The sequence below is a fragment of the Lethenteron reissneri genome, chromosome 26 (genome assembly GCF_015708825.2).
Source record: "Lethenteron reissneri isolate LAM-NWPU_2019-01 chromosome 26, ASM1570882v1, whole genome shotgun sequence".
NCBI lineage: Eukaryota > Metazoa > Chordata > Hyperoartia > Petromyzontiformes > Petromyzontidae > Lethenteron > Lethenteron reissneri.
Genome location: NC_083804.1, coordinates 24,125,287 through 24,372,643, shown reverse-complemented (window position 1 = coordinate 24,372,643; position 247,357 = coordinate 24,125,287). Strand labels below are relative to the sequence as shown.

The 247,357-nt window shown below is 49.0% G+C and overlaps 2 protein-coding genes and 1 long non-coding RNA gene across 5 annotated transcripts; all 3 read right to left on the bottom strand.

The window, feature by feature from the left end:
- Positions 1–6,299: 6,299 nt before the first annotated feature.
- Positions 6,300–142,085, bottom strand: LOC133347916 (protein tweety homolog 1-A-like). 2 transcript variants are annotated; one of them, XM_061560657.1, is made up of 14 exons: positions 141,418–142,085; positions 113,680–113,852; positions 92,509–92,620; positions 82,437–82,654; positions 74,526–74,621; positions 68,135–68,207; positions 53,265–53,340; positions 51,018–51,073; positions 48,829–48,921; positions 43,147–43,239; positions 35,205–35,347; positions 33,512–33,679; positions 27,970–28,048; positions 26,766–26,982 (listed from the first exon to the last, which is right to left on the bottom strand). In XM_061560657.1, the coding sequence occupies exons 1-14, from the start codon at positions 141,541–141,543 to the stop codon at positions 26,893–26,895; spliced, it is 1,596 nt and encodes a 531-aa protein (XP_061416641.1). In that variant the 5' UTR covers positions 141,544–142,085; the 3' UTR covers positions 26,766–26,892. The 2 variants fall into 2 exon arrangements, with proteins under 2 accessions (XP_061416640.1, XP_061416641.1); XM_061560656.1 differs by lacking the exons at positions 26,766–26,982; positions 27,970–28,048 and adding an exon at positions 6,300–18,707.
- A 13,414-nt stretch (positions 142,086–155,499) lies between these two features.
- Positions 155,500–167,674, bottom strand: LOC133347915 (cdc42 effector protein 1-like). The gene is made up of 2 exons (XM_061560655.1): positions 167,424–167,674; positions 155,500–158,348 (listed from the first exon to the last, which is right to left on the bottom strand). Exon 2 carries the CDS (start codon positions 158,313–158,315, stop codon positions 157,266–157,268), a length of 1,050 nt encoding a protein of 349 aa, XP_061416639.1. The 5' UTR covers positions 158,316–158,348; positions 167,424–167,674; the 3' UTR covers positions 155,500–157,265.
- Positions 167,675–174,940: 7,266 nt separating this feature from the next.
- LOC133347420 (uncharacterized) lies at positions 174,941–195,534 on the bottom strand. Of its 2 annotated transcripts, none has more exons than XR_009755714.1 (3): positions 195,261–195,534; positions 192,174–192,468; positions 174,941–176,404 (listed from the first exon to the last, which is right to left on the bottom strand). It is a non-coding gene; the product is annotated as an uncharacterized LOC133347420 (long non-coding RNA). The 2 variants fall into 2 exon arrangements; XR_009755715.1 differs by lacking the exon at positions 174,941–176,404 and adding an exon at positions 188,265–189,850.
- Between the last annotated feature and the right edge of the window lie 51,823 nt (positions 195,535–247,357).

Sequence of the window (247,357 nt, the reverse complement as noted above, 5' to 3'; positions counted from 1 at the left end):
CCGTGACGGGAGCGTGCGTCGTGCGTCGTGCCCCCCGTGACGGGAGCGTGCGTCGTGCGTCGTGCCCCCCGTGACGGGAGCGTGCGTCGCTTCACGGCATCGCGTGACACGCGACACTCTGCAGGGCAGGACCGACTTACTCTCCCAGCCTCGGATATTACGCTCGACGCCTGGGGTGGGGGGGGTCTGACAGCGCCGGATTATCCCAGTAGCAAAGTAGCTACAAATGCTACGGGCCCCGCACTTTCAAGGGCCCCGCGTTAAATGCTTTCAAGCTATAATTTCCGGTTCACGTGATTCTGCACTTGCTCTGTTACTATAGTACTATACTGCCTTCAACTTTTATGAACGACTGCGTGTTTAAGGTTAGCCATTTGTATTATCTGGCTGTATAGCAAATAAAAAAATACAATTACTTTACTATGCAAGTTAAAATTTCGTGTTTTAATGTTTACGTTTTTTTTTATTTAGGGCCCCTTTATAACATCACTAGCAGAAGTACCCGGCGTTGCCCGGGTGAAAAATATATTGATTAATAACCTTACATATATACACAGATTTCATTGTTATGTAATGTTGGAAAGTTTTCAGAAGATTTTAAATGTATTTTCCCCCCGGGCAACCCTGGGTATATCGAGTTTATACCACAAAGTCGTCGCTTGACACGGGTGGGGTGTCGAGGCCTAGTACCGTGCAGAGCCTCCGGCCTCGCCTAAATTGCCCACCCGGCTGAGGCTGGGTACTGGGGCCGTTAACCCCCCCCCCCCCCGCGCTACAATAATACTGTCTAATCGCTATAATTGTATTATCTACCGACCCTATAATAGTAATTGCACACATTGGGGTGGGGTAGAGTGAAGAGGACGTGAAACTTTGATGAATTTACCTCAGAGTCGCGTGTTAATGCGTGCGCATATTTTTAACGGGAATTAAAAATGGCGTCCACCCTGCAGCGAATGCGTCGCTACCCGTTGCCAGGAGCAACCACCGTGGAAAACCAAACGGACCAATCGCGTCTCGCAAATCCCTCACATTTCGTCCAATGAAACTGCGTATGGTCCGGCGACACACAGACAAACAGACACACACACAGACAGACAGACAGATTTGCGATTTTATATAGATAGATATGCTACAGGCCCCGCACTAGCTTAATCCGGCACTGGGTTCGAGGATTCTCAAGTGTTGCCCCAATGATCGGGAATGTCTTGCCGGCGGTGATCCGCACGCTACGAGCATCCGTGTGTTTTGAGTACAAGACTCACTACTTTCTCATGGCTTTTACTAAAACATTTTTTTTATTTCAGTGTACAGTGTTTTGATACTCCCTTGAGTGGAGGTGATATTACATTTAAAATAAATGCGGTTAGGGTTTACGCTCTCACTGGAGACCCCACGTGATTGGCCGAACACAACTCAACACCTTCGTGAAGAACACTGCAGCCTGAACAGAACACGTCTTGATTCAGTGACGTTTCGGCCAATGGCCCTTCCTCATAGCATGCATTTTTTTTGTATTTTGTGCTATGAGGAAGAACAATTATCCGAAACGTTACCAATTACATATATATTTTTTTAAGGCCACAGTGCTATTCACGAATGTGTTGAGTTTTGTGTTGTTGTTAATTGTGCATGTGCACCACGGCCAACACAGCAGCAGCAGCATCCCACGATTGGCCGGGGTCGTCGATGTCCGCCACCTCCCACAGGCTCCGCCGCAAGAGACAACAAGGTCAGCGATATCGGACATCCCTCCGCGGTGTTCATTTACAAAGGCAACCGCCCCACGGCCAGAGAGGAGTCGATGCTCACCGGAGCGTGCACGCTCGCAGCGACGCACGATCGGTCGCCTACTTCAACTAAATCTGCCGCCGCAAACGGGAAAAAAAACTGGAAAATCGTAACGAACATTCCCATTCCCCACCCGCGCAGCCAGACACCACGGTGCATTATGGGAAACGACATAGAGCGCCGGTGAATCATCGTGAAAGCAAATGAAGTGTAATAGGTTGGGCATGAGTCTACAGCTGTCACGTTTAATCGTTGGGCGTTTGTACAAAATGCGAGGAGTTTACGAGGCTCTCCGATGTGTGTTCGAGTTTTGCCACGTGTTGTTCGCAATCGGAACCGAGTTATTCAGTTCCTGACAAGGCTCTCAGTACGTGTGACGAAACGTCGGACATCGTGCCGAACAACACGCGGAACAACCAGAAAACTCATTGTAGAGCCGTGAAGCAGCACGAGCACGACAACACACGGAACACAAGGCACCATCAACTTCGTTTTCCGATGCTCATTGCTGCTGAAACTCGTTAATTATGGCTTGTGCTGGCCAGCAGATCGACTGATTGGTTGTTAACTGATATTATATTCATGTCAAAAGGTTTCAATATGGCGTTTTAACATCTTGACACCTGTTTTGTTGCCAGAAAAAAGGAGAAAACCTATTCTCATATTTTGCTACTGGCAAAGGAGGTCCCATGATCTATTCATGTCATATTCCATTCTGTCACTCGCAAATGTAGACAAATATGTACATAACGTTTAGATGTATTTTGCCGAAATAACATCTCAAGGTGCAGACGTGCAATTGCTCGTGCCACTGCTAACGCTAGAGGCAACTCGAGAGGGCCCCTAACCAGGGTTACTTGGCCTACTCTTCTACTCTGGCCCGACATGATGAGATCGAATCGGCAGACGTCTGGATGATTCCAGTGTGCTGACCACGAACACCACCATGGCAGATGTCGTCTCTCGTTGGCAGGCGCCGTGCGGGCACCGGCCGCGTCGCCTTCTCCTGGCTGAAGAAGGCAAGCGGCAATGCTGAGGATCTGGGTTCGAATAATGATCGGCTGCCCGAGACCAAGACAGCGTCTCACATTGCGGAGTTCATTGATGGTCACCGATGACTGCAAGAGATTATGTTTGTTTTACTTAAGTCCGAGTATCCGATTTGCCGACCTAAAGCAATATCATTTCAAGGGGAGTGATCTTATATAATTCACAATGAGGCATTAACATTATGAAAGGTTGAACAATGTGTATAATATCTAATACCATTACCATGGGGTTATTTTAATAATCATGAAAATGTAAACATGTTATGCACTATCATCAGTGATGCACTTCGTCGTATTTGTTTTGAATTCACAGTCAAGAGAGAACACCTGCAATGCACTGTATAAACGTACTCATTTCAACTTGAACAGAATGCAAAAAAATCGAGTTTGAGTGGTTACCAAATGTTTTACAGTGAAATAGATTTTAAAAAATATAAAATTGTATTAAAATTGCCACCTATCAGGAATCTGCAAGTCACATTTTTTACCATAACATTTGTACACCATGTAGTTTGTCACTATAAGAGCGGTCCCACGTTAAATTCACATTTGTGTGCGTTTGCATTTGCCAAGGTGGCTGATCCAGACTCTTACAAATGACCAGTGTTTCTGCCTGAAGACTTACCATTCATCACGCGACGATACGCCCATGGCCAAGTTATGCAGGGTATTGAGAGAAGACCGGCTCATACTCAGAGGTCTGGCCAAATGTGCACAATGAACTATGCAGCAGTGCACATTTCTCAAAGGGCGGAATGAGCTAAGTGAAGGCTTTCCTTCCCACTTGCTTGATTTTAACCCAGCAAAAGTAAAATGTTAAATTAATTAAACAAGCTGCCAATACGCCTCCTTCAATCGTTTGTCTCTCCACATTAAGCACAAAGGTATATTGTTTACCTCCCAGCAGCTGCACGGTCTTCTGGGAGGGCATCTTGGTTCAACACAAGCGTACCACCCTAGGTCTGTTTCAACATCCAGTGTCTCATCAGCAGAGCGAGGCAATCGTTCCACAAGGGCATAACGATATCGACTGTGGTGTTTCGATGTCGATGTTCAGATGTGGACAGGGGACAGAAGTGGGCGCAACAAAGCCGAAACGATGTCTAAAGGAGCAAGTGGCTTCAGATCATTACTCGTCATGCACGACAACACGAGTGCGACAGCACGCGGTTTAGATATCCCACTCGCACTTGTAATCCATATGGAATGTGTGAATCATTACATGGACGCATGTAATTCTAATTGTATTTATTCTGCAATATTCTGCTTCTGCCATGTGCAGTACCGATGTGACAGGGCGTTATTTTTTAAGTTATCATGACGCTGCTTCAGTGAACTTTAACATTTCCCAAGCAGGGCCATTCGACTGAAACATTAAGACCTTCCTTTGCTCTCGGTGAATCTGTTTATCGAATCCCTCGTGCACGTGACAATGGAGTCATGCGGCGGTGGCGTCACGGTGAGGCCACGAGACCTGCATCCCAGGGGTCTCCAGTGTTTCCTCCAGGCGCAGCAGTTTACGTGACGGGCAAGCTCACAAAACCTCCCCAACTCTGTCCACGCGGGCGGTATGAGTGGGCACACCGCAGTTCGGTGGGTCGTGTGTGGTGGGGTAACGTGCGGGGTATTCCCTCCTTCTCCACGATGTCTGCCCAGCGTGGAAGAGTGGGCCACAATAGAGCTCACTGTCGAAGAGGGCATATCGCCAGCAGTCGTGTGAGCAGGATATTGCAGGGCTGCCCCTTTACAAATGGAATTGGAGTCCATCTTAAACACGTTATGCATTGACATGTTTCCACTTTCAACAATTTGGTCGTGGATACGGGACGTGCACATTGGAGAAGCCTTTATCCTGCAGTGGGTAAATCATGGCTGTTGATGTTGATACAGTATATTTATCAATATAGCACATCTGTATTGTCATGGGATATCATCCAGCGTAACAAGTATATGTTGTAGTTTTAGGTCAAACAAGTATGACATATAGAACTCGAGCACAAACCAGGCCAAAGTTGCACTCTCGTGGGTTTTAAGTAATTTATTGTTTCACGATAAGAACCCCCACGGATGCAAACGGATGTTTTTGTTAAAATTCTGGCGATGTATTCGCTGTGGTCCGTCAGAGTATGGTTTCCACCATTCCCACTGTGGACGAAACCTGGCCAAGTTTCTCAAGTCAGCCTCGGTCTACAATGATCAATGCTGTACAGCGTACTGCGATGAAGCTGAACACAGCAATACCGGTGGTACCAGATCTCAGTACAAAATAATTCCTGCCGCTCGAACGCGAGACGCCGAGTCCCGGGACTGTCCGGGTCATACCCGGGTCAAAGCCCCGACGGTTGGCAACCGGAGACAGATCAGTGCATCCTCCCCGTGTGAGAGTTGCACTCAGCGATCGCAGTGAAACTTCACACGGCCGCGCGCCGCGTGATGCAGTTTCCTCCTCGCCCTCGAGTCGTCCATCACAGCAGCGCGCAACCCTGCCGACCACGTATTGTTATTATCAGCCGCGCTGCGGACACCGACCAAAACGAAATTGCGTTTTCTCTCCGACTGCCCCCACCACCCCTGGCCATGTCCGTCTTTCGTGCCAAGCTCTGCCACCAGCCGGGGGGGTCGGGGGGATGGCCGCGATTCTCCGATTGTTCCGAGCAAGACGGCGCCGGAGGCTCCGACCGCCGGGAAGTTCTTCTCGTCGGCCACGCGTTGCTCTGCCGCTGCCGCCGCTGCCGCCGCTGCTGCCGCCACTGCTCCCGCTGTTGGGGTGGTTTTTAAACAGAGTTGTTGAGCACGGGGCCCGAAAGGCCAACATGTCAAGCGGCCAGCAACAACAGCACTGTCAAATTTGTAATAGATATCGACCGTGTAAACACATGTGTTGAATTAAGCAAAGTTATTTTCACAGCTTGGGAAAGGGACGATGGGAAGGAATTGTCAAGGTAGAGCAGTTGAGAGACGAGACAGCGTCTGGGAGACCTCAACGTGGCTGGAGGAATAAATGACTTTAGTTCATGGGAACAGTCACCATGGTAGGAGTGAAATAAGAAAATTATGCGCCTGAAAAATCACTCCCAGAAATCCACGTGGTTGATGGGATTTTTAGTTTTTACGTAGAGAGGAGGAGGCCTATGGGAAGAGGAGGGGTATCGTCTCCTTGTTAATTTCATTGCAGAAATGTCACCAGAATGTCCACTTCGGCTTACTGGCTATTGTGGTCATCAACACATTGCTGTATAAAATGTGAATGTCATGGCGATAAATCTGCATTTCTGACGTTGCAGCGGGATTACCGGGTTTCGCATAAATATAATTGAAGAGTGTCTGCTTTCCAGACAATAAAACATATATACATCTGAAACAGGTGGCTCACATCATCATCATTTTCTGTACAAGCGGTGTATTTTGTTCTTGTTTTGAATGATTGCGTTACCAATAACACACGAGGCTGCCGGGTAGTTACAATATATCATTCTTTATTTTTTTACTAACGGACATTTATATCACAAATTTGAGTTTGGGATGAGAATTGTTATTATTAAAAAAGAGAGATAAAGAATATGAACGCGTGAGACATTAAACACAACATTATTTCCCACACAACATCAAGCTTCGTAAAAAAAACAGCTCCAAGCCGTTTAAACAAACACATCTCCTCGTGTTCATATCATAACCATTGTCGTTATTTGTATTACTATTATACCACGGAGAAGCGATGGGGGGATGAAAGCATCACAACATTGTAAAGCAACCCAAGACGGCGGCGCAATCGTCGACAAGCGGCACGGCACGTGCAGGCCGTGGCAATCTAGCAGACAGCGAGCGAGCGGCAGGAGGGAGGTGGTGACGGCACGTGGATGGCGCTTTAAGCCTACAGACGACCACGACGACGACTACGCGGAGCTGCGCAGGTGGATACACGCCCATGGGCGTGTACCCATGGGTACACGCCCATGGGTACACCCCCATAGGTACACGTCCATGGGTACACGTCCATGGGTACACCCCCATAGGTACACGCCCATAGGTACACGTCCATGGGCGGGAGGCAACGAGTACTGCCATTGCACGCCAAGCACGGTCGGCACCAAGTGAGGATATTTACAAAGACAAAAATCCCCCGTGTAGCCTTAACAGACTGTAGGGGCAAGTGTTGTTAGCGAGCACCTATGAAGGCCGGAACGGTACACGAGGGGGTGGGTGGCCAGCACCACGCCCGACCGCCTTTGTCTCCCCAGTGGCGATGTTTACACACCACACCAGGTACTCATTTGAGGCAGAGTCGACCTAGGGGAGGCCCAGGACCGGTTCAGATAATCGTCACCGTTGTTGGCCGTGAGCGGGAATCGAACCCGGATTGCCGGGTTCATAGCGCAGCGCTTATCGCTACACTACCGCTCCCCACACTCTCACGTGCGCGCTCGCTCTCTCAAGCGCGCTCCGAGTCCCGCCGTGGGTTCGTGGCCCGGTCTGCTGGAAAGCTTTCGCCACGCGATGCGTCAATCGTCCGGTCATGGTGCAAGCTCGACAGCAGAAAAGGCTCGACTCTTATCCAAACTCGGAAAAATCACGCTGGGATCTAATGGGTACGTCACGACTAATTGGGAGCGCAAAATGCCAGCTTCAAGCATGCTCAACATTGGTGGCCTCTAATGCACCGATATGCACGGGTTGTGTTCCAGTGTTGTGCTGGTGTGAAATTCAATGGGCAGCCTTAATGTACAGACTACTTCAAACGCCCATAAAATAAATACATCGGATTACCCAGACGTCTGTAGTCCCAATCACGGAGCTCAGCCGTGGAGCGAGCGGCTCGAAATCGTAAAGTTGCGAGTTCAAGCGTTGGTTGGTGGCTGACTGAGCTCGTGATCCCTACAGGGACGTCAAGTGAGTTCCACTTCATGGCGAAGTTAACAGTGGTTGTCCTACGGGTAGACTTGGCACCGCCGTAGGAATGTGGAATTTCCACCACTGGCTCAGGTCTGTGAAGAGGAGATGAGCATCGCCTCAATGCTCATGTGAGCAGCAAATCCCCATTGCAATTCACCCAAGTTCTTAATGGCAGTGTTAAACTCTGCATTTACCGTTTATGATGCTACAGTTACAAGTTTTCCCCAAAGACAACCGCGCTTATGAATATACTGAAAGGCGGACATTCTATGGCTCTGAACAATGCAAATCGCTGCATAATAATCACATTACAAAAAGCAAGCCAATACCTAATTTAATGTAAAGGGTCGTGTTGAAATATAAAATTAAATACTAAGCCTACCAACATAAAAAAACATTAAAATATTGTTAGGAAATACGCAAACTAAGACTGGCAAAATGTCGGTAAATATGAAAAGTTAATGTTTTAATTATCCATCTTTAATAAAGTGGCAGAATAAAACAATGTTGCAACCGTCTATCAATATCACTGGCGTAATTCAACATATAAAACCTAGTTATGTAAAACAAACTTTGAAAATGACGTTTAAATCATGAATCAATGATAACAGCGATGAATTTATCCTCGTCCATTCAGTCACGTGTAACGTGGAGTTCTGTTGCTTCGATAGCTGCTACATGCGGTGCACCGGCCATGCTGGTGAAGCAAATCATACGCAAGTGTCGTGTAAATCACTTTCACTGCACCCTCCCGCGGTTAAACACAGCCAGCACGACTCGACAGCCTCAAAGGAGCCCGTGGGAACCGGCACGAACTTGCGACGCTCGAGCAAATGCTCAGGCGCTCCTCAACTAGGCCGCAGCGTGCGATGCGTGAAATGTGCTGACAGGTTGCTCCCGAGGAATACAACTTGAAAATAGCGTCGAGATTGCGTGACGTAAAAAAAGTTACTCTGCGCCTCGTAGCGACATCGCGTTGCCTGGGCGGGCCAAGGAGAGTTCCTTGGCCCGTGTCCAGTCTGGGTCTCAATTTAGGGTCACAGCAGGTCAAGGCGTGCGAGTGTGGATGGCCATCGGCATTTTGGACACCGGCCACTTTTGAATTAGGTAACGATGTGATCATTCGCATGGTGTTATGCGTCACAGTATATGTAGTTTTGCATCGAACAAAGACCCATATCTGACAGAGAGGGTCCTTGTCGATGAACATCGGGCAGTTCGCCAGCATTCGTTGAAGCAAAGCCTAAACTAATTGTCGAAAACCACTGCAAAGTTTGCTTGAACCAATGCTGCAAAAAAATGCACTCCCGGTAGGCCATTTTAGCTGATGGGATGTGTAAAAAAAAGTTTGTGTTTTACGCGGAGGGACATAGATGGGAAGGAGCCATATTGTCTGCTAATTTATTTCGCTAATTTTGAATTACTCTGTAGATCATCATTCACATCCCCCAAACTTGTGCTTGGTAAACATTGTAAAATGCACTGCATTGCAACCGGACTGAGCTCAATTATCATTTACATCTGCCCTGTGCTCGGTCCCACATGGGCAACTTGCTGTCCCGCACGATGAACAAATGCGCGTGGAATTCAAAAGGCCATTGACAGCAAACACTTCGGCAGCCAATGGCGTGGCAGTGGAGGAGGACACGCCGGGGGTCACGCGGCCCGTGGCACTACAGGAAGCGACTTAGCGGAGCGAGCGCACGGCCACATCGGCCGAACATCTCAGACGATCGCACGGCACACGCCGTGATTGCGCCATGAACATGCTGCATGCCGTTAACCTCACGTTCACAATACACCGCCTGTAAACAACGCATTGTTCATTACCGTCGCAAGCAATTGCAATGCAAAATTTGTTTTTTTACATTTATATAAAAGTTAAATCAACCACTTAGTTTTTTTTAGTAATCTGACGCTCTTTAGACCTGTCCCTGAATCTGTTATTACTGAGAGGATGCTCGCGTTGTGGAGTGGCGAGCGCCGCCTGTATTCCAGGGCAGGGATTGCCTTCAAACGTGCCTCGACCACACACATACACACAGTACTCAGTTATTATTTGGTTAAGATCAACAGATTTTATCTTTAACATTTACTTTGCAAACCTAATACTGTCCGAGCATGTCATCTTAAACCGTACAGTCGCAACCCCCCAGCATGTGCATTATACACTGCTGCATCCTAAATGCAGAATATAGGCAAATGTCAGTGCACCATATGACCGTTAAAAGAAAAGGCCGCAACACAAGTGGAGGGAGAATAAACCACGAGAAACGTAAAGCCAGGACTCTCCATTATACACACAAATGCGACCTGATGTACTTATGGAAACAATCAGTCCATAAGGGCCACACACTGCCTTGGCGGAGGGTCGTTTAGATGTGTCTGAGTGTGCTATTTGTACTTGTCCACCACTGCCAATGCAGGGTCATCAAAACGCAAACCATCCTGTCTACGCGAATTCACTTAGCTCCATTGACATACACACACCACCAGCACCACCGCCAGCACCACCACACTAACCACCACCGCCAGCATCACCACACTCATCAGTACCACCATACTCAACAGCAACACCAACAACCGCCATTCGCCACTAAGTGGCGGTGACGTTACCACGACGCTTGTGCCAGGCTATGTGCACGTTGAGGCCACGTGAGGTGTCGAATGCCCGCTGGCAGGAGGTCACGGGACAGACCCAGGTACCACAGGTCGACTGACTGAGATGACTGGCCGATGCACCACCTGTGCCCCCTACTGCGCCAACTTGCTGTGTTTAGCCGCGCGGCGCTCGGCTCGTTGTTGTGAGCGTCGCTCCTCCGCCCTCCGTGTTGTTGGAGGGCGACTGCCTCCAACTACGCAGTAGCAGCAGCGTCCTTCACGAGCCTCCTCCACAGAGGCCGATCTTGACACCGCTGGTACCAGTCATCGGCAATTCCACTCAGCTCCACATTCTCCTGTACCACATCACTCCATCTCTTCTCTAGCCCGTGCCACGCCCGTTTAGCCCCCTCTATCCAGCCAAACAAAAGCTGTTTGGGCATGCGGTGACTGGGCATGCGGGCTACATGACGCAGCCAACGCAACCTTGCCTGCCGGAGCTCACCAATGTCCAGATCTTTCAAGGATTGGTGAGCTCCTCACACATTCAAGCCTGGTTAAACCCAGGATATATCGTAGGCAGGCCAGCCTAAATATTTCTAACTGGCGAAGAGGTTTCATTAGGGGGGTCCACGTTTCGCAAGTGTAGAGAAGGGAAGGCATGGCCGTGGCCGAGAAGATCCCGAAGCTTTGTGTGGAGCTACAGACCAGGTAGCTTCCACACAGCATTATGCAGCCGATGAAAAGATAATGTCGCTCGACTGATTCGGAGTGAGACCTATGCTGTCAAACTGGAGCTGGTCATGAGCACACTGCCCAGGTATGGAACACTCTCCACTCTCTCCACAGTTGCACCATCGTCAATTGGGAGTTGTGGTAGTGCAGTGTCTGATGTTACAAAATACCCAGGCAGGTGCTTAGTTTTGGTGAGGCTGATGGTAAGGCCTCACCTCTTCGTGGAATGCTCCAGGTTCAGCAGTAGTGCATCCAACTCCTCCTCTGATTGAGCAGCAATCACCAGATCATCGGCATATATCATGGTATACATAACATATATAACACCACCACCATCACCACCACGAGCACCACCAAACTCACCACCACCAGCACATTCACTACCACCACACTCACCAACACCACCACCACGCTCACCACCACCACACTCACCACGACCACACTCACCGCCACCATTTCGTTGAAGATCTCTTCAACGAAACGGGACCACGATGACGGCGGCAAAAGTCGCACTTGCCCTTTCAAATGACGTTTTAATCTGGAGTACAAATATTCGAATTTTCTATTTTAAAATATACGTACTCTAGTTCTGGCGCTCTGCACACATTATCACTTGTGATGGTGAGAGGAGAGCAAATTACACAATGTCACAGGCTCTGCAAAGCTAAGCATAACATTACAGATATCCTTATTTGTCAGTATGAATTGCTAACCTAATGATTTAACACTTTCTAAGATTACCCCCAATACCATACTGCAGTTAAACAATCATGTCTCTGCATGTACCATCTAGCCTTCTCAGTTAATCATCTACATATCGTCCTCGTTTTGTACAAGGATTTCTCCACGAGGGTACATTTCTCTTAGATTCCATTGCACAATCATGGGAATGCGGTAATGTATGACAACATCACCTATGCAGAGACGACTTTGACTAAACTGCAGCCCTAACACAGAGCACGGACGCGACGTCGTAAAATGTGCAATGGTAAATCAACAAAATCTTCACAGGCATCTCAATGGCCTCGTCACTTTCACACGAGAAATGAGAATGACACCGAAGTAACAGGAAGAGCAGTAATTGCCTGGTGACCCTAACTAATGAGAGGTTATTCATCTGCAACAAAAAAAAACAAACCTCAGCACCATCATAAAGGGAAGAACAAATGGGACATTTTCATTCACATCCCTCGCGGCCTTGTAATCTGAGTGGTTAAGACTTTGGGTTGGCGACTCAAAGTAGCTACAAAACTAGCATCATAGACAAAAACGGAACCGTGGAAAATACAAAATATTACAGTACAGTATTCCATTTCCATGAGACCTCGTGTCTCATCCCGACACCTGATGGCACCACCAATTAGGGAAACAGCACAGCGCTAATGTGCAGTGTAATAATGGGTCTGCATTCACCTGGGGTGCACGCGCACCCCCTGGGATGCCCTTTCTGGGGGTGCGAGGCATGGCCATATTTTTTGAGAAGGTAAATAATCGAAAAACACATTAAGCACGGGCATGTCAGCACAACCACTTTGTTTCATCAAACCCCCGATGTTTTTTAACGATCGAGGACCAAAGGGGTGCAAGGCTGCAGCGTAGGTTAAGAAGGGCTGAAATGTTGACGGCGTCAAATTACATCATTCCCGGCTTCATTGTCGCCCAATGTCTTCCCTGCGCCGTGACTCGACAGCAGCGCCGTGCCACTCAACACGACCACCGAGCAGGGGGCAGCGGGGGGGGCCCGACTGAGGGGGGAGGTGGCAGATGCTTCCCACAGTGCCCCCCCCCTCGCCTGATAATTAGCAACGGCCTGAGTATGCAGGTGTACGTCACAAGCCGTTCTCGTCGTTTTTCACGAATGTAATATTCGTGAAGAAATAAGTATTTGTCCTTAACGTACGCTCCATGTTGGATACTTTTAATTGGACATCGTGCGAACTTAATTTAGACGCCAGATATCCTTTACAGGAGTTGCCCCCCCCCCCACGTGACGATGTGATCTGGGCACGGCCCTGCCACGTGACGTCACGGCCCTGCCGCGTGACGTCACGCCCTACCGCGTGACGTCACGGCCCTGCCGCGTGACGTCACGGCCCTGCCGCGTGACGTCACGGCAGGACGATAATCGCGGTATCGGTGTCCCTTTGCTCGTGTAGTTGTATTTAGCACTTTTCGTAGTCTTAGTTTGTGCTTTGCTATACGAATACAGACGACTTACTGTATGCGGTTCACTCAAAAATCAGCGCGCTCTCGGTCTTCTAATCATCACGGTGTATAATACTTGTGATGCACATGCTGGCAGTACAAAGTTAATCTAATTCATGTTGAGAACTACGACGTCATGTAACCACCATGCAGTTCATTACTCCAGAATGTCTTTAAAAAACATTAATTTGCTGGACAATAGCAAGTTATTTAAACCATTCATAATTATGACTGTATTTCGAAATGTATTTTTTTACTACATAAATGTAATGTCAGGAGATTAATAATTTAATAAAAATGTAAGAAACAATAATCCCTAAGCTACAATATTTTAAAAACGAACGGCACGATAATGGTGGAGCCTGTATTTTACAATATATATTGTGGAATCCAAGAGCACGCACAACCTCACGTGATGTTTATACAGCGTTCACTTTCACAACACATTTCTTATCAATGGACGTGAATGCTTGCATGGGAAATCTACATTATGCCAAAGCATGGTTTTCTGTGGGAGCACGAGTTGGCTCACAGAAGTGTAACGCAAACGACGCTGTGAAAGTTGACTCACACCTACCCTGCTCCCAGTAGCGTGCAACGTTGGGCCGACGTTGGCACGAGGTTGAAACCCTTGGCCCAACGTCGACCCACGTTCAATGTTTATTGGGCCCATGCATTTGTACAAATGAGATACGAACGCAAAACAACGTGAATGCACAAGTCGTGAGTATGCAGCCCAGAGCACGGTTCACATGCGGTGACCAGACACAAGCGCGACACTCACGTTCTCCAGACACAAGCGTTACACTGACTCACATTTCACCTGGAACTGGATACAACAGAAGCAGCATGCCATAATAGTTATCGAGCAGTTAAGGGTACAATGAACCACACAGGAAGAAGTTACGTGGAAGAAAGCCAACATCAATACCACGTACGGATGATTGCTAGGACATGTGCAGGATACACTGCGGCTTTAAAACTTAGAAGCCACCCATTTAAGACCGCACGTTTGGAGGGGGGTGGCGGGGGGCATTAACAATTTGTGACGATGCCCAAGCGCTCGCACACGAGTCCAACAGCGAGAGGAGAACGCCTGTGGCTCGGTGCATTCGGAGATCTGGCACGAGTTCACGGAGTCAGCGAATGCACTCGGTGTGTCGAGCCAATGAAAGACAAAGAGGGATGGGCCAGGTGCAGTAGCACAAGATCTCGCGCTTTGCTCACATTGATGCTCCCCCCGCCCCATTGCGATTTAGGAAATCGTCAGGATGATTTTGGGGGGGGGCATGATTCAACGTCAGAATGAGACGATGACGATTGTTGTTCTGCGTGATGAGTGAAGCGGCCTCACAGTGGTCGCAGGGGCTGATCGTGTGGATCGCGTGCAACGCGCACCACGCGTGCACGTTGCACACGATCGAATCTTATGCGCGCGCGATTCCATCGATGTCCGACGATGCACTGTGAATTTTAAAATCAATTTAAATCGACGACTCTGCGCATCGTTACAACAGTACAAACCACGACAGCAGCGACAAAGGCCCGGTCATTGCTGTGTCTTGCATGCGCTAACCCATGAGGGCACAGGCAGAGAAGTACCTTGTGGGCTTTGGATCAATGTCTCCGTAACCACCCTCGTTCTATATCAGAACTCAGGAAGGAAGAGGCTGTTTACGAGCAGTGACCAGTGGTGTAGTAACGGCATTATCAGCTCAGGGGGTGCGGCAATTGGTCAGGTGGGCCCCAGTATTTGATTTATTTCGGACGGTCGCACTTAGAGGCTCTAATTAATTATACATCTCGGCACCTCTTACCTAATCACAGCATCGTTACGCTCACGGTCTCGAATACATAACGCTGTAGGGGCGCTCCCATATTCGCAAAATAAGTTGTTCTTTCAGTGTGGTTGTCAAGGGGGCCCAACTCGTAGCGTTGGCCACCCACGCTCGTTAACGCAACTGGCAGTGACCCTGGCAGTGACCCTGGCGTCACTGCGCAGCCAGGCTGCTCGGCCTGCACAAGGACACAGCGGTGCGGCCCGCAACACGATCATTTTTAGTTTCTCACATCTGATTAATGAACAACAACAACAAAAACAGCCCTGCAGCGGTTGCATTTGAGACAATGAAAATGAATCGTGTTAATAGCTTGCAGTCACCACGCAAAGATTGCCAAAGCCACTCATTGTCATTATGAAAGTTAGTTTGAAACACTGAGAGAGAGGTTCTCACATCTCCACGCACTTTTGGACAGCAGCTATGCTTCGCCTTTCTTTTCTCACGGACATTAACTGAACCTTATGGCGGGACCCCAGGGTCCAATAAGCCCCCGGCTCTCGCATAAACTGCGTTGTGACGTCATTTTATGTCTGTTGAAGGCGAACGACACGGCAATCTATTCCTCCCGGCGATTTATGTGCGCGGTGGGACGGAGTCGCCAATACATTAATTAATTAATGACAAGTTTGACTTCCGTTTATTCGTGACCCCGTGGTCCCGCCATACGGTTCAACCGACAATTAACAATACGAACGCATAATGCGTTGTTCTATCCTGATGAACCGTGGCTTGCATTCTAGCAGAGCGGCAGCAACGCTCGCTGCAGGGATGTAATTACGGAGGGCTGACAATGACAGAATAACACCACACATCTCAAAGTGCGCATCATTATACATCATCCACATCCCACTGCTCTCTACAATTTTACGAAGCTTTCACTTTGTCTTGCGGAAACGCATCGACAACTTTCACTGGGGATGTTAGGTGAGGGATGTTAGGTAAAATGCAAATAGCCTTTGCAGAACATATTGTTTTGTTGTCACGAAGATGACTGGCAGGTTTTTGTGTATTATAGTGTGTAACAAAAACATCATGAACAATACATTCGGGAAAATATTATTTACACTGCTGAGTCGTGGACAAAATGGAAAGCTATCAACTGGCATCATGTTGTGCCCAGCAAATCGAATGCTCCTAGTCGGGTATCACTCTCAGTACGTAGAGAAAGTGATGTTCACTCTTCGCATTCTATACTCGCCGTCACCATCAGGTAGTCGTGTTGCTGGGATCAAGGCTCCTTCCCTGTCGTTTCATAGATGCAACAAATCATATTTACTCGCTACTATTATTATTAATGATGACTTCACACAGGGTAGCTAACTCGAGCTACATCGTGCTCGTTAACAAACAAAAACTGCCGCGAGGGTAAATTACGTAATAAATCTGATGCGTAGATTAGAGTTTTTTTAACAAAACGTTACAGTTACTTTGTTAAAAGGGGTAGTAGGTACTTTGAAGTAACAATCTGCAGCGAATAGTTGGTCCCTGGTATTGATCACACTGTGTAACGTGACCTCAACATGAACATCAAACCGCTGCAAGCGTGCGATGTTCACGCGTCTTTAAAAATCAATGTCTAGCGATTAAAAATACAGTATACGGGTAAAAATCTAAACAAAAACACTTTCATTTTGTTCATGCAGAGGGCGAGATATGGGAAGTAGGGCGCAATGCATGCGTACTTGTTTCGTTAACTGAACGTGTGCGAGATGAATTCAGGAAGCCTAGCTGCACGGTGGATGCCCACTGCATCGAGTGGGGGGGGGGGGGGGGGGTCTTGTGGCAACGCGCTTCGCTTATTTACATCAAAACTGATCCACAAATCTTCAAGCCCACAACGTGCAAGAGAAGTGGACCGACACAGCATTAATGCGCTGCTCAATCTAATTCGGCGGGCCCGATTTGCGGAGCGGCTTGTGTGTGTAAATAAATTACTTTCTCATTCATAATAGAGTTTTTTGGGTTAGATCGTGTAAATATTTACGCGATCTAACCCAAAAAACCTCTATTTACGTGATCTAACCCAAAAAAACCCTCTTATTATGGATGATATTGGTCGCGAAAGCCTACGTGTTAAACTAACTTTCTCATGCGCACCGCCGCCACTGCCTCCGAACGGGCTGCGACGCGTCGCAAGGCCGCGCGTCCCAGCGTCTGCCCTCGCTTCAGACAGCGCGCAGACAGAGAGACTGATGAGAAGGGAATTCCCTGGATCTCCATCGTGCGGGTCTCGTCGCAAGGATTACTCACGAGTTCGGGTCACGTGCTTCTTTGGCTGGCCATCAGGCAAAGAGGGCGGTCACCGCATCGCGCGCTTTCGGGTGCGCTTCTGCGGCCGTCTGGAACGCTCTTCCTTTCGACATTGGGAAGCGACTGGCGCTATGCACATTTACATCATCGAGATTGAAAACTAATTTCTTTAGAACTGCTTTTTGTGTTTAGTTTGTTGTCCTTCCCGCACACCTCTGCTTTACACGGTTGGCTACTTAAGTTGCGAAAGAAGTTCAAAATACATAGATACGAGGGCACCAAAACTAACTCCACCATCGCTGCTGACAACAGCTACCTGGCCTGTGCCAGGTGTTTAACGCCTCGTGCGCACTCTGTCCAATGCGTGGGCGACCAGTGGCTCCCTCACAAAATCAGCGCCCAGGTGGACGAGACGTTTCATGCAGCAGACTTCAGTTGGATAAGTTAAACTCGTGGCACAAGAACGGTAGCTTCTGTCATCCTGCTACTTGCTGAAGATTACTTGACCATCGTGCGTCAAGGCGAGACATCTTCACAAGGGGAGAGCTACAACTGCAGTGATAATATGTTACTGTGTGTATCTCGAACAATAAACACGGCATATATATGGCGTCGCTTAAATGTGCCAGCAACTCAAAATGCCTTACATCACATCTCAATCATTCGAAGGGCACCCCCAGTGGCAACTGTCTCAGTGTCAGCACAATGTCACAAGATGACTCAGCATCAGCCTTATTCTCGCATTAGTCTGCCAGTAGGGGTAACGATTGCTATATTTAATCTCAATTGCCTAAATGAATCACCTCGGGCTCTAAGTAAACAACACTACTGACTATAAAGAATGGTGCCGAGCCATACGCTCTGTCCCACAAGCATTGAGTTGATTTCCCACGCCACATCCTAACCCTGACCATAAAAACACACGGCATGTGTGACGTCCATACATCTACACGCTACAGCTGCAGCCCTTACGAAGCCACGTTGAATTATCTATGCGGTATTCCACTTTCGGAGAACAAAATATAACATCAATTGACTGATGGTTTAAAAAAAAGCGAGACCTAGTTTAGATAGATGACCTGTAGAGACATATGCAACAATGGCCCATACAGCGATAACAACAGCAGCAAAACAGAAATGTACACGGGTGAGAGATGTCACACGGGCTCACAGGCCGCGAGCCGCGTGCGGTTGGCAGCGCGGGCGTCGTTGCCGGTAACGTCCCTCCTCCGCTCCGCGTGCCCCGCGCCACGTCTCAGCCTCCCCTCTCCGCGGCGTCGCCCGCTCGTCCCGGGTCGGGCGCGCTGGTCGTGCACAGCAAGGAGACCCTCATACCCGGCGAATACTGCAGTGGGGCGAGAGACGCACGTCGTCGAGTCAGGCTACTGGAAGAAGCACAGCGGTAGGGGCAGCTGGAGACGTGCTAGTTGGCTTTTCGCGACAGATATTATCAGTAGCAAAGGGGGTTTTTGGGGGGTTAGATCGCGTAAATATCGCAGCCAATTAGTTAGATTTGTCACGTAAACAAAACGTGCAAATTAGTTACTACTTCGAGCGCGTGCTGCGGTTTCCAGCACGTTCTCCATTAACGCCGATGATCGGGATTGAAATCGGTAATCGTTGCTTTTTGAAAGACGAGCAGAATTTTTAATATTAGACTGCTGCAGATTTATATTCACGTTAGATTAATCGATTTAGCTTTGTGTGTTCGGTTTGCTGTCCTTCCCACGTACCTCTCATTAGCACAGCTGGCTACGTACGGTGCGAAAGAAGCTCAATATACATCAAACGTTCGATCAGGGACTGGTATAAATAGAAGAGCAAGGCAGGCTTCCTTCAATTAATCTTTGTTTTTTAAAGAATGAGTAGCAACATTTAGGTATGAATCACTGGGAGATTTTACATGTGTTTACTTTATTCTTATAGTCATAAAACGATTAAAAAAACGATTAAAGTAGATTTGTAATCCTTCACCATCCAAGCACCCTCAGGGATGGCAATGTGCCGCGAGTGGAGCACACACAGAATGGAAACGCGAATGTTGACAAGCGACAACAAATGGGCCAACACCTCCACGAATGTTTCCAGACGCCAACTTCAGATGAAACGTAAAAGGAAAATAAACAAACACCAAAAGTACATCTACTACAGAACATGGGAAGAGTATATATTTATAGACCTTTTGCAATGTTGGACTTTCAAAGAACAATCTTCCTCCGTCACTGCAAACACGAGCCTCCTATCGGAGGGCTCCCGTGCGAAGCGGAGATTCGTTCAACTTGGCGAACCTGCCTACGACGCAAGCCCTCACGCGCTTGAGTCTCGGCAAATCATTATACTTGATGAAAAGTGCAAACAGCGTTCGTAAAAGCCAAAGGTCAAATTGATTGAAAAAAAGAGGGCAGATTATCAACGTTGCCGAGTGCACAAAGCTTGTGCAGAACGCGTGACAATGATAGATGGGTCGATGCAACGCAGTCTCCTCGTGCTTTATTGACAGTCAAAATTGCAGGAAATCTCTGTATGGCTATGCTTTGCAGTTTCTCTTTGTGTACATGTTTCAATGACTCCTGTGTTATGAAACTACAAGCTACACTGTGATAACTTTAATGTAAATGTATGTGTATGTCATTACGTTTCATTTGAGGCAGTTTAACCGCCGTGACTGGAAGAGCGAATCCTCTAAGAGCACGAATTCAAGATGTTGGGGAATGAGATTTCCAAGCGTGATATCTGCTCGATTATCACCCGTTAATAATCTTAAAATGTTGATGGAACAATAGAACAAGACATCATTTCATCAGAAAGTAATTTGAACGTGCGTTTTCTTTGCTTTTTTAACAATGAACTATCGCTAAACGGACACAGTCGTTCTAGATTTGAAGTTATTTCGGTAAAGTCACGTAGGTATAAAATAAAACAAATCACGACGTTTTGGGCGCAACACAACCACAGCAAGAAGTGGGCAAAGGGCTGCCGTGACAAGAGGCTATATAGGTAAGAGAGGGGGAGGAGCCAGGGAGGAGATATATAGAGGGGGGTGTGGGGTAGTGGAGCGCTGCGAGAGCTTCTCGATCTCTCCTCCCTGGCTCCTCCCCCCTCTCTCACCTGTATGGCCTCTTGTCACAGCAGCCCTTTTGCCCACTTCAGCAATTGTTTCTTGCTGTGGTTGTCCACCTGATGGCGGACGCTTGTGTTGCGCCCGAAACGTCGTGATTTGTTTTATTTTATACCTACGTGACTTTACCGAAAGAGCCAAAGAGTATGGTCAAACTCATATTTGCTTTGTGACTTAAGGCGACTGGACTCTCTACTCTCATAGCTCCGACCATGGACCAGGCAGCTTTAGATGACGACTAAATCGTTGTTCATCGCCAACGATTCTCATTCCACTTGCTGGATGAACATCTCGCCCTGCTGCCATCACGGTGCACGGTCGCTGGCACGTGCCAATCAGCCGGTCTGATGACACTGTGTAACAGATACAAATAATTTGTTCCTGGGTATTAAGTGTTATTTCCTAATTGCTTATGCTTCAAAAGTATATAAAATGGCTATTATTCCCCACAAACCTTGCTTTTATGACCAGGACAGTGATATTTAGAAATTGACCTATTTTCAATGAGAAAACGTGGCGTGCATTTGTCTTTCGTTCACGTAAAGTCCTGGTCACAAAAGCAAAAGTTGTGGGGAATAATAGCCATTTTATATACTTGTTAGGCATTCGCAATTTGAAAAATAACAACTACTACCCAGGAACAAAAAATTGTGTTACATAGTGTTATGCCTCTGGCGTGGGGCAGGTTGATGCGCAGGCCCCGTTGTGTATCGATGCGGAGGCTGAGTGCTGCGGGAGTGGGTGCCATGAATGTCCGACACGCTGTCAGCAGTGCCCGGCCTTCGCCGATGTGCCTCGCGTTGTGGCTACTCCTCCGCCGGAGTCCTGGGTAACCACCCACGCCCTGCCGTGCGACACCGGGCCGTGCATGCCCGTTGACTTGCAGCGCTGCTGAGCTGCACCGCTCCAACTGCTGGCAGATTTTTATAGACGCGTGGTGTACACGTTGCTGCGAGCGTTGCTCAGAATCTGTGAGATGTTGTGCACGAGGCTCCCACGTGTTCACGCATCACGCACTTCACTGCACACGAGCAGAACCGTCGTGAGTGAGCGCAGCACTGAAAGATGTCCCGAAAGAGCCCTGCTGGGAGCCCGTGACGATCAAGTGGACATCTGTAAAAAAAGAGCTTGATAGCTCATCAGATTCCTCCGTTATAAATACATATTCTGATTCTCATCTTGCTGCATAAGAGTTTTATTTATTTATTATTAATTTAGGAACTTAATTATGTTGTAATTGTCCTGGAATACAAAATACGTTTCCACAAAGCGAAATAATTTTCGTACCAAGTAACATCAACATATTGATGATGTGATGTTCGGCACGGTAACTGAATCGCCGTAAGAAGAACAAAACAAAGATATGCTTGCTTGGCAGAGAGGTATTAATCTTAATTATCTTCATGACAAATATCCGAATGCTAGCCTTTTGCCCGTCCAAGGACGGGTGTATTTCAGTAAATCTGAAACTTGCAAGCGGAAAGCAGACCGAGATATTCATTGCATCCACTCGTGTGCAATTAGTAAGGGCGCGGTGACACAGACTTATTTCATTTAAAGGTTATAATCCCTTGTTCATCACGACGTCCTTTTTACTTTGATGTCTCAACAGCGCTACGGAGATCGCGTGACGTGAGGGTTCTGCCTTTGTAGTGAGGGTTGTGAGTTGACGCCGAGGAGGGGGGAGGAGGCGCCCCCCCATGTGGAGTGACATCACCCGCTAATTATTATTAATGAGGGGGGTGTCCATTTGGAAGACGTCACCTCTTCATGATTATTAATGAGGGAGGCTGTTCGATGTGGAGTGACGTCACCTGCTCATGGTTGTTGAGGGTGGGGGTGCTACATGTGGAGTGACGTCACGCGCAAGACAGGCATTCTTGGCTCATATACAGTAGTAGTAAATATACCTCAAGGGATCACTGTACAGCACAGACACTACGGGATGGGGGGAGAAGGGGATGATGGCCCCCACCCCCCACCCACTCCCCACCTACTCCCCACCTCGCCACCTCCCACCCACTCCCCACCCACTCCCCTGCCTGTGGCCACAAAGAATTTCGTGGCAAGAGGGAAAAGAGATGAATATGTCAGGTCCATGTCGTGGAAATTATCGTGGAAATTAGCGGTGGAATGATTTACCTCGTCCGGCTACCGACAGGCGATTCAGGACACACGACGTCTTGTGGATCAGATCTTATTTATTCACGATGTACTTACAAAAAACATCAGCAGACTACCTGCTGGATCTCCGCTCTGTTTCGAAGAATAAATGTGACCTAAGGTCTTCGCTCATTTACCAGCTTCACATTCCTTATTGCCGTACAAATACTGGAAGGCCCTTTGCTGTCGATGCCCCCAGGGTCTGGAATGCTATCGCCAATAAACTGCAACTTGGATCACTATCTATGAGATCTGCACTCAAAACTGCTCTTGAGGAGCTGTACACCCCTAGCTGCCACTGCTATGTAGAGTGGCCTGAAATCAAATGCACCTCTCTAGATGTCCGCTGCAAAGTATGATCTTGAGTTTCGATTAATGTGTACTGATCTTGAAAGGTGCATTGAATATTTTTTATACTTCTGCTGATACTCCTGCTGTTATGGAGTGACTCATGCAACCAGTTATGGCTGCAAAGTTTGGTCGTACATGTTATGTATATCGTTTATTGTTAAATTTGAATCACAATTCCTATGATCACTGTTACATTGTTTTATAGTTTTATTTTGGTGATATTCGAAAACGTATGGTTAAGCCATGTTTGTTTGTTGAAGTACGGAGTTAGCCTGATAACTTTATCTAAATTGTCTCATGATTGTTATTGTTCGACTTGCATCCCATTGGGATTTTTGCACACAGCGTTGATGTATGGTGCTTTGTTACACGTTTTTATTTAACTCACTCTGTCTGTTGTCGTATCCTAAAAAAAGCTTGTAACTCAATTTTTACCCACTTCCCAATGTGCTATCGAATGCAACCTTGGTATACTTATGTCATACTGATGACAAGACTGTATTCTATCATAAAAAAGATAAAAATAAAGATTTTTAAACATTCTTTTACACGCTTTTGATAAACTCACTCTGTCTGTTGTATCCTCAAATCTTGTAACTCAATTTTAACCCACTTTCCAATGTCGTATCGACTGCAAACTTGGTATACGTACGTAATACTGGTGACAATACTATATTCTATCATTAAAAATAAAAACATATTTCTAAACAATCTGACGTTGGCTGTAAATCACCACGGCCCCTTGCGTTATGGCAAGCTGCGGGGCCACTTCCCGGAGTCGTGGAGTTCTGCCACTACTCGTACGGTACATTTCATTAAAGCGTGTTTAAAAAAAAGTATTTTTAAATATTACTTATTTCTGGAAGATCTTGCTGGTTTTTCCTGGATGTTTCTGTTGCGCGTTGTCACTTTAAGATGTTCTTTGTTCATGTTTTTATTTGTTGCGTTTGCACCCGAGTCAAGAGCCTCATGGCTCACAGGACTACACCTAATCAATGAAACAAAAAAAAACTTAATTTACGAGACTCGATTCTTGCTCTAACATGAATGAGAGCGGCCTCTAGTGGATGCAGGGGGTTACACGAACCCATGACGTAGAACGCGTACGAATCGTCTCACTACTTTCCAAAACATTTGGTTGCGTGCATCATTCAGCTTAAACGTCCACATGAATCAATTCATCGCTGATTCCTGAATCCTGACCCATGAGCAAGCAACAATTATGGATGTAACTTTAAAATGTTGAAAATGTGAACATCTGCGTAACTTAATGAATCAACTACTGTAGCTCACGTTTGGCTGAGCCACGCTGTATGCTACCAGTGTAGACAACAAAGGTTAGTCTGCTGCCAATTAGCTGCTGTGAGGTTATAATGCACACACCCATGTATAAACTGCTCATCAGAAAACAAACTTTGAAGTGTAGCTCTCTTCAGGGCCCCACTCTGGTCTCTCTGGCGTCTCTGTGTCTGGTGGAGCACGGCTATTGTTGTAAACGTCACCCTTAAAATATTTGTCCTTTCATGGCCACGCTCTTATCGACGCAAATGTAACAGCAGTGTCACCAAATAATTAGTTTCGTGTAGTCAAGAGGACATTTTTAACGGGTACTACCATCTGACAAAACACTGCCCAGACGTGCATGCTGCTGCTCGTATACAGCCACTTACTTTAAAGGTTTAAACTAAAACAAATAATTATATAAATTGTCCTTGCACTTGGAAATGTGCAACGTGTAAATCTTGTCTCTGTTTGTATAGTACTCACTGAGCATTTCACACCGTGAGATAATGATCTTAGATTTTGTCTGTATTACAGTAAACACATTGGAAAGTTTAAAACCAACAAAAGTCGAATGGTGTCCAGCAAGGCCCTATTATTAACGGGCATATAAATGTACGTTTTACACGTGACAGTAAATTGTCACTTATTATAAAATAACCACAGACAATTAGATATAATCAAAATTATATTTTTCCAGAGTATTCAGGCTCATAGACTGATATATATTTTTTAAAATATCTGCATATGGATGTTGAACTTGATTATGCTTATCAATTAAAGTGGTAACTGTTCCCGTGAACTTCTATAATTGATTCTTCCCCCCTTGTTGAGGACTCGGCCTATCAGTCTGACTGTTTCATCTCTCATCCACACAGTGTTCAACCACACTCCAGCTCCCAACAATACATTCACTTACCCACGCACCCACCCACAAATTCACTCACGAAACCACTCACTCACTCACCCACTCACTCACCCACCCACTCTCACCCACCCACTCACTCACCCACTCACTTACTCACCAACCCACTCACCCACTCGCCCACCCACCCACTTCGCCCACCCACCCACTCGCCACCCACCCACCCACTCGCCCACCCACTCACTCACACACCCACTCACTCACTCACCCATCCACTCACTCACTCACCCAACCATCCACTCACTCACTCACCCACCCACCCCCACGCACCTACCCACCCACTCACTCACCCACCCACCCACCCACTCACTCACCCACTAACCTACTCTCTCACCCACTCACTCATTCACCCACCCACTCACCCACTCACTCACTCACCCACTCACTCACTCAGTCACCCACTCACTCACTCACCCACCCACTCGCCGACTCGCTCACCCACTCACTCACCTACTCACTCACTCACCCACTCACTCACCCACTCACTCACTCACCCACCCACTCACTCACCCACCCACCCCCACGCACCTACCAGCCCACGCACTCACCCACTCACTCACTCACCCACTCACCCACCCGCCCACTCACTCACCCACCCACCACACTGCAGGTCACGACACTTCTCTTTGTGCTTGTTCCCTCTCACTGCTCCACTTCGGAATTCCCTCCTCCCATTATTTTCTCTGTTCCCAAAGCTCTTATAATGAATGACATTGCTCAATTAAATAAACGTGTTATGTTACAACTTTGATAGTGCTGGTTGTTGCCGGGCGTTGGACGTTTTGCATCTGCGGGCCTGTGCTGAGCAACTGTTTAGTTTTTTTTCTAAATCATTGTTACCCATTTCGAGTGAGGGATTTATGAGAATTGTTTCCACAGTTTGGCATCACTGGCAAACATCCAGCCTGAGCACAACGTGTGTGATGATATCTCTGCATGGGTCACATTTACCCACAACACTCGCTTTTAGTAGACGGGGAGAAAGAATAAAAAAAGGCGAGAGGACAGCAAATACCAAAAAGCGAATGAGCAAATGGAAAAGCAAGAAGGATCGTGAACGTGAAAAACAGCGGAAATGTTACCGCACACAAGTCCACGTGCAGGAGGTTTGAAGAAAGGAAATGCATTTGGAAATGAACTGTTGTCAAGGATACGATCATATTCAGGGGAGAGGACATGCATTTAAACTCTGATGGGCTTCCCCGATTGATCATGTGGCGTTGGCGGCGATCGGGTTGGGAATAATCATGGCAACCCCTGTGACGCGGCGTTTTGAGACATCTTTAAATGTCCGTCATCGAGGCTTTGCTGAACCGGCGTTCATTAGGAACACATGGCTTATTCTTGGGTTCTTTCGGTAAAGTCACTGAGATAGGTTCAAAGAAAATAACTAAAAACTACGTCGTAGTTTCTTTTTATTTTCTTTGAACCTTTCTACGTGACTTTACCGAAAGACCCAAAGAATATGAATGCCGGCAGTCACGAAAGCTTTAAGTCAATATTGACCACGTTGCTTGTTGGGGCACGCGGTAGTTGACGCCAGAGTAAGCCGACACGGAACAGGGGAGCACGGTGACAACTGCTGAACAACACCCAGGGGGGGTGGGGGTGGAATGCACTGCAGGAGGGGTGGCCGCGACTGGTACCTGGGCTCTGGGCACGGCGATGAAGAGGAGGAGACAGGAGTTTGAGCTAAAAGCGCTCCTCCATTACTTTAACGGGTTCCCAGCCGTTTGATTGCCAGCTGCGGCCTCGCCCCGAGGTGGCGCGGTCCGGAGACCGCTGCCCGCGTTGTGCGCGCCGGGGAGGAACAAACCAAAGGCCCGTGGACAAAGCAAATAAAAAGCACGGGTGGGACAACAACAAAATAATCAAATAACTCACAACGCCTCGCATGTCACACTTTGATGCGATGTGCCTGGCGGTAAGGTGGCGGCGGTGAGGGCGAAGAAAGATGCCAAGGCCTGCGAGTGCCCCCGAGGTGAGAGCGGCGGTCTGGTTAAGGGTTCGCTTCTCACAGGGGAGACGTAGTAGTGGCTAAAGCCACCTTGTGGACTATGAGGTTTGCGTTGGGTAACGTCCGACGCCCGTGGACGACACCGTGATTGGGAAACGTTGACCGCATTAAACGCCGTTCTTGATTCAAATACGAATGGCGATTGTGACAATGGGTTTTTAAAAAATATAAAAACGGACTGAATGTGCTGAAAAAAATACGCAAGCATGAAGCTGTGGATGTTCCTGGACAACCAAATTGCCGCCAGCAGCCCAGGCAGTGCACTCAGTCCAACACATACCAGCACTGAACTCCTAACAGAGGGATTCTATTCGGCTGTTGGATGATATGGGTAGGAACATCTAAAACTGATACTAAACTACGGTTAAGTGAGTAGACTTTTGTGTGCAGGCTTTCACATCAAATATTCGAATTCATCATTTGTTTTGGGTTAGATCGTGAATGGTTCTGGCGGGTGGTGGAGGGTAATAGTTAAACAGCGACATCATACTTTCACGATCCAATCCAAAACAACGAATGACCCACTCAAACACGGATGTATTTACACTTATAATTCGACAAACACAATCCTGGTGAAACACTGTCCCGACCTCCATAGCTCAGGAGGCAGCAAGCGGCAGGCAATGCTCTCTGGTGGGCTGACTGCTCGGCTCTGTCCGGTCACTGGAGCGTAATTATTTTTTCTATAAATTGAAACTGACCGGGGCAGTCAGATGGAGAAACTCACGGGTGTCCCCCGGAACGTCACTTACGGAGGGCGGAGGAGAATTGCGTCCGATCAACGGCACGTTCTCGTGCCTGGGATTGTTACCCGAGGCCGTGTTCTGATTCCTGCGCGGAAACAGAGCGCACGGCACGTGAACGTGGCAGCTCGGAGCGTGGGACCGTGGAGCTCTCTCCTCTCTCCACGGTGGAGGATCATCCAGCGACTCTGCCGGCTCACGGCTCCGCACGGTGGTCGCAGGCTCACAGTCACAGGCACAGGCTCGCAGTCACAGGCTCACAGGCACAGGCTCACAGGCACAGGCTCGCAGGCACAGGCTCGCAGTCGCAGGCTCACCGGGGGAGAGAGCTCTGCGAGCTGCGACCGTGGCCCAGGACTGTTGTCAGACAGCGCTGTCCTCTGAGTCCATGTGCGACTGTGAGCCTGTGTGTGTGACTGTGTGACTGTGACTGTGAGCCTGTCACTGCGAGCCTGTGACTGTGTGTGCGACTGTGAGCCTGTCACTGTGAGCCTGTGACTGCGAGCCTGTGTGTGTGACTGCGAGCCTGTGACTGTGAGCCTGTGACTGTGAGCCTGTGACTGCGAGCCTGTGTGTGTGGCTGTGAGCCTGTGACTGTGAGCCTGTGTGTGTGACTGCGAGCCTGTGACTGTGTGCCTGTGACTGCGAGCCTGTGTGTGTGACTGTGAGCCTGTGTGTGTGACTGTGTGTGTGACTGTGTGTGTGACTGTGTGTGTGACTGTGAGCCTGTGACTGTGAGCCTGTGACTGCGAGCCTGTGTGTATGACTGTGAGCCTGTGACTGCGAGCCTGTGTGTGTGACTGCGAGCCTGTGTGTGTGACTGTGTGTGTGACTGTGTGTGTGACTGTGAGCCTGTGACTGTGAGCCTGTGACTGCGAGCCTGTGTGTGTGACTGTGAGCCTGTGTCTGTGTGCCTGTGTGTGTCACTGCGAGCCTGTGTGTGTGACTGTGAGAATGTTAGGGGCTGATAGGAGACAGTGAGGGGACCACTCAGACATCAATGTGGGGTACACACGATCCTTATTGGTGTCTCCAGTTAGTTTATGTTCGGCCTCAGCGATCGCCATGGCGAGCGGTCCGTGGCTGGCGAGACACGGAGTTCCACCACGGGAGGCCTCTTGGTCACGATCCGACGTAGGATCGGCCAACAGTCTCAATCGGGGTCGCAATGCCTCAGGTCCATCGGGTCCCTTGGTTCATGACCACGAGGAGGGTCCAAGCTCCCTCGGCCGGCCACTCTTATGCATCTCTAGCGCGTCTCCGGATTGGACCGTGCGTTGTTCGGAGATAGCGGCCAACGGCCACTACATGGTCGAGAGCAGCTTGGTTCAATTTCTGAGGGAGCTCCCAGCACGTGGAGAAAAACGTCGGACATCGTGCCGAACAACACGAAGTGGTATGAACCCGAGAACGCATCTGAGAGCTTGCGCAGCACAACCGTGAAACCCTACGGAGTGGCACGCTGAACGTTGCTGTGCACGGCATATTAAATATGTCACAAAAGCAACGTAAAACGTCGAGCAAATTATTTTGAGATGTTCTATGCTCGGCCTCTACCACCGCAAAAGCAGCGTCGTAATCACAAATGAATATTAAATGAAGATAAATTGCACTTGGCATTTGACTGCTTTGCGTCGCTCAAACGGGCGGCTGTGAAGTGCTTTACGATGCTTGATTGTGAACCGTTCCGTCCCACGCAGCACGCAAATGCGTTGTGGGTTCATGCTGCTCCTGGCTCGCAGTCCAACTGGAACACAGCTCGACATCCGCCTCGTTCACATGTCTGTGACCTCCACGTAAAGTCATTGTCTTACACAAGCCACACAAGAGATGATTGCCTTGAACCCGGTCTCAAAGTTTGCGTGTGTTGAGACTGACGTTGCTAACATTATTCACTCCCCCCAGAAGACCGTGTGGCTGAACGTGTAAAAAAAAACAGTTTCACACGGAGGCTTTCGCGACCAATATCCATAATAGAGGTTTTGGGGTTAGATGTAAATGTTGTGGGTTTACTCTCCAATACACCGGTGTGCTGTACTAGTAACGAATTGGCATGTTCTGTTTACGTCATAAACCTTACAAATTGTCTGTTGTGTGGTGGTGGGTTCAACAACACATTTATATTTACGTGATCTAACCCAAAACATCTCTTATGAAAAAAATACACTTTCATTTTGTATATGGATGAACAGATATGTGGAGGTGCTTTTGTCTGCTTATTTATTTTTGTTACTTTTATGTTTCCGCAACGAGGCGACTGATGGTGTTGTGTTATTTACTTGAGCTTTGAAGCCATCTGGTGGAATGGGAGCAGCAGCTGCGCAGAAAGGGCATTTACCTTCAAGCTAGACTCCTGCAGGGCCAAGCAGGTGCTCAGGGATAAAAGTACAGCCCAATATCCAGGCCCTCGCTTGCACTTGCAGTCACGGATTGAAATCTGGAATTACTTCCCACACTGGCGTCTAAGGGAACGAGCCACACAGCCTGGGGAACTATCAACAAATCACGATAAATATCTCTTGGGTAATTAATTATAGCATCGTAAAATACTTCTTTGAGAACTAAATAAGTGTGCAGTAGACGGTAATGACCTATTTGTGATTTATTTTACCTTCATAACAGCTATTTACACAACGTATTTCTGCCACGTGTATTCATAACTGTAAGATGTTCACACACTTCATTGTGTATGCATATAGAGCCATGTGCTAAACACATACCGTCATGTACATTTCATGAGATTTCTGCCTCTAATCACAGTTAATTTCCTCTTGCAATTGCAATTATGAAACATGCATGGAAATCGTGATGTGAACTTGGGGAAAACGAAGCTCTGTCCTCAGCCCTACATTATTATTCTAGCACAGACTTTTTTTAGCATAACAATTGGCACAATGCCCGAGCTGCGAGACAAAACCATCTTAAGCCACCATTGTTCAGGCGCTTTACAATTCGCAGAAAAAGGGGAAGCCTTGAGCCGCAGACGGCCACGCAGAGAAAGCCACAGACTGAGAATAGAAAGGGCCGTGCTTCGTTCAAGAGCGGGGAAACTTAGAAAGGAAACAGAGTGTAGGGGGGGAGGGGGCAGAGGTCACGTTTGAGCGTCTGCGGGGGTCACCCTCATCTGCATGCAAATGCACGTGGCTGCGTGTTCCCACGCATCCCACGCACAGAGAGGCCCGGACGGTTCCCACGTGACTTGCCGCTGGGGGGGGGGGGGCAGGAGGGAGAGGCCTCCCTCACACGGACAACGGAACGGGTTAATTCGTCTCTCTTCGAACCCTGGCGTACTGGAGGAGAGATGCGTTGCGGACGGTCAAAGTAGAACATCTGGGACATATTGAGCTGGTTTTATGTTAATTGCTCTGGAGCTGCATGGGCAGCCTTGTTGAATGCGTCACATGGAACGATTAGGGAATACAAGACCGGTGCTGTGACCGTGTGTCCGTTAAGCCAGACTGAGACCACTTGCCTTGTGCTGCTGTCTTTCCTATTTTCACGTGATGCCGATTTTGCGACGTGCGTTTTTTGCCGGTGGTGATATTGCGTGCGGACGTCGTATGCAATGGGTTGTTAATTTGATTTTGCGAAATGTAAATCTGTCACTTAGTATTTTAACAAAAGGGAACCGTCCTTGTCATTTGCCACTGCTATTTGGGAACAGGTGAAGGGTCACGGTGGCATGAATGCTGCCGTGACCCCACAGCAATGGAATGAATGGCTTTGACCCTTTTCTAACCAGATGGTCCACGCCACGATGACATTCCTCAGCAATTTCGGTGGGAATGTTTTAAACGCCATTTAATTAAGAAAAAATGCCGATGCTACAAACTCTAGAACGCACCCCTATGACCGATGTTGGCTCATGGAGACTGCGAGTAATCGGTTTCCTTTATCACGAGTTTTTTCCGCTTCTATTATGCTCGTGTTATTCTCATGCATTGACATTCCAGGTCACATTGTCACACTTCATAAATGTGCATCCACTAGTGCCATCAGTCCATTAGCAACAAATCACCACCTTAATTGTTCTTTCCAAGGCCAATGCATATGCCATACAATGTATACCCAATTATACTGAATCAGTATTTTAGAGACGATGAGAGCATTCAGTTGGCTTCTGTGAAGCTGTCACAGGAGTCACACGTAATGGCGGACTAAGTGGTGATGCACAATAACAGCACAGACATCCAAGTGCCTCAACATATAATTTCACACGCAGAAATGGAGATTGTTAATTAATTATTTTTTCACCACCGCAAATCAAACATAACATGCACGGACACTTGAATTGCTTTTAACGGACGCAAATGTATAAACAAGTAAAAAATTTACATATTGTCCACAGACAAGTGAATGATTTAGACAATTAAAGTGCACAAACAGCTTGTGCTTTTAATGTGCGTTTGTTTACCAAGTCAAAATAAATCTTGAGAAAAAATGTTTACTTCGAAGGTAAATGATATGGCATGCAGATAGAATTCTTGTTAATGTTTAAGTTAGATGTATTCGTTTGAGTTCAACGTCAATTTGATGATATAAAAAATGGAACTCATTGAATGTTTGCTGTGACTTGCTCCAGCATAGAAAAAGCTGTATTGCAAATTTAATGCAATTTATAATTACATTTCGTACTTACAGGGAACTCTTAAAAGATTAAATGTAAAAAAAATATTGTCCACAGACACAATGACTCTTTCTTTCTCTACGGGAACATAAATCACATTTAGGAGTCATTCCAAAAGAGCAATTTCGGCATTGAATTTTGATAACAATGGCCCGCTAAATTAACCTTACACAAATGTTATCCTCTTTGCCGCCCCAGCCATCAAACAAGTTATCGCTCTCCGAGCATTAGGGCGATAAATTGTTTCGTTATCAGTGGCACGCTATCAAATGTTTGGATGTGGAGCAGACGAGACGAGACAGAGCCATCCCAGCTTTGGGGAGGGAAGCAGATGCCGCAATTTCTGTCACCGGGGCTCCAGCTGGAGCCGTTCAGCTCGATTACAACAACAACAAGAATAATTAAACTCCCAGGGGTAAACGCCTTTCCAGTCGAGAAATAGCAACGCGCAAAAAAGGTGTGTGCTGCTCACAGCCGCAAGGCGCTTGTCGCATCACGCCACGGCTAATGCTCCTCAGCCTTGTCCAGACCATCAACCACAAAAGGGCTGAACAGGTGGCCGCATTATCGTTAAGACCACCAAACTCAAAGAGTTGAACACGTGGCTGTTTGCAGTCACACGTCTCCGTGCGTGTTGTGGGTTGTATTCGTTCCCAGCCTGTGAGGCATTCTCCTGAACACTGCCAAGCCCTTCTACATTCCCGCACGAATAAGTGGGCAGCTTCTGAGATTTGGGCACACTCCGAAAAAAAAATTGGGGGGAGGGGGGAAGGTGGGTGGGGGTACATTTGGCTTAAAACACACACAACTCAGGTGATGATGAGTGGGGGCGAGTCGAGGAGGGGGAGAGTCACCCTCCGTGAGGACACGGCACCGGCTGGGCACGTAGCGGGGCAGGGCAGGCCAATGGCTTTGCGCACTCACACGTATTCGGAGACGGGCGCATTGGTGATGGACTGGGAGGTGGGCTGAATGCTCGTCTGGCTGCCGAAGCTGCTGTAACTGTAGAAGCTCGGCAGTGGCGGGCGGCGTGTGTTTCCGGGCGGCTGCCGGCACGGCTCATCCTCATCCATGTCCTCATACTGCCTCTCCCTGCGGGGACCATACGACCAGAACCACCACCACCACCGTCTTTCCTTCTCAAAGGTGGCAGCAGCAGCAGCAGCGAGCAGTAGCCACTGTGCCGCCCCAGTCAGTGCATGATGTCCCGTGCGACATCCGGTCGGAGTTTACAGCCCTGGCCTGACCCACGTGTTTATCGTCAATTCTGAATGAAAGCGAATGTCCAAGCGGCACTGCTGTGACCATTCCGCTCCGAAACACAGGACCCAAGTTACACGTTGCCCAAGCGGCCGAAAAATCACGAGTCAGTGACCCAAGTGTGAGCGTACCTTGTGGTAATTTGAGTTCGCTCGCGGCTTAGTGTCCTGGTAGACACAATGGTTAAGGGTCACGAGCCCCTCTAGTTCACACTCCTGCTGCTGCTGCTGCTCTAATGCATGGTTCACGCTGTCCGTGTCAGGCTTACTCCACTGCTAACTCCACAAACTGCAGCGGAATTCCCCCGTGCGTGGACTCAAACGAGCGCTTCCCAAGCAGTATGCGGACAACCTACGTGGCCTTGTCAATGGTATTACTTGTTACTCCGCTTGTTTACAAAGGAAAGCCTCTCCGAGTCCCATGGCTCTTATTCAGGAGAGTCCTGCCAACTTGTAGCAGTCGGGGCCGATGCTGCTGCTGTGTGATCCCAATTGAGTAATTTGCAGGTTTGTTTTTTCTGCATTGGGACGTTTGGCCCGTACAGGTTACATTGTTTTGTTTGCTATGAAAGGAAACTCAGGAATGTCAACTGATCCTGTTTTAAATGCAGCTGTAAAATTATCCGAATAAACACGATACAATTTACAAATTCCCGTAATTTTTTTTATCCATTAACGCCTGTCTGTCGGTAGCAGTAAGAAACTGCGTCATCAGCCCAGGAAAGATTCCTTTTCCTTGAAGACCAAAACAAATTACGACAGAAAGGTCCGTTAACGATTTCACATAAACCAGCACTTCAGTCTTTTCAGAATTCCACGTAATTTGTAAACGTCAAGCCACGCGCCTCGCTTTGTTGGCCCAGAGCAGCCGGCAGTGGCGAGAGAACCGCACGGGCAAAGTGCTGTCCACATGCGAGAGCGCCACGCGCGCCGTCACCGCCGTGCGCCGCCACCGCCGAGCCCGCGCCGGGCAAGCACGGTGGCGCGACGGATGCCCCGCAAGCCGGCGCTTTCACTGCGGGGGTTGGTGGACCGCGCGGGCTTCGTGGATTTGACGCCCCTCGTCGTACGGGCTCACGGCGAGAGCGGCGCTCGCCTCCTCCTCCTCCTCGCAGCCTTGCGGAGCGGCTCGCAAGCGGAGCTCAAATACCGGTTGGGGCCGACTCGGCCCATCATCCGTCTGGGGTCAATAAAATAGGTACCACTTTTTTTGGAGGGTAAATGTCAACAGTGGTTGTCCTGTGGACACACTTGCCCCTGCCCCCTCATAGGAATGTGGAACTCCTACCAGTGTCTAACAGGGCTGCGAGTGAGAAACGAGCACTGTCGTGGTGCAGCATTACGATAGCGGGGCTCACCTCTTGCGGAAGTTGCGCCAGGTTTTCGGGGCGATGCAGATGACGCTGTTGAACATGAGGGCCGAGACGATGGAGAAGAGCGCCAGAAAAAGCATCCCTTTGAGGCCCTCCGAGCACACCCCGTTGAGAGCTTCCACGTAGTCCTGCAGCGGGGGCAGCGCGTGTCAAAGCACGTGTCACACCACGTGACAACGCACCACACCAGTCACCGCACCACGTCACACCACGCATCGCCCCACGCGACACCACGTCACACCGCACCACAGTTGCTCAACATCTGCCCATCTCCTGCTGCTCAAATGAGTGTTGACGCCACGCTACTGATTTCCCGTTAACAGCCCTGCAGAGTGCGTGGTGGAAATTCCACATTTCTGTTAGGTGAAAAAAAAATTTTGGCTCGTGTTTTTTTTATTACAATTCTACTATGAAACGGTGATAATAATAATAACAACGTGTAATCAAGAAATACACTTTGAACAAAGGTTTTGACGAGTTCAATAAAATAATAAATAAAAATAAAAGGTAAAAATTAATACAATTAAATTAAATTTGTATCTTTTATTTTATTTGTATTTATTATTTTCTTGACCTACGTGACTTTACCGAAAGAACCAAGAATACAGAGTATAATTGTATCTTGTGTAAATTTAATGGCAGTGATTCTTGCACGAAACTATGTCATAAAACACCTCACTTCATGTCACTGCAGCACTGTATATAACTGACCTTCAATTTGTTCAAATTCACTTTATTCTCTTCTGCTTTCCATCGATGGGGTTGAAATAAATTGGAATTCCATACAATATCTGGGAAATCACCAAGAAATGTCTATTTTACCATAATGTAGAATCATAAATTAGACTAATCTTTTGTCGCAAGTGCTGAAGAAATAAATAAAGACACCAAATCCACTTTGTTGCTGCGTGGAATTATTAATTAGATTAACTTTCAATAAAGAAACGTCAAACCAGTATGGATCGTTGTTTAGACGAGCTACAACAGTGAGGGAGGTTGAAGTGCACACACAGAAGGCGAGGCCTTTATTCATGGCCTTGGGGCAGTGTCGTGGGAGTCCTCACGGGGAGGAGACGTTGCGCTTTGGCTTCCCCGCTGCCGCCCTACCGACCGCCACATACTCCACATGCGTTGCGGCGTGTACGCATGTTGAACTCCTATCACACCGTACGTAGCCAACCGTGCTAATCGGAGGTGCGCGTGTAATTTTTTATCTCTTTATTAATAGACTGAGACCCAATATCGTGTGGAGTCCAGTTAAACAAAAACCACCCCCAGCTGGGAACACATCGATCGTGAATTTGTGACGTAACACATTTATAAAGATCATGTTGACGCCGCGTAATTTTATCAACTTGATTTTTATGAACGAAACGCTCTGCTTATGTTGTGAGCGTGATTTATGAACCGTAATTAATTCTCGACACAACAGAGGTGCGGGGTATCTCCTGGCTCTCTCTCAGCTTCCCTCTCACATGAAGCGAAAACACTCCAAGACAAAATGGACCACATTCTCGAGACTCGGCTGTCTGGGAAAAACAATCTTTATAATCTTGATTTGAAGCTTTCGTGACTGCAGGAATCCATACTCCTTGGTTCTTTCGGTAAAGTCACGTAGGTAAAAAATAGAATAAATCACGACGTTTCGATCGCAACACAAGCGGTCGTCCTCAGGCGGAAAAAATATAATCCATAATAACGAGCATCCTCCCGAATTTGAGAAGTGCCAATGACGAACTTGAACATAACAGAGCCAGGTCACGGGCCACTTTTGCGTGAGTGGTTAGTTGGCTGATGCATCACAGCCTGACTGTTGAGTTTACAACCAGGCGTCCGAGTGAGCAGGCAATGTCTGTTGGGAGCGCCACCGCCACTTCCTAGATTTTGTCACGATAACGTCTTGACGGAATCTCGAGCGAAACGCCGCGTATTTCATCGCTACCTCTGGCCGAGACGTGAGCTGAACAAAACGATAATAATTCATTTGTGCGTCGTTCTACGCTCGTAAACGTGGTGATCCAATTGTTTGTGTCGGGTGGTGGAGGGTTCCTAGAGTCACAGTGTTGGCTAGATCACTGTAAATCAATTATGAATAAATTATAAATCATCATATCAGCTGGGAGATAATTTAAACGGGTACTGTTTTCGTAAAAGCGATAAAATAATGCCTTTAACCGAAAGCAACTCACCCTTTTTAATGTGAGCCAAAAACACAAATACTGAACTGCATTGGGTTAGAGGATTTTATTTTATTCGTGTTTGCAAAAGCAATGATCTTGTACACTATAAGACCTCAAATGTGCTTTGTTATTCTCCAGTGCCTATCACACCGGATCACGATTTTAAACTACTTTGCATCAATGTAAACATATTCTGGAGTGCCGTATTTCAAATGTATTATTCATCATATAAAAAAATATATAACATTTATAATATCTAGCATAATATAGCATTCCCGTAACATTGTGCAATTGCTTTGGCACTGCTAAACCAAACATTGCGAGAATACTTTTCAAAGAAATTTTAAAGCCATGAAAGCAGGGGCTTGTGTACGGTCTTTTTTTCGGTTTTTACATTTGGGTTAAACAGCTGTTGGTATGCCACTCGTTAATTAAATACTTTATAATTAAATCTATACTCTAACCGCAGTTTATTTCACGTTGCACTCGTTATCCACTCAAGCTGCAACACTGCTGAGAAATGTAATCATATCATCGTGGAATTTCCTTTCCTATCCTTGGGGAATATTGTATTGCACCGCAGTTAATCCGCGTACAAACCAAATACGCGCAGGAAAATGTCAACTCTAATTAACGCACTTTTAATGTTGCCGTGAAAATAGCTTCGAAAAATAAAACCGGTCGTGGTACACTGTACTGCCAGGACATTTTTCCCATTTCCAAATTTCTGTAGATAAATAGTTGTGGAGCAGAGGAGTTTTACTCCAGATATTAGGAATAACATATCTGTTGCTTTGTGCAAGGCCCCCGCCCATCATTGCGGATGAAAGGAAACTTGTCTTTCTATTGTCGTTCATTTCACACATTAACTGGAAGGATCAACAACGGCACTGACTGAGTAATTGTGAAAGGGCTACATAGCGATTTGCTCGGCAATGACTCCTGCACACAAGATCAGCAGGCCACCCCCCTGGCCAGAGGCAAAACACAGCATCAGCATTGGGAAATGTGAGCAAAGAAAATGATTTGTGGCGATTTTCAAGCGGGGACCGGGAGCCTACGTTACAATAAAACTAATCTCTTGTTGCCCGCAATTGCAAACTGCATGATGATAAATGGCTCTGCCATTTAGAGGCATGAAATCATCAAGCAGCACGTTGATAAAATGGGCTGAGGGAAAAACTGTCTAAAATATCAATTATATTCATGGTTTGTAGTCATTGCTAGATGTTTTCCATCAATGCAGTTCTTCCTGTACATGTTGGTTAATAACATTCTTTCAAAAAACATGTCTACAAAAATCGATAGCTATTATTATTTAATAGGCTAAGAACACGACATATTTATTTTATGTTATGAGCTAAAACCATTTGAACTGTTTTTGTTTTACCAGGTAAGGCCCACTCAGGTATGTCGCTCTTTTTCAGAAGCGACCTCGCCACAAATTATATCTCAGTTACGTGGCTTATCATGTGGAAATTTATAGCTGCTAAATGCTCTAAATGCATGTTTCTAAATGTGGAGGGATAAACTGGAGGACCTGGAACAAAAGCCATACGACCACGGGGAGAACATATACAGGCTTCAGGGTCGGGTTCGAACCCATGCCCTGCTGTATACCAGGCGAGATAGTTAACATCTCAACATCGTCGTGCCTCAGCACACGTGTAAGGATATTAACAAGCAGCACGATTGGGGTATGGGAAGACGATACGATCGCACTGCTATCTAACTCTGTGTTGATATACACTGTGATATGCACCACGATATGCACCACGACATGCACTGCAGAGCAGATCTAGGCTCGCTGTTCAACAGCGCTTGGAATGTTTGGTAAAACAGCACCCGCCAAGCAGCTGTGTATAATCTTAAACAGGTTTTAAAAACATGCCAAAGAAATCACAAAACCAGCTGGTGCCATTCAATCTCTCATGACGTTTCAAAATCCTAAACACATGCCGGTGAGAAATGTAAAACCTTTCAACAAAATACTGTACAAATAAATTATTATTATTATTCTGCTTGGTTACCCAGGAAAGTCTCACTGGGTCTCCGTACTCTTTTCAGGAGGATCCTGCCAAGTTGTCGCAATTGGGGGCGATATTGCATCTGCTGTGTGCGGTCCCAAACAAGTACATTGCAGATAAATGTCCGCATTGGTAATTATTTTGGCCAATACCGGTTCGTTGTATGGATTTTTTTCCAGCTATAAGGAGGAGACAGGAACTCAGAGAAGACCCAAGCAGAACACGGGGAGAACATACAAACTCCGCACAGAGCGGCGGCTGAGTCAGGAATCGAACCCAGGCCCTTCTCCGTGCGGTGAGGCCCGAGTGTTACCACGGCACCACCCTGCAACCCAAATAGAGGCTCCAATGTTGTAAAGCCCAAGTCCGTGGAAATGAAATCAAACGAATGCAATGCACAATGCACACGTGTTCCTTCAGCCAGACTCGACAAGTCGCTCTCGTGTGAGACAGCGTCCACCGGGGCACCATTCACCGTGTCGGGTGAATCGCGCAGCGCCCAACTCGCTTTGCTTGAAGTGTGTTTCAAGTTTCACACTGGAACGGGGGGGGGGGGGGGGTGTTTTTGTTGTAACACAGTTGCCAAGCGCAGGCCAAAAGGCCTTTGTTTGGCTGTGGCAGGTCGTGGAGGGTTCTGAATGCCACATTTTAGCCACGATCGCTATGTGACCAAAAGCAACATTTAATTATGAATCAGCGCTATTAAAGTTGCAATAGATAAGAGTGAACGTGTTTCTTGAATTGAGCAAGGGAGATAAGTGTTGTGACTTGCAGTGTGGTGAGTGTGTGGGTGAAGAGTGAGTTAATGAGTGGGTTAGTGGGTGAGTGAGGAGGCAGTTGAGCTGCAGTGCGGTGATTGAACACAATGTGGATGAGACTAAAGAGTCAATATCTGGAGGAGGAATCAACGAGTCAAGTTCATAGGAACAGTACCCGTGGATAGTAGCGATAGAAGAGTGATAAGGAGGTGGCTGCCCCCGTCGAGTGAGGGAGCAAATGCCTAGAGAGACACAGTGAGCACTGCGTCATCAATCACCCAGACTGCTTTGCAGTGGATTCTGTCAAGTGCAGTAACGTCATAGCTGGGTTTCTCCACCCCAGATATGAACACAGGATTCCAACTTCTGCCAAATTTTTACTTCAAATAACCGTAATATTTGGCATTGTTTTTAATTCTAAGATGATGTATCACATGTTTAGGTGTATGACTTCCAGTCCTAGCAGGTGATATTCACACATCCATTTGTTTGTATTTGTGCCTTCAAGATGAGTTTTCAAGAATGTGGCCCACTTGACATCATCGCCATGTTCCACCATTTAACAAACTAAGCTCAACCCAGCTGAGCTTCTAGGATTCCAATGGATCACCGGTGCATCCAGGGTGATTCGGTCGAGCAGCCTGTGTGCTGAATTAGCGATTCTACAACCGTATGCAATTCTTACAAGAATAATACAGAATAATCGAATGCATGGATTCGGCCAGATCCGATTCCCATTAAAGTCTCGGTCACCTAACCATGAACACCAGTCACACGCCTACCTGCGCGGGGAACATGAGGTGTTATTTGTTATAAAACTAAACGGTATACAGTGACAAGAAGACAAACAGACTTGGCCATGTTATTCACCATTTGGAACCGCAAGTTTGAAACGCACAGCCCAATATATATCCATAAACAAGATGAAACATTAAAATATAACTTCATAAGTGACTAAATTAGGATTAAAATGTATACCTACGTTTCTGCATTTGTAAAATCTAATTTTCAACTGTTTCTGCATCACGGCTCGAAGCTGCGGCGAGATTTACACGGCCTATTGCTGCACAGCAAACGGATAATTAGCCCATGAGTAACGTGTCCCCGGCAGGCCGCTTTTATGGGGCCCGCCATCAAACTCGCGCACAGCGAGCGCACCGCAATAGGCTGATCACGTGCCATGTGCGTGGAGCAGTGGCTCCTCCAGTCTCATACAGCTCATGCTAATTATCCGGGAGAGAGCAGGGTCAAGACAAAAGTGATTTCCTGCTCAAATTGGCATGGAGGGGGTGCTCATCTCCTGTTTACAGCCCTGAGCCAGTGGTGGAAATTCCACATTCCCATTGCAGGGGTAAGTCTATCCATGGAACAGCCACTGTTGGCGTGCCCCACACAAAGCGGTACTCATGTGTGCACCCTGACGGGATGGTGGCCGAGTCAACGCCCAACCAGCGTTTGTCGATTTGGAGCCGCTGAGCCACCTGGCTGCATTTGCCACTCCTGAGCAACAATCTTGATGACCACAACTGCCGCGAGGTGTGATCTCCAGCCAGCTCACTGCTCCAGTCAACTAGGCTAATGAAAACAGGATCATGGACTCAAGGTTAGAGACAAGATCTGACGTGAATACTCGAGAGCCCACCCAAAAACAACATGAAATGTGTAACTTGCTTTGTGCATTGCATCGCCGTTTGAGTCAATCCAACGTTTGGCTGAAATCAATAACTCAGGCACATACTGTCCATGCATTGTTCGTGCAAAACCTGCACCGTACGCAGAGTATCCCAGACGTGGTGATATTTAATCCTTGTCATGTTCCAATGAGCATTGTGCCCAAGAGACAATCGCGGAGAGGAATGTCAGCATTTCTTCACAAGGACTTCCAAAGGACTTATTCGGAAGTGATGGTATGTGACCTGATGAAGTCTGTCGTCAAGGATCACATGCCTATGATAACCTGACTCTAACCCTTCCATCAATACCACCTTGAATAAGCCACTGTGTGATTACACGCATTATTAAACTATCAACGTTAACATTTAGAATGAGTTAACACGTCAGTCTTTTTCACTACGCCAGCAGTGTTGTCATGAAGCGGGACTGGAATTGTTTCCAGTGGAATTCTATTGAGTTGGAAGTGGGCGTCCCACCCTTCACCTCACCACCACACACGACCTGCCGAGCCACTCGCTGTGCTGCCCCCAAAGTTGGTTGGCTCGCTGGGTGGACAGAGGCTGCGGGAATCAGGAAGCTGGCGCCGTTGTTTAAACGGCCGTGCCAGGAGATGGATCAAACCGACGACCGCTGGATTACAAGTCCAGAGTGCTGGCCATTACATCGCTGTGGCAGCAGTACAAGGGTTACGTTCGTCACGAGACGTGTGTACATATATTGAACTTCCTTCGCACCGTACGTATCCAACCGTGCTAATCGGAGGTGCGGGGGAAGGACAAGGAGTCGGGAACCGGATGTTGACTGTGCAGCTATCAATGCGGTTATCACGAATGCAAAACTATCTTAACCAACAGAGTTAACGCCACGTTCACCACATTGCGCGGCAATTACTTTTAAATTATATACTTCAGTAATGTCGAGTAGAATAATTATCAGAATAAAGCAATGCGGTGTAACAGGTTAAAGCTACTTTATAGAGGTGCAGCACAGTCATCATGCCGCTAAAGTGCGACGAACGCTTTAGAAAGCGTAAAATATATAAACCCCAGCATGGCCATAGTCAGGAATGTACCCAAAATAGCGACTATTTATCAGACAATTTTCCTTTATTGAATTTAAAAGAGCCACAAATGGCGGAGGCCCTAGAGCCCTCTGCTGCAACGCTCGAAGTGAAAGGGCTTTGCAATTTGCGACCAAAGTGGACGATTTGCGTGGTTACCACCGCATCGTCATGAACGGCACCGCGGCACCACAGCCAGCGGCAGGTGAGGGCCTTGTGGCCGATTACCTTGTGCAGGCTGCGGCAATTCACGAGCGCGGTCAGCTGGTGGATGGAGGTCTCCGTCGCATTTAGCGACCCCTGGATGTTCCACAGCTCCTTCTGAAGACGAAGGGGGGGGGGGGGGGGGGACGAAGAGAAAACAAATCACGTGGGAGTGAGATGCATTGCGAGCACCAGTAACGAATGCTCCACTCGGCCGATCCTGATCGGTGGAGACCCGCACCTGCGGCGATCTTGACTTGCACATTACGGCCCAGACATTAGTCTCAATACATCGACCGGCCATTGCATAGTTTGGGACCGTCAACAAATGTCGGTCCTTTGTCATGCAGCTTTTCCTACGGTGTGTGTGTGGCTGCCTGTGAGCTAAGCCACGTGCTAGACAGGAGTCTCAGTGGAGCTTCTTAAACGATTGAGCTCTGAAATCTCCCTCACTAGTGCCTCAATCTCCCTGGTGAGTGTAACTGCCTCCTGGTGAGTGTGACTGCCTCCTGGTGAGTGTTGATGTGTCCTGGTGAGTGTTGATGTCTCCTGGTGAGTGATGATGTCTCCTGGTGAGTGATGATGTCTCCTGGTGAGTGTTGATGTGTCCTGGTGAGTGTTGATGTGTCCTGGTGAGTGTTGATGTCTCCTGGTGAGTGTGACTGCCTCCTGGTGAGTGTTGATGTGTCCTGGTGAGTGTTGATGTGTCCTGGTGAGTGTTGATGTCTCCTGGTGAGTGATGATGTCTCCTGGTGAGTGATGATGTCTCCTGGTGAGTGTTGATGTGTCCTGGTGAGTGTGACTGCCTCCTGGTGAGTGTTGATGTCTCCTGGTGAGTGATGATGTCTCCTGGTGAGTGATGATGTCTCCTGGTGAGTGTAACCGCCTCCTGGTGAGTGTGACTGCCTCCTGGTGAGTGTTGATGTGTCCTGGTGAGTGTTGATGTCTTCTGGTGAGTGTTGATGTGTCCTGGCCACTGTGTATGACCAAGAGAGGAGTAGGGTTGGAGGGACGGTGAGGTGGTTACTGCACTGCACTATGAACTCAGTGGCGAGTGATGTCTGAACTGGGTCTGGGCCTAATGCCACGCTGGTTCGTGCAGGTCACCAACCCACACTGACCAGCATGGTGAAGTATGGTCACACAACCCCCATTACCGACATGGCGTAGGGAAGGCTTTATCTAGCAGTTGATTGATAAATTGACAAAAGGCTGTAAATTATACGTTTAAGTTATGATATTTACATCGTCACACAATGTGTTCACATCACGATGGTATTTTAGAATTGGTAAATGTGAATTTGGGTAGGCTGGTGGTCTACACAGACACACACATGCCGCTCGCAATATGCACGTTCATATGGCCTTCACGAGGAACGCAATGTCACGTACGCGCACATGCATCATACGTACGTGGAGCGCAGCATTGCACATTTACATGTTAACCACCCCGTAGACTCCTCATCCGTGCAGTCAAAGTAAATCGTACATAAATCTCTCTCGCAGGCAAGACGCTCACGTGAGGAGCACACTAAACGGTTACCCAAAATGACGGGACCGAATTACGGCGAGGCAAACACGCCTCCACACACAAGTCACGAACAAAACGGGGATCCGTGTCATCGACGACGCAACAATAGCAGAAATAAAGCACATACAAAGTGAACTGTTGCTCAGGCCAGCAGCCCCTCGGATGCAGCCATGGTATCGCAGCGATGGCGATCCACGGCGCAGGGAGGAAGAGGAGGAAGAATCATTGCAAGCGGTGGGTGGTGTCGTGGCCCTGCGATGGTCGCTGTTTGAGCGGCGAGCGATGCCGACAACCGACAGGCTGGTGTGCCGTGGTTAAACAGAAGACGTCGTCCCCGTTTAAATGTTTATTTGTCGGTTTATTGTCGGCCCGACTTGTAACCGCCCCGCTGGGGGCAGTGGCACCTTTCCAGGTCAAGAGCCCACGGTTTTGCTGATTTAATGGGTCACTTGACAGCGACAGACATTTACGTTGTGACTGATAAAATAAATAAATGAATGTCAAAGTAATTGATGATAAAAGTGAAATATCGCAAACCGTGGAAATGTGGCCATTTAAATACCACGATGATGTTAGACAGTTAGAACATTACGATGAAATGAAAGCACCAATGGGTTAAATATAAATAAACTGCTGTAACATTCACTTCTTTTTGATGTTGTATTAATTAGTATAAATTTAAATTCAAATCGTTTAATTCCAGGACACTCTGCATGAACTTGACATATTAGCGTGTTTAGGCTTTGATGTAAACTCAAAGTGCGTTGCTTCAGTATATCTCTATTCTGGTTAGACAAATAAATCAAGCGACTGCATGGACAGTGGTGCACAGGCACAGCTGCACAAACACTCGCCACAATTCGTGATCGACACTGACATATATAGTGGGCTGACATTTCAAAAGGTAAACCGAATAAACGTGCCTTTTTATCATAATCGTTCTTTTTTTTATCAAAATATTTCACTTTTTAGGAACTATCCACGTCTTATCCGAGAAGGGAGGGCCATGTCGACTTCAAAGGGGAGTCTGCCTAGAACATTTGACCCGCTTTATAAACACCACCCGTCCGCAGGAGAGACACGTGTGCTTTCCTACGCATCTTTTTTTACAGATTTCACCCGGAAAACCCCTTGAGATGGAACCTCTCGTTTGGAGAGGTGCCAAGGGTGTGGATCGGCGCACGTACAGCGAACGCATCCGAAGCACAAGGCAGCGTGCGTGACAAATGTGGAGAGAGTATTTCGAATTCTCTATTTCTGGTTAGCGTACGACGCCGTGGAGGCCAATATCGTACAAGCACGAAGGCTTCCGTGGCTGAGTGTGAGTGGATGTCCCCGTGTGGGTCCAGCCGCTCCGTGCGTGCGAGCGTGGGTGCGTGCGTGGTGCTTCAGTGGCGCAGCCAGATGAGCTTCGCGTGCCGTTCCAGATGTATGGATTCATTTTCTAAAATCACACATTGCATCATAAGATCCAAGTGGCGTGAGTGATACCGAGGCAAGAATGCGCCTTACAGTCGCCAAGCCCAGGGCGCAAAGGCCCAAAACGTCATGCAGCCAGCAGCAAACGGCACTATCAAAGTTGTAATAGAGAAGAGATGACGTGTTTTGTTAATTAAGGTTATTATTGTACGAACTTTGAGACGGTCGCAGGAAATTCCAAAGAATAGAGCAGTGCGAGGAAAGAAGCAGAAAGATAAGGGTTGTGACCTGCGGTGTGGTGGTTGAACCCAGTGTGGTGTGCTCTATGGTTTACAGATCACAGCCAAAGTTGTCCTTAGGAATCTAGGGTAAAAGCCTTTGTATCTGCAACGACCAACTTCAAACGATGCAATGGGGCAAAGGTTCCAACCCATATTTATTATAATGTTCAGATATGAAAGGCTTTTGTTTAAAAATGGTTACTCGCAAACATATCTTAAATCTGTGAATGTTAAAGTTTCATTTTTAACCGGCCATCTGTGTTTTTATGTAAATGATCTCTGGTGGTGCTGACCCTGATGAGGCATTGGCTTGTAAGCAGAAGAGTCGTGTTTGCTTTTTAATGAAGCACCATATTAATTAATTAATTTGCATACCAACGCATTAATGAATGTAAATCCTTGGCATGGTAAAACTTTTAGATTAGGTATCCAGTTAAAAGTTGATGTACCTAGATAGACTGTTGCCACTTTGAGCATATATCAAATCTTGACAGGTGCGTGTGTCTAATCTAGATTTCACTTTGTATGTGCTTCGTTGCTGATGTGACACATTCTCGACTCAATGGGATATCACATCTCTCCAAAGACACTGTAGGCCGGTCTGTATACAGTAAAACCTGCGTTAGTGTGCTTCAACCCTTGTTTACGTTCAGTTGTGTTTATTAAATCCTTTCATTGCATCTGCCACTCCACTATAGTTTTGCAAAAAAAAGTGTCCGCATATAAACAGCTACTAGTTTCAACGATATTTGCCAGCAGGATAATGCTTACATTTACCTTTCTAGATAAATATCGTGCTTAATGTTAAACATATCAACGGTTTTATTTAATCAGCTAACACCGAAACGTAACGAGCACGAGAGATCCAATATGAATGTAAAACTATCATGAAAATACGACGCGAACGGTGAAACAAAGCTGGTTCTTCGAATCGATGACTGACTACAAAGTTTACAGTCCACAGAGATCCACGTAAAATAACTTGCGGACAGCCGGTGCAAATTAACTTGGCCCTTGGCCTGGTCTGTACACAGGTTTCACTGTAGACACCGCTGATGGCCTCGAGTGATCAGCAGCCATCAGAAAACCCAGAATGTGTTTGTTGTTGAACGCTTACTTACAGTTTTCTCAAAATAGCTATAGTAAAGTTGTCCCGTAGTCCGGACCGATTGTAAAGGGTAAGACTGGTGGCAAGTGAATAATGAAAATATCATAAAGAATGAGCGAGAACACAAGTGGATTAACAAGCAAAAGCGATGATTGTAGAAATAAAAATGTTAAATCATAAGTAGTGACAGCATTTCCCACACCCACCCATCCTCTCCTTCCTCCCAATTACCTTTTGTTTCTAAGTTGTCCCTTTACAACGCTTGAATAATTGCTTATTAACCGTTGTCAGGGTACCCTTTAGTATAACAACCTATTTAAAAGATAAAAAAAAAGTGTGCTTTAAAATTCACGTTTGGTTATCCAATGCTGCTGCGTTTTTATCAACGGAGCTGTCGCTTGTGGCAGCGTAACGAGGCCGTAGCGCCGAGCGGCACGCGGAGCCGCAGGGGCCCGGGGACGAATACTACCCTGCCATGGCCGCTGTGCCTTGTGTCGTCAAGCGCGAGAAGCGATGTCCTCGAGTGAGGGCGCGTTACACATTTTATACATTTGAACCTCACACTGGCCCGTCATTTGCCTAAGGAAAACTGAGATGGAAAGTGAAATAACAAAATGCAATTCAAATATAATATCCCAATGTCGCACTCGCCGTGCTGTTCCCACAGTTGCTGTAAATTGCACCAGTATTGTGAGTGAAAAGATTTGTAAACTGCCTCGTGGTCATTAATAATTTTAGTAAATTTGTTCATCATTAAGGACACACTTCAGATGAAAAGAGGTTGAATTTGAACAGAGTGATGGCAGACAGGTTAAACACTCTGCCAAGGCTCCTGAATTCGAGGTAACAGTCCACGGGGGCACTCAATTTACCCAACCTAATTAATTGTTGAAGTTAATTGTGTAAATGTAACCCTGTAAATGTCTGCATTAATTCGAGCAGAGATCGTTGAGTTGCTCTTTCGGGGCCACAAGAAGCCTCCCAGGTGACAGGAGAACGCAAGCGAGCACTCGCACACACACGTGTCCGCAGCTTCCTTCCGTCTCTACGGCCTACGCGACGTGTCTTTGTGTTGATGCCGTGTTGTGCAGATTTGGGGTAGGGTGCGCTGGGTACGGTGTGGATGGTAACAGTGGTGTTCTGTACACAGCGTGGTGAATGTTGTGCTGTGTGAACCGAGTTTTGTGTATCGTGAGTGGGTGTCTGTGTAGGATGTGTATGTGTGTTTTAATATTTGCATGGGGCTCGTCAAGTGCTGTAAAAAAAAAAACTTGCTCAAAAGCTTTGCCGTTAAACAAAACAAAATGTAAAACCGGCTCCGTGAAAGAATTGCTCTGTGCGAGGTGTGCAGAGTGTGGGAGCGCTACCTGCATGGCAGGGAACTCCTGCACAGCGAAGATGATGAGCTCCAGCACCAAGGACTGCAAGTCCGACAGCATGCGGAGGCTGCCCGTCATCTTCTGCAGGAGACACGCCCCCGACAGTGCTCCGACAAACGGGCGGACAAACGGGCGACAACGTCGGCACGATCGACATGTCCCGGCAGCCCAGGTGCGGCGAGCGCGCGGCCAATCGGCCTCGGCTGTAACGGCCACTCGGGCACAGAATCCCAAACGCCAGTCCCCGCCTCCCACCACCACGCTACGTCTTCTGCACAGGCCCGATGATGGCTCAGAAACGTCCCACGTGGCGCACACACAATGAGATCTCAATCTTCATTTCAATTGGATCTGTCTTTCAATTTGAATCCGCTTGCTCTACAGAGACCCGATTCAAGTGAAGACCGAGATCGCAGTGTGTGTGTAAATTACACACGTGATGATGCAGATAGCGCTACCTGCTTCACGCGCCGTCAAGTGCGACGTGTTTAACAATCATCAGACACGTGGGGAGTGAAACGGCGGTGGGTCCTGAGGAATGTACTTTGGAAACTCCCACACTGGAGTACACGGTCCATACACAGATTCCAGTGTACATTTTTGAATATGCTACCACCACCACCTTCCATGAGTAGCAAATCATCGCTAACAGTGGCTTCATCTCCAAGGCACGAGTAAGATAATGTGGCAGGAATGCATGCACACACACACGCACACACACGCACAACAAACATCCCACAACACATCCACAGTCGCACTGTTGTGCCAACAAGCACCTATCAAGGCCGTCACGATCTACGAGGGGGTGGTGTGGTCAGCACCATGCATTGCCACCTTTGTTTCCCCATTTCTGGCATCTGCACACCATACCAGGTACTCATTTAAGGCTGAGTGGGCCTAAGAGTGGCCCAAGACATGTTCTGATATGGCTTGCCACTGATGCAGGCCGTGGCCCGGAATCGAACTTAAGTAATTAAGTTCTCAGCTCAATGCGTGAACCGCTGCGCCACTGTTCCACACGCACTCACACACACAGACAAGTTAAACAAATCCATGCACACGTGTTCCCACAATTACCTCCCTTCAGGTGGTGTTTTGAAAGGCTCAACCTTCAAGAAAATATCCTGCGGTGAAGATTTCAACCTGGTGACTCACTCTACCACGTGCACTGGATCAAACCCATTAAATCCTCCAAAGCACAATTCAGAGCAACCGCTCTCGCATAACCGACTGAACACCAAGGGAGCTATTGTATTCTGACACATGTGCGAGCGTGTTCACGTGTACAGATAGCCAAAGCGATCTCCTGCTCAAATGGGCATCGTGGCGGTGCTCATCTTCTGTTTACAGCCCTGAGCCAGTGGTGGACATTCCACATTCACATGGCTGGGGCGAGACTTTGCATAGGACACCACAGCTGGACTTTGAAGCGGCACGCATTTCATTGACCGCAGTGGGGTGATGGGCTGAGTCAACCCCCAGCCAGGATTTGAACTCGCAAGCTTCTGCCTGCGTGACGCTCGCTGCACCGCTGAGCCACCTGGCCGGTGCTTACAACGTCGCGTAAGTCATAAGCGTGAAATGGGTTTGATGAACGACGTGGGAGCCGAACCGCTCATGAGGGAGGCGAAGATTCGAAGGGGGGCTGGGAGGAGAGGACGGGGACGGGGGGGGTTGTTGAGCCCGCGAGAGGAGTTGCAGGGTCGTCATCGTGCCCAGTCAGCGCCGGATTATCCCAGTAGCACAAGTCGCCACGTTTGCTGAGGACCCCGCACTTTCAAGGGCCCCGCGCTAAATGTTTTCAAGCTATCAATTCCGGTTCAGTGATGCTGCACTTGCTCTATTGCTATAGTACTATACTGCCCTCAACTTTTATGAACTACTGGGTGTTTAAGGTTAGGGATTTGTTGACTTTCTGGCTGTATAGCAAATAAAAAAATACAATTACTTTACTATGCAAGTAAAAAAAAATTCGTGTTTAAATATTTACGTATTTTTATTTATTTAGGGCCCCTTCATAACATATGCTACAGGCCCCGCACTAGCTTAATCCGGCACTGTGCCCGGTGTGCGAGGGCTTTCATAGAGCGCGTCGGTAAACACAGCTGGGATCGCACGCACAGAGGACCAGCACGTGGCCACACAGTGCCACGCTCGCGCCAGGGCGCAATGCTCACCCGCAGGAAAGGGTTTTTCGTCTGGAGGCTGCAGTGGAGGTAGTACTGCAACACGTCTGCAACAACACAAGGGGGTGGGGGGGACGGTCGTTACGGATCACACGGAAGGGATGCGCGGCGCTCGCAACGTCGCTCCCCGGGGCTCAGGCAACCCCCACGCCTACGCACGGCGGCGCTAATCGCCCTGCCGTGCGAAAGAAGAAGAAGAAGACTGCACGTGGAATTTAATCATGAAACACGTTTACTCTCACGTGCCCAATACTCAGGGCCAAACGTGCCAGGGCAGGACCCTTCTGAAAACAAGTTCTGAGGCCTTCCTTAAAGAGAGTGTTGAGACTGAGGGAAGCTTTCCTGCTGGGTAAGCAGAGGGCATCATCTTCGTTGCTGCTGCGGCTGTTGTTGTTGCTGTTGTTGTTGCGATGACCGCATGCAAAGGCAAAAGCGATCGCCGTTGGTGGGGGCAGAGCTCTGCACTGCGCCCCGCATCACCGCACCGACGATTGAGCAGCCCACAAGGGCAGAGCGCGAGGCAAGGAGCAAGGCGAACACAATATCCCACTTGCAATTCCCCGCCCGAGGCTGCAAACGTGCCTGACTTGCAGCTAAATGAGCCATCGGTCTGTAGATCTGGACGAAGAAGCAAATTCATTGAGCAGTCGATGTTTCCCAAAAAATGTTTTTAAAGCATTTTCAGTTGCACTCAACATTCTGTTTAGGAATTAGAAATATAGAGTCAACAGATTATTGTGTTTTTCCCGGAAGCTGCGGTCAGGGTAATCCCCCAGGCGTTCGCTAATTCCACGGATTTTCTGCCGCGCAGCTCGGTCGGGGGGGGGGGGGATCATCATCGTGGCGATGTGGTGACGACGAGAGGCGCACGGGGCATCCGCGTTGCTTCTGCCCCGAACCTTTGGCAAGATGCAACGCAGAGCAGTATGTATGTATGTACGTGTGTTGAACTTCTATCGCACTGTACGTAGCCAACTGCGCTAATCGGAGGTGCGGGAGAGGGACAACAAGCTAAACACATAAAGCAGTTCTAAAGAAATGAGCTTTCAATCTAGATTATTTAAAAGTTGCATAGCACCAGTGGCTTCTTAATATCGGAAGGGCATTCCAGACCGCCGCAGGAGTGCATCTGAAATCTCGCGCGATGCGGTGACCGTCTTGGTTCAATGGCTAGCACAAAGCCACTGCTTCGAGGATGACCGGAGTTCATGTGATGATGGTATTATGCTCTTCTATTTAACGATCCAGTCTGCACAGTGCAGCCATGTGGCCCAGCGGGTGAGCGAGTGAGCGGCTCGCGATGGGAAAGTAGCGGAGTTTAAATCCTGGTGGGGGCTTGACTCGGCCCTTAGTCACTCGGGAGTCCGTGACGGAACGAGCACCGCTTTGTGGAAAAGTCAAGAGTGGTTTTGTTATGGGGAGACTCGTCCCCACCATGGGAATGTGGAATGTATACCAATGGTGAGGCCCCATTCGACTAAGCAGCTGTGGCACGAAGACGGCCACAGCCCAGAGCCGTCGGCAGCTACCGGGCATCGCAGGGTGGAGGGGAAGTGCAAACCAACCAGAGCAACAATAACAACAACAACTTGTTTACACGCAACCCACGCCACAACTCACTGCAGACAGGATAAACAAATAAACAGTGCTGAGATACACATCGACAACAGCGTCAAGAACTCCCATCAAGTACGTAATGTACTCTTCATAGCCCTCAGGCTCAGGGAAGTGGGCAGGATGTAAGCACCGCCTCAGCGCTCATTTCAGGAGGAACTCACTTTATTGGCTGTGAATAATCAGTCAACAAAGTCAAGGATTTTAATAGTCTTTGGCTAAATGGGTCTGAATGCGCCCAAATCTGGTCGGGTGTCGTAAGCTAAGCAGGCCTGCGCCTGGTGAGGTTTGCCAGGTGTTGTCGGTGTCGTGGGGCTGCGAGGTGTGGGCTGGAGGTGGCAATGCTGAGGGTCACCCCCTCGTATGCAGTGTCGTGTTTTTTTTTACAGATACTCTGCTTTCCTCCCACACGATACTCTGCTTTCCTCCCACACGAGGCCAAATATTCACAGACGGGATTGGCCAAACATCCCAATGAGGCAGCACTCTCCTGAACACGAGTCTTGAGACTCAGCAAAGGTATTCCTGGATAAATAATGATCATGTTTTTTTAATGCCCACGTTAAAGATGGCACGAGTACAATGCATGATTATTCACATACACCAGGCCACCGCCGGACTCACCTTTGCTCATGATGGAATATTCCTGTGTGAGGTTCGTGATATAGTTCTCCGGGGCCATGCAGAAGTCACTCACGCCCTGCAACCAACACAACACAAGATCACATTCCATCACGTGAGCAATGAACATCGCGAACGTCCGTTTCATTCAATCATCTGCCAGGATGATTGAATGAAACAGGCAAGCCGCGGCCAAGCCACGCCATTGCCCTCCCCCCAGTTGCCAAGACATGCTCCCTGGACAGAAGCTCTCTGATGTCTGGATATGGAAACTACCTCCCTGAACACATTGTCGACGAGATCGCCGATTCTGGTCTTCAGGCCTTCAAATGCCGAGCACATGGACATCGCCTAACTTCACTGCACGCCTTGCAGGACCGAGTCTTCGAGATGCAGTGAACGAATGATTATGCCATTCGATGTACTAATGTCTGATGTGGATATTGTTCACATTTGCACCCAATAAAAAAAGAAACACCCGATATAAGGAACTCAGTGACTGGCACGCAGTGGTCTACTCTAACATTAACGTGATAAGCGACTTGCATCACATACACTCATCTTAACACATGTGAAAGGGGCACCCCCAGTGGCAGGTGACCCTGTGTGGCACGAGGTTACCCGGCACCTGGCCTGCAAGTGGGTGTAAGTCTGCCAAAAGGGGGAGATGATTGCTATGCATAATCACAATTCAGTAATTTGTGGGTACATTTTTCGAACATGGAATATTTTTAATGACGTCAGGGGATCTTTAATGTCCGATGGGAACCAGACGGCATGAAAAAGCTGAGCTAATACACCCGCAGTATTAACCAGGGCATCCTGCAGGATTACAACTGGGATCCTTTGCGTCGCCGCTCCAAAAGACTTCACAGGAACGTAAGGTACTCTTCATAGCGGATGGTGGTTTTTAGTAACCATTTAGTAAATCTTCAATAACTCGTTTGTAACTCTCAGCGGACGATGCTCATGGACCGCAAGAGATCCTCACACCGACGCTAGGAGGAGCTCACACACGGACACAGACTCTCACCATCGCTTGTGCAATCACCCAACTAGTCGCTCGCTGGGTCGTTCACACACGCACTCGCTCGCTCGCACGATCAATCTCTCACACGATCAATCTCTCATAGACGCTCACCCATTCACTCACACACGATTTAGGGACATATGGAGACTAGGGGACATTCCACAGTGCGGATGTGGGGTGAAAAACATCACAATGGGAACCTCGTGAACAACTATATGTCCACGATCACTCATTCCCCAGAAACATCTCTGAGATTCACTCCGTATCTCCTTAAGCTCTCGAGTGGATATCAAAACTTCACTGTCAGATGTTGATTTTCCTCCATATGATATCACTATCATTATAATTATCATCACAAACTCGGCTAGAATGCCTAAGCAAGGCATGTGCGTGTGAGTTCTCAAACATCGCACATTCCTCTACTCCTTTGTCTAGCAATCCTTGTGGGCTTCAAGGCCTTTCAGAGGCCGCTTACCATCGGCCCTCTTTGAGCAGCCATAATGCCAAGAAAAACGAACATCCAGGCAAAGATAACGCCGACCTTGCTCTCGTTCCTTTGAACATGCGCAGCAAAGTTCATTGATGCAGTGACCTAAACCCAATCTTCCGCATTTTTCAGGCAAATTAATTCCTGGACAAGTGTAAAGTTTTCCCTCTTTTCTTCCTCCCCTGCAAATAATTTGCCAAGGGTGGCTCAGAGATAAAGCGAGAAGCTCCGCATCTGAAGGTTGCGAGTCCAAGTCCTGGTTTGGGGGGATAACGCAGTCCATCGTTGCTCCAGGGTCGATAAAATAAGCACCACATTGCAGCAAAGTCAGTTGCGGAATGTGGAATTTCAACCACTGGTTCAGGGCGGTAAACAGGAGAGGACCATCACTCAAATGCTCATTTGAGCATTGGACTTGCTAAAATGCATCTACTTTGTAATCATGCTCTCACAAATAAGAACCTTGCAGAACAAATAATACCACTAAGCAACAAAGAGTGTTCATATATATTATGCCTGGCAAGCAATTCAAAACAACGGCGCTTTGTTCGACATATTTAACGTTGGAGTTGTGGCGAGCAACAGAAATTCCATCGGAAACTCCTCGCCAAAACAAAGAAAGAGGTCGATACGAGACGCACGTGTTCCAGGAGAGAGCGGCTTTGCCGGTGTAATGCGGTTGTAAACGGCCCTTCTGAGGTGCCGTCAGGGGGGGAGGAGTTAGGTCACGTGGGGGGGAGAGGGGTTGAGTATAGAAGGAGGGGAACCGGAAGAGCAGAGAGAGTGACTGGGAGCCAGGAACAGAGGAAGGCCACGTAGGGCGAAGCGGGGTGTGGCGAGATCGCCACGAACACGGGGGAAGCGAGGATCGGCACCGTTGGCCAGCGGTGACCGACCCGAAGCAGCAAGGAGGCTGCAGTCAGCAGCGGGGCTGCACAGAGAGAGTGGGCAGCGGGTCTGCATACAGTGACAGCCAGAGGGTCTGCACATAGGGGTAGCAGCAAGTCTGCAGGGAGGAGGTTACAGTAGATGAAGCAGAGAGTCAGAGGGGTGAGGAAGCTATAATAGCAGTGAATAGCCGGGGGCTACAAATACAGGAGTTATAACAGAGTGCCGTGTGGGTAAAGACGTGAACCTGAATAAAGACACGAAGACAGAAAGAAGTGTTCGAGTCCTTTTATTACACTGGAGTCAGAAGTGAAACGGCATGGCGAAACAACTGAGGAAGAAGAATATCCCATCTCCGGCGTCGGCTTCATCATCGGACGACGACGATCTTCCTCCTGAGGTCGGCTTCACTTCGGCGGAAGGAGAGATCCGTGAGGGCCCGGGTGTGGAGGAGGTTGCCGCTGCGCCCGACCCATCTGCGTTGAAGGACGAAGATTTAAGATGGACCCGGATGGCGGAGCAACTGGCGACCCTAAAAACCGTCATCACGGAGTTGTGTGACCTTGTCACGCCAAGGGCGGCGTCGGAAGGTGATGGTGGTGATCGGCAGGAGCCCGGGTCGTCTTCGATGGCGCCGCCATCGACCACGCGGCGTGAAGACGCCATCTTGGGCGTGGCGCACCACGGAAGGCGGGAAGCCGCCATCTTGGGGCCGCCACGAAGATCGTCCGCCATCTTGGAGACACCGCGTTGCGACGCCTTGCTGAACTTGCCGCCGGAAGAGTCGGTGACGGACGGAAGCAGGCCAAGGAGCCGCAGTCGTCACCTTACAACTGTTAAGGAGTTCTCCATCGGGGGCGATTGGAGTGCGTTCGCTTGTCGATTTTTGGCGGCGGTACGAACGGCAAGGTGGACGGACGCCGAGGCGCTGGAGGTGCTTCCGACTCTCCTTGACGATGAGTCTGTTCGTTTTTTTCGCTCTATAAAAGCTGCGAAGAAGAAAACATTGCGTGGAGTCATCTTCTTGTTTCTTTCGGTAAAGTCACGTAGAAGGGAAGTAATAAAATAATAAAAATAAAACATAATAAAACAATTCTCACGACGTTTCGGCTACAACGCAAGCAGCCGTCTTCAGGTGAAGAATGAGACACTACCAAACTAGGAGCTTATATATAAGCTGCATTGGGGGTTGAAGAGCGCCTTAACAAAAAGAATGTGCATGTGAAGAGGGATTTAGCATATTCATGGAAAATGCGTAGGCGTTGGGCGGGGGGGTGTCAAAGTCATATTATGCCCATGCATTATGCAGGATCAGCAGCAACCAAGGGGGGTGCAGGGATTAGCAGTAACAAAGGAAAGGAATGTTAATGATATGTAGCTGCAGTTACTCAACAACCACGTAGAAAACTAAAGTATAAACTACATAAAAAACTAAAGTATAAACTGCATCGCACCATCAGTATACTTACTATACTCTATAATAAGCTGAGTTACTAACAGCAAGTAATACATTACAATTTTACCTCGTAAAAATTCTATAATATGCTTCCATCTAAACCTTATTCTCTTACATCACACGAGCATATACCGTACTATATACTGCCATAGATAAACCCAACATTAAATTATATACTGTAATTTAATGTTGGGTTTATCTATGGCAGTATATAGTACGGTATATGCTCGTGTGATGTAAGAGAATAAGGTTTAGATGGAAGCATATTATAGAATTTTTACGAGGTAAAATTGTAATGTATTACTTGCTGTTAGTAACTCAGCTTATTATAGAGTATAGTAAGTATACTGATGGTGCGATGCAGTTTATACTTTAGTTTTTTATGTAGTTTATACTTTAGTTTTCTACGTGGTTGTTGAGTAACTGCAGCTACATATCATTAACATTCCTTTCCTTTGTTACTGCTAATCCCTGCACCCCCCTTGGTTGCTGCTGATCCTGCATAATGCATGGGCATAATATGACTTTGACACCCCCCCGCCCAACGCCTACGCATTTTCCATGAATATGCTAAATCCCTCTTCACATGCACATTCTTTTTGTTAAGGCGCTCTTCAACCCCCAATGCAGCTTATATATAAGCTCCTAGTTTGGTAGTGTCTCATTCTTCACCTGAAGACGGCTGCTTGCGTTGTAGCCGAAACGTCGTGAGAATTGTTTTATTATGTTTTATTTTTATTATTTTATTACTTCCCTTCTACGTGACTTTACCGAAAGAAACAAGAAGATGAATCCCTGCAGTCACGAAAGCTTTAAATCGAAATTGCGTGGAGTGTTCGACGAAATGGCGGACGCGTACGAGCCACCGGATGACGCCCATCGCCGCTTCGTGCAGCGGCAACGCGCACCGGAGAAGTCGCCTGTAGCGTACAGGGGCGCCGTGCTGGAACTCGCGATGGCCGCTTACCCGGAGACGGAGCCTGACCTGCTGGAACCTCTCATCTTGGGGAAGATGTTAGAGTTATCCCGGGATCTGGGCATTCCTATGCCGGCGTGCGGTCACGAGAAACTCACGTCCCGGACCGCGGCCAAGTGTTTGGACGCCCAGTTCAATCTCCGCCGCTGGAAACAAGTCACGACGTGGACGGGCGGTCCTGTCGTCGATGGGGGGGCCGTAGGGTGGGACCCTACAAAGGCCGTGTACGTGCCGGATGCGACCGGCCCAAAGGAGCTGTCGGCCGCCTCCACTCCGTGGCCGGCTCGAAGCGAGCCGGGGCCGCGGGCTCCGCCGCCGGCGCGGCCACGTCGGAACGGGGTGCCTGCTGCGCGCCGACCCGACGTCGACTGTTTCCGCTGCGGCCGTCGGGGCCACTATGCCAGGGACTGCTGGGCCCGGGTTCCGGGGCCGCCCCAGCAGGAGGCCTCGATCGCGGACGTCCCAAAGAAAGACCCTCCGGCACAGGCAAGTCGGTGCGCACCAGACACCCGGCAAGGCCTGACACCTCACTCATCGCCGTTGTTGTGCGACGCGGATGTTCTAAAATATGGGAGGCCAGTATCTGCGCCTTGTCGCTCGATAACGCAGTGGCGTAAGTTGGCTCGGCGGGTTGTCGCGGCCGCTACAGGTTCGTCCACTGTACCGGGGTCGATCCAAGGGGTGGACGTGCGTATTTTGGTGGATTCCGGGGCGTCCGCGACCATTATTTCGGATGTCATATTCCATCTTTTGAACATCCCACCGGGGGCCGTGAGGCCGGCTTACGCTTCCTGCATCGCTGCGAACGGGGGTAGTATGGGCATCGTGGGACAGGTGGACGCTAATATTTCTATCGGGGGGGTCTCGGCCTCGGGCGTTGTGTTAATTTCGAGGTCCCTGGCGGTTCCTTGCTTGTTGGGCACGGATTTTTTGGCTAAGATGCCCATTTTAATTAGAATCAATGAAAATTGCATTGAACTGCCAGGGGGCCGCAAATTGGCGTTTTTACAGTCCACCTGGGGGCGACCGGCTCCGGTTGCCCAGGTGCAGGCGTTATCGGAAGTTTCAGTTGATATTCCACCTGGCTCGCAGATGCTCATTCCCCTACGATACCGGAAGCCGGTTCCGGGTCGGCAGAGTGCTTGTGGAATTTTGCTGTCGCCGTCCGCCGCTGTTACGGGCGGATTGGCACTGGTGGGGGCGCAAACCATTGTCCGTCCGGATCAGCGCCCGTTTTTGCAGGTGTTAAATGCGACTTCTGAAAGCGTGTGTGTGCCGGCTGGTACCGTTGTGGCACACGCCACTACGGCGTTTACGGCTCAGAGTGACATTCCGGACGGGGGGCTGGTGGGTGGTGTTTCACACGACGGAGGGGTGGACGATCGTTGGATCGCCGAATTATGTGCGGAAAATTCGGCCCTTTCCGCTGAGCAGCGTTGTGCGATTCATAAATTATTAGCGAGCTATTCCGATGTGTTTAGCTCGGACGATTTGGACTTGGGACGCACCTCGCTGCTCTCTCATCACATCGAAACGGGGGACGCGGCCCCTATCCGCTTGAACTCGCGTCGGATGAGTCCGGCTGAGCGTGAGCACGTTCGAGGGGCAGTGGAAGACATGTTGAAAGCGGATATTATATCTCCGTCTAATAGCCCGTGGGGTGCGCCTGTCGTGTTGGTTAAAAAGAAAGATGGTAAATTACGATTTTGTGTGGATTTTCGGAAGTTAAATAAAGTGTCGGTGGCAGATGCGTATCCCCTGCCGCGTATGGACGATTCTCTCGACGCCTTGTCAGGGGCTAAGTTTTTTTCAACGCTAGATCTCTCTTCGGGCTTCTGGCAGCTTCCCCTTGACGAGCCCTCGCGGGAAAAGACAGCGTTCCGTACGCCGCAGGGGTTGTTCCAATTTAACTGTCTGCCGATGGGGTTGAATGCAGCCCCTGCCACCTTTCAGAGATTGATGGAGTTGGTATTGACGGGGTTGCAGTGGGAGACATGTCTCATTTATTTAGATGATATTATTGTCTTCAGCCGCACATTTGATGAGCATTTATTGCGGTTGGAGGCCGTTTTTGCCAGAATGCGTTCTGCTAATTTGAAATTCAAGCCTAAGAAATGTCATCTACTGCAACGTTCCGTTCGATACTTGGGACATATTGTTAGTGCGGACGGGGTGGCCACGGATCCAGAGAAAACTGCGTGTGTCCGGGATTGGGCAACCCCCGCCACGGTGGGTGATGTGCGTCGGTTTTTGGGGTTCGCCTCATATTACCGGAGGTTTGTTCCGAATTTCGCTACTATCGCCAGGCCTTTGCATCTCCTTACTGGGAAGGGGCACAAATTTGTGTGGGGACCGCCGGAGGAGGCGGCGTTTCGGAGCCTGCGCGACCTACTGGCTACTGCGCCGACGTTGGATTATCCGGATTTTGAACATCCCTTCATTCTGGATACTGATGCGAGTGACACCGGGATTGGGGCGGTGTTGTCCCAGTCAAAAGGTGGTGTTGAGCGTGTGGTGGCGTACGGGAGTCGGGTTTTGTCTCCCGCGGAAACTCGTTACTGCGTCACTCGCAGGGAACTTTTGGCTATTGTGTATTTTCTCCGCCAATTTCGACCGTATCTGTACGGTCGGTCGTTTATTGTCCGAACGGACCATGCGGCCTTGCAGTACGCTCTTAAGATGGACCAGCCATCCGGACAATTGGCGAGATGGCTGGACACGTTGCAAGAATTCTCCTTCCAAATTCACCATCGGAAGGGTGTGCGTCACGCTAACGCGGACGCACTGTCCAGGTTGCCGCAACAATCCCCTTGTGCGTGTGCGTCGGGGACGCATAGGTGTGGACCGGCTCAGCCCCCCCCTCAGCCTGTCGCGCGGGCAGTGGATGTTCTCGAACCTCCGCTTACACCGGGACCGGTTGAAGGGGGACCGGCTGACGGGATTTTGCGTCTTCCAAGGTCTGTGTGGATTCGGGAGCAAATGTTGGACGATTCTTTGGTGTCGTTACGGAAACGAACGGAGAAGGCGGGTAAGGAAGTCGGTGCGGGTGGTAATTCGGAAACTGCTTTCCGAGATGGGTTACTGATGTGGAGGGAAGGGATACAGGAACACTGGCGTCTCGTTGTGCCCGCGTCATTGCGCTATGAGTTGATTAGATCTTTGCACTGTGACACACTTTTACACCTGGGGGTGCAGAAAACCCTATTGACGCTGCAACGAGACTATTATTGGCACGGCATGACGACGGATGTCGTCGGTCACGTTCGCGCGTGTCCCGATTGTGCCCGCCGTAAGCCGCCTAAACATCCATATGTTCCGCCGATACAATCGATTAAAGTATCTCGGGTTAATGAGTTGGTGGCGTTAGATATTTTGGGACCCTTTCCGCCATCAGCTAAAGGAAATAAGTATTTACTGGTGGGGGTGGAGTACCTCTCTCGCTGGCCGATGGCCTGGCCCTTGCCTGACCAGTCAGCGGCGTCTATCACGGACGCCTTTCTATTTGGGTATGTAATGGACAAAGGGGCTCCGAAGAGGCTCCTTACGGATCAGGGACGTAACTTTTCGTCTAAATTGTTGGGGGAGGTGTGTGCGGCTCTTGGAACTAAAAAGATACGGACGTCCCCCTACCACCCGCAAACGGATGGTATGGTGGAACGGTTGAATCGGACTCTGTCCGCCATGCTGTGCCATACAGTCGGGGAAAACCAATCTGATTGGGATTTGCATATCCCTGGGGTGCTTTCGGCGTATCGCATGACGCCGCACGCGGCTACTGGATACTCGCCGTTTTTCCTTATGTACGGCCGTGAGAACGTGCCGCCGATTCATGACCAGTTGGGAACCGGTGCGAGGGGGCCTGTTAAGCCTCTTCCTGAGTATATTAAGGACAACGTTCGGCGTGTCGCTGAGGCGAGGGAAAATGCCCGCATGGCTACTGCCAAGGCTCAGGCCAGGAATGAGCGGTGTGCCCGACGTTCAAAGGGGGAGTGTCCCTGGAAAAAGGGGGACCTGGCCTGGCTTCATTGCCCACAGGTGCGGCCAGGTACATCTCCTAAATTACATCGACCTTGGCAGGGTCCGGTCCGCCTCATTGAGGTTCCCAACCCACAGTCGGCGCGTGTTCAGGTTGGTGCACGGCGTTGGTTCGTGCACACGTCCCGGTTGAAGCCATACATTGCCCCACGGCCGGATGCGTCATCTCCCCAAGTTGCCTTGCCGGGGTCTGTTGCTGCCGACTCGCCCTTGCCTGTGTCTGCTGACCTTGCGAGAGCGCCTGTCGTACCCTTCACAGACAAGCCGGCCGTGACAGCGCAGGGAGGAGGACCTTCCGCTTGTGGGACGCCGACCGGAGCCGCAGAACCCACGGGACCTGCAGCTCTTCCTATCCCTCCGCGGACGCGAGTACGGGATGTTTCTGGACGCGAGCGGGACAGTGGCGGGCCTCCAATGGCGACGGAAGAACTTGCGCCCGTCGCCCCTAAAACCCTTCCACGTTCCCGCTCGGCGGGTGGGCCGCCGACCGTCCGGGATGGCCCGGCTACCCGTACTCGCTCGAAATCCCTCACGTTTCGTTAGATTGTGTTGTGTTGTGTTATTGTTATAATGTTCTTCAATGCTTCGTGTCTTTTTGCGTGTTGGCCCTTTACACCCGCATTGCTTTTCAGGTTGCAATTCAGCCGAGGTCGGCTGGATTTTCTTTAGGGGGGAGGGTGATGTAATGCGGTTGTAAACGGCCCTTCTGAGGTGCCGTCAGGGGGGGAGGAGTTAGGTCACGTGGGGGGGAGAGGGGTTGAGTATAGAAGGAGGGGAACCGGAAGAGCAGAGAGAGTGACTGGGAGCCAGGAACAGAGGAAGGCCACGTAGGGCGAAGCGGGGTGTGGCGAGATCGCCACGAACACGGGGGAAGCGAGGATCGGCACCGTTGGCCAGCGGTGACCGACCCGAAGCAGCAAGGAGGCTGCAGTCAGCAGCGGGGCTGCACAGAGAGAGTGGGCAGCGGGTCTGCATACAGTGACAGCCAGAGGGTCTGCACATAGGGGTAGCAGCAAGTCTGCAGGGAGGAGGTTACAGTAGATGAAGCAGAGAGTCAGAGGGGTGAGGAAGCTATAATAGCAGTGAATAGCCGGGGGCTACAAATACAGGAGTTATAACAGAGTGCCGTGTGGGTAAAGACGTGAACCTGAATAAAGACACGAAGACAGAAAGAAGTGTTCGAGTCCTTTTATTACACCGGGAAGCATGTCGGAGCATTCTCCACTTCTCAAGGTTAACGTAACGCCAAAAAAACACAACCTTCATCATCATCATCAGCCATGCTCTGTCCACTGATGGATGAAGGCCTCTCCAAGTTGTCACCGTCTCTCACAACCCTGCGATGCAACAATTCGTGTGGCACCTGCGCCTGAGCGGACTTTATCGCTCCGCCTCACAGTGGACGTCCTCTCAGCGTGTTCCCTCCCCTAACTGACACTCAGTCACTCGTCTCAACCCCCGGACAATTTGCCTGCCCCCACCAACGTTGGGTCAAGGCCTCCCCACCCCACTGCTGGGTCAAGGACTCCCCATGCCGGGAGGGTCGTGGAAGTTATTTTACTGAACTTCTTTAAGGCAAAACAATTTCCAATTTTAAGATGAAATACAGCCACAGAAACATAATGCAATTTACATTTAAATAAGGCACGAGGAAATTCGCTTACATTTTAAACAGAATGCTATCTGAACAAACGAGCATTCAAGTTGCCGGAGTGGCAATTTGTGGCTTGCGTAATAAGCCAGGAATGAGGTACGATGTGAAACACTAAGTCCTTCGCCCAGAAGAGAAAAAAGCCCCAAGCATGTCCCAGCTGAATTTGAAATCCTTTTATCATCAGAGTTGAACGGTGCCAGTGCTGACAGCACAGGGCGCAGCACCACGCAGCACAGAGGCATCAGACTTTCCAAGGCATTCTTGCTCACTCTTTCAAACTGGCCTAGTTGGAGGAACTGGCAGTGCCTTCACTTTCACCCTACCCAATTCATTGAATCAAGTGAATTCGTTTGATGTCCCCTTTTGGTGATGTGTGGACCGAAGTAAATCCTGATTTTAAAACTCAGGGAACCCTTTCAGCTGCCTCGTCTGGAATTCAAACCTGGTTCTCGTGAATTCAAATGTGCACTGTTGTTTCGTAGCGACATGGAGGAAAGCCACCGAGTGAGGAAAAAAACTACCCGCGTGTGTTGAAAGTAAATAGAATAATTGTCCCTTGGAAGCCACTGGGCACGATTTGTATTGTAATTAATTCACAGTGGAACCATACAGTGCTTTATAACCATACCATGCATGCCAAGGTTGGCACGAGGCCCAAAAACAAACAAAAAAAGACTTCTATTGCTTGAGAGTGAATTAAGTCTGCTGTGAAAAACATTGGCACATGAAAGCGCGCTTATGACGCATTGTGGGGCCTTCCCCAACAGACGTCTTCCACAACCACATTAGTAGAGTTCTACCGTGGGGTGGAGTGGTGGCGCAGTGGTTAGCGAGTTTCGCCATGAAACCAGCCACTTGAGTTAGATTTCAGGCTATGGCTACCATCAGTGGTGAGTGATATCAGAGCCGGTCATTCACCAACCCGCATTGACCAGCATGGTAAAGAATGGTCAAACAACCCTAATAATCCTGATGACTGATATGGCATCTAGCAATGGATTAACAAAAGGATGTGATAGGATGCCTTTACTACACAAGACTGTTACACACAAAATGGATTCTTAGACATGTAAGGCAATTTACGACTAAGAATCCACAACCCTTTGTCAATACACTTCTGGATGAAGGCTTCCCCATGCTGGGTCGGTCACCGGGATTGGTTGACCATGCTTCAGCTCGTCAGTCAGTGAGGGTTGGTGAAATTGGGGGCTTTGATATCGCTCGCCACCGATGTTAGCCGTGGCTGGGAATCAAACTCAGGTCACGGGGCCATAGCTCAGTACAACCAAAAAATACAACATATAAAAAATATATTACAAATATAAAAAGTATTTGAGATTTCAATCCTATTGAACATTTAAGCATCAAAACCTTGGAGTGATACATTTCAATACAAATCCGCAGTCAGCTTAAGCTAAACTTCATGACCACGCTTCATGGGTCAGATTCGCACCTTCACCAAGTACCCTTGAGTGATGTTCTCAACCGGTCTTGGTGATGGAAACAGAGACACTTTCCACAGTATCAGACAAAACGGAACATTCGGCGACAAGTGAATCGAGCCCAATGCCCTTGAAGCCGGAGGCCGTGTAAATGCCCCACCGCATCATCAGAACAGAACGAGCTCCGAACGGTCCACGGATTTGTGGAATAATAGAGCAATGTCTGTTTCCTAACAGCAGCCTTGGCCTTACATTGACTTGTTGCAACGTATCTCAGTCACCTTAATAAAGAACCAGGAGGAGAGTGAGGCTGGGACAGGCTGACAATATTATGTCCGCTAGAGTCCGCTTTGAAAGACTGAAATACCACGAACATGATCCCGTGGCTTAAAATGTGCATTGAATACAAATGGGCTTATAGTTGGTATGTTTAGAGAGCAAGGAGAAAGCATATATAAAATATGCTGTGCATAATTCATATGGGGGAAGTGCTACGGGAGTTCTTTACCAACCACATTCTTAGTTTAGACATTTCTGTGGCTCAAACATGTGCATTTGAAGCTGCAGAATATATAATTCAGGATTCTCACTTTCATTTTATTTCTACGATTACAGGAAGTGGTCGAGGGTCAGGATAGGCCAGACTGCCGACACAACGCCGCTATCCACGCCACGAGCACCACGCGAACCCATCGGAGCACAGCGGCACCCGCAACGATCCACAACACTGCACCGATGGCTTTCGAGTGAGGAGTGTGGAATTGGGGGTTTCATAGCAGGGCCAAGCAAGCCAGTGGGTATTCCCGAGTGAGAAATATAAAAAGAATAAGACTGTGAATATTACTGTGGAATGTGGATATTTATTGTTCTTCCATGACGACTCCCCAGTGCCATTTTGCTAGTGGCTGGCAAAATATGGGCAAGGTCTAAGTGGCTTACTTTAACGTGGGTGGAAAAATCATAAATAGTACATGTGCAGTGGCAGTGACAATAGAATATAGGCCTTTACATGAGGCCTTCTGGAGTGTGACAAACTCGCTTAAAGTCTGCAGAGCACATAAAAAAAAAAATCCATCACTTACAAAAACCCGTTATTTACTGTACTGTGCACACAAACTAAAATAATTAGCATTTGTAGTGAACATATCATTAGGTGTCTGCTGAGCGTGTGTCAATTGAAACCCTGGACACGCTTGCAAATGAGATGTTCTATCTCAAGGGATTTTACAGGTGAAATTTTTTCATTTCATTTCAAACCACGTGGCTTGGATAATTCATTCTCGAAGACATCGTCATTCCAGCTGAGATTACTGGCGGCGCCGCGACTCGCTGCAAACAAACGGAGAAACACGACGAGAGAAGGGTGACGCAGCAGCGCACCACCATCACCACCCTCACTGAGGAGGGTGACGGAGCAGCGCACCACCGTCACCACCCTCACTGAGGGTGACGCAACAGTGCACCACCATCACCACCCTCACTGAGGGTGACGCAGCAGCGCACCACCATCACCACCCTCACTGAGGAGGGTGACGCAGCAGTGCACCACCATCACCACCCTCACTGAGGAGGGTGACGCAGCAGCGCACCACCATCACCACCCTCACTGAGGAGGGTGACGCAGCAGCGCACCACCATCACCACCCTCACTGAGGAGGGTGACGCAGCAGCGCACCACCGTCACCACCCTCATTGAGGAGGGTGACGGAGCAGCGCACCACCATCACCACCCTCACTGAGGAGGGTGACGCAGCAGCGCACCACCATCACCACCCTCACTGAGGAGGGTGACGCAGCAGCGCACCACCATCACCACCCTCACTGAGGAGGGTGACGCAGCAGCGCACCACCATCACCACCCTCACTGAGGAGGGTGACGGAGCAGCGCACCACCATCACCACCCTCACTGAGGAGGGTGACGCAGCAGCGCACCACCATCACCACCCTCACTGAGGAGGGTGACGCAGCAGCGCACCACCATCACCACCCTCACTGAGGAGGGTGACGCAGCAGCGCACCACCATCACCACCCTCACTGAGGAGGGTGACGCAGCAGCGCACCACCATCACCACCCTCACTGAGGAGGGTGACGCAGCAGCGCACCACCATCACCACCCTCACTGAGGAGGGTGACGGAGCAGCGCACCACCATCACCACCCTCACTGAGGAGGGTGACGCAGCAGCGCACCACCATCACCACCCTCACTGAGGAGGGTGACGCAGCAGCGCACCACCATCACCACCCTCACTGAGGAGGGTGACAGAGCAGCGCACCACCATCACCACCCTCACTGAGGAGGGTGACGCAGCAGCGCACCACCGTCACCACCCTCATTGAGGAGGGTGACGGAGCAGCGCACCACCATCACCACCCTCACTGAGGAGGGTGACAGAGCAGCGCACCACCATCACCACCCTCACTGAGGAGGGTGACGGAGCAGCGCACCACCATCACCACCCTCACTGAGGAGGGTGACGCAGCAGCGCACCACCGTCACCACCCTCACTGAGGAGGGTGACGCAGCAGCGCACCACCATCACCACCCTCACTGAGGAGGGTGACAGAGCAGCGCACCACCATCACCACCCTCACTGAGGAGGGTGACGCAGCAGCGCACCACCATCACCATCCTCACTGAGGAGGGTGACAGAGCAGCGCACCACCATCACCACCCTCATTGTTCAGCTGCTAAGCAGAGTGGCGTGAAGAGAGCGAGCCGTCGCTGCGATTAGCGCCGCTGCCCAACGGCCCAGCCACAAGCGCCCCCGCCCCCATCCTCCTCCACAATCACCGTCGCCAAGGCGAGCGCCGTGAGCCCAGCCGGTCCATTCTCACATCCCTCCCCCTCCATCCCCACACCATCACTACCGCCCGCGACCCCCGGTTACCACGGCAACTTACCACAGACACTGCGACCTCCACTCCAAGAGTTCCCCAGCTCACGATCAACATCAGGATGCCCAGCAACAGCATCCTGGAGCACGCACACACGTACGGGGGGGGGGGGGGTAGTTTAGCACAAGCGTGGCGGGCATCGTAACGGAGCACGCGGCAACGCGTCCACCCACATCGGCCGTTGCACTCGGGATAAAACGCGTCGAATAATGCGTGCAGGAGTCCGTGATTTGTAATGCGCGCGAATGAAATGCGAACGCTGCATTCGAGGCGACAGAACTATTCTGTAGCCTAAAATGAAAGAGCAAACAGAATAAAGGGAGCCTAAGGATTACAACGTTTGGCTACGTACGGTGCGAAAGAAGTCCAACATACATTCAGAAAAGTGAGATGAAAACAACGGGTTTTTCATATCTTGAATCGCAACCCTGAATCGTGGAAATGTACTGAATTACTGGAGGGGGCGATATTCGTTTTTTGGCTTGTGATGCTTGTGACAGAATGTAACACCACAACATCTAGGAGCGAGTTTTTTTTCTACAGCAAAATCGGTTCAACGTAAGCAAACTCTGGACCGGTTTTGACATTTGGTATCTCATCAGCAGACTCGGGCATGCTTAAAGCAGTGCTGAACTGTCAGACGGTTATCGGGAATGACCCTAGTTCGACACACCGCTATGGAATACACAACGCAAGTGGATATAGCACTACGCAGTAAGCAGGAGACGGCTATGCACAATGTGCTCTGTACAGTCATAGGGAAGATATCCAGCGAGACCTCATGAGCGTATCAGTGACTCAGTGGGCTCGGGGATCAGTGCCTGTGCCCCCCCCACCGGTCTTACATCTGACAAACGGACCATGAATAAATGATGACCAGGGTGCGAATTAGCATCTCCCATTGAAACACAGAGCAACACGATTATGTCAACATAAACAGCCTAATTCCCTCCGTATAATCAAGCGTAAAAAAATGTAGAAATTGACTGATAAAGACTCATTTCTGCCACACCTATATTCATTCGTACGCGTGCCGTTGACTTATTCCCATTGTCCATCGCGTGCAGGAACACATTGAATGCACTGCGCAGTAATTACATGAAGCCGTGCACAATGCCATCAGCGCAATACACAAACCAACACAAACCACACACACAACAAAATGCGATGTGCGTCCAAAATGTGAAGCTGTAAAATCCGCGAGCTTACGACTAAATCAGTGGCCCCCAACATTTTTGGCACCAGGGACCGGTTTCGTGGAAGACAATTTTTTCACGGACCGGGGGGGGGTCATCATTGGGTCTTTCCCCCTTTTCAAAGAAGCTCTCCAGCGACGTTTGTTTTGTTACTCATTGTGGCTACTAGGGGTTAGCAGCTTGTGGGCTTACCAACACTGTGACAAGTGCGCAGTGCGGGAAAGAGGCGCGGACGGAAGTGGTGAATAATAAAACAATGGGGGCGGGCCACGTGCAGACTCACCGCCCTCACCTCCTGCTGTGCGGCCCGGTTCCTAACAGGCCACGGACCGGTACCGGCCCGTGGCCCGGTGGTTGGGGACCCCTGGACTGAATCACCTGGAAGTTGCACCCGGTCTCGTCAGATCTCGAAAGCTAAGCAGGCCTGAGTCTGGCACGTGCTTGGATGGACGACCACCGGGTGTTACCGGCTGCTGCAGGGCTACGTTATAAGCAGGAGGCGGTACAGGAACGTTCCCTGTTGCTCTGCACAATCCATGCTCCCCGCTATCAACCACCCACACGGACCAGCGTGGTGAGGTATGGTTCAACTACCCCCATGACGGCACGGCAGGGGGGAGGCCCTCATCCAGCAGTGGATTTACCATGTGCATGAAAACAAGAGCTATACATGTGGTCAATTGTCAGACGGTCAGTTTAGACACCTGACCACCGCACAAATCCATTTAAATGGATTACAGAGAAATCAAGCGATGCACGACAGAGCGAGTGAGAGATCCATTCATGAGCTTCAGCGCTCGCCGGGGCGTTGCGCTCGAGTCGGAGACCTCCCGCAGAGGGACACTGAATGGCAAGACGCCCGACAGCGCTGAGAGGAGCACTATTCAAGGGCGATAGAGTTCGGGCATGGCGACTCGACCCTGGGCCGATTTCTCATTACATACGACGCAAACAGTCCTAGACGATTGACAATCAGTCATCTGATTGTGGCAGACGCTCCTGACAACGAGTTGAATTCGAATGCCGGCCCGTGCGTACGTCGGCGAAGACACGCGAGTGCGTTGGCAGCTCCATTTCTAGAGAAGGCTTCCAAATGAGAAACACGACTTCTGTAGGCTCCTGGTCTCAGCGGGCTCTTACACACGACCGCTGTCAATCCGCAGCTGGATGAGGGCCTCCTCTGCATGCCGTGCCGGGGTGGTTTGCGCGAGTGCTCCGGCAGGACGGACGCCTCCCCCGCAATGCAGAGGTGAAAATTGAATCTGGCTTGAGCGTGCAGCATAGGCAGCAATTTAAATGCAAAGCATGAGTTGTGATGATATTAGACGTAGGAGCTGCTCGTTTTGCGTTCGTATGTTGGTACACGTAGGTGCAAATTGCGCCGTGGTATCCTTTTCCCTGGAGAAATTGTGTGTTTTTTCTACGATCGAATATTTTCCCTGGTAGACACGAACTGCGAAGGCAAGCGTACATCCAGCATAGTGTCAGAAAATAACAGCCAAGGAGGAGGCGGCCACTTGGCTCAGAGATTGAGCGCTGTGCCAGCAATGCTGAATTCCTGGGTTCGAATCCAGGATTCAGCCACCTGTGCTTGAACCAGGTGGAGTTGATGGCCACGACATTCCACGACAATATTCAAGAGGAGAACTGATTCTTAACTCAAATCGTGAAACAGAATCAGGACAAATCATCGAATCGTGAGGGAGACAACCCGTTCCACCTCTAAATGCAACAAACTCAAACCTACACACTAGCGACAGTGCGCACGCACAGCCATTTGTCTATCCACTGCTGGATGAAGGCCCTCTATGCGCCGCGCGGGTCCTGGGCATTTACTTCACCGTACTTCACCACGCTGTTCGGTGTGGGTTGGTTAAGGCGGGGAGCACAGATGCAGCAGCATAGAAGTACAGTACAACAACATACTTTTCGGCACTGCCCTCTGCCGCCCGCACGCCACGTTTCCAGGAGACGAACGCACGCGCGCACAGAACCAGCGCCGTAATTTTCCGTGGGATCGACGGAAAAACTTCAGAAACGGCCAGTTACGGAATATGCAGTGGCGTCCACCTAGATATGAGCTCCACTCACTCGGAAACTGTTTACTGGGATGCGGCGCGGTGCAGGACAAATGCAGTATGGGACGAGCAACTCGATAAGCACTGGGAATGAACACTCGGGCTGCCGGATCCATGGCGCTGTGCCCTATCCACTGTGCCACTACTCCACCCAGATATTGTAATTATCATTATACTCAAACTTGATTTGAAGCTTTCGTGACTGCAGGAAAAACTCTTTGGTTCTTTCGGTAAAGCCACGTAGAAAGAAAATAAATTAAATAATAGAATACGTCTCTGTGTGTCTATGTTGTGTGTCTCTCTCTCTGTGTCTCTGTGGTGTCTATCTCTGCTTGTGTGTCTGTCTGTGTGTCTCCGTGTCTGTGTTTTTTCTCTCTCTCAAATTTAGTTCTACCTGATGACGATTGCTTGTGTTGCAATCGAAACGTCGTTTTCTATTGTTGAATTTATTTTCTTTCTACGTGACTTTTCTGGATCATTATACTCATTTCGTGAAAATAATTGAAGGATGATCTTATATTAAACTACGTGTGTAGAATCTTGTTCGCTTTGTGTCCTTTGCAATGTCCCCCGTGACTCTATCCCCTCACATTGTCAAGCCCATCAGATAGTTGGGAATAGGGTCGGTAATCAATTTTAATTTGCAGCCAAATTTAATTAATTGTCCTAATTAGTGCTGCCGTGGAAAGTGTTAAAAAGCTTTGCCGTTTAAAAAAAAACACAGCAAGCAAGGTCAGAAATTACCTCTGTCTTATGGTCGCCTGTAGCTTGCATACAAAAACACTGCCCTGTCCACGGGAACCCACGGCAAGGGACGAGTTTGGTGGCAGTTGAGCACTCACGCAGGTTTCACGCTGGATCAGATTACCCAAAATACCTGTGCAGGCCTTCTAGAAATCTGCTCCAGGGGAATGGTGATGGGGATACCTGGTGCTTTTCCCAACACGTAATTGCAGAGCCTGAGACGGAACAAGACGTGGAATGGACGCCATCCTAGAGGATGTCTTCTTAGGAGATGGAGCGATGACATTAGTTCACGTGCAGACGGAATGTTGCATCACAGGATCGTGTGAGATGTGATGCCGGTTTGAGGAGGCCTTCATACAACAGGGCATTGACCATGGCTGATGATGATGACGATAAGATGCTTGGAATCTGGAGATGCTTGGAATCTGGAGATGCTTGGATTCGGTGGCGAGCGGGCATACATCAGCATCATTGGGCAACTACCTCATTAATCTTCTTCGAACAGCCACACGTTTTCCCAGAACATGCCTCTATTTATCCTGCACACGCAGCCCGCTGAGCAGCCAACGCTGCTCCCTAAGGAAGAAAAGGTGCAGCGTTTTTTTTTAAGCGCAACTCTCAACGTCTCATCCGAGGGGGGAGTGCCATGTATACTTCAAAGGGGAGTCTGCGAGAAGCTCTGCACGGAACATCTGACCCGCTTTATAAACACCGCCCGTCCGCAACAGACACACGTGTGCTTTACAACGTAACTTTTTTTTAGCTCAAATATTTCAACTGGAAAACTCAATGAGATGGAACATCTCGTTTGCAAGGGTGTCCAGGGTGTCAATCGACACCTATGCGAAGAGAACACTCTCCGCCTGATGAAGACCACTTGTGGTGCGATCGAAACGTCGTGGGTATTTTGCTTTTCATATTTTCAATTTATAAAAAATAAAAGAAAAAATATTTTGCTATTTTTTTATTGTGGTTTTTTTTCTTTTATTATTTTCAATTTAATATTTTTATTTTATTATCATTTTTTTTTTACGTGGCTTTACCAAAAGAACCAAGAACACGTAATGACGCGTGTATACAAACAACGCGAAACCTTTGGCACTGGTTGTCTATGCCATGTGAGTGGGTGAGTGGTGAGGGCCAGGCGAGTGGTGGATGTTACTGCTTGTGTCATTGTGGTAACCCAGGCCACTCGTGCAGAATGAGACTCTCTATCCTGGCCTCCTGAGTTCTCACCCTGGCCAAACAAGCCCTACTAGAGCAGTGAATGTGTGACGAGGGTCAGGTGAATCTCACATTAGCTCGTCTAGAGGACGGGCTGTCCGTTAGTGACCAATCACAGAAGATAGTGGGGTTTTACGTTGGTTTATTTATTTAACAGTTGCTGAGCACAGGCCCAGAGACACAAAACGTCAAGCGGCCAGCGACAAACAGCACTACCAGGAATCGATGAGAGTGTCGCACGTCTCTTGCCTTGAGCAAAGGAGCGTGGGGGAACAAACCGACGGGAGGAGGGGAGTTGTGACCTGCAGTGTGGTGAGTGGGTGAGTGACTGGGTGAGTGGGTGAGTAGTGAGTGGGTGAGTGGGTTAGTGTGAGAGTGGGTTAGTGTGAGTGGGTTAGTGTGAGTGGGTTAGTGTGTGAGTGAGTTAGTGTGAGTGGGTTAGTGTGTGAGTGCGTTAGTGAGTGTGTTGGTGAGTGTGTTCGTGAGTGCGTTAGTGTGTTAGCGAGTGTGTGAGTGGGTTAGTGAGTGTGTGAGTGGGTTAGTGTGTGAGTGGGTTAGTGTGTGAGTGAGTTAGTGTGAGTGGGTTGGTGAGTGTGTGAGTGGGTTAGTGAGTGTGTGAGTGTGTTAGTGAGTGTGTTAGTGTGTTTGCGAGTGTGTGAGTGGGTTAGTGAGTGTGTGAGTGTGTTAGTGTGTGAATGGGTTAGTGTGTGAGTGGGTTAGTGTGTGAGTGGATTAGTGTGTGAGTGAGTTAGTGTGAGTGGGTTAGTGTGTGAGTGGGTTAGTGAGTGTGTTGGTGAGTCTGTGAATGTGTTGGTGAGTGTGTGAGTGTGTTAGTGAGTGTTAGTGTGTTAGCGAGTGTGTGAGTGTGTTAGTGAGTGTGTGAGTGTGTTAGTGAGTGTGTTAGTCTGTTAGCGAGTGTGTGAGTGTGTTAGTGAGTGTGTGAGTGTGTTAGCGAGTGTGTGAGTGGGTTGTTGTGGCCAGCAGTGTGGTAGTTGAACGCAATGTTGTGGATGGATGAAACCCCAGAGTCAGTGTCTGGCAGAGTCAGAGTCCTCAACGTGGGTGGAGGAATCATCAAGTGAATTTCACGGGAATGGTCACCATGGTAGCAGGCAGAGAAGAGTGATCGGTGTCCCGCAAAAGAGAACTCACAGGATGAGTAGGCACCGTGACTGCTTCGAGAGGCCCAGCAGCACCAACAGGCAGATGATAATGTCCAGGATGAGCAGCAGTAGGTAGGCCAGCCACCTGTGCGTGGGAAAAGAATGCCGTGTCAACATTTAAAAGCACACACACAACAACAATAATCGTTGCATTTATACGGCGCTGAAATGCCTCGGCAACAAAGCGCCCTGCACCGCATCCCGTCTGCCACTGAGCACCCCCGGTGGCAGCCGTCTCTGTGCGGCACGAGGTGACTCGGCACCTGGCCTCCTGAGAGGGGGTGGCGAGCATCGGCTCGTTACACCTGCGACAGCGGCTTGCTCAACAACGCAACTCGCAGGCCACAATGGCAACACAAACGTTGGAGCCCATTTCTCAACAGACCACGATGGTGCAGCCATTGCTGCTGCTCGACTCACAATGCACAGAGACGGTCTTCGTGTGCTCTGCGCATCGTTGTAAAGGTTTTCGTCAGCCACTCTGTGCATGCATTCCAAATAAAATACAAGTAGACTTTTTTTGTTTCATTGCCTCTGTAACACAGTTGTTTTTGTTCTAAATTATATGACCTTGATTGTTTTTTTGCCGATTTATATTTGGGCCATTGTTGTAATTCTTTTTGACGTCGTTGCTTTTTGTCGTGTTGGTCAGCCAGGTCAGCGGCTCTTACAACTCAGACTCATCCTGGCCTCTTGAATTCTCACCTGGTTGAACAAAAATCAACTCTAAAATAATTTAGTTGAAAGTGCAAGAGGGGGGGGGGGTGGCAGGGGGGGGGTAGAGTGATGGTTACTGTGAACAAAAATCCCATCGGTTGAAAAGCACCACAGGGTGTTGTCATAAAGGGTCTCCCTCTGGCTGAGATAAAAAAAAATGCGATGAAATGATTGAGGATAAGGGAGTGCTTGGTACACATGGGTGCCCAGAGATCAAGCAGCAGCAGCAATACGATTATCTGCAAAATGCAATCATCTGACTCGACACTGTGGATTAAATGTGGCAGCTGGGACTGCAGAGTAAGTGTGCTGGGTTATGCGTATGCAATGTGGCATCTGCTGCATGCCTCCGGAAGGTTATTCACAGGACTTCGGGAGAGATTGCAAGCCAGCACCAGTGTGTTCTAGAGTCTCAAGCATAACGACGACAACAAGCTACTCAAACAATACAGGAACTTATCAAAAGTATTACGCTTGATTACATGATAATTCTTCTTGGTTCTTTCGGTAAAGTCACGTAGAAGGGAAGTAATAAAATAATAAAAATAAAACATAATAAAATAATTCTCACGACGTTTCGGCTACAACGCAAGCAGCCGTCTTCAGGTGAAGAATGAGACACTGCCAAGCTAGGAGCTTATATATAAGCTGGGTTGGAGGTGGAAGAAGAGCGCCTTAACAAAAATAATGTGCATATCAAGAGGAATTTAGCATATTCATTGGAAATGCGTAGGAGGTGGGCGGGGGGGTTTCAAAGTCATATTATGCAGGATCAGCAGCACCAAAGGGATGGTGCAGGGAGTAGCATTCCGAAAGGAATGTTAATAGTATGTAGCTGCAGTTACTAAACAACCACGTAGAAAACTAAAGTATAAACTACATAAAAAACTAAAGTATAAACTGCATAGCATCATCAGTATACTTACTATACTCTACAATAAGCTGAGTTACTAACAGTAAGTAATACATTACAATTCTACGTCGTAAAAATTATATAATATGCTTCCATCTAAAATTTATTCTCTTACATCACACGAGTATACACCGTACTATATACTGCCATAGACAAACCCAACATTCAATTACATACTGTATTGCTATAATTATTCTACCCACCCTAATGTGTATCACACTGCTATATGTTTACTATACAATTACGATACTATATATTACTTTGTACATTGTATTAAGCATATAAATGTTATACTATTTGTTATTATACACTGTACCATTGACCGTCGTGTCAATGGGTGAGTCGTGGGGGGGAAACTTGCAGCGGAGCAAAGAATCCATTCCCTGCGGAGAATACAATGCCAGTGAGTGGAACGCGGTCTGAAAGTCACCGTAAACGTGAACACAATCAGTTAAGATCCGAAATGGTTTATTACGTCCTTCCAATGATTGCTAAGCCAGAATCCATCTTCTCGGTTGAAATTGTCTCTGTTTGTATATGTGGATAGCCTCATGAACGAATCTCTCATGGTAGCCAGATGGCTTGCAGAGAACCTCTGTCTTGGAGAAGTCAATGTCATGTGAGCCCACTGAGTTGTAACAGTGATCTGCCACGGCTGAGGTGTTTGTCCTACCGTGTTTCAGGTCTGCTTTATGTTCACGGATGCGGTCCGAGACATGTCGTTTGGTTTCCCCAATGTAACTGCTACCACAGAGGCAACTTAGTTTGTAGACGCCAGGGTACTGTATGTCTGGAACCACATCTTTTACAGACGTGACCAGATCACGGATTTTATGTACTGCGTTGAATCGGACCTGGATCTTGTGTTTAATCAGGATTTTGGAGATCTTTTTTGTGACCCCAGCAATGTAGGGTAAGGTGATGGTCTTGAAAGGCTCCTCAACAGGATCCTTCTTGATGGTTGGAGTGATGGCTTTGCGGATTGTGTAGTCGGAGTAACCATTAGCCTTAAGAGCTTGGCGTACGTGTTTGAGTTCACTGGCAATGTGTTCCTGGTCTGAGATGCATTGGGCTCTATGGTATAGAGTCTTGATGAGGGAATTCTTCTGGGATGGATGGTGGTGGGAATCCGGTTTTAGGTAAGCATTCGTATGGGTGGCTTTCCTGTAGACAGAGTGGCTCATTGAACCATCAGGTCTCCTTTTAATTAGGACATCCAAAAAGGGTAGCTTGCCATCTTTTTCGACTTCCATGGTGAATCTGATGGCTGGGTGTATGGAATTGATGTGGTCGAGAAATTGGTCTAGAGCAGGCCGGCCATGTGGCCAGATGACAAAAGTGTCGTCTACGTACCTCTTCCATAAGGTCGGGCGTAGAGTGGCAGTCTGGATGGCGCCAGTCTCAAATTTCTCCATGAAGATGTTGGCTACAACCGGAGATAGGGGGGAGCCCATTGGGGTGCCCTCAGTTTGCTTGTAGAAAAGTTCCATTCCAGGTGAAGTATGTATTGGTTAAGCAGTGTCTCACCAGGGGGGGTACCCCAGCATTCAGTCTTTGATGAACCAAGTCTTCAATGATTGCGATGGTGTCAGGTACAGGAATTTTGGTGAATAAGGAAACCACATCAAAACTGACAAGCAGGTCGTCTGGGGACAGGGCAATCCCCTTGATTGTCGATACCAGGTCAGTAGAGTTTAGTACCGCAGAGGTGGTTTTTCCAGTGAAAGGCCGTAGGATTTCAGACAAAAAACGAGCCAATTTATAGGTGGGGGAGTTGATAGTAGAGACAATGGGACGAAGAGGTGTATCTTCTTTATGTATCTTTGGCAAGCCGTATAATCTTGGTGGGCTGGCTGCAGAAGGTTTCAACGAGAACTGTTTGGTCTGATCAATTAATGCGGTTGAATCAGAAATGATTTGCTTGGTTTTTGAGACGAGGCTGTTGGTGGGGTCTCTTTTTATTTTTGTATAGCTGCCATCGTTGAGTAGTTCTTGGATTTTGTTGTTGTATTCTGTTTTGTCCATGATGACAGTGGCATTGCCTTTATCGGCTGAGAGGATGACAATGTCATCCCTCTTTTTTAATTGAGCTAATTCAAAACGCTCATCTTTGCTGATGTTGCTAGCTGGCATCTTAGCGTTTTTGAGGGTTGCAGCGATTTCAGATCTTGCTACGTCTGCAGCGATGTGACTCAGGCCCTTGAGAGCTACATCTACTCTAGCAATTATATCATTAACTGGCATGTGTCTAGGTGTGACTGCAAAGTTTAGTCCTTTAGCTAAAACGGATTTCAGACCTTCAGAAATAGACCTGTTACTGCGATTGTTTAAAACCCCTTTTATGAGTTGGTAGTGAAGCGGTTAGCACACTGCACTACGAACCTGGCGACCCGGGTTCGATTCCCGCTCACGGCCAACACCAGTGACGGTTATTTTAACCGGTCCTGGGCCTCCCCTAGGTCGACTCAGCCTAAAATGAGTACCTCGTGCGGTGTGTAAACATCGCTACAAGAGAGACAAAGGCGGCCGGGCGTGGTGTTGGCCACCCACCCCCTCGTGTGCCGTGCCGGCCTTCATAGGTGCTCGCTAACAGCACTTGCTCCAACAGTCTGTTAAGGCTACACTGGGGGATATTTTTATTTGTTATCTTTGCGTGCGTGCGTGTGTGCGTGCATGCGTGCGTGTGTGTGTGTGCGTGCGCGTGTGTGTACGTACGTGCGCGTGTGTGCGTGTGTGTGTGTGCGCGTGCGTGCGTGTGTGTGCGTACGTGCGTGTGTGCGCGTGTGTGTGTACGTGCGTGAGTACGCGTGAGTGTGCGTGCGTGTGTGCGCGTGCGTGTGTGTGCGCGCGTGCGTGAGCGCGCGCGTGCACGTGTACTCGTGTGTGTGTGCGTACTAAAACATCATGGGATCTCCTCTGCCAGTACCAAAATACGATAATCGGGTTTTCCCCTTTTTCTGGCAACAAAACAGGTGTGTTTTGTTGCCAGAAAAAAAGGGGGGGGGGGGAAACCTATTATTGTACTAAGACGTTTTAACGCCCCACCACTGCAGATTTATACGACACAAATACCTTTAATCAACACGTCATGAATATTAATGTTGCATTACTCTGGCTCTAGAGACGTGAAAATGAAGGTCATTGTACTATTATTGTGATTGCTAGCATTGTTACTCTCACTGTCTGTGCAGTCTTTGTCCTGTATCTGTCTCTCTGTCTCTCTTTGTCTTTGTATCTGTCTGTCTCTTGGTCTGTGTCTGTCTCTCTATTTGTCTCTGTGCATGTCTGCTCATGTGAATGTGTCGCCTGCTCTCTCTCTCTCTTGCTGTACTCTGTTACAACAACATTACGCTGTGTTCTCTCTGCTTTCTTCACGTCACTTTTGACATATTCAGACACAGAATCTCAGGACGCATCACTAGGAAAAACACAACGCAAATTTGGATTCCTACAACATCTATATCCGACGGCACCAGAGATGCAGCGCGTATTTGTTTTAGAGGCAGAGGAAATGTTGCTTTGAAACGTGTGGAGCCGCGAAGCTCGGGGCCCTCCGTGATGAATGCCGGCGATACAAATTTACGACGACATCGCTACACGCGCATTTAGCACACGGACTGGTACAGCAAAATCAGCAAATTTGATTAATAAGTTCGTGTGGAGAGGACATTTTTGAGGTTATACGCTTGGCAAAAAAGGGTGTTTTTGTATTCATATATTGCCCTGACATTTATCATCGTTATCCACAACCTGCCACCTTTGACTGCAGCATAATTCCTCTCAAATTGTGGCCATGATTTGTAGCATATGCTGTGAATTTTAAACGTGTCACCTACCTGTTTACATGTATAACCTGTCCAGCCACTGCAGTCACATTTCAAACATACCTTCTAAAATATTTTCGAACTGGAACAGTTTATCACCGAATCGTTTGCTGTGTAATCCATTTATTTCCACATTAGAGAAACGGCAGCACCGGTTGGTGGTTAGCACGCTGCATTACGAACCCACACAACTTGGGTTTGACTCCCGGTCACAGCTAACATCAGTGGCGTGTGACAAGTGAACCGATCCTGGACTCCCCCGTCACGACCTGCAATGGCGAGCGGAAGGAGAGGCCTCCGTCAGTGGACAGACAAAAGCCGAGACATCACGATTCGTCACCAAACAATTGCTGGCAACAGTGATTCCCATAAACTCATCACTGTGTTCGGAAGAAAAACAGAGTTTTATAAGGAGGCAAAGATACATGAATGAGTAGAGTAACTAAAGCAAAGTTCACTTTGACCAAAGCTGCATCTTTGTTTTACACTGCAGCAGCAGTAGTTGTCCTTCCCCAGCACCTCCAATTAAAGCGGTTGGCTACGTACTATGCGAAAGAAGTTCAACACACATACATACTTACGAGGCTGCTCCTACAAACCGCTCACCGGACCAGGGCAGGAAACCATACTCTTTGGTTCTTTCGGTAAAGTCATGTAGGTAAAAAAATTACACAGGGCAGGAAACTTCAACGGAACTCAGGTCCTTTCTTTTGGAATTCAAAGTTGCTTGCCGTGACAAAAAGTATGCATTTGCTGCTTGCGAAAAAACACACCTAGACTATCTACAAAACAGCATCGTTACACCGTTTACATCGGTGAAGTTGCTTTGTGAGCTGGGTGGTTCACGTTGCGCTACACCCACGGCAATGTAAACCAAGGCCCTGGCTGACAGAGAGCGGTTCTAGGGAGCTCCCTCCATTGGATGCTGGCAGTGGCGTGAGCAAGAAATTGCAGGGCTGCACCTTTATCGTTTGCCATTTTACCGACTGGCCAATGACCTCTCTAGAACATCAACAGCGGCATTTGTGGGCTACCACGGACCTCTGCCGGTGGTCGATTCATCTCGGTATCTCCGTGGCCCCACTGCACACGCGCACGCCGTCCTCAACGGCGGATATCGCGCGCGAGTCCTCCTCGGAGAGTGAACACGGATGGAGCGCGCACCGCGTGACGTTTTATCGAAAAGTCATGAAGGGAATTTTTAAAATCCACAATTTAACGTTGCAACGTTTTCCTTCATTCAGGACCAAATGCTTAAAATAAATAAATATAAAACCATCCGCAGTGTGCAAACCATCATTTGGCTGGCGAGATGCTCGTTATGGCCGTGATGTTTATGCTAATGAGCATGGGCGGCTGCCACTGCTCACGCCGGCGCGGGAGACGTAACTCCACGCTCACAACACGGCGTCAACATTGATGATGTTTTTTTGTTGTTGCGAAATATCGACGCACAGAGCATGATGAATATGATTCAATCTGTTCCAGAGAACCAACAACTTCATGAAACGCTGACTCTTCGACAACAACAAGGCTTTTATTCGGCGAGACACACGCGTACATAGAACCTATGACGTGAACTCTGTGGTGGTCATCATCATCTGAATCATCTGCATTAACCCACTGTTAGATGCATCTCTCCCTGTGCAAACATGACGTCATCGTATTGCATACTACTCGCTGTTAAGAGTTGAATGCGATTTATTTGATGATGATGCGACAGTAACACATTGCTGATGGGGACAAATCCTGACCAATCCAGGGATGAACGTACTCACACCGTGAGCTATTTTGTTAAACCGACAGTTTGTTTGTTTATGGATCACGTGTTGGACCTGAGCGGCAGTAGAAGAGGAGCCGTGCCAGAGCTTCCCAGAGCACCGAACGTGCGGACCGCCACTTCCCACAACCACTCCGACTCCTGCGAACGTGGGCTTCGAGACGAATGGGTTGCACAGCAGAACTTATACATTCCCATTTCCATCATCGGACTTGATGTGAACTGTTCCACCCGGATCCTAAGTGACTCACAGTCAACATTCCTGAAGGAAGCCCTGCAGGCCCAACATATGAACTAGAATGTTATCGTAAACAAACGAACCGGGCGGTTAAACAAACAAGCTCACGGAGTCACAAACTCTTAGGCGTTACCACCGATCGCACCAATTATAAATGTCGTGAACGTTTCCCCGTTCATCTCGACTCGTGTCACAACCCTGAGCTCTGCCCAGAGCACGCGTCCGCTTACATTGCCTCCACCTCGGTGGCTTTCTTAACAAGCGGCCCAGAGTTTAAACCAAGCTCACAAACGCGCCTTCGCTCATCCAGCAGCTGCCCAATGTGGGGGTGGGGAGCGTAACAAAAAATAAACAAATGGAAAAAACTAAACCCGGAGAGAGAGAGCGATAGAAAGAGCGAGCGAGCGAGCGAGCGAGCAAGCGCTGACCTGTAGAATTCGACGAAGGAGATGCTGTGCGCCGTGCGCTCGAGCGACACGCCGCGGCCCCAGAAGGGCACCCCGGCCAGCTGCTGCAGGAGGCCGTCCAGCTCGGTGCGCGCCCGCCGCACCAGGCGCAGGAACTCGGGCCGCTTGGCGAACGCTTCCTCCAGCCGCAGCAGCTCCGAGCCCACGGCCTCGCGCAGGTTCGACTCCGTCACCAGCACCTGCGGCGAGTCACGGTCGCGTCGCCGAGAGTTACGGTCGCACCGTGGTCAGAGCGGTGGCCTCTAATCGGAGGAAATCACTACATCCCCAGCTCGACTGCTTAGTTAATATGCCAGTAGAGTCGTGTAAACACAAAGCGAGTCTTTCGAGGCCAGACCGCCCCTGTGAATCTTCACCGTGGAACTGACTCACAATCTCCACCCTGTCACATCCGTGTTTGTTGCGTGTCTTCTCTGCACATCCAAGTGAGCTCAGTTTCACCACACCAAGGACGCTAACCAATTCGGTTGAATGACATTAAACCTTTTATTTATTTTTTGATTTAAAGCTTTCGTGACTGCAGGGATTTATATTCTTGGTTCTTTCGGTAAAGTCACGTAGAAGGGAAATAATAAAATAATATAAATATAAAACAATAAAAAAATTGCAACTTTACCGAAAGAACCAAGAATATGACATTAAACCGTTAAAGGTGCAGCCCTGCAACGTCCCGCTCACACCACTGCTGGCAGAAGGGTCTCAAACGGAGGAAGCTCCAGAGAGCCCCTCCAGAGAATATTTTGGTCGACTCTTCTAAACTGGCCAGACATCTCCCAAGAGGTGGCACTACCCACGCGTTACCACACCGCACACCATCTGCCAATCACCAGAGGCGAGAGACCGCCCACGGCGATCTCCAGCAAGCATTCACCGGTGGGTTCAACCTCCCGAGGGGTTCACGCTCGGGGCTCTCGCGGCGCACAGAAGGCCCCCAACGCACGGTGGGGGGGGGGGGGGGAGACCGCACGTTGCCGTCGCTAAATCTGATCCTCAGCCCAGGGCCGAGCGGCCACTGGCGCGAAGCTGCCGCTCGTTCCTCCCAGGGAGCGACGCGGTCACCGCGGCGTCGTTTCTCACACGTCATGGCGCGACGTTGCGGAAACTTAACAGAGAGCTGCGTGCAAGAGCTGCGTGGATCGCCACATCGCAATGTCCCACGAGGTAGGGGGGGGGGCAGGCTTGGGGATGCCGTCATCCAGCAGTGGATTGATCAATGCTGATGATGATAAATGAAATAAAGTGGACACATTTCATTTCATATCAATGCCATTCTCATACCACGAAGGCCATCACGAAGCCGTTGTGTTTCACAAACCGTGTAGTCTGCTTATAGGGGACAGTGCCGCTGTGTGGTTTTACTCGGTTGAGTAATTTTCGAATTTGAACCATGAGGCCGGCAAACAGGGTCCACTCGTGTTTCAACTAACGTCGTGGGATCTTTAACATCCACTACTGAAGCGGATTGCGCACAAGCAGTACATATGATGAACAATGCGCGAGCACAGTTTTATTACCCAGGGGCAGCCGTGGTCTTGAATCACGGAGTTCTGCTCCAAGCGGCAAACTGCGCCACGACTCGGACACTATCCAGGGCCCACGTTCGTCTCCCAGCAACAACAACAACCGCAGGCGCCACTCCACGCCGCTATCCTGCGGAGCTTCCCGCAGATCATCGCTGCTCGAGGTCACTCCTTTTAATCGGGACAAATACGCTGGTAATGTGAAGAACCCATCCATAAAATTATTGTGGGTTCGGGTGCGAAGATGTTAAGAATAGCGGGTAACCAGACCCACTGGCTTGGAGAAGCCGTGTGTCATGGAGAAGGTTAATCCATCGCCTCACATGGCAGCATTAAGAATTCGTATGGCCATTGGCTTTGTGACCGTGAAACCCTTCCATGGCAAGGCCCAGCTTTGGATTCACTTTCTCTATTGATTTCACTCAAAATAAAACATCATTGCCGATACACTGAGCACAGCTTGAATGAAATTCGTTAGCCCTGAATTCCCTAAACCCCAGTGCACTATAGTTTAGGATAATGCAGTGTCTCCCCATCGATCACGTTCTCTGCATTGCTGGCCCTGCAGTGAAAGTAAGTCTTGAAAACGATCAATTATCAAGGTTGTCGAGGATTCATTATCATTGATCGAAAGACCTTCCCCATTTGTGCGGAAAGTCTGCTATACGTGTCACGATCTAATCTGGTGGTGGTGGCGAAGTGGTTAGAGCCCTGCACTGTGAACTTGGTGACCTGGTCTCAATTCCTGGCCACGGCTAACATGGGTTAGCACCCCATCCCCTCCACCTACGACACTGACCTGTGTGATGAAGTTTCTGGTCAAATAGCCACCATGACCAACACGGCACAGGGAGGCATTCATCTAGCAGCGGGTTGACACAGTGCTGTAAACGATGATAATGATGCTTGCTGGTGATTCGCTCAGATGCACGGCAGCCCTGTGCAGTGGTCCACTGCGCTGAAACACTTTCTTTTTGGTTTGCATTTCCGCTGAACTTTCTCGAGTGTCAGTCTGCCATACCCTGCATACAAATTGCTCTCAACTGAATGAATAAAGGCCTTCACAGTTATTCGGCTCTATTGTTGCCCTGTTGCTACTGCAACAGCGAAGTAACTCCTCTCTGCATCCAAAGCGGCTCTGCGCCTTCTGCGAATATTAGTCGCACAAATTAATCGCTCCGTTCATTGCGGAGACTATAAGAAAGTAAATGAGCAGACAATACTATGCCTCCTTCACACATGTGTCCCTACACATACAAAATAAAGCTTTTAATTTTACACATCCCATCAGCCAAACGCATGGCCTTATGAAAGTGCATAATTTGAGCAGTATTGGTTCAACACAAGGAAAACTCTGAACCGGTTTTCAACGTTCAGTGTATGACCAGCAGTCAGGCTCGCATGAAGCAATGTTGGTGAACTGGTAAGATGTTTATAGAACAAATTGGCCCACGGAGCTATACATCTCTTTTTCAGAAGCGACTTGGCAACAAATGATAGGTGACGGTTTGGGCAATGGTCCTCCTACATAGCACACAGATAGGGGTCACGCATGTATTCGTCTTTTATATTTTCCTTGCAGAGCCACAGTGTTAGTGACGAATGGTGTTGAGCCGTTTTGTTAATTGTGCTTGTGCACCACTGCCAATGCAGCAGCAGCAGCGTCACCAAATCACTGATGGGAAGGTTCATTTTAATCTATATAGATATATAAATTTGGCATGTGGGTAGTTTCCAGACTGTACACCATGCAAAAAGTATACAAATTTACTTTTTTTTGGGAGTGTGCCTGCTGATGTCACCCCCCCAACCCTCCACGAGTAAAGTGCCATACAAATGTGTTGCAGGTTTAAGGCGTTCTTTGCTCAGCATTGGTTTATTATTTCAGTCGTTTACTGCCGTATGCACCCTGAAAGTTGCGTGTGTCTGCAGCAAGCGCGTGTATGTGTACCTATGGACGCGCGCGCATGTGTGTGTGTGTGGGGGGAGCGGTAGTGTCGTGGTTAGCGCGCTGCGCTACGAGCCCGGCGACCTGAGTTCAATTCCCGCTTACGGCCACCACCGGTGACGATTATTTGAACTGGTCCTGGGCCTCCCCTAGGTCGACTCAGCCTCAAACAAGTAACTGGTGTGGTGTGTGAATATCGCCACTGGGGAGACAAAGGCGTCCGGGCGTGGTGAATCCTAGTCCCGGGCAAAGCCGGGTAGTAAAGCTAGTAATATATGAGGCTGGAAACACATTTTACCATGTAATGTTTCAACTCATGCAATAAGCGGTGGAATTAGTCACCCGTCCCCTCGCGGGGAATTTGATGGCCTTGTCACAATTTAGGTTTACGATCCGACGCAAGGATGCATTGCGGTGTTTGTGCGGCGAATCGTAGTGGCTGCGATAATTATTCAGAATCTATGACGTCCAACAGGTAGGGATCAACAAGCAAGGGGGTGATAGCAAAGAGTCAATGGATCTACACGAGCACGGAAGAGATTTGGTCGTACGTGCTGTGCGCACCACCAACACCTGCCATTCACCACTGGCGGTGATGTCACCACGGCGTTTGTGCCAGGCAATGTGCACTTTAAGGTTACGTGAAGTGCCAAACGCCCGCTGGCAGGAGGTCACGGGACAGACCCAGGTGGCATGGGTCGACTGACTGAAATTACTGGCAGATGCACCACCTGTGCCCCCTACTATGCCAACTTGCTGTGTTTTAGCCGCCTGGCACTCCGCTCGTTGTTGTGATCGTCGCTCCTCTGTCTTCCATTGTCATTGGAGGGCGTCTGCCTCTAACTGCCCAGGGGCGTCCTTCACGAGCCTCCTCCACAGAGGCCGATCTTAACACTGCTGGTACCAGTTATTGGCAATATCACCGTGAAAATGAGCCACAAACTTTACAACAAAATAAATCTTACATGATTATCCTATTTCCCTGCACCCTATTGTTAACGTCTCAATGTGTTTGACAAATTATTTCATGGCATTCACAGTGCTGCTGTTCACATATTCATTAAAATTAGAGTTTACAACCACACGTACGCATTTGTACGACAACCCAAAATGCCCCTCGATGCTATTTACAAACAAGGATCTTGTTGCGTCTGTGAGCTGTGAGTTGAAAGGACTATAAAGTATCCGGCTCAGACACTCACGGGTGCAGCTAAATTTACGAGGGAAGAAGCAAGAATTGTTCACTCATTTTAACCGCATAAATTATAAGCGCGGGAGACTGGGGTTTTTTTTTTTGTCCAACGCAAAAAATGTGCTCCATTTTGGGGGCTTCATTCGTAATTAGGCACACACTGTGCCAGCAACCAAGCACCACCGGCATGCATCAGACTCAATGGCCCTCTGACAACCGAAACACAATCCAAACCTCACACAATGGGCTCCATATGATAATTACTGCACTTAATGACCGGCCTTTTCATCTGACTGCCTTAATCATGCAACTTTACATGAACGAGCATTTAATGAGGAGCCACGTGATAAGCTCTGTCAAAGTGACGACGAAGAAACATGTCCGTCTGGCAGTGACGACCGGAGCCCTCTCAGGGCGGCTGCCTCTTCCTCCGGCTGTGATGCGTTGCGCTAATATCTCTCTCGACGTCGAATCAATCACCGTCTCCCGGGCCGTATGAAAAAGCGTCTCTTCAGCGCGCGCACGTGAAACGCGGCAATGCTATCGGAGCGCCCGCGCCAGGCTTACCAGCCAGTCCCCCACGACTCCACGTCTCCTGCCGCCGTTCTCATCCGGCCGAGTGGCTCAGCGGCAGAGCTAGGGACTCTCAACCGGGAGGTTGTGAGTTCAATTCCTGGGCGGTCAATGCAGCCCATCATCCCTCTGGGGTTGGTAAAATAGGTGCCAGTTTGTGGGCAAGTCAACTGAGGTTGTCCTATGGAGAGGCTCACGACTGCCATAGGAATGTGGAATTTCCACCACTGGCTCAGGGTTGTGAACAGGGGATGAGCAGAAAATCTCTTTGACTGTTGTTTATTTTTTATTGCTAAAAATAAATAAAACGTGAAATTTGAATTTCTTATATTAGAAAAATAAAGTAATCATATTATTCATTCACTGAAATGGAACGAATGACTGCTTAATAGGCGACGGAGCTGCCAGCGTGACCGCCATCGTGCCTCCGACGCTGTCTCACAGAGAGACGGAGAGACAGCGTCCAACATCACAACGGGGACAACACAACAACGCAGTCGGAGAGACAGCAAGCAGAGACGAAGCCAAGTGCGGGCGGCCAGCGTGAGCGCGTCTGGCCAACCGATGAGCCGAGCGAAACGTTGACGCTAATGGCTTTGACCTCGTAGGGTTACAGGGCGCCTCTGTAATATTCAATATCAAGAGGAATTTCAAAGCTATTCAAGACCTGTAGTTAACGATGTAAATACGGATGGTTCTAAATATTGCATGCGAGCGCACGCATTGCCCGTGCGTGCACACCCCCATGTATTATTTAACGCCCGGAGAATTGAATCTTCGCGTGAACCGTGATGGACGTTTACTAAACTGGCCGGGCGCCCGTGGAATATCCCATTTTGCGGGGTGATTGTACTCGCACCGTCACACAACGGAGCGAGGTGAGACGAGGTGAGACGAGGGGAGAGGGGGGCAGGAGACGGGGAGAGAGATGGGTGCTGCGGGAGCAGAGACACAGAGAGAGGTGTGTGCAGGACATCACAACGCCGACAGGATTGGCCGTGCCCTCCTGCCCCACGCCTCTCGGTCTCGCCTCATTAGCAGAGTTCCAGTCTGCAGCCCAGGCCAAGCCAGCCGAGCGTGTGTGTGTGTACGGGGTATAGATACCCTGTCACAATGTCAACATGCTGCAGAGAATTACACATTCTTATAGCACTCGCTTGTTTGCCCGTCCAAGGACGGGTGTGTATTGAAGTTAATCTGAAACATTCAATCGAAAATAATGACCCGCTCATGATTATTAATGAGGGGGGTGCTCCATGTGGAGTGACGTCACCCGAAATAGTTATTGGGGAGGGGTGCGGTATGTGGAGTGACGTCACCCGTTAATAATTATTAATGAGGGGGGTGCCTCACGTCATCCACTCATGATTATTAATGAGGGGGGGTGGGCCTCATGTGGAGTGACGTCACGTGCAGGACACACATTCTTGGCTTATTATATTAGTAATTATTTAATTCAGCTCGACCTAAATCCACCCACTCATGAATATTAATGAGGGGGGGCTCATGTGGAGTGACGTTACTTGGGGGGGAGGGCCTCATGTGGAGTGAGGTGACGAACGGGACACACATTCATGGCTTACTATAGTAGTAATGTCGCTACCTCAAGAGTAATTTGACACTAATATATTTGTGCAACAAAGTAAATTAGACACACATTATGCACTGACATGTGTGTATAATGTACTTTGTTAAATGTTAAAAGAAAAATACCCATTGTTTATTGCATTGATAATATGGTCCGCGACGAAAGATTTGAAATCACAATATAAGTGGACACCGTTGTAAACGGCTTCATGAGCGGCAGAGAATGTGTACATTGGCCGTAGACTGGAGTAGGAACCGCATCGACGGAACTTCAGCTGGCCCTCGCTGTCTCAGCTGCAATGGAGGAATTAGCCCTGACCCTTCCACACGCCACGCGCTGTTCACTAGGCGCTGGCTTCTTCTCTTGATCGTGGCGATCATCGGCTACTCTACCGATGGGGTAATCGCGTGCTGCTCCACGCAACGCAGCCGGTTTGTGAACTCCTCGATTCAAGAATCTCATCGGTGTGCGCGGTTCAAAGCGGGACGCTTCGATCTCAGGTGCGAGTCACAACCAACACACCGGCTCAACATTCACTGCACGATGGACATCTATATATATAAAATCGCGAATCTGTCTGTCTGTCTGTGTGTGTGTCTGTGTGTCGCCGGACCATACGCAGTTTCATTGGACGGCGGTTTCCCCTGGCAACGGGTAGCCGCGGGGTGGACGCCATTTTTAATTCCCGTAAAAAATAGGCGCACGCATTAACACGCGACTCTGAGATAAATTCATCAAAGTTTCACGTCCTCTTCACTCCCCCCCCACCACAATGTGTGCAATTACTATTATAGGGTCGGTAGATTATAAAATTATAGCGATTACACAGTATTATTGTAGCGCGGGGGGGGGGGGGGGGAACGGCACCTGTACCCAGCCTCAGCCGGGTGGGCAATTTAGGCGAGGCCGGAGGCTCTGCACGGTACTAGGCCTCGACACCCACCACGCGACTCTGAGGTAAATTCATCAAAGTTTCACGTCCTCTTCACTCCCCCCCCCCACCACAATGTGTGCAATTACTATTATAGGCTCGGTAGATAATAAAATTATAGCGATTACACAGTATTATTGTAGCGCGGGGGGGGGGGGGGGGGGAACGGCACCCGTACCCAGCCTCAGCCTGGTGGGCAATTTAGGCGAGGCCGGAGGCTCTGCACGGTACTAGGCCTCGACACCCACCACGCGACTCTGAGGTAAATTCATCAAAGTTTCACGTCCTCTTCACTCCCCCCCCCCACCACAATGTGTGCAATTACTATTATAGGGTCGGTACATAATAAAATTATAGCGATTAGACACTATTATTGTAGCGCGGGGGGGGGGGGGAACGGCACCCGTACCCAGCCTCAGCCGGGTGGGCAATTTAGGCGAGGCCGGAGGCTCTGCACGTTACTAGGCCTCGACACCCAGCACGCGACTCTGAGGTTAATTCATCAAAGTCCCCTAGGTCGACTCAGCCTCAAAACGAGTAACTGGTGTGGCGTATGAACATCGCCACTGGGGAGACAAAGGCGGCCGGGCGTGGTGGATCCAAGTCCCGGGCGAAGCCGGGTAGTACAGCTAGTCTTCAAACAAAACTGTCAGACGGACGTGGAGCGCTGTGCATGTGGCAAGGCCGCGGTCGTCGCATGTGGCCCACTGTAAATTGCGTCCGTGTGTCCGTCACTTTTTAATTAGAAATTTGAATGAATCAGCCCATGGGCCTTGAAAGCACGTTTCATTTCACCGACCCTACGGTTAATCTACAGATTTTGCTGGAAATCGGAGCTCCGTGAATATTCCTTCTGAGAGCCCATTGAGACACTAATAATAGTCTTTTACAAGAGGGACTCGGGTCACAAATAAAACAGGGATCAAAACAAACAAATTACCGAGGCACAAATGAAGCTGCACGTGCGTTGAGAATTTGAGATAGGGCTCCAAAGCGGCCATGTCCATATTACCAAGCGCCGACTATGGACGTCTTCTCGCAGCACGACCATGGGGAATCATCTTCATGGGGAAATCGCCTCGCTTGAATGGTGAGGAGAACAGGGTGCGCTCCGATCATCAATCCCCGTGCCGCGCGACAATCTCCCTCAGCGTTGCCCTCCACATGGCCCGTGTGCCAGTGGCACTACGGCTGCCGTGGCGGCCGTAGTGCTGGTGACCTCGCAGTGACCTCGCAATGCGCGTGGACGGAAGCGACGCTCCACCCACACCGGCACGGACGGCCCCAACTGACGACGATGCCCTTCCCGAGATCCCAGCCCCCCACTCTAGCCTGGTGTTTTACTTGACAAACCGCGATATTGGTCTCAGTCTGTAGTATCTATCATAACTCTCCATGTATTACCTTACACAGTGGTCAAATCAAAGTTAATTCTGAATCCTCAGAATATTTCTTTAGACTGGAGGAATCCGAAGAGCTGCAAAGCTCTTTTTGACAAATTTCCTCCTCAAATAAACTTTGCGGCATTGGTCCTAATCTCCTGTTTGCAGCCCTGAACCAGTGGCTGAAATTCCCCATTTCTATTGCTGGGGTGAGTCTATCCATAGGACATCCACTGTTGTTAATTCCCACAAAAGTTGTTCTCAATTGACCCAGAAGGAACGCTGGACTGACTCCACTCCCAACCGGGACTTGAACTCGCAACCTTCCGATTGCGAGCCTGCCCGCTCTACCGCTGAGGCCATCCAGCCGCTGAAAGCATTTGTGGTGGTCAGGAAGTAGCCCTTGAACAGCAGCCCTGATTGCAAACAATTCTAATTCACAAATCAATCTGAAGTGACAACAGCACACAACACTGCTCCTTCCCAGAGAGCATTAACAAATCACAATTACAATCAGCCAGCGACTTAAGGCGGTGAGTCCTGTCTGTGTGTGCGTGCGTGGGGAGCGGTGGTGTAGCGGTTAGTGCAGCTGCGCTACGAACCCGGACACCTCAGTTCGATTCCCGCTCACGGCCAACACCAGTGACGATTATCTGAACCCGTCTTGGGCCTCCCCTAGGTCGACTCGGCCTCAATTGAGTACCTGGTGCGGTGTGTATACATCACCACTGCGGAGGCAAAGGCGGCCGGCCGGGCGTGGTGTTGGCCACCCACCTCCTCGTGTGCCGTGCCGGCCTTCATAGGTGCTCGCTAACAGCACTTGCCCCTACAGTCTGGTACAGGCTATACGGGGGATCTTGTCTTGTGTGCGAGTGCGCGTGGCCCGTGGCCATGTTTACCAGTGCGTCCACCGTGTGCACGGTGCTGTTGGCGTTGTGCAGGCTGGCGGTGAGCCTCTGCACGCCGTCGTTGTTCTCGCTGTTCCCGTAGAAGCCCACGCCGATGGCGCCGCTGCGGGGGGACAGAGGAGACGCAGCCCTCGCATCGTTATTTCGGACATCGCTGGAGATGGGACACCTTGTTTGCAAGCGTGCCCATGGTGTCAGTGTACACATGCATCGCAAACACGTGGTGACGCGCACGAACGCTTATAACTGCGGCCTTAAAATAAAAATATACTGCATATCGGCGATGTTTTGGGCAACAGCCCTTCTTCATATGCTAATGCTGAGAGTGTTGAGTTGTTTTTTTGTTAATTGTGCTGGTGCACCACTGCCAACGCTGCAGGAGCAGCATCACCAAATAATGTTTTGATATCCACAGACTCACACATACATACACAAACACATAATTACATCCATAATACACGTTTTTTCTGGGTTAGATCGTGTAAATATATAAATGTGTCATTAAACCCGCCACCACCCGACACAGCCAACTAGTAAGGGTTGTCACGTCAATAGAAAATACCAACATGTTGTGGCTTTGCTCTCCAACACACCGGTGTGCTGTACTAGTAACGGAATGACATTCTGTTGACGTGACAACCCTTACTAAATGGCTGTGTCGGGCGGTGGTGGGTTCGACTGTACCTTTGTATATTTACGAGATCTAACCCAAAACACCTCGATTATGGAAATCGGTGACGAAAGCCGACTACGTGTTAAACTCACGTAGTGACATGGCTCAGTAGCTTCAATAAGCTTCTCGTGGTAGCTGCATTTGCAAAGCGTGGGGGGGGGGGGCTTGTTGTTTTAGCTGCAACGGGAATCTGTTGCAACGTAGGTAAACTGAATCTAGGTGATTTAGACATTATTGCGAAGCAAGCTGCTGAACCCTCTGGGTACGGCGTTATTAAATACTAGCTTCTTTGCCCGTCCTAGGACAGAAGTATAATTATCTATTTAAAGCTTTCGTGACTGCAGGGATTCATATTCTTGGTTCTTTCGGTAAAGTCACGTAGAAGGGAAATAATAAAATAATAAAAATATAACAATAAAATTCTCACGACGTTTCGATTGCAACACAAGCAATCATCATCAGGTGTGAAACCCACAGCAAGAAAATTTGAAACGTTAAGAAAAAACCGCCACTTTTTTTCTAAATGTTCTTGCTGTGGTTTTCACACCTGATGATGATTGCTTGTGTTGCAATCGAAACGTCGTGAGAATTTAATTGTTTTATTTTTATTATTTTATTATTTCCCTTCTACGTGACTTTACCGAAAGAACCAAGAATACAGAGTATAATTGTATCTTGTGTAAATTTAATGGCAGTGATTCTTGCACGAAACTATGTCATAAAACACCTCACTTCATGTCACTGTAGCACTGTATATAACTGACCTTCAATTTGTTCAAATTCACTTTATTCTCTTCTGCTTTCCGTCGATGGGGTTGAAATAAATTGGAATTCCATACAATATCTGGGAAATCACCAAGAAATGTCTATTTTACCATAATGTAGAATCATAAATTAGACTAATCTTTTGTCGCAAGTGCTGAAAAAATAAATAAAGACACCAAATCCACTTTGTTGCTGCGTGGAATTATTAATTAGATTAACTTTCAATAAAGAAACGTCAAACTTAAAGCGAATTTGTGGAAAAAATAATTTCTTTCCGCTCCATCTTCTGCGCGAGCGTAAAAATCCACCCGCTCATGAATATTAATGAGGGGGGTGCGACATGTGGAGTGACGTCACGCACATTACACACAAACAGACATCCTTGCCTCGTTATAGTAGTAATCTGCCACATGTTGCACCTAAGCATCATTACGTTCATATCATGGGACCTTTTTGCCAGTATCAAAGTATGAAAAATAAGAATAGGTTTTACCCTTTCTGGCAATAAAACAGGAGGTGTTATCAAGTCATCATTAACAAGCACACGTAAATTTCGATTTAAATTTCGATTTAAAGCTTTCGTGACTGCAGGGATTCAAGTCACGTAGAAGGGAAATAATAAAAAAATAAAAATACATAATGAATATGTGTTTTATATTTTCTTTCATTATTTCCCTTCTACGTGACTTTACCGAAAGAACCAAGAAGATGAGCCACACGTCCTGGTGGTGAACATGCAAACCAACTCTCAACATCTGCATTGTCTTTGAAACTGATTGACCTACACTAGAGGCAGAACGAATGCTGGTGTAGGCCAATCGGTTTCAAAGACAATGCATATATCATAATCAGTTTGTTTGCATGTTCACCACAAGTGTGGTTAATGCAGACTTGATTCCTTGCGACATGTATCTACTTTGTGTTTGAACATCTTAGCACCTGTTTTATTGCCAGAAAGGACAAAAGCTCTTCCTATTTTTCATATAAATATATTTTTGGAACTTTGAGTCTCGCTCCGCTCCCCATTAATTGCTCTGGTGATGCGTTCTACTTGTGCAGCGCGTGATTTTGAATCAATATTCCGCTGCAGGGCCGAGAGGAGCTGCGCGCGACGAAAGCTCCGCAATCGATTCGCCTCCACAATGGCCAATTGAGCACGACCATAACCACAATCACCTGAGCACCGTCGACTATAATCATAGCGACAATAATTTAAACTCATAAAGCGCGGCCGCAATCCCACGACGTTCGTTCTCCCTTCGAGAGCGAGCGAGCGAGCGCGAGGCATGAGGGGGGGGGAACCAGGTTGAATCACCGCCGCAGATTGAACAGCCGTCATTTTTAAGGGAATTGTGACGTGAAATCACACCGAGCTGCAGGCCAGTTATTTTGCTGAAATGACAGTCGCTGTAACCTCTATTTTTTTGCGCGAGTGGGAAACAAGTGGAGGCCGAATCGCTCGGTGATTGAATGATTTTCTTAAAATGCCGAGACGTTCAAATTCGAAGGAAGCAGCTCTCCGTTTTTCTTGAGTGCAACCTGAGGCCAGGTGGAGAAGTTCCAAACCACATCAGCACAACGCCGAACGCATCCGCAGTAGAATATCGTGAAACAAAACCCCTTGTGGTGACGAGAGGCTTGAGGGCTGTGCAGGCCTGGGCGGCTCTAGTACTCGACAGGGCCATGCACGGCAGCACGTAGTCAGCAAGAGGCCAGACGAGAGGAGCCCGCTTCACAAAACTGCACTGACCAGCGTGGTAAAGTAGAGTCAACCCCCAACAATGATCGACAGACCTTGACCATGGCGGCCGGGCGTGGTGCTGGCCACCCCCACGTGAGTCGTGCCGGCCTTCGTAGGTGCTCGCTGACAGCACAAGCCCCAACAGTCTCTTAAGGCTATATGGGGGGGTCTTTGTCTCTGAGTCTAGGATGTCTGTGTGGATCTGTGCGAGTGCGTGGGTCTCTTATGTTGCTGGGTAGGTGCAGGAACTGGGTACGAACATACTGGCTCTGTCTAGCGAATCAAACCTTGTTGAATTGGAGATGCAAGTGACAGACATGGATGGGGACACAGTTGGCCTGGTTACAGGTGAAAGTCAGTGGCCGTTTCAGGAGAAGAGGATCTTGCGTATCAACGGCAGAGAGGGTGGATGAGCTACAAGGTCACGAGATCAACATTTGCGAGCTGACAGACAAGTCTCCATGCGGGGAGGTGGTGGTGAGGGGTCACAGGTGGTGGTGAGGGGTCACAGGTAGTGGTGAGGGGTCATTGGCGTTCATCACACGAGGACCTCTTTATTGGGTCACAGATGCAAGAAACACATTACTCAACCCAGAGTCTAACTGTGTTCATTTTAAATTCAGGACCACGTGCATTTCCTTTGCAGGGGATAGAAACCAGTGCCAAAGGTTGCATTAAATAAGCTCGGAGAATGTGCACGCAGTTATCGTTTGAAGCCCATATTTACGGAAATATTATTTACAAATGTGCACGGTGAAAAACACGTGGCAGCGAGCTTCCCGTGCAGTGTGGTCCGGCGGCCGGCGCGGTGAGAACATGCGCCGACTGGGCTCCCAGTCCGCGGTGAGGCCATGCGCGAGGGCCGACTGGGCTCCCAGTCCGCAGTGAGGCCATGCGCGAGGGCCGACTGGGCTCCCAGTCCGCAGTGAGGCCATGCGCGAGGGCCGACTGGGCTCCCAGTCCGCGGTGAGGCCATGCGCGAGGGCCGACTGGGCTCCCAGTCCGCGGTGAGGTCATGCGCGAGGGCCGACTGGGCTCCCAGTCCGCGGTGAGGTCATGCGCGAGGGCCGACTGGGCTCCCAGTCCACGGTGAGGCCATGCGCGAGGGCCGACTGGGCTCCCAGTCCGCGGTGAGGCCATGCGCGAGGGCCGACTGGGCTCCCAGTCCGCGGTGAGGTCATGCGCGAGGGCCGACTGGGCTCCCAGTCCGCGGTGAGGCCATGCGCGAGGGCCGACTGGGCTCCCAGTCCGCGGTGAGGCCATGCGCGAGGGCCGACTGGGCTCCCAGTCCGCGGTGAGGTCATGCGCGAGGGCCGACTGGGCTCCCAGTCCGCGGTGAGGTCATGCGCGAGGGCCGACTGGGCTCCCAGTCCGCGGTGAGGCCATGCGCGAGGGCCGACTGGGCTCCCAGTCCGCGGTGAGGCCATGCGCGAGGGCCGACTGGGCTCCCAGTCCGCGGTGAGGCCATGCGCGAGGGCCGACTGGGCTCCCAGTCCGCGGTGAGGCCATGCGCGAGGGCCGACTGGGCTCCCAGTCCACGGTGAGGCCATGCGCGAGGGCCGACTGGGCTCCCAGTCCGCGGTGAGGCCATGCGCGAGGGCCGACTGGGCTCCCAGTCCGCGGTGAGGTCATGCGCGAGGGCCGACTGGGCTCCCAGTCCACGGTGAGGCCATGCGCGAGGGCCGACTGGGCTCCCAGTCCGCGGTGAGGCCATGCGCGAGGGCCGACTGGGCTCCCAGTCCGCGGTGAGGTCATGCGCGAGGGCCGACTGGGCTCCCAGTCCGCGGTGAGGCCATGCGCGAGGGCCCGACTGGGCTCCCAGTCCGCGGTGAGGTCATGCGCGAGGGCCGACTGGGCTCCCAGTCCACGGTGAGGCCATGCGCGAGGGCCGACTGGGCTCCCAGTCCACGGTGAGGTCATGCGCGAGGGCCGACTGGGCTCCCAGTCCACGGTGAGGTCATGCGCGAGGGCCGACTGGGCTCCCAGTCCGCGGTGAGGCCATGCGCGAGGGCCGACTGGGCTCCCAGTCCGCGGTGAGGTCATGCGCGAGGGCCGACTGGGCTCCCAGTCCACGGTGAGGCCATGCGCGAGGGCCGACTGGGCTCCCAGTCCGCGGTGAGGCCATGCGCCGACTAGGCTCCCAGTCCGCGGTGAGGCCATGCGCGAGGGCCGACTGGGCTCCCAGTCCAGTGCACGGGGCCGCGCTCTGGCCTCGGCGCTGCCACCGGCCATCGTGTTCAGCCCACTGGGGGCCAGCGATTTGCAGCGCGCCACTCTGGTACTCACGATAAAAGCCGAACGGACAACCGCCTCTCGCGTGGAGTGGCAATAGGCGGAGTAAATACAAAAGCGATTAAAACTTCGTTTTTTTCTCCCAACTCACTCAGTGTTTTTTTTTTTAAGCAAGTGGGGAGCAGTGGCAATAGATGGTAGCACGTTGCTCTATGAACCTGACCACGTGAGTTCGATCAGCGGCTATAGCTAAGATGATTGGCGAGTGATATCTGAATCTGTCCTGGACCCCCACCCCCTGACCAGAATGGCGAAGTATGGTCAAACACAATAATTATCACTGGTTGGGGAGGCCTTCATCCAGCAGTGGATTGACAAATACCTGTGCATGCCGCTCTATACACTACTTTGTGCTGAACATTACGAAGTTGCGTTGACAATTATCACATGCTGTGAACAATTACCTGGTGTACAGCCCTAGTTCCGAGTGGCTTACATCAACTATTTGCCAAGTGACGGATCTGGCACAACTTCTCTGTGAAGCCAGGATGTCCTCTATCCATGTCGTGGTGATGCTGCACTAATCCCAGCACTGTACTGATAAACCATTAATACTTTCTGCATGAGAATGTATAGACGTTACGAAATGGAAAACTGGTTCTGTGCCGACTCTGTTTTTGCACAACAAAGGAGTGTACCAAATAAAAGGACCAGTGACAAATTATTACTGAACAGTGGTCAAGTCAAAGTGATGTCCTACTCAGATGAGCATTTAGGCATTGGTGCTCACCTCCTGTTTACAGCCCTGAGCCAGTGGTGGACAACCACTGTTGACTTCCCCACAAAGTGGTACTCATTATATCGACTCGAGACAGACGATGGGCTAAGTCAACCCCCAAACAGGATTCGAACGTGTAAACTTCCGATTGCAAGCCGCTCGCTTCCACTGCTGAGCCACCTCGGCGTGCCACGATGTGTACACAGCACACCGTATGAAATTATGTCAGGAGTGCCACTGCAAACTATTATCTGGCTTGAAAGTTTTTTCAACATTTTTCATAATAAAGTGGTCACTGTTATCGCATAAATGAAAACGGTACTGGTGGTTAAACGTAATAGTAATACGATGTAAAATTTGGATAAGCCTTAAATTGCTTTTCTTTAAAGTTTTAAAGCGCACAGCCTAAGTGTGTCAATACACACTTATGCACACAAAGCATCCCCAGGGAGTGGAACGGCTCTCTGGGAATGCAATGAAGCGCCGAGTGGATCTGAGTGCCGTCAGTCAGAGCGGCAGACGTTCCTGGGTTTGGATTGGAACGGCCAGGTCACTAAGAGGTAGAGCGAGCGGCTCACAATTAGAAGCTTGTGAGTTCTAACCCTGGTTGGCGGTGAACTCAGTCCATCATATATCTGGGGTCGATAAAATATTTACCACTTTGTAGAGAAATCAACAGTAGTTGGATAAATTCGTCCCCACCATAGAAATTTGGAATTTGTACCACTGGCTCAGGGCTGTAAATTTGAAATAATCACCGCCTCGATGTGCATTTGAATATTAATGATTTTATCTTTTAGTTTTGAGATTTTTATATTTCTGAGTTAATATGGCCACAGGGGCACATTACACTCTGCCTCTAGGAGTTACAAACCATGAGTGGTTTGTCAAATCTCTACAAAGAAATCTGAATTCACAAACCACGAATGGCAATAGCAAAGGGGTGGAAGACACTTGCGATGGTCTGACCAACGTTCACTCCCAGAGCAGAGAGACTTCCCAGCAGCGTCCTGCAAAGCCCCCTGGAAGGGACGAGGAGGAGACGTCAGCAGGGAGCAGCGGCCAGATGAACACAAGTGTCCATGGCAGGGAATCAGCGGCAGGCGTTGTGGATATGGCAAGAGGCGTACAGAGTTGAGTTGCTAAAGCATCACTGATGCTCCCACAATGCTCACGGTTAAGGGACCGAGGCTGATGGCGATGATGATGGTGGTCAATGCAGTTACTCAGCGGGTATATGGCTAAAAAAAGGATCCCGGTGTTTTTTTGCCGTGGCAGCAAGGTTAAGCTGGAAGTAGAAATCTGGTGAACCCCATCAGCTGCCATGGTTGACCAAGCACAACCAGAGATCACGCTCTGACACAGCTGAGCGGGTTAGTAGGCACAGAGGTGACTCAGACTCAGCAGCTCGACAGCATTAAGATGTCCTACCTACTAACTAAAGTTCATGCCACTGAATTGGTTGTCATAACCGTGATTAATAATGCAAAATTATAGACGTCCTTGATCACTCTCATTCTCTCCTCTTTTTGTCCTTATAATTTTTTTTCTGGTTTGTGTTTTCAAAGGTGATTTGAAACTATGCAATACGTGATCCTTTTTAACGTGTGCGAATCCTTGTCCTTCCAGGCAACAATAGGAACGGCGAGTTAGCTACCACCACTGCCATCCCACTATCGTCCCACACCACTATCCTCCCACACCACTATCATCCCACACCACTATCATCCCACACCACTATCATCCCACACCACTATCGTCCCACACCACTATCGTCCCACTCCACTATCCTCCCACACCACTATCGTCCCACACCACTATCGTCCCACTCCACTATCATCCCACTCCACTATCCTCCCACACCACTATCATCCCACTCCACTATCCTCCCACACCACTATCATCCCACTCCACTATCCTCCCACACCACTATCGTCCCACACCACTATCCTCCCACACCACTATCATCCCACTCCACTATCCTCCCACACCACTATCATCCCACTCCACTATCCTCCCACACCACTATCATCCCACTCCACTATCATCCCACACCACTATCATCCCACTCCACTATCCTCCCACTCCACTATCGTCCCACACCGCTATCGTCCCACACCACTATCATCCCACTCCACTATCGTCCCACACCGCTATCGTCCCACACCACTATCGTCCCACACCGCTATCGTCCCACACCGCTATCGTCCCACTCCACTATCCTCCCACTCCACTATCGTCCCACTCCACTATCGTCCCACACCACTATCATCCCACTCCACTATCATCCCACTCCACTATCGTCCCACTCCACTATCATCCCACTCCACTATCATCCCACACCGCTATCCTCCCACTCCGCTATCGTCCCACACCACTATCATCCCACTCCACTATCCTCCCACACCACTATCATCCCACACCGCTATCGTCCCACTCCACTATCCTCCCACTCCACTATCGTCCCACTCCACTATCATCCCACACCACTATCATCCCACACCACTATCCTCCCACTCCACTATCGTCCCACACCACTATCATCCCACACCACTATCATCCCACACCACTATCATCCCACACCACTATCCTCCCACACCACTATCATCCCACACCACTATCATCCCACACCACTATCGTCCCACTCCACTATCATCCCACACCACTATCATCCCACACCACTATCCTCCCACTCCACTATCGTCCCACTCCACTATCGTCCCACACCACTATCGTCCCACACCACTATCGTCCCACACCACTATCCTCCCACACCACTATCCTCCCACACCACTATCCTCCCACTCCACTATCGTCCCACTCCACTATCGTCCCACACCACTATCCTCCCACTCCACTATCGTCCCACTCCACTATCGTCCCACACCACTATCGTCCCACACCACTATCGTCCCACTCCACTATCCTCCCACACCACTATCGTCCCACTCCACTATCGTCCCACTCCACTATCGTCCCACACCACTATCCTCCCACTCCACTATCGTCCCACACCACTATCGTCCCACACCACTATCGTCCCACACCACTATCGTCCCACTCCACTATCATCCCACTCCACTATCCTCCCACTCCACTATCATCCCACACCACTATCATCCCACACCACTATCATCCCACTCCACTATCCTCCCACACCACTATCATCCCACTCCACTATCCTCCCACACCACTATCATCCCACTCCACTATCCTCCCACACCACTATCATCCCACTCCACTATCCTCCCACTCCACTATCGTCCCACTCCACTATCCTCCCACTCCACTATCCTCCCACACCACTATAATCCCACACCACTATCATCCCACACCGCTATCCTCCCACACCACTATCCTCCCACTCCACTATCGTCCCACACCACTATCCTCCCACTCCACTATCCTCCCACTCCACTATCCTCCCACACCGCTATCCTCCCACTCCACTATCCTCCCACACCTCTATCATCCCACACCGCTATCCTCCCACACCACTATCGTCCCGCCCCACGCGCCAGGCGAGAGCTGGCATGATCACACGCGAGCGGGGCGGACGCGTTCACCCCAACTACTTACGAGCCCCGTTCATGCTCACCATGTCGCGTGCATCACAACACACCTCGAATACCCGGACAATTCGTGTTCAGCGGCATTCGGCTCCTCGTTCAAATATCCGGTGAGAGTCGAGTCGAACATGGGAGTCACGCGGCTGTTGTGTGACCCTCACGCACATCGAGGCCAACTTGACGCCCCTGGGCTGTGGCACCAGTGCAAGACTCGTGAACAAATGAGTGGACAAATGACATTGTCACCCCAAATCTTAAACGATCGTTTGGATCACCGATAGGTTTGGATGTGAATTTGTCTTGTGCTCCTTTATGTGTGTGAAGGGTAAGATTCCCTGGCCCACAATGCACAGACTCTAACGTTTGACTGTATTGCAGTCTTGTTGTTGAACCAAGCTATGTTATTCTTGGCTTCACTGTACCTCTACAACGGAAAAATAACAGATGATAGTTTAACAGTATCTCTTCTTGATAATGAGGCAAAAGCAAACCAGACGTTGTTATGACACCGTAAATTAATTGTAATAATAAACTTGAATGCATTACCGTTTAAATACAAAAGTGTCAAAATGAAAGTGAATTCCTTCTCATATTATCAGTTATCTCCTGTTTACACCACTGTTAACTTCCCCACAATGTGGTACTGATTTTAACGACCCCCAGAGGATTATGGGCTGAGTCTACCCCCAATGAGGATGTGAACTCGTGTCCTATTGATCGCGAGTCGCTTACTCTACCGCTGAGGCACCTGGAAGGGTTTAACGTTTCGTGTTTAATGTGAGGAGTAATTCAATAAGGTATTTTGATGAAGACACGTTATTTAAAAAAAATGCAACTTCATTTATCATCTCTACTTACAACTTTCGTGACTGCAGGAATTCATATTCTTTGGTTCTTTCGGTGAAGTCATGTAGATAGAAAATAGTAAAATAAAAGAAATAAAAAATAAATAAAAACCAAAAACTCACGACGTTTCCAACGCAACACGTGGTCGTCATCTCTGCCTGGTGACGACCGCTTGTGTTGCGATCGAAACGTCGTGAGTTTTTTTTATTAAAACAATATTTTTTCATTATTTAATCATTTTTATTTCATTATTTTCTCTCTACGTGACTTTACCGAAAGAACCAAAGAATATTCATTCATCATCGCTGCAGTTATAGGCGGGTGCAGTGGCACAGTGGTGATTATGCACCGAACCGTGAATCTGACTCCTTCAGATCAGCAGTGAGGAACATCTGAACATGTCCTGGCCTCCCTCCTTCACAGCACTCACTGACCAACATGGTGAAGTATAGTCAATAAAAACATCGCCAACAGTGTGTACGAGGAGGCCTTCATCCAGCAGTGGATTAATAAAGAGCTATACGTTAGGATTGTGATTGCAATTATAGACCAAACATAACACCATCAGAAACACACTTCCAAAATGTGCCGTTGGCTCCCACTAAAGATTATATTAGCAAAGTTTGCTTAAATATCGTCACAAGTAACACCCTCGGTGTTAATTGCAGACTGTATCGACGCTTCATCAGCCGACGGCGGAATGGCTGCGCGAGAGATGGTGATGGTGGAGTGGAGGGGTGAATGGAGAGACCCGTGAAGTGAGGGCGAGGACAGCTCTCACGACCGGTGGGGGGACACGGGAGAAAGCTGGATGTAAACGCACCTTATAGTAAGCACAGCTGTGATATAGACAACACGTGCTTACATTAAACTCGTGCGGGCCCTGTAGCATATGTTATAAAGAGGCCCTAAATAAAAAAACACGTAAATATTAAAACATAAATGTTTTACTTACTTAGTAAAGTAATTGTATTTTTGTCATTTGCTATACAGCCAGATAATACGACAAATCGCTAACCTTAAACACCCAGTCATTCATAAAAGTTGAAAGCGGTATAGTACTATAGTAATAGAGCAAGTGCAGACTCACTGAACCGGAAATGATGGCTTGAAAGCATTTATCGCGGGGACCTTGAAAGTGCGGGGCCCGTAGCTACATATGTAACTACTTTTGCTACGAGGATAATCCGGCACGGGGGTAGGTAAAGGGATATCTGTTATACGAGCACGCTATGGGTGGAAGGGTGGCATGGTGGTAACACTCGTGCCTCGTAGCATGAAGGGCCCTGGGTTTGATTCCTGACTTGGGCGCCTGTCTATGTGCAGTTTGTATTCTCTCCCCCTGTTCTGCGTGGGTCTCCTCCGGATTCTTCCGTTTCCTCCAACCGTAGCTTAAAAACACCCCCACACATTGGCCAAAAACATTGCAATGATGACAAATGACCTGCCGATTACTCATTTGGGATCACGCACAGCAGCAACATCGCCTCCCGGCTACCAAAGCTTGGCAGGATCCTTCTGGAAAAAAAGCCGTCTTGAGACTCAGTGAGGCTTTTCTGGGTATATAAAGCAGAGTAATCATGACAGATATACGCACACCTGGCCTTGCTCCCAAAAAGTTCTGCTTATATATCCGGCTTCTACTGAATTTGGGGGTAGTGAATGTGTTGGGCCATGTCGAATGGTGGAGAGAGTGCATGGGACCCTCAGGCAGTCATCATCGCCATATCTGGCATCACTAAAAAGATAAAAGTTCATAAGTTGTGTCTGTACGCTGGCCAAACATGAGAAGATTCATCTACATGGTCCTTGTAGAGTGACAATTCATAACACGAATGTAAAAAAAAAGATAGCATTCAAGAGCCACAAATGTGGCAAATTGCACACTGGTCAAAGATAGCATGTCAATTTAACGACTTCCAAATACATAGATTTCAAATGCATTTCACGACTAGAGGCTGCGAGTATTGGAGAAGACGTGCGCACATTGGCCAAGCTCGTTAACCGAGTCGTCGTGGAAATCAACCCGAGTGGCGAGCGACCCTGAACGTCCAGAGGAGGGGTGGCGGCCGCACGAAATGGAGTCGCCATAATAACAGAACTTTTGACTCCCTCATTTCCATTATAACGTTGCCTCAAACAGGAACGGAAACACCTGCGGGAGAATTTTAAACAATTCCGTTGCTCGAGCGGCTCACGTTGTGCAGCGCACAATGATTTCTTCGTTGCAATTCCCCCCCGATGATTTCAATCCAAGCCGCACAACAACACAACTGCCGTGACGCGAACGCGCGTTCGTTGTGCAGACGAATGTGTACATTCCTGATTGGTTAACCCTCACCGCATGAGACAGACAGCCCGACGTGCTGCCACGCAGCACAGTTGGTCCGTCATGGTGATGAGCGGCAAGATAATTATTAGAGCCACGTAAGCATCGTTATCAATACACTGTAGTTACTGATGACCTGTAATTAATCCACGACTTGCTCAAAAGATGCCTCTCTGTGCCGTGTCGGTCGGGGTGGGGTGTTGACCATACTTCGCCGTGCTGGTCTGTGTGTTATGGGGAGGCAATGCCAAGGGCAAGTTCAAGAATGTCCTCGTCACTGATGTTGACCGTGGTCTTGAATCGGGCTCGGGTCACTGGGTTCATATTGCAGCACGCCAAGCAATGTGCTGCGGCTCGCCCCCCCCCCCCCCCCCCATGCATCTTAACACGTCTTCTTTGGGTCTTTCAGTAACGTCACGTCGATAGGTTCAAAGAAAATGACAAAAAAACTACGACATTTCCATCGCAACACAAGCGTCGTCGAACGCTACATGGCTTTACCGAAAGACCCAAAGAATATGAATTCCTGCAGTCACGAAAGCTTCAAGTCAAGAATCTTAACACGTCCCAAATGTTTAGTCCACAATGCGTGATGGCCTTTGCGCTGCTGACGCAAGGCATTTTACATTGGTACCGCCTGCCGTCTGAAATGCGTCGAGCACTATCCTCCGTGCTATAACCACCGAGAGGAGACTTGTCGAAGGTGGTGGTGGTGGGGGCGGAATGGATCTCGCAGGAGCGGTAGCGGTCGATGGCCGCTCACGGGCCGCTGGGCAACCACGCGGGGCGAGACGGAGCGTGCGGGGCGATCGCGCCCAGCCTCCGATGAGGGGGGGGGGGGAAGGGGCCCGGCCACTCCACGCCACGAGGGCTGAACGGTTTGGGGGAAATATCTAATTGGGATTCTTGTGACAAATATTGCGATTGCGATTAAAATGTTTTAAGTCAAGCTTCAGTTCAATATTCACTGTGTGATAGATTTCAAACATGTGATGGAGCATTACCACATGATATCATCAAAATATGAACTGCTCTATATATTATAATGCAAGGATGAGAACTTAAAATATATTAATTGCTTCCAACATGTATTTATTAAAAAAAGAAAATTGAAATAGAACAATCAAACATATTATCAATTGTTAAGTTAATTAAATACAGTTATAATAATAATAATAAATAAAACAATTCCAATAAGAAAGTAATAGGACTTTTCAAATCGCAAAAAATCGTATTGTTTCGAATTCCGATTTCGATTTGAAATCGATGAATCTTTCAGCCCGACACGCCACGCTGCTGCCCGGGAGACGACTTCTCGTCTGTCTGGAGCAAGCGCAGGACTACGCCGGTGGCTCAACTCTGCTGCGTTTGTTGCCGGTGGTGGCAATAATTCCAATGGCCCACACAGATTTTTGTTTGTTTTTTCTTGGTTCTTTCGGTAAAGTCACGTAGAAGGGAAGTAATAAAATAATAAAAATAAAACATAATAAAATAATTCTCACGACGTTTCCCTTCTACGTGACTTTACCGAAAGAACCAAGAAAATTAATCCCTGCAGTCACGAAAGCTTTAAATCGAGATTTTTGTTTGTTTTTTCTCTCCGTAAATAATCATTTGTTCAAGGGGATTCTGAAACACGCGTCGCCCCTGGTCCCAGGTCTGCACAAGAAACCAAAGTCCGCCGATGACAAGAACGGCAGCGGGCCCGTCAAGGAGGCTCAAAGCATAGAGTTTGTTTGTTTGCTGGTTTTATAAAGCCCCACCGTCCATGTTGAACACAGCAGAGTCTCATCTCGACAACGCGATGCGACCCGACCGTGCTCTTTGTAAATAAAGAGTAACTTGCAGAGTTCTTCATGTGCTGAAATATATTACGGCATGCCAGCCAAACCATGTATTAATATATACACACACACACACACGTGTATGCCCTTTTATTTTATTCTGGAAAATATTTATATACACAAGCCAGTATTATCTTATACGAAGCACTATTTTAATACTACCACATTTCAGAACATTGTGGATCTGTTCGCTTCTGTCAGGGCTCAATGTGTACAAATAACTGAGTGTGCCCTGTTATGAAGCATTTTGGGAAATATAAAATAAACGACACTCAAAAGCTTTCATCAGAAAATAATAAACATTTCAAATCTGCCCTCATGTTCAAAAGAACATCCGACAATCCAGCAGTGTTTGCTTAACATGCCTGATTCAGATGATGAAATCCCAACTGGTCCAGAGTTTTCTTGTTGATCAACAATGTCTGGAAGGTCAATAAACCAATCGACTGAAAATAATGGTGCGTTTAAAAAATGTTGGGAGGTGTATTTAATAATTATTGATTCTCCATGCACAGCACTCTGTGATTATGCGCGTGCAACAATGATTGCTATGCTGCAGGCGTGTCTGTCCCTTTGACGTAATGTTATTTACTTGGTGCACTTAAGTTGAGAGTATATTCGTACGCTAATGGACTCCAGTCTGTGGATGGGCGCTCACGCTTCTCTGGGAGTGGAGGCACGGCTGCGACGATTGACAGACCCACCGAAGATGGCCATTAACCACTCATTCTGTTTGGTAGCAAATTACGGGTCGAGCTCGGAAGGCACATTGTCAGGAAATGTTACGAAGTGAGGAGAAGTGTCTTCGTAACAAAAGGTAAATGCACTCAACTTGTTTGGAAGACGGCAAGAGCTGAACCGGAGCCAGACAAGTGTCACCTCCATTCGGCGCTTCTCTCGTGGGCCCCGTAAATATCAGCAGAGGCAGCGGCGCGCGAGCGTGACTGGATGCTGTGTGTGTGGACGTACAGAGTCCCACTGACACAGTGAGTCCCACTAACACATCACAGAGTGAGTCCCACTGACACAGCGGCGAGTCAACTCCTTTGCACCGTGCTGAGGGCCATTGCCTGAAACGTCGGCGGGTTTTATATATCGTTTTCTCTTTCTAAACCGCAGTGTTATTGACGACTGCGTTGAGTTTTTGTCTTTTGCAATCGGGAGGACACTTACTTATCGAGTGACCTCGGGAGCTTGTGTGACCGCAGCAATCTCCAAACACGCTTTGTTTTCATGCGGTATTACTCGTTTTTGATTCCTGCCCGCACACACATTTATACCCGATGAGTTTCTCATCACCACACGGAAGGCCTTGGAATTGGTGGAAGGTTCCAACTCTGCCCGACTGCAACAACGGAACAGCAGTCCCCGGGCAGGAGGCATTTCCTGCATTCTGATGCAAATCCCAAACAGCGGTTACCACGCTCTAAATATTTTTTTGCTGTTACTTCAATAGCGCTTCTGTTTGCAAAAGCACGCCAATTAATCAATGGCAGCATCCCGGGGGCACGCCGATGAGCCCCGAGGGTAACTGAGTGCGCGCTTGATTCGTAGCGGCCGTGCTTTTGCCTCCGTCTTGCGGCGTTCAAAAAAGAAAGTTATCGCATAGTCGCAGCACGTCCTCCTCTCTCAGCCTCGACACAAAAGCCCTCGTCGCGGGTGTGGCTGAATAATAATCATCATCATAGTAGGACTCCTGCTGCTTCGCTCAGCCCCCACGGCTGTGACCTCTTCCTCAGAGGATGCAACCAAGAGGAGTTCTGAACAACTGTGAATGCCGCCTAACAGCGCTGACGCGTCTCCTCAGCTTATTTTACTTATTTATCCAGGACTGACAGTTGTAAGACTCTTGTTCTAAAAACTATTAAACTAAAAAAAAGTAACTTTTTATTTTACCAGGTAAAGCTCGTTTTCAGAAGCGACCTGGTCACAAATTATACCGCAATAGATGTGGCTTATCATGTAAACATTTATAGCAGTCATATACTCTAAACGCATGACGTTGATTATAAATGTGGAGGGGAAAACCGGAGGACCCGGAGAAAAATTCACACGACCACGGGGAGAACATGCAAACTCCAATATACAAGTGTCAGGGTTTGGATCGAAACCACAATCTCCTGTATACAAGGCGAGGTAGTTAACATCTCACCACTGCAGCACCTATTCAGGAGGGTCCTGCATTGGATTTTTATTTGCATGTTTTCAGCCAATGTATGATATTCTAGATTTGAAGTTTTCGTGACTGCAAGGATCCATACTCTTTGGTTCTTTCGGTAAAGTCACGTATTTTTTTTTTGTTCACCTACGTGACTTTACGGAAAGAACCAAAGAGAATGTATGATATGTTTATTATAAATGTGGGAGTAAACTGAAGCACCCAAAAACCCCACCTCCTCGACGCCCACGGGAATGGAGTTTCACAACCCTCACTGCTGACTCCAGTGCTACATCACAGGCAGCAGCCATCACTGCCTGGCTCCACAAACCTGCACCGAATGTGCACTGTGCAGAATTAAACTTGCAGTGTCAAGGGTGTGATGCGTGGGGAAAGAAGAAAGGATGGGAAGAGAGAAGGAATGAGAGGTGCAAGGAAAAGGGTGGAAACGGAATGGAGAAACTGAGCGAAGGTTTCGGGGAGAGATGAGGAGGGGAGGCAGGAGGAGGCTCCTCCGCTGAAGCGGCGTGTGTTTTCACAGTGGGCGGCGATGGGGGGAGGAAAGTGGCTCAGGGTGGGGGTGGGCACACGGAAGTCACGTGGGTTACGGGAGGCTTGAGCTGACCGAGATATATATCCTCGTAATATGGCCCACAAAGGCATGGTGGGAATACATTTTCATCATACGAAATGAAGAGGTAAACCTTCCCTTCTCGCTCAGCAACATTGCATCGTACGAGTGAAATCCTATTTGGTGGCCAAATAAAGCAGACATCAAAAGTATTGCGCAAACGATCGTTTGGGATAATTACTGTCACTTATGAGGAAATAATCAACCACTAGAATCAATTACAGTGACGGATGGACACCATAATTCTGGACTGGAGGCAGTAAATGTTCAAAATGTCACCTGTCACATCGACCGGCGCAGTGGGCTGCCACGGAGCAGCGTGGCCGAGCTTCTACAGCCATTCCACATCAGCGATTGTGAATGCATTCTTACTTCAACCCGAGCCCAAGCATGCCGTACAAATTATTTTACAAAAGCAGATTCGAATGAAACACAATTTTAACTAAATCCTCCCACAATTACACGAGCTAAAATCTCAAGAGTGCACGCACATCCGTTAAACCTTGCAATGAAGTCACCCACGTGCTGGACACGCACGGCCCATTCGTCAACTCACTGCGGGATGAGGGTCTCCCTACGCAGTGTGGGACCGTACTTCACCACCCTGGTCAGTGCGGGAGGGTAAAGGTGGGGAGCATAGACGTTGGCACAGAGTACAGTACAACAATGGATTGTGCTGCGCTGCCGTCCGCTGACAACGTAGCACGGAGGGTGGTTGCCCGTCCAACCGCTATCCAGGCTCAACTCTGCTTAGCTTCCAAGAGCCAGATCATTCTGGGTGATCTGGCTTCATTGCCAGGTTTACGAAGTCAACGGTTAAGGTTTGAGGAAAGAAACCACGCCGTACGGGCACGCGAGACCCACGCCAATATTCCCCTCATTCTCATCTACTCCGAGTAGCCTCCAGCGTGGCAACAACAACAACAACAACGACGACAACAACAACAACCACTGCCCGCTCAAGAGCCTTATCAGCACTTACTGGACTCGCCCAGCATCTCCGAGGATTACGCTGGCTCCCTGTCATCTGTAACTCAATCTCGGGACTTAGCCTATCGTGGCAGAGCAGGCTGCAATTCAATTGACCCCACACACTCGTCCCTCCCTCCTAGTTTGTTCAACGGATTTAACAACCGCACGTAAGCGCGAGTCGTCTGAGTGCGAATGACGTCGGCAAAACAAATTTGATTCACAAATGGGTTTGCCTTAAACGCGTTCATGTATTAAAGAAACCCCCATTGTTCATAAGCAGGATATAGAATATTATATCACCTTTGTCTAATATTGTCCAATTTTGCCGAATAACCAAATCGCCCAAGATGTACCCGATCTCTTGAGATATCAGAAGCTAAACATGTACAAGTCTGCATATGTGCATATGCATAGCGTTTAAAATAGCGAATGGAACACACATGTGGTCGTAATGATGAAAAACTTTTAAATAGGGTTTTTATAATTAATTTAGTTTGAACTCGAATATAATAAGAACCACCAACAACAACAACAACAGCAGCCATTGTCCCCGCCCTGCTGGTGCCAGGCCAGGTGCACTCCGAGGCCTTACCACTCACTCCGAGCATCTTACACACAGACAGATGTGCATTAGATCACACTCTGCACGTGCCAGAGCCAGTCCCATAGGCAGCAATGTCAAGCCGAGTGGTGCGGTGTGTGCCCCCACACGGTGCCCGCAGGCCGTGCCCGCACGGAGGTGCCCAGGGGCTCACCATCGCGGCGGCCTCACGTCGCACATTTCTCGAACCCGGAGAGCGTCGCTAAGCACTTGCACCATACCCACTCATTGCGTGCGCACGCCGTGGAAAAGTTCTTCTTGTTGTTGTTGTTGTGAATACAAATAAAATTGGCCAATAAAAAATTCTGGCAGGATGAGTTCATGCTGGGGTAGCAGTGGGTGGTGGCACAGAGGGGCTCACCACACGCTGTGCCGTGAGCCGGGGAGTTCGACATTCCGATCATCGCTAGCATCAGCAGCACCGTGTGCACGAGACCTAAGCATCACCCTCCCCCATCACCAACCCGCATTGACCAACGGGGTGAAGTACAGTCAAACAGCTTCCGCAACCAGTACAACTTGGCAGAGGCCTTCATCCAGCAGTGGATTAAGAAAGGGCTGTAAGTGACTGTAGTTTATTGTATTATATGAATGATATTACAGATTTACACTACCAACTCCCTAATCTAGCAATGTAAACCCTGGTTATTCTAAGCTGTAAAAGTTTTGGACTAATTTCCATAAAAACTCAATGTTCTTTCAAAGTTTTATTTGATTTTAATGTTGCTTCATAAGACCTGAAATTCTGACAACAAAACAGATTAACAACAACTACAGACCATGACAAATAGGTCATCTCGTATATGAAATATCTTTTATTTTCCTTTGCTCGCAGCATTGTGGCTCCTCCGAATGTGCTGTCGGTACAGATAAATCAGAGACACAGCAGCAAAACTACTGAAGCAGCCTCGCTCCGAGGCTGCAGGGAAGCGTTTTTGTGCCACAACACCAGTTGCGAACGGCAAGCGCCCGCACGCACGTAGCACTGGTGAACAGCAGACATCAAACAATTTGTCGCTTCATTTGGTTTAGTGGTTTGGAATCGGAGTGTGCATCACCGTAAACACCTGCCAAGTTGAAATAAAATGGGCTCATGTGGGAACATTGGAAAATGAATACGATCTGTTTCGGTCAAAATGAAAGACAGAGTGAGATGGTGCATGGATGAAGTGAAGGTACATTTTTTCACATAAACTCGCAATGAAGTGTTGATTTGGCTCGAATGGATATTCATTCGCATACGGAATGTTTTGGACTTCCGTGCTAAATACACCAAGTATCTCGCCACTCAAACCAGCCTGAGGTTGTGTTCAATGCCAATGGTAGCCCTCTGTCAGTGGTGGAAATTCCATATTCCTATGGTGGGTGGTAGCCGATTTATCAGAAAAGCACTGTTGATTTCCCACCAACAAAGTGGAATCAAGTTTAAAGTGGAATTCATATTACCAAACTTGAAATGCCGAAATTCTGAGTTGAACTCCTGAACGACGGCACGGTATATTAAATCCCAATCTCGACAGATCTCAGCAGCTAAGCAGTGTTGAGCCTGGCTAGTGCTTGGACGGGGCGACCGCCATGCATGCCAGGTGGCCTCGGGCCGCTGCACAGCTTCCTTGTCAGCAGAAGGCTGCACTCCGCCATCGTCGCGAACCCTCACCGACCGTCGTCATGGAGTGCCGTCAAACAACCGCCACGACCTACACGGGCACACGGAGGCCGTCGGCACCCAGCAGGGGGATTTTTCTTTTCAGGTAAGGCCCACTGAGCAATGTAGCTTTTTCTCAGAAGTGACCTGGCCACAGATGATAGCTCAACGGAGTGGCCTATCATACTCTAAGCGCGTGTTTCTAATATGTGGAGGGAAAAACCGGAGGACCCGGAGAAAAATCCACGCGACCATGGAGAGAGAGGCACGCAAACTCCAAATATACACGCGTCAGGGTCGAGATCGAGCCCACGACCTCCTGCGTACCAGGCGAGGGAGATAACATCTCCCAGCCACCGCGCGCGCGCACGGCCGTACCTGCAGATGAGCGTGGCCATGACGATGCACCAGGTGGTGCAGCAAACATTGGAGCGCTTCTGCGCCTCATCCTCGTGCCGGCGGCAGCAGCAGAGGCGCACGAAGTAGACGAAGAGCACGAGCAGGTTGAGCGCCAGCCCCGCCGCGGCGATGCCCACCAGGAACACCAGCGACTGCCGGGGGGGGGGGCACAACACAACGGCCGAGAGTTCACGTTGACGTCCGGTGAAGCAGGTGACAAGTCGAGGGAGCAGCAGTCTCGTTTGCAAAATAGGGGAAGACAGACACAGCGGCACTACTTCTGTGATTTGAAAACAGCTGCTAAGCACGGGTCCAAAAGCCCAAACATCAAGCGGGTAGCAACAAACAGCACGAATACATCTTTAATTGACAAGTTTAATCATGGGACCTTTCTTGCCAGTATCAAAATATAAAAATTGGGTTTAACCTTTCTGGCAATAAAACAGTTGTGTTAATATGTTAAAACACCAAACAGAAACTTGGCAAGGAATCCTGTCACTGCATTGTGCCGTTCGCCTTGTGGCGTCCTCTGGTCTAACGCCGTTTGAGACGAGGCTCTAAAGAAAGCTGTCTCTGGTGGCGACCAATCCGTTTCATAGACAATGCATATACCGTCAGAGCATGTTTTTGTTTGCATGTTCACAACAAGTATGCGTGGTTAATGCCGACACACAGTAAAACCTTGGATTGCGAGTTACTTGGTCTGCGAGTGTTTTGCAAGACGAGCAAAATTTTTTAATAAATATAAATTTGATAAAGAGTGAGGTCTTGCAATACGAGTAGTGCGTGTATACGCTTTGTCTGCCGAGCGTCACGTGATCACAACTGATATACGAGTGCTTTAGGTTACAAACACGTTTCCGGAATGAATTATGCTCGCAATCCAAGGTTTTACTGTAATTCTTTACAAAAGATTTCTGTTTGGTGCTTTAACATCTTAACACAACTGTTTTATTGATATGTTTAAGCCGTTTCTGTGAATTGAGCGAGCTTATTAGAAGAAGTTGGCTAAATACATTGCGGGAATAGGTTCCAGAGTTTAGCAGTGCGAGGGAAGACGCTGCAAGAGAAGTGTTGTGACCTGCAGTGAGGGGGTGGACACAGCGTGGATGAGAGGAAACAGATAGTCTGGCAGACAAAGAATTCAACATGGGAGGAGGAATCAAACAGTGATGATAGCGGGAACAGTAACCATGGTAGCAGCGACAGCAGAGAGATAAGGAGGCGACTGACCGCCGATGAGCAACTGACTGGAGTGCATCAGCGAGTGTTGAGTCATCACCCACGGTGACTGCTTCATATCGAATTCAGTCAAGTGCAAAAAAACATGAAACTGGGTGCAGCACCCCGGATATGGCAGCGGGATTCTAACTTTGTTGTCGATGAATAATTCGTTTCTTTTCGGTTGGCTCAGCGTGAAGGTATCCTGACAATTTTGAACTCTAACCCTACACCAAATCCAGTTGTCACGTGGGTGAATGTGCTAATTGATTTGGTTTATCAGCAAACCAGAGAAATGTTCAAAAGCAAGCACCCCTTTGACAAATTTTTAAACGACGTTTCGCCGGAGATTACACCCAGCGTCATCGGGTGTGGACAAAAGTTCAGCGCTCTGGTTGTAGAGTTAACATTATGGAGGTTACAGCGGCAAATAGCAAAATACCGTGAGCCGGGAAATGCGTTGGCAAATGCACAAAGATAAGAATGTGATGCGTAATGCAGGGACCTGATTAGACGTACGGATAGTGGGAATGGGAAAAAGTTAAGAACAAATATGGAGAGATGAATTGGGCAGGAGGCAAACACCTCCGCAACCAAACAAAGCAGAAAAACATAATTAGCATTTTCATTGTTTTTCTTGAACAACAAAGCGAAGAATGTACTGCTATGCGTCTGTTAAATCTTTGGCCATGCAAATAAATCATCCCCATACATATGCATGCATACGTTTCACTGTACAGTGACGGCCACAGGATAAAAACCTCATTAACCAATGGATGACGAATCGACAGCCTGCAGCTCCGCACGATTGAAGCTGTTCAGAAATAACTGTGCATGATGATTTAACAGCGGGCACAGTGTGTGCTGTACACAATGGGGAACAGAGCGATCCTTCAACCCCTAGTTGTGCTAAAATGGAAAACCATAATTCCACGTGCTTGCAATCATAGTTGCCACCTGTCCCACTGAAGACCCGAGCATATGTCTCTGTCGGCCCAGGTCTATTATTAAAACCGAGCCACACTAGCGTGACGCAGGTTCAACACAAAACCACCAGATCTCAAACACAGACGCCAATTCCCGGGTCAAACCAAGACGGGTGGCGACCCTAGTGGGTGAGTGAGTGAGTGAGCATGCGAGCGAGCGAGCGAGTGGGTGAGTCGACCTAGATCTCTTATTAAAACTGTGCAGCAGTCTTCTGTGATAACGGCAATAACGTTCAACTAAATACTCCTGCCAGATCTCAGTAAAAATAAAATCCCTGCCACCCGGACACAGATGCCGATTCTCACAACGTACTGGGGTCAAACCGGGACAGGTGGAAAACATATGCGTACTCCACCTGATTTGAAGTTGGGGTTGGTGGTTCACTCGATAATTATCACTGCGTGTTTGAAAACCCTAATTGTATCCAGGGGATGTAGTATAGCAAGTAGATTGGTGATGAGCCATGTGCATTGTGAAATGCTATCCACTCTCTTTGTATTATTCCGGGTCATATTTGGTATGTTCAATTGCAATTGATCTGTGAAATGTTAACCCACGTGGAACAGAGGAGATGATGATTTCTAAGTAATTATCATTTCTTGGCTTATCGGTTTCCTTCCACGCGACGTAAGGCTCGGGAGCAAATTGGCCACGTGCGGTGAAGCGGGGACCCCTGGAAGTCGTGAGCCGCGGCGAGGATGTCCCTGCATAATTCGCGACCATTACTCTTCCGGGTAAGCCTTGACAAAAAATGTGGTTCCTAAAAAAATTAGATTTCAATCGTAGTTTTTAACAAGTTCCTGCATTATCGCGCTGAAAATCTCAGCTTTGCCGACAGACAAGGCTGTTGCAAACACGGTGCATGGAGTGTGCAAATCACTCTGGAAGAGATCGTTTTCCTTCGAGTGACTTTCTGAAAAACAATGAACCCCATCGCAAGAGGACAAGCGTGTCTGCAATTGTTCGTGTTGTCTACCTACTGATTGTCTCCTGCTTCCGGCACTGAAAAATAAATTTCCATGAATCTCACGTAAAACATTTTGGCAACATCGCAAGTACTCGGTTAAACAGCGACCAGAAATACTGGCAAATTTGGGGCGGAGGTCAGCTTAATCAGGACTTATAAATACTTCACGTTGCGCTCGGTTATAGCAGTCGGGCTGCTCGTCGCACACGCACAGCTTGTGCTCGAGGGCTACTCCGCCACACGTGGCTGTTGCGTGACATCGCTTTCCCTTTAACCCCCCCCACGCCTCGTAGCTCGCGCTTTGACGCGCGTGCACACACACACGCGCGCGCTTGCACACACACACAGGCGCGCGCGTGCACACACACACAGGCGCGCGCGTGCACACACACACAGGCGCGCGCGTGCACACACACACACGCGCGCGCTTGCACACACACACAGGCGCGCGCGTGCACACACACACAGGCGCGCGCGTGCACACACACACAGGCGCGCGCGTGCACACACACACAGGCGCGCGCGTGCACACACACACGCGCGCGCTTGCACACACACAGGCGCGCGCGTGCACACACACAGGCGCGCGCGTGCACACACACACAGGCGCGCGCGTGCACACACACACAGGCGCGCGCGTGCACACACACAGGCGCGCGCGTGCACACACACACAGGCGCGCGCGTGCACACACACACAGGCGCGCGCGTGCACACACACACAGGCGCGCGCGCGCACACACACACAGGCGCGCGCGCGCACACACACAGGCGCGCGCGCGCACACACACACAGGCGCGCGCACACACATACGCGCGCGCGTGCACACACACACACACGCGCACGTGTCTATAAAGGGGCCACCAGAATGCATGCATGTAAGTGATGCACTTTATTTAGGCGCAGACGCGTTTAAATATTCATCACCTCTGGATTATTTAAGACGTGACTCGAGCGCGTGTTTGTATAGGGCTGAAGGGTTACGTCCTCCTGTTGATGAGTGGAAGCCAGAAGCAAAAGCTGCTGCTACAATAACGATGCTGTCATGACAATCGCGGTCCTGCAAAGGGATCAAGCTCCGCTCTGCCCGGCCTATCTTCTCTACATAACACCCTTGTTGCCAACGAGAAAGGTCGAGCCTATGGGTGAGCATGTTTACAAGCGGCGCGCCAGTGAAAGTGTACATTACGGAATAACGCAGTTCTTTAGGCAAAAGCCTGATTAGAAACGGAATCAGACCATGGACAATTGTGTCCATGAAAATTAAGATGTCATAAACGGTTTTGACATTCCATCCGTCAGTGTAGTTATACACGCAGATCGTGTTTCACGTGGCTGCTTTACCCTGCGGCTCGGGGTGTGCCGGTGATCAATGAAATCCCCTGCAGTGGCCATCGATCCTTAGAGGCACTCTGGCTCAGGACGCCACGTGTGAAAGACATGCTAACCAAACCATTCACAAATCCCCACACATCGGACAGCAATTCGGGGTAACGCCTCATCCTCAGATGCAGGACTAAGCGATGAACAGTTGTTACCTTCTTTCTAAGCAAACACTGTACAATAACCCTTTACCAATGTCAGGCCGGGGAGTGGTGGCGCAGTGGTTAGCACACTGCACTATTGACTATACAGTATTAACTATTGAACACGTTTAGAGGAAATGTTCACAATTGTGGCAAACGCTTGATGTTGCTGGCTGTAACTTTCAATAAACACCAAGACCCGATTCTTAAACGCGCGCCTGGACTGCTCTCCAGCAGCACCCCGGTGATGGTGCTGCTGGAGCAGTCACGCGTTTGGTGGGTCTGCTCGCCTGACACATCTAGCTGGCCGTGTCGGGTGGAGGAGGGTGTACAACACACGTTGGCGTTTGACTCAAGCGGCAGCGATCTGACCCCCCCAAAAAAATAAACGATGAATCTGACACGCCGAGTTTGAACTCTGGCCACGGCTAACGTCAGCGGCGGGTGATACACAAGCCGGTCGTGGGCTACTTTCCAGCAACAACTCGCACTGACCAGCTTGGTGAAGTATGGTCAAACAGACCCCCAGGGCCAATGTGGCATGGGCAGCACTTCATGCAGCAGTTGCTTGGCACAGGGATGTGAATTATTGTTTAATTATTATTATTCGCCTGTGCCAATTCTTCAAAACTATTTCTACATTACCCATTTTTAGTATGGCAGACGTATGCGTTTTAGATTCATAACATCACCTTTAACCGTTGCACTTGTTTATCTTCTTTGCACACAAACCAATCAGTTGGTGATGCTGCGTCGGCAGTGATGCACAAGCACAAATAACCGCTACACAACACAGCCCTCAATAACACCGTGTGTTTGGCCTTACAAGAAAACAGAAATACAAATAAAAGGCGACGGTTCAGGCTACAACCCCTCTTCATAGTATAGAGAGAGACCAGAGAGGTAGAAGCTGGCCTCTGTACGTGCTCTGAAGAAGGGCCATTGCCCGAAACGTTGCCTATTACGGACTGGTTCTTTTTAAGGACGCATTTTCTTGGTGAAAGTGTTGCGTTTGTTTTGCTACTTGCACATTCGTTTCACGTTGTTTTTACCATAATGCTCTCCTGCTAAGCGACAAATTAACCATCTCTGCTTTACAGGCTTGTCATCGTGCAGCCATTAGCGCTGAATTTACAACAAAACCTGCTAGGAGGGATATCCGATGCCTTACTGTGGCATCAAACATGCCGCCGCAGATTCACTCGCTAGAATCACAGTGCGGAGGAATAGCTTTCTGTTTTTTTTATTCGTCGTTCAATCATAACTGTCTACGTGATGATGACAGCAGTTGAGATGTATTTACCGCTCTCTCCTGGCCACAGGTGCATTTGTGTCCCAGCAATACAGACTTGCCACCACCTCTACAAGGCGCAAACGTTTGATATAAGAATGTTTGTTTTTAAGGGGGCTAATTCGCATTTCACCTGGCTCGCTTGCCGCTGGGAAGCGGCTCTCCTGCCAATTTTCCATGCGAGAAATGGCCAAAGCGGAGGAAAATCAGCCACGTGAACTCACGAGAGCGGAGGCACCTCTTGACTGTTTAGTGACGAGACGCGCTTTGCATTGCTGTTGTTTGCAGTCAGCGTGATTTGTATGCTACTGTAATACTGTTGAGGGCGATGTTGTTTATTAAAGCGTGGTTTAATAAATGCGAGACTAACCACATTTGACATGGCTTTTTAATACACCATTGGGAAAGGAAATTGCTTCATAAAACCATAAAACCGTAATTACGCACCAACTCCATAATATTCAGTTATTTATATCGGCGTACTACAGAAAACTATTCATTTAGGACTAGGTGCCTTTAGAGGAACAATCTCTTAAGAGATTATTACAATGCATTTTCACACACTTTTCGAAACCAGCACGGGCTTAAACCCTGTCTGCCTGCCAATCTCATCTCACTCTACCCCTTCTCGTGTGGCCTCCACTCACTCACTCACTCCACCGAGCTGGGCCCCTCACATCTCCAATCGCCTCAAGGCAAGGCGGCGCCTTAATCGACGGAACTATGGACGCATTTCTCACCCTCACTGCTGATGCGGCTGCTGCCTTGCAACCACCCAGCTCAATTCCAAGCTCAGATCTCCTCCTCCTCTCCTCCACGTGTGGTGATTTCTCTCCCCAGACCCTGAACCGGATTCTATTGACATTGCAGTCCAGTTATTTCCCTCTGTCCTCCACTGTAACATTTTGACAGAGACACCGAGTAATGTATCCCACTGTGTTCAGTGTGCTGTGTAAGAGACGGACTACTCATTCCCTCACACACGCAGCCTGCACGACTCCTGTTTACTCTCCTCCTGGGTCTCGCCTGTCCCCAATATTCAAGTGAGAAATGCGGCACAGTACGATGCTTAATATAAGCATGTCATGAGCGACTGTGTAATCATTGGCGAATGCCTTATCATCCGGCATGACAGCTCGTTCACAGTGCAGTGAACCGTGGCTACAGCGGTCGCATGAACTCACGACGCGCAACGTGGGTGGCTCATAGGCAACGTGGGTGGCTCATAGGTAACGTGGGTGGCTCATAGGCAACGTGGGTGGCTCATAGGTAACGTGGGTGGCTCATAGGCAACGTGGGTGGCTCATAGGTAACGTGGGTGGCTCATAGGCAACGTGGGTGGCTCATAGGCAACGTGGGTGGCTCATAGGCAACGTGGGTGGCTCATAGGCAACGTGGATGGCTCATAGGCAACGTGGATGGCTCATAGGTAACGTGGGTGGCTCATAGGCAACGTGGGTGGCTCATAGGCAACGTGGGTGGCTCATAGGCAACGTGGGTGGCTCATAGGCAACGTGGGTGGCTCATAGGCAACGTGGGTGGCTCATAGGTAACGTGGGTGGCTCATAGGCAACGTGGGTGGCTCATAGGCAACGTGGGTGGCTCATAGGTAACGTGGGTGGCTCATAGGCAACGTGGGTGGCTCATAGGCAACGTGGGTGGCTCATAGGTAACGTGGGTGGCTCATAGGCACGTGGGTGGCTCATAGGCAACGTGGGTGGCTCATAGGCAACGTGGAGTGGCTCATAGGCAACGTGGGTGGCTCATAGGCAACGTGGATGGCTCATAGGCAACGTGGGTGGCTCATAGGCAACGTGGGTGGCTCATAGGCAACGTGGATGGCTCATAGGCAACGTGGGTGGCTCATAGGCAACGTGGGTGGCTCATAGGTAACGTGGGTGGCTCATAGGCAACGTGGGTGGCTCATAGGCAACGTGGGTGGCTCATAGGCAACGTGGGTGGCTCATAGGCAACGTGGGTGCTCATAGGTAACGTGGGTGGCTCATAGGCAACGTGGGTGGCTCATAGGCAACGTGGGTGGCTCATAGGCAACGTGGGTGGCTCATAGGCAACGTGGGTGGCTCATAGGCAACGTGGGTGGCTCATAGGCAACGTGGGTGGCTCATAGGTAACGTGGGTGGCTCATAGGTAACGTGGGTGGCTCATAGGCAACGTGGGTGGCTCATAGGCAACGTGGGTGGCTCATAGGTAACGTGGGTGGCTCATAGGCAACGTGGGTGGCTCATAGGCAACGTGGATGGCTCATAGGCAACGTGGGTGGCTCATAGGCAACGTGGATGGCTCATAGGCAACGTGGGTGGCTCATAGGTAACGTGGGTGGCTCATAGGCAACGTGGATGGCTCATAGGCAACGTGGGTGGCTCATAGGCAACGTGGGTGGCTCATAGGCAACGTGGGTGGCTCATAGGTAACGTGGGTGGCTCATAGGCAACGTGGGTGGCTCATAGGCAACGTGGGTGGCTCATAGGCAACGTGGGTGGCTCATAGGTAACGTGGGTGGCTCATAGGCAACGTGGGTGGCTCATAGGCAACGTGGGTGGCTCATAGGCAACGTGGGTGGCTCATAGGTAACGTGGGTGGCTCATAGGCAACGTGGGTGGCTCATAGGCAACGTGGGTGGCTCATAGGCAACGTGGATGGCTCATAGGCAACGTGGGTGGCTCATAGGTAACGTGGGTGGCTCATAGGCAACGTGGGTGGCTCATAGGCAACGTGGGTGGCTCATAGGTAACGTGGGTGGCTCATAGGCAACGTGGATGGCTCATAGGCAACGTGGGTGGCTCATAGGTAACGTGGATGGCTCATAGGCAACGTAGATGGCTCATAGGTAACGTGGGTGGCTCATAGGCAACGTGGATGGCTCATAGGCAACGTGGGTGGCTCATAGGTAACGTGGGTGGCTCATAGGCAACGTGGATGGCTCATAGGCAACGTGGGTGGCTCATAGGTAACGTGGGTGGCTCATAGGCAACGTGGATGGCTCATAGGCAACGTGGGTGGCTCATAGGTAACGTGGATGGCTCATAGGCAACGTGGGTGGCTCATAGGCAACGTGGGTGGCTCATAGGTAACGTGGGTGGCTCATAGGCAACGTGGGTGGCTCATAGGTAACGTGGGTGGCTCATAGGTGGTGCGTGTGGCTCGCCATTGGAAGGTTGCGAGTTCAAATCCTTGTTGGGGGTTGACTCAGCCCATCATCCTTCTGGGGACGATAAAATTAGGAAAATGAACAGTTGTTGTTCTATAAATAGACTCTCCCCCGCCATAGCAATGAGGAATATCCACCACTGGCACGGGGCAGTAAGCAGGAGATGAGCCTCAAGCGTCACGTGAGGAGGAAATCACTTCGACTTGTGCGTCTTTTGAAGGGGGGGGGGGGGAATCGATTCATTCGATGCAAGCATCGTCAAGTTAAAACTGATATGAAAATAAAATCCGTGCAATGTTTACACCTCTCGCGGCAACAACAACAACAACGTGGTTCAATCGTAACCCTGCAGAGATGGGGGGGGGGGGGGGGGGCGGCGCAATCAGCCGCCGTGTTAGTGAGTGGGCATCACGTTCGTACCTCGGAACCAAGTCCAAGCGGGCTGCTCATATCTGAGTCAGCGGAGCTTCATTAGTGTATGGCCAATTCCTTTTCGACGGTTCTTTTGCCATGTGGAATACAATCACAAGTAGCCGGAGGAGACCCATGGCCATATGAGGGGATTATACTCATAGGTCAAATACGGTGGGTTAAAAAGCCCACTTGGTGTTCCATCAATTTCTGATCCATCGATCCTTGCCTCCAAACCGCTCGATTACAAGCAACACACCACACTTGGATTTGATTTGGTGTCTATCCACTGCACTGATGGACAATTTCAGTGTTGTTTGAAATGACAAGCAATTCCCAGCAATGTGTCACGAGTCATGATGTAGCCTTTAAAATATGAAGAATGTGAACAACTATTGGCTTGGTGCTCACATATGCACAGCAGAGGTGACATTTAAAAGCATTTCTTGAGCACGAAAATAAAAAAAATGGAATCATCATAAGCCATGATCTAACTACTATCAGCACGAAGGCCGGCTGAAATCGACACCATCCCTGATGATCCTGTGATGCAAAATGAATCGAGCTCCAGCACATGAGCACATCACTCCATCATCAATCCATGTCCACGTCGCTTGTCCCGTTAACCTCCTTTAACTGCCACTTAACGTGACGTCACTAACCTGTACACGTGATGAACACTCAACGTGATGTCACTAACCTGTGCACGTGATGAACCCTCATAGTGATGTCACTAACCTGTGCACGTGATGAACACTCAACGTGATGTCACTAACCTGTGCACGTGATGAACGCTCAACGTGACGTCACTAACCTGTGCACGTGATGAACACTCAACGTGACGTCACTAACCTGTGCACGTGATGAACACTCAACGTGACGTCACTAACCTGTGCACGTGATGAACACTCAACGTGACGTCACTAACCTGTGCACGTGATGAACACTCAACATGATGTCACGAACCTGTGCACGTGATGAACACTCAACGTGACGTCACTAACCTGTGCACGTGATGAACACTGAACGTGACGTCACTAACCTGTGCACGTGATGAACACTCAACGTGACGTCACTAACCTGTGCACGTGATGAACACTCAACGTGACGTCACTAACCTGTACACGTGATGAACACTCAACGTGACGTCACTAACCTGTGCACGTGATGAACACTCAACGTGACGTCACTAACCTGTACACGTGATGAACACTCAACGTGACGTCACTAACCTGTACACGTGATGAACACTCAACGTGATGTCACGAACCTGTACTCAACGTGACGTCACTAACCTGTACACGTGATGAACACTCAACGTGATGTCACGAACCTGTGCACGTGATGAACACTCAACGTGACGTTACTAACCTGTACACGTGATGAACACTCAACGTGATGTCACGAACCTGTACTCAACGTGACGTCACTAACCTGTACACGTGATGAACACTCAACGTGATGTCACGAACCTGTGCACGTGATGAACACTCAACGTGATGTCACGAACCTGTACTCAACGTGACGTCACTAACCTGTACACGTGATGAACACTCAACGTGATGTCACGAACCTGTACTCAACGTGATGTCACGAACCTGTGCACGTGATGAACACTCAACGTGATGTCACGAACCTGTGCACGTGATGAACACTCAACGTGACGTCACTAACCTGTGCACGTGATGAACACTCAACGTGATGTCACGAACCTGTACTCAACGTGACGTCACTAACCTGTACACGTGATGAACACTCAACGTGATGTCACGAACCTGTGCACGTGATGAACACTCAACGTGATGTCACGAACCTGTACTCAACGTGACGTCACTAACCTGTACACGTGATGAACACTCAACGTGATGTCACGAACCTGTACTCAACGTGATGTCACGAACCTGTGCACGTGATGAACACTCAACGTGATGTCACGAACCTGTGCACGTGATGAACACTCAACGTGACGTCACTAACCTGTGCACGTGATGAACACTCAACGTGACGTCACTAACCTGTGCACGTGCTCTGGTCCATGAGCGTTGGTGTACGGTGTTTTTTCTGCAATATTTTTGCTGTCTTTTCTTGGATTTTCTGTTTGCACTTAGTCACATATTCACTTTAAGATGTTTTTTTGTTCATGTTTTTGTTTTTTGTTTGTTGCGGTTGCACCCGATTCAAGAGCTGAATGGCTCACAGGGCTATACCTAATAAATGAACTTGAACTTGAATGTGCTCCTCTGTCTGTCTCTCGGTGTAATCCCAAGCACGCTTCTTTCGGTAAATCTTTGCGGTTCACGACAGAAATCACTTTTCTAGATCACAGGAGTTCCCGAGGTTGGTTGGACTATACATTGTTCATTGATTGGTTCCCAGTGATCTTCATTTTTTTAAAAAATTCTTTATGGATGGAAAAGAGTTTCAAGATATTTTGCGGAGAGGTCCGCATTATTCCATAATTAGACAACATTGTACCGACCATGCACAAACTTAACATTCAAATCCTACCAGAGAGGCCATGCAGGATAGCATGAGGTGCAGTGTCTCCAGTAAACGCAGTGAATAAACATTTGCTTCGCATGCACGCTTCTGCGAGATACCTCTGCCATTAAGTGGCACACTCTGCATTTCTCACACGTGAAAAGCAAGCTGCAGACATTATCTATAATTACATCATGGCATTATCAGTAAAAGCACATTTATGGCAGTGAACTCTAATGTTTATACGTAAGGATTTTTTGTGCTGTTATCTGACACGCAGCAGATGGCCAATGTATTTTGATTCCCAATAGCCCTGACCTGGGGGTCTCCATGGTTCTGGCCTATTGGTCAAAATGTTTCTTACCGATTCAGTAAGATTCCTGGCGATTGGTAACAGCATTCACGCATGCACACGAACTGTCAGCAATATTTCCAAAGGGATTCGCTCAGTATGCGTTATATTTACAGTGCTGTATTAGTAAGAGCCATAATTAAACGGTTATATTTCATTTGCCGCGTGACAAAACATTCTAAATACATGAACTTCTTTAAAATCAAAGCGGTGACCATAAACATTAAAACAAATAATCACTTGTGATCAGGGAAGAGTGTTGCAGTCACACGACGGATTGTGTACATGTTTGACCGTAACGTGTTCCTTGCAATTAAACGCAAGTAAGACGTTCCTTGCGCGGTCCGCTCTCATTCATCCACGTGTTCCGCAGATTGTTGCCTAAGCTCCCTGGCAACCCCCGCTGGCTCCGCTGCGTTGGCACGTTGTTATTTTGGCATTTAAATCCTCCTCAACACGCATAAAACGGCAGCCACAACGAGCATTACCAAAGCAGCTTTCATGCTGCAACACTCGTAATCTCGCGCGGGGAGAACGCGCGACACCGACGCACCACGCACATTTGCGCGGGGCCTTCAAACGTAAAGCGGGCCTGTGGAGACATGAAAGACGGCAAACTCAATTCATCGCCGTCGTGAATGTGAACATCGCTGTGTTTGCCTTGAATGGGAAGTGGCTCACTGAGGCTGGTGGAGTGGAAGCGCTCGCGGTGCATGGCCCCACGAGTTGGCGGGAAAGCCTCTCCCGGCCCTCTGCCCTTGGCGGCAGAAGGATGAAGCCGCGCGTATTGGGAATACCGGTGGCTTACACCAAGTGCCTCAAGTGCTCAGCTCGTGAGGCTTTCTCTATTCAGGAATATTGTTCGTTGCCCGCTGCCAATTTCGGTGGCGTGTGCTCGCACACTCGGGGTGTGTTATTACCGCCGCTGTGAGTTGATGACACACGTGATGAAATGCGACTTTATTGCCGTTACTGGTTTTATGGTAACATTTAATCGAGTTGTTTTTTTGTTATTATCAAAGAAGGAGACTTAATTTTTTTATTCTAAATGAAATTGAGATAAAGCATGTCAATCCTGTTCTAAAGTCGTTTTCACACTTTGCACTTTTAAAGCTCAGCCATGAACAAATGACCATTGAAAGCATTCCATCCCATTAACCACCCTGCTAAGTACATCGTCTATTTTGTAGTTTTTTTTTTTACTCGCTAGACCTTTCTTGTTAACGAATGCACTATTTTGCAAAGGTCTGGAAAAAAACCCACAAGGGAACAAAACAAACTATTCACCCTCGAGAACACAGCGTGGAACGTTAATCTGTGCCTCCAAGTTCCAACAACTGACTCGGGGTTTTCTTTTCCTTTCCGTTTCCTCGCTTTGTGTTCCCAGTGGGATTCTTGGTTGGAGAGAACCCGTCGTGACGGTGACCAAAACCTTCAGAGCTCAGCGGCATTCTCCCAACAGAGGAGGCTCTGTTCACCGTGGACACAGCTGCCTGCAACACATTCCTGCGCGTACAACGCTCTTGGCCTTCGCACTGCACTACGGTCAGAAAAGGGGTCCCGGCTCGTATAGCTGGACGTGTGCATGTTGAATCTCTTTGGCACCGTACGTAGCCAATGGCGCGAATCGGAAGTGCGATCTAGGCCTCGGCAAGGTAAGGTAATTGACCCTTTTTACCAAGTAAAGGCAAGGGTAAAGGTGTCAACCATGCCAAGGGGTAAGGTAAAGGGTAACAGGGTAAAGGTAGGGTAAAGGTAGCACGGAAGAATTACCCGGTAGGGTAAAGGTAGCGCAAAGTGTTACCTGGTAAATACCCTGTTCACTAAAAGCTCCGTGGCGCAGTCCATGGCCTCCATTTTAAATTGGAATCATTGATGTCAGACCAGATGGAGACGGACCACGTTCTTGAGGTAGAGGATGAGGTGGAGGATGCTAGCAACGGCATTTTCGGGATCGCTGCAAACAGCAATTTAAAGAGGCAGCGGCATGCGTTCCGTGGGAGCACACTCACAATTAGATGGAGGGTGATTCCCGTGTGCAGCAAGGAAAGCGGCAGTGTGTGCACTGCCGCAAGTAGTTTTCCTCCCACACGAACACGTTGGGGTGGAAAGCCCATCTCAAGAAGCACAACGTGCTCGCCCCAGGCAGCGAGGTCGGGACGTCGACATCGGCGAGCCGCCTAATGCAGCAAACGGTGAGCTTACCAGCAATCCCGGATCGCCTCCTGGTAAAGTTTGAGAACGCGGTGGCTGATTTTGTGATCCAAACTGCAATCTCTTTGCGAGTCGCCGGCAGCGTCAAGTTCAAGACCTTGGTCCACATATTGACGCAGGGATACGAGGGCCCATCGACCTCCACCGTCATTCGCAGGATTGTCAAGCATCACGCCATCATGCTGCCCATCGTCGGGCGTTCTTCTCCAACCTGGACGTCGCCATCTTGCTCACCATCGAGGGGTGGTCGAACCGCAACCTGAAGGGATTTTGGACGGTCACGGTGCACTGGATCGACACCAAATCTGGTGTGTCGAAATCCATGCTGCTGACGATCCTCGAAGTGCAGTCCGGAAGGGGTGTCGGCAAGCGAGTTGGCACCACTCTGTTTGAGCACCTCCAAAGCCTCGGGCGTAATGTCTCGACCAAGCTGCTCGCTGTCACCAGCGGCAATGGCTCCGATGCGATCAGTGCTGTCAAAACGTTGTTCACCCTAGACAACGCGGACACCGGATATGAGCAGTTGCGGGCTTGCCACCATATTCGCAGCGCGGATCATTCGGTCTAGATCGGCGTTATCCAAGTTCTCAAACTAATCAAGTCGACCAACGCCGAACTGCACGAGGCACTCGTCAATATCAGGTGCAGCAAGATTGTCCGGCAGTCGCGAGACCGAGATCGCCAAGCTCGCCAGCAAGGAGCAGACGCACCAGGACTCGCCGACCAGGTGGAATTCGACGTTTGACATGGGCGATGATGCCATCAAAAAGCGTGTCCCATTGGACATTATCATGGCGCGCTTCCAGGATGTGATCGGCGTCGGTGCTTTCTCTGAACTGCAGTGGGCAAACATCGAGGGCGTGACAGCATGCCTGCGAATGCCACGCCAGGTCATGACCTCTTTGACGGCGGACCGCAAGTCGACATTGGATCTCGTGCCGTTGACGATGGAGCACCTGATCCGTCATTGTGATCGCGGTGAAGCCGCTCTTAGAGCGATCGATGAGTCCTTGACCGCGACGGGGATGAAGGCCGAGCTGGTGCAGTACCGCAACCTCCTGGTTCAGGAACCCGCCATTGTGACATCCTACATGAATCCACAGCTGCCGAAAACGACAGACCAAGACGACCTGGCTACACTGACGGCCACGATCCACTCTGTCCTGCAGCATCGCTAGTCGGATGTACTCACGATCCTGCTGATGGCAGTCGCTGCCCATATGGAGAAGGGGTCGCTGTTCAGCAACGTCGGCAGCTCCATCGAAGACGGCGATTAAGTCGATCGTTTTCTGAGCATGGGTGTCAGACCGCCAGCGCCTTCATTGACGTAATGAAGTGGTGGTCTCTCCGCAAAGAGCTGCTCCCTGCCCACAAGATGGCCTGCAACTACTTGGGAGCGCCGGCGACGTCAACTCCCTGGGAACGCGCGAGTAGCGGAGCCGGGCGGGAGTTCACGTGCGTTTGCCAGTCACTGCCGTTGACGCTCTTCATCCAGTCCATGTGCTTGTGCTCGTGGATCGTGGCCGGCTGCCTGAAGGTCCCGTCTAAGTGGGCCGGAGTGGCCTGTCATTTGTCCGAGGACGACGGCAATGACGACCTTGATCAGGTTGCTGATGAGATCGTCATCGACCAAGACGACTGGGATGAGGAGGTTATAGAGGACGGTGTCGTCGACAGCCTCAACGCACGATTCGAGAGTATTCTATATAAATAAAGCACTCTACCTAGCATTTACCTGTTATAAACCTTTTTCATGTGTCGTACCCCAGTAATTACCCTGTAATCGGGTAATTTGTATGGGGTAAGGGTAAAAGGTAGGGTCAAGGTAGACTCGTTGTTTTTACCTTTTACCTTACCTTGCCGCGGTCTAGTGCGATCATACCAATGGCCACGCTGCTCCCAGATTCGGCTGGGCGCTTGGGTTTGTGCGCAGCTGGAGGTTTTTCGGTTTTGAAAATGTCCACCTCGTATGCAAGCAGAGTAAGAGTCGGGTCACGTGTGCCCGCTGGGATAGATGGCCGGATTACAAGCAGTAAAAATAGCCGGATTTGTTAACACAGATACATGTTACAGCATTATCATTTTTATGCTACATATGATTTTTACTTTACGAAAACATGTTCAAAGTCACGTGTTATACTTTTTCTGATTGTTCTAGTTTTAAAGACGCATAAGCCAATGTGACATTGAAAACAGATTTTTATGTTATTTTAGATTTCTTTGCCTAGGCCCTCAAGTGAGGCCCATTGAAAATCTACAGAGTACACACTATACGTTTATATAATGGATGCAGACACACAGGTCTGTCTGATGGTCATGTGACACAGTCCCCATTCACATCTACCCACGAAAAATCCCCATTGCTGAATGTAGAGCTACTGCAGTCATATCTGGCAATGCCCCAAACTGCCCAGTATTCATTTCTCAATGATCTACACACTGGGGTTCATATGAAAACATAAACGGACTGTCACTGACTGGGATCTCTGCTGTTATCATTCTGACAGTGGCCACTGTATTTGCTGCTTATGTTCCCTCCATTATTTAGAAACATCCGTTTAGAGTATTTGGCTGCTGTACATTTCCACGTGACAATCCACGTCGTTGAACTATAATTTGTGATAGCCAGGTCGCTTCTGAAAAAGAGCTATATAGCTCAGTGGGTCTTACCTGGTGAAATAAAAAATAGTTTACGTTTTAGTTTAGTTTTTAGTTTAGTTTTTAGTTTAGTTTTAGTTTAGTTTTTAGTTTAGTTTGACTCCCTTCCCCCTGCCAACCATGCCGTGGGCTCCCTGAACCCGTTTAATCCCATGCTCAATAATCCTATTTTTTGTTCCATCTACAAAATAAACATGCGCAGTGTTTAGGTGTGGGATCTTGAGATGCACTATGTAATACAGATTGTACTCTATTGTATTACTGTGTTGACTTAAAGCTTTCGTAACTGTAGGAATTTATATTCTTTGGGTCTTTCGTTAAAGCCATGTAGATAGGTTCAAAGAACAAAAAACTACGACGTTTTGATCGCAACACAAGCGGTCGTCTTCCTGAAGTTTTTTAGTTTTTTGTTATTTTCTTTGAACCTATCTACGTGACTTTACCTAAAACCCCAAATAGTATGCATTACTGTGTATATATGTAGTGTACATATGTGTCTTGTCATGCCCTGCAAGACACCAGCTGGATAATCACCACACACTCTAAAAGCCAGATCTCTTGCAATTCTGTTGTCGAAGGGATGAACTTATTTCCAATATGCTATGGTCAATGTGCACAGAGAGCTATGGAATGCAACTTAGTGGGTAATCCAGAAATATTCCTGCCATTTGATGCATTTTTTCTTCATTTAAATGCCGAAGCCCGCTGCTTAAAAAGCCATAAACAGCGTGGCTTTAATTCATGTCGGCAGTGTTTCTGTAGCGTTATTCCAAACTGTTGGTATCATTACCGCCAGGTTAATAGCAGCCCTAAATTAAGCAGAAATGAAAAGCCCTTAACCAGCAAATAGCGATGCGGCTTACACCTCAACAGCCTCGCAGCATCGACACAACCAAGACAACCGATGCAGCATCGACACAACCAAGACAACCGATGCAGCATCGACACAACCAAGACAACCGATGCAGCAACGACACAACCAAGACAACCGATGCAGCAACGACACAACCAAGACAACCGATGCAGCATCGACACAACCAAGACAACCGATGCAGCATCGACACAACCAAGACAACCGATGCAGCATCGACACAACCAAGACAACCGATGCAGCAACGACACAACCAAGACAACCGATGCAGCAACGACACAACCAAGACAACCGATGCAGCAACGACACAACCAAGACAACCGATGCAGCATCGACACAACCAAGACAACCGATGCAGCATCGACACAACCAAGACAACCGATGCAGCATCGACACAACCAAGACAACCGATGCAGCAACGACACAACCAAGACAACCGATGCAGCAACGACACAACCAAGACAACCGATGCAGCATCGACACAACCAAGACAACCGATGCAGCATCGACACAACCAAGACAACCGATGCAGCATCGACACAACCAAGACAACCGATGCAGCATCGACACAACCAAGACAACCGATGCAGCATCGACACAACCAAGACAACCGATGCAGCAACGACACAACCAAGACAACCGATGCAGCATCGACACAACCAAGACAACCGATGCAGCATCGACACAACCAAGACAACCGATGCAGCATCGACACAACCAAGACAACCGATGCAGCATCGACAAAACCAGGACAACCGATGCAGCATCGACACAACCAAGACAACCGATGCAGCAACGACACAACCAAGACAACCGATGCAGCATCGACACAACCAAGACAACCGATGCAGGATCGGCACAACCAGGACAACCGATGCAGCATCGACACAACCAAGACAACCGATGCAGCAACGGCACAACCAGGACAACCGATGCAGCATCGACACAACCAAGACAACCGATGCAGCATCGGCACAACCAGGACAACCGATGCAGCATCGACACAACCAAGACAACCGATGCAGCATCGACACAACCAAGACAACCGATGCAGCATCGGCACAACCAAGACAACCGATGCAGCAACGGCACAACCAAGACAACCGATGCAGCAACGGCACAACCAGGACAACCGATGCAGCATCGACACAACCAAGACAACCGATGCAGCATCGGCACAACCAGGACAACCGATGCAGCATCGACACAACCAAGACAACCGATGCAGCAACGACACAACCAAGACAACCGATGCAGCATCGACACAACCAAGACAACCGATGCAGCATCGGCACAACCAGGACAACCGATGCAGCATCGACACAACCAAGACAACCGATGCAGCATCGGCACAACCAAGACAACCGATGCAGCAACGACACAACCAAGACAACCGATGCAGCAACGGCACAACCAAGACAACCGATGCAGCATCGACACAACCAAGACAACCGATGCAGCATCGACACAACCAAGACAACCGATGCAGCATCGACACAACCAAGACAACCGATGCAGCAACGGCACAACCAAGACAACCGATGCAGCAACGACACAACCAAGACAACCGATGCAGCAACGACACAACCAAGACAACCGATGCAGCAACGACACAACCAAGACAACCGATGCAGCATCGACACAACCAAGACAACCGATGCAGCATCGACACAACCAAGACAACCGATGCAGCATCGACACAACCAAGACAACCGATGCAGCAACGACACAACCAAGACAACCGATGCAGCAACGGCAGCCGCGTTTCACAAGAGCTATGCGCACTTTCTTTTAAAAATGGAAGCCGACGGTGGTGCGAGCGGTATGAACCAAGCCGAGACACATTTCAGCTATTTTTGTTCAGCGTGGGGTAAGAACCATCTCCAATGGTGGCGACGTGTCTGCCCATAATAATACAGTGAGGGAAAAAAGTATTTGATCCCCTGCTGATTTTGTACGTTTGCCCACTGACAAAGAAATGATCAGTCTATAATTTTAATGGTAGGTTTATTTGAACAGTGAGAGACAGAATAACAACAACAAAATCCAGAAAAACGCATGTCAAAAATGTTATAAATTGATTTGCATTTTAATGAGGGAAATAAGTATTTGACCCCTTTGCAAAACATGCCTTAGTACTTGGTGGCAAAACCCTTGTTGGCAATCACAGAGGTCAGACGTTTCTTGTAGTTGGCCACCAGGTTTGCACACATCTCAGGAGGGATTTTGTCGCACTCCTATTTGCAGATCTTCTCCAAGTCATTAAGGTTTCGAGGCTGACGTTTGGCAACTCGAACCTTCAGCTCCCTCCACAGATTTTCTATGGGATTAAGGTCTGGAGACTGGCTAGGCCACTCCAGGACCTTAATGTGCTTCTTCTTGAGCCACTCCTTTGTTGCCTTGGCCGTGTGTTTTGGGTCATTGTCATGCTGGAATACCCATCCACGACCCATTTTCAATGCCCTGGCTGAGGGAAGGAGGTTCTCACCCAAGATTTGACGGTACATGGCCCCGTCCATCGGCCCTTTGATGCGGTGAAGTTATCCTGTCCCCTTAGCAGAAAAACACCCCCAAAGCATAATGTTTTAACCTCCATGTTGGATGGTGGGGATGGTGTTCTTGGGGTCATAGGCAGCATTCCTCCTCCAAACACAACGAGTTGAGTTGATGCCAAAGAGCTCCATTTTGGTCTCATCTGACCACAACACTTTCACCCAGTTGTCTTCTGAATCATTCAGATGTTCATTGGCAAACTTCAGACGGGCATGTATATGTGCTTTCTTGAGCAGGGGGACCTTGCGGGCGCTGCAGGATTTCAGTCCTTCACGGCGTAGTGTGTTACTAACTGTTTTCTTGGTGACTATGGTCCCAGCTGCCTTGAGATAATTGACAAGATCCTCCCATGAAGTTCTGGGCTGATTCCTCATCGTTCTCATTATCATTGCAACTCCACGAGGTGAGATCTTGCATGGAGCCCCAGGCCGAGGGAGATTGACAGTTCTTTTGTGTTTCTTCCATATGCGAATAATCGCACCAACTGTTGTCACACTCCCTTTAAGAGTGTGCTCCTAATCTCAGCTCGTTACCTGTATAAAAGACACCTGGGAGCCAGAAATCTTTCTGATTGAGAGGGGGTCAAATACTTATTTCCCTCATTAAAATGCAAATCAATTTATAACATTTTTGACATGCGTTTTTCTGGATTTTGTTGTTGTTATTCTGTCTCTCACTGTTCAAATAAACCTACCATTAAAATTATAGACTGATCATTTCTTTGTCAGTGGGCAAACGTACAAAATCAGCAGGGGATCAAATACTTTTTTTCCTCACTGTAAGTGGAAATTTCAATCGTGAACTATTCTCAGGAAGGTCTGTTCATCCACCGCCTACTGCCAATACCGCTGGGCATGTGCAGCTAACGGCAAATAATTTTGTTTTAGACGATACTAAACAAAACTATTTTATTTTATCAGGTAAGACCCACTGAGCTATATAGCTCTTATACAGAAGCGACCGGGCCACAAATGATAACTCAACGAAGCGGCTTGTCATTATGTGGAAATTTATAGCAGCCAAATACTCTAAACGTATGTTTCTAAATGTGGAGGGAAAAACCTGAGGACGCGGAGAAAAATGTACGCGACCACGGGGAGAAAATGCAAACTCCAAATATACAGGCGTCAGGATTGGGATCGAACCCACGACCTCATGTGGTGCCCTTGTTGGCATGCGTGTCCGTAGTATATCCATCACTTCACCCCTTATCCACTATCCATAGACATTAATCGTCTTATTTCCGAAGCCCTTTTAACTTTGCTCAATTCAAGGGAAGTGTTAACTCTCACCTATTACTGCTGTTATATTGGTGTTTTGGGTTGGCCGCTTGATCTTTTGGGCATTTCCACAGCAAATATGTTTTGTTATTGTAATAAAATGAGTTACTCCTCTTGGCTGCATGATAATTCTAAGCTTGTGTTCATTGGTTGTCAATCCGATAGCAAATTGTAATGCAATCCATGTGTAAAACTACCAGATGTCCCGGTTCCGGAGAGCCATGGTGGTGTCGTGAAGCCTTTGTGAACGTTGGGATTTTTGTCCCAGTCGAACATTGTGTTGGCTTCATGCTCGACTCGGGATGCAGGCAACGGGCGGAACTCCCTGGGTAATGGGCGGGGCTACCTGAGTAATGGGCGGGGCGACCTGAGTAATGGGCGGGGCCTATGAGTAGTGGGTAAGGCCAACTTGTGAGCTCAGCAGTGTGTGGATGGGAACAGTGGGTGAGTGGGCGTGGCTATGTCAAAGTGGGCGTGGCTATGTCAACGCGGGCGTGGCTATGTCAACGCGGGCGTGGCTATGCCGAAGTGGGCGTGGCTATGCCAAAGTGGGCGGGGCTGACAGAGGCAGGAGCCGCCAGATCACCCACCGCGTGTTCTGGTTGAGCCTTCCAGAGATTTGGTGGTAGCCTCATTCCATGTGGCCTCTCTACTAACTTTCAGTTGTCCGAAGCAATTGAGGTTCATCATGTGACCTCCTTTGTCAGTACCAAAATATGAGATTAGGTTTTCCCCTTTTTCTGGCAACAAAACAGCTGTGTTAAGATGTTAAAACACCAAAATGAAACCTTTTACAAGGAATCATGTTTGCATTAACCACAATACTTGTGGTCAGAATGCAAACAAAAACATACTCTGATAATATATGCATTGTCTTTTAAACTGATTGGTCCACACCAGAGTCAGCTTTCTTTTGAGCCTAGTCTCAAAACGGTGTTAGACCAGAGGACGCCAAAAGGCGTACAGCATTCTGACCACAAGTATTGTGGTTAATGCAGACATCGATTCCTTGTAAAAGGTTTCAGTTTGGTGTTTTAACATCTTAACACCTGTTTTGTTGCCAGAAAAAATGGGAAACCCTATTCTCAATTGACGTTCCTCGTCTGTTTACATGTCTTGATGTGTGTACCTTGTGCGATCGTGTTTCCAATCCATGCCATGTGAAGCGGCATGTCTTGTAAAATGCTCCTTTTAGGTGAAACGGCATTTATAACGGCGATATAACATTTAATGCATTGTGTATATTAAATACACACGTGCACAAACAAAAACTGGAATGTTAGGAGAGCTCTGTATGAGCCACATTCACTTTCTTAACAAAACAGTGGCAAGACATTGCCGGAATGTTACCTGCATTGTTGGTGTTGAAAATGTCAGCACATTTTGGGCTAAAAACTGGAGAAAAAATTTACATTTGCCAATAAGCACATCATAGCATAATGTATTGTATATCTTTATATTGTAATTCATGGACTGGCCAAGAATCATTCTGAAGTAATAAAAAAAACTACTTATTTATGAATTGCTATTTAATAATGCATGTGTCATTATCTCTTTTTGTATAAAGACGGTTCATACATTAAAAATTGTGGATTATCCCAATAGTGCGCTGTGACATTCTCCACTTGTAACAAATGAAGGGCTGTACTCTGCTCGATGTTATCGTCGTTTTTTGTAATTTAGAACATTTATGACCGACACGAGCCGTATAATGGCCCTTCTCAGATACAGTTTTCAAAGTGAACATATCCATGCAGATGCCCTCTGAGGAGCCTCATTCTCAGAACGGCTTGCATGGCAATGCCTTGGGGGCCCCTAGGTCGGTGCTCAACATTCACATCTCGCCCCACTCGCAATGCCAGATTATCACAGCGTGCTTCAGATGTCCCTCGTCACTCGCGCACAACAGTGCCTTGCCGCTTGAAATAAACCTAATCATTTAAATCACGAACAAGCCCAACATTGAGCACCAAACTAAATCTCGCTACGATTGGTGCATTTCACTCTGTAATTTACCATTTGCTACTCCACTTTACACCGCATACATGACTGTCATCTAACGCTTCACCATGATGTTAAATGCTGGCAGAGATAAGCCAACACTATAAGTGTGGTTGGTAATCTGTAATGGGGGTAAAGCTATAAAAGGGCGTGACCAAATCAACCGCACAGCGCCGATCTCGTCTGACTTCGGAGGCTAAGCAAGGGTGAGCCTGGATAATGCTTGGATGGATGACCACCCTACTCAAACCGGATCTCATAGGGCAGCTTAGCTACGTGGAGGGTAGCAGAGGGCGGTGCAGCAAAAGCCATTACTGTACTGTACTTCCATGCTACTACATCTATGCTCCTCGCGTTCACCATCCTGCACTGACCAGCATGCAGAGGCCCTCATCCAGCTGTGGATTTACAAACGGGCTGTACCAGTACACGAGTTTACACGAAGGAGCACTGCATGCATCATCACGCAGGATCTCGCTTTGGATGTTCCAAGTGCCGTAGTTGTTGTTGCTGGTTATTTTGCATGAAAATCTTTCGGGCCTCCACTTAGCCACTGAGATTTAAACAAAACCAACACGCAGGTCGCTTTACTCCTGTGCTGCCCACTTATTGTACGAAGCGATGAAGTGGAAGTACCAGTAATTATTGGGTACAAACCCTCGTAGCATTTTCTTCCCAGTGGCAAGAGGATAGCACATCACAGCTTGCGTTGCTAAAACTGGCAAGATAACACTTTGTCAGAGGTCGAGGGATGAGGCAGACTAAATCTGTAACCCCAAGCCCCACCACGACCCTATAGCCCATGAAATAGATACATAAATTCACATCTAATAGGGCTTGTCTAATGTGCAATGGTGTGAAATCTATGGAAGCTAGGAACTTGAGTAAATCAAATAAACATAAAACATGAGTCTAAAGAAAACATGGTATTGTTCCAGTTAACCCGTTTGCACGGTGAGCATGTGACCTACATGAATGTGCTCATACCATGTATCGGTGCATAAAGATGCACAGGTAATGCACAATGCGAGATGGTCGTGCAATTATAGACACGCAGCCCATAGCCAATTAAAAACTTAACGAATAAAAATCATATCAAATTATGCAGATTTCCGAGAACCAGTCGTGACATGTTGAGACATCAACGCTTCACTTCTCATCAATGTTAACACAAAAGCCTGGTGACGTATAACTCCAAAATATAATTTAGCTAAAATAGTAGTCTTTTTTGTGTGCACGCTCCTTTGAGTACACACGATCAATAGTATTCATAGTAGGCATATGGTGCATTAACAGCAGCTCAATGCTGCATGCAATAGATTATTTATCAAGACTATTTTCAGAAAATGTTCCGCACTTTCTCATTCTTTTTTAATCAGAGATAATAAATTCATTCAGTAGATGCGTTTGTTTCGAGGCGGCGGGCCTTTCACTTCTACAAAATCCGGATGGTTACAAATACTAATTCAGCATCTTTGTTGCCGCGGAATGAGAAAGGTTGACGGGTGTAATTGAGGCATTTTGCGGCGTGAATGTTCCATTCAGCGAGTGCTCTCCGGCAGGCTGCAGCTCTGCGTGGAGAGCGGTCGTGCTCAACTAAGAGCGCTGAAGGGAACACAACAGCCGTCGTTTTAGCCGTCCTTGGGCCTCCTACCCATCATCCCTCGTTTAATTTTCACCATGATGGCATCCTTCGCAAAAAAAAGTTAAATATAAAAAGTCTAAGTGATCTATTTCGTAAATTGAACAAATTATTTCGTGATGATGGTCCTGTTGCTGCGTTGGCAGTGGTGCAGAAGCACAATTACCAAAACAACTCAGCACACTTGTCAAGAACACTGCCAAACATATAGCCGGCGATGATTGAGGCAATGTCCTTTCTGGGGTATGTGCTGTGACGAAGAAGGGCCGTTGCCTGAAATATCACAGATTTATTTATTTTTCTTTAAAGGAAGTGTTGTTGGTATGAGTGTGGTGAGTTTCTTTCTCAAATTAGCATCGAGACGGTTACATTTTGACTTAAAACTTTTGTGACTGCAGGAATTCATATTCTTGGTTATTTCGGTAAAGTCACGTAGATAGAAAATAAAAATAAAAAATAATACAAATAAAATTAAAAATAATAAATTGAAAATAATAAAAGCAAAAAACCCACGACGTTTTGATCGCAACAGATCGCAACACAAGCAGTCTTCATCAGGCGGAGAGAAAAGAGGGGGCAAGCCTCCAAATGCAACTGCTTATGAGGGTTTCCAAAGTGAGTGGGCAGGGGACGAGAGCTGACTTTACCGAAATAACCAAGATTATAGCATCGAGACCTTGCTGGGATCCTGTTCATAGCCCTGAGTCAGTCAGCGAAAATTCCATATTTCAAATGATGGAGGTGAGTCTCTCCAGGCAACAACCACTGTTGACTTCCACACAGTGGTCGTGATTTTACCGACCCCGGAGGGATGATGGGCTGAGTCAACAACCCTTTCTGATTGCGAGCCGCTCGCTCTACCGCTGAGCCACGTGGCGTGTTAGAAGGGGCAATGGCACACGGGACATGTTCACCTCTGGAGTGTGGTCGTGCGTGGCACAGTAAGTGAACGTGCCTCCTCCACACGCTCCCCAGACAGCAGAATGTGTGTCCCTGAGCGGGCGAACGCTCACAGATATCACGGTCACCGTAGCAATGTGGTATCAGTGTACACAGCGGTAGCAGGGGCACCGTCAGAGCTGGAAGGACGCAATGTGTACCTGCCTTATATGTACTCGAGTAGCAAGGCACAGACATTCGATGTAAGTTGATGAGCTCGAGTGTCTATGGAGCTGTTTGTGACAGGTTTCCAGCCCAAAGCTGGGGTCGGCAATGGCGGAAAATGAATCTGCTGCTGGATTATCGCAGTGGCAGGTCTGGTTATCATAGCACCCGCATCTTCGTGCCATGCCAGGTACCGTGGTTACTGGGATAACAAGCTTGCATCAGGGCTGTTCGGTTGACAGGGCAAGCATTACTTCGTTACCGTACACCCATGATTATCCCATAACCATCGTACCAGGATTGCTCAATGGACAGGGTTACCAGAGTATTATGGTTACCGAGTTAACATGTAAGCGTAGTACCATGTGTAATACTGCTGACAGGGTAACAACGATAGCTGGGTTACTGCGGTCCGAGGGTAACCAGGTTCTGGTAAATCGATTACCATTCCACCAGCTTACCGTGGTACCAATAATTATATATTACCATGCAGCATGATTTACACGTTACCATGGCTACTATTCTATCGGGCCATCGAGTTACCATTCTATGAGGGTTGCCAGGTTGCACTGTTAACCTGGTCACATCATTACCATAGTTACTCGGGTCATCCTGTTACCATAGTTACTGGGGTCACTGAGTTATACCACGGTTACCGGGGTCGTCACGCCACCACGGTCACCGGGGTCAGCGGTAGACCATGGTTACGAGAGCTCGTCGCGTTACCACGGTGACCGGGGTCAGCGGTAGACCATGGTTACGAGAGCCCGTCGCGTTACCACGGTGACCGGGGTCAGCGGTAGACCATGGTTACGAGAGCTCGTCGCGTTACCACGGTGACCGGGGTCAGCGGTAGACCATGGTTACGAGAGCCCGTCGCGTTACCACGGTGACCGGGGTCAGCGGTAGACCATGGTTACGAGAGCTCGTCGCGTTACCACGGTGACCGGGGTCGCCATGGCGACGGGTGCTCCCGGCGGCGGGCCTCACCTGCAGGTAGGTCTCGGCCTGCGGCTGGAAGTCGCTGTGGAGCAGCTGGAAGCCGAAGCTCACGTGCGGGAAGCTGTGCAGCCACGACACCCACCACTGCGACGTGTAGTTCACCGCGAATGCCATGGCAACCGCCTGTCCGCAGACACACTCCGACTGCTGCTGCTGCTGCTCCCGTTCCTTCTTTAGCCGCCGCTGCTGCTGCTGTCTCTACTGCTGCTGCTTCTGTGACTGCTGCTGCAGCTGCTTCTGTTACTCCTGCAGCTGCCCTTTCTTCTATAGCTTCTCTAAGAGCTGCTGCTGCTTCCGCTGCTCTTCCTGATGCTGCTGCTGTTTCTCTTTCTTCCTGTCCTGCTGCTGCTATGAATGTTACTGTCTCTGTGTCCCGTGTTGTTGTTGTTGCTGCTGCTGTTTGTGCTGCTGCTGCTGCTGGTGGTGTTGGTGGTGGTGTTTGTGTTGTTGCTGCTGCTGCTGGTGGTGTTGGTGGTGGTGTTTGTGTTGTTGCTGCTGCTGCTGCTGCTGGTGGTGTTGGTGGTGTTGGTGGTGGCGGTGTTGATGGTTCCCCCGCACGGCGCTCGGGCATCTCTCTGTCCCGGAGCCCGGAGCCCGCACCTCGGATAGAGCGACGCGCTCGGTGCTCCAGCCGGCAGTGTCTCTCCACCTCCACCGCCTCTCCACCCTCCCCCTCCCTCCCTCCCTCCCCTCTCTCGCTTCCCTCCCTCCTCCTGCCTCACTCTCCCCTCCCTCGCCTCTCGCCTCCCTCCTGCCTCCCTCCCGCTTCACTCCCTCCTGCCTCCCTCTCCCCGCAACGCCGCAGATCCACTTCCTCGACCCCTCGCTCGCTCCCACCTCTCTCCCCTCTCTTCCTCTCGCTCCCCGCCCCTCTCTCCCCTCTCTTCCTCTTCCCCTTTTTTACGATCAGAGGAAACACGAAGATGCTCGGTGTAGTCGGCACTTTGCTTCGTTCATCATTTCGGGTTTTTTGTTTCAATGCTTTGCTTTATGTGCCCCCCCCCCCCTTTTTAAATGAAAGATTTCACGAAAGATCTCCTCTCCGCCCGCCGACAACAGCCTGTCCTCTCCTCTTGCATCCCTCTCCCGTGTCTCCCACCAGCAGCAGCAGCAGGAACAACAAAGCCCCTTCAGGACATCAGAATGCAATTGGAAGTGCCCCCATGTGTTCGCGAGCCCAACTAACATGTGCGGGATCTCGCGTGGACGATTTGTTTATCTTGTTCTGCCCATCATCATTAATGCATCAATTAGTAATTTCCTATTCACCTCAAATGTTGCGTAATACACGACTTTCGCTCACTTCTTTCTCAATATAAATCTCCCCCCACCACGAGACTCCGAAAATCAGTATGACTGTAAACTGCTATCCACCACGTGGGATATATCGCATGTTTATTGATTTGGGGTGTAAGGGTCCTATTTTAAATGTTTTAAATTTCAGTAGCGTTCCCTTTGGAAGTTTCTAGATCTGCCTCTAAGATGATTGACAGCAGTTTCTGCACACTCACTTCTATTCTTTCCCCAAATGTTGTAGGTTTTGTTTTATTTTAAAATGCATCGTTGCTGGCCCACGTGCAGATGGAACTCACGTCAATGTCCTCACGGTCAGATACAGTACATCACCGTCTCCACTGAACTAAATTGAGCAGCTAATGTTCTCACTCTATTCTACACACAGTCTACCGACTTCTGTTGGTGTTTGATGCTGGCAATTACTCGGGCAAATATCCGCAGCTTGTGGATATCACGTGATGTTACGGATACGCTCCGTTCAAGTGCCCCCCTGTTTGCAAAAGTGTTGCCTCGGTGGTTTCTTAGCGAAACTACAAACGAAGCCAGCTACTCGTGAAATGAGTTCACGCTGGGTGGATCGTTGCACGGCAGGGCCGTGAGGTGTGGCGGTGGCGACTTGGGGAGGCCTTCATCCAGCAAGCAGTGGATTGACCATGACCGATGATGACGTTTCCAAAAACTCCTTTCCGGACGAGCCCACGGGTCTTTGTTGAGGCAAAGGCGCCACCTGGCGTCAAAATAACCGATGTGCCAGCGTGTGCTGCAGATCGGTCCCTTCGTAATGACACAAGGGAGGTTATTTTTGGGGCGTTCGAATACAAAATAATAAAAGCTCAACACATTCGTCATTAACACTGGCCTTGTGGAAAACCACATGGTATCTGGACTAAACAATACATCTGCACAGTATTCATATGTCGAGATACATGATGGAGTTCTGCTTTATGATATTTGCACATGGAAAGGGCAGGCCTGTAATGCTACAACACCACGAGTCCCTTCTTACTCACCATGCACATGCCCTTCTAAACGTGGCTTGCTCTCATGAGGGAACAGGCGTCAACTGCCGCACGGCATGCCAAGCACGTTTCGAACTTGTTCATCATTCCCCGGTGCGGTTACTTAATGGCTCCAGTTGGGGGCGGTAGCACCGTATTAACGACGCATTCCACATTCGGCATTGTGTTGTTGCTCTGCGAGATCGATGATCGATGTTCGGTCGCCGCGTTGATGGCATCCGTCGTTATTTCTCACTTGACAGAGTGAGCCGCGTGAAGGCTGCCATCTTCCACTCCATTAACAATGGCCTTGAAGAGAAAAAAGAAATATAATTATCGATGTTTCGGGCAATAAACCTTTTTTAATGGCACATAACAGTATGTACTATGAAGAAGGACCATTGCCCGAAACGTTGCCCATAATGTATTTCTCGTTTGAAGGCCACAGTGTAATTGACCAATGTGTTAATTTTATTTACTGTAGAGCGATAACAAGGTAACAAAAGAATCGTGATGTATTATACAGCGTTCCATCGAACTAGGGCCCATTTTATTACAGAGGACATTTGCCTCTAAACATTTGGCAGTCAACCAGCATTTAGCAATCAAGCAAGCACTCACTTTTAAGCTCGATTTGGAATAAAAAAAGTCTCTGCTAGATGTAAAAAAATCTGCCAGCTTTCCAACTCATCTCATTAAAGAATACATTGCAAAATTCCTTGTTTGGACTCAGCACTTTCATATTTGTGGACAATTAATACAATTTTACTTTATTCGAGTTAGGGTTTCAAGACCTGTACAGTACAGTGTATATATATATTCATACCTGTGCCGTGATGCAAGCTCGCAAAGTATTCTCTTACAAAACATCGTTATTTGAATCGCCCTGCTACCGACATCAACCAGGTCAGCTCTCACGAGGCCTGCTCTGAATCATCTGTCCAGATTTCTCTCTGCCGCTCACATCGATCCAACAGCGAGCGTTCAAATTGCCTTTGTATTATGGGAGTGTGCTAAGTGGCCCTTAATTATACTACAGCGTGTGTGGTGTGAACTGCTATACGTACTGTGTATTGCTGAGGTAGAAGTACACTTTGTAATTTTAAACATAAACGTCTCTTCATGCGGTTGTTCTGTAATTGCCAAACCAAGGGATTAGAGAAGCAATATAATACATCCCAGACTGTGGATTAAGCGCTGAGGAATGCAGCGAATTGCCTGCCCCCGTGTTCTGCCAAACAAGTTTACAATGCGACACTCATCATCCTGTTTAGGCAAACTACGGGGCGAATTACCTTTATTATCCACTTCAGATGAAGCCATTGGCCATCCACTCGACCTCTCTTTACTATTATCATTCACTACAGGAAATGGCCAGGCTGCAGCTGAGCCCTGTACCAAAATACGTATGAAGTACATTATGAAATACAACATCATTATTATACAGTAATAATATAAAGCCCTGCCTCAATACACTGCTGGATGAAGACCTCCCCACACTGTCAGCATAGCGGGTTTTGGGCCATACGTCACCATCGTAGTGTGTGTGGGACGATGAAGGGGTTGTCCAGGATTGGTTCAGACAGCACTCACCGCTGATGTTCGCCGTGGCCGGGAATCGAATTCAGGTCGCTGGGTTATTGGCAGTGCACTAACCACTACACCACCGCTCCCTGCCAAGAAGCGTACAGGTCTCTGTGTGTCTGTGTCGACTATGCAAGGGAGTAGCTTCTGAGTCTGGTACAGGCGGCAGACGGCGTTGAGGAGGTGCAGTGGTGGCATCAGCGGCTCGAGTCCTTGAGACATGTGATCTTGGGACATGTGATCTTGAGACATGTGATCTTGGGACGCGTGATCTTGAATGTAAACTGATTGAAACGGAGGCTTCAGTGGCCAAACAATGTTCCCACAAATATAGTGACCGTAGTTGCAACATTGCAGTACGGTGTGTATATATATAATTTGCATACACGTAGACGACACACATGTGAGTCACTGTTGCGAATAGGGATGGCATATTCCAATGTCTAAAAATAATACCGAGAAGGGCCGGGGTGTTGTTTCGTGGGGCCACATGGGAGCGGATCATTGGCACGTCTGGGGACCGTGAAGCAGATGGATGCTCGCGAGCAAGAAGCCTGCATTCTCTCTCTCTCTTTCGCATGTCAGTAAGTGGCGGTGACGTCACCACGATGCTTGTGCCAGGCTATGTGCACCTTGAGGCCACGTGAAGTGTCGAACGCCTGCTGGTAGGAGGTCACGGGGCAGATCCAGGTGCCACGGGTCGACTGACTGAGATGACTGGCTGATGCACCTCCTGTGCCTCCTACTGTGTCCACTTGCTGTGCTTTAGCCACCCGGCGCTCCGCTCGTTGTTGTAAGCGTCGCTCCTCCGCCCTCCGTTGTTGTTGGAGGGCGACTGCCTCCATCTGCACAGTATCAGCGTCCTTCACGAGCCTCCTCCACAGAGGCCGATCTTGACACTGCTGGTTTCAGTCATCGGCAAGTCCACTCAGCTCCACATCCGACTGTACCACATCACTCCATCTCTTCTCTAACCCGTGCCGCGCCCGTTTAGCCCTCTATATTCGGTCGAACAAAAGCTGTTTAGGTAGGCATGCGGTGACTGGGCATGCGGGCTACATGACCCAGCCAAAGCAGCCTTTGCTGCCGAAGGAGCTCACCGATGGGACTTTGTCCAGATCTTTCAAGAATTTGTGAGCTCCTTACACAATCCAGCCTGGTTAAACCCAGAATGGATCATAGACAGGCCAGCCTAGATGTTTCCAACCGGCGAAGATGATCCATTAGGGGGGGTCCACGTTTCGCAAGCGTAGAAAAGGGAGGGAATGACCGTGGCCGAGAAGACCCAAAGCTTCGTGCGGAGCAACAGACCAGGTAGCTTCCACACAGCGTTACGCAACTGATGAAAAGATAATGCCGCTCGACAGATTCGGAGTGAGACCTCTGCTGTCAAACCGGGGCTGGTCATGAGCACACTGCCCAGGTATGGGAAACTCTCCACTCTCTCCACAAATGCTCCATCACCAATTGGGAGTTGTGGGGGTGGAGTACCCGATGGTACAAAATACCCAGACAAGTGCTTAGTTTTGGTGGAGCTGATGGTAAGGCCCCACCTCTTAGTGGCACACTCCAGGTTCAGCAGCAGCGCCTCTAACTCCTCCTCTGAGTGAGCGGCAATTACCAGATCATCGGCATACATAACGTGGTTGACCAATAGGGTGACATGCCTTGACCGCACCTGGGCATCGATCAGCCTCCCAATGTATCTATACCAGATGATAATTTCTCCGGTACAGCCATCAAAGGCTTCACGAACTACGTGGTCGAAAAAGATGTGAAATAATGTGGGAGCCAGAGGACATCCCTGTCGCACCCCAAGGTGAACAGGGAATGGCTCCGACTCCCGGCCACGTAGTTTTACCCGGGCCCACTCACCATCATAAAGGTCCTTAATGATCGTGAGCAGAGGGTCAGGGACTCCGAAAGCACAATGAATACCCCAGAGCCCAGGCCTACTGATGGTATCATAGGCCTTGACCAGGTCAATAAAGCAGAGATGTAGGTTTTGTTGGAATTCCCTATACCTCTGCTGTAGCAGACGGACAGAAAATATGGCATCTGTGCAAGACCACCCTTTCCTGAAACCTCATTGAGGCTCTGCAAGCCTCTCCTCAGCGTGCCTGGCAAGGGGATGTTGAATAATCCTTGCCAGGACCTGTCCCGGCACACTGAGGAGTGAGATGCCCCTGTAGGTGTTCCAGTCTGTGCGGTCCCCCTTCTTAAAAAGGGGGACCACCAGGGCATCCTTCCAATCCTGCAGAACCCGTCCAGTGGTCCAGACTTGTAATGATATCATGTAGGGCAGTCTGTGCACAAACGCCACCCTCCCTCAGCATTTCGCTTGCGAGATCATCTCTGCCTGGTGCCTTTCCTGGTCTCAGACTCTGGATCACCTTTAGTACTTCCTCAACAGATGGCACATCAGCCAGCCACTCACAGGGGGTGACTTCTTCCAATATTTGAGACACCGCAGCCTCAGCAGGGTCATCCCCACTTTGTCCCACGATGTTTTCCATGCCGAGGGATTTCCCCTCCCCAAGGACTTCACAGAAATGCTCAGCAAATCTGCAAACCTCTTCCTGGGTGTCGGAGATTGGATCACCGTTTTTCCCCCTAATGATGGTAATAGGTGTGGCGCTGCAGGTTACTCTTTTTGATGGAGTTAAATAGTGAGTTGTGATCGCGGGCCATTGAGGCAGACTCCATCTCCTCAGCAACCCGTGACCACCACCCATCCTTACAGTGCCTCACGGCTCTCCAAACCTCCGAGCGAAGGCTGCGGTAAGTCTCCTCATTCCTGTAGAAGATGAGAGTGGGCCTGTCGCTTTTTCTCAGCCAGCTTGAACACCTCCTCTGTCAGCCAGGGTCTCTGGGGAGGTCTGGACCGTGTACCCAAAGCAGCCATTGCAGCTGCATGAGCCACAATCCTAAACCTCGCCCATTTCCCCTCGACATCTGGAGGAGCGGGGGACGATGCCAACCCCAGCCGCAAGCGATGATTAAATTCTCGCTTGCAATTTTCATCAGTTCGCTGAGACCAGGCCACCTTGGGTTTGAGACCAGGCCACCTTGGGTTTGAATGGGGTCCTGGGTGCATACCCACCACCGGAGTGGAAGAATGGCAGGCGCATCTTACAGATGACAAGTCGATGGTTAGTGGACAGATCAGCTCCACGGTAGATCCTGGTGTCAAGGACATGGGCCCGCATCCGCTGTTCTGCCACTACATAGTCCAGCAGATGTTCTTGCTTGTGTACCTCCGTCTACGATACAACACTTGGACCCGGCATGCATCCATGATGTTGTGTGGATGCGCCAATGCCGGAACAGCGTGTTGGTAATTACAAGCCCATGGGCTGCACAAAAATATAGCAGCCTCCTACCGTTGTTATTGAGCTGATCTAGCCCATGCCTTCTAAACACTCCAGACCAGGTGCCAGCATCATGACCAACTCGGGCATTGAAGTCGCCCAACAGGATGACTCTATCCCAAGAGACCACTTTAGCTAGCACCTGTGACAGGAGGTCATAGAAGCCATCGGCCTTGCCTGCATCCCTCCACGTATGTTCGTCTTCGGTGGGGGCATAAGTAACCACGACCACCACTCCTCGCCTCCGATTGATGGGAAGGCGAGTGCAAAGTAGTCTGGGGCTTACCGCTTCCCACACCTCACCGCCACGCTCCCATGCCCCCTTCATTCTTTTGTTCAGAACAAGAGCCACTCCCAGTTGTTTGGTAGCCTCCTGCCCCGAGTAGAGGACTGTCCACCCCTCATGGTGGCAGGAGCCAGAGCCGGCCCACCGGACCTCCTGAAAACCACAGAGATACAGGCGGTACCAGTCCAGCTCCCGACAGAGGAGTGGCAGCCTCTCCTCCGCAGTGAGCGTTCGAACATTCCATGTGGCCACCCTCAGTGGTTTTTTGTTGTTTCTGGAGGAGCCCCGAGGGTAAAGATTCAATCTCCTGGCTCCACCAAATGGGATTTGGCCAGGAGACGTCATAGACACCTGTCCCCCCGGGGCCTCCGGCAGACGATTATTTAATTAGATGATTTATTTGTACGTGGTTTTGTGGTAATTAATTGAAGGTGGAGTTACCCGCCCCTCGCACCCGTCCAGAGCCCCCATTTGGCCGCTGTGGTGGTTACAACCGCCATGAGGGGAATGGTCAATCTAAATTGGCCCTCCCCCCATGGCACTGCCCACCACAGCGTTGCCGTCCGGCACCACGAGGAGGTAGGGGGTTGTTTTTGCCGGACTTTTGAGGCACACACACACACGCAACACGTATACTAATGTAGTGCACAAATGAACCGTTGCTGCTTTGTTCAGTCACTGCACACTACTATGGTGACCCTGCACAAGCCGCACGCAGACGTTCACAATGTCGGTGTCGGGTTTAGCCAATGTCACTCCACCACTTAGAAGCACCGTTTGTCCAAGGCCACCGTCGTATTGGTGTTGTGCACAGGCACACATTCACATTTATAGCCTCGGGGAGGAGGGAGATTCACATTCCGCACTTTAAATGTGAATATGTGTTCCAGACGCTGGACATTCCATCAAAACTGGAAATACGAAAGTTTGACTTTCATTCTACTGCCGATTTGTATAAGTTTGTAGGGAAAAAAGTACCTGGCCTATTTGACGATGGGGTTAATTTGTATTTGCATGCACAACGGGAAACGAGTATTACTTGATGCTGCTGCTTGGGAAGTAGTGCCCAAGTACAATTAATAAAAAACACTCAACATAGCACACGTGCTATGAAGAAGGGCCATCCCAAAAACGTCGCTGATTTTTTTCCTTTAAGGCAATGTTGTTTCCGAGTGTGTTGTCTTATTTGAAGTAAAATAGGAAGGTTGAACACTTTCGTGAGTGCTGCAGTATATGGGTCTACTGCATGTGCGATTCATGACCACTTGTCATGGTCTTATTATGCTTTTGTAAAAAAAGCAAAAGCTCAGTCAAATGTTGAATGTGCCTGTACCCTTTATAATAGATTAATATCCATCTTTATCATGAAATTAATAATCCACTTCATAATTGTTCATTTACTGCAGCATTTGGTTGGACCATGAGAGCCAATGCAGTGTTGGGTGATCATCAGATGAAGCACTGGCAGGTGTAGAATCTGTTCTCCCTTGGCTATGAAGTGAACCTGAGCAATCCTGTGACATCATGGACACGTGAGGATCATCAGATTATCAGTGGAGTGCATTGATGAAATCCAGCAGTGGACCGACAGTAAAAGAGCTGCCATTGTAGTACCCTTGCTATCATTCGATTGCCAGAGTTGGAAAACAAGACGGTTTCCCAGTTCATAAATCTGTCACAACAATGATGAAGCATGTGGATGATGTCATTCTCCAAAACAACCAAAGATGTAAACAAAAAGAATGGTTCTGGAGTTATTTCCAGCACATACTTTTATTTAATTGTATCCTCAAACATGTACGTGACATACATACACAACGTGACCGATTTTCCACCGAGGGTGTGCGCTTCTGTCGAGGCGGGCACCTTATTGGTTGACGTGCGCTGCTCTGAAGCGAGTTTCACAGGACCCTCTGATGGTCGTGTTGGTGGGTGGGTGGTGTTGGGAGATTGCTCATCATAATTACGCTCGTGCCGTCTGTCCCAACACACACCGCTTTGCGGTCCACAGAAAATCAGCTTTGGCTGTTCCTGTCGGGTGCGGAGAGGAGGATGCTTGCAAGGGAAACAACAATTTTGGGATTAAAAACGATTTCTCCACAATGCACCGCTTAGCCCAACCAATCATCACCATCATCACTACGTACAGAAAACGGACTAAATGTAACCAAGGTCTAAATATTGAATGACCTCTCCAGGAGACTGTTTTTTTTTAACACAGTCCCTGAGCACCGACCCCGAGGCCCAAAAGGTCAAGCAGCCAGCAACAAACAGCACTCATATCACAGTTGTAACAGATGGGAGGTAAGGCTTGTATGCATTATTACAGCTACAGGTGTAAAAACAATTACATATCATAACATTATTACAAACTTGGCGTAAAAAATGTTTTAATTAAAGATGCAAGCATATTCTTTGAGACTTTCGGTTAAGTCACGTAGATAGGTTGAAAGAAAATAACAAACAAAAAACTATCTACGTGACTTAACCGAAAGTCTCAAAGAATATTAATTCCTGCAGTCACGAAAGCTTTAAGTCAAGAGATGCAAGCATATTTTATACTATGAACTTAAATGCATTCTGAGAACATTATAGGTCCCTGCTCATATCGAGTTATGTGGTGTTCATCTTAATTCAGTGATGGTCCTCAACCAGTGATTCCAACTCCACATTCCGACAGCAGAGGCCTCCACTGACGGCTTTCCGTAAATTGGAACTGAGTTTAATGACCTGAGGGTGGTGATGGGCCACTTTATTCCTCGACTGAAAGACCTCGCGAACGTAATTCACAAGGACAATCGATGCAGTACGCCATGTCTACACACTGTATAGTGAACATGTACATGTAGTGACAGCCAAAGTCACGTCTCTATTTTTTTAATTCATGTCAAATAAAGTAAAATAGAGGAAAGTGACATTCATTTTAAAACAAGTAACCGCAATGGTGTGTACACATGTATTGTGTAATGTTGTCCAACGCGTGTTTGTCTTCGGAAGTGATTGGTGAGCGGTTCGGAAGCTGTCAAGGCACAGCGACGTGGTTGCGTGAAGTGTAAATTATGTCGTTCTTTGTTGTCCTGGTTTGTCTCAAAAAATGTTGCGCAACCCTTGACCTAGCATAGCCGGTTTCCTAAACAGCAAGTCCCTAAGTATCAACACAACAACGTGATACTCACTTTGAGTTCACTTGTGAGTTCACGGTGGATCTCCTTCGTGGCTCCCACGTGCCTCGCCATCGTCCATCGTACAGTTGTGTGGATGCTGTCTCTAACCTGCGTATGTCCGTTTGCCATGACCGCTTCTATGCACACTTTTCAGTTGTTGTGTTGTCGTAAGCGACCACCCTCCTAAAGCACCTCACGGTATATTCGGCAGGTAGTCCAACACCGATCGGCATAACAACAAAAACTAAAATCTATCGTGGAGAAGTTCACCACCAACTGCTGTGAACCAAGCTCGGATCCGTATCATGACACGGGTCGTGTCACCCTCACCAAGGACACTCCGTGGCACGCAATGGATTGGAAGAAGCGAGTAAATGTTTGTGAACTGGAGCTCAGCGTGCCGTGGGTCCTGACTCACACCCCCCCCCCCCCCCGACTCGTGTTTAGGTGGCACTTCCTGCGGATGGGTAACACGGCAGTAACAAAGGGCAGTAACACGGCAGTAACAAAGGGCACGGCTCTCGCTGATGCGATGCGATGCTGCAATCAGTGGGGCGCATTCGACGATGTGCAAAGCCGCATACGTTTTGTGGTCGGGCGGAAAATTACCGATTCCACCTCCACATATTTCCGTGCTCTCATCACTCATAGCATGACTTCACTGCGCGGTGGATGTTCGCCGTCGCACCACATCCGACCCGGTCTCTGGAGGTATTTCACAATTTGAAATTATATAATCGCCCCAATGTGACCGCGGCGCAACGCAACAGTGGATATCCGAGCGAGTACATGGGTCCCTGTGTGAACTCGTCCACTGGCAGTCTATATGCGTACCTGAGTCGATGGATCTGCACGAGTCTGCATGAGCCTATGGGTCTCTGTGCGTGTCTATTCATGGGTCTGAGTGAACATATGACCACTGCGAGTCGATGCGAGCCTGTGGGTCTCCGTCTGAGCCTGTCCAATGCCAGCGATCTCCGAGGGCACGAGTGGAGTTCACGCAGCAGCGTGAGACCACAACCCCAGACATCGACCTGCAGCTGCGACTCCCATTCAGGCCACGCGAGAGAAGAAAGGCGTCGCGGCACCGTGCCGCACTGCGGCTATGCCATCGTCGCTACGTGTGTGTGTATATACGGCTGTGCTGAGCACCCGAATAGCCTCTTCGCCATCGGTAACACAACCGTGTGTAGGTTTGTAAAGCTTTCCAGCAAACCTTTGCAAAATCCTGATCACCTCTTAGCAACCGGTGGCCAATAACACTAAACAAACATTGCCCCGGTCGTGCCAAACCGCCTCGCTAAATCGCAGCGTTTTAATCTTTCACAGAAGTGGGTACACATTCTCCACAATGACTCATTGTTTACGCAGGTAAAGCGCACGCATAGACTATGATGTCAGGTCGGGATTTTGCACCTGTGTAGAGAAGCTGTTGTCTGCATTTCAAAGAGACACACGTTCAACTTGACACGCCTGCTTGTGGCTGTCATGGACTAGCTCGTCGCTTCTCTCCAGCGGTTCCGGATTCGATTATTTTGCTTCATCGAGATGAGACACTGATACTATGGCAAGTAGAGTTAGATTCCCGGCCTCGGCTGGAATCAGTGGCGAGCGATACCTGAACTGATCATGGGCACATCCCCGCTCAACAACTTGCACCGATCAATGTGGTGAAATATGGTCAGACAACCCCCATGACCGACATGGCTTGCGGAGGCCCTCATCCAGCAGAAGATCGACAAAGGATGATGGAACGATCCTTCCCGTCCGCTGCACACGCGCCCATCTCCGTGTGGGACGCCCCTACAGGAGCATTCCCTCCCTGGGCTTGCCGCTCCATCGGCAGTCTACCGCCGACCATCGGCCCCCCTAGCGACCACGTGTCCTGCCCAAGCCAGTTTACAGTCACAAGTCGCGATGACGTCTTTAATGTGAATGCGTTCTCTAATCCACGAGCTCATCTTGTTTGTATTTTTACACGCTTTCTATGAACTCACTCTTGTCTGTTGTTGTTGTCGTCGTATCCTCAAATCTTGTAACTCAATTTTAACCCACTTCCCAATGTGGTATCGACTGCAGACTTGGTATACTTATGTCATACTGATGACAATACTATATTCTATCATACAAATAATATGTATTTTTAAACATTGTTTTATGTTATGTTTCGGCTTGGGTATAATTGTCCACGCTCAACTGACGTTGGCTGTAAATCACCACGGCCCCTTACGTTATGGCATGCTTTGCGGCCACTTCCTGGAGTCGTGGAGTTCTGCCATTACGAGTACGGTACATTTCATTAAAGCGTGTGTTTAAAAAGTATTTTTAAATATTACTTATTATTCTTTCAGTATGAAGCAAAGCACGCGGCTCTGCATGCTGCGCTTCCCAATGCAACGCATTCTTATCAATAAGAATTGATTCTTACACAGACAAGCCCAATTGTATGCAGTGCGTTTGAGAGTTCATATCAATTACATTGATGCACGGGTGCACCTCTAATTGCTTGAAATGAAGCGCCGTGGACGCTAAAAGGGTTTTCCCCCATGTGGCAATCGTGCCACAAACGGTAATTACATTTTCCAAGTCGCCATTGGCAGCTCGCGAGCAGCTGGCACGGACTTAAATACAGCTGCACAGGGCTTTTAAGTTGGCACTTAACCTTGGTTGGCACATGAACCTGAAATTGCCACAGGGATTTAAATTTGGCACATGGCCGTATGACTGTAACATGGCCTTTAGGTTGGAATGTGGCTTTTGAAGTGAAGAGCGCAGCTTTAAAGGATGGCATTTGTAAGGATTTATGAGTGAGCACAAATCTGTAGATTTTGGCGAGTGTCCAGAAAGAGCCTTTACAATGTTGACCCCACGGTGGCTTTTACATTCAAGACGATCTGCTGCTGTCAACCAATGTGATCAAAACTAAAACTCGGCCAAACCAGGGAATACAACCATTAAAAATGAATGAAAACGAGCCACTTCAATAGTAATATCTTGAACATTCACAAGCAATCACAGCCTGTCTCTATGTGGAAAATATCCAAACCAAATCCTAGGCGATAAAAACAAATGTAGATGTGGGTTCAAGAGTCAAATGTACATTAGCGCCATCATCAACAGCTCTAAAACCCACAGGGGCAACCCACAGAGTTCAAGCGTTCACAGCAGGGACAATCGCGGTCCGTCTGACGCACCATCGGCTACACTTGAGCCGAACGGACGGAAATGAAATACAAAGCTTCTACGTGACTTTACCGAAAGAACTAAGAAGATGAATCCCTGCAGTCACGAAAGCTTTAAATCGAAATTTAAATCGAAATTTAAAGCTAGGGTGGTTCTGTAATAAATGATATGAGCCGAGAACAAGCAACTTTCAAAAATGTTATTTTATTCTAAAGTACCAACAGGAAAGCAATTAGTATTATTTAACGGATTACATAGTTATTGTGTATACACATTTGTTCTTTTTGAGCAAAATATATTTCCACCTCGTTATAAACGTTCACAGTAGACGTTATTCCCGTTAAGCATGTAGCCAAGTTCGTAACGATACCAATGGAAACTGCACGCTTGCATCTTGTGTCGCTTTTAATCCTGTTGCACGTGATAAATCTGGGCCTGCGTTTGACGTGACCGCGATCCATGCCACCACGAGGTTTAAACAGCAAGCTCTTCTCCTACAGGTCTGCAGGTCATGTCAAAGCGAAAGACATCGTCGTTCACGGCAGCAGCCCACCTCTCCAAACCTCCGGACCTCCGCCAGACGCAGATACGGTCAGATGAATGGGACAACCATCTTGAGAACCAGTGGCAGCATCCTCTTCAATTCAGGATGCAGGTAGAAAACAACGCGGCAGATCGCGTTCCAGGAGCCCACTTGGATTGCCCGCCGATGATTTTCATCCCCAGATCCAGAGGAGGACCGCTCGGCACCACCGCGGCAAGTCGCGCCCCCATGACAGCACCGTGGTGAAACCATCCACGTAGCTTACAGACTTCTAATCGTCAAACCAGAGCCAAACCAATGAAGCATTATGTTCAACCTCCAAGTTATTTTCTGCTTTAAAAAAATGTCAGCGTTCGTGTTGCGCATGGTCTTCCGGTGAAGAGTGCAGGGGCTGCTGGCGATCCTCGTTCATTCCAAACCTTGGCAAGCATCCGCCAATGACACGCACACGCACACTCCGTGTGCTCGCTTCGATGTGCACAGCGGTGAGGGTTAACCGAGTGTGCTATGGCTGAGTGTGGGCAGAACCGATGTGTGATGCAAAACGATTGTTAACTACAACGGGTCTACATTATAAAAACACAGCTTGAAAATATTACAAAGCTTTAAAGCAGCAGAATAATTTAAACTAACTAAAAGACCTGCGTGTATTTAGAGATGAAAGTTTAAAGCACATTCTACACACAACTGCCATGTATATCCCTTTGGCTAGTGTTGTAATTCTCACAAACGTGAAAATAATGTGCATACCATGTGGTGGTCATTAAGTAGGGTGTCCATTTCAGCAGAGCAGCATTCGTGAAAAGAAAAATACAAACGACGTTTTAGTGGCCTTGAGAAGGCAGTGGCAATATTCACACGCCCAACGTGACGCGACACCGTGGACTCTATCACCCATGAGAGTAACGCAGAGAGAGATAGACACACACCAGCCACCCTCTGAACAACAGCAACTCTCTCAACAGAAACAGACAATGAATAACAGAAAGAGAATTTCACGTGTTGGCAACTTTTCAACTATCATATAAATATTAAGTTGGTGCTCTTTGTGGTGAATGACATCTCCCAGTAAAATCATCTGGTGTGGTGGTGGTGCTGCTGCTGCTGAGACGGCTCCAGTTTCACCCGACGGGAGATGTGCAGAATGAAGAGAATGTGACGAGCGAGTTCGCGAGCACCCGCAGTCTCGTGCAGAAACCCGAGGGGGCTAAACACCGCCGTTTAAAAAGGGGTTCGTCTAATTATTACAGAGCAGAGAGAGTTCATTCCTTCCCGAGTTCTGTTATTGCCATCAACTAAAAAAACGTTCGGTTGCAAGTCCACCGTGGGGCCCTGCGCTTCGAGAGCAGCAGCGCCCGTTTAAGACGCGCAGTGAAGTTTGTTCTTTCTGAGTTTCGCCATCTTCCTCCGTCAAACTCTGATCTCGTCGTCGTCGTCGTCGAACGTGTAGGACTCCCCGGGCTCGTCGTCCGAGAGCTTGTCGAATGACCCCGACGAGAACTTCCTGCGCTCGTCCTCGCACGCGACGCCGCTCTCCGCCGAGCTGCCCGACGACGCATGGCTGCCGGCCGAGCGCACCGTGTGGCTCGGGGAGGCGTACGGTGCCGGCGTCGCCTTGGCCCCCGCACCCCCGAACACGTCGTCCCTCCGCGGGCTCGCCGCCTCGTACACCACACCGCTGTCGTGGTTCCAGTTGCGCGGCGCCGGCGTGCCGTGGCCGTCGCCCGTCGTCCCGGCCCGGCTTGGGCGACCACGGCCGCCGGCCCCCTCGCCGGCCTCCTCGTCCTCGTCGCGGTCACGGTGGAATTCCCACGTTTTTCTTGGCGCCGGGTCACGCCTCTCCGGCGACGAGGCAGAGGCGGTGCCGTAGCTTCCCTTCACGTCCATGATGCTGAGGATGTCGTCCAGCATGGACGGCCCCAGGTCCAGGTCGAACGCCATGCTGGGGTCGGCGCCGCTCGGCGACGAGAATGGCGCGGCGTCTCCGCCGTAGTTGTCGTAAGACTCGATGTCCGAGCCGCTGCTCCGCTCCGGCTTGGGGTGGCCGTTGGCGACGCGCCCGTCGTCCGCGGGCTTGCCGTTGGCGGCGTGCCCGCCCGCCGCGGCTAACGGGGCTCCGGCGCGGCTCCCGCGGGAGGCGAAGGACCACTCGGCGTCCGCCCGTGGCGCCGACTCGTCAAAGAGACCGGAGTCCGGCGACGAGAACTTGGCCTTGGCGCCGGCGGCGGCGGGCGCCGGCCAGGCGTCGGAGGGGGCGGCGAGGCTGGCGGCAGGCGAGGGGAGCGGCGTAGCGTCGGCCGCGCGGTCCGGGGGCGCCCCGGGCTTGCTCAGGAAGGACGTATCGCCAAACACATCCCCGCCGCGGCCGATGTGCATCGTGTGCCGGAAGTCGCCCAGCGGGCCGCTGATCATGTCGCGGTCGATGCGCGAGTTGCGCTTGGATTGCCTGAACATGGGCATGGCTGCAGTCCGTCCCCCCAGCGAAGGAAGCACCTGCAAGCATAATTGGACAAAGACCGGTGTCAATACAAGGCATAGAATTGTTTTTCGTTTGTTTTATTCAATGTTCGTCGGCGAAAATTATTGCAATTCTCCTTGATGAAAAAAAGGTCTTTTATTGGAACTAATTCACGACTGCACCTCGAATGCAATTCTGGTTGTGTGTGTTTTAATGCCATAGCTGTAACCTACACAGACAATCACGTCAGGTTATTTAACGTACGTAAAATAAACGCATTTTAGCTGGGAAAGAATCAATGATTACCGTGGCAGCCACACACAACGACATTATAATTGCTGGCGCAGCAGACAGATTTCAATTTTTGTTAAATATTGGATACCATCAGCACAAATTACATTCCCAATGGCTAAAAATAATTTATGTCAAGTCACTAAATTAGCCCAAATTTTCCCAAAATTATTATGAACACAGTTAAGTGCAAACGCGTGCAATCTGCCGTCGCCAAATCGTGTCGGCTACGATGCCAAGTTTAAATTTTTTGATGTCGGTAACTTCCTCTTAAACAGTCTCACCTACTAAAAATTAAATAATGCATGAAACACTGGAATGGTACGCTTCACAGTATGCACTTTGCATACCTTGAGGGAAGTTATTTTAATCGTAAAAGAAACACACGCAGCATCGTGTTACGTCACAATCACTGACGATGTTAATCGGTGAATAGGTCCCCTTTATAAGCGGCAGCGACACAAGGGGGTACATTTACCAGTCTGGGATTTCAGCCTTGTTTGTTTTTACAGTCAGTTCACGGTGTAACACTCTCGGCAGTTTCATCCTGCAACATCACCAGTCGGGAACTCACATTTTTAAAAGTGGGACCTTCCCCCGTAAATTATTCTTGAAACAAACAATTTGGGTTTTAAATACCACCGCACTGGAGGCGGTTAAAATGTTGGCATACTTTGCAACCACCCACAAGGGGCTTTCACTTGAAAATAAGTGCCAGGTGACTGTAACAGTGGGTGTTTAGTGTTTATGCAGAAAAATGTGTAGGATCAGATCCAAAAAACAATCCTGTTTCAGTGATAAATCAGAATTATGCAAAGGCACATGGACTTTCGAAATTGTTCACATGGTGCAGCAATTACCATTGGCTCAGTCAATGTGCACAACAAGCTTATGGTTTAACTGGGTCCTGCCTTACTGAATTAATGTAATGGTCTATATCCATTTTTATTGGAAAAATCTAATCTAATTGTGCAAAAAGGATTGTAAATACAATTTGACGAAATGCTTGAGAAGATTTTAATAAAATGCGCCTTCTTAAACACCGTTAAAATTTGCGACAAAAGGAAACCCATATGAAGCGTAAAAAAAAGAGCTTTGTAATTGTCTGTACTGTAAACACATATGTAAGAAACACAGTATCTTTTCCAGTAAAATGCAAAACGTACATATGCATGTTGAACTACTTTCACGCCGTACGTAGCCAACCGTGCTAATCGGAAATGCAAGTGCTGCACCGGCTGCCTGGCATTAGCAGCGGCTTTATGAGCCATAAGCAGCTGGGCCCCGCACGACCTTCTCGGGTGGCCGAAACGCCAACACTCGTTTTGCCATGCCGCTCATCACAGGGAACAAAAACCTGCACACGATTACCTCCGTGCAGTGGAAGTAGACGTGCCAATTAAGGATAATTGGGCCTCTTTCAAAGCTCCGTACGATTATGTCTGTAAACTCCAAAATAGCAATTGCAATCCCTTGGCCAATAGCTGTCAAACAAAAATAGAGGCCAGGTGGTTCCGGGAATCGCAGCAACTCAGCAGATACCGCTCGCTTACTTCCTGTGTTTGAATCCCGGTGCTCAAGTGTAGCGAGTTGATGCCCTAAGCCTGGCCACCAAAGAATGTGTTACACTTAGTTTTGTACTAAACTCAAACTTAGCTCGGAGAATGAAAATAAATATCACGTTGACTGCCATGTAGCAGAGTATGCTAGAAAGTACGAATAGTTCTGTGATATCTGCTTCCACGGATCATTCTCTCACGAGTGGAATGCATTGCGTTACGAGAATTTAGTGGACAATTCATTTCTCAGAACGAAGATTATGGCACAGTGGGAATAACAATTGGGAAGACAATGCTCTGCATGGACCACAGCAATAACTGCAATCCATACATGCAATTGAAGCTGCTTAGTTGGGTGAATGGATTAAGGGAAACTTTTTAAATAACTTGCATTTGAAAAAAAACACATTTTCTTTACAAGATTTCCTTCAAATGAAGCGAATAGCGCCTGCACTACCACAGCACCCCAACGTGACCTCTGCGTGCGTGCACTTGCCACCGGCGTGTTTGTCACCGCACGTCACGGGCTATTCTGAGCTCTTAATCTTCTAAAGCGTAAACTCTCGGAAGCCTTTTGAGGACTTTCAGACTTGAAGAGCAGTGTGGAGTGGTGAAGTAAACGTGGTACGGTAACCCATATAAAGCAGGGTCCGTAAAGGCACACAGGTACCATGGTGTAATGGTTAGTGCCCTGCACCTACAACCCAGAGGCTACCTCACCACCACATGTATCCACTCAGCAGTGTAAATGGGTTCAGAGTCCATCGGCAGGTCGCGTGTGGTGGGATAAGGTGTTAAATAGCGGAAGAGTAGGCCAAATACCATCTATAGTTCGCTTCAGCAGAGGCCCTTTCGCCAGAAGTGGTGCGATCAAAACTGTAGCACTGCACTTTTACCATAGAGATGTCATCCACGCTTAAAACAAAAGTCTAAATGAGACAGCAGTTCGAAGTGGGTCAACAACACGGGCACGCGCGTTGGCAGTGTGAACCATGTTCGCTGTCCCAGCAGAGCCTTGTTCCTCCTGACCCCTCGCCCGCTCTGAGCGAGTCCCCGCGTCGCCGCGCTCCAGTCCCGGCCGTCCGCCCACATCTCCACCACGCTCATCTTCAGCGCTCATCACGCGCCTTAAGGAAATAAGCTGCCGACATTTTAACTACAGTTCAACCCGCCGTTGGAAAACTACGAAGACGATACTTTTGTGGGCACTGTGTAGTCAAGTCTTTTTTGCTGCCTCGCTGTACTACTGCATCAACATGGAGTTCCCTTTCTACAGCTACGGATGGACAAATGACCGATGGAACACACAGGGCTAGTCTTATCGGCGCTAGCATTACGAGCATCCAACACAGGATCAAACGCAGCTAATGTGTGGACACACCAGAATATCTGATTAATGCGAATGGTACTACTGTAAAGAGTTGAAGTGACTTGCATTGAAACAATGAGCAGCTCGTATTTGGAGTGTACTTTGTGAACGTGCAGCATTACCCCCAAAGGCCACCAGCTCAACCCATACCAGATTCTGGAAAGCTTTTTTGTTGGCAGCAAAAAGGACTGCAAGGCAACTGCGTACCCGTTTTAACCCTTATTTGGACTCATCAGCACGGTATAGCCAGCATTGGCTCCTACTGTCATTTGTACCCGAAGGTCTTCTTGTGTTGACCAGCCCCCTCCCCACATTGGGGACAAATTTGAAAAGGCTTAAGAGCAACAACAACTAATTCAAACACTTTCTCGTAGCTCGTTCGGCAATGTGGTACAGTATTTATACAAATGGCATTTATCTGCCTTCTTTGTACTTTGGAGTGTGCATGTTCACAGCTGATTACGCCTCCGCTGGCCAACTGGGGACGAAGGCAATGTGGGAGGAAAAGTGTCAACATGCCGCAGCGAATTGGGGCGCGTCGTCTCTGAGAGCGTTAGCAAAGGCAAAGGATAAAGGTGAAGCCCTGCAATTTCCTGCATGCTTGTTCACGACATTGCTGGCAGAAGGACCTCCACTAGAGGAAGTCTATTAAGTCGATTATTCCACACCGACCAGATGTGTTGGAGGAGGTGAGCGTCGCCACAAGCGAGCAACTCGCTTGGGTGTGCCCATTTATGTTGCTGCTGGGTGGGCAGAGGGGGAGATCGAGCCAGTGACCTCTGGACTGCAAAGTCCGAGCGCGTTCCATCATCATTACCCCACAACACCCACCGGCGGCAGAATACCTTACGGTTCACGTGCACGGGAGAAACAACGTTAAAACAACTCAATATTTGCAATGCCATTTAGAAGCATCCAACCACCCGGCATGTTTGTAGAAAGAATTTTTAGCTGTTTGGCTGAAGCATGAAAAAGAACACATTCCACTCACTTTGCTTTCAAAGTTACGGCCAGAATCTGGCAGTCAGCAACTCTGGATTCAACAGCTGTAGCATAAACTGTGAGCAAAAATGAGCAATGGTAAGTGAGTAATGGCCGTAACAATGAGCAATCTGAGCGTTACTGTTAGTTGCTAAGAGGTAAAAAGTCGAAAACCATGATGACCGAAAGCATCCTAATGATGAACGACATCTTCAATGGATTTGTCGTTGAATTTCCCCAAACAAAGGGCCACTGTCCAAAATGTGAAATGACTATCATATGAAGTGACATTTTGGCCAATGAACCTTCATAATATGAACCTTCAGAATCAATATTAAACCGCATGTTCGATGCATCCCTTTTGTAAATGGATGCAATATCGGTTCGAGTAATTTCCATTGACAGTGGATGTCAAGTGTTTTCAGCCTGTAAAGTGACAAATTTGTAGACACTTAAAAATGGCACAAACCTGTCCAACAGCGGAAAAGGAAGGGGAAGACCGCATTGCTAAATCCTGCACATAGACTACAATGTGCGCTCGTGTCCTCTTGTGTATTCACTGCATTGGAAATAGTTGGGCGAGTAGCACAAAGTAGAACGCATCATCACAGACAGAGGACATGGCCTCCCCCGAGAAATAGAGCATTGTTCTTGACCTCAACAATGGTAAGGTGCCCAACGAAGTGTGGCCATCAGTGTTACACGGAATACAATGCAATGAAATCCACACGCACCATTGCGTGTACGTGTCTCCTTACACGATGAGCTCTACACAACGCATCAATCCTGTGTTTAACCCGACGAGAATCCAATTATTGGACGTCGAATATCTTTCAGGAGCATGAGCAGGAAACAAAAACACAATTGCATTGGAATAAAATCGAGTGGCATAATTAAAAAAATGTGCTTAATACAGAACGTGTAATACAGCATTGGCAATGTTGGCACTAGCTAATTTGATTTATTATTTTTTAATATTTTCTTATTTGACCATGTAAGGCCTCCTGAGCTGTATAGCTCTTTGTCAGAATCGACCTGGCCACAAATGACAGCTCAACAAAGTGGCTTATCACGTGGATATTTATAGCAGCAGCCAAAGACTCTTCGACTAATGGTAAAGTGTAGCGATTCTTTTTCCACTTATAACCAATCTTGACTTAAAGCTTTCGTGACTGCAGGAATTAATATTCTTGGGTCTTTCGGGAAAGTCATGTAGAGAGGTTCAAAGAAAATAATTTTAAAAAATAACGAAACACTACGACGTTTCGATCGCAACACAAGCGTTCGCCATCAGGAAGAACGCTTGTGTTGCGATCGAAACGTCGTAGTTTTTTGTTATTTACTTTAAACCGATCTACGCGACTTTGCCGAAAGACCCAAGAATATGAATATATAACAAATCTCTTGCAAAGGACAGATGTGTACTAGTAATGTTGTAATACCCATTAATTATCAACCAGGCGAAAGCCTCACCGAGCCTCAGGAAATGTTTCACGAAGCTCCTACCTACAATCGGATTTAGGCCAATTTCATGATTGAGTGTTTGGCTTAGCAAGAGGAAACCTGAAAAACTGAGTACCAGAGAAGACTAATATATGAGACACACTGCACCATTACATGGCCATCTCATAGCCCCAAGCCTATCACACCTGGAAAGCCCCTGATGGTCACCCATCCAAAGTACAAACCAGGCTTAAACTTGCTTAGCTTACATGATCGGATAAGATTTGGCGCCTTGAGGGTGATTTGGTGGTGGCCGTGAGGTGTGCGATGAAGTGAAACGAGAAACTACTGTAGCGAGTGTGCAAGCAGCAAGCAGACAAGACAACGTCGTGTAATAAGAAGGCCATGTGATGACTCAAAGGTGCAATCATTGTTAAATAATCAGCTCATGGAGTCAACAACAGCTCGATGGATAACACAATGCGCCACACTGTTCCAAAAGGACTGTGCCGGTTAGTGGTGCTTCTGCATGACATGGAATATACAGAGCACCACCACCGTGATCGATTCAAATGATCAATTACCCAATACACAGGAACGCCCGTCTGTCTGGCCACCACGACTGCCGCAAAGGGCACCGATTAATGGGCATGGAACGTCTGTTTGGCAGTGACATCATCATGCCTTCTGCTGGTCTCAACAATGGGACTTATCAACGAAACCACAAGCCGCGCTCCACAGAGGGCGCTGTCCGCTCAGAGTTGTTCGACCAGCTCGATGCGTCTCTGGGCACGCCCCTGGTCTCTGTGCCGCCGCGTTTCCTGTTGCTCAACCCTCATCCTCATCGTGGCTGGAGGAGTCTGGCTTTCGAACTGCGGAACAAACGCCTTGGCTAATTAACGAGCACACTGCTGGGTCACGTGACGCCTTCCTCATTAACCAGCGAGACGGATCATCGCACACCATTAATTAGAATGTTGGGGATGGGTTTTTTTTCGATGTTCAGCAAGAATCAAAAGAGCACCACTGTAATTACCAAGCTTGTTAGCGTGCTCACGCATCCGAACGTATTACAATCCGCTTCACACGTTAGATAGGGGGCTGCGGATTTAATTGGAGACGACAGTGCGTCTGCAATTGTGAGATCACAGTTGCTCGTTTTGTTTTTAGTGGTGAAAACAATGGAAGACTCGGCTCTTAGAGTCACGTCCCACACATTCTCTTTGCTTAACCACGTGATCTCCTTTGCAGGCAAATAAATCCCCGATCGAAATCTCTAGAGTAACTTACATGGCTGTCCCCACTTTGCTCAGCATGGATTTCTACATCTGACGAACAGCACATTCCGCATCGCGAACACAAAGCACCCTAAATGTTCTCCAGCGCACTCTGATAATGCCCCCAGCGACCGCGTAGCATGGCAGAACAACAACACATGGCAAGCAAGCTCCCGCCCGCCACATGGCGGCTTCTGGCCTCCAGGGCACACAGATATTTGATCCATATGGCCGACTTTGATAGTGGCAACTGACCAGTGTGGCGAACGATGATTAAACAACTGGCATCAGTGCGAAGAGGCCGTCATACAGCAGCCGAGTGACAAAATGATGTGTGGCATTAAATTATTATATTTTGTATAAGGTTGAAAACCCACAACTTGGAATCTGGCTCTCGAAGATCACCACCTCCCAACAGATGCATGTGCCACCACATAAGACAACATCACCATCCGGGTCCTTGCAGAGAATACCATGCAAATAATACGATAAGCAGACAATTCGTCTCACTTCATAAATCTCTCTCCACGTAAAAAAATATATGTTAAATGTACACATCTCATCAGTCACACGGCCGAATGGGAGTACATACATTCTTCAGCATTTGCTTCAACAAGCAAAGTTGTGCACTGGTTTCCACCCTCAAGTGTCTCATCAGCAGTGTCGGCCTGCTCTGGCTATGGTCCATGAGCCATGCAGGGAGGGCACAGTCCACGTGCACACCTGGCACAGAGGTTAGCCTCACCCTGGTACAGTGCAGCAGCAGTGTTTACTATCCAACGTCTCGTCCACTTTACAATCCACACACCCGAAACTCTCAACTGCACAGAACTGCACGATATCATTGTCATCTTCTCGTCGTGAGCTCACAATACACGGCAGCACTTACACAAATAGAAAACAGCTCTTCGCGGGACATTCCTCACTTCTCCAATGCGGTTATTTCCAAGTTAACCCACTCCAGATCTACTCGCCGTGGTGGTGAGCGCACTGCGCTACGAGAACCTGGTCCCGGCCACGGCTAACATCAGTGGCGAGTGAAACCTGAGCCAGCCCTGCCCCCCACACACACCAGCAGCACCCCTTCCCTCTACCCGCACTAACCAGAGCGGTGAAGTATGGTCAAGCGACACCCCCCCCCCCCCCCGCCTGCCATCAGAGTGCAGTGTTTGAACCTTTCCTTGGAAATCGCCCTTCCAGAGGTCGACTGTCTTCAAAAGAACGACTTCTTGTTGAGGAATGTGTGACGAGTAGCACTGTGGCCACAGACATCGCCATGCACGAACATCACGGGGCCCCCATCGCCGTTGCCTTGCCGTGTTGGGGTTGTGGGTGATGTTGTCGTGGTTGTTGTTGTTCACTCTAGAGCCACCCTAATCGAGCCCGCGATCAGCAGCAACAACTCGCCGGCGTGTGCCGTGTGGTCTGGGCACATCAACCAGCGCGGCCCTTGGTCAGTCCACTGCTGGATGAGGGACTCCCCACTCCGTTTCATGTGGGGGGGGTGGTGTTTGACCATACTTCAACCTCTGGTCAGTGTTGAATACCGAACCGCTGGTTGGTGGCGAAGGGAGACGAAGCTTGTTCAGATAGCACTTTACACGGATGTTAGCCGTGTCCCAGAATCGAGCTCGAGGGACGAAAGGTTCCTCGCGCAGTGCGCCAACCACTGCGCCACCGCTCCCCAAAAACTTTGGAATCCCGCAACCAACACGTCTCTCTCTCTCTAACAACAACTCGACACTTCGGTGTTCGACAACAACGCTGACCACGGCGACCATCGGGCCATTTGCCCGAAACGTCGATTGCTTTCGTTGTGAAAGAGCCACACGGTGTTTTAAGATCGCCCAAGTCGCGTCGCACGCAGTCAGCGCGGTCCGTGCGTGGACAGCGGCAGCGGCAGCGGCGACTCGCGCGTTAACGCGGGGCAGCTCGGGGGCAGCACGGGGGGGGGGCAGCACGGGGGGGCAGCTCGGGGGCAGCACGGGGGGGGGCAGCACGGGGGCAGCACGGGGGGGGCAGCACGGAGGGGGGCAGCACGGGGGGGGGCAGCACGGGGGGGGGCAGCACGGGGGGGGGCAGCACGGAGGGGGGCAGCACGGGGGGGGGGCAGCCCGCACCAGCCGTGCGCGTGTAACGAACACGGCGAACGAACTAAAATAAACTCTTCACACACAAAACAAACCTCACCTTGGTTTTAACGCGCTAGCGGACGGCGCGTTGCATAGGCTGCTCTCCCCCCGTCCTCCCTTCCAAAAGAGGCGCCACAAAACAACCTTCCCCACCGTCGTCGTCGTCAGGGCAGCGGGATCGCCGAGTCGAGGAGCCGCAGGGAAGTTAAAGAGTCGCGGATTAGAGGGTGCGAGGCGGGCAGGTCGGCGTGGAGGCGGTAGTCCCGAGATGCTCGCACGGTGGCGTCGGCCCGGCGAGTGCCGCACGCGGGCCGCGCCTCCCCGATACGCGGGGCCAACGCCACGCCCCCCGGGCCTCGCCGACCAATCGTCGAGCGAGGCCCACGTCCGCGCGCGCGCCCCGCAACCAATGGCATCGCGAGCCGCCGCAAAGGGGGGCGGGGCCGAGCCGGGGTGTGGGCGTGGTTTGGAGTTTTGCGCCGCCCAATCCTGGCGGCGCTGGGTGGCGGGGCCATTCCGTTTAAATGCGTCACGAGATGCCAAATGGAGTGTGGGAGCAGGACCAAATGTTTGACTTGTTGATACCCCACCTGAGATGGCAAAACGCGAGTTGCACCAACGTGTTTGAATCGAAATAATATGAGTTAATTAGTATGCTATCACATTATCCACCTTGAGTTGTAATATACAGAAACTGGTAATCCTAAATGTCTGCCCGCATAATCCTAAATATCTACCGAATTATCCTCTGGCCCATCGACTAAAATTCAGTTCACATAAAATAAGGACACTGTACATTACTAACAAAGCTCAAAGTTATTTCCTACTCATATTAGCATTTAGGCGGTGCTCAACTGCGTATAGCCCGAAGTACTGCTGGAAAGTCCACATTCTTATGTCGGGTGCAAGTATATACAGAGGACATCCACTATTGACTTTCCCAAAAAAACAGTAGTTTATCGACCCCAGAGGGATTATGGGGATAAGTCAACCTTCAACCAGTAGTTAAACTCCAAACTTTCCACATGTTAGCCGCTCTGCTGCCAAGCCACGTAGCCTGTTAACACTTAAGACTTACAACATAAATGGGTCAATACAGCAATATGTATTGCGTATTTTCCAATTCAATTGCAATTATGACTGCCAACATTTAATCGTTGATGTTATATTTCACTTACGGTGGAGGTTTTGTAATTCATGTTTGCTAGCAATGTACCAGTGAATGTCTGGTTCATTGCCATTTTTTACGACTGTCAACCCTTAAATAAAAGTTTGATTAAAAACAACATAAAACAGTATTAATACAGGGTTGTGTGGAAGGCAGTGCAGCCAAATCGCCCGTTGTATTTCGATGTCTCACATCTACGTTCCTCGCGTTCACCAACCCACACACAAACCAGCATGGTGAACTAAATAACTCGTACGACGTGGGGAAGCCTTCATCCGGCAGTGGATTGACGAAGGGGGGTGTGGACATGCGTGAGAGCCAGGACTGTGGGAGGCCTCACAGTCCACGACGCGTTTGTCTTCACGAGTCGTGTATCGTGATGAGGAGTCGGTCTGTGATCTTCCAGTGCGGATTGAGACCCAGCAGCACAATAGAGATCGCGCGGGTTTGTGTATTGCGGTGGAGGCGCTCGCGGCGTGTGTGTATTCTGAGAGCTTTAATTAGCGTCTCTAAATTGCACAACAATGCACGCGGAACAACTTACGCGAGCCAAGCCCGCAAGTGGCTCACACGGCATCAGCATTACTCATCGCTGACCGTGAAATGGAGTCATCATCCGTCTTGCACTGCTCTGCTTTTGGCAAGACGAGGCTCAATTCGGAATGGGGGGAAAACAACCCCGGGGGAGAGGAACAGACTGGGATGAATTGTTGCAGTTTCCGGACACTCCAGCCTCGGGGCTGATTCACCCACATGGAGTGTTCCAGGCTCCGTTATTATCACCGGTTACAGTGATGTGCCACATCTGCGTCATACGAGCAGCGGCAACTGTGTGTGTCATGAGGGTGCAGACACCTCAACAACAACAAAATCCTGGTATTTCTGAGTCCACATTGCTATCCCTTCAACCAGGCGACATAAGTGCTGATTAAGCTGATACTGTTGATGACGGAACCTATAAACACATCCGCACACCAACAATAAGCTCAGTACTGAGTCGCCAGCAGTTGTGTAAATGTAAGATTATTATGGAGCAGTAAAATTCATCTTATCCGTGACAAAGTGGTGCGGCTGTGAACTTCCCGTATCCTGTCTGGTAATCTGCTCAGTACCCACCAATGAGAACCACCCAGCGTTGCCCTTGGGTGCCCCACCAGGGCCTATCGCACAACGAGAGGGAGACGTACGAGGGCTGGCGAGGGAGAGAGTGGGGAGAACCGGTCGAAGTGGACGTTCGTCACGAGTGGGGTCGCACACGGCGTGGACGCGACGTAACCGCAGTGGTCGTGATTCCTGTGGGCCAACACACGTCATGGACGTCATTGCTAGGGCAGCACAGGTTGACATCGTCATACTAGAATTGAATGGTCCACACGAGAACAAAAATCGCTCATGTGTCCGGGTCTCGCTCGTAAAAAAATATATTCCCTGAAGACATTTCTCTTGGGTTAAATAAATAAACGTAATATTCAATGGACTGTACAGTATAATGAAATGAACAGTATTTCTACACTCAAGGCACCAGAAAAAAAAAACAGTGTAGAAAATGTATATAAACTTTACTGAAACTATTCCTCAAGCTATCGGCGATATATCCAAATGATTGTCATTTTTCGTTTAATTATTATTGATGTTTAATGAACGCATAACATCGTCATTTCTGCAGTAAACATAACAAAAATACAATTTACAGTCCTTCGTCAATCCACTGCTGGATGAGGGCCCTCCTTACATCATATTTCTCATGCAGGTTGTTTGGCCATACTTCACCATGCTGCTCAGTGCAAATTGGTGAAGGGGAGGGGGGGCCCAGGACCGGGCGAGATAGCACTCGCCACTGATGTGAGCCACAGCCGGAGGTCGAGCACGGGTCTCCGGGTTCGAAGCGTTGGACACAAACCACTGAGCCCACGAATGTTAATGGCCACGCAGAGTGCACGAGAATGTGGCCGAGCTGGAGAGAAAAGGACGACTACTGATGATGTAAGTTTGGGTGCCGAGAGAACCAGTGACTCATATTTCCCTCTGCCAAGACCAATGATGAATTGCCCAAGTATTCAGAAAACGCTTTCTAGAGCATTTGTAGCTTTAAACGTGCAATAATTCACATTCTAACCGATGCGTTAACTGAAGATTTAAACTCTGTTTTTATACTACCCCTTTCATGAAAACAATTATACTTTATTCCTGTTGTTTTATATAATTGTGAAGAAGACTTTTGGTATACTCTTTGGTTCTTTCGGTAAAGTCACGTAGATAGAAAAATTAAATAAAACAAAAAATAATATATCACGACGTTTCGATCGCAACACAAGCGGTCGTCCTCAGCTCTCTCGCTGGTCCTGCAGCAGTTCCACTGCTGGACCAGCGAGAGAGCTGTCAATTATCCAGCAGCTCCACTGCTGGACCAGCGAGAGAGCTGTCAATTATCCAGCAGCTCCACTGCTGGATTGTTTTTTCAGCCTGAGGACGACCGCTTGTGTTGCAATCGAAACGTCGTGATATATTATTTTTTGTTTCATTAGATTTTTTTACCTACGTGACTTTACCGAAAGAACTAAAGAGTATGGATTCCTGCAGTCACGAAAGCTTCAAATCACTTTTGGTATAACCAACTCTCAACCCGGCGAGAGACCTTAGTGGTACAGCGAGCGTCTCGTATGCGGAAAGTTTCCAGTTACAATTCTGGTTGGGGTAGGTTCACTCAGCCCATCATCCCTCCAGAGTCTATAAATTGAGTAACACTTTGTGAGGGAATCAACAACTCGATCCTGCCATAAGAATGAGGAATGTCTACCACTGGATCGGAGCTGTCAACGGGAGATGTTCATTTGAGCAGGAAATCACACTTTGACTTTTAACAGTCTAATGTCTAGTCTTGAAAAATGCTGGTTTTCCAGTTATTCGTCTGCAATAAGAGCTGCCCAACAGCCCCATCCCTCCCCACCCCTCCCTTCCTGTCCACCGCCCCCCCATCCCATCCCGGCTGCCACCATTCCCAACCCCCATACACCACACTCCCGTGCACATTAAGTATTTATCCCTGAGCCGGGCTGCCTAAATCAGCATTAACACGTTCCAGCCTTCCTCTTCTTCACGGGATATCAGTGTCTTTGTTTGTTTGACGTGGGTGTACATACATATTTTGTCAAATCCGCTGCTGGATGAAGGGCCCTACTTACCACCATGTTGCTCATGGAGGCTGTTTGACCATACTTCACCATGCTGGTCAGTGCAGGTTAGTGAAAGGGAGGGGGGTGTCCACGCCCTCCCACCCGTCCCCCACGCTTATTTTGGGGGTCGTGATGTGGGCGCCACACTTGACCACGCTGGTCACGACGGGTTGGTCAAGGAGTGGAGATGTACAGGACAACAATGGATTTCTCTGCAATGCCCTTTGATGAAAATGTAGCCCCGGAGCTGCCTCTAACGTAAACTCTCGGGTCCGTACGCAAAACAATGTGGGCGTCGTGTTAATGCACAGCACTGCATGTAATTAGGACGCATATCTAATTTGCCGATAAACATCTGCCAGTTCATCAGCATTGGTTCAAGCAAGCCTGAATGCTGATGAGACACTGAATGTTAAAACCTGCCCAGAGTTTGACTTATATAATCTCGGTTCTTTTGGTAAAGTCACAGAGATAGAAAAATAAAAATAAAGTGAATTAAAATAATATATTTTTTCTTATTTTTATTTGTATTATCTTTATTCACTTTCTTTTTATTATTACTTTTCTGTCTATCTACGCGACTTTACCGAATGAACCTAAGAATATGAATTCCTGCAGCCACGAAAGTTTTAAGTCAGTTTTACTTACGTTGAACCAATTCTGCCGAAATGATGCACTCCGAGAGAAGGCATGTGGTTGATGGGATGTGTAAACTCACTTCTATTATTTACGCATAGAGACAGATGTGTGTGGCGGGCGCGCAATGTTTGCTTACTTTGTATAAAACCAGCAAATCGTTACTCAGCCCGTTAGGCTCCACAGGACAACGCTTGCGGCTTGGAGGTGGAAAATCCCGAAGCAGATTGACCCCTTCTCGTGCGGGCGGCCCGGTGCGCCGTGACGCGCGGGCTCCCCGCGGCGGCGCACCGCCGCTGGCTCGCGAGCCGCCGAGTTCCGTCGCGATGAGCGCAAGTTCAGGCAGGAGACTCGTGGGGTGGAGCAGGGCAGGGGCGCACCGCGCGGTTGAATTTGTCGGCCCCAGTTCGATTCCTAGCCACGGCTAACATCGACGCGGTGTGGGAGCGACTTTGTTGCAACTGTGTTCCTCGTACACATCCCATCGGATCTCGGAAGCTAAGCTGGGGTTGAGCCTGGGTTTGTGCTGAGATGGGCGGCCACTGTGTATTATTGTAGGCTGCTACGGAGAGATGTTGTCCATAAACAGAATTTCATTAAAACAATAAAGCTGATTGTATTATACTGTACTATAACGTCTAGGGCCCCTTCCTTCAACCCACAATGAATAGTGTGGTTAAGTGTGGTCAAAAACAACCCCATCCAATAGTGGATTGACACAAAGGGGCTGTAAACTAAGTCAGCGCACAAGGTAAAGTATAGATAAGCAGATGCTGTTCAGCCCGGATGTGTTCAAAGGAGATCAAATTTGCCTTAGAATACAAGCTGGTATAGAACGTCCAAATACAACCGCATCTCAAGATGCTCTTCACAAACAGCGCGATGTGTTCATCACGGGGTAGGGAACGCGAGCGGTACTTTATTTCTAGAAGCACGGTCAACGATGGGCAAAGAACAGAGGGAGGCTCTTGATGCTGGAAATGAACATTGCGTTTGTTCGGTGGAAAGGACTTCCAGATTACAGGGGCAGCAGAGGAGAAAGAGCGTGGCTCCCCCGCAGAGCGAAGGGTTCATAATCCACGTGTGCGCTCCACATGTGCTGGAAAATATCACGCCGCAGTAGAGAGCGGTACTGTACGACCGCCCAGATGTAACACTGGGTAACTCTGCATTGCTTCACATTGGCACCCAGGTCAGAGTTTAAAAAAAAAATGTTCGAGTGCTTTCTCAAGCTTTCACACATAGTCGAAGGAATGTCACGTGTTAAGATGGGGTTTTAATTTAATTACATATCCTTCAATAACTTTAGCATCCCGCGTACAATTAACTTCATATACGCATTTATATACGTGTTTGTAATATTTACGTTCATACATCATGTTGACAAACTATCATTTAGAAACAAAATTATAATGCCCTGGCAACAACGTTTGAATCGTGACATCAGTGGAGTGATTGCAAAGCTGGAAATGTGATCTGGCTGGATGTTTACGTGGCTGTTCACATATAGGGGGCTACTGATGGGCGCCACTGTCAGCTTCCTACAGAGAAGCACTGTGCCTCTGCTCAACAGAAAAGTACACACATTTACCAATAACTCCGTGGCCCTAACAGGAAAAAATAATGAGATGTGCAGGGCAATGAGGTGCGTCATTGCCCTAAACATCGCCGTTTTGCGGGATATATTTTGTTTCTTTTCGGGCCACAGTGCTGTTGACGAATGTGTGTGTGTGAATATGTGTGTGAATGTGTGTGTAAATGTGTGTGTGTGAATGTGTGTGTTTTTGTTATTTGTGTGCCAACGCAACATTCTCTGCTCGCCAGTGGGTCGTGTCAGACATGTGATGAGTCGGCGCAATCCCAGAAGCAGCGGGGCCGCACAGACAGCAGCCCCAGCAGCAGCAGCCCCAGCAGCAGCAGCAGGCGCACGCAGCCCCAGCAGCACTGTACCGGTCCGCAGCACGTGGGCGCAGCGGCACTGGCCGTGAACGATCCGCTGCACCCCATCCTCCGTGCCCATTGCACCCGGAGGGGGTGGCAGAGAAGATCGTTGAGTTGTCGACCCCGGGGGTGGTGGCGAATTAACGTACAATAGGAGACGATGTGGACCTCTCCACAAAATGTGGCTGTCGCCTGATGAAGCTCGTTGTAATTACAGGCGAAACGTCGTACTCAGATTGTAAATGTTGTGTCTTAGCTCTCCAACACACCGGTGTGCTGTACTAGTGACTAATTGGTCATGTTCTGTTTACGTGACAACTCTTACTAGTTGGCTGTGTCGAGTGATGGCGGGTTTTAACGACGCATATTTACGCGATCTAACCCAAACAACCTCTATTCTGGAGGGGACGATGTGATTGGCAATGTTGAATCGTGCCGATCGTCATCGATTCTTAGTTTATCGGTGGATACACATCTGTTTGTGCTGATATCAATTAGTTTTTTTTAATGTAATTGGGTTTTATTCTCTTGCGTGCCGTACATGTGTTGTTGTCTTGGCCCGCTTCGCTCGCCCACTCCACTCATCCACGATCATGCCAAAAGCAGGGTGGCGCCTGATTATTATTGTCACTGTTTATTGTAAATCGTTTCAAAGTTATCGTTTCGTCTCCTCCGGTCGCACATTCGCACACACGCAACGTTACGTGTACAACTGCCTGCAGGCACAGCGATGGTTTGTGATTGCTGACGTTACTTCCTGCTCGCGATGGTTGGCACAATATCCATGAATCAATGCGGCAATGGTTACATGACGGGGTTTTCTTAGTAGTGAGTGAATGTATCAGAAGTGCCGGATTATCGTAGTAGCAAAAGTAGCTACATCTGCTACGGACCCCGCACTTTCAAGGGCCCCGCGCTAAATGCTTTCAAGCTATCAATTCCGGTTCAGTGATTCTGCACTTGCTCTATTACTATAGTACTATACTGCTTCAACTTTCATGACCGACTGGGTGTTTAAAGTTATCGATTTGTCGTATTATCTGGCTGTATAGCAAATGGAAAAATACAATTACTTTATTATGCAAGTAAAAAAAATAGTATTTCAAGATTAGTGTTTTTTTTATATTTAGGGCCCCTTTATAACATATGCTACAGGCCCCGCACTAGCTTAATCCGGCACTGCGTATCAGCAGCGAGTTCTGGACTTAGTTTAAACATTAATTGTCTCATCAGCAGAATCACGCTTGCTTAAACCAATGCTGAACTGCCAGATGTGTATAGACATGGACATGAGAAGGCCGCGCCGTGGATGGGATGAGTACAAACCACTTTGTGTTCATGTGGATTCAGATCAAAGGAAGGAGACGAGTGTTTATTTATTGTGTAACTTACATTCTCCACAAAGACGCTAATGATTGTTTTGTAATCGGGGATGTTTAGGTCATCCCAGTGTGAGTGCCAAGCTATCATTTCGTACGCACAGGACAAACATGCCTCAGTTGAGGCCACATTTGTATTTGCAATCAAGTGAGGGCATTTGCTGCGACTCGTGAGTCAATCTAGAAGACAATGGTACAGCAAGAGTGGTAAACAGAACCATGACTGTTTGAACACTCCAATCTTGGTGTCTTATCTGGAATACTACACAGTCTGGCTAAGGCATACCATTAGGATCAGAAACCCCATTGTATTCTCCGAGATTACAAAAAAATCCTTTAAACTTGAGTTAAGTACAAATAAAACAAGTAGCACATTTTTTGGCAGATGATCAACGCATAATTACAACGCTATACAATTGCTCCGGGAAGCGAAAGGCATGTAACCAGCGGGGGTTATTGTGTATCGCTCGTGTGATACTGTCCCATCCTCGAGGACATTCTGCCTTTTGTGCGAGCCCGTTGCGAGTGAATCGGCGGCGGTTCGCGCGCCCCGTCGACAAACTCCACGTTCAGCGCCAAGCGGGGACCGTCCACTTTGCTCCGTGGCCCAAGTGGGGCGCCAATTGCGCTGTGGCAGCCGTCGCTTGAGGCGCGGACGGAGTTGGAGCGTCGCTCGCAGCGCCAGCAGCGCGTGGCGGCCACCGCTTCCAGCTCCACCTTCGACGTTCTCGACTTCGAGTCTCTGGCGACGCGGCAGACGAGAGTCGCGAACGGGGAAAAACACATTTATTTACACACTGCGTTTTGTGTTTAGCGCGTTGTCCCCTTTTCCACCGCACCTCCGATTATTATCACAGTTGGCTCACGTATGGTGCGAACGAAGTTCAACGTACATCAGCGTCAGAATCGGAACATGTATTTATACTGGAGGAATCCGATGAGCTATAAAGCTCTTTTTTCACAGCAACAAACTGTACACACATAGCCACGTGTGGGTGGGTGTTCGTGAGACCGCGTTGGTAAAGGTCCCCACGTGGTGACGGACCTTTTTCTTATCTCTAAGCCACGAACAAAGAGCCACTGCCCAGACTATCACCTGTTTGGTTTCTCTTGACGCCAGTTTTATTGAGGGATGTGTCGAGCTTTCGTTATTGGGGTCAAAACGCATTTGCAACTGACACGCAGCGCCATCGTTGTCACATTGCTTTTGATTGTTTCAAACGTGTTGGCATCATAATAATAATGCTGCTGCTGTTGTTACAATTAAACACTTTTTTACAAAGATAAATAACGACGCGCGATGATGTCCCCGTTGGCTGTTTCCGTCCCATTGTGCGTGGTGCGTGCGTCTGTATCCTGGGGTGGGGGGGGGGTGCAGGTGATGCCCCCCACCCCCGCTCCCCCAACACTCTGTACGCCCACTCCCAACCACGCATCACTCCGCCGGACACGCAGAGCCGTGGGCGAATAGGGGAGGTGGTGGGGCGTGTGTGTGTGTGTGTGCAGCCCCTCTAATCCTGGACATGTCCCCGTGGTTCCCACAGGTTTCATTTGTTATTTTTTGTCTTTGCTGTTCTGAAGGACGTAAATAAATCGGTTAAACAGCAACAACAACAAAAAACCACAGCGACTAATGACCCCCCCTCCCCCCCAGGCTTAGAAAACTGCTGTCCGTCATAGTGGACAAAATCAAATAAATTCCGCGTCTCGATGGTGACTCTACCATTGGGACCGCACGCTTTTGTTCGCTTGATTTAGCCGTAACATTTTAGACAAACTACTTGCACTTAATTGTCAACCCACTGCTGGATGAAGACCTCTTCGCATATTGTTGGCCATGCGGGTTGTTTGGCCGTACTTCGCTACACCGGCTATTGCAGCTTGGAGAAGCGTCGGGAGTGGGTAGTTTCAGGACTGGTTAACTTGTTTCTACCACGGTCGCTGAGTGCAGGCCCAAATGGGCAAAACGTCAAGCGGGCAGCAACACAGCGGCCGGGTGCGAAGTTGTGATAGGTGAGTGGCATGCGGTGTGGTGGGTGAGTGGGTGAGTGTGTTTGTGTGGCCTGCACTGTAGAGGGTGAGCACTGTGTGGATGAGACGAGACGGTCAGTCTGGTCGAGCGAGTCCTCAGCGTGGGAGGAATGTGGCCAATAGTCGGTATATTATACTTCGTGTTATTGTCTACAGTTCAGGATACCTAACAGTACAGGTTTTTTTTTACATATATCATAATACACATTCTGGAGTGAGTGTATTACATTACTTTTGTTGGGCAAGTTAACTTTGACCAGAGCACAGACTCACTCACAAAGCAGCAACTCCCTTACGGAGCGAGCACACGGCTGTGAGAAGCCCAAACAGCAGCAAGCAGATGTGTGAGCCAGATAAACATCCCTCTTGAATTCCCACCCTGGGCTCGTGCGTTACAAAGCCTTGCAGCCACCATGAATGGAAGCGAGAAAAAGAGAGAAGGGGGCTTTCTGAGTACCGAGGCTTTGCGTCATCACAAAACGAGAGAGGGGGCAGCTACCCAGACATGGCTTGCAGGTAGTTGGCACGTGACCAATTTCCTGCCGCACTCATCAAGGCTATTTGTTATTAATTCGCTCATTAATCGCGGTCTTTGACCTGGGATCGCAGAGTGTGCCGCATTGTGAATGCGGCGACCCGTATTAGATTCGAGGCCACGGCTAATACCAGTGGCGAGTGACATCTGCACAGGTGTTGGGCGCCAGCTTTCGCCAACACGCACTGACCGGCGTGGTGAAGTATGATTTTAAAATGACCGGCACGGAGTGGGGAAGCCTGCATCCAGCGGTAGATGTGTCAGAAAAAAAGGCTGTCAACAATAATGATGCATCTGACTTATGCCACAATAAAAACACACACGCTAGTGTGAGTCACTGAATGTTTTTTTCCAAATGGGACCCAGCAAGTCTGCGTATCGGGGTGCGAACCCAGGTCCTCAGCGGTGGCGGCTCAGCACTCTGACCTCCGAGCCACGCGGCCGCCCCTCTCTCTCTCTCTCTGGATGGCTTCCCTGTGACCGGCAGGGTCGCAGCGCCAGTGGAGACACTCGCACGCCGCACAGGAAGAAGCGCTGCGTTCAATTCCCAACTCAGGCGCCTCTCTGCGAGGACATTGAACGTGCTCACATGTTCTGAAATGGGTTCCCTTCGGGGTCTCCGGTTTCCCTCCTATAGCTCAAAAAAATAAACATACAACAGAAATGGTATTGGCCAAAGCATTCCAATACTGAAAATTGTACCTGCAAATTAAATCAATCGAGATGATGCTGTACACAGCAACACCGGCACCCTACTGCCAACAATTGGCACGACGTTCTAAAACAAAAAAAGTTCAGAATCATAGATATGTATTTATACTGAAGGAATCCGACGAGCTATAAAGCTAAACTTCTTCACCTGAGGACGGCTGCTTGCGTTGTGGCCGAAACGTCGTGAGAATTATTTTATTATATTTTATTTGTATTATTTTATTATTTCCCTCCTACGTGACTTTACCGAAAGAACCAAGAAGATGAGCTATAAAGCTGTCCGGTAGTTGAGAGTGCGTGAGGCTTCCCTGGGCTAGAGGCGTAATTAGCGATTTGACTTCTGTGGCTTGAGGCCGTTGCCGTGTTGAGGTCTGTGGTTGCAGCTGCTGCCGCTTCATATTTAGCACGAGTTTCATGGATTCTGCAGCAACGGCTAAAAGGTTATTCATGTATACAACACTTCCTCTAGCCGAGGCGGAGTACACGAACATAGAGACGCCGTTCGATGTCATTTCACGGTAAGACACACGGCCAGACACGGGATTAGCGAGGTACGCAAATGGCTCACCCTCATGACAATGGGCGATTACTCAGTTACGAAGAGGACGACGAGTGGCTCGCACACAAAACACACACAGCTGTACAAAGACGAGAGCTTGTTGACATTGAGATGAAGCTGGCCCTTGTGCATTACCACTGAGTTCATAAGAACTCACGAGGAAGTGCAATGCGCTGGTGTAGAAGGGAGCGGCAGTGGGGTGTTGGGTAGAGCCCGGCGCCGTGAAGAAAGCACCCAGAGTTCGATTGCTGGTTGTGGTGCACATTAGTGGCGAGTAAAGTGTTACTCCAATTCAAATGTACCCACCATCCAACCTCCGTTTCCAAGACTCTGTAAAGGTCAACATTTGCTATATCAGGCCAATAGTCCAGTCGACCCTCATTTATACATAAACAAACCTGTCACCATACTTCAATGTAGCACACCTGCTTTATTAGGCATTGTGTTCACTGAAGCACCAGCTAGACGATTTGCATGAATCAACAATTGTATGTGCATATGTCGTGCAACTGACCAGATGGAAGAAATGTAACTTTCTGCAACAAAAATTTCGGACCTAATTAGTGAAAACAACAACAACGTTCGCTCAGACAGTCAACTCAGTGGAGAATGTAACCACATTACTGGTTCAGCTTAATTGCGTGTCCGGTGCCGTTTAACGAGACTCATTTGCATTTCAAAAAATAGACCGTGGGAAGCAACGTGACCTTGAGGAAGAGCGCAGCAGCCTCTTTAAATGATCGGAGCGTGGCTCGTCTCCAGTCGCCTATTAATGCAATTAATAGGCATTAATGCAATATATAGGCATTAATGCAATGAATAGGCATTAATGCAATGAATAGGCATTAATGCAATGAATAGGCATTAATGCAATGAATAGGCATTAATGCAATTAACAGGCATGCTTTCTCACCTGATGACGGACGCTTGTGTTGCGCCGAAACGTCGTGATTTATTTTATGTTCTACCTACGTGACTTTACCGAAAGAACCAAAGAGGATGGATTCCTGCAGTCACGAAAGCTTCAAATCAAGATTAATGCAAATAACTCCCAGAAGGTTGTGTGACCAATGGGATGTATGAAACATACTTTTAGTACGTATTTTTTACGTGAAGGAGGCATGTTGTCTCATTATTATTATTATTATTTTGTATGTTCTCCATATGGATGTGAATGATTATTTGGTGCTGTATTATATCGCTTTGCATCGCCTAACGATGAGGGGGCACTTGCCAGCACACATGCGGCAGTCTGCCAGCACTGGTTTAATCGAGCCTGACTACTGACACAATGAATGTCAACATTATTCCACAATTTGCCGAATTAAACCAATGCTGCTGAAACAATTTACTCCCAGAAGGCCGTCTGGAGAGAGAGAGAGAGATATGGGAACGAGGCATCGTCCGCCTTTGTATTTTGCAACTGATTTTCTTCACAACGATGCTAACGTGGATTATTCTGTGTTGTATACGATTGAAACCACTTTAGTGTGATTTTTTTGTAGATAATTGTTCCTCATATCTAAAGGAATGTTCATTAATTCGTGAAATGGTTCAAATTGCACTTAATTATCGAGAGACGACTGACTGGACCTTTTGTTATATATAGGCTGTAATAGCCACCACATTACACTAGGTACTTTATCGCACATTCCACCCACTGACAGAGTGAAATATAGTTGCATACCATGTAGTGCAAATGTTTAAATGTTTCACAGTATTATTTATTCATTTACTGACACATTATTTTGCTGTGCAGTTGTAGATCATGCATCTCTTTTTTGTCATTTGCCATTCCGTCTCATTCACACTGGGGATCATCCGTGGAACACATCAACTCAAACTCTGTGCTTACCCACCCACTCACCACCCTGCAGGTCGCCTCACTCCTCTTTCTGCTTCTTCCCTCGCACTGCTCCACGTTGGAATTCCCTCCTCCCATTCTCTCTGCTCCGAAGCTCGCAAATAATCTCGCCCGATTCAAGAAACGCGTTCACTCGAATCTCGTACAACGCTGATAGTGCTGCTCCGTGTCTGCTGGCCGTTTGACGTGTTGGGCCTTTAGGCCTCTGCTCAGGAACTGCGTTTGAATAAATACATCACATTCGCGCATTGTATTCCAATGATTTTACCAGGTTCATATTTAATTCATTATTCGAATGCCACAATGATTTAGTAAAACAGACGTTGACATTGCTATTATAAAAAAAAACTGCCAGGAGTGTTCCGAATATCAGATCGCACTCCGTTCCCGCTGGATTTCTCCCTCTGGGTTGTGAGCTCTGGAATCCATAACGCATCACGAAACGTAATGACTTTCTCTCTCTCTTTGTTTATGTTGTTGTCTGTCTCCCTCCCTCCCCCTCGCTCTCTCTCTCTCTGAGCGTGGAAACCTGAACCTTGGAGCGGCGATCACATCGTGTAGGCACCGCGCGTCCCCCAGCTCCGCGCGCAAGCTCCGCACACGCGCCCCGCTGCCCCGCCAGCAGCAAACCTGTCCACGGGTCGCCCTCGGTCACCGCAGCGCAGCAGCAGACTGCGTCAGAGGGCCGGGCGGTTCGTCATCGTTCGGCGTTGACGCCGCAATATGTTGCTGCTGCTGCAGTAGACCACGCAGAATTACAGATTTGCCAAGGCAGCCACGAGGCAGGCCTAAGTTTAGGGTGTCCGTGTCTGTGTGTGTGGGGGGGGCATGACCTCTCCCGACAGGGAGCAGTAAACACGGCACGCGTGACACCCACGTGCGCAGCCTGTTTGTCACTTCACTGCTGGATGAGGGCCTCCCCCGACATGTTCTCGGGTTGTGCCGCGTGTTGTTCGGGCATGATATACGACGTTTCGCTCCGTGTAGTACAGGCAGCTTCTTCAGGAGCCGATTTATTCTCAATCAGAATCAGAAGATGTATTTATACTCGGAAGAATCCGATGAGCTATGAAGCTCTTTTTTCACAGATGTCCAGTTGGGGCGGGTAAGAACGTCACAACAACAAACAGGACAAAAACACGATAGGAGTGCAAAGCATAAGAAAGGTAAACAAATCACCCAAACACAAACAAATTAAACTAAACTATCCCCATCCTTCCAGACAAGGCCCACTGAGGTATTAACTTATTGTTAAAAAGCGACCTGGCCACAAACGATAGCTCAACAAAAGTGTCCTATAATTTGGGCATTTCTAGCAGCAAAATAATCTCAAATGTCTCGCGTCCACCAGTTGTAGGTCGCCGACGAAGATTCGAATCGGTATTTGACGGTAAACCCCATCGCAAATGTAAACATTAAAGCAGGCTGTATTGGAAATATTAGATTTGTAAGTTACAAAAAACTGCGACCGCACGTTGGCGCTCTCAAGCGCGGTGTGGCCTGCGTTCAGCGCTGCCGACCACAGGCGTCCTCGCGGCCCGCGCTGGAGCGCAACGCCTCGCGTCCCACCGTGAGTCGCGCCGTGGCAAGGGAGGGAGGGATCCGTGGGATTGTGAAGGCCGAGGTCCGTCGCACGAGGCACAGAGCCCCCCCCCCGCGCCCCGAAGGGGCAAAACTTACTCCATTCTCTCGCCAAACGGTGGCATTGCCGCGAGGAACGGAGGCAATGAAGCCAACGCCAGTAGCGAGGCGCTTACATTTAATAATCGTTTTGGCTGCGATGGTCACCGTAATGATTATTCCACGGCGACAAGCGTCACATTAATCCTCCTGAATTATATTCAGCGTGTGTGTGATTTTCTATACATTGTCATGGGGAGATAATCTGTTTCTGTGGTTAATCCTCTGGTCGTGTGCAATTGTAATTGTGCCCGAATGTGATGGAACTTACGTTGACGAATATTTACAAGCCTACAATTATGGACTAATTAATTACCGCTCTGTGACTCCTGTTCCACGGTGGGAGTTCCCTGCCCTTCTCGGCCATTCGATAATTATGTCACCACTCCTCGGGTGTGTTTATTTACATTTGGGTGAACGGTGATGCCTCTAATGGCTGCAAGCTCGACGTGGACTGAAACGCACGCGTTCTCTCTGTGCGCCGCGCGCTTTGTGAATGCGTGCAGGGCGAGCTTGGGAAATGGCACCGATGAAATGGACGAATCGTTCCGGTTCTCTCATTCACACGACCCAACACATTTAGACAAAGTCGCAGCAATACAATGTTACCATCGCCATTGAAACTACTAGCAACGAAGCTTTCCAAGTAAAAGTGTGTACGTGCTGTTATTCACATTACCGCAAATAACCTCTCACCCTTCGGCCTCTGCGAGCACCATCGTGGACTATTTTAGATCAGTGCTTCCCCGGTGTTTAATGACATGCCGCTCATTGCTATTCCGCGCCATGCCTTCCGCGCCTGTTGACTTCCCTTCATGCAAGAATCTGTCCTTTGTTGGAAATGTGAAGTTCGCCGTGGGTACGGCGACTCGTATGGTAATGAGGGAATAGCCCCGCGGGGCGGGCGGGTGTGTGTCTGAGACGCAAGATGCCAGATGTGGAGTGTGGGGAGGGGGGATGGATGCGACGCACGCAGGTGAAGAAGCGTCAGTCACCGTCTGCTCAGACAGAGATCCCTGAGCACGAGGTCACGGGCCTGGGAGAAAGGCGCGAGTCTTTACACCACTCTCCAACAACAAGTATAACGAAGATATGGTTATGACCATGATAACGCAGTTTCTGGATTATAAGACGCACGCATTCTACCGTGAGTTTAAAGCAAATGTTCAGGGTGCGTGTTGCATTCCGGTATAGGTGATCGTGTGTGTATGTGCGAGGCCAGATCTATATAACTTTATTGACAGCGGCACAAGTTTGGGGCACGTATTACATTCCAGAGCGTCTTATATTCCAGAGAATATGGTGCCATTCTGTGGTCATACGATAACTTTTATTTCCGCTAAGTTAGTTTAAGAAAAATGAAAGTTCATCGAAACACTCACTAACGCTGCAATGATCTTTCCACATTATAATACAGCACTGGTAACATTTAAAATCAGCGCAGTTCATAATTAATTTAATCATGGTGTATAACCGCACGGATGCAGCTTGTTGCATCATTATCCAATTTTAATCAATGAACATAACCACCGGTCCCAGCTATTATGGTACCGATGAAAGTGTAAGCGAGCCATATTAATCACTAATCGGTCGTAATTACTCATAAGGATAATCAAAATATACAGAGCAATGGCTCATTTTGGTTATCACCGCTTATGGTAATCGTGCTCTCATCAATGAGCAATCAAGCATTAATTATAGTGATTACGTTCAGAGTAATTGCCAGCCAAACAATTAAGTTAAATCCAGGGTGGTGGTGGTGGTGGTGAATTTAAACTGTTTTGCTTCCAAAATGCGATCGCGCAGATTAGAAAACGAGCAGAACTCTACTCGGGCTGAACGATTTTGGGGAAATATCTACTTGCGATTTCGATTTGAAATCGATTAATCGTTCAGCCCTAAACTCTACCAACTAAGGCCCGCAGCGTGTGCTGCGACTCCTCCGGGCGCCGCGCGCTCTGCACCCGGCGAGTTCCAGTCACGGCCACAGGCCCCCTGACTTCATCCAGCAGTGGATTGACAAAGGGCTCTACATTAGTATCTGCTTGTACGTCTTTCCCTACATCTCACGGAGGGTTTCTGTAACCATATCAACGGTAGGCGATCGATTACAGCTCTAGAATATGGTTCAAAGTTCAATTTACATATTTACACAAACAGTACCGTATCCCTGCACTGCCGAGCGGGGATAACTCTGGCGGGGGTAACTGTAGCGGGGTAACTGTAGCGGGGTAACTGTAGCGGGGTAACTGTAGTGGGGTAACTGTAGCGGGGTAACTCTAGCGGGGTAACTCTGGCGGGGCAACTTGAGCAAGAAACCCACACAGTGGTGGTGGTCGACACAGAGCGCTGCGTGGTGGAGCAGGGGAGCTCGGCGACCTCTTGTGCGTCCACCCTCTGTGCGATTGACCTTTCATCCTCTGCGGTGTAACGAGCCAGAGGTCAACCTCGTCCAGCCGCGGCACGCGCCGCCGCCGTCATCGCAAGCTTCTTTGAGCCGCAATGCTCAATGCTCATTTGAGCAGGAAATCACTTCGGCAGATATTGGCTCCGGATGTGCTCTCGGTATATTCTCGCTCTCTCTCTCTCTCTCTGTGTGTGACCCACAGTCGCGAGGCAGCACGCAGGGATTTGAAGCTCCGAACGCATTTTTTTTCCTTCTCCTGTTCATCGTGGAGCGTTTGTCGAGCCACCTGCTGAATTGTCACGAGACGGCCCCCCTACTGACCCCCCCCCCATCTTCCTCACTAAGAGGCTTCTTTGGCTTTGGGCCTGAGGGTTTGAGAGCTGCAGAGCGGCTGCCCACCCCGTGGGGGCCGCCTCCCAGCTACAGCTGGGACCCGATGACTGATTACGTCTCTCAGTGGCATTCGTTTACAGTAACGCCGTATTGATACGAACGACTGCGAACACACGGACGTGCCAGTGTTCGGTCTTGTATAGTCTTCATTAAGCACAGCTCTCCCTTGAAGCAACTGTTTTTAATTATTAAGTAAAAAATAAGTTCGTAAAAATATTTATTATCCATGACTGCACGCTTAAATTGACCAATTATGAATGTCTAATGTCCCTTCATTCTCCCATTTGGGACCAATTTAAATAATTGCATTATGAAAACTTTAAGTGAGCTATGATAATGAGCCACAATTCCTTGTAAGATATGTGCGAAGAAGTTTGTTGCATTTATTTCGTTGTTTTTATATCGACGGAGTCGCGAAGGAAAGGGGCCGTCCAAATCCCAAGCCTTTCAAACTGGGCCCTGCGTTCACGTAAACAAACATTCAATGCGTTTTCTCTGGCTAATATGGCTTTTTTTAATGTACTTTCTTATTTATTTTAGAGAAACTTATTAAAACATCAATAGGATAGGAAAAAAACACTTTCATAAATACTACTGTTATATCAACATTGAGGGTCTCAAAGGGTGGGGGGGCGGTGGGGGGGGGGGGCGGTGAGTGGGGGGGGCGGTGGTGAGTGGGAGGGGCGGTGGGTGGGAGGGGACGGTGAGTGGGGGGGGCGGTGGGTTGGGGGGGGGTGCGCTGGGGGGGTCATTCTCTCCCATTGCCTCCCCCGGATCCCCCTCTGGTCCTAAGACATCGGTTGAGGTCATCCCGACTGGAGCCTCTGACACGGCCACCGCTTCCTTCCTGCTCATTGATTCCCTCGCGATTGTTGTAAAGGGGACCCAGGACCGGACCTTCAAAGTCCGCTCAGACAATAACACATCATCACCACCACCACATCACCATCGCCGTATCACCATCGCCACCACCGTGTGGATTGAGATCTTACCCGAGGTTCGGAGCTAAATGTCAACGTTGGGGCCTGATAGCCACGAGAGGGCTTCTCTCCTTTCCTAAAAATGAACTGTTGGAAACGCTCGTCCCCGTTCGAGTTCACAAAACGAAATGAACCCTCACGATTATCTCGTGTTCTGTATTCCAGTTTTCTTGTCAAGCTAATCTGGGGGAGATCCTGCCCGAGGTCAGATGTTAATTGCCAATGGCCAAGAATCGAACTACCCAGGATGATAAGGGCGTAGTGTAAATTCTCAGATAAGCGTATTCACGACATAACTCTACAACATGAGCACGTTAGACCAAATCACATTGAATGCGCGCAAATCATCAGATCTTGGAAGCTAAGCCGAGTTCTGCCTGTTTAGCAATTGGATGGGAGACCAACAGGGAATAACATACGCTGTTGACATGGCGAATGCAGCAAAGGATTTTCAAAATCTTGTGTGGAGCTTTGAATGCGAAATCAAACAATGCCCAAACCCCTATGCGATGAACACACACAGTACCGTATACGTGTATTCTCACACGCACGGGCACACGCCTGCACACGAATGTTACGCAATTAAATTGCATTTTTGTGGCAAAAATGCCCTGGCGAAAATCGGCAAGAACATTGTCATCTGCCAAAGTGGGAACCAATGCCTTAGGGAAGAATGCGCGGCGTTACTTTAATGGCTTGGCAGGCGAAAGGGAGAAAAAGTATTCGGCACAGTGAACCCCTTTAACAAGCAGCGCGTTGCCAGAGCGATACATCGCGAGGGGTCCTGCTAAGTGCCCCAGCTGGCGAGATTACATTCGTGGAAATGTTTAGCTCATCGTGAAACAGGGGCCCGCGTTCCTGACCCACGGCTGACAGAAGAGGCAGCCCCAAAGCATCTCGCACGCAAGTCGCCCCCACTCCATCCACCTCTGCAATGGGAGCCTCGGGTGCGACTCTGAGCAGCACTGCACGGTCCTGTGCCTGCCTGGTTTTGCAAAGCCCCACAGCAGCACCGTGCGTGTGTTTGGTACAACTTTACCCATAATTTAAAGTAAAATCAACTCTAAGCAAAACTATTTGTTGTTTTGTCGGACAAGGACCACTGAGCTACACATATCTTTTTCAGAAGCGACCTGGCCACACGTGATAGCTCGACGAAGAGGCTTATCGCGTGGACTTTTATAGCAGCCAAATACTCTCAACGAACGTTTCTAAATATGGAGGGAATCACCAGACGACCCGGAGAAAAATCCACGCGAACACGCAGAGAGACGCACGCAAACTCCCCACGACCTAATTCACTATTATACTTGGCATCATCCAAGGGGGGCTTTGGCAGGACACGTCGTGGCTACAAGGGACGGTGGTGGCGATGGTCAGACTCACGAGCCCAGCTGGCGAGTGCACACCTCGAACCCACCTGCAGTAAGCGCGCGCAAAGACTTCCACACTCACAGCGAGATGTCATCCACGACAAACACAAACACGTGTCGACAGGTTGTCGTCAACTTGTCAAACACTGGCGCAGGTCCAACATTATTTATTATCCCCTTTACAGTTGCATGTCTGCTTTAAAAGGCTTCGACAAAATCGTTGCTTAATAAAATAGGTTTTACAAGTCGCTCCTTGGCTTAAAATCAACAATAGGATGCGCTGAGGACAAGGGGCGCGGTTCTGTTTGACAACGTCTTAACATTCCCAGGAAATTCGCCTGCAAAGGCAATTGTTCAGCTTTGTTTGCCACAGGTACAACGACTGTTATCGAGCAGTCCGCATTACGTAAAACAGATCGGTAATTAGAACATTACGTACAGAAATGGTCCGTGCCGATAAGCATCGGGACAGTTGACCAGGAAGCTGTTGTAAACGGTCAAGCAAGCCTGACCGCTGACAACATACCGAGTGTCGAAACCGGTTCTGAATGCTCTTGCATTTGAACCAATACTGCTCATGAAATGCACTTCCCAGAAGGCCAACGGGTCACGTACACAAAATTGACCAAAAATATGTTTTGTGAAGACGCGAATTGGGTAGGAGGCATCATGAATTGCATTAATGGTGTCATACGGTCATTAACGTCGCCTCGTGCGGGACTCGGAAGCCACCAGAGCCACGAGAAACCCTTTCATCTCGGCGGCTGTCAACAGAAACAGCAGCACTCCGGTTCGTGTGCCCTTCAGTGCCATGCGGGCAGCTCCTGCCTGCGTCTGTCTGCACCGACACGAGATTTCGTATCTTCACAGAAAAAAAAACACCGTCGACGGCGACCTGCAGTTCGCTTTCGGTGTGGACGCGTTTGCGGGCGCTGACGCGATGGCTTTGAGACTGCGCTTCAGAAAAAAGTTTCTATGAGAGGGGAGGCAAGAGGACGTCGGAGAATTGACAGCGTAGGTGGAGATGACCAAAGTGAAAACAGCCCCAATGCGTAGGCCGCTGGGACGATGCGCCGCTCGCTCCTCGTCCATTGTGACGAAATGAGGGAGGGGCGTTGTGGGCCGTCGGTGGAGGGACAGACACGTGGAGGAGGTGCAACGTCTGATGATTTATTTTGTTGCTTAAATTCCCCCACAATGTTGATTACGAGCGTTGTGTGCTACCAAGCAAAGCCAGTGTTTTTGGGACAAAGGGTGGACAAAGCCATTTCGCCAACAAAGCATCACAATAATAACAATTATTAATAGTTGTTCACCCAGGAAGCCACACTGTGTATTATGTTGAACTTCGTTCGTACCGTACGTAGCCAACTGCGCTAATCGGAGGTTCGGGGGGGGGGGGCATAAAACTAAATACAAAAATCAGTTCTAAAGAAATCAACATTCAACCGAGATGATAGAATTACTCTGACCGGACTGGGTAGAGGAATGCGAGCTCTGAACGTACACAGATGAGGATGGAGCCGTGGTCAGAAGGAAAAGTCGGAGAGCCATTCACGCAACTTTCCCGAGGCGCCCCTGCGGCCTTCTGTGCAGCAGGTGGGCCCAGCTGGTGTCGCCGCAGCAGACAGCAAGTGTGGTGGGAAACGGTCCTGCTGCAATAAACGAGCACGCGGGACAGGCCGTGTCTTTGTGAGTCACGACGATACGAATCCCACCCCCCGTTTGTCAACACCGGGCGAGACGGTGCCATCCGTTCTCAGGAGGCACTTTGAATGGCTCCGTGTTTATTGACTAGATGATTGCGGGAGTGCGTGTTCGATTCATGGCTAACGTGAGTCAGGCAGAGTCGCTGATTTTGATGTTTACCCACAACAGCTCTTCACAGTGGAGGTCCAATTAGAGAGTGCACGCGATGTCAGCTCATCTCCTCCCTCCTCCTCTTGTCCATTGTCCTGGATTCGGTCGATTTAAATGTAGATCTATCCATTGCACGGGCCGTGTGTAATGTGTTTAAATAGGCCTGTGACTTGTATTTAATAATGGGCCATTGAGAAGAGGAGTCTCTTTCTGGGGAGACCGGACGTTAGGTTAGCGCCAGCGAATCAACGAATTCGAATGTGTAAGCAAGCAGCGACAATAAACCCCCAAAAAGAAATGCACCGTAACAAATAGAGCGCAGAATATAACGAAATGTATACTCTCGGTGAGGTCGCGTAGGTACAAAATAAAATACATCAGGTGATGACGGACGCTTGTGTTGCGCCCGAAACGTCGTGATTTATTTTATTTTCTACCTACGTGACTTTACCGAAAGCTTCAAATGAGGAATAATGAAATGTTATAATAAAATATATATATATAATTTTGACAAAAAAATGTGTGCCTGCATATGTTTTTACTTTCTTAAACAGTAACGTGATTTACCAAATTAGTGACACCAGTTGACTGGACTCTATACCCCCATGAACAGACACACTCCACGAGGCCAATCATTACAAGTTGAATTCACTATTATCAATTCTGGCTCCGGAAAGTTCCACTCACTCACAATACGGTGCCACAGACAATGTGGGGACACGTTTATTTATTTCACACGGTATATCTGGCCGTGTAAAGTGCCACGCTCTGTATATCGCGCATGGTTCGTCGTACGAAAACAAACGTTGCCACAAAAAACGTTTCCTTTGCCGAGGACATTACCGCCTCTCCGAATTGGCAACATCGCGAGCGAACCCAAAACCCTTGATTATGAATTAGTATGAGGTACCTATTTGGTTATTGAACATCTTAACACTTGTGGGTTTCTTTTTTTGCCAGAAAGGTTAAAACCTATTTTTTTGATACTCGAAAAAAAGTCCCAAATAGGTGACGAAGGTCGTTTGACGACGTTTCACCGCAGTGGACAGACAATGCGGGTTGGCAGCGCCGGATTATCCGAGTAGCAAACGTCGCTACATATGAAGTAGCTACATGTGTAGTAGCTACATATGTAGTAGCTACGGGCCCAGCACTTTCAAGGGCCCCGCGCTAAATGCTTTCAAGCTATCAATTCCGGTTCAGTGATTCTGCACTTGCTCTATTACTATAGTACTATACTGCAAATACAAAAATACAATTACTTTACTATGCAAGTAAAAAATGTGTCTGTTTTAATATTTGTCCCTCCTGATGTTCACCATGGATGGTAATCTATCTTGGCATTGGCGAGTTGAGGGTGCAGTGCACTCATCGCCACGGAGCAGTGCTCTCATTCACGACAGAGGAGAATGAGTTCGGTTGTGTGGGCTGACGAGTTGCGAAGTTGTGTCGACCGTAGCTCATGGCAGTGGATTGCAATGAGCTCATGCCGTTGCTGAGGCACGAGTGATTGGTTTAATTGCATATCTGACTTGATGAAATTGCACCGAAAGTCATCCTATGACTCTATATCTGAACAAAGAGGCTTAGCTCTCTTGACAATCTAAATCAGCCTAAGCCGTCGTAACTATATTTCATGAAGAAGTGTACGTAGTGTTTGTTGTTGTAACGTTCTGAGCCGCTCCTACTGGACATCTGTGAAGAAACACTCGATAGTTCATCGGATTCGTCCTGCAGTATTAATAATGATTCTGATGTTATGTGGGACCCAACCCGGGGAGAAGCCTGCCTGATGCGATTGTTTACAAAGTCTGCATCATTTCAGCGGCATCTATTCAATACAAGAAAACTCTGGACCGGTTTTGACAATAAGCATCCCATGAGCAGAGTCGGGCCTGCTTACACCAATGCCAGTGAACTACCAGATGTTCGATATGGCTGGAGCAAGCCTGAATCTGCTGACGAGACAATACCAGTGCAGAGTTTACATTGAATCAATGTTACTGAGAAAAATATCCTACCCGGAGGTGCGTGTGGCCGTCGGGATGTGTACAAAATAATAGTGGGTATGTGGCGTGACAGCTGCGTGAAGGAGGCGTAGAGCGTCCGCTTATTCACCTTGTAACTTGCACTCTGCACGATGCCGCGGACGGTCACATCGCGTGGAGTGCGGCCGGGTGAGCGGGAGGGCACGCGCGCCGTGACGCCGTCCCCCGTGCCGCCCGCATGGCCACCTCGCACACCGCTTATCCGGAATCAACGAGTCCCGGGCAGCGCCGTGCTGATGTTGTCTGAATGCAGCAACTTTGAAGATGCGAGGTCGAGCAGAGCTCGTTCCAGCTGCGTGCAATGAGCACGCGGTGTGCGGCGAGTTGTTTTGAAAATGTCACGTCACGTCCAACACGCGTCTTCGCTATGGGAAGAAAGAAAAACAAGCAACGTTTATAGAAGTGCAGAGAAGAATTTATTAAATAGCGACAGTTGTATTTGTGCAACCTGTTTTCCCGTGATACTATTTACACCTTCTCATATATTATTCGTTCTTTCAAAACGTATGTGCTCATAAATGCCATCATGTCAGTATTGTATCATTAACAGTCAACGATCAGCGACTGGTTGATAACTGTGATTGTATTATTTTTACAATATGTGAAATAATTTCTGAGCACCAGAGGTCAAGGCGAAACAGACCCACAGTCAGTGGTGGAATCCGCGCAATTGTGTTCGGGGCATCAACACGAAATTCCGAAATGCCTCTGCCACGCGGGGCCATTCGAGCTGCAGTGGGAATGCCAGAGGACGTTCATTCTTCAGTTGCCACAATTGGACCCACCTGGCCTAGCAAGTGCTGCTTCAGCACCGGCTCTTCCTGGGTAATAGCGATTGCAGGACAGAACAAAATTGATCTACGTGCCAACATAATTGCCCAGGAACAAACGGACAATTGTGTTATGTGTGCCTTCAGCTATAAAACACCTCGAAGGAAATTAAACAAAATCAAAGGGTGAAAGTTATCCATGGCGCGAAAAATGCTCATGGTTTGAATTTAATTAATGAGATTTAGGCCCTGGTATGATGGCTATTTCCCCAGAAATATTTATCCGATTTTGTTAAATTCCAGCTCTGCATTAGACTTTTCCCAATGGATTTAATACGAGTCAGGAAATTATTTAAAAATGTGTTCACGTCAGCAGTCAATGCGTACATTTGTTTCTTGCTCTCATATTTAAGCTACGCATTTACAGTACGTTTCTGCTTACTCCTTTCCAATATACTGTAAGAAGAAGGCATGTGACCCACAATCACCTTGGAAAAATCAGTGCTACATCTCATCATTCCAATTTCATTCACGATGCTATTCACATGGAACAACGTGACACATACAATATATACTCTTTGGTTCTTTCGGTAAAGTCACGGAGGTATAAAATAAAATAAATCACGACGTTTCGGGCGCAACACAAGCGTCCATCATCAGGTGGGAAAGCTACGTCGTGATTTATTTTATTTTCTACCTACGTAACTTTACCGAAAGAACCAAATAGTATGGATTCCTGCAGTCACGAAAGCTTCAAATTTAGACCTACAATATAATTATAAAACAATTCCCATTCAGTTTGTAATGTGAGCGATTCCATTTACTTCTATTAAATATGAATACACACGATCTTGACCGATATAAATTACACCACTTAAACCACAACTATGGATTTGTACCTCTTCACCTTTACATTGCATGACGTTGTCTTATCGTTCTGTTATATTCGATTGCTCTTGTATTGCATCCGTTGTACTGCATTTCCGATGACACAGGCCGCCCTGGAGAGCGAGGGGGGTGGCGAGGATTGTCACTTGGTTTTAAATACAGCTCCCATCTTTCTGCGTTATAATTGGCATTCGTCGGTGAGTACTCCCACCTGACCAGCGTGCAATAATAATCAACCAATTGCCCTATACAGGAGCCCTAGAGGGTCTTTGGTTTCGGCCAAAATACCCTCTTAGAGCAATGGTTGCCAGCCTCACTGGATCCACAGTCCCACCCTCCAGCCTCAACAATTATTTTCAGACCACTGTGTACCAAAAACATATCAACACCACGTATATTTCCAAATCAAAACGAATCGTCGTATCTGCAACAGTCCCGCAGCCCCGCTTCCCATGGTCCTTGGGATCGCAGGCTGGGAGGCAGTGCCATAAAGGGGCTCTGTAGAGCGGCCTCTAGTGGTGGCCCTGTCGCCATCGGTGGCGTCAGAGAGAAATTCTAGGGCTACACCTTTTGTTAAAAATAAAAAGTATATATCTCCGGGTTAAAGTGCAGATTTCACAGAGGACTTGGCTTGCAGTCCTGGAGCCGAGGCTGACAAAGACGATGGCAAATAATGGTGAAGTATGCAGCAGCAGCAGCGGCAGTAGCTCTGCATTCCCTTTTATGGAAGTTCTTAAGCTGCTCACAGAGTTCACCTGAGTCCTGTCGGAGAGGCTTACATTCTCTGCCGAATATGTCATTTTTACGGCGAGCTGGGGTATGGTGTACGTATTTTCTCTTTGCAGCTGAAAGATGTGTTTATGTGAGAAGTTAAAGTATAAATACACGGTCGACCCAGTGTAGAGCCCAAGACGCACGCGCACGCACACGCACGCACGTGCAGGCCACACGAGCAACCCCCGTGTGTGCAGGGCATTACCCGTGCAGTTAGGCAGATACACATGCACTCTGACATGAAGATCATATATGCGGTGAACATTACACATCCAAGTTACAAACACATTATTCATAATAGCAGATATTAGATTATGACGACGATAACAATCGTGATGACGTCGCTTTGTCGAGCCACTGCTGAATGAGGGCCTCCCCGTGCGGGTGTCAGTCACGGAGGTCGTTTGCCCACGCGTCATCGCGCTGGTCAGTGCGGGTTGGTGAAGTTCGGCAGAGAGCGGATTTCCACTGCGGGTTTCAGAAACCACCGATGACAGCCGTGGTCGCGAATTGAACTCCGATCACCGGAGTTCAAATTCTCGACCGCGGCTATGAATGCGGGAAACGGTGGCGTGGCCAACTCCACGAGCAGAGGGCCCCGCTTTGGTCTCCCCCCAAAGTCGATGTCCACACACTGCGCCCGACACCAATTTGAGGCCGAGTCGACCTAGGGGAGTCCCAGGACCCAGTTGACCGCCGCCGCTCACCGCGCCTCCACTGCTCACCTGCACATTCCGTAGCGTTCGGCGCCAGTGACAGCATCGCACCTGCAGCAACAGAGGCGGCTCCCGAACGTGGCGCACGCTGTATCCTCGCTCAATGTGGCTGTAACTGTTGGCAAAAGCTGTGGCTAATTAGACCGAGGGTGAAACGCCGCCTTTGTTTAATAATCCCTTAGAGCTCGCATTCCCACCAATGCAATTGAAAATTATTATTTTTCTGTTTCCAAACGTTGAGGCGGCAGTGATTTATATTTTTTGCGTGTGCCAGCTCCTTAAAGGTCTGATTTATTTTTTTACATTTCCGTCTTTTAAAAAAATCCGGTATTTGAATAACACGTCGACTCCACGTGGGCACAGCTGTACGAACGTTGAACTTCTTTCGCACCGTACGTAGCCCGCCGTGCCAATCGGGTGGCGAGGAAGGCGTGAGTGCAGCTGACAACTCGGCTCCAAGCTCGACCGTGGCACTCGTGACCTCGCTATTCAGGGATGGTAACATTCAGGCGTATCATTCTTATCGTCTCGAGTGGAGAAAATGTTTCACAACCCAATTTAAAGGGCGTGTATTTAGGAATGCGCCGGCCCAGACGCGTCACGTGATAACGTGCAGTGGAGTTGCAATTGACTTAATATTTTGATTTATTTGTTCATTTCAGCCACATTTATGGCCGTCACGTGGAAAGGCTTTAGCTTCGCGTTAGCATGCACTTCCAAAGGTGAGTGATGATGCAGCGCTCACCGTCACTCGCTCACCCGCGGTCCGTCACCCCCTCGTCACTCTCCCGATTGCCACTGCTTACACGGTGGACGCGAACGTCTCCCCCCCCAAGTTGAGGACTCTCTACACCCGGGCCCTGACTGCAGATGTGAACGGATACAATGCGGCGCTTTTATGTCTGCAGGCAACTCTTGTTGAGGCCCGGATAAGACGCGCCTTTATTGTCCGGATCGCTACCGTTCGGGCGGTCGCCGGTATTGGCCAGCACCTCGTGGGCATGTGGAAGCCTTCGCCGTCTTCTCGCAGGGGGCCACACTCTGCGAAGCGCTAACGTCACAAACGAGTTCCGGCGATGCCCGTGCGTGGTTACCGTGGAGAACAACAACAGGATACTGTAAACCTGCCCCTCAAATAAATCTCTCAGAACATCTGACAATAATTTAACCGTTTCTTAATTTTTTTGGAGCTCTAGAATGTAGGTCGTACACGGGCCCACGTACGTGACCACCGAAGTCATTTCGAGCACAGGTTTGGAACGTGCTACTCCACGGCTGTGGTCATCATCGAGAAAAAAATTATCAAGAAAAAAAGACTGCGTCCGTCACGTTTCGCCGGAGGAATCCCTCGCGCGTTCGAAGGCTTCGATGGAGAGAGGGAAGCACGACACCTCGACCGGGACACAGATAACCCCTGGCATCTCCCCGGCAATGATCCGCGACCACGGTGGGAGACTATCAGGGCAGACGTTGGACGTTCTGTGTTGTCTCGGGCGCAGCAGCTACGGGGTCCGGAAGAGGGTAAAGAGAGCACCTTGACGGTGGTAGTGACGGTGGTGGTGGCGGTGGTGGCAGTGGTGATGGTGGCGATGGCGATGACGGTGGTGACGGTGGTGGTGGCGGTGGCGATGACGGTGGCATCAACGGCTTTGGTCGTGCTGGACATCTTGATCCGATCTCCGAACGGTCTCGACGTGCATGGCTAACTTCTCGTTTCAGAGTCGACTGATCCAGCGAGGAGCCCACGCCCCCCAAAAAAACAAACAACAAATTCCATTGACATGCGCAACTATGGGTGGAATTCAGCGTGCCAAGCGTCAACCCAACCACTCCAGACAGTCGGACTGGCTCACACCCACGCACGCACATGTACAGGTCGTGCACCTCCACCATTGTTAGCATAATTACACGAACGTGTGGCCAATGCTTGTTAACCAACAGCATTCAGCTTGAGAACTTGTTTTAAACCAGAGACTGCAAACACGCAGTTTACAGAACAACGATGCACTTTGGAGGAGGCGTCATGTCTGATTGTTAAATTGTTACTTTATTCTCTGCACAACAATGGCAATGATTATTTTGTGTTGTGCATGATACAGTTTTGCTTTGAAACATGACCCACATCTTTCCTATAAACATCTAACAGTTCACCAGAATTGCCTTAGCAAGCCTGACTCTGCTCATGAGACACTGAATGTCAAATCCAGTCTAGAGTTTGCTTTATATGAAACCGATGCTGTTGAAAAAAATCTCCAAAAAGGCTGTGTGGCTGATGTGATGTGTAAGTTTTTTTTCTCATGTGGATGGATAGATGTGGGAAGGAGGCACGTCGTCCGCTTATTTAAACATGCCATCTGTCAAAAGATGCCCTTCAGCATACCGAAGCAATCAAGCGTTTTGGGTAAGTGCTGTTTACTCGCGGCCGTCTTTGCATATGCGGTTGAAAGAAAATCGAGATGTTCTTGCAAAGAGCCTCTGACAAGAATACGGCGGACAATGGACCATTGGCTGTGGCCTCAAGAGGAATCAGGATACAGCCATGGCCAGTTTTAATTAATTACAAGTGACTCACGTGACTGGCACTTCCTTGAGATAGCAACATTGATAAGCAGCGCCAATATCAAATTAGTCAAACAAGGCAGCTTCTGGTGAAAAAAAATACCAAAATGGCTTTGAATTATTTTTATTTTTAACGCATATGGTTTGTGTTAACTGCATCACCATCATCAATAAACTCACACACTTTGATTGGGCTTCAGCACTGGCCTCTGGGGATCTGAGAGTTGAACTGAGAACACAGAGACCGTGATTTAGGAGGGGAGAGGGGGTGACTACAAACACCCATCATCCTTCTTGTCCTCGTGTAAAAATGTGTCCACAATAAACAATTGTGCGTCGGATCCAAACAGGGTGGCCAGGAGGGCCGAGCCGCATGTGCAAATCAAACAGCGGTGCACGCCAGCCGGGCGAAGCCGGGAGCGGAATGTCAACCGGAAGGTTGCGAGTTCCAATTCCTGGTTGGGGGGGGGGGGGTTGAGTCGGCCCACCGTCCGTCAGAGTTCGACTAAATTCCTGCCACCTTGCGGGGAAGTCAACAGCGGTCGTCCTGCGGAGAGACGTATCCGGCCGTAGGAATGTGGAATTTCCACCACTGGCTCGGAGTTATAAACAGGGGATGAACATCAACTCGGTGCCCATTTGCGCAGGACATTTAATTTGTATTTTACGTTTAACTTTCTGATGGCATTTCAAGACCAACGGAAACGTTTCTAACTGTAGGCGACTGCAGTGAACACATGAGTTGGCGATTAAGAGAAATACCTTGAGCCAGATGGTGGGCTCCTGCAAGTGCAGACGTCGGACGGGAGGCGTCCCCTGCGCAGACGCCGAGTGAGCCCGCGGCCGCACGCGGCTGCTCGGTGCGCTGGCATGAGCGGCATTGGCCGTGATCTTGCCTTGCGCCCAAGTCTTACGATTCCCGGAAGGGCCCTTCCTGTAACTTCTCATTATAAGTAACGCATTACCTCTGGAGTGAATGCCATGAAAATACGAGGGCATGTTTCCACTTCCAATTTTTTCTCTCTCAGTGCCATGTCCGTGCCAACAACAGTCGGACATTTTTAAAGCAGCGCTTCGATTTCATATGCAAATTCTGGACTGGCTGGTTCAAGTCACGCGTGGCTACTCGAGTGGCCTCCATGTACGCGCTGCGAAGGGCTCATTGCCCGAAACGCCTCTTTTCTTTTTTGTTACATCTTTTACTATGTATTTTTCCTTTATAGGCCACGCAGAGTTATGGGCGCATGTGTCGAGTTTTATTTTAAAAGCAAGAGTGACGTCCAGAGTTTGCCTCCTTAAAGCAATGCTCCTATGAAACCTTATTCTGGAAGGCGCACAGGCTGATTAACGATTAAAATATATATTTTGAACTCAGTGACACAGTCTAATATATCAGCATTTAAGTTTTTATTTCAAATAAATAAAAACTCCACTCACTCGAGTTGCACCGGAGGCATTTGTGGATTGGTACCGACGCTGGATCAGAATATTCGTTGAAACTGGAGGAATCCGATGAGCTACAAAGATACTGTTCCACACATGCCGAGTGTTGTAAGTAGATGCAAGAAGCGCACCGCTGATGTCCGAGTCGATGCGTCTCACACGTGGCATGTAACGTGGCATGTCACGTGGCATGTACATGTGAGCATGCCACGTGGCATGTACATGTGCGATCTAAACATGACAGAACCCAGGATCCAGTGGCGTAGCAGCCACAGATGGGATTCGTTAATGAGAGGCTCAGCTACTCCGTGCGCACACGATGACCCACAGACTCAAAGAGGGACCCCACAGTCATTGAAAGTATCCCCTCTTTAAGACATACCTGAATATCTAAACCAGCACTGACACCCTCCCTCCTCATCAATTCCTTAAACAAAAAACAATTCATCACCATTGCCCTGATTGTAAGTCGTACCAATCCACTGCTGGATAAGGGCCTCCCCAACGTGAGGTCACGGGGTATATTTGACCCCGACATTCCCTTCGCTTCATTGCACACCACGTATATGTACGAAGCGTTTAAAGTTATTAATATATAATATTTTCATACACACACAAATACAATGATACGCATGATGCCTAAACAGAGTGTTGGGACAAGTGATGTTAGCGAGCACCTAATGATGACGGAAGTGGTGCGGCTCGCACCACTTCAGGTACTCCTTTATAACCAAGGTCGACATAGGGGTGGCCGAGCACCGGCTTCCGTTGGAAGCCGTGGCTGGGGATCTAACTCAGTTCACCGGGTTTGATGCCCGCGCAGTGCGTCAACCGCAGCGCCGCCGCTGTACGCGAACACTCGCACGCACGCACGCGGAGACGCGAGACGCGAGAGTTCGAGCCAGAACGCCCCCCGCATTCTTTCGCCCGCGTGAGGTTCTCGGGCTTGGCGCCTCGCCTCCGATACTGCGGTGGCCGCCGCCGCTGCTGCTGCTGGGTGTGGCTCCGTGTGCTCCCAGTCGTGGTGACGCCACAGCGAGGGGGGACATTGCAATGTTATCGGGAAAAGGCAGCCGGCAGCCGGCCGTCGTCTGACGCGTCGATGGAACGTCGGCGAGCGAGCAGCGCCGGGTATTCACGCGGCGACGGCGGCGAACTCGGCAAGCGTCTGCGTTGGTGGTTGAACTTCGTTCGCATCGTACGTAGCCCAGGACCCGGTTCAGATGATCGTCACTGGTGTATGGCCGTGAGCGGTAATCAAACTCGGGTTCGAAGGGCTTCCCTGCGACTCGCAGCAAAGCCCTGGGACTTGTGCCTCGAGGCCCGCAGCTGTGGCGAAGCAAACCGAACGCGCCTCGGAGACCACGTGGGTCAAAACATCTGGAACGTTTGAATGTCGGTATGTTGAACTTCTCTCGCACCGTACGTAGCCAACCGTGCTAAACGGAGGTGTGGGGGAAGGACAACAATCTGAACACAAAACGCAGTTCTAAGGAAATTCGTTTTCAGTCTAGAGTTAGATGAAACTCGTCTCGAACGCTCCACGAAGCCACGGCGTGGAATCATTTCCGTCGCCATCACAAACTCTGTTAAGCAACAACCAAACATCCTGAGGCACTTTGCTGTGAAACGCAGACATTATGTAACGTACATGTAACAAAACACAGGGGAAACTGTCCACATACAAAAATAAAGACTCACCTACGACCAAATCACTTTGCGCCCAAGTGACATGTTTCTAAAGCGAGGCAGGTTGTGGCCTGGATGTCGTTGGATGGAAGGCTGTCCGGGAATACCAGCTGTTGGAGGCGTTGGGCCCCTGCCAGAGACCTCGAAGATGGCAGCGCAGCAATGGATCCTTGAATCTATCCATCTGGAGCTTGAAATGTGTGCGTGGGTTTTCCCTGGGCACTCCTGTTTCCTCTCACTTGTCAAACATTCATACGGAATTGGCCAAACATTCCAACGCAGGCCTCACCTTTAAAGCCTTGAGTGGAGAGACTTTCCTGGGTAAAGGGCGCTACTACCCTTAGCGGTATTATTATTATGATGATGATGTGTGTAAGGCGACCTTTACCGTGTTTACACAATGTGAGACATTCTAAAACAATGGACACACATTGACAAAAGTAACTTTTCTCAGAATATTTCAACACCGTTTAAAGGTCAAGAGCGTTCCATGCGTGTGTTTGTGAGAGAAAAAAATCAGCTTTGACGATCTCCAACCTTTCGAGATGTCACGGTGTCGGAGAGCTGAATACTTATTTGATGAATTATGGCGCATTGTAATTTGTAGTATAAGTACCACTGACCTCTGACTTGTGTATACATTTAAAGAACGCGAACCTTATAAGGGCCAACAGAAGCAGCCTTAGCACCCAATGGATATTTTTTTTGCATGGACTAGTGAACATGAATACGTACTTAAAACAAATTAGTGAATATTAAAGTCAAATTGCATAAACTTGTAGAACGTAGGCGCATTCATAATTAATCGCAGTCCTCACAGCTGCGCCTGTGGAGTTGAGATCCGATCACATGCTCTGGCTCACCACGACTGAATATTTAGTGCTCATAACACGACTGCACCAAATGGATCTGCCTTCAACAGTGCAGATCCCATGCCGTTGATCTCATTATTGAGACAGATAGAGACAGCCTGCATGTCCCTTTTGTTAGGCAACAAAATACAAGGAAGAAGAATCACGCGCACTCGGTTCTGTAATGCCACCCCGCATGCGTTCATCCAATTAAAGTATTTGGTTAGCAATGATGATCAACGCTACGTTCCAAGTCGCATAACGAGACGATCTCACGCGGCGCACGATGTCAACATAGCGAGATTACGTCACACGCAATGGACAAGTGTGACGGTCTGGGCTAAACGCCAACAGTGACACTTTTAGCGCTGGTTTTAGCGTCAAACTCTTTGATCAATGTGGCCAGTTTTCTCTAGGGCGAGTCTCGAATTACAACAGGAAATATTTGCATCAGCTTTACTGGAGTTATTGCGATCCCTCCTCCCCAAACATCTCCCGATAGCCTTGAACAGACACAGTTGGGGCAAGTGCTGTTTGCGAGCACCTATGAAGGCCAGCACGGCACACGAGAAGGTGGGTGGCCAGCACCACGAACACTCGCCGTTGTCTCCCCAGTGGCAATGTTTACACACGGCAACAGGTACTCTTGAGGCCGAGTCGATCTAGGCGAGGCGCAGGACCGATTCAGATATTCTTCACTGGCATTGGCCGTGAGTGGAAATCGAACCGGGGTTGCCGGGTTCGTAGCGCAGCGCACTAACCGCTACATTCCCGCTCCCCCACTCCCCGATTACGGGCGGACGGAGCTCATGCATTGCCATTTGCAACCTTGGGGAAAGTGTTACACGGCCCACACTCAGTTCGTAAAAACGCATTCAGCGCTCTAAGTTCTTGGACGGAAAAGTCTGCTGACCCAGAGTAATGAACAAGTTTATTGAGGTAAGACGAATAGTAGTGGCGGTCTGACGGAGACAAATAATTGCACAGAGTTTGGTCTGGGAGGTGAATGAATAGGGGCGAATGAGGGGGAGAGAGGAATCTACGGTCTCAGAGAAGACAGAAACACCTCCTTCACATTCCTCACGCGGCCAAAGAGGTGCACTGTCTGCTGTGCCGATGGTTCTTAGAATAAAATCAGCGTGCCTGAGAGGGAGCCAAACGCATGTGGATTGCGCATCAAGCCTCCCTTCGTAAAAGTGAAGACTATTCCCAGCCGATATTTGGAATGTGACGCTGTAGCATTCGACAGCCCGGATATTTGTATTTAACGTATGCCCCTACACACTCATGCAAACATCACATACAACGATGTTGATGTTTCTTTAACTGAATCTTCTTAGGAGTTGTTTTTGTTATTTTATTCAAGCCAACGTTTGTTACAAGTTTTATTTTTACTGAATATTATGTTCGTGCACCATCTTTAATTGCTTTTGCAACGTGGTTGTGTTTGCTCTGATTTATATTTGCTTCATTGGCCTCTTGAGTTCTCATCAGCCACACGGAACTTCCGAAAGTGACGCTCTTTCAACAGCATTCGTTCACTACAAGAAAACTCTGGAGCCGTTTTCGACATTCAGCGTCTCGTCGGCAGTCAGGCTTGTTTGAACCAAATACGACACGCCAGCATCCCGAGGTCATGTGCCTCTGCCCAGGAGGAGTTGCAGGCGCGTATACCAGCTGCTGGCCTGCTGTGGTCAGAAAAGAATGTCTCTTTAAAGGCATTCAAGGCACCGCACGTTAAACGTAGTTAGTCAAGAGCCATCGGCTATTCATTCGGAATTTTCTGTTGGCAAAAAAAACGATTGGAACGTTTGGAGTTGACTAACATATCGAGGCCTTTCAAAGCAGCCGTGGATGCATGTATGTACATGCTGAAATTATTTCGCACCGTACGTAGCCCACCGTGCTAACAGGAGGTGTTTCACTCAGGCGAGGAGGGTGCCCACAGAAGTATAATTTATTGTTTGGTTAGGTGACCGAGCGATGGCAAGTATGGGCAGCGGGCCAAGGAGGAGACCAATAGCAATTATAATTGGTCTCAAATTATAATTGGTCTTAAATTAGAATTGGTCTCCGCCTGAGTGAGTGCGAATTTTTAGGACTAAAATGGCTCTTTTGGACCAAAACGACCCCCCTCTGCCTGCCGGGTTCATATGCCCGCTCCAGTACAGTAGCCGAGTCGGGGCCAAAGAGACGCCGCCTCCAACGTTGTTGTACAATTTGTTTTTGTAAAGTTATCTCCGCGTTCTGGCAGCATGAGACGCCGAACGCAGCGACCGCTCGAGCGCCAGAGGAGCATTCCAACCAGCAGCACTCATTGCCGCTTAGACCCACTAAGAATCGTTAACATCTGGATAAAAAAAAAATTACCGCATCGTTAATTTAATAGGCAGGTTCCATTCTTTAGCAGTGTTGTTCTTGAATAATGAATAAAGTGGAGATGTCCAGCAGCTCTGTGTCATTTGCCGATGCTGTACGCTGGCCAGTGCGGGTCGGCTTGGTTGATTGATTGACCCTTGACCGGTTCAGATGCCACTCGCCACCGACATTAGCCTCGGCCGGGATTCTGACATGATTGGGTTCACAGCACAGTCTACTAACCAAGAGTGATCGTGTCATCCCGTGTTTGCTGTGTACCTGCCAGATGAACCCCTCGACATCTGAAGGGATTTTCCATGTCAAATATTTTAATAAAAAAAAATACAAAAACGAATGAAAATTGGACCACTGTGCCCCCCCCCCCCCCATTTACAAAAATTTGAGTTGCAAATAACTTCTTTTGAGATATTCCTCGTCTAGCTCAACTTGCACTGAGTAGATGCCGGAGCAATCTAGCATTCGCACGGTGATAGTGCTTCGTAGTGCTTCTTGCGTCAGTAGAAAACGTGCAGCTCCATGCAGTGCAATGTTTAGTAGCGATTGTATCGGTGGCTCCACAGTTCACTTGACAAAGCCTTAGCTCAAAGGTCTTCATATAAACACACACGCGCACAAAACGCTGTGTTCCATCAGTCACCAAGTTCTCACGACTGGCAAAAGCCCAGCAGAACGTGCAACCGAGATCGGTGTCGGATAAGGAAATGCGAGTTCGTCCACTCAAGTGGGCATGGGACCCAGACTGTTGCCAGCCCTAAGCCAGTGGAGAAATTCGACATTTCCATGACAGGGCTCGTATCTCGAGAGGAAACTATTGAACTCCAACAAAGCGGAGCACGTTTTATTGCCCGGTGTATAGCCCTACGCACTGTATTCGACTCTGCTCACACTGAAATCCATTACTGTGTTTCTCAATGTTGAGCGAGAGACTCGCAGCACGAATCTTGCGTGCATTATAAAATCGGACATCATCATTGTCATTATGGATGTGTAAATCTACGGTGTTCCTAAAGAGCATACGCGTGATGCCGTCGGACGTCACCGGGCATGCCCGTACACTTACTTCACCGCCAGCCTCTGAAAAGCGAACCTGTTCCATCGGGGCCAACAAAACGATGCCCCTTGGGGGGCCCGCCCTGCCCGGTCCTGCCGGACGAGCAGCCCGCAGCAGCTCTCCCGCACGATCGTCAACAAAGGACGCCGCGGAGGAGGAGGAGGAGAGGGGTGGGGATCGCGCGACTCCATCTCGGCGCGGAGGGTCGCCACAGCCGCGGCCAAAGGGTTCAGGAGCAGCAGCAACAACAACGACAACAACAACGACGATAACAGCGAGTGGACTCGGCAGGCCTGAGGCGAAGCGCCGACGCCGCCTCGGTTGTCACTCCCTGCGAAAATAAGTCGGTGGGTGGTGGGGGGGGAAATGGAGCGAAATAAATGTCTTGCGAGGCTCTCGTCGCAAATGGTTTAGCAACTGGTTCTAAAACTCCCGCTCCGGGTTCTACGTGGCTGTGGGTGTTATCCCCCTCACGTAAACGAACACTTCGCGGGCGTCAATGGCTCTGCCTTAGCAGGACGACTGGTTATCGTCGGCCATGTTGTTGCCAATGGCCCTTCCTCACGGCACATAGGTCACGGGCACATCAGGATGTGCATGGAGTGGGGTTTCTCTGCGCTCTCCGATGTCCTTCTACAATCTACATGCTTAACCAGTGGCGGCTCATGCAAAATCTCTCAGGGGGGGCAAATGTCTGGATGATTGATAAGGATAAGGTCCACCCATGCAATGGATAAATTAACAGCTTAAGCATGTAAAGGCAACTTCACTTCTTTAATATTAATGAAAAATAAAGTGACTCTTACAATACATCTTGTTTGTTTCTATACTCACTATTAAAACAAACCACTCAAGTTTATTTTATTAAAGATTCCACTAGGTGGCAACAAATTATATTGTTGGATGAAACGTGCTTACGTATGATGACGTAAGCACGTATGATGACATAAGCACGTTAGGGCGAGCCCTCCCGGAAGCCATAGAGAATGCATTGCAGCGCCCCCGTTCGAAAAAAAACATCTTTGAATGTAAGTCTATGGGGCCACTCGGGGCGATTCTCAGCCGGAGTGAAATCGCCCAAAAAGAGGCGGTACTCCACAGAACGTAGCATGACGCTGATTGGACTATATCCAGAGGCACAGTGACGGCTAGCGTGACTCTGTGGTTGAATGACATTGGTGGTGCGTCGCCCAATCGCCCTAATGAAGAAACCGCCCCTGTGCTTAACGCTCACTGATGCCATTGAACGAACGCTCTCCAACAACAAACTCTCTCCTGGGATCGGAGCTGGGGGATTCTCAGGACTCTCCATCTTGAAACCACAATTCCATTCCGAGTGTTGAACGCAGTTCCTGACGGTGGAGTTGCGCTTGGGGCGACGTTGGCTGTGCAGACCCTGGAGGGAGACTCTGTGGGGACCGCTGGCCCGCCCGGGCTATGCATGGAGCAGCTAATGAGTTGTCCGGAGCAGGCACGGGACAGTCAAGGCCGTATATAGCCCTGGCTGTACCCAGAAGCTGTTCCTCTGAAACCAGTGTGTTGCATGGGTAAGGAGCCTGAACTGGTTTCAACATTACGTGTATCATCAGCAGTCCGGCGTGTCTCTTACCGCACCTCTGATTAGCGCACGTTGGCTGCGTACGGTGCGAAAGAAGTTCAAAATACATACACAGACATACGGGTCTGTTCCTGGGCAGGCCTCCAGCCAGGCCCTTCCTGTTTACCTGAACGCCATGCCAGAACTTGGGTGAACATCGTGCCCCTTCGGTGCACCAGGCATCGGCGATAATATTCCAACCACGATTCTTGGTCGCCTGAGATCGGCGCTGCCTAGCCGTGCCAAGCCCAGCTGAAGCTTCTCGAAGCAAAGTTCGAGGTAGAAATGCAACATAATCCTATTGCATGGATCTTCCATGTCAGAATCCCTGTTATAACCCCATTATAATGCATGGCAATGTAAATAAGTAGACAACACCCCTCCCTTCACATATATGTCTCTTCACATGAAAATTAAAGTACATTTTTTTATACATCTGTAGTGTAATAGCGCCGGCTGGTGGACAGCAGCGGAAACTGTGGTGGACAGACAGCGCACACGCCGGTGAGGGCGTGAGCACGGTGTGTGGGCAGACAGGAGGAACTGGGGCAAGGGTCATGGAGGACCCCGTCTGGAGGCCCCTGGAACCTGCTAGCGGGTTCGAGAAGGGAGGCGCGGGCAGGGCGGAGCCAGGCCACGCTGGGAGCATAAAAGGAGCCGAGAGCGGGGAGCTCGAGGCTGACGTTTCTGGGAGTGGTCTCGCCGCCGTCGTCGCTAAACGTCTCCGCTAGATATTGCGCTACGAAGGAGAGGAGTTGGCTATCTCAGTCAGTGCTGTCAGTGTTAGACGGCTAGTGTTGTGTAGAGGCTGGGCTGAGCTGTGGAGAGTGTGCGGACAAGACCATGGAAGTTGTTAATAAAGAAGGTGCCTCCTAGAAACTCTGCATCGTTGACACTACACATCCATCAGTCACACAGCACTCTGGGAGTGTTCAGTTTCACGAGCATTGGTTCAACACAAGCAAACTGTGAACAGGTTTCGACACTCAGTTTCTCATCAACAGTGAGGCTCGCTTGAACCAATACTGATGAATGCCAGATGTTTATATGCAAGGACCCAGTGGCGGCTCCTGCAAAATCTCTCAGGGGGGGCAAATGTCTGGATGATTGATAAGGATAAGGTCCACCCATACAATGGATAAATTAACAGCTTAAGCATGTAAAGGCAACTTCACTTCTTTAATATTAATGAAAAATAAAGTGACTCTTACAATACATCTTGTTTGATTCTATACTCACTATTAATACAATCCACTCAAGTTTCTTTTATTAAAGATTCCACTAGGTGGCGACAAATTATATTGTTGGATGAAACGTGCTTACATATGATGACGTAAGCACGTTAGGGCGAGCCCTCCCGGAAGCCATAGAGAATGCATTGCAGCGCCCCCCGGTCGAAAAAAAGACATCTTTGAATGTAAGTCTATGGGGCCACTCGGGGCGATTCTCAGCCGGAGTAAAATCGCCCAAACAAAGGCGGTACTCCACAGAACGTGACGTGACGCTGATTGGACTATATCCAGAGGCACAGTGACGGCTAGCGTGACTCTGTGGTTGAATGACATTGGTGGTGCGTCGCCCAATCGCCCTAATGAAGAAACCGCCCCTGCAAGGACCCCTCTTAAAAATAGGCCCTAATTTGATGGGAATTATCATGTTGTCTAATGAACGAACCGAGTCAACCTTTTAGTTTGCACACCATAAGACTCCTCGCTGGAATCGCGCGGCTCTGCTCAACTCAGCGAGGCTTCCCCGAGCAAATCATTGGCGCTGCATATCAGAGTTCGACAGACGCTTCTTTGTACGATCGTCTCCCCTGTGTGTATTGCACCGTATTGTGCAAGAGTGATTGTGAATGCACTCACACGGATGCGCCTGGCAGTGATCGTGAGCTATCGCACTGGGGCGATAAGGAGTACCCTGGGCAGCCAAGCCACGCTGTGCCGCCACCCCACCCCACCCAGCAATGGTCACGTACTGCTGGCGTTGCTGTGCAAGTTACACATTCACGATAAACTGCCAATACACCAACAACAACAAATACAAAACACAATCAACGCCTAAAGTGGCCCATGTGATCATCGTGGTAAATTAAACACCAACCGGCCTCTGTCGTGTACACTCGGCACGTGACGACTCGAATGTGTGCGTCAATGCGCCACCCATTGTTAGACACAGACGCTGGTTTTCGATGGCGGCACACACGGACACACGTGGCAGCGTGAAGAGTTCACTGGCCTCGTCGCTCTCGACATCCACACGATGTTCACCGCCAGTGGCACACATCGTCACTAGAAAGACAACGCTCTTTTAAATGCCATTGCCGCTCACGTGGACTTGACCAAGCCGAGCCATTGCTCCGAGGGTTCACCGAACCGGCTGCGCTCAGCCGGCTAATGACGTAGCTATGGGAAAGACCCGGGTTAAAGGTTAATCCCGAGACAGCTGCAGTTGAGCACAGACAAAGGTTAAACTCGCCAATGCGGTATTATTATCTACTAACAGGGCTAATCATTACCATGCATCAAGTCGCGTTTTATTATCGTACCAGTATTACGGACAAAGTCTGTGGACAAGCCAAAGTGGCGGCCGTTGAACACATTTTACTCAAGCGCCACGTGTTTACATTTGCTCAAGTTTTGCTTCACATGGACGGAGCTTTTGTTAAGTATGTTAACTCAGTTACGTTTAAAGGGCTTCACATTAAGCCAGGAGACCGGGTGGCCCACATCACGAGGGTGGCCCACATCACGAGGGTGGCCCACATCACGAGGGTGGCCCACATCACGAGGGTGGCCCACATCACGAGGGTGGCCCACATCACGACAAAGAGTGAAATGGCCGGTACATGGCGAACGAGGAGGTTTGGCTGCTACAGCAGCTGTTACAGCGGCAGTATGTTCCCTATGGTCCAGCGGTGAGCACTATTTAATTAGTCATGCATTTGGCTGGGTGAACTATTTATTGTGTCAATGCACACTGTATGAGTTATGGATTTAAGTGTGCCTGTGTGTGTGTGTGTACACGCGTCTGCTATGTATGCGTCAGCTGGCACCCTGGACAACCTTGCAAATGAGTTGTTCCTTCTCAAGGGATTTTCCAGGCGAAGTATTTTAATATGAAAAAGCCACCTGGTACTTTCCCTTTTCTAAACTCTAAAACATTCCGGTGAAGTCTCAACAAGCACTGGACATTGTGAAGTATAATTTAACAGTAAATAATTGCTCTACATCACATTGTCCTGTGATGCATCACAGAGGTATTTTCATATACAGCTTCAGGGCATGACAGAATTAGTTTGGTTTAAGCACTGATGAAACACTGAATGTCTAAACCTGTCCAGAAATGGTACTGAAAATATGCACTCCCATGGCATGTAGATGTGTAAAAAAATAACAACCCCTTTATCTTAAAAAAAAAAGTTTATGTGGATGGATAAATATGGAAGGGATGCATATTGCCTGTTTACTTATATTCTCCATAAAGAATTTATTTTTAGAGATGACAGTGTAGAGAAAACGGGGAATCGCGTGGCAGGATGGAGTAGGTATCTCGGGAGGGGGGGGGGGGGTCAGATTAGGGCATGGAAAGCCAGTGGTCGTAGATGCCGACTGGCAGCTGTCGTTGCTATGAGTTGGACTCGTCTGCAGGATAGAGCGCCGCAGGTCACCGAGACCAGGCAACGCCAATGCACAGGGGCGACGTCTAAGGCCAGAAGCCAGATGGTAGAAGCCAGAGGACACCACAGCAAGGTCTCGTGGCATCGAGAGCGCTGGCCATGATGACCTCCTGACGGTGAGATCCGTGCCATGCTTCCACAGCAGCGTACACGCGCTCAGTTAGGGGTTCGATTCCTTTTGGAGGAGCCCTATTTTTTTTCATTCACTCAGTCAACAAGGAGCGAGTCCTCCGCCAGGACTCAAACGCCTCTCCGCCACCGTGCAGATCGCACTGCAGTGCCTCGCGAGTGATGCGGGCTGTAGGGAGATGTAGGGGAAAACAGTCTACAAACATCAAGGTCAAGAGGTCATAATGCCTTTGATGTTACTATACAATCCCCGACTTTGCGGGTCAATTCTTACAGTAATGCCACCATCTGACTGCGGTCCTCCCATCAGCTGCTAAGCTCTGGGTGCCCCTCCAATGAGCGTCTCGCTAACGTGCAGAAACGTTCCACCAATACCACAGGTCGCTCTTGCTAATAAGACTGGTGCCTGGCGCCTGGTGCCTCAAGCTCTCACCTGGATAAACAAATACACGTGAACTTGAATCGCAACCTCCTTTTCCGAATAACATCTCCAACACTGTCCAAATGGTACAGGATTATGAACTTCTTAGTTGCTTAACTATCCCCCTGTTAATTTCCTAGCATCCTCAGTATGTACTTCTATTTAAATACCAGAGGTCGTTTGTTTCAATGCACTGCTGTGACTACATTAGTTTATACATTCACGGTCAATCCAGTTGATGTGCTTTCACTGCAAACGCAGGACTTCACTGTAAACATTAAACAGGGATTAAATAACGAGGAAGTCATGGTTTGATGAATGAAATCTAATACCTAACCAGTCAGCGGGAAGGAACACCTCCACGTGGTTTTTATTTTTACAAACTTCGTTGAGAAAAAATAATAATTTTGTAATGGATCGAGTCTTCAGAAAGAATTTGACACCGTGGCCCCATTACACCGTGCGCGCATTTCTCATCTCAGCCCCCAGTGGCCAGTTCGACAGACCCACGGCGACTGATCCTCCAGTCGCAAGCGCACGCACATCCCTTCGGTAAATCCACTGTTGGATGAGGGCCTCTCCATTCCGTGGGCGTTGTAAGACCATACTTCACCACGCTGGTCAGTGCGCGTTGGTGAAGACGGAGAGTGAAGACATGGTAGCATAGATGTACAGTACAATGGTGGATCTCGCTGCACCGCCCTCGGTCGCCCACCACGTGCAGGCCCGAACCTGCTTAGCTTCCGACATGTGATGAGATCGGACGCTTCCCGCGTGACAAGACTCCAGAGTTGCATCGAGAAAATGCAACCGTCGTGGCAATTTGGTGAGAAATATATGAAACAACAACCTAATATATTCCACCAACGGCTTTCGTCTTCAGTACTTTCTCATTATGCGTTGCTTTTTTCACCGAACAGATCCAGAATTATTATTCTGCGAGTCTCGCGGTGGGAGCATAGCTCTGTTGCACCACAGTCGCGGTCAACCAGAAGGAAATTGGTAGTACGGCACTCGTGTGGTCGCACTTGCTGTAAGTTCTCCACTCTGTGCAAAGTTTTCTGGGCAATCATGCAATTAGTTGTTGTGTGTGTGTGCTGTTAACTGTAATAACTGCTTATAGGTCATCGCTAGGTTCTGTTTGGAGGACGTTTCCACCAAACCAACGTGGGTGGATTGTGACCCGTGTTGAAACACGGGCTCGTGCCCTTCGGAGAAACTCGGGAGTTGAAAGCCGCCTCTGCCGCCGCTGTTGGTGCCGTGCTTTGCACAGAGTTCGCTCCACGTCGTTGTGGTCACTCTGCTGGCAAGCGGCCAGCGCTGCTGAACGACCGAGTTGACGCCGACCGACGTGCTGTGAACATGTTGTTTTAACCTGACCTCTTCCACAGCGTGCTCTGTTAACCCCATTTTTGTGCAAGTGAAAACTTACAAGTGTTTTTCGAGACCACATTAGAAATGCAAATAAGATTGTAAATTAAAAAAATAGACAAACAAAATAGATTCTCGATTCAATTCGCCACAAATAGTCGACAAACACAATGAGCACGTGGTGCATACGACGGTGCCGCGGTGGCGAAACGTTAACGACCTCGCCTGGTGTTCGGGAGATTGTGGCTTTTTCTCCGCGTCCCTCGGTTTTTTCCTTGCACACTTAGAATCAAAGTGTGCTTTGAGTAATTTGGCTGTTATACAATTTCCAGGCGATAAGCCACTTTTGTTGGGCTATCATTTGTGGGCCTTACTTGGTAAAATAAAATAAAAATGTTTAGTTTGACACGTAGCAGGCTTTCGCGACCAATATCCATAATAGAGGTTTTTGGGATAGATTTGCGTAAATATATTAATGTGTTGTTAAAACCCACCACCACCCGACACAGCCAACTAGTAAGGGTTGTCACGTAAACAGAACATGCCAATTCGTCACTAGTACAGCACACCTGTGTGTTGGAGAGCCAAGCCACAACATTGACAAACTGAGTACGACGTTTCGCCAGTAATTACAACCAGATTTGTGGAGAAGTCTTACTGTTTCGTTTTTTATCTAGAGGCGTAGATGTGTTGACCACCCTTCTGCGCTCTTGCACAATGTGGGGGGGGGGGGGGGATTACTGAAGCAACGTACATTATGCATGTGCATTATACGAGTCCTTTGAACTTGTCCTTCCTATCTATTGTGTTTATTAAAATAGCCCTACCAACGGTATTGAAGTGCGCTGCCCTTTGTAGGCATGCATTTAAATAATGTATTATTTGATGAATCGCTTCCACACAGCACTAAGGCGGTAGCTATCCGAACGGTTAAAGTTATTTGTATCAGATATAAATTTCTGTGTTGCGCCCGAAACGTCGTGATTTAATTTTATACCTACGTGACTTTACCAAAAGAACCAAAGAGTATGTATGGATCCCTGCAGTCACGAAAACTTCAAAGCTAGATTTATTATTTTGATTTCTTTCAATTTCGATAGATTCTCTAATTAGACGTGGCCAGTAGTCGCTAGTTTTGCACGAAACTTCGACATTATCAAAATAAATTGAGTGTCCTTGGCACGCGTGTTCAGCTACTGCTGACAGTTGTATTTGGGAGTATTTAATATTTATCTGATGTTCTTTTAGTCTCGTGCTGATCATTCGTCCTGTTTGCCCAACAAAACATTTACCACATGTGCAGTTAATCCTGTAGACACCTTCTGTTGATAGCCTCGGTAATACATCTTTGTACCAGATATTAATTTATATATTTTATGTACCGTGCCAAATGTGACTCGGATGTTTTTTTTTAACGACACATATATTTACGCAATCTTACCCAAACACCTCTATTATGGTGTAAGTTTAGTTTAATGGCGGGCTCAGTCTGAAGTCACGAGCAGCACCCCGTGAATAAAAGATGAGGGATGGGACTTGGGCAAAGACATAAACCGTGGTCAGCAGCGTTAGCAGGTAATCAATGGATTTTAAATATGTATACCATTACCATTTCAAGGACAAAAAAATATATAATTCGTAAATTGTGTATGTGGCATGGATTGATGCACAATTCGTCGTTTAACATTAATCCCTCCGCTCACGAGCTGAGAATGATGTAAATGCAATACTTTTTTGTAATTAATAATTTATACAAATGATGACATGCTGATGTAAAAAATTCGGTTTTAAGCAAACTATATACTTTAACAAAACATTCGAAAATGCATTGTTCTTGAATACAATTGTCTATGTGTTCACGATGTAGACATTGGCCTGTGGCCGAGCCTCACGATAGATCGGCAGCCAAAAGAAGGGAAATGCCCAACCAAGAGGAAATCGTTTGCGGGTGCGAGGTGGGGCATCACGAGACCATGGACGGCGGCAACAGCTCGTGGAGGCTTTCGCTCAGCAGTGGAGTGATAACGGCCGATCATGAACAGTCAACTGATGTTTTTGCGTTTAGTTTGTTGTTCGACCCCTCCCCGCACCTCCGGTTAACACGGTTGGCTACGTACGGCGCGAAAGAAGTTCAGCATCCATAAATGCATACGAATGTTTGCATACACAAAGTGCAACTTTAGTCCACGAGATCACGTTTCTTTATATAAATAACACGGACGCTTGTAATGCTACGTCAATAATGATCAAGGGCACAGTGGATACGAAACCCAAATCGGAAAGATCAAAAGTGTCAGGATGTCAATTCATCATTTTCTATCACACTCTTTCATTCATTATTTGTGGTTCAGAGAGTTAATCACGGCCTAACAGTGTTTTTGTTACACCAAGTAACTTGGTTGACTGTACACGATGTTGCACGTGACAATGTTCCTGTGAGGTCGCCGACTGGACAGATGTTCCAGCTCCCTCTGCCCTCTCTCATCTTGTACTCTCCTCTAGTTTCACCCAACAGCATATTTTTCAAATCCGTTCAACCTCTTGTCCATGTCCGACGTCTTTCTCCCGTTGGAACATCCTTCAGCAGGCCTTTCCCCTCTGTCGACGCATTCAATTCAGCTCTTCGAAATAGCAAAATCACAGAGAGACCTAAATAGCACACGGCTTTTACATAAGTCTGTCAACTAGTCCCGGATTATCCTAGTAGCACAAGTAGCTACACGTGTAGTAGCTACGGGCCCCGGTTCAGTGATTCTGCACTTGCTCTATTACTATAGTATTATACCACCTTCAACTATTATAAACGACTGGGTGTTTAAAATTAGCGATTTGTCGTATTATATGGCTGTATAGCAAATGGAAAAATGCAATTACTTTACTGTGCAAGTTTAAAATGTGTTTTAATATTTACGTGTTTTTTTTTATTTAGGACCCCTTTATAACGTAATATGCTACAGGCCCCGCACTAGCTTAATCCAGCACTGTTGTCAACACAGCATAATCCCGCTACGACTAACATCAGTGGCAGCGAGCTCGATCTGAAATGGTCCTGGACACGCCAATCGCTTCACCAACCCACACTGACCAGCATGGTGCAGTAAGGTCAAATAACCAGCATTACCAACACGGCGTGGACGAAGGGCTGTCATGTTTCGTTGTCGCTGGCATATTGCAGGCTTCACCTTCGTTGTAGTTTGTTCAGGTTTGCGTAATGTTTTTTTTATAGGAATTAAGTTAGGAATTCAGGTGAATTGGCTCTCGGGTTGCAGTGTAGAGCCATTGAGTGACACTTGGAGCTACTTAAACCCAGTTCAAAGGTGTCGGGATGCGGGGGGGGGGGGAGAGTTCAACTCCTACTGGGAGCCATAAAAACACAAAAGGATCGTGCCTCAACACTCACACTTAGTGGGCTCTAGAGGCTATTATTTGGGGGCGTGATCACCCGTATGGGTCACGGGCTTTGACTTGGACAAGTGATTCATCCCAAAGAGTGTTGTTGCCAGTTGTCGTTGCCACGTTTTATCGACAAGCCGATGCTATTTCTGGCAGCCAACTCCACTTCCTCTTTAACGGGCGCTGCCCAATAAGAGACCGCAGAGCGCCGAACAAGGAATAGCCAAGAGGGCTGAAGAGTCGCCTTCAGATTTCACTCCTCTCAGTCCTGGCAATGCGAGGTTGACGGTCAACCCACAGCAGACTGGACACCACGAGATCGGGCCAACGAAACAGAGGACACTGGATCAGAGGAGGAGGTACGACGTCGACCAAGTGCACAGAGAGCACTCGCAGGCTTCGAGTGGACGGCTCCTGGCGGCGAAGGGCGGCCATGGCCTAGGGAGGCCGCGAGCCTGCGGTAGTGGCCGCGAAGTGTCCTGGCTGCAGCAGGAGCAGCGAGCCCAAGGTCGAAGTGTCCTGGCTGCAGCAGGAGCAGCGAGCCCAACGTCGAAGTGTCCTGGCTGAAGCAGCAGCAGCGAGCCCAAGGTCGAAGTGTCCTGGCTGCAGCAGGAGCAGCGAGCCCAAGGTCGAAGTGTCCTGGCTGAAGCAGCAGCAGCGAGCCCAAGGTCGAAGTGTCCTGGCTGAAGCAGGAGCAGCGAGCCCAAGGTCGAAGTGTCCTGGCTGCAGCAGGAGCAGCGAGCCCAACGTCGAAGTGTCCTGGCTGCAGCAGGAGCAGCGAGCCCAAGGTCGAAGTGTCCTGGCTGCAGCAGGAGCAGCGAGCCCAAGGTCGAAGTGTCCTGGCTGAAGCAGGAGCAGCGAGCCCAACGTCGAAGTGTCCTGGCTGCAGCAGGAGCAGCGAGCCCAAGGTCGAAGTGTCCTGGCTGCAGCAGAAGCAGCGAGCCCAAGGTCGAAGTGTCCTGGCTGAAGCAGTAGCAGCGGATCCAAGGTCGAAGTGTCCTGGCTGCAGCAGGAGCAGCGAGCCCAAGGTCGAAGTGTCCTGGCTGCAGCAGCAGCAGCAGCGAGCCCAAGGTCAAAGTGTCCTGGCTGCAGCAGCAGCAGCGAGCCCAAGGTCGAAGTGTCCTGGCTGAAGCAGTAGCAGCGGACCCAAGGTCGATGTGTCCTGGCTGCAGCAGGAGCAGCGAGCCCAAGGTCGAAGTGTCCTGGCTGAAGCAGTAGCAGCGGACCCAAGGTCGAAGTGTCCTGGCTGCAGCAGGAGCAGCGAGCCCAACGTCGAAGTGTCCTGGCTGAAGCAGGAGCAGCGAGCCCAAGGTCGAAGTGTCCTGGCTGCAGCAGGAGCAGCGAGCCCAAGGTCGAAGTGTCCTGGCTGAAGCAGTAGCAGCGGATCCAAGGTCGAAGTGTCCTGGCTGCAGCAGCAGCAGCGAGCCCAAGGTCAAAGTGTCCTGGCTGCAGCAGGAGCAGCGAGCCCAAGGTCGAAGTGTCCTGGCTGCAGCAGCAGCAGCGAGCCCAAGGTCAAAGTGTCCTGGCTGCAGCAGGAACAGCGAGCCCAAGGTCGAAGTGTCCTGGCTGCAGCAAGAGCAGCGAGCCCAACGTCGAAGTGTCCTGGCTGCAGCAGGAGCAGCGAGCCCAAGGTCGAAGTGTCCTGGCTGCAGCAGGAGCAGCGAGCCCAACGTCGAAGTGTCCTGGCTGCAGCAGGAGCAGCGAGCCCCAGGTCGAAGTGTCCTGGCTGCAGCAGGAGCAGCGAGCCCAACGTCGAAGTGTCGTGGCTGAAGCAGGAGCAGCGAGCCCAAGGTCGAAGTGTCCTGGCTGCAGCAGGAGCAGCGAGCCCAAGGTCGAAGTGTCCTGGCTGAAGCAGCAGCAGCGAGCCCAAGGTCGAAGTGTCCTGGCTGAAGCAGTAGCAGCGGACCCAAGGTCGATGTGTCCTGGCTGAAGCAGTAGCAGCGGACCCAAGGTCGATGTGTCCTGGCTGAAGCAGTAGCAGCGGACCCAAGGTCGAAGTGTCCTGGCTGAAGCAGGAGCAGCGAGCCCAATGTCGAAGTGTCCTGGCTGCAGCAGGAGCAGCGAGCCCAAGGTCGAAGTGTCCTGGCTGAAGCAGTAGCAGCTGACCCAAGGTCGAAGTGTCCTGGCTGCAGCAGGAGCAGCGAGCCCAATGTCGAAGTGTCCTGGCTGCAGCAGGAGCAGCGAGCCCAAGGTCGAAGTGTCCTGGCTGAAGCAGGAGCAGCGATCCCAAAGTCGAAGTGTCCTGGCTGAAGCAGGAGCAGCGAGCCCAAGGTCGAAGTGTCCTGGCTGCAGCAGGAGCAGCGAGCCCAAGGTCGAAGTGTCCTGGCTGCAGCAGGAGCAGCGAGCCCAAGGTCGGTGGTGGTTGACGACTCGTGCCACGCAGCAAGAACGGCCTGGCTCGGTTGGATTCCTGACTCGGGCCCCTATGTTTTCCCACAGTTTTTGGGGGGAGTGTGAGTGTTGTGTGTTTAAGGGTGAGTCAGAGAGTGAGTGGATGTGAATTAATTGTGCGTTTGTGGGAGTATGTCATTGAGTGTATAGAGTTTGTATGTTCGTCCCCTGTTCTGTGGACAAAAGCTAAACACGCACAAAGTCATTGGTGCTGGTCAAACATCCAAAGTAGCAGATGACGCTGGTATGAGTCTTCGGACTCAGAGTGGCTTTGCTGGTGTTTATTATTATTATTAATAGCTGTACCGGAACGGCACGGAATTGTGGCTTATGCGCCGGGTACACTGATACAATGCCAGGTAAGGAAAGGCCCACTGAGCTATGAGCTCTTTTCAGAAGCGTCCTGACCCCAAACGATAGCTCAACGAAGTGGCTTATCATGTGGAAAGTGATAGCAGCCAAATACTCTAAACGCATGTTTCTAAAAGTGGAGGGAAAACCCAGAGGACTCGGAGAAACATCCTCGCCACCACGGAGAGAGAGAGAGAGACGCACAAAGTCCAAATATACAGGCATCAGGCTCGGGATCGAACCCACGTCCTGTATACCAGGCGAGGTAGTTAACATCCCACCCCCATGGCGCCCAACGATCTGTTCATCATCGGTGCTGGTGAACGTGTTGGCGAACCGCACAACCAATCTCGTTCCATCCTTGTGGGTGAGCTGCGTGTGACCCGATGCTCGTTTGGTCAAACTTATTCACCAGGACCCAAACGGCACAAAAAAAGTTTCCCCATGAACATTATTAAAAGTAAACTTAATCTAATTGCCAAGCTTCATGTTCCCGACTCTTAATTACTTGAGAACTCATTAGGTGGCATTTATTTAAACTGGTAAATTGGCCTGGGGAAAAACCCCTGAATTTATCAAATTTGACTCAACTTAAACGGGATGATTTGGACGATATTTAGTGTCGGACATGGAACACATTTTAATGAAGAAACGTGTCAACTCTCATCCAATACAACTGTAATCGTGCTGAAGCTGATACAATCCCATATATGCAAGTGTGCTGTTCGTTGCTGGCTGCATGACGATGCTCGCCTTTGGCGACCGCGTGCGTAGCTGGCGTCTCGTTCCTGTTTTAATTACTCGGCTGCCTGCATCTCGCCCAGCTCGCCGGGATTCTTGGGATGTTTTACGAGTCCAAGGCCTGTGGCTCCGAGGCGCGGAGTGCAGGCCCACTCTGCTCGCTGAGCCAGCGTGACTCATTGGGGCTTCTGGGGCGTCACTGGACGATCACGCCGCTTGAAAACAACTCACGTGTCAAGAGCGGAATCCTTCAAATCAAGTTAAAAAAACACATTGGCTTGCCTCTTGCGGATGCGTTTTGTGTAACATTCTTCTTCTTTTAGCTGTTGCAGTATGATAAGTATGGGGGACGCAGTGGTGCAGCGGTTTGTTTACAGGGTTCATAGCGCGAATGGACCGAGTTTGACTCGAAGCCGTGGCGAACGCAAGTTGTGAGTGGTGTCTGACGGAACCAAACATGAGCCCCCCACCCACCCACCCCTTTACCAACCCGCACTGACCAGCGTGGCGAAGTATGGTCAAGTAACCCCCGATAACCGACACGGCGCATGGAGTCCTTGATCCAGCAGGGACTGGTAAACTCCAGTTGCTGTTACTCTGTGGCTACGCACACGTGGACTTGAGCGGCATGTCACCAGCCACAGCTCATTGGCACATTTTCCCATGAAGCAAGTATTGAGAAAATATGAATTTGTAAATTACAAAACAGGGCAGAAAAGCATGTCGTTAAGGAACGCACGCGGTCGTTGCCAAAGAAAGAAAACATGCAGCATGAACAAAATAAACAAATGGGTGCTGGCGTTCAGATAACGCGGGCCGTAATTCGTAACAGCTTGAGATGATTTTCGCACGTGATGAAATATCCTGGGGTTTCAGGGTGGTGGATTCGGGCCAGAGGTCTTGAGCAGAGATCGCTGGGTCAGCAGAGGAATGTGCGGAGGGTCACACCCGGAGCACAGCAACTCATCGTCTAGGAAGGCAATTGGCTCGAGACACTTGTGGAGAGATACACTTGTGTGGAGGCACTTGTGGAGAGATACACTTGTGTGGAGGCACCTGTGGAGAGATACACTTGTGTGGATACACTTGTGTGGATACACTTGTGTAGAGGCACTTGTGTGGATACACTTGTGGAGAGATACACTTGTGTAGAGGCACTTGTGTGGATACACTTGTGTGTACGAGGCACTTGTGGAGAGATACACTTGTGTGGAGACACTTGTGTGTACGAGGCACTTGTGGATTAGGCACTTGTGTACAAGACACTTGTGTACTACATACTTGTTTACTCGACATTTGTGTACTAGACACAATTGTGTATGAGACGTTTGTGTACCGGACACTTGTTGTACGAGACACTTGTGTGCGTCTGGAAATGCATCAACGTAATCAACATTGTTCACGTTGTGAAATTAAGCATTAACCTCCTGCGCAATATTTTAGTGATACCTAAAAGTCTAGCAAGTATTACTTCTGGAGATGCTTCGAATGATGATGCCTGAAGCTACGAGAGCACGGTATTTACCACGAGCAGTACGTACTCAACAATGTCCTGTTATCAAACTCAATGCTGTTTCTATTTAAAATGTGTTTTTACTAAGCCAATGCATGTTGGCTAATATTGATTTCTTCAAATGTGTATACCCCAATAATATGGACTCAAGTGTCTATATTGTGTTGTATGAAATGCTTGAAGTTTTTGCAGATACGGTGGACTTGTTGAGATGCAGCCCAATGCGAGGCGAGTACGGAGGGCACGCGCATGCCGAGGCTCTCCGCTGGATGAGCAGCGGTGACCTGGACACGATTTCTACGGCTGTCAAGGTGCGCCTTGCCTAAGTTAGCAGACCAACGGCATACTCACACTATTCAATGGTTGGCTGTGTACGACGCGAAAGAAGTTCAACATACGTACAACACTGCCTTAAATACGTGTATAGCATGGGCAACATTTTGAGCAATGGCTCTTTCTTCACAGCACGAATGAAACACCGGGGCTCTTGCCCAGAACATTGCCGATTGTATCTATTCGTCTACTAAGGGCACAGTGCCGTTGACTAACTTGTGGAGTTTTATTGTTAATGGTGCTCGTGCATCACTGCCAATGCAGTGGCATCAGCAAATATTTTGTTTGACTTAGCAGACGTAACATCACAAAAAATGACACCTTGGAGCAGGTAACAACTTAAGTATACGTCTTAACTGTGATCGTTAATTTCACGGCAATGTCCATTCATCTCACTAGCAACTGAAACCACCTGAAAAATAATGTCCCGTGTGAAGGTGCGACTCGATTGTATGTTTTTGTATAACTACCCAAACCGCTCATTTGGTCACGTACGCCAACGGATGAACTGCAATTACGACGATCTGACTCACTAATAATTTTGCGGTGGCCGTGCGAGGCATGTGTGGCACTACAGAAGACTCGACGTAGAGATGCCAAGCATAACACCCTTGAGCCTCCTGGCAGGCAGGCAGGCAGCAAGACAAAGGGGCTTTCTGTGCTGCTTTTGGACTTTGCAGACTGCGAGCCTAATCAGCACAGACCACGTAATTTCCTCCTGACCGAAAGCACTCTTTTTTTTATTTTGCTCCTCCCGACAAAAAAAAAGAGTGCCTTCATCAACTACACTTGGGTTCTTTCGGTAAAGTCACGTAGAAATAAATGTAATAATAATAATAGAATACGACGTTTCGATTGCAACACAAGCAACCATCATCAGGTACAAATGAATGAGAAAACAAACATAGTAAACTTGGAAAATAATGCAATACAACACAGAGAGTCGGCTAACACAACAGTCAATACCCCACCTGGTTGATTATGTTCTTCCAAAGATTGATACATTTGAGAGAGAGACAAACCATAGACACGGAGACACACAGACAGACACAAAAGCAGAAAGAGACTCGCACAGAGACAAACAGAGAGAGAGACACACATAGGCACACAGAAAGACAACGTCTCTGCGTCGAGGCCTTAAAGAAGCTTCGAATCTAGTTGGCCATCAAGTGACTTTACCGAAAGAACCAAAGAGTAAGAATTATTTAATTCCCCAACGGGAATATTGTACGTAGTTGCCCTTCGGATGTTTTTTTTAACGAATTCGTGGGCCATTCGCCGACACTCCTCACGTGAATACTGAAGCAGGTGACCCATTCATGCTCTGCTGGGGTACCACGGGAGGACCAATGACACGCCGCGATTCTGGGGATGCAATTCCATTCAGAAAATAAGTCTCATTTTCAACGTCTTATTTGTATCGCTTCTCACCCCCCCCCCCCCTCCACACTACTGTTTGTATTTTTTTTGCAGTCGGAAGGGAGGGAGTAATAGAGTATCCGAGTCGACAGACATGTGCGGCTCAAACCTACGGGACAAGAAATGAGCAGAGGGCCCGTCGATTCTTGGAAAAAGCCAGCATGGCTCGGGTCTACTGTCCACCGGGTCATAGAGACGGAGCTCGATTCATGGGCAGGGCACGGCGCAGCCGGTCCATAGCCGTCCCGAGGAAATGTGACCGATTCACCCTGCCCCGTCTTCGTGCGCCATTAATCCCAGGGAGGAAATGAAAGCTAATCACAGGGAAAAACAAAACGACGCCGAGTAGTGGGAAGTAATTCAACCCCCGCAGAGGCGGATAAATTGCACCACCCCCCCGTGCCGGATTAAGCTAATGCGGGGCCTGTAGCATATGTTATAAAGGGGCCCTAAATAAAAAAAGAACCACGTAAATGTTAAAACACACACATTTTTAACTTGCATTGTAAAATAAACGTATTTTTTTTCATTTGCTATACAGCCAGATAATACGACAAATCGCTAACCGTAAACACCCAGCCGTTCATAAAAGTTGAAGGCGGTATAGTACTATAGTAATAGAACAAGCGCAGAATCACTGAAGCGGAATTGATAGCTTGAAAGCATTTAATGCGGGGCCCTTGAAAGTGCGGGGCCCGTAGCATGTGTAGCTACTTGTGCTACGAGGATAATCCGGCACTGACCCCCCACCACCAAGTAGTCTCCCGCAGTCCCCCTGAGCGACGGTTTCAGTCGCGAGTCGAGAGCCACCAGACGAGTTGACTGAGACACAAGGGTGGGGAAGGGCTGGGTGTTTTTGCGTGCTACGTGAAAACGTTCAAGTTGCACAACAATGCCTTGCGATGGCTTTGAATTGCATTGAAAGTCGTGTACTCGTTTAAAGTCTAAAATCATCCACCACCTGCCAATAACTATAAAAGGCACTGCTGTGCAATGACAAGATTCGCAGGGTAACAAGATGGGGAGTGTAAAGGCCGGGAGAATTTAACCGCTGGTGGGAAAGCACGATGATCAGCGGGGCAACCAGAATTTTTTTAAAAACAGTCATTAGTGAAATTAAACCCGTGCCATCTTACCGCCACCATAACAAAGACGCGCACGATGCCCCCCCCCCCACCCCCCCGCGACACACTGATAAGTTCCACCGCAGGGCAAGAACGGAATCTAGAAACCCCGATTCCGGTTTGTTGCAGTTCCCTTGCACGGTTATTTCTGTGCGTTTATCAAGACGCGTGATGCCAGCTTCAAAGCTCAGAACGGCACAGAAAGCCCCACACGTCGGTTTGCACCGTGCGATAAGATATATGTCACTGGGTGTCTACTTTACAAAAGACTCCCCAACCTTTCTTGTTGATTCTCCTTCCTTGTGATGCTCACGGATGCTGACAGATCTTAGCGAAAAAATTGCTCGCCAAGCAAGGTGTGGGGTTCTACCCAGGATTATTTGCTAGAAGTCTTAAGTGAATAAAGTGGAGAGGCAGCGATTGGCTTTGAGACTTGCTTTCCCATTCACCGACCTGCTCTAAATCCCTGCGAAGGCCGAAAGTTAAATTACGGTAAGGGGGGGGGGGTTCTAAAGTGAGTACCCCTGGATGTAACTGAGTGGTTGCCCAATTGTAAGACTCACCCCTGCCATGGGAATATGGAATTTCCACTGCTGTTTTAAGGTTGTGGAATGGGAGTCGAGCACTCATCCATGCTCAAGTGAGAGCATGAAACTGCCTCTCTCAGGGTTCGTGTCCTCATCCTGGAACCTCTCTCCGGTTGCCAGAACTGCAGCTTTACCAGCTGCAGACTAATTGGCCACATTGCAAAAAAAAAACACCAATTAAAAATTGACAGGTGACCAAGCACTTGTCAACCAGTGCACACACACGCGCGCGCGCAGGCACCGTAAACCATCCACCACCAGCAAAGCATTTCTCGATCATTACGCCTGCAATAAAAACGTCTCGTGAGGTTGTTATGGATGTAGGCACTTTCCCCATGAATATATTTTGTATAACATTTCATTATTTTATACTGACAGAGCAGGAGTGCCCTAATACGCGGACACGGCACACAGCACTCGGCTTGCGCGGTCATCTCTAGCAGATGCTAGCGTTTCCTTCAGCTGAAATACTGCTTCAGATGCTGCTCTCCTATCCCTGTGAATGTCAATATGTTTAGGAGATAAATGCCAACGCCGAGGTCTGCTCTCCACGAGGAGAGGGCTTCAGGAGAGAGAGTTTGTGTCGTTTTGCTATTCATCAATCGTAGGAGCGTAGATCACAGTGGTCGACTATTGGATTATAGTCTGGGTTTCGTGTCCAAAGTCGCGTTGTGTTTCTCTATTCACATGCTAAAGGGGTTTAGCGTGGACTTGTTTATTTTACCTGCACTGCGTTGGGGAGGGAGGGTTGTTGGAACCCAACGAGGGAAAGTGAAACGCACACAAGTGGCCAACAACCTCACTAGTCTCCAAATATCCAAGCGAAGTTTAAACCAACCAACAAAACCATGACGTGATACTGCCACGTGCTGCCGTGCGTGCAAGATCTGGCCATCTGGAACCCACCGGCACATCGGGCAGCCGCGTAGCTGTTGCACCTTCACGATCTGGCTCAAACCAAGCAGACATCCGATCGCCACGTTCCCCTGCACGGCTGTAAGCCCTTCGATGAAAGGGGCTCACCTTGGGGGCAAGGGGATTGCTCGATTCCGGGGGCAGATTAAGGCTGGAGCTCGTGGTATCAAGTGTGGACACGGCCAGCTGGATGGGTCTCATTAATTACCACTTAGCTACCACAGAGTGCCCCACTAATTACCACATAGCTACCGCAAACAATCAAGGCAAAACGTATATCACCTCAAGTTATCTATAGTTATGTTTTGTAGTATGTTATTTAGTGAGCATGCATGCTTTTCGAAGTGTAAAATGCCCTGATGTTTATGTTATTTAAGGATTGTTTGTGGTACTTTGTGATAACTTTGTGCTAACTTTGCGGCAGTGTGTTGTAGTTTTGTGGTAATTCGTGCCACTCGGCGGCGGTGTGCGGTACGGAACACCTCGTTCATCCGTTCACTCTCAAATTTGTCAACTCTCGTCCGCTCGCCGTCACGAGTTGGCGACGAAAGTGGGTTCACGTCGGGCCAATAAGTGTTCTTTCACAGGGGGAAAGTAACACCGCTTCCGACCATCGCGTTTCCGGCAGCGCCTGCGACTTGCGCCAGCATACGGCGGCGTCGAGAAACAAAAACAACCCTTCGGCGCACAGCCCCGCAACGCAATCGCGGCGCACGCTCCAGACGTTTGGAAATGAAGCTCGACGCCGTCAGATCGAGACGGGCGCGGACGTGCAGAGTCGGCGAGCAGGCGTCGTGTGAGCGGCGAGGAGAGGGAGAGGTGGGAACCCGGCTGGAGCAGGAGACGCCACTCCTCCGCACGTCCGCGCCGTGTTTACGCGATCTCCGTCGTGGCCCAGCGGACACGAAGGCGAACACCGCGATTCTCAGCCGGCACGCCCGACGCCATGCCTCTGTAGTATTGGCAATACACAAACAGCCAACTCAGCGGGGTCTCTCCATCCCCCCCACCCCATGGGGACTCGTGCCTCACCAATAACACAGCAGCAGCAGCGGCAATAACGCCCTTCCCCCATCATGGTGTCCAACATGTGGAAGCCAGCACGCTGCTGGGAATAAAAGCGGAATCGTGCGGGAGATGGGGTCAACGTGTTGCTGCGGTCGTGTGGGGAGGTGGGGGGTGGCACGCATGCCGCCGAATGTTTCTTCTCTGGTTCTCAGACTTTGCTCGCAGGGAAATGCCCCCACCACCACCATCCACGACCATCACCACCCACCACCACCTCCGTCACAGGGCAGATGGTGGAGCACGTGTGTGTGACTGCAGTGGCAAGGGTTTCACGGTGTAGACTGTGTAGCTTCGAGGGCCACCCAGACGGGGGTGGGGGTGTCGAAAGGGTTTTTTTTCTTTCTCCCGGGGTGAACGCAAATGAGGGCTTTACAAGCAGCCCTGTTATTTGACATATATAAATGTAAGAGTATCCACACGCAACATTCTGCCGCAGTCCTCCACAATACCTCCACGCACCCCTGGTGGCTCCTCATCAATAGCCTGGTGGCTTTCCGTGATTAAAATCGCCACCGACACCTTCCACGGCCAACGTTTGAAGGAGACGGCGGAGCAGGATGTGGCGGTGTTGAGTGTCACTCCTCGCATTCGGGGGCTTTCACCAGATAACCCGGGGTTGCCTCCCACGTCCCGTGAAACATTCATTTCATGGGATTGGGCACTCTTTCCAAAGCAGGGCCCTCCTAATAAAGTGTCTTAAGACTCGACTTAAAAACTTTCGTGACTGCTGGAATTCATATTCTTTGGTTCTTTCGGTAAAGCCACGTAGAGAGAAAAAATAATTAAAATAATAACAATATCACGACGTTTCGATCACAACACAAGTGATGGTCCTACTGATGACGATCGCTTGTGTTGTGATCGAAACGTCGTATTTTTTAATATTTAATTTTATTAACTTATATATTTTATATCTACGTAACTTTACCGAAAGAACCAAATAATATGTCTTAAGACTCGGTAAAGGCCACTATAATTACGTCGGCCTTGCAGACAGTGCAAGGTGGGAGCGGTAAAGCCAGCCGTGCATTTTAGCGTTTTTCCTGTTGCAGCACTCGCGTTCCACGGGGGCGGATTCACTTTTAGTCCGCAGGCAAAATACGTTTTTGCCTCTTCCAAGCGTCTCCAGTTTGTACTCCGACACTGATCCGTGATTAACAATTCCGAGAAATTCATCCGCGGCCAAACAAGCGGCGCATCTTTCTTTCCCCGAGCACAAAAAAAAAACACATTGCAGCGCTTTGGTGGTATGGATGCGATTGAAAAACGAACAAAAGCCAAACCGCTACGATGCCAAAACATGCCAATAAAATCTCGGGGGAATTCTTGACGAGGTGGTGGAGGGCTTGCGAACTGTTCTTCACACAGCCCCCCTTCCGCCCCCCATAGCTGACAACGCACGTTTTGAGGACAGTAATAAAACGACAACATTCCCACGATGACGACTCTGGCAGATGGGTTACTTTAAGCCGCAAGTTATGAAGGGGCTTATGACGGGTTTAGAAGAGCATTACATTAAAGCTACTTCTTGATTTATTTTGAAAAACTTTGCTGTGAGCAATGTTTTGAACTCAAAAAATTGAATAAAACCCAAGAAACTTCTGCAGAGGTGATACAGAATTCTCCTGAATTGCATAGCAGTATAATTTAAAATGTGTACTGATTTGCCAAAGTAATTAAGGGCTGCTGTTAAATGGAACATTCTTTTCATAAATACTTTCAACAAAATGTACGAACTAGAGAGTGCTCGCCACGTTGCTGAGACCTCAATCAAGCGCGTCTGTAGACGCGCTCGTTCTGCTGGAGCCTCATTAAAAGCGCACCGCATTATTGGTGCGGTATCTACGAAATTTCAAATTATAAAAACAAACCCCCACTATATTGCTATTCAGATCATGCAGCAAGACTCGGAGCCTGGAGGCTACAGAGAAAGGATCGGCTTGTTACTGCTGTGGAGATGTCAATTTGGCCACACAGCATGTTAAAGCATTGACCCCGAGACAATGAAATGTGTTCATGACCGTGCACAGTTCCAAAAGAACGCAGATACCTGTACAACACGTGGAACACGTGGGAGGTTAAAGTAATATTCTAAAGTCCTAAGGGCTGATGTTTACAGTCCATTGTCTCTTGAATCTTATCCATCCAAAATGTAACTTCAGAAATGCTCACTATTTACACAGTCATTTGAAGCAAATTGCACCTGTCATTTCCTGGCATACCGTCACGACACTGACAAGGGTGAAGGGTGTTTAACACTGCACCGTATTAATACCACCCTCTTTATATATGACACTTAAATGAATGGGCGGCACCTCTCTTAAAGTGGTGTCCCAGGCAATGCAACATGTTTAGTCTATTTCTTTATGTCTCGAGGTCAACATGGATGAGTTGACCACCCATTAACAAATCCAGACACGCAGCATAGTTATATTGACCTCCTCCTACCACCTGCATTGAATGTTACACTTACACGTTAAACCAACACGCCAGGCCCCCACCAACAAGAACCGCCATTCACCACTCAGTGGCGATGACACAACCCACGGTGCTTGTGCCAGGCTTGTTGCACTTTGAGGCCACGTGGTGTCCAATGCTCTCTGGCAGGAGTTCACGGGACAGGCTGGCTGGCTGTTACCCATCCACTCACTAAGCCACAGCCTAGGCCCAAGGCCTTCACTCAGACCTGTAGCCAGGGTGCAAGCCCCAGGCCTTCACGAGGATTGGCAAAGGCCAGAATGGCTCCAAATCCATTTGGCATAGGCCACTAGAATTTTTCCCAACACAAACAATAGAAAAAAACATATAACTTCCTGACGTCTTTCGCAAGGGCACAGTTAACCTCCAACGATTTAATCTTACTTTTTGATCAGGCAAGCTACAATAGAATACTGAACCAATAAGATAGTTTATTTGTCAATGCGGAATTATAATTATCAGACCAAACAGCCCTGGAATTTCCCTTTATATATCAAAAGTACCAAACTGTATTGCTTTCACGTGTAAAATATGGAAGCACATTTTTATTCATGGTAGAATATTCATTTTGAAATAAAAAATGCTGCATCCGAGCACATGCTTTTGTAATCCTCAAATATAAAAAAAAACTCATTGTAATAAACCAAAGTGGATTTTATGAGATGTAAAAAGCCAAAATTGAATGTTATTTGCAATTAAAGTTCCCATTGACATCACATCCAAAGGGAATTGGACGTAAGCTAATGTGTTCTGGCGCTAAGGGAATATAAGAATTGTCAAGATCAGCGTTAATATTTTTTCTTGGACTAATGGCTCATAAATGCCTCGTGAAAAATGCAAGTGAACGCTTGTGTTTTTGTTTAGGTTGTGTTTTTTTATTTTACACTGGGCCTCTCTCCCGTTTTCAAAAGACAGATCGTGGATGAAAACATAAATATTCCCAGATGGTTTTGATCCTCGCCTTTGAGATCTTGTGTTTACCTCGAGCTCTTTGTGCAATCCACACAATGTTCACATCAGCAAAACTTCCTTACTTGGATGCGTCCAGCAACCACAGTCACGACTTCAAGCGTCAGGCAATGTAAACAAAATAAACCATTTGAACAAAAACGTGTAAATGTTGTGCACTGGCTTATATTATCTATAAACTCTTACTATACTCTTACTGCACCCTCAGTGCAGAACTCTGCAAGCTATCGAGTTTACCATAATCACTTTGATTTTTTTGTCCCTTTGTTTAACATCAGCTGAATGGGAATATGTTGTTTACAGCTCGGATCTGATGAGAATAGGAATGAAAAATAGTGCCACAGCTGAAGGAGACTATCGCAAGCCAAAAAACGATTGCTGGTAAAACAAAACATTATTTTTCGATTGTTTTGCTTGAGATGGCAAATTGCAAGCAGTCCAACGAACTTCAGCCAAGAAACGCACTGTGCCCTGTTCATCCTTGGCTGAGTTGAGCCGCAGTCGCCCCTACAGATTCTTGAATGACCACATTTGTACGAATTTAAAAGAGCTGCACATTTGTGTTCGAGAATCGTGCCTACGCATCAATAGCGTATGTAGCTCGCAGTGCTTGCGCCAAATCGATGTTTTACAATGTAATGATGTTGTACATAATGGGGTCATAAAGCGACTAACCTCCACCCTCCCACCAACTACAGGCTGCTAATGACCACAACGGTAAAAAAACATTGGTATTTTAATTAAATCACAACGCTGCCGAGTGAAAGAGGGGCGAGCGCTGAGGGAAAGCGGTTCCAGTTCCAGTGAAGGTGCAAGAGAGAGAGCATCAGCGAGGCGACAGCGGGAGAGGTGATGACGAGTTGCGACGGAATATACGAAGAGGTGAGAGAGCACGGTCTCAAACAATGACATTCGCATACGATGCACCAAATGCAGTCTCCACTACAGTCCAATTAAAACTCACTGCGACATTGCGATGGAAACATAATTGTGGCCGCGCAACGTTTTACGACGTTTGTACGGCAATACAAAACAAATAGATGTCGATATGTTGTAGCCAAGCAATGTGAAAAGTTCTTGAAAGCATTCCAGAATTCAAAAACATTTTGGATATCATTTCAATCTCGAAAGATTCCACATTTTCATCAGAATTTTTTTTGGCAGAAATGTGACCAAAGGCATGTTTACCAAAAGAAGGAAACCATGAATCTGAGAAATCGGCGAGATAAAAACGATACCCGTAGCATACAGCAACAAAATACACGGTGTCAAATATTTAACAATCCGATTCGTTTGGAACACAAAGTGCAACTCAACCAACCGGCCTTTAGGGTGCCAAAGGAGTGAACGCATTCCAAGGTACAAAGGAAAGGAAGTGAGATGGCGATCTTGGCTTCCATGCACACCCCAGTTTTTTTTTGGGGGGGGGGGAGGAGGGGGTGGGGAAGCACAACACACGTTGTCATTACTATTGTTATTATGATTCTGTTTGTTGTTAATATTACAATTCTGTTTGTTAACCCAGGAAAGCCTCCCCCAAGAGTCACGGCTCTTTTTTAGGAGGGTTCTGCCAATGTTTTCTCAGGATTCCGCAATGTTGTTACGCGTGTAGTCCCAACTGAGTAATTTGCAGCTCGTTTTTCAACATCGTGATGCTATGCAGTTACATTGCGTGTGGACTTTTAGCTATGGGAAGTTCACCGGAGAATCTGGATGAGACCCACGTTGAGCAGAGAGAGAAAACACAAACTCCACGTAGCCACCAGCCGGGAATCGAACGCAGGCCCATTTTTTGTTGTTTGTTGTTGCTGAGAAGCAACTGGGGTCACCGCTGCGCCACCCGACCGCCCACGCGATGCCTCGCCAACTGAGCGCCGAGCAGACGCGTGCCCCACCACACGCGTCTCATCCCACGTCTGTTGACCCCGTGGTCCTTTGCCGGGTGGTCAATTCGCAATGAATGCCGCCGCTGCTTCCGCCCCCGCTCCGATGTATCTCTATTCTGGACACGCCGCCGCAACGTGAGCACACTCCCCAGACAAATGCCGCCGGCGCCCCGACCACCGCTCGTTGGAAACAAGCAGCGGCAGGAGGAGAGCCTCGTGGGCGCGTTCGTCCCCTGCCGCGAGACGCGATGCCCACAGGAGCTGCAGCCTTTGACCCCGGCGACACGCTGTGATTGCCGAAGCCTCGTTTGCGTGAGAAGGGTCGCCCTGCGCGGTCAGTGAAGCGTCGCTGCCTCACTTGAGGGAAGGCGTCTGGGGCCGCCGGGAGAGAGGAGGGGGCGTCCTTGGGGGCTAAGACATTGGGATGTTGGCAGTGTGGGTGGAGAACAGTTTAGTTATCAAGAGACCAGTTGTTGTATTTAATTCTGCTCTGAGAATAAGTTAAACTCTGCTCGAGTCTGGTTCGTAGTTGGATTGGTGACCAACCAGCCTTGCCGTGTGTAGTAGCCACGAGGCTGCCAGTTGGGCAGGAGAAGAGTACAGCAGAAGATGGTGGATTCCATCGGCTTTCTCGTGACGCTCCGTTCCATCCCAGATGTTAAAATACTGAATTGTATTGGGCAATTGTGCCTATTCTGGACTCTCCTTTGAGTTGAAACTCATAATAATTAACCAGGGTCACTCGCATGTTTATGTTGCGCATGCGTCGTAGCAAAACGTCTTGGTGCAGAGTTTTACCTTTGCCTAGGGGACCCCTCATGGCAGCTGTCCCTGCCGGGCTCAAGCTGATTATTAACGTATCCAGCGATTATTTTGTGTTAAAGTTATAAGGCAGAGTTGCGTGGCGAGTGCCAAGGAATAAGAGGAGACACTTTATAGGCCTGCCCAACACACACACACACAGACGAGAGACGCAATAGCCTCGCTCGCCACGTTCTACCTTCGGGCGTCACGCGGACAATCGAGTTCGCTTCTGCGCCGCAGGAATTCGAGCCAACGAAGTTTCGGGCAACTCGAGAGAGAGAGAGAGTGAGTGAGAGAGAGAGTGAGTGAGAGAGTGAGAGAGCGAGTGAGAGAGTGAGAGAGTAATAGAGCGAGAGAGCGAGTGAGAGAGTGAGAGAGCGAGTGAGAGAGTGAGAGAGCGAGTGAGAGAGTGAGAGAACGCGTACGCCTCGGAGTCGAACGTTCTGCCAGCGGCGTGCGCGCGGACCACACGTCGGGCTCGCGTCCGTGTCTCGGTGTTTGGGTTCGCGACTCCCTCGCCCTGTCCCACGCGGCGCTCGTGGGCACCGCGGCTCAATCTCGCGGCCTCCCCCCGCTCCGCGCCGCGCCGCGCTCGCTTGGCCCGGGCACACTGGCTTAACGTTGGCCGAGAAGTTTAGATGTCAGTTAATCGATAGGAACCCATCACAGATGTGCCAATGCCGTGTTTGTACAACTGTGGTAACGTTGCATCAGCGAAATACTGACAACACCGAAGCAACGCGAATTCAGAAGAAAAACAAGTGATGACACTGGCACGACCGCGTGTGGCGTGCACGCAATGCACAACATTCCCCCCGCTCATGAATCACTGCACGGCTCTTCCACTACTGTGCCAAAGGCCTCCCGCGCGCAGTGTCGGCCCTGGAAGTTGGTTGCAAAGACTCGACCCAGATGCTCATCAGGGCGGGTTGGTGACGAGGTGGGCAGAAGGACTGCTGCGGCTACCACTCGGCCACTCGGCAGAAATCGAACCCGGCGTGCCCATGGTTCAAAGCGCGGTGCGCTAACCGCGCTGCGCCACTGCTCCGTCCCCCACTGTTCAGGTCGCCTTATCCGCTCTGTGTATGTTTTGTTCTGCAATGAAGGGCAGTGCTCACGGCGACAGCGTGCACGCCGTACAATGCCACTTCGCGCGCGCATCGCCGTGGGTTCAAGAGCGAACGCGGTGGCCACAGCAACAGCGTTCCGCGAGCACGGTGCCCCCCAAATGGGTGGCAACGGGCGGGCTTCCCTCCAGAAGACAAATAAACAATTCATTCGCCGTTTGAAAGGAAGACGCCACCCTGGCCACGTGCCACGCTGGCAGCGTCCGCAACCGTGGCACAAAATGTACGAGCATGCATTGATGAGGAGTCTGATGAGGATGAACCGGGTCCACAATTGTCCATCACTGCACCACTGCTGCTGCTGTCGGCTGGCCACGTTTGCTCACGCTTATTGAGATGGTGACTTAAGACAATGAGGCCACAGCGAACTTCGTCGGGACATGCCGATTGTGGCGGTTCTCCAGCCTGCAGTATGGATTCGCTCAGGTTGGGCTCTCTCATCCGTTTCAAGTAAAAATCCTCGCTCGTTTCAGCGGGATGGGGAAAAATCCCACACACGGCACCTGCAAAAAGCACAATATGAAGACGTCACCACAGATGACGCAATCGCCGTTCTTCTGCCACAGACTGCACCCTATTTCCGCAAACCCCCTTCTCGTAGAAACGCGCACACACTCGGCAGTTTCGTCGACTCAAATACCAGGCTCAATACGTTGCAAGTTTAGCAATCTCCGAAAGCCTAGCCACACCACTGCAGAGAAACATGTGACGAACTTCGTGTGACATTGGCAATCTCATAGCTGCTAAAAGCCTGCAGTGTTGGGGGAGGGGGGGGGCGAGGTTCGTGAATGGGAAAGAGGCGTCGGATAGAACAACAATGTACCGCCAGCTCAGCTTTGCCTGCACAATTAATGATGGCAGGAGCGACCACCAGCCACTCCGCGGTGTGTCCCCGCAGCCAACAAATAATTCAGTGAGCGGCGCGCGTTTTTCGCTGCAACAGAACGCGGTGGCCTCGCTCCTCCGGAGAGCGCCAGGGCATTCCGCAGGATGTTGTTTGCTGCTGCAGGTGTTTGACAGAAGGATCGCGGTTAATAATAACGTACCACCTCAGCGACAGCTGCACCCTATGCTTCGCTACGGTGGGTGCGAGGTGGTGGCCCAACCATTGTTTTTGTTCCCGGATCAACTATTTTTTTTCCTCAATTGCCCCCATTACGGATGCTGTCAACATTGGGCGTTTACTACGCGTAAAATCACTGCATGCGAGGGCCAATTTTTGTACATTGTCTCAAAGATATATATATTTTTTAATGTCCTCAAGTTACAGGATTTACAGTTACCCTTTGCTTATCCTGGAAAGTCCCATCGAGTCAACATTTCCCACGAGGGTGCAGCTACATTGAGATGTTTGGCCTCATTCATAATGGCCTCTGCCATTGCATGCTGTCAGGGTTAAAACATTTAAAAAATGTTAAAGCGAAACAGTAGAAATACCTTCGCAAAAACATTCGAAAAATCCCCCATGGCCGACAAGTTTCAGGTGCTTGTGACAGGTCGGTATGATTCTGAAGCACTTCACTGCTCTACGATGCCTTGCGCATATGGTATGAAACACATTTGTAGGGCATTGTAGGACAAACATCACTACTTGCACAACGTAATCACAATTCGTGGCATAGAGAATACAAGTGACAAAATAGATAAGCAGACAATATGCTTCCTTCGCATATCCGTCCCTCCACATGAAACACGAATAATTTATACACAACCGCAGCCACGCAGCCTTCTGGGAGTGCATTATTTCCAGTGCCAGATTATTCTCGGAGCAAAGTAGCTACATATGTAATAGCTACGGGCCCCGCACTTTAAAGGGCCCCACGCTAAATGCTCTCAGGCTATCAATTCCGGTTCAGTGATTCTGCACTTGCTCTATTACTATAGTACTATACTGCCTTCAACTTTTATGAACGACTGTGTGTTTAAGGTTAGCGATTTGTCGTATTATCTGGCTGTATAGCAAATGAAAAAATACAATTACTTTACTATGCAAATAAAACATTTACGTGTTTTAATACTTAAGTGTTTTTGGTATTTAGGGCCCCTTCATAACATATGCTACAGGCCCCGCACTAGCTTAGTCCCGCACTGATCATTTCAACAGTGTTGGTTCAACATACCAAAACTCTAGGCCGGTTTTGACAGCCTCTCGTGATCAGTGAGGCTTGTTTTAAAACCAATGTGGGTGAAGTACCAGGCATTTGAAAGCAAGGGCCTTCTAATGGATGTCTTAGTACAATCCTAGAAGGCCGTGTGGCTGATGGGACGTGTACAAATACTATTGTTTACGTGGAGAGACAGATATTGATTGTATGGAGGAGTGCTTGCTAATTAATTTGATTCTCACTAAGTAATAACTCGTGTTTAAAATATTGCCTTGCTGTAAAGCCAGCAGCACATAGTTGATCTTTAACATGTGCTCTGGGAACTATTATATTTAGCTTAGACAATTCTAAGATGAATGAGTAAGCAGATGTGCAATGCTTTTAGTACATACGGCTCACAATGTTGTATCGATGACAAGTTTATGACCAGACATTTTCAATCCACTGCTGGCCATGGCGTCAGTTGTTTTTCTTCCTTTGGCTGCCATCCCAGCAGATGCATCCGTCTGCCGCGATCCCTTCTCGTGTACGGGTCCAGCCCAAATCCCACGTCTCCCGGACGGTCAGCACCATTCCAAGGATGCACTTCCATCTCCTCCCCATGTGCTCCTCTTCCCGTCTCTGTGCAATGCCCCACTCGTCCGTGCACCCTTCTCAGCTTCTGTTCCACATTATTTCGCGAATGTCCATGTTCGGGATCCATATGTTACGGCAGGTCATATTTTCACCGATTTTAAAACGCTGGAGGCAATGAAACCTCCTTTTTAATGTGCAAGTTCAGATTTCTAATAGCGCTATGCAATCCCAGCTGCTGCCTGCCTCTATTCCATAACGTTGATCATGCACCGCCTGCAGTCACTGCCCTGCAAGTGAACTCGCACTTTCCAGTTGTGTCCCACAAGGTATCCTCACGAGTTTAGTGAATTGTTGTTGCACACCGGCTACATTCGAGTTCATCTCGAGCCCAGCTTTGTAGCCTTCTTTACAGACTCATTTAAACATTTGCTATGGTTAAATTCCATCGGTTATCATTCTTGTTTACTAAAACCATTCTGTTTCAAGAATATACGACGCGCATTTGTGTTTTGTTCTTTAAAATCTCCTCCTTCCCAAAGAAACCTCAAAATATTGAGGCTTCCGCATATTTACACTTGGTTGTTGACAGTGTAGGTGCCGCACGTCCATGTACGACACAGTGCCAAGGAATCGGGTTAGCGTCAGCTGTCAAGTCCCATTGTTCTACAGCTTCATAGGCCACTTGTCTCTCGACTCTTGTTCTCGTTTCGGTCTTGGATTCCCTCCCAACAGATTCCGACCACTCTACCCACCCCCCTCTTCTCTCGGCCCCCACGAATAATACAACGTTGGCTCAACGTTTACCCAACGTTCCACGTTTACGTGGCCCCTCCACACGATGCCATCCATCGAGTAAAGAATGCCGAGTGGCAGCGCCTTTCTTCCGGAAGCTCGGATCCCTCCTCTGGGCTCTGCGAGGAGGCAACAGAAACGGGATTGGAGCCCACAGGTGGAAGAGTCCATTAAATTATTCGAGGAGGAACCATATTTTGTCCAATTTCAATTGTTATCGTGCAATAGATTGTATTAATTCGGCCACAATTGTATTTTGTCATACGTTTGATCTTAAAACGACTTACAATCACGCACTGCGAACCTAGGACCAATTTAATCTAAAAAATAGCTACTCGTGGGAAATGCAGGCGTAGAAACACTCCTGCGAGTTCCATCCTCGATGTCTTATCACGTGACTACAAGCAGCAGAGCCTCCACCACGACGCCGGGCTGCGGCGCAGGCGTCTCGCCTCCACCTGCTTGGCTCGACTCGATTTGGCATGGCACGGCTCTACTTTCCACGACTTGGCACGGCTCGAATCGACTGGGGGCTCAACCTGGCGAGCCCTCTGCTCGACTTGACACGGTTTGGCTCATGCTCGGCGCGACTTGGCTTGACTTGGCACACCTTGACTGAGGTTGTATTCTTCTGCACGACTTGGCACGGATCTACTCGTCTCTTGTCAAAACCCGGATAGGCGCGGCTCAAGCTGGAAGGACAATAGCAATAACGTGCGTGGGTACACGGAGAGTCATGTGCGTCAGGCTCAAAACAAGTGATCAAGTCAAAAGCCACGACAACAGCACTTCATCGCAGACACCTCGTGTAGACAATGGGGGTGGGGGTGGGGGTGACCGATCCTCCCGTTTAAAGCATCAGACCAGTGGGACCTACTTAGGGGAGTGCACAACGGCAAATACATGGCTTTGTCAATAAGCATCGCTCTTCCAATTCAGACACCCACCTCACTTCAAACGCAGATTGGCGATCAACTGAAATAAATGGCCATGAAGCCAGAGTCAGGAAGCCAGAGTCTTGTGCTCTGCACTCACACCGCTTGCTTGCATCTCACTTCGCCCATTGCCCATTCAATTTGTAACGGGGTTCAATTAGCTTAGAGCCGTAGACCCCCCTCCTCAAGTAAAAACATAAGATGCCACAACTCGTGGCGACGTCCAACTAAAGCACACACTTCCAAAAATATTGCAGATCCGGGTCAACGATGGGTGGGCAAATTCCCAGGCAGGTCCTGCACCAAAAAAAAAACATTCGTCACCTCGAGTATCTTCACGTTAATTCGGACTTTTCTACCAGCAAAGACTTTAGCTACCCTTAATTAATAATAATAAATATAAATAAACACAGACCGGGTTCGCATCTCTTAAAAGCCCTCTCGGTCACCTGTGGCGTCATTGTCGTCGGCCGCTGCACGCGACCGAACCTCGGGCCCTGCGGCCTCCCAACCCGTCCCGCAAGACGGCGAGCCCTCTGGTACAGCTTGCAACGTCCGCTTGTACAACCACCACCAACACGTACTGGTGATGATGATTAAGGTCTGCAATTTACACCTGCGACGTTCCACCCATGGCACAACCAGGCCACCCCTCCCACCGGAGACTCTCCACGTAGAAAGCAGCATAAACCTCACCTCGTTGGCTTTTATGGAAGCAAATGTATCAATTTACACTTCGTACACACACGCACAGAGACTGTTTGGCTATGATATGCGCGTTGTGTAACAGCTGTGAGGGAGGGAACGGTGGTGCCGTCATTGGCGCAAAGTGCTCTGAGCGACCCGGCCGCCTGAATTCTAATCGCGGCCACGGCTAACGTCAGTGGCACGTACGATCTGAGCCCGACCCCCCCCCCCACTCCCCCGTATGGGCAAACAAACCTAATAGCAGACACCACAATACACAGTCAACACACAACTATTAGAGTCCTCTACTGCAGTAACATTCACGGCACACCGTTGTTAAATGGTGACCGTCACACTCACCTCTGCAGTTGCCTCCCCACTGTACTGGGATTTGCTCGGGTTAAACAATCCATCGTCATCCATGGTCGATCCACTGCTAGATGATGGCCTCCCCAAGCCAGCGCCTCTCGCGGCGTCATTTAATAAGTCACACTCTTGCGATATAACCATCCACGGTATTTGCTGATTCATTATTTGTCGATGCTGCATTGGCAGTGGTGCACAAGCATGACGAGCAAATCAAGTGAATCGTCAACTACACTGCGGCTTTAAAAAACCCCAAGAAACAATAGGCGACGATTCGCCCCCTTTACCAATCAGCATATGCAACGCGTGCTATGAGGCCCATAGCCTGAAACGTCACCTATACTGGCGGCAGGACCCGTTCCAATGCGCAGCACGTGGCGGTGTGGTTGCCATGCACAACACCGTCGTCACTGGCTCGTCGCGTAGCCACTTCCACCTCAATCCCACTCGTGGATTCTCCCCACGGGAGTCTCCGTCGCAGCAGGATTATGCCGCGGTTCACAAAGGCAAACTACAAGTCACGAGTTCACGAGAAAGACAAAAAAACACCCAACGTGGTGGTCCCTTATGCGCCCTTCTGCGGCGCGCGTGGCAAACACAGCGGAGCATTGGGAGTCGACAATTGTTCGTCGAGTCAGATCCCCCCCCCCCCAAACGAGAGCCCCAAAGCCAACGATACATTGTTAACTCCATTATTTGAGATAACTTGGGGGATGCTTTCAGTGGATAGACCGTGGTTAATTATTGTGATGAGAGCTCCGAGAGATTGCTGGGGTCAGTAAAGATCGCGATCCACTGCTGTTTGGAGTAACCCGCAAGCCACCAACCACCTCTCGCGATCGTGCGAGGCAACCATGCACCCAGCACCTGATTCCATTGCTCCATCTCCTCGGCGGCTGTCACTCTGTTATTCCTCTTGCCTATCGTCCCCCCCCCCCGCCTCCGAGCGCTGTACCATGCCCAAGCTCGCTGACGTGTGGCAGTGCCGGTCTCTCCACAGGACAAGCACGCCTTGTCTGTTTATTAATTACAATCCTTCACCCGGAATATCCCTTTGGGATGGGACGTGACGATGGCAAGCGTGCCCAGGGCGTCAACTGACGCAAAGCAATCACGTAAATGCCCCGCGTGTGCACACGTGTGCAATCTGTGACTTGTGCACTCTGCGGTTTCCGAGGCCTTATTCAGCAGCGGCTTGACAACGCTCTTTAAAAAGTCACCAAAATTCATACCAAGTCACGGTCGCTGAATTATATTATTTATAATGGCGCGCATTTTCAATGTAGCATCGGTCCAACCTAAACAAGAACCGCGTTGCACGATGGCCGAGAATGACAACGGAGCGGCAGCCAGGGAACTGAACGCGTCAGAGAGGACGTCGACCGATGGGATGGAGCCACAAAATCAGGTCACGTGCAGGCGGCGCTGGAGGGATTGTTGCAGTGAACTTCTGGTTTCTGTCTTTTCTAACCACGGTTGTCCCAGGCAACCGAGCTACGTGGAGTGTGTTGTGGATTTGTGTGCGCACAGCCACGAATACCAGAGTTTGTAGCGGCGGTTTAGATTTGGCCGCACAATGGAATTTCTTACCCTTGTCCTCAGCCTCAATATTTGCAGCAGTTTTGGCCCGCTGACCATACCCCAGTGCAAGCAAGCGGCTCGCAATAGCGATAGTGTATCTCAATGGGGCCACACAATGCTCACTTATACATAAACGCCCTCTCTTATTTATAACGTCATAAAAACATCGGCCGTGATAAATCCACTGTTGGATGAAGGCCTCTCCAAGCCACCGTCACTTCTCGCAATCCTGCGACGCAGCAACAACAACAACATTACCTGCAAATTACTCAATTTGGATAACGCAGCAGCAGCAGCAACATCGCCCCGTACTTTAAAATGAACGTGGCAAGACCCACCTGAAAAAGAGCCTTTGGAACGCAGTCAGGCTTTCCTGGATTAAATAAGCGTAGTAGTAATAACACTAATAATAATTAAATATTTTGTGTTATGAAAACTGGTTTGTGGTGGCGGGCGTGCGATATGGAAGCGGACCGTGCTGGCGCTGCACGCGAGGTTATTTTTCTTCCATTCATTTTTGTACAAAGGATCCAACTCAACGCTGCCGTTTTGATTTTTATTTTTTTTACATAAAATGAATCTCGGCACAGAGTCCCGAGCGAGTGACGCTCTAGAGAGCGTTTTACAAAATCTCCGTCCTGCGGTTCGGCGGAGGGAAGCCACGAGACATCTCTGTTGCATTCTTAAGGCGTTTGATCAGTGCCTGCTATCCGGTAGAGCCCGGAGGGAGGAGGAGGAGGCGGTGGGTGGGATGGGCGATTGGGCGCGTGCGTCACCTGGACAGGTGCGCGGTGCTGTGACAAAGTTACAAAATCCCCCCCACCCCACCCCAATCGCACCTGACAGAGGCACGACACTCGTGAGTGCTGGACACGGCGTGGCGAAGGAAAGGCAAAATGTTGATTGTCTTCCCTCCACCCACGTCGATTCTGTCCCCCGCGGCAAAGACTCCGTATCTCAGGCGGACTGTTTCGTCTCAACCACACCAATCACTTCCACCACACTGCAGGTCACCACAACTCACCCACTCACCACACTGCAGCTCACATCAACTCACTCACCCACCCACTCACCACACTGCAGGTCACAACAACTCACCCACTCACCACACTGCAGGTCACAACAACTCACCCACTCACCACACTGCAGGTCACAACAACACTCACCCACTCACCACACTGCAGGTAACAACAACACACTCACCCACTCACCACACTGCAGGTCACAACAACACTCACCCACTCACCACACTTGCAGGTCACAACAAGACACCCACTCACCACACTGCAGGTCACAACAACACACTCACCCACTCACCACACTGCAGGTCACAACAACACACTCACCCACTCACCAGACTGCAGGTCACAACAACACACTCTCCCACTCACTCACCACACTGCAGGTCACAACAACACACTCACCCACTCACTCACCACACTGCAGGTCACAACAACACACTCACCCACTCACCACACTGCAGGTCACAACAACACACTCTCCCACTCACTCACCACACTGCAGGTCACAACAACACACTCACCCACTCACCACACTGCAGTTCACAACACACTCACCCACTCACCACACTGCAGATCACAACAACACACCCACCCACTCACCACACTGCAGGTCACAACAACTAACTCACCCACTCACTCACCACACTCCAGGTCACAACAACTAACTCACCCACTCACCACACTGCAGATCACAACAACACACTCACCCACATACTCACCACACTGCCAGTCACAACAACACACTCACCCACTCAATCACCACACTGCAGGTCACAACAACACTCACTCACTCACTTACCACACTGCAGGTCACAACAACACACTCACCCACTCACCACACTGCAGGTCACAACAACACACTCACCCACCCACTCACCACACTACAGACCACAACAACTCACTCAACCACTCACCACACTGCAGGTCACAACAACCCACTCAACCACTCACCACACTGCAGGTCACAACAACCCACTCAATCACCCACTCACTACACTCCAGGTCACAACAACTCACTCACCACACTTCCCTTCTGCTTCTCCCTTTGCACCCCTCCACTTTGGAAGTCCCTCCTCTCATCGTATCCGTCTCCTTTCCCCAACCTCAAATAATAATAATAACCTTGATTGTTTCGAGAAACGTGTTACACTCTAATCTCCACAACTTTCATCGTGCTGTTTGTCGCTGGCTGCTTGACGTATTGGGCCTTCGAGCCCTGTGCTTAGCAACTTTGTTTAAAAAAAGTACTAATAAGTAGCAATGATAATTTACAGCCCATTGGCAATCCACTGCTGGATGAAGGCCTCCCCACGCCGCGTCGGTCAAGGGGGTAGTTTGACCATACTTCACCGCGGATGTTCACCGTGAATACAGAGTGATGAGCTCTGCAGAAGATAGACAGATTGTTGCATCACGTGACTCGATAGATGCCGACGGCGTGCGGAGACCGTCATCAAGCAGTGGACAGAACATGGCTGATGAAGTGATGATGATGATGGGGCGGTGGTGATGCATGAATCACCAGCAGCAGCTTGGAGACTCCACAATCGTGACCTCACGCACATCCTTCCTCCTCCTCCTCCTCCTCCCCGCCTCTCTCGCACGGCAATCTCACGTTGTTGACAAACACCTGCTCCCGGCAGGTAATTATCACTTCAATAATTATCAAACCAATGCGCCGCATCCGGGCAGAACTTCCCCGCATCTGTAATCTCTATTCACATCGGGCCCCAATTACCGTGGCATCGTAATTAGTCTCTCTGTGTGTGCGCGCGTGTCCGCACGCCGTGTCGGCGGCACTTGTCGAACGCGAAGAACTCGCGAGTCACCTTGGCAACCTGGCAGGTTCTCTCTTGTGTTCGTGTGCCAAGAAATGTGCTCACCAGAGAAGGGGCCGTCTGGGGGGGGGGGAGCGGTGCCGTGGCGCGGAGAGAGCTTTCCTTTGTCGAGTTCTCATCAACGTTATCCGTCGGTCTTCTGTGCGAAGGAGGGACGCCGCCGCGGTGCCGCGATTTGCCCCACTGGAATTGTCGCAATCCACCTCGAGCGGTTCGATTCCGTCTCCCAGTTGATACAATGTGGGCACGTTTCTGAATTCTTCCCCCCCGCCTCACGTCGTCTTAGCAGCATCAATGGGTGCACATCACCGTCGGTTGATGGTAGGGTAAAGTGTGGGTATCCCCACGTCTTCCAAGACGGCTGGCCAGCGTTGACGAGTGGGCCAAGAATCCTCTAGAGGTCACTCAAGAGGAGGCCCCGCGGCCAGCAGTGACGTGAGTGAGCAATTGCAGGGCTTCACCTTTGACGTTCCCTTCTGTAAAGCAGATTCGGATTTTCTGCTCTGTCAAGGACATCTGTGTGGTGAGCGCACCGGCGACATCGTGAACCCGGCCACGAAGAGTTCGCCTCCCAGCAAAGGCGTGGCATCAGTGCAGGGCTACATCTGCTCCAGTCCTGGGACCCACCTCAAGTTCACCAACCTGCAGTGTGGCTCAACAAAACATTATAAATCCGACATGGCACGGGGAGGCCTTCGCCCAGCAGTGGATAAGTTACTGTGAATTATACTTGTTTTAATTGTTGGGCAAATTTGTAAAAAATAAGTTTGGAATTACGTTTAGAATTAAAAAGGTACCGATTGTTAAAACAAATGTTCATCGTATTAGTTTATAACTGGATTGAAAACTGGTCTCTTTTGTCATCATCAGCATTCTCCATGGTCAATCTACTGCTGGATGAAGGCTCCCCTAAGCCACCGCCACCTGCGCTGCTCACAGTCCACCCAGCGCCTGCTGCACAAGAGCTCTAACTATGTACGTTGAACTTTTTTCGCACCGCACGTCGCCAACCGTGCTCATCGGAGGTGCTAATCGGAGGAGAATTAATGGCTCTATCTCATCGGTGGAACCTCCTATATCCAGACCATCGTCCATCATCGCTTCTAGCCCACCGCTGATTTTTCTTCGCGGTTTCAATCGCGTCGTGTAACCCGGAGCGCGACTTCTCCAATCCGTGTGGTGCTCCTCCTCCTCCTCTCCCTCAAGGTCATCTCAAGGACGCGCCTTTGTCTCGATGACAGCGCGCTTTGGGCTAACTCATCCCGCAAAGTGACCTCGTGTTCCCGCAAACACCAAAGTCCGAACGCCACAGACGGCTCCTCTTTACGAGGTGGAGGTGACAGTTCGTGCGCGCGCGGGATCACTCCCTTGTCACGCTCCACGTGGAAGCACTTTTAGCTGTCGCGCGCGTGGGAGGGCAGTGGCACTATAATTGTTTATTTACTAGCCTCACATCTCTCACTTGGTATACTTTAGAGTTTTTTTTTTTACATAATCAGGCACATTCACAGATGACCTGTGGAGTTATCATAATATATATTTTAAAACATATTTAACAATAATAACAAATCGGTGTTATAGCTTGAAGAGCTTTCAACTTGGATTTTCTGAATCACTTCCGTCTTGGGTTGGAGAGAAGTTTTATTGTTATGTAAAACTCTGATGCTTTTGCATGTCTTGCTCGGCAAGCCGGCGGTTAAAAATAATAATTAGGAGGCGGACCGCGTGAGTCATGCCGAGGGTCATCTCGAAATATGAAGGAGGCGGCTTTGTTCAGCCTCGAGTCACACAAATAACCCACTCCGACGTCAGTAAAAAAACATTAGAATAAAAAAACCGCGTGCGTTTCCCATTCTCACGCTGCCATCGTTAACAACGCGAGGCTTGTGCGAGCGATCGCCACGCGCCTCCTGGGGCAGGAGCGCCTCTGGGCAAGGGGGCGCCTCGCGCCGGGCCGTGCGGTCCCCGTCTCTCGCTAAAAGCGACAAAGCGTGCGACCGTGTCCACGTGGATTGACGTAGGTGCACGGGCGGCAGGTCAGGGCGCTGAGCCGGCTCCAACGATGCCCTGGGTTCGAATCCGGGGCTCAGCCACGGCCTGTGGTTAAACGGGTCCTCAAGCAAAGTGAGTGAACGGTGTGAGCCTGGTCACCAGTGACTACACACAGACACCTATGAGGTCCCGTTACACGAAAAACCTCGTAACGTTAAGTTTAGTTTTACACTTAATCTAGTTAAATTCCAGCCATGAGAATTTAAATATTGGTTTTGGCTGTCACGCGACTCTACTCTGTGTGGACCAGAGGTCACTTGAAGGGATTTCAGGGGTTGTTCTGTGTGATCCGCTTCTGTGGACTCGTCTCAACATGAAGGGGCTGTACCGTTCTGTGAGAGCTCCAAAACAGTGCTTCTTCTCGTGACGCCGGTAGTATGGAGATGGCTTGGGAAACCCTTTATCCAGCAGTGGATTGACCATGGCTGACGATGTAAAGTGTGAATTGCAATTGTGTATGTGTGGGGCTCCCTCGGATAACCCGGTTTGTCTCCGGCAATGGGTTGTCGCGTCTCACCATTGTCATTGTGCCTCTGCCATGCCGTACCCAACATACGGCATAAAGGCTTCATGGAACTGAAGATAAATGTACAACCAGCAGCAATACCAAACTAAATGGAAAAAAAAACATCTGTTGTGGCTGGTCACAGCACACCAGCGGCTGTAGTGCGAGTGTTCATCTGTCAAAAAGAGCTTCATAACTCATCGGATTCCTCCAGGCTAAATGAATATTTTGATTCTGAGTCGCCCTGTGGCATCGTCATCCAAGTCGACACGCCGCACCGAGTGGGCTCGTCCCACGCCGATGAAACTCCTCCGCGGCCCGGAGCTGACCGGAGATATTCGCTGATGGCACGCGGAGCGCGAGGTGAATGAGAGGGGCACGGGCCTTCAAGAACCACACTTCTATGATGACATCGTCAGCAGCAGCAGCATCGTCGTTATCAGTAGCAGCGAAATTACATGAAGAGTCAGCAACGTGCGGCGTGCCCCGGCCCTGTGCAGACGTCCCTGTTTGCCTTCCCTGTGCGGCCGTCCCCGCGGCACGAACGAGCGCCGCTGCCGCCGCACGGCATCGCGAGACGCGGTCACATTTGGACGCCGCCGCTCGACACATCCACGTTGTGGATGTGTGCCACGCGGCGCGTCGGTCAGGGGCGGAGGGGGGCGGCCTCGCGTGAAGAAGGAACCACGGCCACCGCTCACGATGGCCGACGAAGTGGCAGCCAAGGCGTGGAACGCATCGGAGAGGACGTGCACGGAAGAGATGGAGAGGTGGAGTCAGGTTGTGTGCAGGCGCTGGCTGGATTGGTACGTCGCAGGATCGTGAGAGGCGCCAGTGGGGTTGATCATCACGAACAAAAGTGGACCGTTTGGGGATCGTTAACACTCGGGTTGAGAGAATGCTGCTCAGGCTGATAGTGATGCACAAATTGTTGGAACTCTCATATGAAAGCGTGTACTTTCTGTGTGTTTATCATGCAGCGTTCACAGCCTGGAGCAACGCGTGACACATGCAACAGAAGGGTCACATTGTGTGTGCGCGTGCGCGTATCTCTGGCCCTTTCAATCGGAGAAGCAAGGAGGCAGCGGGGAGGCGAGAAGAACCCGTCAAGGGGCTTTGCTACGTGACACTGGGCGCTGCGGAGTGTGCGCGGGGAATGCGAGGAATGGGCCTCGACAACAGCGAGGCCACTGAGCGCTTCGCTCAAATGCAGAGAATTGCAAATCACGACGACACGAAATCTGTTTTCCCCATCCATTCACGTGGGAGGACAGAGAACGCGGGGGCAGTGGCGAGCGCGCTGCACCGTGAGTCCAGCGACTGCAATTCGATTCCTGGCCACGGCTAACATCAGTGGGGAGTGATATTTTTAATTGACC

Coding starts and splice junctions, on each gene's coding strand:
- LOC133347916 (XM_061560657.1), bottom strand. CDS start 141,543: ATGGCATTCGCGGTGAACTACACGTCGCAGTGGTGGGTGTCGTGGCTG. Junction 53,341..68,134: donor TGGAGGTCGCAGTGTCTGTG/GTAAGTTGCCGT, acceptor TGTTGGTTGCAG/GGCGTGAGTGACTTCTGCAT. Junction 26,983..27,969: donor GCAATTCTCCTCCGCCCTCC/GTAAGTGACGTT, acceptor CAACGCGGGCAG/CGGTCTCCGGACCGCGCCAC.
- LOC133347915 (XM_061560655.1), bottom strand. CDS start 158,315: ATGCCCATGTTCAGGCAATCCAAGCGCAACTCGCGCATCGACCGCGAC.